The sequence below is a fragment of the Bos mutus genome, chromosome 17 (assembly GCF_027580195.1).
Source record: "Bos mutus isolate GX-2022 chromosome 17, NWIPB_WYAK_1.1, whole genome shotgun sequence".
Lineage (NCBI taxonomy): Eukaryota > Metazoa > Chordata > Mammalia > Artiodactyla > Bovidae > Bos > Bos mutus.
In genome coordinates this window covers 32,096,119-32,357,191 of record NC_091633.1, presented here as the reverse complement: position 1 = coordinate 32,357,191, position 261,073 = coordinate 32,096,119, and the positions used below count along the sequence as shown (strand labels likewise).

Sequence of the window (261,073 nt, the reverse complement as noted above, 5' to 3'; positions counted from 1 at the left end):
GGTTTTTTGAACAAATTAAATAAAAATGTTGATGTGATAGTTTTACTTCTTGGTTTAAAAAATTGCCCATAAGATGCTTCCTTCTTCCAAACTTTAAAAAGATAGGTTCTTTTCAGGTAACACTTACCTGCTTATTAATGACTCTAAGGTGTGTAACTTTGATCCAGCACTCAATAAAAGCCTCTTAAATTAATGCACTTATTTCAGATTCTGTGGACTTTATTTCACCTCTATAGATGAGGTCTTGGGAGAAATATAGAAACCCTCTCCCATACGCTCATTCACACTCATACACAGTGCATAAAATTTAGAGAAGGGAGGAAAGTACAAAGATGAATATAGTTATGTTTTCATCTGGCAACCTGGGTAGATAGAAATAGCTACACATAATATATTTGTTACCTTCCTTCCTTTTTCTTTTTTTTTTTCCCCTCTTTTGTTCATTTGTTTGTTTCAGAGGGATTTTTATTTGTGGATCTGATGAGCACCTAAGTCAGTAATTCAACAAACAGTATAGTTTGTTGTTCTTAAATCATTAATTCTATAGGAATTTATCTAGTTCATGTATTTAGCCAATAGTCATCCAGCTTTCCAATACCACCCATGCTTTAGCCGTGTTTGTTGCACAAGAATTACTTTAGAATTCTGCTTAAACTTGTGATTTGCCCATAAATGTTTTGCCTTGCTCCCCAGTTTTTCAAAGCCCACTAAAATGACAAAGGTGAGCCAAGGTGTTGGTCTGCAAGGAACAAGAACAAAGGGAGGGGGAGATTTCCACAAACATTTGGCAAGGACAAGTGTTTGAAGGTGGAAAGTGGATGAAGGAGGAGTAACCAACTGATCAGAGGAGGAGTTCAAACCCAAGAATGAAGATGCCTGTCAGTCCCCCCAGAGACTCTGAAGCCTCTGCTGTTGGGAGGTGAAGGTCCCTGAAGGATGGGTGAGGGTTTCCACATGAACTAGTTAGACTCCAGGTCCTTTCTGTCCTTAGCCTGCACAGCCAGGCCCTGTCCATCCATCCGTAGACCAAAGAGGGGCATCAGGTGAGTGCCTCGCTCAAAGAAAGAGATGGTGTCAGAGAAAAGTTCTCCCGACGTTTGCAATGGTGGGAGCCCAGTGGAAGGCCAGTGTTCTACTAGAGCATCTGCTCATGGATTTCACAAATCAGTACTCCACACCAACAATCTTTCATAAAATGTTTAGAGTTTCACTCTTCAGTATGAACAGAAGTCCAAACAGAATCACAAACCATGTGATGAACACCTGCAACATGGTAAGGAAAATACAGAAGCAAAAAAGCATTATGGGGTGAACAGAGACAATGCAAGGAGATGGAGACTTCAAAGCTGTAATTGATGGGACTTTCCTGGTGGCACAGTGGACAAGAATCTGCCAGACAATGCAGGGGACATGAGTTTGATCCCTGGTCTGGGAAGATCCCACATGCCTCGAAGTAACAAAGCCCATGTGCCACTGCTACTGAGCCTTGCCCACCCTAGAGCCTGTACTCTACAACAAGAGAAACCACCAAATGAGATGCCCAAGCATTGCAACAAAGAGTAGCCCCCACTCCTCAAAACTAGAGAAAGCCCTCAGAAAGCAGCAAAGACCCAATGCAACCAAATCTTAATTAATTTTAAAAAAAGCTGTAATTGATGAATAGCATGTGAGGGACAAAGGAAGATATGCCTGTAACACAAAAATGACAAGTGATGAATAAAAGAACACTCAACAAGAAGGTGCTCTCAAAAATTAAATATATGATGATGTAAACAAAACACTCAGTAAAAGGAACTGAGGGATAAAGTTGGAAAAAATGATAAATTGAAAAGACAAGACGAGAATGTTACAGAATTCATCCAGGAACTTACTAATAGGACCTTTAGAAAAGAGATCAGAGAAAACAGAGGGGAGTAAATTACCCAAGAAATAATAAAATTTCCCATAACTGAAGGGTAAGTAAGTGTTAGTCGCTCAGTCGTGCCCGACCCTTTGCGACCCCATGGACTGCAGCCCACCAGGCTCTTCTGTCCATGAGATTTTCTAGGCAAGGATACTGGAGTGGGTTGCCATTTCCTTCTCCAGGGGATCTTCCCAACCCAGGGATCGAACCCAGGTCTCCTGCACTGCAGGCAAATTCTTTACCGACTGAGCTACAAGGGAAGCCCTAACTAAAGGGTAGGCATCCCTATAGGGATAAGGGCCCACCTAGAACAATACATTTTTCTTGAATCCTGCTTCATGGCATAGCATCATAAGTTTCAGAACATCTTGGGTAAGGAGAAAAATTGTAAAAACTTTCAGAGAGAAAAGCTAGTCCTGAAAAAATGGAGCAGGATTCAGAACCGCATCAGAGTCATTCCTGGCCGCTCTTGATGGTGACAGACAACAAAGCCCCACCTTAAACTTTCAGAGGGAAGACTGTTTTCATCCTAGAACCCTTGACCAAACTAAACCATAACTCAGTATGTGTGTAGAATACACACATTTTTAGATACACAAGCTCTTAAACATGGCACCTCCATTCTTTCTCAGGCAGATGAAAGAGGTATGTAGCAAAATAAGGAGTTAAAACAAGAAAAGGAAAGATAAGGCAAGATAATACTAGGAAGAAAGGCAGTAAAGTGGCAGGAAGGAGCGACCCAGGGCTTCTAGAAAACAGCCAGGCCAGGGACAGGAAGGAGAAGGGAAGAGGTAGCTATGAAAAACAGAACATAAATATTCCAGCATAGGAATATATTCTTTTAAAAAATTACTTATTTATGTAAATGCTTATTTATTTGACTGTGCACAGTCTTCATTGGCTTCTCTTATTGCAGAACAGACTTTAGGGCACCCGGACTTCAGTGGTTACAGCACACGGGCTCAGTAGTTATGGCCCTCAGGCTTAGTTGCCATGTGGTACATGGAATCTTCCTGGACCAGGGATCAAACTCATGTCCCCTGCATTGGTAGGCAGATTCTTAACCACTGGACCACCAAGGAAGTCCAGGAATATATTCTTTATAAGTATGTGCACAGATGCTGGAGCACTGGGGAAAAATGAACAATAGGTAGCTGGAAAACCAAACAAGTGATAAAATGAGGCAGTTATTAACTTTAGGAAAAAAGTATGCTTGGGAAGGAAAAGAAAAAGTGTGGTTGCAATACATTACTTGGCTGTTGGTCACTGAGTGAGCAGTATTTGTGTAGTCCCACCAATGTAACGTCAGCTATTGATTTGGCAGAAATTATGTGTGACTGTGTTGGGGGAGGGAAGAAAAAAGAGTTGGGGAAAAGGGGGGAGAGTCAATTTATTCACAATAGCAGGAGGTCAAGAGACAAAGTCTTAAATTGGAAAATCAAGAAATAGTGACAGAGCATATAATTTTTTTAAGTTATGCAGGAAGACATCAGTGAAACTAGCTAGAAAAGCTGAAGGCGGCAGCCTATATGGCTGGACCTGGGTGAGGGGAAGGGTGGAGTAGGAGGCTGCTGGGTTTTATTATAAGCCTTTTAATACTGTTTGACTTTTTAAATGATACATATGAATGTGTTTGTGTGTGTGTTTTCCTTTGATTAAAAAAATAAAGTTTATTTTTAAACAGTCTCACTTGTGGACATTGTTAATGTCCTATTTCTGGGCCTGATTCTGTGAGATTCCAATCTAGTGAGAGTGGGACTCAGGAAATGACCTTTAAATAGAATCTCAATAGAATCTCAAGAAATTTGGATGTAGAGGTTCGTGGACAATACTTTGAGAAACATCACTCAGATCCCCTGAAATGCTACACAGTTTTGCAAGAATATGCATTTCTTTGGGGGAGAGTCCCTACTTTTCCCATTCTCCTTGATGCCCCCAAACCCAAAAGAGTTTAAGCATTTCTGTTCTCTGTCTGCCTTCCTTCCAAAAATAATTGAGGTTCTACTCATTATTTAAGGTCAAAAGCACAGCTAAGGGACTTCCCTAGTGGCCCAGTTGTTAAGATTCTGTCCAATCCAGGAGACGCAGTTTCGATCCTTCATCAGGAAATTAAAATTCCACATGCAGTGGGGCAGCTAAACCCACATACCACAACTACCGAGCCGTCCAGCCATGACAAAAATATCCCACGTGGTACAACGAAGATACCATGTGCCCCAATTAAGACCCAATAGCAGCCAAATAAAAAGTCATTTGAAAAAAAGCACAACTAATTATTGTTGTAGTGAGTAAAACACTTTGTAAAACTCATTAATGGTATAGACTGGAAAGCACTGGCTGAATTTTGAGTCCCTCACAGGTTACCAAGGAGAACCCAGTGCTTTACTATTGCAGTACATTGAATATAAATCGAGTGGCTTGATACACCTGTAACTAACACAAAATATACTAAATCAACTATACTTCAATTAACAACAACAACAACAACAACAAAACCCAGAAAACTAGTGGCTTCAAAAAGTTAACATGGATCCATTGGCACCTACCAATGGTATTGACCAAGCACATAGTTAAACTTTATTCAGTTGAAAAAGTGTGTCTATGTTGTCATTCAATGCCACATAAATAGTACTGGAGTCCAACTAGAAAATTTAATGCAGGTGATTTGATGACTTTGTACTTTTATTCAGTATTTTAGTAAGTTGACATAAGCCAGCCTTCCTTAAGTTTATTTCACCTTTCAATCTTTTAAAAATGGATTTTGTCTTTATAAAACGTTAGAGGAGTTCATGAGTTGTGATTTGGATTTAGTTCAGTTCAGTTCAGTCGCTCAGTCGTATCCGACTCTGTGACCCCATGAACCACAGCACGCCAGGCCTCCCTGTCCATTGCCAGCTCCCGGAGTTTACCCAAACTCATGTCCATCGAGTTGGTGATGCCATCCAACCATCTCATCCTCTGTCGTCCCCTTCTGCCCTCAATCTTTCCCAGCATCAGGGTCTTTTCAAATGAGTCAGCTCTTTGCATCAGGTGGCCGAAGTATTGGAGTTTGAGCTTCAACATCAGTCCTTCCAATGAACACTCAGGACTGATCTCCTAATGTGGTCCACTGGAGAAGGAAATGGCAAACCACTTCAGTATTCTTGCCTTGAGAACCCCATGAACAGTATGAAAAGGCAAAAAGATAGGACACTGAAAGATGAACTCCCCAGGTCAGTAGGTATCCAATATCCCACTGGAGATCAGTGGAGAAATAACTCCAAAAAGAATGAAGGGATGGAGTCAAAGCAGGAAAAAAAAAAAAAAACTAGCTGTGGATGTGACTGGTGATGGAAGCAAGGTCTGATGCTGTAAAGAGCAATATTGCATAGGAACATGGAATATTAGGTCCACGAATCAAGGCAAATTGGAAGTGGTCAAACAGGAGATGGCAAGAGTGAACGTCCACATTTTAGGAATCAGCAAACTAAAATGGACAGGAAATGGTAAGAGTGAACGTCCACATTTTAGGAATCAGCAAACTAAAATGGACAGGAATGGGTGAATTTAACTCAGGTGACCATTATATCTATTACTGTGGGCAGGAATCTCCTAGAAGAAATGGAGTAGCCATCGTAGTCAACAAGAGTCCCAAATGCAGTACTTGGATGCAATCTCAAAAATGACAGAATGATCTCTGTTCATTTCCAAGGCAAACCATTCAATATCACGGTGATCCAAGTCTATGCCCCAACCAGTAACGCTGAAGAAGCTGAAGTTGAACGGTTCTATGAAGACCTACAAGACCTTTTAGAACTAACACCCAAAAAAGATGTCCTTTTCATTATAGGGGACTGGAATGCAAAAAAAAAAAAAAAAAGGAAGATTTGGATTCAACTAGGCAGTAAAATATGATTTCAGATTAATTTCTGGAAGGAATTAAATTTTGATTTGTATATTTTCTTTAAATGTATTATACATTAAGCAGTTAGAGAAGTTACTTGTTTATTTTAGTAGCTATGAAGAGTATTAAAGGCACTACCCTGGTGGTCCAGTGGCTAAGACTGTACTCCCAATGCAGGGGGCCCAGTTTTGATCCCTGGTCAAGGAATTAGATCCCACATGCCGCAGTTAAAGATCCTGCATGTCATCCTGAGCCAGGGATCGAACCCAAGTCTCCTGAATTGCAGGCAGATTTCTTACTGTCTGAGCCACCAGGGATGCGCAATACCTGGTACAACCAAATAGATAAATAGAGTGAATATCTTTAAAAAGTATAAAGCATTTAAAAAAGATGCATCACATAGACCAACACAAACCAATAGCCAAGTTACTATTAATATTTGTTGAATAAATAATAACATATAGCATGGCTATTATTAGTTATTTAAGCAGATTGTACACCAGTTCACATATCAAATATTTCCTATTAAAAGATTAGTCATCTCTGATACTCTTAGCTGTGGCACACTATTTCTTAAAAATAATAGCAAGTCCATCCATAACACTTATTGTGTCCCAGACCTTGTCCTGTTACTAGCTCATTTATCCTTGGCAATATCCCTGTGAGGGAAGTCATGTTATAACTCCCATTTTACAGATGAGAAAACTGATACAGCTGAGTAGCTGAGCACAGCTAATGTACAACCACGCAATGATTGGAAACCACCAGTCTGGCACTGGAATTTTATCTTTTTAACTACTATGCTATAGTCTCACAATAGAAACTATTGTAGAAAAAAAGCCACAGAATCAATTACATCAGTATACAAAAAATTAAAATGAAATCTATGTCCCCAAAATACGATACCTTTTCTTTAACAGCCAAAGATCTTGTATCATTCTTTGATATCCTTGAATTAATATTTCTATTTCACTTCTCCCACATAATTTTATCTTAATGTAAAACATTATCCTTGAAAACATTTGTTTATTCAATTACTATGTAACAAAATATGTGTATAAATTTAAATTAATTATCTGGGCTAATACAAAATTTATCAATATGACATAGATTTGTGTCTTAAAGATAAAAAATAAAATTCTGCTATAAATGTATTTCTCAATGATGGAGAAAGATAAGATTCAGTTTATTCAATTTTATGGATAAAAATTACTCATTGCGTGGATGAGACAGATTCAACATTAAACTTACTTTTCATTCATTTTTATAGATGTAAACACTGAGAAACCCTATTGACATAAATAAGTAGGTGAGAATGGAAGGATTTTTGTTACAGCATTATAATTTTTTCCAAGTCATATTTTTAAAAATCATTGTGTTCTAAACATTAAAAATTGGACTGGTGTCCACATGTGAAAAACTCACTATGAGAAGTTAGCGTTAACTCCCAAGTGTTTTTTAATAGTCTTTCTATTCTCTTCTACGCTTTTTTTTCCTTTCCAGTCAATCATGATACTCTCATTATTATACTGGATTGGCCATAAAGTTCATTCAGTTAGTGAATACAAGGTTCAGTGAAGTTCTTCATGAAAATAAGAAACATGTCTTTTACTTCTACTTAAAACAGAATGAACTTTTTGGCCAACTCAATAGATTTTGAGGGTATTTTGATTTTTTGTCAGGGGTAAGTCCCTCACTCTCATTTTCCTAAAAAAACTTTTTTGGCTCCTATTTACTTTTCCCAAATCAAGGTTTCATGATCAACTTGTCAATTTTGTAAAAATCTGGGTTGGGATGCTTATTGCAGTACACTGAGTTTTAGATGAGTTGGGGCATATTTGATATTGTTCCAGTACTGAGTCCTCCCATCCAGGAACCCAGCACACCTGTCTGTGTCTGCAAGGCTTGTTTCATGTCCCACAGTGAAGTTTTACAGGTTTTGTTTCATGGGTTTCACATGAGTTTCTTTCTGAACTTGACATATATTTTGACCACTTTCTTTCTCCCCTCTTCCACACTTCCTTCCACCTTCTCTCCCTCCCTTCTTCCTTCCTTCCTTTCTTTTTTTTCCTCTTGCCATCCAAAATAGATTGTAAACCCTTGTCAAACTGGAAATAGACTTCCTTTATAACCTCCTAAGTGCCTAGGACGAAGCTATGCTGGAACCGTTGCTAAGGAAAGAAAACTTGCTGAATAAATAAATGAATGAAAGACCTGATTCATAAACTAGAAACACAACAGGAAGAATCGGGGGTAGATTCCTGGAAAAGATTCAAAGGAATTATAGTTCCTTAAAACTAGATGATAAAGTGTGGCTTAATTATACCGCATGGCAGGTTTGACAAGCTGTTTGATATATTTTTTTTAACCAAAGAGAAGACAAAACGACCTGGATATTAAACAGATTCTCCCAGTATGGATTCACTCAGAGAGCCAGAGGAGATAAATCTATGCTTCTCATTTCCTAAGGCTCTGAGAAAAATGCTAAAAGTCTTTCCACTTGTGAGGATTCCTGAAACACTGTTTTCACTGAACATCAAGGATCTTTTAAAATTTTCTTTTAAAAAGGATGTGTGGAGAGTTCCCTGGCGGTCCAGTGGTGAGGTGAGGATTTAGCACTTTCACTGCTGTGGCTCAGGGTTCAGTCCCTGGTCAGAGAACCCACAAGCCATGCTGTGAAGCCAAAATTAAAAAAAAAAAAAAAAAAAATTTTTTTAATAATGAAAAGGATGTCTACTGCCTAAATGTCAAAAACTTAGTTGGTCTCTTAAATAAGGAACATGTTAAACACAAAGACTAACCAGTGGTGGAGTGGTGAAGGAATCTGAGTGGAGGCCCTGGGTCCATCTGTCTGTCCCACCATCCCCTCAGGCTCAGTCCGCTGCCTGGAGGAACTTCTCACGCGGAGGCCGGTCCTCCTTTCCCTACCTTCCACCATAGTGGACACGGTCAGGGTCGGGGAGGCTGGTGGGCGTCGCCGTGGACTAGGAACCAGCCCGAGCCTCTGCACACTGTGTGTATGTGTGTGTGACAGACCCCTGGTTAGAGTAGAAGGAGACTTCCAGGCAGCAGGAGTCCATTTCTGGAGTGTGTGGAGACCTGATGATCTTGGTGGGTCCATGTCCTTTAGGCTTCAATCCCAAAGGGAGGCTGGGGAGATACCACCAAATCCTCAGTGACTGTGACCCAGGAGTCGAAGGAAAGCCCCGCCCTTCCTCAAGAGAGCCATCCACCCTCTGCAGGGTGCTCAGGGCCCCCCTCTCCCATTTTGGGGGCAGTGGCAGGAGCTAAGAGACGGCCCCGGAATTCTTGGAAAGACCTCACTCTCCCTACCCCAGGCGCCCCACGTTGCTATCCTGAAACCATCAGGATTCATCTCATGATCCCTTCCTCCCTGTGTATTTACGTCAACGCCACAGGAAGACAGCGGACCTGCAGGTTACGAGGGGTCTCACGGACTCTGATCCCCAGGCAGCTCTGAGCCAGGTTCCCTTCCCTGCACCCAGCCCAGTGCTCACTGTGCACCCCTTCCCCTGCACAACCCAGCCTGCCCCTCCGCTGCCTGCTGCACCCAAACCCGAGGCTCCCGAGGGGACTGTGGCTTCCCAGCCCTTTCCCCTGGGCCCTTATCTCTATCCTGCCCGCTGTGCTCTTCCGCCTGCAGGTGGAGTTGGGGTCTCCTTACCCCTCGAGGCCACTTTCTAAGTGCTCCCCTCCCCCCACCCGCCTTTGAATCTGACGTCGTTAGATTTGCCTCACTGTCCTTTGCCCTCATTTCACAGAGATTTTAGCAGCTGCGCCCAGTCGTCTCCAAGAGCAGTCCTGTCATAACTGAAGTCATGTTAATGTCCATTTGGCTCAACCTGCAGCTCCCTAGCCCTCGGCTCCTTGACCTCCTTTGTTCTGGGATTTTGCCTTTATCAAGGGTTGACCTCACCTGTAACAGTAAGTCCTTCATATTCCCAGTGGCCAGCCTCCTCTGGTACCACCCCTGCCACCTCTGGTTCCCTAACACTTGTCATTGCACTGAGGACCACAGCCCCTTGACCCACCTAGCCTCATCCCCTCGGAGCCTGTTACTCCTTCTAGCTTAGATGCACCCTTGGTCAGTTAGTATATCGCTCCCCTGCACTATGTTGTAATTATCCACCTGCTGTATCCATCCTCTTTCTTCCAAAATGATAGAATTGTAGATAAGCATGTAGTTGGCCATCAGATCAGATCGGATCAGATCAGTTGCTCAGTTGTGTCCGACTCTTTGCAACCCCATGAATCACAGCACGCCATACACACTGCATTTCCTGGGCTTCCTTGAATTAAATGTGGCCACGGGACTAACATTTTACCAATGCAGTGTGACTTCCCAGGTGGCCCAGTGGTAAAGAATTCTCCTGCCAATGCAGGAGAGGGTGGTTCTTTCCCCTGGATCCAGAAGATCCCCTGGAGAAGGAAATGGCTACCCATTCCAGTATTCTTGCCTGAAGAATCCCATGAACAGAGGAGCCTGGCGGGTCCATGGGGTCACAGAGAGTCGGATATGACTTAGTGACTAAACAAGAACATCAAAGTGAGCCTAAGTGATGTGCGGCTCCTGCAGGCTAGGCCCTTAAAGCAAGGGCAGTGCTTCTTCCCTGTGCTTTCTTCCCCCTCCATATAACAGGTAAAGATGTACCTGCTCCTCAGTCTTCAGGATTCAGATGGGAATAAAGCCCTGTCATGAAAGACAGACGAGAGAAGGCCCTTCCCTCCACGCCTAAAGGATCATCTAAAGCTGAGGCCCAGTGACCTGGAATGGTCACTTGTGCCTGTTGCCTGAAATAGAAATAAAATCTGCTTTAAGTCGCAGAATTAATGTTGGGTGGCTTTGTTGCAGCAGCCTAGCTTGGCTCTGAAGAATACAACTCTCAATGCCCTGGGCTCTCCCTTGCATTTCAGTACTCACCTGGCATGACTACAAGCCTGGACATCCTACTTCTTCCTCCCCTGAGCTCACTTATGGAATCTAGCCAGAGAAAAGGGAAGTCCCCCAGCCTCACTCTTTTTTAAAAAAATTTTTAATTGGAGGCTTATTACTTTACAATATTGTGGTGGTTTTTGCCATACATTCACATGAATCAGCCATGGGTGTACATACATGTGTTCCACATCCTGACCCTCCCTCCCACCTCCCTCTGCATCCCATCCCTCAGGGTCACCCCAATGCACCAGCCCTGAGCACCCTGCCTCATGCATCGAACCTGGACTGGCGATCTATTTCACATATGATAATATACATGTTTCAGTGCTATTCTCTCAAATCATCCCACCCTCGCCTTCTCCCACAGAGTCCAAAAGTCTGTTTTTTATCTGTGTCTCTTTTGCTGTCTCACATATAGGGTCGTCATTACCATCTTTCTAAATTCCGTATATGTGCGTTAATATACTGTATTTGTGTTTTTCTTTCTGACTTACTTCACTTTGTATAATAGGCTCCAGTTTCATCCACCTCATTAGAACTGATGTGTTCTTTTTAATAGCTGAGTAATATTCCATTGTGTATATGTACCACAGCTTTCTTATCCATTCATCTGCTGATGGACATCTAGGTTGCTTCCATGTCCTGGCTATTATAAACAGTGCTGTGATGAACATTGGGGTACACGTGTCTCTTTCAATTCTGATTTCCTCAGTGTGTATGTCCAGCAGTGGGATTGCTGGGTCGTATGGCAGTTCTATTTCGTATTTTAAGGAATCTCCACACTGTTCTCCATAGTGGCTGTACTAGTTTGCATTCCCACCAACAGTATAAGAGGGTTCCCTTTCCTCCACACCCTCTCCAGCATTTATTGTTTGTAGAGTTTTTGATAGCAGCCATTCTGACCAGCGTGAGATGTTACCTTATTGTGGTTTTGATTTGCATTTCTCTGATAATGAGTGATGTTGAGCATCTTTTCATATGTTTGTTAGCCCTTTGTATGTCTTCTTTGGAAAAATGTCTGTTTAGTTCTTTGGCCCATTTTTTGATTGGGTCATTTGTTTTTCTGGAATTGAGCTGCAGGAATTGCTTGTATATTTTTGAGATTAATTCTTTGTCAGTTGCTTCATTTGCTATTATTTTCTCCAATTATGAAGGCTGTCTTTTCACCTTGCTAATAGTTTCCTTCGTTGTGCAAAAGCTTTTAAGTTTAATTAGGTCCCATTTGTTTATTTTTGCTTTTATTTCCATTACTCTGGGAGATGGGTCATAGAGAATCCTGCTATGATTTATGTCAGAGAGTGTTTTGCCTGTGTTTTCCTCTAGGAGTTATATAGTTTCTGGTCTTACATTTAGATCTTTAATCCATTGCCTCACTTTTGACTGATGACATTGCATTCTATTTCACTGAGGGAGCTGAAGGCTCTGGAAGGAAATTTCAAGAAGTGCCTACCTCCTGACTCTCTGGCCTCTTACATCTGCGCCACACCCCCTGCCCCCCACCCGCCCCGTGTCACTTTGCCTCCTCTTACTGAGGGTCATCTGCCCATTTTTCCACTTTTGCACTAGACCTCATCCCTCCTTGTCTATTCAGAGACTTTGCCCCAGCCATCCTGCCTTCTCTCTTGCATCATCAGATTTTCTCTCTTTACTTCACCTTCCCCAGAGCATACAAGTATTTTTTCATTTCTCCCACCTTGGAAAAATCTAAAAATCCTTTCAAGTGTCTTTCCCTTCTGGCTATCATTTTATCTCTCTGCTCCTGTTTATCTATATTTCTTGAATTTAGCTTCTGTCTTCTTAAATTATTTTGAAAAATATCAGCATACACAAAAGTAGAGAGATAGTATAATGAACCCCCATATATCATTACCAAGTTTCAGTGATTGTAAACATTTTGTCCATCTTATTTCATGCACCCTCCTTGCCTAAATCTGGAAAATCTTAAACCAAAATCCAAGACATCATATCATTCACCTGTAAATACTCCAGAATACATCTCTAATAGATAATGACTGTTAAAAATGCCAGTCACAACACCAAGATTGTAAAATAAATCTAAAAACATAATCAGAGTTTGAATTTCCTAGATTGTCTAAAAAATATTTTTAAGTAATAGATTGACTCAACTTAGTCTCTGAACACATTGTATTTAGAGGCAGTTTTTCATCTCTCACAGTTTTTCCCCCTCCCCCTCTTTCATGCCATTTCTAAATTTTTTTGTTTTGTTTTACAAAGGTCATTTTTCCTGTGGAAGTCCCCACGTTCTGGATTTGATTGCCTACATCCTAATGACTTTGTCCAGTCTGTTCCTTTCTCACCTATATTTCTTATAAGTTGGTAGTAATAAGCACTTTTAAAATAATTTTTAAAAGTCAAAGTTGATTTACAGTGTTGTGTTAGTTTCAGATATACACCAAAGGGATTCAGTTATACATATAATATAAATATTCAGTTCAGTTCAGTCGCTCAGTAGTGTCCGACTCTTTGGGACCCCATGAATCACAGCACGCCAGGCCTCCCTATCCATCACCATCTCCCAGAGTTCACTCAGACTCACGTCCATCAAGTCGGTGATGGCATCCAGCCATCTCATCCTCTGTCATCCCCTTCTCCTCCTGCCCCCAATCTCTCCCAGCATCAGAATCTTTTCCAATGAGTCAACTCTTTGCATGAGGTGGCCAAAGTACTGGACTTTCAGCTTTAGCATCATTCCTTCCAAAGAACATCCAGGACTGAGCTCCTTTAGAATGGACTGGTTGGATCTCCTTGCAGTCCAAGGGACTCTCAAGAGTCTTCTCCAACACCACAGTTCAAAAGCATCAATTCTTCGGTGCTCAGCCTTCTTCACAGTCCAATTCTCACAACCATACATGACCACTGGAAAAACCATAGCCTTGACTAGACGGACCTTTGTTGGCAAAGTAATGTCTCTGCTTTTAAATATGCTATCTAGGTTGGTCATAACTTTCCTTCCAAGGAGTAAGCGTCTTTTAATTTCATGGCTGCAGTCACCATCGGCAGTGATTTTGGAGCCCCCAAAAATAAAGTCTGACACTGTTAGTTATATATAAATATTATGTCATATAATAAAAATAAATATTCTTTTTTGAATTCTTTTCCATTGTAGGTCTTTACGAGGTATTGAATGTAGTTCCCTTTGCTATACAGTAGGTTATTGTTGGTTACCTATTTTATGTATGATACTACATACCTCTCAATCCTAAACTCCTAATTTTTCTCTCCCCCCTTCCCCCTTTGATAACTGTAAGCTTGTTTTCTATGTTTGTGAGTCTATTTCTGTTTTGTCAATAAGTTCATTTATAACACTATTTTAAATACTACTTGTAAGTGATATCATATATTAATATTTGTCTTTCTCTGTCTGAGTTACTTCACTTAGTAATCTCTAGGTCCATCCATGCTGCTCAAATGGCATTATTTCATTCATTTTTTTTTTTTTTTTTTTTGGATGAGTGGTAGTAACATCTTGAGGCTTGATTCTCCGCTTTCTGGAATCCATCACAGTCTCATGTTTACTATATTGCCATCCTAAACTGTGTGTGGTCAGGTTCCTTGATGACCCGTGTCACTACGACGTATGGAGTGGCCCACGCTCAGGCTCCTCTTCCTGCTCCACCCCCTTGGTGACCTCCTTTGTCTGGCTCACCAGCCTTGGCACTGGGTTCCACTCTTCCCTACTCGTTGCTCCTTCCCAGTCTGTTCTGTGGCTCCTCTGACCACTCCTACGTCCACTTGCTAGAGGATTCTTTTTCATTTTTCTTCTTTGTGTGCGCTAACTTGGTGCTCTCATCCAGTTCTCAGGCTTCAGCCATTTTATATGTGCTGATTTCCTAATTGTGTAGCTTTGGCCGGATCTCTCCAAACCCCAGATTCATGTAGCCAGCTGTTGAGCTAGTATTTCCATTTCTGTGTTTAACGAGCACCTCAGCATAATCCTGTCCGTGATTTGACATCTGAGCTCCTTCCTGACCTGTTCCTCTGTTAGATGCCTTCCTTGCAGTTGATAGCAATGCCTTTCTTTCCAGTTTTTCAGTTCAAAAATCTTAGAGTCATTCTAGATTTTTCTGTCGACCCCAAATAGAATCTGTCACTAGTCTAGGTGACTCTACCTTCAAAATATACCTACATTCTGGATATATCCCACATCTCTCCTGTTTTTGTTGTCTCTTACTCACACCATTGTTCCTAACTGCTCCATCCCACTCCCTTGTTCTTAGCATGGCAGCTTGAGTGAGTTATCAAAAGTGTAGGTCACCCCTCACTCCAGTCAGAATGGCCATGATTAAAAAGAACAGAAATAACATTGTCAAAGATGTGGGGAAAAAGAACCCACCTTCACTGTTGGTTGAAATGTAAATTGGTGCAGGCACTTTAGAGAACAATATGGAAGATCCTTTAAAAAAAAACAAAACTAAAAACAGCTAGAGTATGATTCTGTAATCCCACTCCTGGGCATATATCCAAAGGAAATGAAGAACACTAGTTTGAAAAGATACCTGCACCCTAATGTTCGTAACAGCACTGTTTACAATAATCAAGATATAGAAGCAACCTAAATGTAAATCAGGAGAAGGCAATGGCACCCCACTCCAGTACTCTTGCCTGGAAAATCCCATGGATGGAGGAGCCTGGTGGGCTGCAGTCCATGGGGTCGCTAAGAGTCGGACACAACTGAGCGACTTCACTTTCACTTTTCACTTTCATGCACTGGAGAAGGAAATGGCAACCCACTCCAGTGTTCTTGCCTGCAGAATCCCAGGGACGGAGAAGCCTGGTGGGCTGCCATCTATGGGATCACATAGAGTCGGACATGACTGAAGCAACTTAGCAGCAGCAGCAGCAAATGTAAATCAACAGATGAATGGATGAAGGAGATGTAGTACATGCACCCAATGGAATATTCAGTTCAGTTCAGTTCAGTTGCTCAGTCATGTCTGACTCTTTGCGACCCCATGAATCGCAGCACACCAGGCCTCCCTGTCCATCATCATCTCCCGGAGTTCACTCAGACTCACGTCCGTCGAGTCAGTGATGCCATCCAGCCATCTCATCCTCTGTCGTCCCCTTCTCCTCCTGCCCCCAATCCCTCCCAGCATCACAGTCTTTTCCAATGAGTCAACTCTTCACATGAGGTGGCCAAAGTACTGGAGTTTCAGCTTTAGCATCATTCCTTCCAAAGAAATCCCAGGGCTGATCTCCTTCAGAATGGACTGGATAGATCTCCTTGCAGTCCAAGGGACTCTTAAGAGTCTTCTCCAACACCATAGTTCAAAAGCATCAATTCTTTGGTGCTCAGCCTTCTTCACAGTCCAACTCTCACATCCATACATGACCACAGGAAAAACCATAGCCTTGACTAGATGGACCTTTGTTGGCAAAGTAATGTCTCTGCTTTTGAATATGTTATCTAGGTTGGTCATAACTTTCCTTCCAAAAAAAGAATGAAATAATGCCATTTACAGCAACATGAACGGACTTATCAGGGAAGGCAATGGCACCCCACTCCAGTACTCTTGCCTGGAAAATCCCATGGGAGGAGCCTGGTAGGCTGCAGTCCATGGGGTTGCTAAGAGTCAGACACGACTGAGCGAGTTCACTTTCACTTTTCACTTTCATGCATTGGAGAAGGAAATGGCAACCCACTCCAGTGTTCTTGCCTGGAGAATCCCAGGGATGGGGAAGCCTGGTGGGCTGCCGTCTCTGGGGTCGCACAGAGTCAGACATGACTGAAGCGACTTAGCAGCAGCAGCAAAATGGACTTATATATGCTGAATCTTAGAAAATGATACAAATGAACTTATTTACAAAACAGAGACATATAAAACAATCTTATGGTTACCAAAGGGGAAAGTGAGAGAAGGATAAATTGGGAATTTGGGATTAACATATACACACAACTATATATAAAATAGATAAACAACAAGGGCCTAGTGTATAGTACAGAGAGATATACTCAGTATCTTGTAATAAGCTAAAATGGTAAAGAATCTGAATCTGAAAAAGATATATATATACATATATATAAAATATATGATATAGTGATAGCTTATGGTGAACCATGTTGAATTGGTGATCTCTGAAGAAGACTTAGCTTTGGGACTGTGGACCAGTCTGAATCACTCAAGAGCTTTTGTGTAGCAGAATTTTATTAAAGTGAAAAAGGGACAGAGAAAACTTCTGACATAGACATCAGAAGTGGGGTGCAGAGTGCCCCCCACTCACTAGTCTTATCAAGGCCTTATATACTTTTACCAGACCCATTCTCACAACATGCTTGTTAAATTAACAAGATTAGAACTAACAATAGAAAGGTCTTACCAAGCTCACTCCCACAGCATATATCTTAAGATAACAAGATTAGTCAGAAGGTTCTTGTTCAGGAGAAACATGTCCTCAAGCAAGACACACTGTTATAATGACCAAGACAAAGCAATGTAGAAAAGAAAGTTTGTCCTTTTCTCTTCCTTGAGAACTCCAGACCCCTTCCTTTCTCCTCCTCCACCTCCATCTCCCCCTCCCCCGCCTCCTCCTCCTCTTCCTCGGGGACCCCGGACTTCTTATCAACCTACCTAAGAATTCACTCTCAATATCATATATGACATATAATATATATCTGAGTAACTTTGCTTTACAGCAGAAATTAACACAACATTGTAAGTCAACTTCAGCTAAAAAAATGTAGGTTTCATCAGGTCACCTCTCTGCTCAGAATATCTGAGTGATTTCCCCATTTCTTTACAGCCAAAGTTGAAGTCCTTAAAATGACCTGTGAGATCCTCTGTGTCCTGCTTCTCCAAAACTCCTCTGCCACGTACCCCATGCTCTCCCCAGCTTGCTTTCTGGCCACACTGGCCCTCCTGGTGGTGTTCCACCACTTGCCTGCCTCCCTCTCCCCACCCTCCTCTCCCGCCCTCCTCCACCTCCTTAGCAGTTGGTACTCTGCCTCAGATGGTCTTTCCACTGCATCAGTATAGCTCATTCCCTCACTTCTTTAGGCATTGCTTTTTCATGGAGTCCTTTCCTGACTGCTCTCTGCAGAACTACACTCCCTTAGAAGTAGAACTGATGAGTAAAAGAAAATAAGCATTTGAGTTCTGATAAATACTAGAGTATGACCAAATTACTTTCACTAATAATGCATAAGCATACAAGTTTCCTATAGAGCCTGGCCAATGGAGGCTATTAAGAGCTTTTGAATCTTTTAACAATCACAGTGTTGTTTAATTTGTGTTTCTTTTCTCATGTGAGAATTTGAATATCAGTATAAGAGCCATTTGAATTTCCGTTTCTGAGAACTATATGTTCATATTCCTCATCCACTTTTCTAAAAGTATTGGTCTTATTGATGTGTAGAAACTCTTTGTACCTTACAGAAATGAGTACTTGGTTTGTGATAATAGCTAGAATTCTCAACTACAAATTGGCACTTTTTAACGAGGGTTATATCATGTGCTGCTGCAGCTCTTGACCTTCAGCACTCCCTGAAAGGAGTTCAGTATGGAGATCAGAAAGGAGGCACTCTCTGTGCTAGGAAAAACTGGCAGAAAAGGCCTTCAGAGAGTTAAATATTTTCAGGAGAAGATTTTATGAGCCCGATGGTTGCATTTCGTATCTAGAAAAGTGCTAAAATCATTAACAGAGACATCTGCTTCTTGTGACTAGCAGTAACCCTCTGCCAAAACGCGTGCGTGATTGTGTACCCTTTTCTACCAGAGTCATATATAACACTGACCTCTCCCCCTACCTCTTTGGATCAGTTTCTCAGGGCTATCTTACATGCTTTCTCCCAGGCTATCGTCCTCATTTTGCCCCAAATAAAACTTACCTCGCAACTCTCACGTTGTGTATTTCTTTTCAGTCGACAAAATAAAATAACTCCAGTTTATCATCTGCTTTTTACTTTATTTATGGTGGGTTTTTCTATACAGAATTTTTAAAATTGAAAGTTTATTTCATTAATATTTTCTTTTATGGGTTCTGAGTATTGTGTCATAAAAGCCCTCTCCCATTTGAGGTAACTTTTCTTTTTCTTTACATGTAAATCTTTTATACATCTGGAATTCATTTGGGTACAAGATGTAAGATATATGTCTGACTTTGTTGTTTTTCTAGATGGACCCCACCATCTGCCTCCACACCATTTAGTAAGTGCTCCTTGGTTTCTTTGTTGACATGAAATGCCACCCAGAAGATTCTAGGGCAGACTTTGGTGCTTCTGAGCTGAGGTTGAGGTAACAGTGTTTCCTCTTTGCGAAACCTCTCTGGTCAGGCAGAGACCTCAAACTCACACTGCTGAGAACTGCAAACAAGTCAGACCTGTCACACGCTGTGAGCCCACACCCAGAATGGGCACGTGTGACGTCTCCAAATTGCAGCCTGAAACGCTGTGAGCACATGATTTTCATCTAGTTGGTTTCTCCACTCCATGCACAGTCTCACTAATAATGTCAAAAGTTGGCAGGGAGTAGTCACGTGGTTCCGGTTGTTCGTTTTGCAGACTTACACCATCAACCTGTGAGGAAGACCTATACTTAAACCTGCCAAGTACTCTGAGCTATGGAGAAGAAAGGTATTGTGGAATCCTTGTGTTACCTTTTAGATTCCAAGCATGTTATTGTGACATCAACATTTTAGGCTTAATGAAGTTTTATTTCAATTTTTATAAATTCATTCCTCTGTGTTCAACTAGCTATGAAACGAGGCCACTGAGTGTGGATTCTGAGGGCTGAAGTTTTTGAGGATAGGATGGAATTTTTCATGTTTGCTGATGGCATATGAGACCGTTGAAGCCAGTTTACCTGGCATCTATCCACAAGGGTGCTTTTTAAACCAGGACAAAAAAATAAATAAATAAATAAATAAACCAGGACAATACAACTATTGTTCAGTGATAATTATATTGATAATGCTGACACTAAGATACTATGATATTTTGCTCTACCTTTTGAACTAAGTTCTGAATCATCAAAAATAATTATGAAAAGTATAATTTAAGTTTCAAGGTTATTTATTGGTTTGTGATCCTTAAGGGTTAGGAGTTTTGTTTAAGACACAGACAAGAGTGAGTTTAATCCTGATTCTTCCACATTTTATCTGAGTAACTTTGAGCAAGTAACCCAACTTCTGTAAGCCTTAATTTCCTCATATATAAAATGGTGTTAGTAATAGTACTTATTGTTATAGGGATTAATAAGAAAATCCACTTAAAGCACAAATAAGGTACTTCTTTCCTATCTGATTGGCAAATATCAAGAAGATTAATAACATCTTTGGTGGTGAAAGTCTGGTGGAGACATACTCTCATACATTGCTTGGGAGAGTGTAAATGTATCCAAACACCACATAAAACAATTTGGCGATATCTAACAATATTTATCAAATACATATACATAACTCTGACAAGCATTCCTCTAGCTGGAATTTATTAAATAGATTGATATATTGTAAATTAGCAAACTGATAACTGTATACAAATATTTAATGCAGCACTGTTATAATAAGAATAGAGTGGAAAAAAACTAAATTTCCATCTATTAAAGGTTTGTTCTGATGGACGCATGCAATCAAATATCATGCTGTAATAAAGAACAAGGAAATATTTATGTCACCAAATGGGATATTTGCAGGATATACTGCTAATCAGAAGAAACAAGATGTAGAACAGTATGTGAAAACAGGATGGGAATAAAGACACACACACACACATTTGTTTGTATAATCACAAAAAAGCTCAAGAAAAACACTTGAGAAAAGAATAGCATTGATTTCCTCTAAAGCTGCAATTTCCTGGTAGAAATTTTTAAAGAATTTCTTGAGTGTCCAGATAACTTTTCAGTATATATCTTTTCTGTCTTTTGATTGTACTCTTTGAATGTGTAACTTATTTTTTTTAATTTGTTTTAATTGGAAGATAATTGCTTTACAATATTGTGTTGGTTTCTGCCATATATCAACAGGAATCAGTCATAGGTATACATATGTCCCCTCCCTCTTGAACCGCCTCCCACCCCTCTAGGTTGTCACAGAGTACCAGGTGTGAGCTCACTGCATCACACAGGAAATTCCCACTGGCTACCTATTTTACATATGGAGATGTACATGTTTCCATGCTACTCTCTCCACTGATCCCACCCTCTCCTTCCCCCAAGGTGCCCACAAGTCTGTTCTCTGTCTGCCTCTCCATTGCTGCCCTGCAAACAGGTTCATCAGTATCATCTTTGTAGATTCCATATATATGCCTTAATATATAATATTTGTCTTTCTCTTTCTGACTTACTTCACTCTGTTTAATGTGCAGCTTACTTTTTAAAAAGTAAACAAAGTATACAGAACACTTGTGACACATCAGCATGCAACAAATATTAGTGCTTATTTAAAATTTCAACTTAATGGCAATTGATTATCTTCCACTAAAATAAAGCAACATGGATGGACTTACAGATTGTCATATTGAGTGAAGTGAATCAGAAGGAAAAATACCACGTGACATTCCTTATATGTAGACTCTAAAAAGACATGACACAAATGAACTTATTTACAAAACAGAAACAGACTCACAGACTTGGAGAATGACCTTTTGGTTGGCGGGGGGAAGGATGGGAGGAAGGGATAGTTCGGGAGTTAGGGATGGACATGACACACTGCTATATTTAAAGTGGATAACCAACATGGACCTACTGTAGAGCACAGAGAACTCTGCTCAGAGTGGCAGCCTGGATGAAAGGGGAGTTTGAGGAAACTGATTGAGACTACTGAGTTTGAAAGAATTGATACATGTATATGCATGGCTGAGTCCTTTTGCTGTTCACCTGAACTATCACAGCACTGTTAATTGGCTATACTCCAAGACAAAATAAACAGTTAAAACTTTTTTAATTAAAAAAAAAAATTTCAATTTAATGTTAATTAACTATCTTCCACTAAAATAAAGATGCCCAAATAATTTTAAAATCAGCTGTTTAAAATTTTAAATACTACAAATTTCATAGTATACAAATAATTTTAAACAATAAAATGTGCCTTACTATAAATTATGAAGGTGTTTCTTTTAGCTCATAAAGTCCCACAATCTGAGTTCATTATCATTTACATTTTTCATAAAGTTGTTCAAATATCTGTTTTTTTCCCCCCTAAATCATCATCAATATATTTATTTGAGGGAGAAAGGGTCAAATCTTATTAGGAGCTTATATATATATATTTATTTATTTAGGCTGTGCTGGGTCTTCGTTGCTGAGCCTGGGCTTTCTCTAGTTGTGCTGAGCCATGGCTACTCCTCATTGAAGTGCACGGGCTTCTCACTGTGGAGGCTTCTCTTTCTGCACAGAGCACAGGCTCTAGTCACATGGACTTCAGTAGTTGTGGCACACAGGCTTACAGCATGCAGGATCTTCCCTGACTGGGAATTGAACCTATGTTTCCTGCACTGGCAGGCAGATCACTCTCCACTGTACCACCAGGGAAGTCCCAGGACTTTTACATTGAATAGGACTAAGTTGTGGCAGCTGGAGATCACTTAGTGCACCACTGTCCAACACGGTAATGGTAAGTACTCTTGATTGAGGAAAAAAGTTCATAAAAGGTATGACTTCATGATTATGGCAGTTTACAAATCGATTGGTGCATGAAAATTAGAATAACCAGTTTAATTTTCCTCTTGTAGAATGTTCTTTTAAATAGTGCCCCAGTATTACTCAAAGTGAAATAACCAAAGAAAAATTGAACATTACACCTATTTTGTTTTGCTGTGCTAACACAAGAGATGGACATTTTTGAGATCAGTGCCTTCCTTTGCCAGGATTCCCTTTCTTTAACAGTGTTTAGGTCAGTTCTTGTGGTAGGTCTTTAAAAAATATTTTCAAAAGTTTAATAATTTTGATGATTTTTCAAATTAAAAAGTACTGAATTTTTTATGACATTAATAGATACAGAATTTTTCAGAATCTCATGTTTCTTTACCATAAGAACTTCTTTGAAGTTCAAAAGTTTCTCCCCAATTTTAGAAATTTTAGCTCAAAAGTTGAGAGATTCATGATACCAAATAAAGTCTTGATTGGAAATCTATCTGTAACAGACTTTTCTAATTTTTGTTTTTCTCATTAACTTTTCTTTTAATTATAAATAATTTAAGCAACTTAGTGGTTCTCATAATGTATCTTTAAAATATCTGAATAATAATAAATTTAGTTTCATTACTTTGAGTACTTATGATAAGCCACCTGGCAGTAGCTGAAGAAGTGATCCCAATACTGGCACACTATTTTATTTAGGCTAGAACTGTTTGGAATTATTCGGAGAAGGCAATGGCATCCCACTCCAGTACTCTTGCCCGGAAAATCCCATGGATGGAGGAGCCTGGCGGGCTGCAGTCCATGTGGTCACTAAGAGTCGGACACGACTGAGCGACTTCACTTTCACTTTTCACGCATTGGAGAAAGAAATGGCAATCCACTCCATTGTTCTTGCCTGGAGAATCCCAGGGACGGGGAGCCTGGTGGGCTGCCGTCTATGGGGTTGCACAGAGTTGGACACGACTGAAGCAACTTAGCAGCAGCAGAGTCACTGATCTGCCTAACACTTGGGTATTCAAAACTGCATAGGTAACCATATCCTGCGTGAAAGGCGTCACCATTAAACAGACAAGCATTTGACTAGGAGGCCATGTTCTGAGCAGTCACATGATTTCCATTCAGAAGGTGCCGCCACTGTTAAGAAAAATAACGTGAGCTTCCAGCAAAGACATGGACAGGCTGGTGGCCTTGTGAAAGGGGATCACATTCTATTTACAAAGCAAGAGAGCAAAGGTCCCAGCTGGCCAGTAGGATCAGAGCCGGGGCTGATCCCAGAGATGTGAATGGGGGAGGTGGCACCTGACCTCACAACCCTTTGCTCATCCAACGTGGGCCTCCACAAGCCATTCTCTGGTCCCTTGCACAAGAGAGACTCAGGAAATCTGCAAAGTAGGGAATTCTGCCTCAATTCCCCAGCCCTACCCCAACTTCCCGGGTCTAACAGTCATCAATCCACTGGTCGCAGCTTCAGCCCCACCCAACCCTGCTTCCAGAGAGATATAAGGGGAATATGGAAACCAGAGTCCAGCTGGTCTGGAGCATTTCTAGGTGCTGCTCCGTTGATCTGACAGGTGCCTGGAAATGATCAGGCCTCACCACAGTGGCCAGGCTCAGACAGCATGGTTTTTTGGGTGATTGATGTTTGGGTGATTTGTGAACTGAACTGAACTATGTTTGTTTTTATTGTTATTCAGTCACTCAGTTGTGTCAAACTCTTTGCAACCCTATGAACAGCAGCACGCCAGGGTTCCCTGTCCTCCACTACCTTCTGGAGTTTGCTCAAACTCATGTCCATTGAGTCGGTGATGCCGTCTAACCATCTCTTCCTCTGTTGTCCCCTTCTCCTTCTGCCATCAATTTTTCCCAGCATCAGGGTCTTTTCCAGTGAGTTGGTTCTTCAACTGAGGTGGCCAAAGTATTGGAGCTTCAGCTTCAGCATCAGTCTTTCCAATGAGCATTCAGGGTTAATTTCCTTTAGGATTGACTGGCTTGATCTCCTTGCAGTCCAAGGGACTCTCAAGAGTCTTCTCCAACACCGTGGTTCAAAAGCATCAATTCTTTGGCATTCAGCCTTCCTTATGGTCCAACTCTCACATCCATATGTGACTACTGGAAAAAACCATAGTTTTGACTATACAGACCTTTGTTGGCAAAGTGATATCTCTACTTTTTAATATACTTTCTAAGTTTGTCATAGTTTGTCTTCCAAGGAGCAAGCGTCTTTTAATTTCATGACTGCAGTTACCATCAGCAGTGATTTTAGAGCCGAAGAAAATAAAGTCTATCACTAATTCTATTTTTTCCCATTTATCTGCCACAAAGTGATGGGACTGGATGCCATGATCTTAGTTTTTTGAATATTGAGTTTTAAGCCAGCTTTTTCACTCTCCTTTCATCTTCATCAAGACACTCTTTAGTTCCTTTTCTGGCTCTGCTATAAGGGTGGTGTCATCTGCATATCTGAGGTTGTTGATGTTTCTCCTGGCAGTCTTGATTCCAGCTTGTAATTCATCCAGCCCAGCATTTCACATGATGTGCATTCTGCAAGTAAGTTATAAGCAGGGTGGCAATTACAACCTTGACGTACTCTGTTCACAATTCTGAACCAGTCCACTGTTCCATGTCCGATTCTAACTGTTGCTTCTTGACCTGCAGACACGTTTCTCAGAATGTAGGCAAGGTGGTCTGGTGTTCCTATCTTTTTAAGAATTGTCCACAGTTTGTTGTGATCCACACAGTCAAAGGCTTTAGCACAGTCAATGAAGCAGAAGTTTTTCTGGAATTCTCTTGCTTTTTCTATGATGCAATGGATGTGGGCAATTTGATCTCTGGTTCCTCTGCCTTTCCTAAATCCAGCTTGAACATCTGGAAGTTCACGGTTCACATACTTTTGAAGACTAGCTTGAAAGATTTTGAGCATTACTTGCTGGCATGTGAAATGGGTGCAACTCTGTGGTAGTTTGAGCATTCTTTGGCATTGTCTTTCTTTGGGATTGGAAAGAAAACTGACCTTTTCCAATCCTGTTGCCACTGCTGAGTTTTCTAAATTTGCTGACATATTGAATGCAGCACTTTAATAGCATTATCACTTAGGATTTAAAATAGCTCAGCTGGAACAGCTGGAATTCCATCACCTCTACTAACTTTGTTCTTAGTGATGCTTCCTAAGGCCCACTTGACTTCACACTCACACTGCAGGACATTTGTCTCTAGGTGAGTGATCACACCATTGTGGTTATCTGTGTCATTAGTACCTTTTTTGTATAGGTCTTCTGTATATTCTTGCCATCTCTTCTTAATATCTTCTGTTTCTGTTAGGTCCATACCATTTCTGTCCTTTATTATGCCCATCTTTGCATGAAATGTACCCTTAGTATATCTCATTTTCTTGAAGAGAGCTCTAGTCTTTCCCATTCTAGTGTTTTTTCTCTATTACTTTGAATTGTTCGCTTAAGAAGGCTTTCTTATCTCTCCTTGCTATTCTTTGGAACTCTGCATTCAAATGGATATATCTTTCCTTTTCTCCTTTGCTTTTTGGTCCTCTTCTTTTCTCAGCTATTTGTAAGGCCTCCTCAGACAACCATTATGTCTTTTTGCATTTCTTTTTCTTGGAAATGGTTTTATCACCACCTCCTGTACAATGTTACGAATCTCCATGCATAGTTCTTCAGGCACTCTGTGTATCAGATCTAGTCCCTTGAATCTATTTGTCACCTCCACTGTATAATCATAAGGGATTTGATTTAGGTCATACCTGAAAGGCCTAGTGGTTTTCCCTACTCTTTTCAATATAAGTCTGAATTTTACAATAAGGAGTTCATGATCTGAACTACAGTCCGCTCCTGGTCTTGCTTTTGTGATTATAGAACTTCTCTATCTTCGGCTGCGAAGAATATAAGCCATCTGATTTTGGTATTGACCATCTGGTGATGTTCATGTGCAAAGTTGTTTCTTGTGTTGTTGGAAAAGGGTGCTTGCTATCACCAGTGCATTGTCTTGGCAAAATTCTGTTAGGGTTTGCCTGCTTCATTTTGTATTCCAAGGCCAAACGTGCATGTTACTCCAGGTATCTCTTCACTTTCTGCTTCTGTATTCTAGTCTCCTATGATGAAAAGGACATCTGTTTTTGATGTTAGTTCTAGAAGGTCTTGTAGGTAAGTCTTCATACAAGCATTCAACTTCAGCTTCTCCATCATTAGTGGTTGGGGCATAGACTTGGATTACTCTGGTATTAAATGGTTTGCCTTGGAAATGAACAGAGATCCTTCTGTTGTTTTCACATGATTCATTTTACTTCAGGACTAAGCAGGATCCTGATGCCACCCAGCAGAAAAGCAGACTGGAGCCTCAGACGTGCTGGCCTTGCACACTCAGGTCCATCCAGCAGTGGGTCCAGGATTGGAACACTGGGGAGTGAGCAGGGAACCTGGCATGCAACCCACAGTCATTCACGGCCATGAGATCGCTGAGCAGCAGGAAGGGGTAGGTCAACATGCTGACTGAGACCCCAATCACAAATTTAGGGTGGCTCCGGATGGCCAGGGTCTGGCTGAACTGGGAACCTGGATTGTGGTCTCATTGCCCAGCCCTCCTGGGGTGTCCCTCATGCAGTCACCCGCCAGGTAGGCATTGATGAAGTGCCCAGCAGGTCCACAGGAAAACTGCATCTCCCAGGAGTTGAGGGGCTAAGCCCATAGAGAATCCCAGCAGCCTCTCTTCTATGAAAATCTTCCCCGTGGGGCTCAACTCTGGGCTGTCCTTGGCCCTCCGTCCACAGAACCAACTCTGCAGCTGATGGAGATGATAGGCAGAGGGGCGGGCCAGCATGCGGGACGCAACCTGCATTGGCGTCTCTAGGGGTCTCCTTCACCACTTCTGTTCAGAGAAGTCCTTGTGTCATCTGTGCTGGCAACCATCTCCATCTCAGCCAGAGGAAAAGCAGTCCTCATACCACCCAGGTCACGGTGGGGAGGGCGACAGACATCAGCCAGGGGCTCAGGCCTGGGAAGAGCCTAGCTTCCCATCTGCTTGCACAGGGTCCACAGTGTAGATGAGGAAGCTTGGTGGGCAGAGGACCTTCCTCCCCAGCATGCTGGTCCCAGTGGTGGGACCGCTCATGACCTATCTGGATAAGAGACTTCACGCAGAGCAGCAGGTTCCTGAGCACTGCCTCACCCAGCACTGGGAAAAGAGCCTCAGTGGCCCAGGTGTTTTCCCTGGAGCCCAGCCTCATGGATGCACCACAGGCCTGGGGTATGTGCTGGGGTGCCAGTGGCAGATGGGGAGCCTGGGCCTGCATCCGTGCTGATACTCTGCCTCAGCTCTTGCTTGGGTTCCCCACCCCCCATAACTATCTGGTAACTGAGCACAGAAGAATTGATGCTTTTGAACTGTGGTGATTGAGCAGACTCTAGAGAGTCCCTTGGACTGCAAGGAGATCAAACCAGTCAATCCTAAATGAAATCAACCCTGAATATTCACTGGAAGGACTGATGCTGATGCTGAAGCTCCAATACTTTGGCCACCTGATGTGAAGAGCTGACTCTTTAGAAAAGACCCTGATGCTGGGAAAGATTGAAGACAGGAGGAGAAAGGGGCAACAGAGGATGACATGGTTGAATGGCATCATTGACTCAGTGGACATAAATTCAAGCAAACTCCAGAAGATGGTGAAGGACAGAGAAGCCTGGCCTGCTGCAGTTCATGGGGTCACAAAGAGTCAGACATGACTTAGTGACTAAACAAAAACAAAAGTTTTAAAAATCTACTAAATGTCCACTGACAGAGGAATAGATACATAAGATGTGGTACATATACACAATGGAATATTACTCAGCCATAAAAAGAATGAAATAATGCTAGGCAGAGAAAGACACATACTACATGATATCATGTATACATGGATTCTTTAAAAATGGTACCAATGAACTACTTACAAAATAGAAATAGAATCACAGACAAAGAAAACAAATTTATTATTACCAAGGTGGACAGTGGGGGAGGGATAAATTGGAAGATTTGGATTGACATATACATAATACTATACGCCGAAGAATTGATGCTTTTGAACTGTGGTGTTGGAGAAGACTCTTGAGAGTCCCTTGGACTGCAAGGAGATCCAACCAGTCCATTCTGAAGGAGATCAGCCCTGGGATTTCTTTGGAAGAAATGATGCTACAGCTGTAAGTCCAGTACTTTGGCCACCTCATGTGAAGAGTTGACTCATTGGAAAAGACTGTGATGCTGGGAGGGATTGGGGGCAGGAGGAGAAGGGGACGACAGAGGATGAGATGGCTGGATGGCATCACTGACTCTATGGACGTGAGTCTGAGTGACCTCCGGGAGATGGTGATGGACAGGGAGGCCTGGCGTGCTTTGATTCATGGGGTCGCAAAGAGTCGGACACGACTGAGCGACTGATCTGATCTGATCTGATACATAAAATAGATAAGAACCTGCCGTGTAGCACAGGGAACTGTACTCAGTACCCTTTAATGGCCTATATTGGAAAAGAATATAGAAGAGTGGATACATGTGTATGTATAACTGAATCACTTTGCTGTATAGCAGAAACTAATACAACATTGTAAATCAACTATTTGTTGTTCGTTGTTCAGTTGCTCAGTCATGTCCGACTGTTAATGACCCCACGGACTGCAGCACGCCAGGCTTCCCTGTCCATCACCAACTCCCAGAGCTTTCTCAAACTCATGTCCATTGAGTCGGTGATACCATCCAATCATCTCATTTTCTGTTGTCCCCTTCTCCTCCAGCCTTCGATCTTTCCTAGCATCAGTGTCTTATCCAAAGAGTCGGCTCCTCGAATCAGGTGGCCAAAGTATTGGAGTTTCAGCTTCAGCATCAGTCCCTCCAATGAGTATTCAGGATTGATTTCCTTTAGGATTGACAGGTATTGATCTCCTTGCAGTGCTAGGGACTCTCAACAGTCTTCTCCAACACTACAGTTTAAAAGCATGAATTCTTTGGGGCTCAGCCTTCTTTGTGGTCCAACTCTCATAACCATACATGACTACTGGAAAAACCATAGCTTTGACTATATGGACTGTTGTTGGCAAAGTATTGTCTCTGCTTTTTAATACACTGTTTAGGGTTGTCATAGCTTTTCTTCCAAGAAGCAAGTGTCTTTTAATTTCATGGCTGCAGTCACCATCTATAGTGATTTTGGAGCCCAAGAAAGTAAAGTCTGTCACTGTTTCCATTTTTTCCCCATTTATTTGCTATGAAGTGATGGGACCACATGCCATGATCTTAGTTTTCTGAATGTTGAGTTTTAAGCCAGCTTTTTCACTCTCCTCTTTCACCTTCATTAAGAGGCTGTTTGGTTCCTCTTTGCTTTGTGCCAAAAGACTGGTGTCATCTGTATATCTGAGGTTATAAGTCCTTTTGGAGGAGGTCCCTGTTAGCTCCACTGTATAGCCACTGAGCTGACGATCCACAAACTGGAGAACAATTATAAGAAAGAGGTTCTTGCCCTATTGGAAAAGTTCTAGGGCCCACAATGGATTTCCCAACCTGGGAATTCGCCAAAGAGACTGAGAACCCCCAGGGAATTTGACTTTGAAGGCTGGTGGGATTTGATTTCAGAACTTCCACAGGACTGGGACTCTTGGAGGGCACAACAAAACCTTGTGTGCACCAGGACGCAGAAGAAAGGAGCAGTGACCCCACAGGAGACTGAGCCAGACTTGCCTGGGAGTGCTGGGACTCTCCAGCAAAGGTGTGGGCGACAGTGGCCTGCCACGGGGTCAGGGGTACTGACTACAACAGTCCTGGGAGCTGCAGTGTGCTGGCATAAGTCCTTTTGAAGGAAGTTGCCATTACTGCCATTGCCTCTATCATAGTTTGGCCTTAGGCCAAACTGCAGGGAGGGAACACAGGCCCACCCATTAGCAGAAAATTGGATTAAAGATTTACTGAGCCCACCAGAGCAAGACCCAGTTTTCCCCACAGCCAGTCCCTCCCATCAGGAAGCTTTCATAAGCCTCTTATCCTCATCCATCAGAAGACAGACAGAATGAAATCAACTATACTCCAATAAAAATTAATTATTAAAAAAAAAATCTCCTTAGGCAAAGAGCATGACTAGAAGGAAAAGTTTTCTACATACAAATGAAAATTTCTCATGAGTTAGTCTTTGAACAATTAAGAGTTTTGGTATTATTTAAACTTCTGTCAAACATTATTAGATTTTGGAAAAGGAATGAAAATACTGTGTGTACTCTAGAATTATGTATTTATATATAGCCAAGTTTTGCTTATAGTTGTGAGTTTTGAGCAAATCTGGGTGAAATTGTGAGTTCATGGGGAATTCTTTTTCTGTTTGACTTTGATGTATTTAGACCATCATTCTGCACTAGTTTTTTCCTCAATGAACTGAGCATCGAGGTCCTACTCTTATCAGATGTCCTGCTATTAACCTTCCACCATGTTTTCCCCATGCTTTGGGAATAACAGCTTCTCTTCTTTCTCTGGCTTTTAATTTCTTAAATGGAAATCATTTTTAGGCCATGCTATATGTATAATATTAACAGGTGTCCCCAGACTCTAGTCTCTTAGCCTGGTGAAGTATTTTCTGGAATTTAAGAAGACTTAGATCAAATCGCACCTCCTCTATAAAATTGTTAGAGCACTCCAAAGTCTAATATTCCAATTTTTTCCCACAGTGTCTTGAGTATAATACATATTATTATGTATATGCATTATTATACATAAATTGCACATATATTATCATGATTTGTCTCTTTTAGAAAACAGTGAACTCCTTAAAAACAGCAACTCTGTTGTTCTTATAACGATATGTTAGCCCAGCAGGTTTTAGGTACTCAGTAATGTTGGCTGAATAACAACAGTTTTTTTTCCCAGTAGATGTTGTACTGCTAATGGAAATACTTCAGCAAATATTATCACTCTATTATATCTGAGTATCTTATTAGCTATAAAAGTAAACCAAAAGAATAGAGTCCTCATCCAACATGTATCAAGATTCTGAGTACAGAGGAATTCTATTTTCCTAGATCTAGTTGCAATTTAGCTGTGTACTAAATAATTATGATCTAAATTCTCCATTTGAAGCTTAAAAGCTTTTTTATTTTTTTAATGACCTGAATACACGGCCTCTTTTCAACAGTGTGATCCAATAGTCACTTTTAAGGGATTATTCAAGAAGCACTGAATCTGTTGGCTCATTTTTTTTTTTTCTCAAAAGCAACAATGATAAAACTGTCATCACTAATGACAAAAACAAAATTGTTATTATTGGCAGATATTCCCAAACATACAGATAAAGGAAGAACAATGCCCTTGGGGACCTTGGAGGCATGTTTCATGGCCTGACAGCTCGACATCATGGTCTTGGGGTGCTTCTTTATGTCTTGTACTCCGTTTCCTCCTCTGTGAAAAGGGATCCAAACACCAGCCTCACAGTTTTATATTAACAATAAAAGCTGAACTTTTTCGGATGATGCTCTGTTGTATGAATTTCTGGAGCAATCATCAGAGTTCCAGGATTTAAATAGATCCACCGTTGTGATCTGAAAAAAATCAAAACCCTCTCTGAAACCTTTCTTCTTAGCAAGGTGAGATATTCCATTCTGTGGGCAAAAATACAAAATCAGCTCTTTGCTTTTGGTGTGCAGTCCAGGGCACTTGAATGACTCTTCTCTCAACTTCATAGAAATCCTTCCTTTCCCATTGTTGCTTCCCAAATCTTGATGATGAAGCCACAGCACAGCACCAAAGCCTAGCTGAAACCACAAAACAATCAACAGGAATGGTATAAAGAATATGATAACCATTAAACCCTAGTTTCACTAAACATAATCAAATTCAAAGTCCTTCAAATTTGAATTCTAGGAACCTATTCCCTTCAATAGATAGTACTATTCTGACCACCTGTAAAAATGACATAACAGTATGTTCATTTGTTTATTTGTTTTTGAGGGTCAAAATAAGAGAAAGAATTCGGAAGTAGTTCATTCTGTGTTTTTGGTATTATCAGGAATGCCTTTAGTCAAATACGGATGAGAGAGCTGGACCATAAAGAAGACTGAGCGCCAAAGAATTAATGTTTTTGAATTGTGGTCCTGGAGAAGACTCTTGAGAGTCCCGTGGACTGTAAGGAGATCAAGCCAGTCAACGTCCTTAAGGAAATCAAACCTGAATATTCATTGGAAGGACTGATGCTGAAGCTGAAGCTCCAATACTTTGGCCATCTGATGTGAAGAGCCGACTCATTTGAAAAGACCCTGATGCTGGGAAAGATTGAAAGCAGGAGGAGATGGGGACTACAGAGGATGAGATGGTTGGATGGCATCACTGACTCAATGGACATGAGTTTGAGCAAACTCAGGGAGATGGTGAAGGACAGGGAAGCCTGGTGTGCTGCAGTCCATGGAGTTGCAAAGAGTTGGATATGACTGAACGACTGAATGGCAAGAGCACATTCTATAGATAGAGAATAACTTACAAAATGTATAGGAGCCTAAACTGCTTTATAATATCAGGTCAAAACTGAGTTATGCAAGAATAAACCAAGTCCAGCACTAACGTCATGAGGAGCTCAAGGCCCTTTACATATCTTGGTGTTTCTTACACAATATTTAAAACTTGTAGGTTTAAAGATAATGTTAGGTTTTATCTTTCTAGTATTGGGTTGGTCAAAATGTTTGTTCGTTTTTTTCTGAAGATGGCTCTAGTAGTGCTTAGTTGTCTTTAACTTCATTGAAAACGATTTTGTTAAATTGTATTGTGATCGCTCTCATATTAGCATGCATTAAAAAAAAACTTATCAAAATTGGTGAATTTTTGTGTACCCATTTTAAGATTGAAGATGGAAGAAAAAAGCAACATTTTGGCATAAAAACATAAAAGCTTTATTATTTCAAGAAAGCTAAAAACATAACTGAAACACAAAAAAAGATTTGTGTAGTGAATGGAGAAGGTGCTGTGACTGGTCAAACATGTCAAAAGTGGTTTTTGAAGTTTCATGCTAGAGATTTCTCTCTAGATAACATTTCATGGTCAGGTAAGCCAGTTGAAGTTGACAGCAATCAAATCATTAATTGAGAACAATCAATATTATACCATGCGGGAGACAGCTGACATACTCATAGTATCCAAATCAAGAGCTGAAAATCATTTGCACAAACTTGGTTATATTATTAATAATTGTTTTGATATTTGGTTTCCACACAAGTGAAAAAAAGCCTTCTTGACTGTATTTCTGCATGCGATTCTCTACTTAAAGGTAATGAAAATGTTCTGTTTTTAAAATATACCGTGATGGGTGATGAAAAGTGGATAATGCACATAATGTTGTGAAATAGCGTATTTCCTGCCGTATCTGTAAATAAGGATGTCATAGCCATCAGCTATCCTTGGCCTTCCAAAGGTAAATTTCTGGGCCTGGAGTGCCCCCAGGAAGAACAATGCCTGCTATGTGGCAGCCAGTGAACCACCTCAAGCTGCCACTCCTCCCTACACCAAACGAGAAACTAAAGATGTAAAAAATCAAATCACAAGATACTGATCCAAATAACTAAGATACACATAAAAGAAATGATTTCAGTAAGCCCAGACTTGTACATCTTCCCATACATAAAAAACCCACTAAATTCCTTAACTTGAAATATCCGGTTTTCCTTAATTAATAATAATCTTTGGATGTTCAGACTACCTGCCTCTTGTTACAAAGTTCCATATAACCTGATTCACCCTACCCCTGCGTCCTCAGAACAGTTCTCTCGGGGTCACTTGTAATGCTGTCTGTTGGGGTTAAAGTCCTAAAATTGCCACCAAATAAAACCTAACTCACAACATTTAGGTCTTGACTATTTTTTACCTTGGCAATGTGGAACATGGATTCCCTGGTGGTCCAGTGATCCAACTACTGAGCCCATGCACTGCAGTCACTGAAGCCTTCACACCTAGAACCTGTGCTCTGCAACAAGCGAAACCAGCCACTGTGATGAGAAGTTCACACACCACAATGAAGAGTAGCCACCACTTGCCACAACTAGAGAAAGTTTTTGTGCAGCAACAAAGACCCAGCACAGCCAAAACTAATAAAATACATTTTAAAAATAATGTGGAACAGAAGAGATTTTGGGTTAAGCAAGATGAAACACCACCAACCACACCAAAGGCCAGTATTCATCTAAAGAAGGTGATATTGTATATATGGTGGGATTGAAAGGGAGTCCTCTATTATGAACTCCTCCTGGAAGACCAAATGATTAATTCCAACAAGTACTACCCTCAGACCAACTGAAGGCACCTCATGAAAAGTGTCCAGAAATAGTCAACAGAAAACACATAATCTTCCATCAGGATAACTCAAGGCCACATATTTCTTTGATGACCAGGCAAAAACTGTTACAGCTTGGCTACAAATTCATCCCCTGTATTCACTGAGCCTTTGAATTTCCATTTATTTTGGTCTTTACAAAATTCTCTTAATGGAAAATTTTTCAATTCCCTGGAATACTGTAAAAGGCACCTGGTATTAATAGTCACTCTGTCGTGTCTGATTCTTTGTGACCTCGTGGACCGTAGCCAGCCAGGCTCCTCTGTCCATGGGATTTTCTCAGCAGCAGTAGTGGAGTGGGTTGCCATTCCCTTCTCCAGGGGATCTTCCTAACCCAGGGATTGAATGTGGGTCTCCCACATTGCAGGCAGATTCTTTACTGTCTAAGCCACAGAGCCCTGGCTTGCTATTAACAGTTCTTTGCCCAATAAGAGAGAAAGTTTGGGGAAGACAGAATTATGAAGTTGAGTGCAAAGTGACAAAAGGTAGTGGAACCAAACACTGAATATATTGTTCAATAAAGTTTTTGGTGAAAATGAAAAATGTGTCTTTTCTTTTTACTTAAAGAACCCAAAGGAACTTTTTGACCAACCCGATACATAGTGAATTGGCTTTGGAGTCAAACTGGGCAACTTTTGTGACCTCACTGGCACTTATTTGTCTGATAATAGGATGTTAATATCCCCTATGACACAGTTAAGTTGAAGACTGAATAACATTCATTATGTAAAGCACTTAGCACAGAGCCTGGCACATGGCAGTGAACAGTAGGTGCCACTTATTATTTTTGTGATAATTATAAAATCCATGTCGAGGAAGTCCTTTTAGATAAATGTAAACTGGATTTCAACAATGGTTTTTTGGGTTCACATCAGTGTATCATTGGTTCTGCTCTATCAGAGAACTACACATTTTGCAACTGAAAAGTTAAAATTAATCTTATTTCTCCTCAGAAAAGGAATAGACATAGACCTCTTACTTGGTGTTATTGTCAACTGATCATCAATACCGTTTTTGTCGTGTCACCTCCAGCACGTAGAAGAAGAATGTCACACTGGGAGTCCTCAGGCCCGGAGTCCCAGGCACCATTTCTGCTCGTGGCAGACTCTGCTGTCCCCTGGTGGCCTCTGCTGTCTTCCATTGGTTCAATGTTCCAGTTCAGAAAACCAAGTTATTCTTATAGAGCCGTACATATAGTAGGCAGAGCCTGTGAATTGCCTTTCCATTCTTGTAGTGGAATCAGCCATTTCTCTATGTGGTTCAGAGCAGGGGCCCTAAGTCAGTACTCTCTCCCTCCATTACTACCTCATGAACACCAGCCCTCCCCTCCAGGAGCAGAATTGTGTTGTCTCCTTAAGGAGTTACATGTTGACCAGTTCCAATTTTGCTGTCAGTTCAGTTCAGTTCAGTTCAGTCGCTCAGTCGTGTCCGACTCTTTGCGACCCCATGAATTGCAGCACACCAGGCTTCCCTGTCCTTCACCAACTCCCGAAGTTCACTCAAACTCACGTCCATCGAGTTGGTGATGCCATCCAGCCATCTCATCCTCTGTCATCCCCTTTTCCTTCTGCCCCCAATCCCTCCCAGCATCAGAGTCTTTTCCAATGAGTCAACTCTTTGCATGAGGTGCCCAAAGTATTAGAGTTTCAGCTTTAGCATCATTCCTTCCAAAGAAATCCCAGGGCTGATCTCCTTTAGAATGGACTGGTTGGATCTCCTTGCAGTCCAAGGGACTCTCAAGAGTCTTCTCCAACACCACAGTTCAAAAGCATCAATTCTTCGGTGCTCAGCTTTCTTCACAGTCCAACTCTCACATCCATACATGACCACTGGAAAAACCATAGCCGTGACTAGACAGACCTTTGTAGGCAACGTAATGTCTCTGCTTTTCAATATGCTATGTAGGTTGGTCATAACTTTTCTTCCAAGAAGTAAGCGTCTTTTAATTTCATGGCTGCAATCAGAGCCTGACTTTAAACATCTAAGATCCTGAAGCTTTCTCCCCAAACCCTGGTGTCCTTCCTGATTTCTTGCCTTTGACAACATGCTTGGGTATTACTCCAAGGTTGTCTGTGTCCTTGTCACAGCCTATAACCATGCAAATGTATAAACACAAATTTATTTTTTCATAACTCACCTTTAAGTTCAATTTTGAATTGTCTATTCCAAAGGGTTGGTGGTACCATAATCTTTGCCAATTTCTGGTATCCCACCTTTCCCTACCACCAGGGTTGGATCTAAATTTGAGAATGTCTAGTGTGGCGGCAAGTGTTTAGGTTGGGACTTCTGGTTCCCAATGCCATCTGTCTACATGGGCATACAGTGAGAAACTCAGCATCCTAACCCAGTCATTGGTTCTCCCAGCCTCTACAGGGCTCAGAGTTCCTTTCTGGATGGCATAGTCGATGGAATGGACATCAACTTGGGTAAACTCCGGGAGATGGTGAGGGACAGGGAGGCCGGGTGTGCTGCAGTCCATGGGGTCGTGAAGAGCTGGACTCGACTGGGAAACTGAACAACAGCAAGTTCCAGGGCACACTGACAAATACAGGGATGTTGTTTTGCTCACTCTCCAGGTTAAGGACCATTTACACCGGTCCACTTCTACCTTTCCTCTTTCTCCCCACTTTCTACCATCCACAACCTCCTCTTTCTCCAGCACAAGAGGGGAGTTTGTTTGTTTCAGTTTTTTTCTGTGAATGGAAAGCCATGCTCTTACAGAACATGTTTTATCCACATCTCTTGCTCCACCAGTTTTTTTTTTTTGTTCCTGTAAGCCAAGCCTTTTGCAGTATGAAAGCCAGTATGAAAGCCTTTTATTCCCTCCTCTGTTTTCTTTCTCTGCATCTTTCCCTTAAAGCAATAAATAAGCACAGGATACCTAGCTGCTTGTTTGGGGTGGAGTCATGCACAAAAACATTGAAAGAAGATAATACTGGTTAGGGGAGGCAATCTGTTAATATTATCTTACCACACTAGGAACAGACAGAAACAGTAACAGGGCTCTTAGGAATAATATCCCTCCCTCTCTTCGAACGAAACTGTGTCCTTAGCCTTAAGAAATAGCGCATAGTCAACTGAGTCCTTTTGCTGTCCACCTGAAACTATCACAACATTGCTAATCAGCTATACTTCAACATAAAAAGAAAGTTATAAAATTATATATATATAAATATATATATATATATAGAGAGAGAGAAAATAATTCATAGTCTTGGTGCTGTTCCTTCCTACACATTGGGCAAGACTTCAGAACTCAGAGTCCTGTCTTAAGCAGACTGACAATGAGACAGGTTGTCTTCTAGGATAAGGATTTATCAGTTCTGGAGAGATTTTCAAAGGTAGATTCTGTTAATCCAGTTGGTTCTAGGAATATGGCAGTTTATATAAAGTTGTGACTTTACTGTGAAAAATCTAGACAGAGTGAGAGTAACATTTGGATTCGTCTTTTACACCCAGAAACCTGTATCAGAGAAAGAATCACGTTGCATTTTCTGACAATGCAGAGGCATCCTCAAAGCAATTTGCTTCTTTCATTTAAGTATTATTCAAAATTGATATTAGTAACTTTTAATATTAGTAATTAACTGTAATATAGTATTTAGTAATATCAACGTTGATATTAGTAATTATAATAAAGTATTAGCTATTTATGGTTAATCATTGCTTACACTTGAGTACTTACTATGTGTCTGAAACTAAAACACCTAAATAACTTATTTACTCCTCATAAAAACATTAGAAAATACATAGTCTTAACTTACAGGTAAGGAAACTAAGACACAGAGAGGCTAAGTAACTTTTCGAAAATCACAAACTGCTATTAGAGATTCAACCCCAAGTAGAAGTGCTTAGCTATGCTGCCTAGTTAATGGTAATGATAATCAACCATAATAACAGAAGTGCATAAAAGACTACTTTTGGAATAAGCTAAAAGCTGAGTTTAAGCTCGTAGATCAGAATAAAAATTTTTACTTAATCATTTGATATTTGTGAGAAAAAGTCTAAGCTACCAATTTGTAGTTCTGAAATGAGGTTGGGTTAAGGAATAATTTATTTTGACTCTATCAAGCGGCTTAGAGGTTATGTGCTAAGTAATTTCTTCTGGACATTCAGGGAACCACAACGGATAAACACCATGAAACTGAAGGCCACCAATGCATAAAAGAGTAACATTTTACATTAACTTTAATGTGCTGGAATTTGAAAGGATCAGTACGAGGAGCTGATACAGGAACTCTTCTCGCATTGTACATAAAGGCATATGAAAATGAAATTTCTTGACATTTTCCTATAAACATTCTCAGGGCTTGACACTGTGAGAAGTGTTGAGGTTAGAAAAAAGAACACCAAATTCTTGTCTTCGTGTTTAACGGGAGAAGACAGATGAATAGGTCAATAAACAATTAGAATATTATCAAGTGGTAAGGACCATAGCACCACTCTTCTCCAGAATTAAGCTTTATCAAGAAGTAAGTATGCGGTCATGCAGCGAAATCAGAAGCTTGAATACAGTTCCCCAGGGAATGCGGGCGATCTATAAGGCAGCTGAACCAGGAATCTTCGGCCTGGCCTCCTGCCACTGCTCACACAGCCAAGTAAGAGAATCGATTTAACAACACGGCCGCCACCGCACAGGGATCAGCGACTCGCCGCCGCTAGCTGCGCCGCCAGGCGGGTGCTGAGGGCTACCATCTCCACCCTCTGACGACCCCCGATGTGAGCATTTCCAGTCCTATTTCCCAGACAAACGGATTTTCTGACAGCCGGCCCCTCGCCTGAGAGCGGAGCCCCGAGGTGGAACGGGGTGACAACCTGACAACGCTCTCCCAAAACACGAGCGACAGGAATAAAAACAACTGGGCCTGCAACTTCAGTGAACCAGAAAAGAGGAAAAATCTGGCTCAGAAAGCGCAGAGCCGGCCGCGCGGGCTCAAGCGCCAGCGGACTCCAAGCGCAGCGAAGCCGGAAGTCGGGCCGCGCCGCAGGAAGTTGAGAGGCGGCGCCGGAAAGTCGGCCGTGTCCTCCGTACCCTCGCCGGAAGCAGCTCACCAGCGCCGCCGTTCTTCGCGGACCTTGTGACTTTAGGGTTCGAGCTGCACGGTGACCACGCGGTGTTACGAGGCGGTCATACACGCGTCCTAGGGCCACAATGTCGCATCCATCCCCCCAGGCTAAGCCTTCCAACCCCAGTAACCCTCGAGTTTTCTTCGACGTGGACATCGGAGGGGAGCGAGGTGAGGAGGCGGGGCGCCCTGGGTCGGGGGTCCCTGAGGCTGGAGCGCTGCTCTGGCAGGGTGATGCTCTGAGGTGGGGGCCGGCTGCCCACACTGGGACCTGGACTGGTCCAAGCCTCCGGGCTGGGTTGCGCCCGCGACCTTGTACCGGGGCCGTGGGGCGTGGAGAAGTTTCTGGAAATTTCTGTTCGAGGAATGCTGGAAGCCTTTGGGTTTATCCGTCCCGACTTGGCCGCACCTGCCCGCCACCTAGCACCGTGAAGTTAGCACAAAACGAGATGATTTTATGTTTGTAGGGCGAAAACCTGTTTTGAAAACCCCAGGTTAAGCGTCTGGTGGGCTCCTGTCACCTTGTGTCTTTTGCCACGTGATGTATGTCAGCAGTTGCCATGTTATCTGTAAATTAAAGCGACTTTTGCGTGGTTTTCTTTTTCATTTTTACTACTGATTCTTCTTTACTACTGATCCATTCAGATTGGTGGACATTTTCTCCGTTTTGGCATGGGGAGAATGAGATCTGTGTGGCGGTGTGGTTGCCTAGGCTACAGTAGCAGCTTGGAGGCGCCTCAGGTCTTGTGAATTCTCACGTTGCTTTACAGCTTAATTGCTGCTGTTCTGGAACACGTTACAACTGCTTTAAAGGAAAAAACTGAGGCCTTAAGCCTGGGACAAAGTAGCTCAGCTCTGTTCAAAGAGATGAGGAAGGAGTCAAGGTATACAGGAGTTTTTGCAATGAAGACCAGGTGGTCGGAATATCGAAAAAATATTACTGTTTATTAAAGGAAACCAGGTATCTCTAGTTAAGGAATTTAGGGCTTTTTTCTGTTTGGGAAGATGTAAGAATCTGGGCTCCCTGAAATCATTCATTTGATGTGCATCTCAGCTGTCTGGAGCCAGTATCCTGTGTTTTCTCATCCTTAGTCTCCTCAGGGTATACTGTTCAGGGTGGCTGCAGCAACTGACTGGTAGGTGGACTTGGAAGTGGGCGGCCCGTTTGTCTCCATACTGAGTTCCCTCAGGGCTCTTCAGCAGCCTCAGGTCAGCATAATGTGATGGCTTGATGGCTGCAACATTCTTTGTTTACTGAGATGGCAGGCAAACACACACAGAGGGACTTAGGTGTGCATTCATTTTGTTCTGAAATTTAGTGCTGGGTTTATTGCCTGCATTAGGAATTGCCTAGAATGGCAACTTTTTCAGGTTTTGCTGCAGAGGCAGCACTAGGCAGGTTCCACAGAGCACAGAGACTACAGCTAGACCTAAAACTTGGCCAACCTGACCACTCAGAGAATATTTCATTTTCTTCTGTTGGTCATTTGGTGATTTAAAATTATGCACACATGATCAAATGATGGTGTCCTTTGCTGTTGTTGAGTCACTAAGTCTTGTCTGACTCTGTGACCCCATGAACTGCAGCATGCCAGGTTTCCGTCCTTCACTATCTTCCGGAGTTTGCTCAAATTCAGTGCTGCTAATCTTCTGGCTACTGTTTATGATCTTTTGTAAGATGTAGTAAAGTAGTTGTTTTAAAGTCATCTGGATACACGATACTCAATGTAGGTAGACTGAATTAGAATATTAGAAAAATGACCAAAAAAGGAAAACTTGGTATTTTTCAGTCACCGTAATTTTACCAATTCTATCATGTGCTTATTTAGTTGTTTTGCGTACTGACACAGTTTTATTTTTTCTTTCAGTTGGTCGAATTGTCTTAGAATTGTTTGCAGATATTGTACCCAAAACTGCAGAAAATTTTCGTGCATTGTGTACAGGAGAAAAAGGCATTGGACCCACCACTGGGAAACCTCTTCATTTCAAAGGATGTCCTTTCCATAGAAGTATGTATACATTTTGTGAATCTGATTCTTCTTAGAGGTCATTGAATCCTGTTACTTAGGGAGTTAGGGAAGAAAATACTAAGGAGAGGGTGAGAGTTAAAAATTACTATTAGTTTCAAAAGGATGCTTTAACATCTGAGACTATAGGTCAGTTTCATTGATGTTGGGCTGTGAAAGGTGGAAGTAATTATGGCAGGGTCCTAAAGGTTTATTTATTGAGAAATGGGTTACCCTTGCTTCACCAGGATGTGGCCATGATAAACAAATAGAGCTTGGGTAGCTTGACTGCCTGGTGACAAAAAGTTATGCCTACTTCTTGGGCAGGATTGCTTGGGAAGACTGCCGCTGACTTAAAGATTCCATATTTTGGATCCCTGGTGTGACATGTGATGACAAGGTGACCTTTCACTGTGTTGTCATACTTCTGTTTAGTGATGATTTGCTGGTACTCCCCATGGAGTAGCTCCATATTTGATGAACTGCATCTTCTCACCATTTTGTCCTCAGCATTTAGTATCATTACTGAGTAGGCACTCAATATTTATTTAATGAATAAACAGATAAGTTAATTTGTAGTTATATAAGTATTTAAAGAAACTTGATTAAGAAAAAATTAACATTGATTTTAGATTACTTAAACTGTTGATTTACTTTCGTGTTTAATAAAATACCAAAATACAAGCATGTGTGTTTGTGCTTAGTCAGATCCAACTCTGCGACTCCATGGACTGTGGCCCACTAGGCTCCCCTGTCCATGGAATATTCCAAGCAAGAATACTGGAGTGGGTTGCCATTTCCTTCTCCAGGGGATCTTTGCAACCCAGGAATTGAACCTGCATCTCCTGTGTCTCCTTCTTGGCAGGTGGATTCTTTACCACTAGCGCCACTTGGGAAGTCCCAAATATAAGCACAAATTTGGGAGATATTGTAGGTTTGGTTCCAGACTACTGCAATAAAGTAAATGTTGTAATAGAGCAAATGACAAAGTTCCGGTTTCCCATTGCCTATAAAAGTTATGTGTGCAGGATACTATAGTCTATTAAAGTGCACAGTAGCATTGTATCTGGAGAAAAATACATATCTTAATCTAATATTTTATTGCTAAAAAAGTGCCAGAACAGTTATAGTAGTAACATCAAAAATCACTGGTCACAGATCACTGTAGCAAATAATAATGAAAAAGTTTGAAATATTGTGAGAATTACCAAAATGTGACACAGAGACATGAAGTGAGCACGTGCTGTTGGAAAAATGATAGACTCGCTGATGCAGAATTGCTACAAACCTTCAAGTTAAAAAACCACAGTATCTGCAAAGCGCAGTAAATCAAGGAGTTGCCTGTATTCTAATAAAGTGTCTGTGGACAAGGAGTTAACGTTGCAGACCTGAGACTGCTGTCCATAAAGTCTACTTGCAAGGGTGGAATTGCCTGAAGTCAGAGCACTTAACCATTCTCTGAATTGTAAGGTGGCTTACTCTGCTGAGACTGTACAGTTTGATTTATGCTGAACAGTTGCTTTCCTTTTGAGGATGTGGTGCAATTTTGGTATCTGCTAGGCATAGAGTGCCTTCATGATCAGCCCCTGTAGAAACCTTGGGTGCTGAGTTTCTCATGGGCTTTCCTGGGGAGCAGCATTGTACACGTGTTGCTGCATTTTCTTGGCTGGGGGAAGAAGGCACCCTGTGACCTTTCACATAAGGAAACACATGGATTCTTCCAGGCTCTGCCTTATCTTTTTCCTTTATTGTCCAGCTGTGTTTCCTGACCACATGAGTGTCATACAAGCAGATACAGAGTTCTGGGGAATCTGAATGTGGTGGCAGTGTTAAGTAATAACATTTGCAGAAGTAATTCCAATACAGTGTAACAGGCCTCTTGGGAATAATTGGTTTATTCAGTAGGCATTTTTGAGTAACCATTATGTGCCCAGCCATGCACATGGTTACCACGGAAGAAAAACGATGTTGCTGTTCTTAATTGTTTGCTAGAAGAGACAGATCGTTACGCTCCATATTATAAAAGAAAGGTAGAATCAAGGTACTATGGGAGAAAAGTTAGTAGATCCAGTCTTGAGGTTTGACAGTGTTGTAGGGGAGGTGCCATATGAACTAATTCTCTGAGTGTTAGTGGGGATTTGGATTGGGAAAAGCCTTTTTAAGAGCCTGGAGTCGGGTGTATAGGTGGGGAGAGCAGGAGAGAAGTTGTCTTTATTGCCACACATTCATTAGTTAACATTGCTGTAGTCATCTGTATTGTAGTTTCTAATGTTGATTTTCCTTTTTTTTAGTTATTAAGAAATTTATGATTCAGGGTGGAGACTTCTCAAATCAGAATGGGACAGGTGGAGAAAGCATTTATGGTGAAAAATTTGAAGATGAAAATTTCCATTATAAGGTAAAGTAGACAAAAATGTATGTTGCTAACAATAAAGGTTGTCCTGTGTCTGGGATTCTTGTCAAATTAGGATAAATGCCTCAGATGTGCTTAGATTGCCTTTATTTGTGAAAGGTATCATATTTATAAATACACATCTTTAATATGAAAAAACTCTTCCAGCAATGATTTTATTGGCAAAAATACAACAGCTATTTCAGTGTGATTCAGGTTTGTACACTGCAAGTAAAGCCAATGAGTTTTCATGGGTGGCCAGCATATGGCAAAATTGTTTCCAGGAAAAATGTTCCCATTAGAGGGATGGTAAGTTGTGCATCTTTATGCCTAAATTTGAAGAGCAGCAAAACCATGGCTAGTGTCCGGGGTGTCAGGGCATTTGCAGACTAGCAGATCTTGTTAATGTCCAGGCTCCTAAGGGACCTTCGTGACGCCTGTGCCTGCTTAACTTCAGTGACCCTGGGGTCACGGTCGGGGTGTGGTATCATTCAGTCATGACAATGGACATGTAAGAGCAAAAGTAAACATGGGTTTTTGGAAATGGGGAACAGGAGCAAGGTGATTAGGATCATTTGAGAATAAACGTCATCAATGTTTTAAGCAGTTTATTTCTTGTAGCTAATATAGTCACTGGCACCAAAGAGTTTATAAAAAGGAAAGACCTTCATGATAAGGAATAAAATCTTGCCAAAAAGGCAAGATTAAGACACATAGGGCAACTGGAGAATAATGTAGAAGTGCTAAGTTGACCAATACCTGTGTATACTACAGGAGAAAGGTATGACTCCTGTGGTCTGGATTACTAGGGAAGACATCAAGGGGGAATGGTGCATGAACTAGGCAGACTGGACCTCGCCAGGTGGCTGAGATTTGGTTAGAAGGAACTAAAATTCAGATACTTTTGAGGGAGGATATGAGTGAAGAAGGAAGAAGGCATGAGGAGGCTGAGGAAATAAAGTTAATAATATTTAATATTGTGGGGAAAGCACCAGACTTTTGGAAGGGAGAAAGAAAGTACCAGAAGGATGAAAACTCAGATTATGTGATGGAAAAGTTGATCAAAAGAAAGCAGGTAGACTTCCCTGGTGGTGCAGTGAATAAGAATCCGCCTGCCAGTGCAGGAGACACAGGTTTGATCCCCGACGTGGAAGATCCCACATGCCGCAGAGTGAATAAACGCATACGCCCAACCGTTGAGCCTGTGTGCTGCACCTGGTGAGGCCTGTGCACCCAGCGCTGTGCTCTGCAGTGAGAAGCACCACCGTGAGGTGCCTGAGCACCTCAACAGAAGAGCCCACTCGCCACAAGAGAAAACCTGCACAAAAGCGACAAAGACCCAGTGCAACCAAAACAAAAATAAAATTTTAGAAAAAGAGGGGCTATTTCATGGACACGTGATTCTTCCGCACACTTGGTGGTCTTGAGAGCTGGATTAGATTTGGGTTTAGGGGTAAAAGGCATTTCAGGTAGGAGGGCTAACATGAGTGTTACACGGGTGGAGAGTAGGAAAGGACCTAACTTTGCTGACGTGGGAAGAGAGAATCATAATGTAGGCCCGCAAGTGGGAACACTGTTGAGTGCCTTTCAGAAAAAAAATGCTTCAGTCATAAGAAAGGGTGAAGCAGAATTACTAGACTTCCCTCCTATGGCATCTTCATCTTAATGATGAAGTCCAAGCATGTTCCCAGTATGATCAATTTAGGAGTACCACCCCTGCCCCCACTCTTGTTTCATCTTAATTTAGTTTCATAAGCTCTCCTTAAAGTTTAAAAAGTGGTTAAGTACTCTGTTTTGTGAATTAAAGTCACACTTGATAATGAAGTAAAATCACTCTACATTATGTGCTCTAAGTGGTATTCCAGTGGTGCCCGCCCCCCTTTCTGTGAATGGTTGGTAGAGTAGAGCGGGAACTCTCATCTTGGTTTTCTTTATGGTTTATTCCGCAGCATGACAAGGAGGGATTGCTGAGCATGGCCAACGCCGGCAGCAACACCAACGGCTCCCAGTTCTTCATCACCACCGTTCCGACTCCGCATTTGGATGGGAAGCACGTAGTGTTTGGCCAAGTGATTAAAGGAATGGGTGTGGCAAAGATTCTGGAAAATGTGGAGGTGAAAGGTGAAAAACCTGCCAAAGTGAGTAGCAAGATGGTAATATTATCTTAGCTGCTGGATTAGAGAAGCGTGAATAAAAGGGTGATTGTTAAAAAATGTCCAGAAGGCTCTTGTTCTAGAAGCCTGTACCTGCCACTTTTTCTTTGAAGCTGTTTTCTATTGTGGGAAAGATGAGGGCAGTTTAAAAAGAGACTTTATTATTTTAACTTCAGTCTTGCTGATCTTGATAACTGAAGTCTCCTACGCCTGTAGAGCTTTGCGTCGGTGTGTGTACGGGTGCAGAGTACAGAGCGAGCGGGAAACCAGGAGTCCTCTGGTCTCCTCTGCCATGTAACTTGTGGTCTAGGCTTGCTCTTGTGATTTCACTTTCCTTGGCCTGATTTCTCATCCCATAGAAATCACTTAAGGGTTTGGACTAGATCCTGTCACTGCAAAGATCCTTGTGTTCCACATGTCTGTGGATCAACACAGCCATCACAGGCACCTGCATCCACAGGGTTGGGAGTGGAAACTGGAGAGTCAGATCTGCGGGAGGTGTGCTGTCACTCAGTGTGTGAAGGAAAGAGTCAGTTGAAAGCATGTGCAACACCTAAGGGAATGGTGACACCGTCCACTCACTCTTTGTGCACTGAGTTACTGGCTGCGGTGAGTGCTTCCGTAGCACGGGGCGTGGCTGTGCCCCTACCAGTGTGGTGTGCCTGCCAGGAAGCGACGTGGACAGTCGTGCACATGGCTTGCGGCTGTAGAGCTTTTAAACCCAGACCTTTGAAAAATCATCACTAATGTAGGAGTGCGCTTCTACAATTGAGGGTTATTTTTACAGTTGTGCGTTATTGCAGAATGTGGAGAACTGAAAGAAGGGGATGATTGGGGAATATTCCCAAAGGATGGATCTGGTGACAGTCACCCAGATTTCCCCGAGGACGCAGATGTGGATTTAAAAGATGTGAGTAACTTAAGATTTGGGGCTTTCCTGGTGGCTCAGATGGTAAAGAATCTGCCTGCAATGCAGCAGACTGGGGTTGGATACCTGGGTTGGGAAGATGCCCTGGAGAAGGGCATGGCAACCCACTCCAGTATTCTTGCCTAGACAATCCCACGGACAGAGGAGCTCGGTTGGCTACAGTCTACTCAAAGAGTCAGACATGACTGAGCAGCTAAAAACACTTTCAGATTGGCCAAACTGCTAAAAAAAAATTTAGTACTAAAATTTTTTAAATTTTACTTATTTATCGGCCGTGCTGTGTGGCACGTGGCACCCTCGCTTCCCGACCAGGAGTGGAACCACGCCCCCTGCAGTGGAAGCACAGAGTCCTGACCACCACCAGGGAATTCCCAGGGCTAAAATTTTGAGCCTTTTGTCAGTCTGTCTTAAAGATAGAACTTGGGACTAAACTGCATTACATACTCAAACCCCACATATTTGTATTCTTTCTTTTTTACAGGTAGATAAAGTTTTATTAATATCAGAAGACTTAAAAAACATTGGAAATACGTTTTTCAAATCCCAGAACTGGGAGATGGCCATTAAAAAATACACAAAAGTTTTAAGGTAATAAAATGTTTTTAATAAATTGCATTTAAGAACTTACAAATTGAATTACAGAGCAATTCAAGAGTTGCTTTTTGTATTTTTGGCCTACTACTTGCAGAGTAACCAGGTATATTGAAATTTTAGTTGCCTACAGATTCTTAATTGAAAAATTTCAGAATATGGAAAAATTAAGAATAGTACATGAATACTCATGTACCTTTATCTGCATTCACCAATTTTTAACTTCTGCCACGTGTATTTTTGCAGAATCATTTTGAAAGGAAGTTGTGGATACCATGACACTTTACCCCTTAATATTTTAGCAAGTATCAGTATTTCCCCCCAAATGAGGACATTTTCTACTTAGCCTAATGCATCAAAACATCTTCCAAATATAGATACACTGTTATCTACTATGTAATCCATATGCAAATATGCCCAGTTGTCTCAAAATTTTTTTTAACTCCAGTATCCATTGTATCATTTGTTTGTATGTCTCTAAGGCTTCTCTAATCTTTAATGTCCACGTTTTTTAAGTCATTTCCATTTTGTGGAGTCTACGCCAGTTATCTTAGGGAATATCACCTGTATGTGTTTATTGCTTCCTCCAGATTCGTTTGAGGTTAAGTATTTTAGCAAGAGGATAGTTGATGTGTCTATACCCTATGCATCATGTCCTGAAGGCACATGGCAGTTCGGCTTACCTTGAGTTCTGGCACTTGGTTAAAGTGGTGTTAGTCATACGTCTCTATTACAAAAGTGCCTTTACCTTTTAAATAAATAAGATGTCCTCTGTGCAGTGGTGCTGTGAGATTGTATGACTAAGTTTCTAGGAATTCATCCAGTGGTCTCAGCATCACTGAAGACCTTTGCCTGAATCAGTTACTGCATTGAGGCTTGCAGAACTGTGATTTTCTGATTTTACCAGTCATTCTGCAGTTACTAGCTATCATTCTGTTTGAAAGGACTCCTTACCCTTTTTAGTATCACTATAGATCTGTGGGTTATTTTTTTTTCAGTTCAGCCTATTATACTGTTCCCATCATTCTTTCTGATGCTGTAAGGTTTCGGATTTGCCCAGTGGAAGCCCCTTGGCTGCACCCATCTGACGTGTTCCTCTTAGTCTGTGAGCACTTGCCCGCTTTCTGCCACAAGATGGTCCAGGCTCATCTTATATTTAACCTCATGTCCAGATCTGAATTTCTCTCAGGAGCCCAGATTCTTTTCATTGAGGGAGACTAGGGACTAGACTGTCGGACCAGGTACATGTATTGTTTCAGGGCCCCTTTCACGGGAACTACAGTAAAAGATGAGTCAGCGTTACCGCTGCAGGTTTCCTCATCTTTCCCAGTCCCTCTCCTGCTATGACAACCTTAGTTCCAAACCTAATTATATTGGAAAGTGGCTGATAAAAACCTTAATTTTACAAATAGAAAAGTGTTAATAGTATATATAATCTTTAGGTTTGGGGATTGTTCTTAAGTTGGTGTTTTTGAACATTTTGGGGAAAAAAGTTGGAACAAAAAAATCTTCTAAAGGAAAGCATTTAATAAAAAGATGGTGGTCATTAATATTAATATTAGATCGGTGAACTTTTATATCAAAACTGACGAGTTATGAGTGAGTCACAGGCAGAGTGTCTTAATGGGGTGTTGCTTGCTGCTTGTACGGGGGTGTTCTCCAGGTATGTGGAAGGTTCCAGGGCTGCTGCTGAGGATGCAGATGGAGCAAAGCTGCAGCCTGTCGCTTTGAGCTGTGTGCTGAATATTGGCGCCTGCAAACTGAAGATGTCTGATTGGCAGGGCGCAGTCGATAGCTGTTTGGAGGTGAGTCTGTTGATGTTCTTACATCTGAATATTTGGATCTCAGTTCTTCCTCTCAAACCATTCATTTAGCTTATAACACGAGATCACTTAACTTCCATGAAGATACTTTCTCAGCTCATTTATTGACTATTGAGCACCTATTATGTGCCGGACATTGGAAGATAAACCCAGGAATGGTTAAGAATGTGGCTGTGGAGTTAGTCAGCAGACATGGCTTTTCTCTTAGACCACTGTCACTTTTTTATTTTGAGGAGGTTCTTAATTTTAGAGTCTTAATTTCTTTGTGTTAAGTGGAAATACTGCTTTCCTCCTGGGATTGTTATAAAGACTGTGTTATGTGTGTAAAGCATTTTAAGCGCAATGTTGGGCACAGATTAAGCAGCTGATAGGGGCTTAGGTGTTTTGGTTGAAAGACCCTCCCGTCAAGGAATTTACTTGGTGGGAGAGGGAGTCAGTTTCAGTTTAGGGTTGTCAGGACTCTTCTGGGGGGATAAGTGCTGTTGGAACACACAGGAAGGCTGCCTGCCTTCACGGGGATGTCAGCAGTGCTGATGGAGAGCTGGGAAGTGGCCCCACTCCCTCCTTAGGCACAGCAGTTAGGACAGTGTGTGTGATCAAGTTTTTCAAACGAGAACATACATTTCAGAAAGACCACCTCCAGTCATTTTTATGTATATTGCCCATTAATTGGTGTACACAGGTCAGCTATGCCCGAGCAAGTAGAAATGAAATGAGGTCCCAATTTATGGGGTAGGTGGAATAAGATGTAAGAGTATATTTAGAAGGGAGTAGGCAGCAGAAGACAAGGTGGTTCTTCACTCTGGATTGCTTTTTTGACCTTTGTGAGGCAAGTAATATACCCTTTTCAGTAAAATCTGAGTGCTGACCTTTAAAAGATGTTAAATAAATAAATATATTATTTTTAAAACGTTTGTTTCAGAGGAGAAGCCTATTAAGTTACTCATGTTCCTGCAAAAAACCTAGATGTCAGCTTAAATGAGTATATACAAATTTTTATTCAGAATATTTTTTCCTATCAGCTAGGGCCCAAACAGAAGATTTGGGCCCTGGTAATTTCTGTAGAGAAAGTTTACTGTAAAATAGATATAAGGGGGAATTGGAGTAATGGAGGTTGGCTAGTAAAGAGAACCCTGAGGAATATGGCCACAGCAGGTATATATGTATTTATATGTGCATCTGTATGTATAACATAGGAGTGCCCACTCCCTCTGGGCTGGGCTGAGATCCAGAGTCCTTGCGGAGGGGATGGCCTTGCCTCACTGGATGGCAGGGAGGTTGGATGCTTGAGGAGCCCGCAGGCAGGAGCCTGGAAGGGACAGAGGTTCCTTGCCCATGTCCCCTTAGCGCCCTCTGCTGACCAAACAACATGTCAGCAGGCAGAGGAGGCTCTCCAGGGTCTAGTGTTGTTGTCACAAAGCAGTGAAGAATTGATTTGGAGCTGACAGGCAGTAAATTGAAATCTAAGATACATATTTAGTATTTAATGTTTGGATAAAAAAACAACTGATTTTATAATTTTTTTGTAGGCCCTTGAAATAGACCCATCAAATACCAAAGCACTGTACCGTAGAGCCCAAGGATGGCAAGGATTAAAAGAATATGATCAAGCATTGGTAAAACTTTGTTCTAAATTTTAATTAAAAAAAAAAAGCAAACCACTTTCATGAATCATAATCTATTATTTCTTTTTTGTTCTCTCCCAATTAAAAGGCTGATCTTAAGAAAGCTCAGGAAATAGCACCAGAAGATAAAGGTAAGTTGGCAGTTTTTGGAGTGAAAGTTCACTTTGTCTTTTAAGAATTTATGTTTGTGAGCCATTGTACCCTTTGCCATTAAAGAGTTTTATTTGTTAAGCAGATACTACAGAACGCCTGTTATGGGGCCAGGCTCCAATCACACTGCAATGAACGAGTCAGGGCCCTGCCTTCAGCTTAGTCTAGTCTCTGTCCAGAACACCCGTTTGCACGTATCTGGACTATTTGCTTTACTGTCCGGTAATGCTAGATGAAGGAGCAGCATTAGAAAGTCGTATTTATGGCAGATTTAATTAATGTTTGGGACCATTCCTTAAGCTGAATGTGGACATATCCCAAATAGCTACTGGATAGGTTGTAGGAAAGTTTTGGAAAGCTGTGACAAAAATAAGCTGCTTTCCCAATAAGCCAATTACAAATAGTGATCATCAGTCTAGATATTGAAATATATCTTGAGTCTTTTGCTAAAAGGAAACAGGGGAGGCACTTTGGAGCCGCCTCTAACGGAAGGGAGAAGGCACATCTGTGTGTAATTGTTAGTTCTCTCGGTGGACAGTCTTCTAAATTATGCTCTGTTAATAGGGCTCAGTTACTCTTCAGGAGAAGAGTTTTATCTTTTTTTTTTTAAACCATACTAAAGCATCAGTTTGGTCAGCGTAATTTTTTGGATGTTTTGAGAAATAACTTACACTCCATATTTATTTTGCAGCGATCCAGGCAGAATTGCTGAAAGTCAAGCAAAAGATAAAGGCACAGAAAGATAAAGAGAAGGCAGCTTATGCAAAAATGTTTGCCTGATGAGGAATTCAGTTTTGCTTAAGTGTGTGTTTATTGTATGAGCGAGGAGCAGTTTAATGGTTTGTCTGTTCTGTGATCCCTCCTGTGCTCCCTCTGATACTTGGTTCCCTGTGTTTACAGTCCAGGAATATGGATAGGGACTTACTGCTTAACACACCAGAGTTATAAACTACAATGGCGTCGATTCCCTCTTCAGTGACTCTCTGCGTTATTCAAAGGATAATGGTGTTTCCAGCTTGTTTTTAAACTCCTAAAGACACATCGTGTTTGAATAAACAGACAAAAGCTTGAGTCTGTGTATTGTTTTTCTCAGTTCTTTGATGTGCCTCTCTGCAGTACAGGCTCTGAGCTGGCAGGCATCTCTAAAGGGTCAGACGTTACTGTCTCAGCTACTCAGTTCTGCACTTGGAGCTCAGAAGCAGCCACTGACAGCATGTAAGCCAGGAGGCGTTGCTGGCTCCATAACACTGTTTGTAAGAGTGGTGGGCTGGATGCCAGCCTCTGGTCTACAACGTAATACACACTTTATGTGAAGTGTTGAACTTGACAAGTCAAACGTACATTACAGGCTAATGGTGTATCTTGCTTTTGGTGCTGAATCTTGGAAGAATTGGAGACGTAAATAGATGCTTCAGCACTTAACAAAGTTTTATTTAAGAGAAATATTCATAATCTTTATGGGACAATTGTAGTATAAAATGATTTCACTGGTGGTAATTGTTTGAATACTGATCACTAATATATTGTAAGATATTTTGATACCTGTGAACTTCCAAATACTGGAAGTTAGTTTGCCATTTGTTTTAGAGACCCTGAAGCCAGCTGCAGTTTACATTCCGTTGTATGCAGGGCCTCCCCCGCCTTCAGGTACCACCCAGTTAATGTTCTGACTTGGATCCTTAATATCACATGTTTTACAGTGCACACAGTTCTGAGCATTTATCTGTAGCCGAAATCCATCACCTTGTTCCACAGGGACAAATTCATAAACTCCTGTGAGGAAAAATAGACAACATGGTGCAGTAGCTGACTTCAGAAGTAGAAGCTGAGGTCCTGGAGGAACTAGCCACAGAAACCCACAAGGTTTGCTGATAGAACATTTACCCACAGAGAATATTATAAAGATCTGGGTATGTGCATTTGCTATTGTTTTAAATCAGATACGATAAAAGCAGAAGGTGTGGTAGCATGTGGTTGAGTTGGTGTAACTACCAAGGGAAATCTTCATTGAGCAGTTTCTGAATGTGATGTTATACATAGGCCTGCACAGGAGACACCACAAGACAAAAGTAAGAGTGCATCCTGGGGGTTGTGTTTTCAGTGTATGTAGCAGTTACAGTGTTACTATCTGAGCCTTCAGTCAGTCACAGTAGTAACATCAGAGATCACTGATCTCAATATCAAATATAATGAGGAAGTGTGGAGTTTTGCACGAATTTCATGTGCCATGTGAAATGAGCAAATGCTGGGAAAATGGCACCAGTCGGCTTGTTCAATGCACGATTGCACAGATGTTCAATTTTAAAAAGCGCAACATCCGCCAAGTGCAGTAACATGAGATCTGTTCATATGTATGTGGCTACGGCTGCAAAGATCAGCTCTTACCCTCAGTTTACAAGCCACTGAGATTACAGGGTTAGGAGCGAAAGTCAGAGACGGTCACAGCCCTCCCCTTGTCCAGAGTACACTGGTTTTCACACACCTGAGTACTGTCTGTCTCACCACCACTGGAGGCCAGTTCCTACTATAATTCTAGTTGAAAGCTTAGCACTAAAAGATAACAGTATCCACGATGGATTTAAAGTCTGGAAGCATTTCCCTCGGCTGCATGTGGCCAAAATCTAGTATTTTAGGATATCTACATACATACCATATGTGTATATGTGCGTGTGTATGTCAGCATAGAAACCAGTCAATCCTAAAGGAAATCAACCCTGAACATGCACTGGAAGGACCAATGTTAAAGCTGAAGCTCCAATACTTTGGCTACCTGATGTGAAGAGCTGACTCACTGGAGAAAACCTTGATGCTGGCAAAAGGAGAAGAGGGTGGCAGAGATGGTTAGACAGCATCACTGACTGGATGGACATGCATTTAAGCAAACTGGGAGATAGTGAAGGACAGAAGCCTGGTGTGCTGCAGTCAATGGGGTAACAGTCAGACACGAGTTAGCAACTAAACACATGATGGGTATACACACATATGGACGGGAGCAGCTCTGACAAAAATGGTTTTTAAGTCGCATGAATATGGAGAGAGATGTTTGGTGCTTTTTCCCACAACTCTCACCTTGGGCTGAGGGTAAACAATTTTTCTGAGAAATGCCATCTAAATTAGGCTTAAGAAATCCCTACTCTAAACTGCTAATGAGAGTAAGAACCGTAAGAATAATGGTTTTCGAAAGGAATCTAGATGTAGGAGTCGTTTACAATTTCTAAGCAATAGGAGGAGAAATTTCTTAATGGAAGCCTGTTTTGATGTGTTAGAGCAGATACTCGGAGCACATGTGGAAATGAACGTGCTAACCTGCAGGGCAGAATCGCTGCTCGGGCCCGTCATATATGGACAGGTTTCTGTTGACAGGCACGCTGTCGTCTTTCAAGGTCAGATGTGCTGGCTGGTCGTGTTCATGGTTGGTACCGCTCAGAGCCACGGATGACAGAAGGTCAAAACTGATCTGCCCGTCTGGTTTTGGATACTCAATGGGTGTGCAGTCCTTGGCTGGCTTGAGCTTATCTGAGTCAGACCCTTCCAAAGTTTTGAGGAAGATTTTTAGTAAAAACAGAACTAATTTTAAAGTACTTCCTTAGACACTTAATACCTTGTAAATATTATACTGAAGAAGCAAGATTTTAGCTCTCTTAAAACAATACCCTGTTCTCTTAACAACACTGAATTAATTTCTCTCATATGGCAAGTTTAGAACAGTAAAGAAAATTCTTCTTCCGACTGACTGGATCCCGTTCCTGAGTTAATGACTAACGCTTATGCTCAAAGGGGCCAGAATTACCTTTATGTTTCAGAGTCCAGGGCTCCATCCCCCTGAATATCCAGTAGAAGATTCCAGTGTAAATCATCCCTCCGTACACACCCAGGATGCTGTGGCAGGACGGTCGGATGTTCCTGACAGCATAGAGCTCTTTCCACACCCACGACTTCTTCAAATTGTCCTCGTACTCAGTTACATCAAGCCCTTTTTATTAAAAAAAAAAAAAAATAGTGTTAAATTGCCTCAAGGAGTCTTACTGTCAAGGTACTTGGCTACCAAAATAAGTGATGCATCTTACGTAATTACAAAAAGCAGGTGGTCGTGTAAGACTACACTTGAAGAATCTTTTGTACATAAATGTTGACATCATCCAAAAAGAACCCACTGATGTGGTGGTAACAGGCACGGCAGTAAGGCCAAAGTGGTAGCATGGGAAATAAGTTTTAAAATTCAGTGAACCTGAAAAGGAAGCTAAGAGAGCTTATGCTACTTATGAAAGTGAGAAATCTCAGAACTGATCAGCGAAGCCCTCCTACCTGCTATGGGTTGCACTGTACCCACCCCGAAAGGCATTTTGATGTTGTAATCCTGAGGTGTCTCAGACTGGGTCACACTGGGTTGTCTCAGATGGAGTCAGAATAGAGTCACTGCTTGTGTGATGAGTTAAAACGAGGTTATATTGGAGTGGACTGGGCCCTCAGTCCAATGATTGGTGTTTTAACAAGATGACACACACAGAGAAGACTTCAGAGGAAGCCAGGGCAGAGGCTGGAGTTGCCGTGCCAGGAGCCAAGAATGCCAGGGGCTCCTGGAAGCTGGAAACCAACCTGGAGAGGGAGTGGTCCTGCCAACACCTTCACTTCGAGTTGCTGGTGTGGGGAACTGAGAATAATCAAGCCGCCCAGTCTGTGGTGCTTTGTTGTGATAGCCCTAGGAAATGACTGCCTGCTGCTGCTACTGCTGCTGCTAAGTCGCCTCAGTTGTGTCTGACTCTGTGCGACCCCATAAACGGCAGCCCACCAGGCTCCCCTGTCCCTGGGATTCTCCAGGCAAGAACCCTGGAGTGGGTTGCCATTTCCTTCTCCAATGCATAAAAGTGAAAGTGAAGTCACTCAGTCGTGTCCGACTCTTCACGACCCCATGGACTGTAGACTACCAGGTTCCTCCATCCATGGGACTTTCCAGGCAAGAGTACTGGAGTGGGGTGCCATTTCCTTCTCCAATGACTGCCTGACAATACCTAAAGCTCGGGGCTTGCATTTAACCTCTAGCACGATGTCTTAGTTCTGGTTACCTCCTGTGAGATCCACGGTGAGCAGCTCCACTGCTCCACCTGGTCTCGGTGACCTGCTCACTCCACCCTTCCGGTATGCAACGCTGTGTGCAGTGAGAGCATCCTTGGGACACACCCTTGGTGAGGATTCTGTCCCCTGCAGTTTCTCCCCCGCCCCCCTGCCCAGGCCTCCACGCCTCCAGGACACCTGAAGGTACAACCTCCTGGGCAAGCATCAAGTTACTAGACTCTGGACTATGGCGTAAATCAAGTATTGAGTTGCTACTGTTGTTTGCGGTTCACAGGGAATGAAGCCCCTGCTCTGATTTTCCATCCAGGAGGCAGGAGATAAAGTTGATCAATTCGGCTGAAAGGTGGAAAATACCATACGGAAAGAGGGGCTGGGGCTGGGAGTGCTGTGTGTGTACATATGTGTGTGTACATATGTGTGTGTACACAGTGTATGGATCAACATGATCTGAGCAAAGGTGCAGGGAACTCAGGGGTGCCTGGCGCTCCCAGGACCTGGGAAGCAGCAACAGGACCAGAAAGGAGAGTGAAAGGAGGTGAAGGCCAGAGGGGTGGGGCAGGTCCTGCTGTTCTTGGGGAAGAGATGAGACTGCCTGAGAAGAGGCTGTCCTCGGATGAACGGTCTCCTGAGGGGTCCTTGGGCCAGGCCTGTGGAGCCTGCAGCCATGACTCCTCTGCCTGCCCAGGAACAAACACTTGGGGGTGCTGGCGAGGGTCTCCCTGGGCGTGTGTGTGATGTGACGTGGGGCCCTCATGCTGATCGTGTTCCTGTGGCCAGGACACCACAGGCACTGCTCCACTTTCCACGTTCATAAACTAGAAGGTGGCCGTACAAACCTCGCTCACTGTGAGTGGGCCATAGGTTTCTTTGCCCAGCACGCATCTTAGTGCTTTGTGTAAAGGGACAGACACAGTAAGCATCTTCCAGTATCCAGTGAAATAGACGTAAAGACAAGATTCTTAATTGTATTTACTGTCCTCCTCCATGTGCACACTGTGTGTATGTTTAAATAGCTTCTTTTTAAATGTCTCTGTGAAGAACCTGAGAATACATAGGAAGTTCTTACCTATCGTCTTTGATTGGAGATTTTCATTAGTTAGTTGATTAAAAATAGATTCTGCTGCCAAAATACCACTTTTCATTGCTGTGTGAGTGCCTTTGATCTTGGGAACATTCATGAAACCAGGGCTACAACCAATAAGTAAACCCCCAGGGAAGGTGAGCTTTGGTATACACTGAGGAAAGAAAGTAAGTGCATTTGTTAGCTCAGATTCAACAAACACTCTAAAACTAAATACTCCATACTATAGCCTCTTTTAAAGCTGTAGAGAAAAACTGAAAAAAAAAATTACATGAAAATGAATATAGTTAAAGGAAAAATCGGAGCAAAAGCAGTTTCCCCTTCCCTGAAAATGAGGATCAGAACTGTCAATCTTTTTCTATTAAGGATTCTCCCATCTCCCTCCCCATGACTTACCCACATGAGACATATGTAAGACCAGAGCATCAGCACTTAAATAAAATGTTATTTATACATATCCATGTCATAAATAAAAGTATTCTCTAAACCTGAAAGACTATTATGTAAATTGTGATTTGCTTTTATAGCCATTCTGGGTAACACAGGATTTACCAAGAATGTTATCTTAACTCTACGTGCCCTTTTGTCTTACCTTGGTGTTCAAGGATGGAAACCTAGATTGTAATCATGGCATCACCACAATTAGCTACCACCCTAAATAATATATTTTACTTAACCTAAGAGTAAACTGAATTTCCGAAATAAATCTTAAGACGACTGTTTGGCCCTCAGTATACATTTCTGATGAAAAACAATGTAATCAAAGGTGGTGATGTTTTGGTTTAGTCCCATAATGTAGCAGCTAAGTTGTGGATAGTTAGCACGGGAAAATGTACTGTAATCTAATCTACAGAGTAAAAATGAAAAAACAGACAGTGGCTCTTTCCTCGTCATGTATTATTTCCTTCTCTGGAACCTTCCTAAGGAACGCCATGAGTCTGCTGAGAAAGCGGTGGGTGGTGACAGTCTGCCAGATGAAGCTGACAGGGACCCCGAGGACACCAGCTGCCACACCGACGGCATGCCGCCCCAGCTCCTGGCAGTTACTCAAGTCTAACCTTGAGGGAGAGGTGGTAACAAGCCAAGGGAGTGCTGGCAAAAGAAGGGCTGGGCCAGGGCCTTTCACAGTACGTGTGGGGGTCACTGTATGACGGGGGTTCTCAGACCAACTCAGTATCAGAACCACAGAGACAAAAGAGCACAAAATCAGGATCACAGAGCAGACAACAGAAAGAATGCCAGGGGCTGAAAACAGAGATAACGTCAGGAACCTGGATTATGACAATGCTTTTCTCAAATAAGGCTTTGGCCTCGCTATTCCTAAATTTGATTCAAGAACCAGAAGACTGAAGTTTAATAAAAGGACGTGGATTGCTAGTGTAAATTCTTCCCAATGGGCGCTTAAGTCTTATGGCCCAAGGGAAATGCGTGTTTTCCAGTTCTGGGAGGACCCCAACCTGTGTGGGAGGAGTTACTGGCAGCTGAGCATCTTGTTAAGGGGCTAGGGGCCCAGGAAAACTCGTACTGAGAAATGTATCCTGGGACAACTGTTGAACAGGGCTAAATAATTAGAAAGCTTTGGTACAGACTGAGGAAAGAGAAATAAAAAGTCATGTAATACTTGTTATACTCAAAATAATACTTGTAATACTCAAAATAAAATCCAATGTTCTAAATTTTTGCATCTTAAGGGTCTTCAAAAACTTAATGGGAGTCTCCGCATCTCTGACTAATTAAATCAGAAAACTTAGGTAAGAAGTGTGCGTGTGTGCAGGGCGGGGGCGGATCATCTCTTCCTGCCCATCTAAAGATCGTCTGGGACGCTGAAGTGAACAGGCAGATGATGTAAATACGAATCTGTATGTACTGCTGAGTATACAGAAGCCTTTGTACTAGAAATGAAAGAGCAGCATTAGGGTGGCAGTAGCTATTGTGGAAATTATTCAAAAGAGTTTAATGGGCTTGAACACAGGGAATTTAACAAAATTACTGCGAATGAGTAACTACTCTAGAAATAAAAACCTCATGAGAGGTAATCCTGTAGCAATGGAAATTAGGGACTGTTATTTTAGAACTCTAGCAATTCCATTCATAATTTAGTTGTGATTTTACTTGACTTTATGCATGTATTTAGAACTTCACTTAAGGTTAAGTTAACTTTTCTCAATTTTCTATGCTCTATTTGTTACTTTTACAATAGATTAAAAAAGATACCCAATTTCTGAAGTAGTTCTAATTTTGAACATGTACTACAATAGGACAAATAAGGGTAAAAACTTAACAGAGGTCACTTAAAGGGCATGGATATTACTAGGTAGTTGAGAAGAATTAATTACCTTTGCTGAAAACTACTATTGTCCTTGACTTTCCTGGCAGCTAGCTAAGGAATAAAGGAGAAGATCTTGTTTAAATTTTCTGGTTAAAAACAAACCAACAAACAAAAAAAGGCCCATGAATTTTTCTCTAGGAACAAGTATATCCTTAAGATCAAATCCATGGTATAATTTATTTAACTCTGGTGTGGTAGGTACAGTTTTATAAATACTAGAGTGCTTTGCTTGGTTACTTAAATTTTCTCCCTATGAGATAACCTTCTATTGTTTACCTAGAGTTGTGACCTCATGTTTCAACATTGCATTCACCAATACAGAAATAAGGAATAAAAAAGAAGGCAGAGTTACCTGAAGGCCACCTTCATTGAGTGCTCTGGCTCCATAGGCAATCCTTTTCCCACCTTCCAATGTTGGCTGGATGCTGGGGTGGTGTTTCCACCTTTGAAACTCTCTAAATGGACTGAGGTACGGGTTTTGATAGTCCAGACCAACCTTAAAATGTTTATATTTAAATAAGACATTGCTATTTCAAATTATATCAAGATGAAGTATGGGCAATTATTTATCAGAAAACATATACATTAAAATTCTTATTCTCAAAGGACTTAGAGAAATATATGCAATGATCCAAATTTATTTAAATAATTGGAATAAAATCTCTTTGGAAAAGAAGGGCAAACAATACATGCCATGTTTTTATAACTTGCAAAACTTAAAATACTTAGAACATATTAATAAATCACTGTACTCTCTAAGTCAAAATTAAAATTAAAAAATATTTGTAGGTAGGTGTCATGCATTATGTGTCTACAAAAGGAGTTGTAATAATTTATTATTCATTTATCAACACCAACTCTAGAAATCAACTAATAAGCTCTATATAGTACACTGAGGCAAAAATTAAGAAACCAAATATAATCATATTTATAAAGAGGGCAAGAAATATGAGGTTATATTTTACATGGTATTATGAAATGCTGAAATTAGTAACCAAGTCTTTTTTGCTCTGAGAAGATTAAATCACTATAAAAAATAAAAGGAATGCACTGAAGACACCAATAGTGCACAAAGTTAATGTATCATATACAAGTCTAATCAACATTGAACTATAAAGCTGCAACCAATGGCAAGGTGCAATTACTCATATTGTTTTTCCATTCCCTGTAATGGTCAAGATATAATTTATTGCAAAGATGTACGTGACCAAGAGGGAGAAAAGGTTCCTGTTAAAAAGTTACAGGTTCAAACCTGGTGTGGACTGCATTTCCAGAGATGGCGTGCCTCAGTGGACACGGGCTTCAGGTAGGACAGGTTTGGGCGGGAGTCCTGCCTCTGTCACTTAATTGGGTGTGTTTGGGAAGGTTGTTTTGCCTATGGGAACTTCAGTTTTCCCATAAGTAAAATAAGGATGGACAGACTTCATGGGAACCTTATGGAACAGCATTCCCAGGGAAGCACCCAGCACAGGGTCTGGCGTGTAGCAGAAGTAGACTGATGTTGACAATGGCCATAAGCATTTCATGCATGGATAAAAGCAGAAAGGAAGCTTTAAGTGATTAGCCTTTCACATTCTCCAGATTTGACACCCTGGTTTTGTAACACTGAGGAGCACTGACTCTCACAGTGGAACTTCCCATCATGGGCATATGACTCACCACAAAGCCAAGTGCTACTAGGGGCTCCCCTTCATTTAGGTGGTAGAGGAACGAGCCCCCATAGGTGTGTCTGTCCAGGGGCCAGCCGACGGTGTGATCCACTCTCCCAGGTTTCCACTTCTTCTCATCAATAACCCATAACTTAAAAAAAAAAAAAAGGTCCTAGTATATAATTTAGATATTTTATGTCACCACATGTACAAAAGCTGCTAAGTTTTATGTTTTATTTTTGAAGTTATAAGTGGAAAACTGTAATGAGAGAAACACATAAAAGGCATTTCAAACATCCCAGCAAACTGCAGGGATGAATGGAAGTAAATAAACGAGTTAGGAAATTCAGGAATGCTTAAGACATTAACCAAGTTCTCAAATGGGAAAGGTGTTCATGTTTGTAGGAAACGCCATAGAGGGGATGAGGTGCTGGTAGCCACCTAACACCTGGATCCAGGCGGGGGCCATGCAGGAGTGCTTGCCTCATAAAGTGCACTGAGCCCTGCATGTCAGAGCTGCTACTTCACAGGACAGATGTTATTTTTCAGTAGAAAAAAGTTTATTTCCTCCTGCATTGCCTTCCCCTCAACTGAAGCAAATCGATCATCCTACTTTCAGAAGGGTAAGGTCTAAACTTTATACAACAATTTTCATGTGAAATACTATCTAAAAATCAGATTTTATGTGACATCACATAGTGTTAAGTGCAATCTGCCAAGTGAAGGTTGCTCAGTCATGTCCGACTGTTTGTGACACCATGGACTATACAGTCCATGGAATTCTCCAGGCCAGAATACTGGAGAGGGTAGCCTTTCCCTTCTCCAGGGGATCTTTCCAACCCAGGGATCGAACCCAGGTCTCCCACATTGCAGGCAGATTCTTTACCAGCTGAGCCACAAGGGAAGCCCAAGAATACTGGAGTGGGTAGCCTATTCCTTCTCCAGCGGACCTTCCTGACCCAGGAATCGAACCAGGGTCTCCTACATTGCAGGCAGATTCTTTACCAACTGAGCTATGAGGGAAGCAATCCGCCAAAACAAGCCCTTATTCACAATATAACAACTCTAGTTATGTACAGAATTTGAACCTTTCTGAATTTTACCCCCCAAAATATTTTTAACAAAAGAATTATAATGAAACTCTTATGTTAATAAACCTAAAGTTTGGGAAATCAGACTAGAGATTGGATAAACTGAGAAAATATCCATTTAACCTAATAAAAATGTATGCTGCAGATTAAATATATTGAGCGGGTATTTCATAAACTAAGTTATTTTTACATTATAATTTTGTATAAGAATTCTTATAGGATGTGGTCATCTTACAAAGAGCATAGGGATAACAGGTCAAATCCTATTAGGGAAATGGAATTACAATGAAAAAAAAAATTAATGTCACAAATATTTTCAAATTCAAGACTTATTTCAATCAACATTTGACAAAACAAGTAGGACATGCAGACACAATTTATATAATAGTGAAATTTGATTAGTTATATTCTCTAGCCCCTTGAAAGAAAGTGAAGTCGCTCAGTCGTGTCTGACTCTTTGTGACCCCATGGACTGTAGCCTACCAGGCTCCTCCATCCATGGGATTTTTCCAGGCAAGAGTACTAGAGTGGGCTGCCATTTCCTTCTCCAGGGGATCTTCCCAACCCAAGGACTGAACCTGGGTCTCCTGCATTGCAGACAGATGCTTTACTGTCTGAGCCACCGGGAAAGCCTCTTGAAAAATATCCCAAATATCTTCAGTCATTATGAACATTTCCAATTAATGATAATTACATGACAATACAAATGAGTATAAACTTCATCTTGCCACATTAAAATTACACCAGCAAATGCAGGTACCTCCTTCAGCCCGATTCCATAGGTCTGAGGCTCGCAGTTGGCCCTTAAGTCAAACTTCCTATACAGCTGCTTGGCCAGGTGTCCGTGGCAGCCCTCTGCAAAAATTGTGACTTTAGCATGTAGTTCCAGTCCCCGCTCGAAAGTTGTCTAAGAAATAAGAACACGTTAAATTGCAACATTTGACAGTTTTTAAAATGTTCACATTCTGGTTGGTTTTGAATTGAACTATGATTTAGATATAGAAGAGAAGGTACAAATATATAATTTTAGACGTAAAACTAATTACTGTTTTAAGTGGAATTTAAATTTATAAGGCAGTCAATCAATATCTTGTGTCTTTATTATATTTACTTTTTCACTTCAAAAGTACTTGATTGAATGGTTAAGTTTGTAAGAATTAAAACAAACAAACAAACAAATAGAGCATGCTCCCTCTCCCCATTACCTACAAATGAATGTACAGTGAGAAGTGAGGGGGAGGGGCAAAATGGATGAAGGGGGTCAACTGTGCGGTGACAGCTGGTAACCAGGCTTGGGGTGGTTGTCACTCTCCAGTGTATACAGAAGTTGAATTATAACACTGGATACCTGAAACTTCTATCATTAAAAAACATTTTTTACCTCACACCAGTCAGCAGGGCCAGCATCAAAAAGTCTGCAAATAACAAATGCTGGAGAGGGTGTGGGGAAAAGGAGACTCTCCTACACTGTGGATGGGAATGTAAACTGGTGCAGGCACTATGGAGAACAGTATGGAGATTCCTTAAGAAACTGAAAACAGAGCGACCATATGATCCAGCAATCCCACACCTGTGCATGTATCTGGAGAAAACTCTTAATTCAAAAATCTGGAAGCACTCCTATAGTCATTGCAGCACTATTTACATTAGCCAAGACATGGAAGCAACTTAAATGTCCATCAACAGATGAAAGGATAAAGAAGATGAGGTGCATATACACAAAGAAATATTACTCAGCCATAAAAAAGAATGAAATAATGCCATTTGAAGCAACACGGATGGACCCAGAGATGATCATCTAAGTTCAGTAAGTCAGACAGAGAAAACCAACTATCACATGGTACCACCCATAGGTGGAATCTAATTTTTAAAAAAGGATACAAATGAACTTATTTACACAACAGAAATAGATTCACAGACTTTGAAGACAAACCTATGATTACCAAAGGAGAAATGTGTGGGGAGGAGGGGAGGAATCAATCAGGAACTTCCATTCCTGGGAGTGTGAACACCTTTCACATTTGCTGGTAACTCTGTGCTTGTCTCGTGCATCATCCACACGCACGTGATCCCTATAAATGACTCTGCTTAGTGCCTCTGAATTTGTTTTTGTCCTCCTCTTACTACACTTCATCATCCATAAACCATGTTAAGAACCTAGCATGCGGAGTGTTACCCAAATATATACACACACCTATATACTGAGATCTTACATATACAACCAAACTTTTCTGGTTCCTGATGTCACAAAAATAGGATCATATAATCCAACCTTTTGTGCATCCTATTTTCTCACCATAGCACTTCATGGAAATCTCGCAAGTCACCGTGTGGCTCAAACCTTTCCATGCGGGAACACCACAGGTTGGTGCTTCGGTACCAGGTAACAGACATTCACTGTTTCCAGTTCATTTGTGATGAACAGCGTGTTATAAAACATACACCCTGTGTACGTGCCCTTACAACCTTGGTGCTTCTGTTCCTGAGTGTTAGGTTTCCAGGAGTGGCACTGCTCCTCCTGGACACACCTACTTTAATTTTGCTAGCTGTCCCCAGAACGTCTTCCCCAGAGTCTGAACAAGTCACATTCCTGCCTGCAGAATGTAAGAAGACACTGTCCCTATCTCCAGCTCGTGACAGTATGTGTCTGTGTGTGCTCAGTTGTGTTTGACTCTTTGCGACCCCATGGACTGTGGCTCACCAGGGCTTCTCCAGGCAAGAACACTGGAGTGAGTTGCCATTTCCCTTTCCAGGGGATCTTCCCAACCCAGAGATCGAACCTGAACCTTCTGTATTGGCAGGCGGATTCTTTACCACTGAGCCACCTGGCAAGCCCATACCTTTTCTTCTTACGTTTTTGCTAAATGTAGTACTAACGCACTGCTATGCTAATTTGCATTTTCCTGATTACTCTCTTCAGCATCCTTTTCTTTTTGATTCAAGAACTATTAACTGAATGCATCTGGTGTACCAGGTTCTATGCTAGGCACTGGGGAAGAGAGGACAGAAAAGCACCATTCCTTCCCTGGGGTGAGGCACAGGGGCAGGACTAAATATCAATAACTACGTGGGTGTACAAGGACCAAGTGTGACTGGATGTATGGAGGAGAGCATGGTGGTGGCAGGGGTTCTGGGGAAGAGCCGCGTGACTGGGGGAGCAGGAAGGGTCTCTGTGAGGACCTGGCCTGGGAGCTGCGGACCCGGGACAAGAGACGCCTAAGGACGTGCCTCCTGGTCAGTGCTCACCTGGATCTGCTCTTCTGTCCATTGTTATATTTTAAGATTCTGCCTGTTTTTTTAACATGTTCTCCTTTTTTCTTGTCAATGCAGAAGTGCTCTTTGATATCACTGGCACTCAAACTATTGTCTCCAATCTACTGCTTATCTGCAGACTTTGTGGTATTTTTGGTATACAAAAATACCAAAAAAGTGCTTAATTTTTAAGTCATTAAAAAAGGCCTGTCTCTTATAGGTTTCTAATTTCTGTTATAGGATGGCTTACCTTATACTTAGGTTGTAATTATAACCTAGATTTCTTTCTAACTTTTTTTTATTGTTTTAAGAAGTCATCAGAATTTTTATAAAATGAAGGTCCAACCCTATCTGCTTCCAGATAGACATGCAGTTTATCTAGCTTAACTTACGCCACAACAATTCAATCTCAGTGAACTAAAGTACTCCTCAGTATATTTCCGCTTCCTCTGAGAGGCAACACACCCCTGCGTGTGCAAGGGGCAGTCCTGGAGCCATACGCCTCTATTCCAATCCCAGCCCCACTGCCGAACAGGGGTCTGACCCTGGGCAAGTCACTTAACCTCTGAAATGTGAAAACATCCACATCAGAATTCTGACAGGGGGCTTCCCTAGTGGCTCAGCGGTAAAGAATCCACATGTCAATGCAGGAGATGCGGGTTTGACTCCTGGTCCTTGAGGATCTCACATGCTGCAAACAACTAAGCCCATGTGCCCCAACTACCGAGCTTCTGCTTTAGACCCTGGGAGCTACAACTACTGCAGCCTGCGTGCCTTAGAGCCATGCTCCACAACGAGAGAAGCCACTGCAATGAGAGAAGCCCATGTACTGCCATCAAGAGTAGCACCCACTTGCTGCAACTGGAGCAACGTCCTCACGCAGCAACAAAGACCCAGAGCAGCTAAAAACACACAAACAAATAAAAATTAAAAAAAAAGAATTCTGACAGTAAGAAGCCTGACAGATCTAAGGTTAGAGCTACTGAATGAGCAGCTGGACAATAATTCTGGGACTTGGGGGAGAGGTGTTTAAAGTTATGTCACTAAATGAGGCCACTACAGAGAAAATATAGGCAGAGGATCCCACAGTGAAGCCTAGAGCCCAGATACTTACAGGATGGGCAGGGTGGGGGTAGCAGAGGATGAGCAGGCAAAGGCAGAAGGGGGCCCATGAAACACCAGGAAGACCAGGAGAAGGTGGGGTGAAAAGCAGGAAGTGTTTCCAGAAGAAAGTTATTCAGCTGTGCCAGCGTGCCCACCGGGAGGCCGGGTGACAGGACAGAGAACTGGGTCTGCTAGATGAGGTGTCTGTGAGCCATAAGAAGGGCAGGGGGAAGCCCAGCCATGCCGGAATAAATGAGCCGAACAGCAGAGGACACAGAGCCCACCCTCAGTTCTTCCCCTTCCACACGGCCATATGAAGACAGACTGAAAAACTGAGACTCTGTAGCTCAAGTTACTGAGATTCCACTGTACTCGTCTATGCTGTTACCTCTATACATACACAATATATAAAATATAAAAATGTTTTTACAACTACAAAGCACAGAACACAAAAATATACATTTGGACAAATATCACAAGAACACACACAAAAAGAAAGTATCAGAATGGGAGAATTCGTGTGCTTCAGTGTCATAATATTAAAAGTAAAATTTTTTAAAGACTAAATGGCAATTTATAATTACCTGACCATAATATAGAAAAGAATAGCCATAACACAGGAAAGAATATAGGAAAACAATATTCTGTTATTATTATTAAGTCCCCTTAAAACTAAGTTCCCCTTCTTACACTGTTAGTAGGAATGTAAGCTGGTGCAGCCACTATGGAGAAGAGAATCGAGGCTCCTTTACAAACTAAAAATAGAATGACCATATGATTGAATAACCCCATTCCTAGGCATATACCCAGAGAAAACCATAATTTGAAAAAAACACATGAACTTCAGTGTTTACTGCAGCACTATTTACAATAACCAGGAGATGGAAGCAACCTAAAACGTTCATCAAGAAACAGATAAAGACGATGTGGTATGTATACACGATGGAATACTACTCAGCCATAAAAAGGAATGGAACTGTGCCATTTGCAGAGACATGGGTGGACCTAGAGACTGTCACACAGAGTGAAGTGAGTCAGAGACAGAAAAAAAATTGTATATTAATGCACGTATGTGAAATCTAGAAAAATGGTACAGATGATCTTATCAATATTTGCAGAGCATTAACAGAGAGACAGATGAAGTGAACAAACATACGGCTACCAAGGAGGTAAGGGGAGGTGAAATAAACTGGGCGATCGGGACCGACACATATACACTACTGATACTATGTGTAATACAGATAACTAACGGGAACCTCCTGTGTAGCTCAGGGAAGTCTACTCAGTGCTCTGTGGTAACCTAAACGGGAAGGAAATCCAAAAGACAGGGGATATATGTAAACATATAGGTGATTCACTATGTTGCACAGCAGAAGCTAACATCTTAAAGCAACTGGACTCCAATAAAAATTAAAAAGGAAAAAGACAATAGCAGTCATTTCTCTACCAAACGACGTCTTGGACAAGGCTTACTCTCTTTTCAATAAGTCAATAAAAAATACTATGTACTACTTAACAAGAAGTTGAAAATGTAAAAAAATACACAGAAAACTGAGTTCCCTAAAGCAAGTTTCTCTCAATCCAGAATTTTATTCCCTTTCTGTCGCCTCTGACCTCACCCTGTGCTCTCTGAACACCAATCAACCAGAGTCAGGTGACTACAGGGGCTATTATGAAAATACCTTTAATGTACTACAACTGCTGTTACAGATCCATCATTAACGTACAAACTCAGGCTGTTTCTCCAGTGCGAGATGAGCCCACAAACCCTGGAGGCACGGAGTACCTAGCCAGAAAGTCATAAACCAGAGACATCCTGACTTCCCAGTCAGAGGAAGTGGTTAATCCCAGCTGCTTCTTTTTTCTCTTGGCCACCCTGTGTGGCTTGCGGGCTCTTAGTTCCCCGACTAGCAAATGAACCTGGGCCCTCAGCAGTGAGACTGCCAAGTCTTAACCACTGGACCCCCAGTGAATTCCCAATCCTAACTTCCTCGGCTTTAAGATACCCTCAGCTCAAAGACCAAGCTGGCGTGGATATGAGGGGCTTCTTTCCCCATGCTGCTCGGCATCCTGGAATAAACCCTTACTTTGTCATAAACTCCCGTTCTCAGAGTTTTGGCTTTCTGTGATGCAGGTACATTCCACATTTTGAGAAGCAGGATGAGATGACAGGTGTCTGCAAACCTGGCTATGCATCAGAATCCCTGGGGCCAGTTACAAGACAGCTCCTTGGCCCTGCCATAGTACAGGCTGAGTCCCACGACCTCACGAGATTCTGTACGGCCAGGTAAGCCACCAGGAGGAACAGTGAGGCACTAAGACTCGAGGACATGGGCACATGCTGCTCTCTAAGCACGAAGGAGTGAGAAGCAGGAAGACCTGCTCGGGGAAATGCTAGACTAGAGGCGCAGTTCTGTTGTATAATGGGAGAAAAGGACTGACTAGGACGTGACCCATCTTTCCTGAGGCCCTGGCATTACCTGGCTCTGTGCCAGCCTTGGCGTAACCCTCCATGATCTCAGCCTTCAAGGAGCCTCTATTCTAGTTGAGAAATTAAGACAATAAACAAGCATGAATAGACAAATTTGTTTATCAAGATGTTAATCTGTGTTTTGTTCTTGTTATAGGAAAGGAAGGTTATTTTTTCCTTGTCCTTTCCAAAGGACCTAACAGAGCTGAAATCCATGTAAGAGCTCTTCTTTTACAAATTCAAAAATAACGAGCTGTGAAAACTGGAAGGCCATTCAGGCATATTCTGAAAGCTAGAAAGGCAATCAGTCTTGTATTTACCAAAAGATGTCAAAGATTCAATCCACATTACTGACAGCAGTGATGCAAACAACTCTTGTCCACAGAAGTGGCGGACTGTGGAGGGGGAGCTGAGCAGCTGGCCCACGTGTACATGTTTTTTGATTTCCCTGAACTGGCTATAACATCTTTCCAAATCCCTCATGAATAAATGAATGAAATAATATCTGTGACCTGTGTTTGTTTTATATTTATATGAATCATGTTTTCACCTTTTAAGAAAATTGTTCTTAAACATGTTATATCCACTTATCTAAATTATATTTAATTCAAAGATGTTTATTTTTTAACAATGAGATAAAATTCCACATTAATAACTAAACACTAACATGCACTTAATTAATGTGCAGTCTGTAGCAAGACCAGATCATTGAGTGTGAGTTAATTTTATATTTTACTGTCAGTCTGCAGAGCATGAACTGTCCACAGGCTCACCTTTGGTGCACCGTCCTTCTGTATCCCTACGTCATTTGTGGCAATTCCTTTCACACTGCCATCTTCATGAAAAAGGACCTAAAACAAAAACACTTTTCATTATCACCTGGAGACTCGTAACTGTCTTGCAAAGAAACAACAAACGGCTTTTGATTTTTAGAAGGTGAACTTATTCTCTAGATTATAGAGACACAGGCTTAAGAATGTTCAAGTAAAAATAAGAGATGTGCTTTTAAGATACTCCCTTCAAGATCAAACAGAACTCAACTCAAACAGCTTGAAATGGAGGAAATGTCCCAACCTGACGAGGAAGAATGGGAGATCTACTGAGAGGACACCAAGGAGCCTGGACTCAGGGCCTGTGACACACTGGACTGTCAGTTGGGGTCGCTGAGGACAGTGTCAGGAAAGCCTCTTCCCCAGTGAGCCCAGACCCCAAAACCAAACACTTGAATAAGACAAAACAGAGTGGGGCTGAAGACAGCCCGGGGTGATTAAAGCTTATTTCTGGACCACGAAGAAAGAGGGAAAACTGATCAAAAGTGTGATTGTGAAGATGAGAAGGAACAATTCTCCTACTCGGTTTCTGTTTCTTCCAGAGGAAGATGCTCTTTGGACAGGAAAGAACTGGAACCTCATGCCAGAAAGCATGCGAGTGAAAAGGTGAGATGAGAACCAGCAGCAATGCACATTGCACCTTGGAAGGGCTGTGGCCTGGACCTGTAGACGGCCTTGGCAAACAGGAAACCGCGGAGCAGAGGAGAGCTGCTGGCGACTCTGAGAGTGAGTGTGTGTGTGTGTGTGAACCATGGATGCCACAAACCACCTACTTGTGGCTTGGACACTGACTCCCATTAAGAACAGTTTATTCGGGAGAAATGCAAACCCAAATCCACGTGTATGAACTGGGAACATAGAAACCAGTAGCAGGACGTGCAGTGCCGAGGCCCATGTGTTTTATTTGGCTTACATCTACTGTAATGGGAAAAACAAAGATGGTTTTAATTTCACTGGTGACAAAAAGGACAACTCCCTCTCCTATCCAGATTCTTTCAGCATTTCCTTTAGAAAACTTGACTGTAAATTCTTTCTGTCTCTCATAGATATATGGGAATCATATAAAAAGCTAAGTAAGATTTCTGGTAGGTCAGCATCTTAGTGTTTCTTGGGTCCTCAGAGACACATCTGACATGTGACCACGGAGGATGGTGTCCAGTCTCCCTGTCTCTGGGGGACAGTCTGGGCTACGTGCCTGCCTCCACATCGTCACTTGCTGCCAGTCAAAAAGATATAGGATGCTTTATTTTTTCCTCTGGAGAAAGACGATTAGCATGTATGTAATGGACGGTATCTGTCTGGCTGAGTAAAAGGTTAAGAGTTCCCTCTGTCTTGGCAATCACCCTAGCAGATGGCCTGTAATTGCACTGCAGTCTTGGTTTAATGCTCATTCAGTAATAAAACTGTTTCATTTTTGTTTATAATTTGTAGAGGTGAGTTTTTTCTGGTTTGGCTGGAGATTTTATTTTTAATAATTTCCCCAACAAGTAGTGAGACTCTACATAGTGAGATGTAGTTACCAGAGTTATTTTGAAGGGATTATTGGAAGCGCAGTTTCTAGAATGAACATGGTAACCCGCCTTGCTGTAATCAGGCTTGAAGTCGTTGATTCACTCTGGGGGCCACATAAAAGGGAATGCATTCAGAGGAGGGCAATGAGAGTACTACAGCAACTCAAAATATGTAACATGGTGGTTGTCAGAATTGAGAATATTTAACCTGGAAAAAAAAATCACCAGTGACGGTGAGGCAGGAGAGCGGGCATAAAAATTGGAAAGCTGTCCTTGGGGGAGGGCACAGATTTGTTCTATACACTGTAAGAAAATAAAGAAACATCTACTCAATTTACAGACGAGAGCATTACCAACAATCCGTACATTGGAGGCTTTTTTCATCCTAGGTTGACCAGTCACCTGATATGGAGCAATACCAGGACTTCAAGTACTCTGGATTGATCCTGCTAAGATTTCTTCTGATTTTATAACTCTAATATCCTATGGCTTTTTGAAAATATTTATCTATTTACATTCTTGGTTTAGTTTCAAAGGAAACAGTGATCACTTCCCATCAGCATTAGGAAGAGAGAGGCACAAACCTCGGCAGCTGCGTAGCCAGGGTACACCTCCACACCCAGGGCTTCCGCCTGCTCCCCCATCCAGCTCACCAGATGGCCCAGGCGCACAATGTAATTGCCATGATTGTTCATCGGGAGACCTACAGACAGAGGCTGGATTCAGAAGTCTGACTTTTTAGTGGTAAGTCGCAAAAACCTAAGTACTAAATTTAGAAATTCTAAGGTCTAATTTCTGCATTATATACACGCATCATCTTCTGGCCATAATTTCAATTTATTTCCTAATAATTTTTGTCTAGAGTTCAAACTGTTACATTGAAAACAACGTTACAGAACTAAATCGGAAACTCCTGGGTGCTTTACAAGACTATCCCAATGCTCCTAGACTGGAAGACAAAAAAGCACTGGGCTCTGGTCCTGCCGCCTTTTCCACAAGCTAGCTGTGTAATTTTGGGCAAGTCCTTCAGGTCTCTGGGCCTTTGCTTTCTCATCTGTAAAAGGAAAGGATTTAACCAGATGAAATGTAGTTCCTTCCAGCTGTGGAATTCTGTAAGTCCACAATATTTATCATTCTTTACCTGGAAGAATTGGCACAGGAATTCTGTATTTCTCTGTTAAAATTCCAAATCTATCTTCTGTTACAGGAGTGTTGAGAGGGGCCTGGAAACAAAAGGAGGAGAGAAAAGGGTGTTTTGAGTTCATATCTGTAAGGGGAAACACAAAATAGTAAAATAATAAGTCAAAAAGGAAAGAGAACTGTCTTCTTCACTTTTCTTCCATCACTTCCTTTGGAAAACCTGACACTGTAAACCCTTTGTCTCTTTGAGGTGCATGGGAATCTTTTAAAAAACTAAACAAGCCAGTTTTCATCTCAGGACTATCTTTTCCTGGGGGACCTGGAGCCACCTTTGAGTGAACCTCAAGGAGGCTGGCCTCCTGTCTCCCTGCCTCTGTGGAGGTCAGGCTAGACACTGGCTCCAGTGCTCAATGGACACGGAAGACAGGCTTTATTTTTCTTTGGATAAAGACAATTAACAGGTATGGAATGGATTGGATCTGCCTGGCTACACGAGGCTTTGATGTGAAAAATTTTTTCTATTAATATTAGAACTGCTATTTTGTCAATACTAATTAAATGATGCTTATTTCTGAAATACACTGAAGAGAGAAATTAGGCATAATTACAGCATGTCAAGTTTCAAGGAGCTTGCTACTTTAGAAGGAAGAGCATGGTCACTTGTGCAAAGCCCCAGGTCAGCACACCCAGCCTCGGCACTGACCTCCCAGCCTTGGCGCTGACCTCATTCCATCTCAGCCTCTCTGCCAGTCCTGGTGAGGTGTCCTCCTGAATTCCCCGCCTGGGAGGCGACAGTGCCTCAAACAGTGCTTTTGCTTATGACTCCCGTGCCCCAACCACGTTCTGTCTGTCAAAACCTCTCCTTTTCTGCTGCTCTTTGGAGCTCCTTTCTGTTTGCTAGATGGGGTGCTGCTCAGAATCACTGAATGAAGCCAATTTGACCTTTAGATTTACTCAGGTGAATTGTGTTTGTTAACAGTTTTCACAACTGTTTATATAGAATATTTAGTATTCACAGATACTAAATATTCTAACCTTGAATACCTTGAACAGAAATAATATAGCTCATCTCACAGAAGAAAAAACTGAGATATGCAGAGTATAAGATTTTAACCGAGGTCATACAAACGAGCACAGTAAGACTAGCACTGGCTTCTCTGTATAGCTCGCCAGTGACGTGTCTGCTTAGGTTATAAGTCTTACTCATGTATTTCTTTAGAAAATTAGATTAAATTATCCTCTTTATGTATTAAAGAGGCTTTATGTATTAAAAAATAGGATAGTTATAGAAAATTTTATTAAGAACAATGATATAAACACCTATGGAGTAAGTTAGGAAATACCCTCAAAATCAAAAAGCTGTATTTTATTCAAAAACCTTCTCAAGATAATGTCTTCTCATAAATCCAGTACACAAACACAACATGTAGAAAGCAATATGTGAAAATGAGTTAATTTAAAAATTATTGACTATATTTGATGTTAGTCAATTTTTTTGGCCCTTTTAAAATTAAAAACCTATCTCCAGTTACCCTCTAAGAGCTAGAACCAGGTGAAAAGGGTTCTCCACATTCCTTTCATCTGGACATAGAAATACAATCAAGATGAGAGTCGGTATAAATAACAACTTTTCATACTCCCTTCTCCTTCCAGTCTGGGAACAGCTCTTGTAAAGCTCGTGGATCCAGGCACGCGCCTGAGAGGGTGTGAGCGCCTATCTGAGCAGCTTTCTCCACCAGACACACACGGATGTCCTTCTCATGCTGGGCGGCCAGCTGCTTGAGCCGTGCGGCCGCGGAGAGCCCCGCGGGACCGGCACCCACAATCACCACGTCCGCCTCCTCTGCAAACCGCTCCATGTTCACTCCTGGGAGTGAAGAGGATTTAAACATGCATGACAATTCTGGGATGACTATGACCTGATAAAATCACAAGGTTGGGTTATGAGTACTCACTATCCTTTATAGCATTATTATTTTTTTAAATAAACTTTTTGTTTTGTATTGGGGTATAGCTGATTAACAATGCTGTGATAGTTTCAGGTGAATAGCAAAGGGGCTCAGCCATACACATACACGTATCCATTCTTCCCAGAACTCCCCTCCCATACAGGCTGCCACAAGGCATTGAGCAGAGTTCTCTGAGCTATACAGTAGGTTCTTGTTGGTCATCCATTTTAAATATAGCAGTGTGTACGTGGCCATCCCAAACTCCCTAACTATCTGTCCCCCCATTCTCCCCTCCCTGTCACAGCCCCCCAAACATAAGTTCATTCTTTAAGCCTGTGAGTTACAGCATTATTTATATAAATTGCCCCTCTGCTTCCTGCGAGAGCTATACTAAGTATATTATTGTTTCAGCAGAATGTTCTCTTGGGTTCTGTTTGAGGGCATTATCTTACTTCAGCTTCCATAAGTCAACTTTTATTACTGAGATCTATTAGTGTAAGTTTGCAAATATTTGCTTATCTAAATATTAACAGGTAACAGATTTGATAAAGTTATAAAATCTTAGGTGATTTTATGCTATCATGAAAAATATAATATCAATATTTACCTCCACAAAATGATTCAATGTTTCTAGAAAGATCTCAACAGTTTCACAAAAATGATGACTTACCTTCCCATCGCTTGTCCTGATCCCGGGGATAGACAGTATAGTGGGTAGTAATTCGAGGTACAACAGAAGTTGAAGACCATCGTGTAGCACACAGAGGTAGGTAATTTTTCTTAATTTTTATGGCATGAAAGCACTGGTATACTGCACAAAAATTAAGAAGAGTATTATTTTTTCAAATAGTTTTTCTCAGGAGTAGTTTGAAAAAAATTTTACAGCAAACACACACACAAAATCTAGGACTGGGGATCTGATCTGTTTTCTGTTTGTTGTTGTTTAGTCACTAAGTCATGTCCAACTCTTTTGCGACCCCACAGACTGTAACCTGTCAGGCTCCTCTGTCCATGGGATTTCTCACGCAAGAATCCTGGACTTTTCTGTTAATTAGCCCTAAAACCTTAAAGAATCACTCAACTGTTATAGGTTTGTTTCCTTATTCAAAAAAGTAAAGGGCTACCAGGTGATCACTAAGGTACCATCTTTTTTTTTTTTTTAAGTCTTGCCACACAGCTTATAAGGTCTTAGCTCCCTGACCAGGGATTGAACCCAGGGCCACGGCAGTGAAAGTGCTGAGTCTTCACCACTGGATTGCCAGGAAACCTTCCCCCCTACTAAGGTAACTGTGTGAGTCCACGTGATGCCCTCTCTTTGGAAAGCTGTTTATCTTCTGGCCACATCAACACTGCAGACATTCAGTCAATGAACAGTTAAAGCTACACTGCAGAGCCCTTAGCTGGGAGAGAACTGAAGCGGACTGTCATCTTTCCAAGGTAGACAATCCAGTCGGCTTTTCCTCATAAAGCAATGTTCACAAACTAGAACATTTTAAAAGCTTTTTAATAAGCTAATCTATTCAATTTACCTTATGTCAAGCTTCACCTATAAATAGGATGACCGTATAATTTACCACCTAAACCAGATACTTGGAGAGCACTACAGTGAAAGTGAAAGTCACTCAGTCATGTCCGACTCTTTGTGACCCCATGGACTGTACAGTCCATGGAATTCTCCAGGCCAGAATACTGGAGTGGGTAGCCTTTCCCTTCTCCAGGGGATCTTCCCAACCCAGAATCGAAGCCAGGTCTCCTGCACTGTGGGCAGATTCTTTACCAGCTGAGCCACCAGGGAAGCCTTTCGTGGTCAGCACCAAGGGAGGTATTAATGGTTACACTGGGACCACGCGGGCAAACTGCACTTCAGGGTCGGCTTCATTTTAAATTAAGGAGACCCACCTTCCAACTGAGTTAATGTATATATATTCTTTGAGTTAGCAAATCAGAATTTTATGGAAATAAACACAAGTGTGCCAAGATTTATCTGCAAGAACGTTCATTAAACTTCCATTGTCCTTAAACCTGCACCTCTCTCTCCTCCATGCCTTACCTGAAACCGAGCACAGCAGGCCTCACAGAAAGAGAGAACTAGTGAGGTGGGAACTGTCAAGTCATCTGTTGTGTTGGGCCCTTGTTCATTCACTCAGATTACAGTAAAGACAGGTCTTTTCTCTTCACGTAGATGAATCCTTCCACCTGGATGATGATGCTTTTCCTTCCCATCTTCTTAGAGATATTCCTACTTTAAATATTAATACCCTCCTTTACTCCTGGATCTTCAATTTCTTACCCCCTTCTCTAGTACTTCTCTCCACAGTGATCCCTTAATAATAACAAAAATAAAAAGACAGAATCCTTCCTTGGGAATAGCCCTGAATGCTATCAAAACTTACATATGGAGCTATGGGAGTCTGTCATGGGAGAAGGAATAAAATCATCAAAGGAACAGAATAAAGAGTTCATAAAAAGGTAGAATACATATAAGGATTTGGTATATGATAAAGATGCTTTTTCAAATCAGGAAGAAGAGATAGTTCTTCATTAAATGGTCAGATACTGGCAGAAAGTTAGCTCTTTCTTAATATCAAAATGAATTTCATTTGATCAATGATTTTAATAGAAAAAAGTGAAAGTATAAAGGATTACAGTGATAAATCTACAAATTATTTGAGTCTCTGCTTTTGAGTGTGGGCTGAACTTCAGGATCAGCTTCCAGTGAGTAGAGTGTGGCAAGGAAAAATACTAACTTTACAGTGGAGAGCCATGACAGACACTCTGACCAAGTGATCAAGTTTACCATAACTACAGTAAGATACATTAGTATCACATGATGTGATGTGTTGAGAAAAGCTCCTCACCTCTGTGGCACACCTCCCCCAAGTCTACAGCCTTGATCTAATTGTGAGAAATCACCAAACTCAGATCAAGGGACATCCAACAAAATGCCTGCCCAGTGCACACTGAAGGTGTCAAGGTCATGAGACGCAAGAAAAGAGAGAGGAAGCACCATACTCAAGTAGACGGGACAGGAGAGGGTGTGACAACTAGAGCAAGGTGGGGACCAGGCCTGGGTCCTGAACAGAAAAAGAATCTGGATAAAGGCCACAGTTTAGTTAATACTGTTGTGTCAGTGTTAATTTCTTTACATTTGATGATTATTTTATGGATACGAAGTTAAGCTGGATGAAGGATATAATATCGAGAATTCCTCATGCTATCAGAAAAGATTGTGAAAGAGTGTAAACGCTTGTGACCTTGGATCAGGCAATAGTTTCTTAGCTATGGCACCAAAGCACAAGCAACAAAAGAGAAAACAGATAAACTGTACTTCACCGAAATTAAAATCTTTTGTTTTCAAAAGATACCATCAAGAAAGAGAAAAGATAACTCATGGGAGGGGAGAAAATATGTGCAAATCATATCTCTGATAAGGGGCTTGTATCTAACATATACAAAGAACTCATTTCTAGTAATAAAAAGGCAAATAACATGATTAAAAACACACAAAGAACCTGAATAGATGCTTCTCCAAAGGAGATAAACAAATACCCAATATGCACATGAAAAGATGCTCAATATCTTTAACCATCAGAGAAATACAAATCAAAACCACAATAAGATACCACTTGATATCCACTGGATGGTTATAATCAATAAGATAGACAACAACAAGTGTGGGTGAGGATGTGGAGAAACTGGAACCCTCCCCTACACTGCTGGTGAGAATGTAAATGGTGCAGCCACTCTGGAAAACAGTCCGTCATTTCCTCAGAATGTTAAGCATAGTTTCCACGTAATTCACTCTTAAGCATAAACTCAAGATCAAAGAAAACATGTCCATACAAAAACTTCTGCATGAATGTTCATAGGTACATTATTCACAGCAGCTCCAAAGTGGAAATGACCAAATGTTCATTAGCGAATGGACAAATAACAAGTGATACTGACATACTATTCAGCAATAGGAAGACGTGAACGTGCACAGGCCTTGCAAACATTAAGTTAAAGTGACCAGAAGCCAGCCACAAAAAGACCACATTAGGGACTTCCCTGGTGGTCCCCTGGCTAAGACTCCGTGCTCCCCTTGCAGGGGGTCCAGATTCAATTCCTGGTCAGGGAACTAGATCCCACAATGCTGCAACTAAGAGTTCACATTCCACAGTGAAAGCGTTCACAGGCCGCAGCTAAGGATCCCGCACGCCACCACGAAGACTCAGGGCACTCAAATAAAGCTGTATTTTTACAAGACCACGTATTACATGATTCTATGTATACAGAATATCCAGGATAGACTAATTGATAGAAATAGAAAATAAATTAGTTACCTAGGGCTGGAGAGTTGGGATTGATTTCTAAAGGGTATGAGATTTCTTCCTGGGATGATGAAAATGTTCTATCACTGTGTGATGGTTGCAGAACTTTGTGGACATACTAAAAACCACTGAATGGTATACTTCAGATGATGTAATGATATGGTATATAAGTTACATCTCAATAAAACTGTTATTATGGGAAAGACATTATGGGATTATGGGAAAAACATTTATAATTTTTAGGAAGAAACTTGGATTTGGAAAAGTTTTTCTAACTATAGTTAAAAAAAAATCTCAAAAAACAAAATCATTTAACTAAAATTTTAAACATCTATATGAACAAAAAATGACATAAATAGTGTCTTATTTGTATTCTCCAGTAGATAGCATACTCCTATTTATTTTGTGTGTGCTAAATCTCAGTGCTAGCCTATATATAGGTATAAAAATTTGTTGATTGAGTATCAGTCCTTTTTATATTCCTTTGTATTGGAGTACTTACTTATGACTGACTCATGCTATTATGAAACAGGTTAGTCCTGTTTTATTGTAATTCTCTGTGAAAAGGCAGGCTAGAGTCATAAATAAGAAGCATTAAAAGGCCAACAAGAGGGAAAGAAAAGCTAAGCCATAGGCTGGGAGGAAATATCTGCAGAAAACATAGCCAATAAAGGGCTGACATACAATATACACGAAAAACTCATTTATCGATAATTCAACAAGAAAGTAAACAGCTCAATTTAAAAACAGGCAAAAAGATCTGGACAGACACCTGGCCAAAACAGTTGTTCAGAAGGAAAATAAGTATAGGAAAAGATGCTAAACACCCCGTTTCATTAGGGAATTGCAAATTAAAACAACTGCAAACTAAAACACCTATTAGAGTAGCCAAAACCCAGAACATGGAGAGCACCACTGAGGAGGTGGAGCAGCAGAACTCATTCATTACTTCTGGGAACGCAAAACCATATAGACACTGCGGAAGACCGTTTGGCAGTTTCTTACAAAGCTAAAAATACTACCCCCCCCGCCCCCCCGCTCCTTTAAACTCTTTTATTAAGTAAATACTTTATGATCCAATGTAAGTATTAAAATAACACAATGCTGAATAAAAGGGAAAGTGAAAATGCCCCTTCTCAAAATGTTTCAAGAATAAATGAATGCAGGACTTCCCTGGTGGTCCAGGGGGTTAAGAATCTGCCTTGCAATACAGGGATGTGGGTTCGATTCCTGGTTTGGGAACTAAGATCCCACATGCCGCAGAACAACTAAGCCCATGCCACACATCCTGAGCCCATGTGCCACAACTACTGGAGTCCATACAAAACAACTAGAGGGCCTGCATGCCACAACTGAGCCCATGTGCCACAACTAGAGAGTCCATGCACCACAACCAAGATCTTGCCTGCAGTAACTAAGACCCTGCTGCTGCTGCTAAGTCCCTTCAGTCGTGTCTGACTGTGCGACCCCACAGACGGCAGCCCACCAGGTTTCCCTGTCCCTGGGATTCTCCAGGCAGGAATACTGGAGTGGGTTGCCATTTCCTTCTCCAATGCATGAAAGTGAAAAGTGAAAGTGAAGTCGCTCAGTTGTGTCCGACTCTTCGCGACCCCATGGACTGCAGCCTACCAGGCTCCTCCACCTATGGGATTTTCCAGGCAAGAGTACTGGAGTGGGGTGCCATTGCCTTCTCTGAACTAAGACCCTACATAGCCAAATACAAAAATCTGAAAAAAAAGAAAAAATGAGGCCATGCTGCAGCCCCCCTCCTAGCCCTTCCTCCACCTCTGCCTCCTCTAGACGACTCAGGCCCTCTGTCCCTGAGAGGAAGCCATATTCGGTCTCCTTCGAGGGTCCGAGGTGCAGCCATGGCAGACAGTGGGGACACCCATGTGATGGGCAGTGGCAGTGCAGGCCAGGCCTCCACGGGAGCCACGATGGGCGCTGTCGGGAGCGGTGGCCCCATCAGCCCGGCCTCAGTGCCTCTGCGGGACCTCGCACTCATCACGCTCATCTTGGAGCAGCTCAAGAACCAGGACCTGTTTGACAGCTTCTGCCAGGACTGCCTGGCCCAGATGGACATCAAGCCAGCTTACCAAAACCAGAGGCAGAAAGTGGATAATTTTGTTGTCAACACATCTGGATAAGCAGGAATGGAATCCTTCTATGAACAAAAACCAGCTGTAAAATGGTCTGAGGCAGAGTGTGGTTCAGTCAGGGATGTTGGAAGCTGGAGTGGACAGAATTCTTTCTGAGGTGGTGGATCCCAAACTAACCCATATCTTCTGGCCACAAACAGAATGAGCAATTCATGAATTCCTGGCGGCCCAGAAAAAAGAAGTTGTTTCAGCGCTGCCCGCCGCCCCCCACCAATCCCCCTGAGCCTGGAAGCCAAGACCCTCCAGCTTCACTCCAGAAGGCTTCTCTAGAACATGCCTGACACATTTTGGAAGCTCCTTTGAATTAATGGTGAAGAACTGGATTCAATTACTTCATTCAACTTCAGAATGAAGACAAGCCAAGGTCCTCACTGACTTCAGAGTTCAATGCTGACTGTGGGGTGTTCAGACAGGAGAGGGAGCAAGCAGGGCTGTAGGAAAGTGACTGTGTGGGCCCCCGCATGGTGCTGCCATCTGGCCAGCCTGTCCTAGGGGATGACACCCAGCAGACACTACAGCTATATTAAGAAACACCACATCATCTTGGGGGTTGTCCTGAAAGTAACCTTCTTACTTAAGAGACTGTGTAAGCAAAAGCTACCATGAATTAACACAGTGAGTCTCAAAGATGCAGTTTAAAAGAATGACAGTAAAGGTTGGCCAGGAGTAGGTATTTGACAATGCTTATTTGATACTGTTTCTCAAAGTTGCAAATCAGAGTGTACAAGCTATTAGCACCAGATAGCTCTAAGATTGTTGCCACCCTCTACATAACTCTTGTAGCTTCTGCTTCCTTTCCACTGCAAAAGGGGTCAAAACATGGGACCCTCCAATGGATGAGGAAATGCAGAGTTGGATGTAGGGAAAAACATTTGCAGACTCTCTGTCCAGGGCTTCTTCCTATCCTGCAAGGCCTAGGAAGTCTTGGGTGTGTTTATTCTCCTGTTTGTGTTTTTTAGAGGGTGAATAAGTGGCTTAAGTTTTATATTAAATCATTTGATACTCTGAAAAAAATAAATAAATAAGATAAATTATATATTCTTTAGAAGAGCATATAGGATCTCTTACTATCTGAACCCAGTTTATCTTTTGAAACTATTTCCCAGCATTAATCTATTAAACACATTCCCAAATATTGCATTTTTTTCACATCACTGGGCCCTTTGCTTCGTATTTTGCTGTTTTTCTTAAAAATTATTATTATGGTCAAATATACATAAAATAGGATTTATTATCTTAACCGTTCTTAAGTGGACAACTTGTTATTTTCTTTGTCTGGAATATTAAAAAAAAAATTTTTTTTTTTTTTTGGCTGGGCAGCAAGGCATTCGGGATCCTAGATCCCAGACCAGAGATGGAACCTGTGCCCCCTGCAGTGGAAACGCAGAGCTTTAACCACTGAACTGTCAGGAAATCCCCTCTTTGCCAGGAATTTTCCCTCAGTTTTCTATACTGGTTAAACTTCCTTTGGAAATTTTGAAAACTTTTCTTGATAGTTCTAACCCCCTCCTTGCTCTTGTAACACATCGTACAGGATTGTCTTATCTGTCTCCTCTCAGCTCGTGGGTTCCTCAAAGGCAGAGAGGGTCTGATTTATCCTGAAAACCTAGTGCCCGTTGCAGGGGCTGAGCAAAGAAAGTGCTCCATCAACTCTTCCTACACTCCTCTGCATCTCTGATACTTGCTTCTGAAGCTAAACATGCTCTTAACATAGGATCCAGCAATTCCTATTGCATCTGGCATTCACCAAAATGAGTTGAAAATTAACATCCATACAAAAATCCACAAACAAGATGAACAAACTCTAGAGATCTACTGTACAACACTGTACCTATAGTCAATAACATACATTTAAAATTTTGTCCAAAGTGTGTATGTCATGTTGTGTTCTTATCACAATAAAATATACAGAATTTAAAAGATTCACCTGAATGTATACAACATAACTATCGAAACTCGGGAGATGTCCTTTAATAGGTGAGTGGATAAACAGACTGTGTGCACCCATACAATGGAATGTTAATCAGTGCTAAAAAGAAATGAAGACACTGGAGGAAACGAAAATGCATACTGAAAATGCTACACCCTTTATGATTCCAACTCTATGAATTCTGGAAAAAGGACAGTAAAAGATCAGGTCAGGTGTTCAGAAAGAGGGAGGAAGGGATCAATATGTGGAAAAAGGGGATCTGTGGGGCAGCAAGGCTATTCTGTATGATAATGTTATTAATGGAGGATATGTGTTATTACACATTTGTCAAAACCCACAGAATGTAGGACACAGAGTGAACCTGATATAAATTCTGAACTTTAATGTATCAATACTGGCTCCCCAAGTGTGACCCATGTACCACACCAATGCAAGATGTTAGCAGGGAATGGGAGAAAGTTAGAAGGAAATGCTGTGTACTTTCTGTTTGATTTTTTGTTTTTAATCTAAAGCTGCTAAAAGAAATAACATTTATTAACTGAAGAAACAAAAAAGACAACACAGAATAAGGCAGCGGCTAAGAGAGTTCCAGAAAAACATCCATTTCTGCTTTACTGACTATGCCAAAGCCTTTGACTGTGTGGATCACAATAAACTGTGGGAAATTCTGAAAGAGATGGGAATACCAGACCACCTGACCTGCCTCTTGAGAAATCTGTATGCAGGTCAGGAAGCAACAGTTAGAACTGGACCTGGAATAACAGATTTGTTCCAAATAGGAAAAGGAGTACGTCAAGGCTGTATATTGTTACCCTGCTTATCTAACTTCTATGCAGAGTACATCATGAGAAACGCTGGGCTGTAAGAAGCACAAGCTGGAATCAAGATTGCCGGGAGAAATATCAATAACCTCAGATATGCAGATGATACCACCTTTATGGCAGAAAGTGAAGAGGAACTAAAAAGTCTCTTGATGAAAGTGAAAGAGGAGAGTGAAAAGTTGGCTTAAAGCTCAACATTCAGAGAACGAAGATCATGGCATCTGGTCCCATCACTTCATGGGAAATAGATGGGGAAACAGTGGAAACAGTGTCAGACTTTATTTTGGGGGGCTCCAAAATCACTGCAGATGGTGACTGCAGCCATGAAATTAAAAGACGCTTACTCCTTGGAAGGAAAGTTATGACCAACCTAGATAGCATATTCAAAAGCAGAGACATTACTTTGCCAACAAAGGTCCGTCTAGTCAAGGCTCTGGTTTTTCCTGTGGTCATGTATGGATGTGAGAGTTGGACTGTGAAGAAGGCTGAGCACCGAAGAATTGATGCTTTTCAACTGTGGTGTTGGAGAAGACTCTTGAGAGTCCTTGGACTGCAAGGAGATCCAACCAGTCCATTCTGAAGGAGATCAGCCCTGGGATTTCTTTGGAAGGAATGATGCTAAAGCTGAAACTCCAGTACTTTGGCCACCTCATGTGAAGAGTTGACTCATTGGAAGAGACTCTGATGCTGGGAGGGATTGGGGGCAGGAGGAGAAGGGGACGACAGAGGATGAGATGGCTGGATGGCATCACTGACTCGATGGACCTGAGTCTGGGTGAACTCCGGGAGTTGGTGATGGACAGGGAGGCCTGGCGTGCTGCGATTCAGGGGGTCACAAAGAGTCCGACACAACTGAGCGACTGAACTGAACTGAAGTGAACAGACTCTGGAGTTTGTCTAGACTGTGTTTGAATTCAGCAAGTTATGAACTCTCCCCACTTCATCAGCTCTGAAGTTTATTGTCAACCTTTGCCTAGAAAATACTATTGCGCAGGACCCAGTACGTCTCACACAAAGCAAGTGACTAATACACATCTGTTAACCTGACAGGTACCCTCCTAATTACAAGTGACTAATACACATTTGTTAACCCGATAGGTACCTTCCTAATTACAATTTTAAATGTCATCCAGCAATTTGCAAATCTCTGCTTTATTTTCCTAAAACTAATTCCTGGATTATAATGATAATGATGAGGCCTTTCTCAGTTTTTGTCTCTTATAGTGAAGCATCTGTCTGCATGTGAATGAGTTTCTAAACATGGAACAAAAACAGTAAATCTCAACAAAGGTTTTTGCATTTTGGATTTGGAGTATATAATAAAATTTATATTTTCATGGGCATATAGAACAGTTATGAATTTCAATTTTATTACCACATGGTACTCTTTATAACTTTATGAGACCTGTGGCACAGCCTCAATCCTCATTTACAACAGAGAGAGAGAAATTCAGATGACCCCAGTCAACCCAGTCTCTATCCTTCCAACACCAGTCAAACTCTGAGGCTACAACTGGATTTGACCTTGTCTCTGAAGTTATAGGACCTGAAACTAGCTGTTTCCTTCCTCCTTCCCTTCTTCCTCTCGCATTCCTTCTTTTCTGATTAAAAGGAGATGTTGGCCTGGCAAAGGCTAATTATTTATATTCTTAAGACCTCAACTGCATAACTGATTTATTTTTATGCTTCATGCTTTCCAATAAAATGAATTTTTAAAAAAGTAAAACCTAGCATCAGACAATCAATTAGATTATGATGAATGCAGGAGGGGAAGGGGTTTGAAGCACTGAACCCTAAAGCCTCTTAAACACTAGAAATCTGTTTTCTGAGAGTCACTCTTTTATTAAAAAAAGTCAAGATATTAATTTTCTCTACTTGCAAACAGCATACTAAAAACTGTAATATTGGGAATAACTTTTTAAAATCTACGTATCCCTTCACCTTTACTAAATCTTAAAAAAAAAAAAAAAGGCAAATAAAGATATTATAGGAGAGCTCAGTTCCAGAATTCAAATAGAGTATTATCATCATTTAAAAGAATACTTATTTATTATAAAAATACATTTTTTTTGATGCATTGTAATTGAGCATACAGAAGTTATCATTTGCTTTTGAAATCTGATGGTTTGGTCCCAGACAAAATTGTAATTCCATTGCTTATATAGCTAATAATTTTCTTAAAAATATCTGGAACTGGGTAGTTTAATTTCCTTCAGGGGGTTAAAGAAAGTCACAACCTTTACTCCTTTTTTGAATACAAATCTGACACTTAACTTTAGAGATTTAAACACTTAGACACCTTGGCTAAATTTTGGTAGAGAAGTGAGGTCAAAAAGTTCAGAGAACTCATAATATCACGATACAAAATCACACTGATGGGAATTCTGTGTCCATTTCTTTGATGTCTGTAGTCCTAACACCAGGCCATGAAAACAGCAATGATTTAGCTGCTGCTGCTACTGCTAAGTCGCTTCAGTAGTGTCTGACTCTCTGTGACCCCATAGATGGCAGCCCACCAGGCTCCTCTGTCCATGGGATTCTCCAGGCAAGAATACTGGAGTGGGTTGCCATTTCCTTCTCCAATGCGTGCATGCACGCTAAGTCACTTCAGTCGTGTCCGACTCCGTGCAACCCCATGGACAGCAGCCCACCAGGCTCCTCTGATCACAGGATTCTCTAGGCAAGAATACTGGAGTGGGTTGCCCTTTCCATCTCCAGCAATGATTTAGAGACCCAGTGAAAATAGAAACAGTAATTCTGGTGGGATCTGGATAGCACCTGACCCAAGAATGATTTCAATTAAATTAAGAGGAGGGCAGATTGCATCTGATTACTCTGAAATTTTGAAAAACATAAAGCATATTGTGGACAAAAAATGTCACCTGCTAATCTCAGTAAACAAAAGATGTTGTGGCCATCAAGCGATCAGCCATAGCAGCTGCCTCCAACAGTACAACCCTGAGGGGATTCAGAATGGAGAAAAGCAAGGTGCTGGCCCTAGATAGTAAAGATGCTTGTCAAAGGAATAACTGCAATGAGCCCAGACTCTCGCATCTTCCCATACAGAGAAAAGTGCTAAATTCATTAATTTGAGATGTCTAGTTTTCTCTAATTAGTAACCTTTTGATGTTCCAGCTACCTGTTTTTTCTGTTTTCACTCCCCCAGCCCTAAACTCCTGTATATCCTGGCTATTCCCCTAACTCTCTGAAACAGTCCTTCAGAGCTATCTCAGAGGCTGTCTCCTGGGTTTAAGTCCTCAGCATTTCTGTTGATCATATCAGGCTTCCCTCGTGGTTCAGTGGTAAAGAATCTGACTGCAAATGCAGGAGACGTGGGTTCAATTCCTGAGTCAGGAAGATACCCTGGAGAAGGAAATGGCAACCCACTCAAGTATTCTTGCCTGGGAAACCCCATGGACAGAGGAGCCTGGTGGGCCACAGCCCATGGGGTTGCAAAGAGTCAGACATGACTTAGCAACTGAGCATGCACTCATGTCTGTTGAATAAAACATAACTCTCAACTTTTAGGTTTTGCCCTTCACCCCACAGCCCTCACTAGTTGACCCAATTAGTTGGTGACCACAAAAGGACCTAGAGCTGACTTCTCTCCTTCACCTGAACTCTATGAGGAATGAGAGCCTTGGTACCAGTAGTGGCCTCTTCTGCTCACCCACCTCCTTGGAGAGTCAAGATGAATCCAGGTGACTCTTTCCTGGTTCTAGGAGCTCCAGATTATTGGTTGATGATTCTGAGTTTTATCTGGAGAAGTATAATAGGTACCTAGCTCCCCAGTTGACAGATGTTGAGTTGAAAGCTCCCTGGCTGAAAGACACTGAGTGGACTGGGTGATTAAGTGAGAGGCTGGCCTAATATCTTTGCCTCCAATTAACATTCCAGCTAGGTTTATCTACACACAAAACTTATACTTCCAAGTATTTACTTAATTGGGAATTATAGGAAATCACGCCTTGAAAATGACTAAGATGGGGTTGTTTCATTGTGTACAGAGTTAAGTCAGAGAAAGCCAGCTTGATAAAACATCTTTTCAGAATTCCCTTAAAGAAATAAAAGTCCTCTAGGAGGAACTTGCATTTCTCTTTCTGTGTCTTTGCCTACTTGCCTAAATGCCTACTTGATCTTTGGTGTTGTATGGGGGTGTATGTGTGTGTGTCCTGAAAGTTGGTCTCTGCCTTCCAGAAGGTACACATATGTTGTACATCTGTCAGCCAATAGAACAGACTGAGATTCTGCACAGTCTGTTGTCCACTGGGCCAACTCTCAGGGACTTTGCAATCTTAATCTTTATTGTGTCAGCCTTCATTTTCTTAGACTATTTTGGGGAGTAAAGCTTCTGGATCTTGTTTAGGTGGCATTCTTCACACTCTTGTGGGGAAGCCTCTTGCATCTTTTATGTTTGAGTCACTTTTAACATATAGCTCATTAAGGGCCAGATGATGATCTTTTAATTGGAAAAACTTTTAAATTGGTAAATTTTTAGAGAGCTCTCATAACAAGCACTGTTTTATTGATACCCATGAAAAAAGCAAATTAGAGGATGGGAAAACACATATAATGATTAACCTAAGAACTCCTTTAAAACAAACAAAGAACAAAAGTTTGGGAAGATTTATTTTTGGTCTCTGCTTCCCCCTCAATGGGTCTTATAGATGCTAATAAAAGCATTAGAATAATTAATGTTAAGATGAAAGTTAAAAAAAAAAAAACTGAAGGGGAAGTCTACAGACTTCTTCCCAAAAAGGTGAAAATTTTTAAGGTACTTGTTCCCCAAAATAAAGAAATCTAGAGATGGTTATTGATAAATGGGATAAATAAGACAGATGTTAATGGGATTAAAGCAAAAGGATTTTATACAACACTAAGAAAAGATGGATGAGCCAAAGGGACACCCTGTTGGTTCCCAATATTAATGAGCCCCAAACAAGTCTGCTCTATTTACCCAGTTTAAAAAATATATACCCTTAAAAGGCTGGGGAAAAAATATACTTAGCTACACAGAGGAACTGTACAAAAAAGATCTTCACAACCCAGATAATCACGATGGTATGATCACTCACCTAGAGCCAGACATCCTGGAATGTGAAGTCAAGTGGGCCTTAGAAAGAATCACTACAAACAAAGCTAGTGGAGGTGATGGAATTCCAACTGAGTTATTTCAAATCCTGAAACATGATGCTGTGAAAGTGCTGCACTCAATATGCCAGCAAATTGGGAAAACTCAGCAGTGGCCACAGGACTGGAAAAGGTCCGTTTTCATTCCAATCCCAAAGAAAGGCAATGCCAAAGAATGCTTAAACTACCGCACAATTGCACTCATCTCACACGCTAGTAAAGTAATGCTCAAAATTCTTCAAGCCAGGCTTCAGCAATACGTGAACCGTGAACTTCCAGATGTTCAAGCTGGTTTTAGAAAAGGCAGAGGAACCAGAGATCAAATTGCCAACATCTGCTGGATCATGGAAAAAGCAAAAGAGTTCCAGAAAAACATCTATTTCTGCTTTATTGACTATGCCAAAGCCTTTGACTGTGTGGATCACAAGAAACTGTGGAAAATTCTGAAAGAGATGGGAATACCAGACCACCTGACCTGCCTCTTGAGAAATCTGTATGCAGGTCAGGAAGCAACAGTTAGAACTGGACATGGAACAACAGACTGGTTCCAAATAGGAAAAGGAGTACGTCAAGGCTGTATATTGTCACTCTGCTTATTTAACTTATATGCAGAGTACATCATGAGAAACACTGGGCTAGAAGAAGCACAAGCTGGAATCAAGATTGCCGGGAAAAATATCAATAACCTCAGATATGCTGATGACACCACCCTTATGGCAGAAAGTGAAGAGGAACTAAAAAGCCTCTTGATGAAAGTGAAGGAGGAGAGTACGAAGTTGGCTTAAAGCTCAACATTCAGAAAACGAAGATCATGGCATCTGGTCCCATCACTTCATGGGAAATAGATGGAGAAACAGTGTCAAACTTTATTTTTTCCGGCTCCAAAATCACTGCAGATGGTGACTGCAGCCATGAAATTAAAAGATGCTTACTCCTTGGAAGAAAAGTTATGACCAACCTAGATAGCATATTCAAAAGCAGACACATTACTTTGCCAACTAAGGTCCGTCTAGTCAAGGCTATGGTTTTTCCTGTTGTCATGCATGGATGTGAGAGTTGGACTGTGAAGAAGGCCGAGCGCTGAAGAATTGATGCTTTTGAACTGTGGTGTTGGAGAAGACTCTTGAGGGTCCCTTGGACTGCAAGGAGATCCAACCAGTCCATTCTAAAGGAGCTCAGTCCTGGGTGTTCTTTGGAAGGAATGATGCTAAAGTTGAAACTCCATTACTTTGGCCACCTCATGCGAAGAGTTGACTCACTGGAAAAGACTGTGATGCTGGGAGGGATTGGGGGCAGGAGGAGAAGGGGACGAAAGAGGATTAGATGGCTGGATGGCATCATCGACTCGATGGACGTGAGTCTGGGTGAACTCCGGGAGTTGGTGATGGACAGGGAGGCCTGGCGTGCTGCGATTCATGGGGTCACAAAGAGTCGGACACGACTGAGCAACTCCTGCCCCCAATCCCTCCCAGCATCAGAGTCTTTTCCAGTGAGTCAACTCTTCCCATGAGGTGGCCAAAGTAATGGAGTTTCAGCTTTAGCATCATTCCTTCCAAAGAAATCCCAGGGTTGATCTCCTTCAGAACGGACTGGTTGGATCTCCTTGCAGTCCAAGGGACTCTCAAGAGTCTTCTCTAACACCACAGTTCAAAAGCATCAATTCTTCGGTGCTCAGCCTTCTTCACAGTCCAACTCTCACATCCATACATGACCACAGGAAAAACCACAGCCTTGACTAGATGGACCTTTGTTGGCAAAGTAATGTCTGTGCTTTTGAATATGCTATCTAGGTTGGTCATAACTTTCCTTCCAAGGAGTTAGCATCTCTTAATTTCATGGCTGCAGTCACCATCTGCAGTGATTTTGGAGCCCCCAAAAATAAAGTCTGACACTGTTTCCACTGTTTCCCTATCTACTTCCCATGAAGTGATGGGACCGGATGCCATGATGTTCGTTCTCTGAATGTTGAGCTTTAAGTCAACGTCTTCACTCTCGTCTTTCACTTTCATCAAGAGGCTTTTTAGTTCCTCTTCACTTTCTGCCATAAGGGTGGTGTCATCAGCATATCTGAGGTTATTGATATTTCTCCCAGCAATCTTGATTCCAGCTTGTGTTTCTTCCAGTTCAGCATTTCTCATGATGTACTCTGCATATAAGTTAAATAAGCAGGGTGACAATATACAGCCTTGACGTACTCCTTTTCCTATTTGGAACCAGTCTGTTGTTCCATGTCCAGTTCTAACTGTTGCTTCCTGACCTGCATACAGATTTCTCAAGAGGCAGGTCAGGTGGTCTGGTATTCCCATCTCTTTCAGAATTTTCCACAGTTTCTTGTGATCCACACAGTCAAAGGCTTTGGCATAGTCAATAAAGCAGAAATAGATGTTTTTCTGGAACTCTTTTGCTTTTTCCATGATCCAGCAGATGTTGGCAATTTGATCTCTGGTTCCTCTGCCTTTTCTAAAACCAGCTTGAACATCTGGAAGTTCATGGTTCACATATTGCTGAAGCCTGGCTTGAAGAATTTTGAGCATTACTTTACTAGCATGTGAGATGAGTGCAATTGTGTGGTAGTTTGCCAATTAGCTGGGGCAACATTTAGACCAGTTACAAGACTGACAAGAGGGCTTGTGTCCCTTGGCTCAATCCCTCACTAGGGATCTGAGAACCTTTTATACAAAATAGTCAAAATGGTTGGAGAATAAAAGAAAGGAAAGCTTCTATGACTCCTTTTAAGACCAAAGCCTATTGACTGGTTTCTAACTGTCAGCCAAAAGTTGACAGAATTGAGATGAAAGTTTATAAAAATTGGTACAGTTTAAATAAGCTTTATATAAGATGTTTTACATCTCTTTTGCTGAATTATATTGTGGGATAGACATGTTTCACTGGGCTTCCTCTTCTTGGTATTCTAAGACAGGGTATATGAATCTGGCCCTCAGGAAATATTATTTAAACATGTGAAAGGAAACCAATAGGGTTACCTGAGCCAAGACAATATAAAGTAAAAACTGGGAACTAATATTCAGAGGCTAAAAAAATAATAATAGACATTTTGCTCTGGATCTTACCTATGTACTCAGAAAGAGGGGCTTTGTCAATGCATTATACAAGTTTTTGAAGGCATGACAAATTAAATCCTAAAGTTCTAAAACCCAGGACTCTTTTTTGATTTTCAGTTTAGCTGGAAATCTCTGATACAAAAGCAAATCATAGTAAGTATAGATGGACAAATCAATCTTTTAATATCAGGAGCTACTGTATCTTGCAAGTCTCTACAGATCAGAAATGTAAATACAGCTCCCAAAAAACTGAGACTGAGCCTAATTAGCTCAATCAAATAAAACCTGAACTGGAGGGGGGAAAGTGGGAAAAAGACCTTTTAAAACTCAAACTGTTGGAAAGGTTCCCTCACCCAAAATCTAATTCTTAGCTTCCTTAAGCGTTTATCAAGGACAAATATAAATCTGAAGACCTTTCCACAAATAGTGAAGTATTAATCAGACCAAACAAATTTATCTTATTCCAACTGTTACTTATAAACTTGTGAGTTTATATGGCAATACCTGATTCATAACTAAGTTTTTAGAGTGAATCTATGCGATCTCTAGTTTTGTCTGTTTATGTGTCTGGGTGTACATCACATATGAGATATCTCTGACTCTGGAAAATATGAACAAAATTAAACTTATAAAAGAGGTCTGTGGCGGATTCATTTCGATATTTAGCAAAACTAATATAATTATGTAAAGTTTAAAAATAAAATAAAATTAAAAAAAAATAAATTAAAAAAAAAAAAAAAAAGAAAAGTGATATTAAAGGTGCAAAGATGACTTGTGGCACTAATAACAAAAAAAAAAAAAAAAAAAAAAAGGTCTATTTAATTGACTTAAAGTAAGTGTTTACAAACTAAATATTTCTAAATATAAAAGCAACTTGTTGGAGGGAATTTGGGGTTCACATGGTCTAGAAAATATTCAATATTAAATTAACATCTGATATTAAAGTTATATTAAGCTCATTGGTTTAGTCAATACAGACATGTCTTACTTTTATTGTACCTAAGTTTACTGAAGGTCAGTAAGTTCATGTCATTTCTGTTATAGAGTTTGTCAATGTGAAAAAAAAATTAATTTGATATGACTTTAAGTTAACCAATAAAGGTAAATGAGATAAAAGTTTTCTGGTGAACTCTTTAGGAATTCTTTTGTTTTGGGTATGTTTATCTTAAAATAGTTTCTTCAGATTTTTGGTAATTTGAATTTTGATAAGTTAAATGATGGTAATTCCTTGAATATCCAGGTCATTTCAAATAAGATAAAATACTGGAACATTAATTGCTAAACAGGTCTGAATTGACCTACTTTTGTTTCCTCACAAGAGGGAAACCAAAGATCTTTGGCTTTATTGGACATATCTTATATCACATAGAATAAAGAAATTATGTTATGAGAAGATATATGTTTCTAGAAGTTATAGAATATCCCAAATGGGAAATGCTGGTTTCACAAACAGTTCATAATCACTTGTTCCTTTTAGGTTTCTGCTAAAGATTAAGGTTTTTAAGGGTTAACATTATAACATGTAATCAAAGCCACTAAAACTATCAAGGGAAGTAGTTCAGTGTATAAGCAAAGTAGGATATATGTTTTCGGCAAAAGAAGATTGAAGAATAGAAATGAACCTGTTGGAACTGTAAGGGTGATTTTGTCCTAGAGCCAGTTATTTCTGGATTAAAAAACTTAAGGAACAAACTAATAAGAATAGAGAAAGTTGTGGAAGGTCTATAGAAAAAGAGCCCTGAAAAAGGAGTTTTGAAAATGGTCAGGCTAGGATTAGATTAAATTTAATAATGTAAATGGATTTTGTAATTAAAAGTAGGCTGGAGTAGGACTGGTCTTGGTTCCTCTCTCTGTTAAGAGAACAAAATTTTCCCTGCTTTTGATAACAGATTGAGTTTCTGTGCCTCTAAATGATCTGTTTTTGCTTTTGAAATATTTTGTCACTTTGGTTAAGTGAATAAGTGTTGTTTCACAATGACCTATGATCCTACTTGACCAGTGTTTTGAAACCTTTTTGATATTTTTGACAAACGTCCCAAATAGCAAATTCTAACTAAAGTCCTTTTGACCTTCAACTAACTCTGGGATACTTCAAAGGAACCCTGATATCGCAGAGAGATATTAAACTAATTAGGTTTATTTATGTTAATGTACATGGGAAACATTGCCACATAAGCGGTGGTGAAGCCATCTAAGGTTAGATGTCATTAATACAGATATTCTAAAGTAAATAAAGAACTCCCACAAATCTGGTATGCCCTGTTATCAATATAATGCTATTAATCATAATTCTAGTTATTATCTTAAAATGCTGTCACAGAAATATCCAAGTTTCTTGTCAACTGCATTGTAATCAGATCTTTAACCATGTCATTTTAAGTATTTTGTCATTTATAGACAATCATTGCTTCACTCTGATACTTTTGTAAAATGAAGATCTTCAAGATTTATAAAAATGACTTTTTGGCAAATACAAATTCCTGATAATTTTCAGATCATATCACGGAACTGAAAAACCTTTCCTCTTACACTTACCTACAACAAGTTGATAAAGTATACCTTTGTAAATGAAGATGAAACATTATCTTTCTCTGTGATCCCTCCAAAATTTGGCTTGTTCAGCTGGTTCTCCTCTGGATTGGATGGCTTATTTCAACCAGACCACAACTAGTTATACTGATCATTGTTTTCATTTGCTCTCTTGTTGGATTCAAATTACTTATGACTCGTCCCTCTCTCTGCTGCACTATGACCTTATTAATGTTATTAGCTGAATTACTTATATCCTTTCTATTTCATTAGATTTCCTTTGGCATCATCCAATGTTTAACCAGGCCTCCAACAAAATGAATGTCTTAAGACAATTTACATATAGATTAACTCTACACAGAATAATTGTAACAGTGCAATTCAGATATGGGAATAAACGACAAGGGAAAACATCTCCTGGATCATAATAAACTAGTGAGACAGGCACTCCAGAGAATTTTAGATTATCAACAGGGCCTGATCCAAAAATAACACATTGGGTGGCCTATCAACAGAATCTTCGCCTGATCTAGGAATGAACCTTCCTAGCACCAAGGGACAAAAACTGGTCATGAAATTACTCCCAAACGTTGGTCAAATTTATGACTTAGAGGAGGCACTGTGGACAAAGAATATCACCTGCTGTATCAGTAGCTCTCAGCTACTGCAGCCGTCCCTGACTATGTACTCTGAAGGGATTCAGGATGGAGAAAAGCAGGACACTGGGCCTAGATAGTGGAGATGCATATCAAAGGAATGATTTCAATGAGCCCAAACTTTTAAATCTTCCCATACACAGAAAAGCTCTAAATTCATTAACTTGAGATATATATTTTTTAATTAGCAGTAATCTTTTGATGTTCCAATTACCTATTTTGTGTGTTTCACTTGTTTGTTTTTGCAAAAACTCCTATATATCCTGGCTTCTATCTTACCTCTTCAGATCTGTCCCTCATTATTAAATTTAATTCAGAAAAGCTCTAAATTCATTAACTTGAGATATATATTTTTTAATTAGCAGTAATCTTTTGATGTTCCAACTACCTATTTTGTGTGTTTCACTTGTTTGTTTTTGCAAAAACTCCTATATATCCTGGCTTCTACCTTACCTCTTCAGAGCTGTCCCTCTTAAGAGGCTGTCTCCTGGGCTAAGTGCTCCCTGTGCCTGCTGAGTAAAACATAATCCTCAACCTTTTAGGGTGTGCATTTTTTTTCAGTCAACAGTATTTACACATTAGGTGTCGTAAAACATGCACCAGTAACAGAAACTTTAAATTCCAATTATTTAATACATGGTAGACAAATTTGACAAAATTCTACTTTTGTGAAATTTACATAATAATATCCGTGAATTTGCAATATGTACACTTGTTTATTCTAGAACCAAAATTTAATTTAAATAAACTACGGAAAACATTAAGTCAGTTTTGAGAGATATCTTGGAGTAAATTTTTTTTTAACTGTTTTTAAGTAAAACGAACAAAAACCGTCCAACGACATCATTCTACCTTCTTTTAAGGTGAAAGGGGAGGTAATGAGGTATTACCAAGTCATCATGATGGTTCTAGGGGCAACCATAACACGATACGCCGTAGAGTAAATTTTAGACAACACAGAAAAATTCCCGGCTCCAGAGATAACCTGATGACTTGGGTACCATATAAAAGTCAGTGTGACAGAACAGAGTTCAAATTCTTAAGAAAGGAGTAGGACGGCTGCAAGACCCAAGTCAGGAGAGGACCAAGGAGAAAACCTGTGTAATAGCTAATTTACCCATTTTCCAACAAGGCTGTTCCAAGTCTAGGACAACATCTGGGCTTTGGGAAGAGGGTCAGCACCAGGGTTCGGGGAAGATTCCGCTCGGGAGCCGCGTTGACAAGTTTCCTCCGCCCGTGACCTCTGCCCTAGTTGTCAACTTTTTCAATAGGGACAAGCCCGGGGAGGAAACCAGGATCCACCTGGCGCTGATCGCGCGCCCTTGCCCGAGTTCTTCCCTAGCGAGGCGAGCCCGGACTGGCCCGCGACCTTGCCCTGTCAACCCGCGCCCGCCGACCCCGCTCACCCGGGCAGGCCAATCTGGCCAGCAGCACCTGCATGTTCACAGCAGACAGGACGCTGGCCGACGCCGGGGGAGGAGGTTGGGCTTGACTCGTATGGGCGCGGGACCTCTAAGCCACTGGGGGCGCCATCGCCCGCCGAGACGCAAGCAGTCACCACCTGTCTGCTCCGCGGAACGCTCCAGCTTCACCACGCTCCCGCCTGTCTTGTGCGCGGGCGCCACGAGTGACGCGACGCGACGCGATGCGACGCGACGCCCGCAGCGCTTCCGGGTCACGGACCGAAGGGGCAAGGGAAGGGACTCAAAGTCCCAGCGCCGCCCGCGGCGGCAGGCTGAGCGGCGTCTCACCCGGCATGCGCTGAGGGCGCCCGAATGGTTGGGGAGGGGTGGGGGGACCACAAATCCCAGGGTGAATTGCGCGCAGAGTCCCAAGACGGTGAGGCGGAGCGGCGCGCACGGCACCTTGGGAGCTGTGGTCTTCTGCTCCGGAGTCTGGGAGCCCGTTGGGAGGTTTTCCCCTGGAGCGGAGAGCAGCCTCAGGCGAACTCATTGGCATCTGATTGGCTGTCCCGAGAAAGAGACACGGCTTCGCGGTCCCCGGCGGAGAGCCGAGAGGAGGCGGGCCCGCTGGGCTTTGGGCGCGAGCAGTTGAAAGACGGTTGGTATTGGTTCGGCCTCCCAAGTCCGGTCCAGTCGGCCAGCCCCGCTCCATGGCGAACCCTGAAGGGCTGCAGGTTTCCCCTCCGCCGCCGCCGCCGCCCCCTTCTTCTCCTTCGTCTTCAGACACGTCTTCAGCATCTTCCCCCAGCGCCCCGGGGGTTTTGGGCTGGCCGGTTCCGAGCAGGAGCAGCGGCCGACTGGTGGACCCGCTGGAAGAGGTGGAGCTGCAGATCGGAGACGTGAGTGCGGCCGGCGGGTCCGGGCCGTGTCCCGCACGTATTCAAGAGCCGCGTTGGGAGTCCAGGGCATCCCTCTCCCGCCGCGCCCGCGCCGGGTCTTTGTGCCTGGAGGTCTGGTTCCGCTCTCGCGCTGTAACCCGAAACGGCGCAGTTTACAAACCCACCGCCCTGCCTCGTCTGCGGGGCTGAGGGCCAGACAGGGATTCCTCTGCTCGGACTTGATCCGTCTCCCTCCCCCTCGCCTTGTTTAGCTGGCCGCCTGCCCAGAGCCTGCTGGCTAGGCGATTATCCTTCTGAGCGGACCCAGTTAGGATGGGTTAGTCCCCGCCCCGTGGTCCAGATTGCTTCCCCTAACAGTACAAAGACCCGTCCTTCTGATGGCCGGGATTCCTGGTCTGAACTGCTCGTGTTGAGTCTCCAGTTTGTAGACGCGCGCGGACACTCACAGCCACCCAGCCACCCATCATACACACAGTCGGGTTTCTCGATTTAAGGTCAAGTGAATGAAGTCTGTAGGGTGTCGTCTTAACCGGGAGATCCTCCTGTGCAGATTGCAAACCGCGGGGTGAACTCCGTTATTCTCTCATTCCTCAGCAAGTATTTGTTGTTTTAAAAAGATGGCTGAAATGCTGACACAGCTTCATCTTTGCTGAACCAGGCTGTTCCAAGTGAGCGTGTAGAATGCAGTGCTGATGTGTTTGTTACCCAGGAACAGTGTTATTTTATACGGTGGGTGAAGAAGGCATTTGATCAAGAAATGAGTTTTCCACCAAGAGTGCCGTGTTTTCTGCATGGGTGTTGTTTTTATTGGTGTTAATTGTGAGCTCAGAATGTCTCTTCTTTGGTTCATACGATTTCATGGTCTGCAGTGTTAAACAGATAAAAATAGCGGAGCAAGTCGCTTCCTCCCATCAGTAAGAGCTGTATCATAAGTCCTTCAAATACTTCTGGTACTTGGTGTCAACAGGCACAAGTCGTCTTGTTGAGCTAAATGAGACTCTAGTGTATTATCACCCGAAAAAGATGCTGACTGGTCATGTCTCATACATAATGTATATCTTTCTAGTAGACATATGTCCTCAAAGCTTATTTAATGTAGAAATTTTTTTTAGGTTCCACTAAAGAGCTGGCGTGTCTTAGTTTGAAGATTTTTAACTTTTTAAAGAAAAGAACTTGGGCATTGGATTCTAAGCTATTTTCAGCCAGGTTCATAAAATAGGGAGAGAATTTAAAAAATAAACTTACATTGTTTGATTTTTTTTTTTTTTTTAACTTTCAGGCAGCATTTTCATTAACCAAACTTCTGGAAGCCACATCTGCAGTATCAGCTCAAGTGGAAGAGCTTGCTTTCAAATGTACAGAAAATGCACGTTTCCTTAAAACATGGCGGGACCTCTTGAAAGAAGGCTATGATTCCTTGAAGCCTGACAACTGATTTGACTGTAATAATGCATACCTCCTCATCTATGGTGTTTGCACATGTACCATGGAGACTGGATAATCACACAGTTCTGGATACTGAAGATGAAATTTTTCTTGTTTTTTTTCATTTTGTGTAAACAGAATGCTGATGTTATTTTTGAGGCTGATTCATATTTGTTTATCTTTAAACACTTTCTGTTCTCTGAACTTTCAAAGAATCTTTTATGAAAGTTATCAGTAGATAATAATGCCACAGTGTTACCAGTAGCAAACTAGGTGGGCCATTATGCTCTTCTATTTGCAAGAAGATGCCAAGAATAGCAGAATTTGAAATTGAGCTTTATTTATGGCCCAAAGAAGGTAAACTTTCATGTTACCAATGTTAGATTTAGCTCCACTGGGCTAAGTTCCCTAGAACCAATGATTGTGTCTTACTTACATATTTCCATCAACCTAAAACACTGTTACACAACAGTCACTAGATGTTTGTTAAATAAGAGTTGACAGCATAATTAAAAGCTGCTTTTTCTTCTTAATTTTAGCATAAGGATGTTAATTGTTTCTTGAAAAAGTATTTGAGTCAGAACCTCACTGACTTGAAGGAAAATGTTATCTTTTTTTTTTAAACAGGAATTTGAACTTTGATAACAACTTTTAAAAATATATGATAAATATTTTTCGCCCCTCTGTGATGCTTTTCAAAAAAACTTTTACTGAAGCCTATCTTGAAAAAAATACATATTTTTTTCCCCTCTATTTCTGAGGTTAACTGCTTTTATGGATATTTCTTATATTCACTGTTTTGTATGTTTAATTGTTCTCCTTAAAGTGCCTTATCAAAATTACGGCTTTGTATTATTACTTTTGGAGCTTGGCAGGTAATAATTTTAAATTCTGAATGTAATAATTCTAAACAAGTACTTTAAAAAAAATGCATCAAATTTAAATGATGTAATTATTTTCATATTATTTGATCTTCATGACAATGCTCTGTTTTACGTCTCATATCATATGTTGTGCACACGTGCTCTCTCTCTTTTGGTGAGTTTGTGTCATATGTATTGATGATTAAGCCAGCTAATTCTCTGTTGTGTGACTTCTGGACATATCTGATGCAGCATCTTAATTCTTGTAGCTGTGGAGGTATGCACAGAACTACACTTCCAAGCCCCACAATGGGCCTGTGAAAGGGGACACATGGATGGGCAAAGGATAGTTTTATTTAACATATTAAGTCACAGTTCTTGATTAATTTTTTATGTTAAAGATAACACTTGTGGTGTGTTGCTATACCAAAGAGATGCTTATTTTGATGTTAGAAAAATATTTTTCTTATGTGTCATGAAAATTGCAATTTGTAAAATCTATAAAAATAAGCTTGTTCAAAGCAAATGTTATTTTCATTTCTTCAGGTTCATTATTTTAAAACTTTGTTGAAATATTTCAAACTTAAGAGGAAAGGTGAATCACTTAAAGAACACCCGTATATTTCCACCATGCAGATTTAATAAATGTTAGCATTTGGTTATGTTTTCTTTAGATCTATGAACATATTAATATGTAAGTGTTAGATGCATTTGAAACTTATTTTATTACCTTTTGATTCCATCCCTTTCTCCCCAGAGATAACCTCTGTCCTAGAGGGATTAAATATTCTAGTTTGTGTTTTTATGTTTTTAATACACATATGTGTTATCAAAACACTACAAAGTACTATCTTGAAACTAATAATATTGACTGTATGTCAAATAAAAAAAAATACTATTTTGTGTGTGTAGTAACCAGCCTCCAGAGGGCCCCAGTGGTCTTCTTCTGATATTCCTTTCTTATAGATAGTCCCCCACACTGAATAGCGCTGCCTCCTGTAAGTACAGGACACTGAGGAAATGCGGTATGATTTCGCAGGCAATACCTTTTGCCCGTTTTTCTGTTATGTTTTGTCTTTTCCGTATGGATTTACAGCTATTACATATTTTCGATACTACATAATGCTCTGTTATGTATGTTTCAACTGTCTTGAAGTCTATGGTGTATCCTTGTATTTGATTATAGAGTCTTCTTAAATAAACATTTTTAATTTTAATGTAATCTCACCAGTCTTTCATAATAGTGTTTTCTGAGTCTTGTCTAGCAGATGTTATAGAGATACTCTCCTGTACATCTTTCCAAAAGTTTTAAAAAAGTTTTTAGTGTTTTTAGTGTTTAGATGTTTAGTCCACCTGAATTTCTTTTGGCTTGTGGTTTAGTTCTTGGGTTTTGTTTTATTTATTTTTGTATGTGTATAGCTGTTCCTCCAAATACCATGTTTCAGATGCTATATGTCATTCAGTTACCATACAAATGACTTGGTCTGAGTTCTGCATTCATTCTTTTGATCTGTTTGCTTCATCTCGTGCAAAATTCTCTGTAACTCCCCCTGGTTTAGCTGTATCATAAATGTGATCTGTACTACTTTGGTCTTCGTGTGTGTGAGTTCCTCTCCCTGCCTGCCCCACCCCCCAACATATGTTTTTCTAAGGTAGAAAAATCATGTTAATTGATTTCTAATTTTATTTAATTGCCATTTGCTTGGGTTAACCCCCAATTTCAGGCAGTGAGCCTTCTGAGGACACTTAATTCCTCTTGCAAAACTCATAGCTGCCATTGTTTGGAGTCCACAGGCCCAGAGCTCAGCTCTGCTCAGTTTCTGTTGCCATGTGTAGTCCACAGAGAAGCTCATCTTATTTTCAAGAGTGACTTAAAAAAAATCATCCCTTTTTATATTTCTTTTTGCTCCGCTTCATGGGAGAGATGGGGAAGGAGGTCAAAACGTAAACATTTTGTCTTACTTAAAGACAAAAAATTTTTAAACTTAGTAGTTCATTGTCAGATCTACATAAACCTCAGAGGACAACTTAATGTTCTGGACTGATGTAGACTTTTAAGAGCCTCAAGAGGATGATGTCAGTAAAATGGAATTTTTAATATTAAAATAGTGTGTTTAGTTTCAAAAATTCTGAGCATGAAATACATGCCAAACAATGTTAGGTTTATAAACATTATTTCATGTAACCATATTAGCTCTTTGAGGAAAGTGATATTATTCCTATCTATAGAAAACAGGCTGAGGTGAAATAATTTGCCTGAGGGTCTCCAACACCAAAACCAATATGCTTGTCTATACTATGCCTTGCTACCTATCTCTTGGTTAACCTTATTAATATTCAAGGCTGTGATTTTACTTAGTTTCCCCATATGTGATAGTTTATGTGTCAACTTGACTGGATCACAGGGTACCCATATGTTTTGTCAAACATTAAGGGTATTTGTGTGAAGGTGTTTTTGGATGAGATTAACAATTCAGTTAGTAGACTGAATAAAACAGATTGCCCTCCATAATGTGGGTGGGCCTCATGCAATCAGTAGAACCATGGACCTTCCTGCCTGATGACCTTTGAACTGGGCCATTGGCTTTTCCTGGTTCTACAGTAGCTTCTGGCTTTTGGACTTGAACTGGGATATTGGCTTTGCAGGTTTTTGGACTTGCCAGTCTCCATAATCTCATGAGCCAATTCTTTGTAATAAATCTCTTTGCATATGTAAATATATATATTTTTGTTGAAAGTACGACATTCTTCATGTAAAAAATGTATTATTTCATGTAAGAATGGAGAAGGCAATGGCAACCCACTCTAGTATTCTTGCCTAGAGAATTCCATGGATGGAGGAGCCTGGTGGGCTGCTGTCTGTGAGGTCGCATAGAGTTGGACACAACTGAAGCAACTTAGCAGCAGCAGCATATAAGAACAGAAAGGACTCAGACCTGGCTTCAGTAATGATGACATACAGGCTTAGTTGCCCCACAACCTGTGGGGTCTTCCCAGTTCAGTTCAGTTCAGTTGCTCAGTTGTGTCCGACTCTGCGACCCTATGAATCACAGCATGCCAGGCCTCCCTGTCCAACACCAACTCCTGGAGTTCACTCAGACTCACGTCCATCGAATCAGTGATGCCGTCCAGCCATCTCATCCTCTGTCGTCCCCTTCTCCTCCTGCCCCCAATCCCTCTCAACATCAGAGTCTTTTCCAATGAGTCAACTCTTCACATGAGGGGCCAAAGTACTGGAGTTTCAGCTTTAGCATCATTCCTTCCAATGAACACCCAGGGCTGATCTCCTTCAGAATGGACTGGTTGGATCTCCTTGCAGTCCAAGGGACTCTCAAAAGAGTCTTCTCCAACACCACAGTTCAAAAGCATCAATTCTTTGGCACTCAGCTTTCTTCACAGTCCAACTCTCACATCCATACATGACCATTGGAAAAACCATAGCCTTGACTAGACAGACCTTTGTTGGCTAAGTAATATCTCTGCTTTTGAATACGCTATCTAGGTTTGTCATAACTTTCCTTCCAAGGAGTAAGAGTCTTTTAATTTCATGGCTGCAATCACCATCTGCAGTGACTTTGGAGCCCAAAAAATAAAGTCTGACACTGCTTCCACTGTTTCCCCATCTACTTCCCATGAAGTGATGGGACCAGATGCCATGATCTTAGTTTTCTGAATGTTGAGCTTTAAGCCAACCTTTTCACTCTCCTCTTTCACTTTCATTAAGAGGCTCTTTAGCTCCTCTTCACTCTCTGCCATAAGCAGGGATCAAATCCATGTCCCCTGCATTGGCAGGTGGATTCTTAACCACTGGACCACCAGGGAAGCCCTTAGAACTTGTTTTCGCCCAAGAAGTTACCCTGTACTTCTCAGGTATCATCTCTCCAACCCCTCTACCCTGGTAACCTCTGATCTACTTTCTGTCTGAATTTGCTTATTCTAGGTATTTCATGTAAGTGGAATCATATAGTTATTTCAACTTTATGTGTCTGGCTTATTTCACATTCATTATGTTCTAGCATATGTCAGAATTCATTCCTTTTTGTGGTTGAATAATATTCCATTGTGTGTGTACACCACATTTTGTTATCTGTTCATCAGTTGTTGGGCACTTGGGTTGCTTCTATCTTTTTGCAACTATGAATAATGCTATGATGAGTATTTTCAAACAAGTATCTGAATCCTGTTTTCTTTTGGGTTTATACCCAAGAGTGAAATTGCTGTATCACATGGGAATTCTATGATAAACTTTTATAGAACAACCAAATGGTTTTCTACAGTGACTGCATCATTTTATATTCCCACCAGCAATGTAGGGGCTTCCCAGGTGGCTCAGTCAGTCAGTTCAATCACTCAGTCGTCTCTAACTCTTTGCGACCCCATGAATCGCAGCACGCCAGGCCTCCCTGTCCATCACCAACTCCCGGAGTTCACCCAGACTCACGTCCATCGAGTCAGTGATGCCGTCCAGCCATCTCATCCTCTGTCGTCCCCTTCTCCTCCTGCCCCCAATCCCTCCCAGCATCAGAGTCTTTTCCAGTGAGTCAACTCTTTGCATGAGGTGGCCAGAGTACTGGAGTTTCAGCTTTAGCATCATTCCTTCCAAAGAAATCCCAGGGCTGGTCTCCTTCAGATTGGACTGGTTGGATCTCCTTGCAGTCCAAGGGACTCTCAAGAGTCTTCTCCAACACCACAGTTCAAAAGCATAAATTCTTCGGCGCTCAGCCTTCTTCACAGTCCAACTCTCACATCCATACATGACCACAGGAAAAACCAGAGCCTTGACTAGACGAACCTTTGTTGGCAAAGTCATGTCTCTGCTTTTGAATATGCTGTCTAGGTTGGTCATAACTTTCCTTCCAAGGAGGAAGCGTCTTTTAATTTCATGGCTACAGTCACCATCTGCAGTGATTTTGGAGCCCCAAAAAATAAAATCTGACACTGTTTCCACTGTTTCCCCATCTATTTCCCATGAAGTGATGGGACCGGATGCCATGATCTTCGTTTTCTGAATGTTGAGCTTTAAGCCAACTTTTTCGCTCTCCACTTTCACTTTCATCAAGAGGCTTTTGAGTTCCTCTTCACTTTCTGCCATAAGGGTGTGTCATCTGCATATCTGAGGTTATTGATATTTCTCCCGGCAATCTTGATTCCAGCTTGTGTTTCTTCCAGTCCAACGTTTCTCATGATGTACTCTGCATATAAGTTAAATAAGCAGGGTGACAATATACAGCCTTGACGTACTCCTTTTCCTATTTGGAACCAGTCTGTTGTTCCATGTCCAGTTCTAACTGTTGCTTCCTGACCTGTATACAGATTTCTCAAGAGGCAGGTCAGGTGGTCTGGTATTCCCATCTCTTTCAGAATTTTCCACAGTTTCTTGTGATCCACACAGTCAAAGGCTTTGGCATAGTCAATAAAGCAGAAATAGATATTTTTCTGGAACTCTCTTGCTTTTTCCATGATCCAGTGGATGTTGGCAATTTGATCTCTGGTTCCTCTGTCTTTTCTAAACGCAGCTTGAACATCAGGAAATTCACGGTTCACATATTGCTGAAGCCAGGCTTGGAGAATTTTGAGCATTACTTTACTAGCGTGTGAGATGAGTGCAATTGTGCGGTAGTTTGAGCATTCTTTGGCATTGCCTTTCTTTGGGATTGGAATGAAAACGGACTGTTTCCAGTCCTGTGGCCACTGCTGAGTTTTCCAAATTTGCTGGCATATTGAGTGCAGCACTTTCACAGCATCATCTTTCAGGATTTGAAATAGCTCAACTGGAATTCCATCATCTCCACTAGCTTTGTTCATAGTGATTCTTTCTAAGGCCCACTTGACTTCACATTCCAGGATGTCTGGCTCTAGGTCAGTGATCATACCATCGTGATTATCTGGGTCGTGAAGATCTTTTTTGTATAGTTCTTCTGTGTATTCTTGCCATCTCTTCTTAATATCTTCTGCTTCTGTTAGGTCCATATCATTTCTGTCCTTTATTGTGCCCATCTCTGCATGAAATGTTCCCTTGGTATCTCTAATTTTCCTGAAGAGATCTCTAGTCTTTCCCATTCTGTTGTTTTCCTCTATTTCTTTGCATTGATCACTGAGGAAGGCTTTCTTATCTCTTCTTGCTATTCTTTGGAACTCTGCATTCAGCTGCTTATATCTCTCCTTTTCTCCTTTGCTTTTCGCTTCTCTTCTTTTCACAGCTATTTGCAAGCCCTCCCCAGACAGCCACCAGGTGGCTCAGTGGGTACAAAATCTGCCTGCAATTCAAGAGACTCAGGAAATGCAGGTTCGACCCCTGGGTCAGGAAGATCCCCTGGAGGAGGGCATGGCGACCCACTCTAGTAGTGTTGCCTGGAGAATTCCATGGACAGAGGAGCCTGGCAGGCTATAGTTCATAGGGTCACAAAGAGTCGGACATGACTGAGCATGCATGCACAAACAAAACCAGCAATGTAGAAAGGTTTCAGTCACCATATCCTTGCCAGTGCTTGTTATTTTCCATTTTTTAAAAAAAAATTGTAACCCCCTAGTAGGCCTAGTCAGAGAAGGCAGTGGCACCCCACTCCAGTACTCTTGCCTGGAAAATCCCATGGACGGCGGAGCCTGGTAGGCTGCAGTCCATGGGGTTGCTAAGGGTCGGACATGACTGAGCGACTTCACTTTCACTTGTCACTTTCATACAATGGAGAAGGAAATGGCAACCCACTCCAGTGTTCTTGCCTGGAGAATCCCAGGGACAGAGTCAGACACGACTGAAGCAACTTAGCAGTAGCAGTAGGCCCAGTGTTATCTTATAGTGGTTTTGATTTGTATTTTCCTAATGGTTAGTGATACTGGACATGCTTATTGGCCATTTGTATATCTCCTTTGAAGAATATCTGTTTAAGTCCTTTGACCATTTGAAAAATTGAGTAGCTTGTCTTTTGTTGAGTTGTAAGAGTTCTTTATATATTTTGGACATTACACCCTTCTCAGACATATGATTTGTAACAATGTTCTTTCATTCTGGAAGGTTGTCTTTTCATTGTGTTTGTTTATGTTCTTTGATGCACAAAAGTTTTTGATTCAGGTGAATTCCAGTTTATCCATTTTTTCCTTTCCTTACTCATGCTTTTCATGTTATATCTAAAAATCCACTGTCAAATCCAAGGTTTTGAAGATTTCCCATATATTTTCTTCTAAGTGATGTATGTTATGTTTATATCATTGATCTGTTTTGAGTAAATTTTTATATATAGTATAAAGTAGGGGTCCAAATTCATTCTTTTGCATGGTAATATCCAGTTGTACTGGAATCTATTGATAAGACTGTTCTTTCCCCATTTGATTATCTTAGCATATCTGTTGAACATCAATTGACTGTAAATATGAGGGTTTTATTTCTGTACTCTCAGTTCTATTCCACTTATCTCATTCTAGCTTTTCTGATTCATTCCTTTGCAATACTTTTATCACCTTTTTACAATCTCATACAATGGTGCTCATTTAAAGCAAAAAGACAACTGGGCAGGAAATTGACAGAAAGGTGCTGTTTTGAGTTACTATCAGAGCATCTTTTTTTTTCCATAAGAATAAATGTTTATTGCCTCTCAAGTGTATGAAGACTTGAAGAGAGGTCAAATGAGTTCTTAAAACAAAATATCTGTATTTTGCAAATAATGAGACATTTTCTCTGATGTTAATATATTGATTATTAGAAAACACTAAACTTTTATTTAAAAGTGTCCATGATCCTTATGTTTCAAGACAGGCAAAGCTGTACCTTACACTAAAAGTTGCAGGTGGTCTTTGTATTAATATATTGTTGTAGTTATACAATTTAACATTGCAAGATTTTTTTACTATCTGCTCCCAGGAATTTACCACAGTGCCAGGCACATAGTGGTACTCAGTAAATGCATGCTAATAGAACAAATGCATCTTTCTGAAATATATTTCTCTTAATTTCCTATCCAAAATATGTACTAATACATACATATTATCAATATAATTTATTTCCCTTTACACGGGCATCAGTCATTTTGTTTTCTCCCAAATAACCTCATGTCCTTCTAAGCAAATTGATTTTAGCCATTATTATAAATTATTTTGTGGCATTTAGTTTATACTCATAAATCCATCATGAAACATCTCACAGTATTCTCTGTTTAGAATTGGTATCCACCGATTATGAATAGGAGTTGAGTTTAGTTGATTGAGAAATAAGTGATAATTCAGAGGAATCTGCGAAAAGAACTGGCTCCATTAACTCAGTAGGCATCTCCTGCATGGGCCACATTTCTACCCAGATGAATGACGGAGCATATGTCTTCTGACTTCTTTTGCTGTCTATAGATCTTCTCTGTCTGTAGTTATACCAAAACTGATGGATCATTTCTTTGAATGGTCTTGTGGTAAGAGTATAGAGAATCGGGTTCAAAGCACTATTGATAGGCAGAATAAAAATCACTACCCAAGAGGTTATGGTACCTAGAAGAGAAAAATGAAATTCTTTGAGTTTCTGTGGATGTTTACAAGGTATGTAAACGTCTTTTCCTTAGTTCTCCCCCAGCTGTCTTTTTAGTCTTAATTTTTCACCCCTGATGTCACATAATTAAATACCAAGTTTACATGTAGTTCCAGGATGTTTTTCCAGGGTGCTAGTATTTGAAGGGGTGCTGACATTTCACCCTGTATATTGTCACCCTGCTTATTTAACTTATATGCAGAGTATATCGTGTAAATTCTGGGCTGGATAAAGCACAAGCTGAAATCAAGATTGCCAGGAAAAATTCAATAACCTCAGATATGCAGATGATACCACCCTTATGGCAGAAAGTGAAGAAGAACTAAAGAGCCTCTTGATGAAGGTGAAAGAGGAGAGTGAAAAAGTTAGCTTAAAGCCAACATTCAGAAAACTAAGAGCATGGCATCTGGTCCTGTCACTTCATGGCAAATAGATGGGGAAACAGTGGAAACAGTGGCTGACTTTATTTTTTTGGGCTCCAAAATCACTGCAGATGGTGATTGCAGCCATGAAATTAAAAGACGCTTACTCCTTGGAAGGAAAGTTATGACCAGCCTAGACAGCATATTAAAAAGTGGAGACATTACTTAGCCAACAAAGGTCCGTCTAGTCAAAGCTATGGTTTTTCCAGTAGTAATGTATGGATGTGATAGTTGGACTATAAAGAAAGCTGAGTGCCAAAGAATTGATGCTTTTGAACTGTGGTGTTGGAGAAGACTCTTGAGAGTCCCTTGGATTGCAAGGAGATCCAACCAGTCCATCCTAACGGAAATCAGTCCTGAATATTCATTGGAAGGACTGATGCTGAAGCTGAAACTCCAATAATTTGGCCACCTGATATGAAGAACTGACTCACTGGAAAAGACCCTAACACTGGAAAAGATTGAAAGCAGGAGGAGAAGGGGACGACAGAGGTTGAGATGGTTGGATGGCATCACTGACTCAATGGACATGAGTTTGAGTAGTGGGAGTTGGTGATGGACAGGAAAGCCTGGTGTGCTGCCGTCCATGGGGTTGCAAAGAGTTGGACACAACTGAGCGACTGAACTGAACTGACATTTCAAGGAGCAGTTTTCTGCCTAAGTAACCTCCTGAATATATCAACAAAAGAATTCTAGTAGCTAGAAATGTGTGTTTTTGTTTTTTTTTTAACCAGGTGATTACATACTACTCTGATATGATTCAATTTTAGGAAAAACAATATTGTTTAGTATTTAAATCATACCTTTGCAAGTGCTTTAATTATTAGGTAGTACATGTATTTCTTAGAATATATAGACTTATCCTTAATATATTTCTGCTATTTATTTGGTTTGAAAAACTGGTATGCATTTTTAGGCTTTTGACTAGCTATTTATTTCAATAAAAACATGTTTGGCTAAACTTATCTTAAAATTACTGTAGTATATATGCAACTACCAAATCTTCAGATTTTCTTGATGATTTAATTTATGCTATGTTTCCTCTTGTACTTGTAAAATGTAAAGCACTATCACCACTAACCATGGGAAAAAGCAAAATTAAAGTTGTATGTTTATAAATTTTTAAAGTATGAATGCATATTGCAATATGCATACAGTTAACAGGATTATACATTTTTATTGTGGAAATTATACATAACATAAAAATTTCCATTTTAACCATTTTTAAGTGTACAGTTCAGTGGCATTGACTACATTCAGATTGTTGTGAACCATCACCACCATCCGTTTCCAAAGCTTTCTTGTCTTTCCACACTAAAACTCTGTGCCTTTATACAATAACCCCCCATCCCTTCCTCCCCCTAATCCCTGACAACAGCATTCACAAAATTTCTGTCTTTGTGAATTTGATTACACTAGTTGCCTCATATAAGTGGAATCATACAGTATTTGTCCTTTTGTTTCAGTAGCATAATGTCTTCAGAATCTATCCATATTGTAGCATATATCAGACATTCCTCCCTTTAAAGGCTGAATAATAATCCACTGTGTGTATATAATATATTTGGTTTAAGCATTGACCAGTGATGGACACTTGGGTTGTTTCATTTCCACATTTTGGCTTCTGTGAATAATGCTGCCTTGCACTTGGGTGTATGAATGCATGGTTCCCTAATTTCAGTTCTTTTGGGTATATATTCAGAAGAAGACTTTCTGGGTCCCATGGGAATTTTATGTTTAATTTTTTGAGGAACCACCATAGTGTTTTCTATAGCAGCTGTGCCATTTTACTTTCCTACAAGTACAAGAGTTCTAATTTCTCTACATCCTCACCAGTACTTGTTATTTTCTGTTTTTGAGAACAACCATCCTAATGAGTGTGGTGCATCTTATTTTGAACTATCAAGAGTGCCTTATCATCTCTCACACTTTGGGGTAATGTTCCTTAAATTGCTATGTATTCCAGGAATAAAAATTTCTTATGTTCTGGAAAAAATGAAGCAATTACTTGATAATCATATTGACCTGTGTTCCTTTCTGGTCATCTCGAGCATGGAATTATTAGAATTTCAACACACTGAGTGTAATCTATTTGAGCAATTAATACACTGCTGCTGCTGCCGCTAAGTCACTTCAGTCGTGTCCAACTCTGTGTGACCCCATAGACGGCAGCCCACCAGGCTCCCCTGTCCCTGGGATTCTCCAGGCAAGAACACTGGAGTGGGTTGCCATTTCCTTCTCCCAATGCAGGAAAGTGAAAAGTGAAAGTGAAGTCGTCAGTCGTGCCTGACCCTCAGCGACCCCATGGACTGCAGCCTTCCAGGCTCCTCCGTCCATGGGATTTTCCAGGCAAGAGTACTGGAGTGGGGTGCCATTGCCTTCTCTGAATTAATACACTAGAGGATATCAATGGTAGATTGGGTGATAACAGAAGAACTTGGAAGACAGAATAGTGTAAATCACCCAATTAGAATAGCAAGAAGAAAAAATAATTTTAAGAAATGAGGATAGTTTAAAGGACTTCTGAGACAAGTATACAAATATTTGCATTATTAAGGGTCCCAGAAGGTGAAAAGAGACAGGAAGGGGGAAAATGTATTTGATTAAACAATGGCTGAAAATTTCCTTCACCTGAAGAAGGAATCAGATATCCAGATCCAGGAAGCACATAAAGTCCCAAACAAAATGAACTCAAAGAGATACACACTAAGGCATACAATAATTAAAATGGCAGGAGTTAAAGATACAGAGAGAATTTTAAAGGCAACAAGAGAAAGACAAAGAGTTGCCTACAAGTTGATTTTTCAGAAGAAATTTGCAGGCCAGAAGCGAGTGGCATGATGTATTTAAAGTCCTGAAAGAAAAATTCCTATAACCTGGCAATGTTATCATTCAGAATTGAAAGAGCACCAAAGAGTTTCCCAAGAAGAAAAAAATTTAAAAATTCATCACTAGTAAGCCAGCCTTACAAGAACTGTCAAAGGGACTTTTCCAAGTGAAAAAAAGAAGGCCATAATAAAAAAATTATATGAGGAAAAAAATCTTATGGATAAAGGTAAATATATAGAAAAGGCAGTGGATCAACTATTTAAAAGAACTAATATGAAGATTAAAAGACAAAAGTTGTAAAATAAACATCAAATATAACTTAAACAGTTAATGCTGTAAAATAGACATCAAAATGAAACTTCACAGGAAATAATAAAATGTAGAATAAAAAGTATATATATGTGTGTGTGTGTGTGTGTGTGTGTGTGTGTGTGTATATATATATATATATATATATATATATATTTGAAACTACAAATCATAAACCAACAACAGATACACAAAAAATACAAAGGGAAAGGAATCCAAACATAACACTAAAGAAAATCAAGGATAGATGCTAAAAGACAAAAAGGAAAACTATAAAAACAACCAGAAAACAAGCAGCAAAATGGCAATAAGTACATAACTGTGAATGATCACTTTAAATGTAAATGGACTAAATGCGCCAGAAGAAAGACATAGGGTGACTGAATGGGTTAAAAACTAAGCACCATCTGTATGCTATCTACAAGAGAGTCACTTCAGAACAAAGAGTCACACATACTGAAAATGAAGAGATGGAAAAGGATATTCCATGTAGATGAAAAGAAACCTGGGTTAGCAATATACATATCAGACAACACAGACTTTAAAGGGAAGTCTGAAGCCAAAGACAAAGAAGGGCACTTATATAATGAAAAGGGGTAAACCCAAGAAGAGGATATATAACATTTGTAAACACATATGTACCTAACACAGAAGCACCTAAATATATAAAGCAAATATTATCAGACATAAAGGGAGAAATTGACAGTATTACAAGATAGTAAGGGACATTAATACCCCACTCACATCAATGGCTATATCATCCAGACAGAAAATCAATAAGGAAACAGTGGCTTTAAGTAACACATTATATCAGATGGACTTAATAAATATCTACAGAATATTCCATTAAAAACAGAAGATTAATAATCTCAAATGTGCAAATAACCTTTTCTAGGATAAATCACATGCTAGGCCACAAAACAAGTCTTCATAAATTTAATAAGACTGAAATCATATCAAGCATCTTTTCCAACCACAATAGTATAAAACTAGAAACCAGTTACAGGAAGAAACTGGAAAAACACAGATGAGTAGATTAAACAACATGCTACTAAAAACCTAATGGGTCAACAAAGAAATCAAAGAGGAAATAAAAATATCTTAAGATGAACAAAAATAGAAACACAACCCTACAGAATCTATGGACTACAGCAAAAGCAGTTCTAAGAGGAAAGTTTATAGTGATTCATCACCTCCTCAAGAAATAAAAAATTTCAAATAGACAACCTAACTTTCTAATTGAAGGAACTAGAAAAAGAACAAACATGGGCCTAAGTTAGTAGAAAGAAGGACGTAATAAAGGTCAGAGAAGAAAGAAATGAAATAGAGACTAAAAACAATAGAAAAGAACAGTGAAATTAAGAGTTTGTTTTTGAAAAAAATATTGATAGATCTTTAGCCAGACTCATCAAGAAAAAAGAGAGGAATCAAAATGGATAAAATTAGAAATGACAAAGTAGTTACAATTGGTATCATATAAGTACAAACAATCATCAGAGAAGACTATGAAACAGTTATATGCCAACAAATTGGGCCATCTACAAGAAATGGATACATTCCTAGAAACATAAAATCTTATAAGAGTGAATCAGGAAAAATATGGGAAAAGGTATTCCATGCAAATGGAGATCAAAAGAAAGCCAGAGTAGTAATATTTATATCAGACAAATGACTTCAAAATGGAGAGTGTTACAAGCGACAAAGACTCTTACTACCTAATAATGAAGGGATCAAATCAAGAAGAACATAGAACAATTAAGTCTCCTGCATTAGCAGACAGTTTCTTTACCACTGATCCACCTGGGAAGCCCAGCAATACAAGCTTACCTCAGGAAATAAGAAAAATCTCAAATAAACAACCTCTACATACAGGATATATGGAAAAAAGAACAAACGAAATTCAAAATTAGTAGAAGGAAATGAATCATAAAAATGAATCATAAAAAACAGAGCAGAAATAAATGAAATAGAGACTCAATATACAATAGAGAAGATCAATGAAACTAAAAGCTGGTTCTTGGAAAAGATAAACACAATTGATAATGCTTTAACCAGACTCATAAAAAAACAAGGAAGAGGATCAAAATCAATAAAATCAGAAATAAAAAAGAAGTTACAACTGACATCATAGAAATACAAAGATCATAAAACAACTACAAAAAACAATATGCCAATAAAACAGACAACCTAAAAGAAATGGACAAATACTTAGAAAGGTACAATCTCTCAAGACTGAACTAGGAAGGAATAGAAAATCTGAACAGACCAATTACAAGTACTGAGATTGAATCTGTGATTAAAAACCCCCAACAAAAGTCCAGGACCAGATGTATATTTTTATATACCAATTATGAACTATCAGAACATGAAATCAAGAAAACCATCCCACTTACACTCAAATCAAAAAGAATAAAATACCTAGGAATAATCTAACAATGAAGTGAAAGACCTGTATTCTGAAAACTGTAAGACACTGATGAAAAAAATTGAAGATAATACAAATACATGGAAAGATATACCATATTCATGGATTGGAAGAATTAATATTGTCAAAACGTCCATACTACTCAGTGCAATCTATAGATTCAATGCAATTCCTATCCAAATACCCATGATATTTTTCACAGAACTAGAACAAAAAATACTAAAATTTGTATGGAACCACAAAAGATCCCAAATAGCTAAAGCAATCTTGAGAAAGAGGAACAGAAGTGGACGTGTCATACTTCATGACTTCCAACTATACTACAAAGCTACCATAATCAAAACAGCACGAGGACTTTCCTGGTACTACAGTGATTAAGAATCTACCTGCTGGGACTTCCCTGGTGGTCCATTGGTTAAGATTCTGAGCTCCCAATGCAGTGGGCCCAGGAATTAGATCCCACATGCTGCAACCAAGAGTTTGCATGCTGCACTAGGACTTGGCAAAGACAAATAAATAAAAAAATAAAAGAATCTACCTGCCAAGTCAGGGGACATTTTTTTCAATCCCTAGTCTGGGAACTAAGATCCCACATGCCACGGAACAGCTAAGCCCATGCACCACAATTACTAAGCCTGCATGCTGCAACTACTGAAGCCTCCGTGCTCCACAACACAGAAGCCACTTCATGAGAAGAAGTCTATACACAGCAACTAGAGAGTAGTCCCTGTTCATTGCAACTAGAGAAAGCCCATGCACAACAATGAAGAGCCCGTGCACGAAAAGCCCACGCACTACAACAAGGACCCAGAAAAGCCAAAAATAAATACAAAATTAAAAAAAAAAACAGTATGGCACTAGCACAAAACAAAGACACAGTCAATGGAACAGAATAGAGAGCCCAAAATAAACCCACACATTTATGGTTAATTCATCAATTCTTTGGCACTCAGCTTTCTTCACAGTCCAACTTTCACATCCATACATGACCACTGGTAAAACCATAGCCTTGACTAGACGGACCTTTGTTGGCAAAGTAATGTCTCTGATTTTGAATATGCTATCTAGTTTGGTCATAACTTTCCTTCCAAGGAGGAAGCGTCTTTTAATTTCATGGCTGCAATCACCATCTGCAGTGATTTTGGAGCCCCCAAAAATAAAGTCTGACACTGTTTTCACTGTTTCCCCATCTATTTCCCATGAAATGATGGGACCGGATGCCATGATCTTCGTTTTCTGAATGTTGAGCTTTAAGCCAACTTTTTCACTCTCCACTTTCACTTTCATCAAGAGGCTTTTGAGTTCCTCTTCACTTTCTGCCATAAGGGTGGTGTCATCTGCATATCTGAGGTTATTGGTATGTCTCCCGGCAATCCTGATTTCAGCTTGTGCTTCTTCCAGCCCAGCATTTCTCATGATGTACTCTGAACTGTGGTGTTGGAGAAGACTCTTGAGAGTCCCTTGGACTGCAAGGAGATCCAACCAGTCCATTCTAAAGGAGATCAGCCCTGGGAGTTCTTTGGAAGGAATGATGCTAAAGCTGAAATTCCAGTACTTTGGCCACCTCATGTGAAGAGTTGATTCATTGGAAAAGACTGATGCTGGGAGGGATTGGGGGCAGGAGGAGAAGGGGATGACAGAGGATGAGATGGCTGGATGGCACCACTGACTCAATGGACATGAGTTTGAGTGAACTCTGGGAGTTGGTGATGGACAGGGAGGCCTGGCGTGCTGTGATTCATGGGGTTGCAAAGAGTCAGACACAACTGAGTGACTGAACTGAACTGAACTAAATGTATGACAAAGGAGGCAGGAATATACAATGTGAAAAAGGCAGTCTCTACAATAAGTGATTGTTGGGAAAGGTGCACAGGTACACTGAAAAGAATAAAAATAGAACATCACATTATACCTTATACAAAAATAAATTAAAAATGGATTAAAACCTTCAATGTCAGACCTAAAGCCGTAAAACTAGAAGAAAACATATGCAGTAGACCCTCTGACATTAATGTTAGCAATATTTTTTGGTTTCTATTTCCTCAGCCTAGGGAAACAAAAATTAACAAATGAGACCTGATAAAACTAAAAAGCTTTTGTACAGCAGAAGAAGCCATTGACAAAATAAAAGGTAACTACTGAATGGGAGAAGATACTTGCAAAAGACGTGACTGACAAGCGGAAATATCCAAGATACATAAAGAACAGATACAACTCAATATAAAAAAAATCTGTTTAAAAAATAGGAAGAAGACCTGAGTATTCATTTTTCCAAAGAAGACTTATGGATGGTCAACAGGCACAAGAAAAAATACTCAACAACCCTAATCATTAGAGAAATGCAAATCAAAACCACTGTGAGATATCACCTCACACCTGTCAGTGTGGCTATCACCAAAAAGACAAGAAATAACAAATGTTGGTGGGGATGTGGAGAAAAGGAAACCCTTGTACACTGTTGATAGGAATATAAATTGGTGTAGCCACAATGTAAAATAGTATGGAAGTTCCTCAAAAAATTAAAAATAGAACTTCTATACAATCCAGCAATTCCACTCCTTGGTATATATCCAAAGAGAGTGAAAACACTAATCCAAAACGATACATGTATCCCAATGTTCATTCCAATGCTGTTCTCAATAGACATGATATGGAAGCAACCTAAAAGGCCATTGACGGATGAATGATTAAAAAGATGTGGTATATAAACACAATGGAATATTACTCAAGCTTAATAAAAAAAGAATTAAATTGTGCCATTTGTAACAACATGGATGGCCCTGGAGAGTATTAGGCATAGTGAAATAAGTCAGAGAAAAACAAATACTATATGTTTTCTCACTTCATTTAAGAAAAAAATTTATCAGATCAGATCAGTCGCTCAGTTGTGTCCGACTCTTTGCAACCCCATGAATCGCAGCACACCTGGCCTCCCTGTCCATCACCAACTCCCGGAGTTCACTCAGCCTCACATCCATCGAGTTAGTGATGCCATCCAGCCATCTCATCCTCTGTCGTCCCCTTCTTCTCCTGCCCCCAATCCCTCCCAGCATCAGAGTCGTTTCCAATGAATCAACTCTTCACATGAGGTGGCTAAAGTACTGGAGTTTCAGCTGTAGCATCATTCCTTCCAGAGAAGTCCCAGGGCTGATCTCCTTCAGAATGGACTGGTTGGATCTCCTTGCAGTCCAAGGGACTCTCAAGACTCTTCTCTGACATCACAGTTCAAAAGCATCAATTCTTTGGTGCTCAGCCTTCTTCACAGTCCAACTCTCACATCCATACATGACCACAGGAAAAACCAGAGCCTTGACTAGACGGACCTTTGTTGGCAAAGTAATGTCTCTGCTTTTGAATATGCTATCTAGGTTGGTCATAACTTTCCTTCCAAGGAGTAAGCGTCTTTTAATTTCATGGCTGCAGTTACTGTCTGCAGTGATTTTGGAGCCCAGAAAAATAGTCTGACACTGTTTCCACTGTTTCCCCATCTATTTCCCATGAAGTGATGGGACCGGATACCATGATCTTCGTTTTCTGAATATTGAGCTTTAAGCCAACTTTTCACTCTCCTCTTCCACTTTCATCAAGAGGCTTTTGAGTTCCTCTTCACTTTCTGCCATAAGGGTGGTGTCATCTGCATATCTGAGGTTATTGATATTTCTCCCGCAATCCTGATTCCAGCTTGTGCTTCTTCCAGTCCAGCATTTCTCATGATGTACTCTGCATATAAGTTAAATAAACAGGGTGACAATATACAGCCTTGACGTACTCCTTTTCCTATTTGGAACCAGTCTGTTGTTCCATGTCCAGTTCTAACTGTTGCTTCCTGATCTGTATACAGATTTCTCAAGAGGCAGGTCAAGTGGTCTGGTATTCCCATCTCTTTCAGAATTTTCCACAGTTTATTGTGATCCACACAGTCAAAGCCTTTGGCATGGTCAATAAAGCAGAAATAGAGGTTTTTCTGGAACTCTCTTGCTTTTTCCATGATCCAGAGGATGTTGGCAATTTGATCTCTGGTTCCTCTGCCTTTTCTAAAACCAGCTTGAACATCAGGAATTTCATGGTTCACATATTGCTGAAGCCCGGCTTGGAGAATTTTGAGCATTACTTTCTTAGTGTGTAAGATGAGTGCAATTGTGGGGTAGTTTGAGCATTCTTTGGCTTTGCCTTTCTTTGGGATTGGAATGAAAACTGACCTTTTCCAGTCCTGTGGCCACTGCTGAGTTTTCCAAATTTGCTGGCATATTGAGGGCAGCACTTTCACAGCATCATCTTTCAGGGTTTGGAATAGTTTAACTGGAATTCTATCACCTCCACTAGCTTTGTTCGTAGTGATGCTTTCTAAGGCCCACTTGACTTCACATTCCAGGATGTCTGGCTCTAGGTCAGTGATCATACCATCGTGATTATCTGGGTCGTGAAAATCTTTTTTGTACAGTTTCTGTGTATTCTTGCCACCTCTTCTTAATATCTTCTGCTTCTGTTAGGTCCATACCATTTCTGTCCTTTATTGAGCCCATATTTGCATGAAATGTTCCCTTGGTATCTCTGATTTTCTTGAAGAGATCTCTAGTCTTTCCCATTCTGTTGTTTTCCTCTATTTCTTTGCATTGATTGCTGAGGAAGGCTTTCTTATCTCTTCTTGCTATTCTTTGAACTCTGCATTCAGATGCTTATACCTTTCCTTTTCTCCTTTGCTTTTCGCTTCTCTTCTTTTCACAGCTATTTGTAAGGCCTCCCCAGACAGCCATTTTGCTTTTTTGCATTTCTTTTCCATGGGGATGGTCTTGATCCTTGTCTCCTGTACAATGTCACGAACCTCATTCCATAGTTCATCAGGCACTCTATCTATCAGATCTAGTCCCTTAAATCTTTTTCTCACTTCCACTGTATAATCATAAGGGATTTGATTTAGGTCATACCTGAATGGTCTAGTGGTTTTCCCTACTTTCTTCAATTTAAGTCTGAATTTGGCAATAAGGAGTTCATGGTCTGAGCCACAGTCAGCTCCTGGTCTTGTTTTTGCTGACTGTATAGAGCTTCTCCATCTTTGGCTGCAAAGAATATAATCAATCTGATTTTGGTGTTGACCATCGTTGACCATTACAAGTTATTTACTAGTAAATTAAGAAAAAAACTTAATTTACAAGTAAATAACATTAATCTAAAAATAAAAGGAAATGGCTTAGGAAAAAAAAGAACTAAGCAACTTCCTCCTAGTAAACATTTGATCAATGAACAGAGCTTTAACTACATGTAACTCTGACTTATGATTCTTGAAATGAGTTACTGTTAGGAATCTTAATACTCTTTCTAGAGGAACTCTTAGAAACAGATTTATTATTTCATTATAAGAAGAAAAAATTTGTACCTGGTATTTCTACCTGAAGCAATGAGAGAAATTTCAGTATAAAGATGGGTATCCAGCATAATGCATCAGTAAATACAATAAAGAAAAACCGTTTGGCAAGGATCATCTCTTTTTTAACTTGATTCCGTATTTCATTTGCTGTTATGGCACTTTGATGAATGCTGTAAAACATACTTCCGTAGGAAAAAACTATGATGATAAATGCTGCCAAGTTAATACCTATTAAGAACACATAGATTATTATTAATAAATACGAGCATTCTTTCCAAACAAACATACCCTCAGCTGTTATTATAAAGGAGAAGGCAAAGACCACAATGTGTTTTTGTTCTTTATAAGAATTACTGAAGTGCAAAAATCGTGAATTAAAAATTTTAAATATTGTTGAAGTTATAAGGATGATGAAATGTTTAATTTTAAAATGACATATTACATCAACATGAATCTGCCACGGGTGTACACGTGTTGATGTATGGCAAAACCAATACAATATTGTAAAGTAATTAGTTTCTAATTAAAATAAATAAATTTAAATTTAAAAAATTAAAAAGGCATTTATTAAAAAAAAATGACATATTAAAATTAGATTTCAGTGATTATAGTGATTTAGTGAATATCCTGGGCTTATTAAATTAATCTGTCTATTTTTTTTGTAATTCAGTTACTTTAAATTATACTTTGAGAATATTTTTTCAAAAGGAAACACTTGTCTATTCCCAAGCCAAAGACCTGTGTTGCTACTTTGAATCTATTCATATTATAAAGGCAAAGAGTTGAAATATATTTTGCTTAGTATTATTAGGGTGAATGCATGAAATGCAAGTGTTTAATGTCTTGTCTTTTATTAAAGTGCATCATATGTGAATTAATATGATAAAGTGGTAATTTAGAAAAAAATTCCCTTTAGGGAGTTTTGATAAAATCCACCCCCAGTGTCCATTCTGGCTAGAAGATCTGAAATTAAAATGTAAATGTTAAAAGGCATAATGAGTTCCATATTGTGACTTATTTTAGCACTTAAATAAAGGGGCTTTTAAAAAATACTCATTTTAAGTCTTGAATCTGCTACAATATTTTTTTCTGTTTTTTTTTTTTTTTGGCTGAAAGACATGTAGGATCTTAGTTCCCTGACCAGGGATTGATTTTATTTTTGCCATTCTTTTTTTTTTTTTCACTTTTGGATGGCACACAACATGTGAGATCTTAGTTCCCTTGCCAGGGATCAAAACCCACATCTCCTGAACTGCAAAGCAGATTCTTAACCACTGGACCACCAGGGAAGTCCCTCTGGCCAGGGATTGAAACTGCATCCTTTATACTGGAAAGGGAAATCTTAACCACTGGACTGTCAAGTCCTTGAAAAAGGCTGTTAATACAGAATTTCTTACCAAGAAAAATTGCCACTGAATAAATCTGGGCTCCAGTACTTTCTGCATCTTCTGAATGAAGAGGGAAACATACTCCATTGGTGCCATAGTAGTTTTTGAAAAATTCCTTATTGCTCAGTGGAATGAAAGCCACGATAACCCCAATAATCCAAATAAGAATCAAAACTGTAATGGTTCTGCATTTTCCAGGTCTTAAACATCTAAAAGGATACACAATGCAGATATATTTTTCCAGTGTCAGAAATGTTAAAAGTAATACAGATACTTCTGTGGACAGAATGGCCAGGGACCCCAGAAGCTGACAATGAATGCTCTCCATCCACAGCTGCGCATGTTTATTGTATTCTCCTCGAAACTTCAGGTCAAAGGCTCCGATCACAAATAAATAGATTCCCATCAAGCAGTCGGCACCTGCAGGAATCAGTAAATTTAACAAATGTAGAGAAATAAATAGGTGAAACGGAATTATCATTAAACAGTAATATTTTTAACATTAGCCCCAAATAGACAAGTGTCTCTATCTTGGGGGGAGGTAAGATGTATTCTAAGAATTCATCTCTATGATAACAATGCTTACAGCATCCTCTGCAGCTAAATATGTAATCATGTCTCTGCTTTTATCTAACACACAGGTCTGTAAGAGCAGGAGTCTTGTCTGTTTTGTTTTCCTTCCTAGTCCCATCACCTAGAAATGCTGAATAAATGAGTAAAATGCAACTATGTTCTGCATTCAATTATGAACAAGATAGGGGTATTATAATTTGGTTCATTTCTTCCACTGAAATTCTCCCAGTTTAAGAAGTTAAGTCATTCAAAATCCCAGAGAAAGTATTTCAGAAGCTGCTATGATAGAGTAATGACTATGAATTTTGAGGTCTATAATTTAGAAGATATGAATAATTATGAAGTGCTCTATAGTTAGTATAATTTTAAGGGGCTTAAATGTCTTATCCAGAGGTGGTCTAAGCAAAACTGTTCTGATTCTTTCTTCCCATGTTAACATCTTTCTCTGTCTTTTTTGAGACTCCTCCAAATCAGTTGTTCGTGTGATACATTTCTTGGTGTATTTTCTTTTTTAAGTAAATATTGCATATCATAAAGAGAATTTTTTTTTAACTGTGCAAGCATTCTACACAATGATCCTAAAATCATATCACAGTGTAAATCACAAGGGTAGCCTTAATCTTTAAACACTTAGGTTATATTCTAGCCTTTACCAGGGAAATTGAGTGAACTCAAAATTTTATAGCTAGCAATACAAAGTAGTTAACAATTTCTGAGTTCTGTTTCTTAGGCAGTTTGCAATGAAAAAACAGCTCAGTCTTAGACTTTGAATGAGTGCAGGGGTAAGACATAGCACAGCACTCATAAAAAGCAGGACACCATGTAGATGGATGTTTGCTTGAGGGAGTATAGGTGAATTATAGGCCACTTGACCCAGATTATAAGCAACTGGAAGACTAGTTTCTTGCTTTTATTTATTTATTTTTTTAATATTCTTCCTTTAACATACTACCTTGCAATCACGTTTCAGCAACTTAAAAAAATTAATACTACTTAAAACACTTTCTTATTTAAATATTTCAAATTATGAATGGAAAAGATGTTAGAAGCTCAGAGACCAGAAGAACAATAATGTCTGAACTTAGTGTCTACGAACTGGACGCGCACACAAAAAATAAACAGAGCTCTGGGCATGGTAATGTGACAATGAAAGGTTTCAAGGTTATTCATAGTAAAAAATTTTACATGCTTTCAAAAAATACTACACTGGCTTCCTGGTGGCTCAGCTGGTAGAGAATCTACCTATAATTCAGGGGACCCGGGTTCAATTCCTGGGTCAGGAAGATCCCCTGGAGAAGGAAGTAGCAACCCACTCCAGTATTCTTGCCTGGAGAATCCTATGGACGGAGAAGACTGGCGGCTACGGTCCAAGAGGTCACAAAGAGTTGCCCACAACTGAGCGACTAACTCACAAAATATTATACCTTTAGAGAAAAGTGAATGAACAAATGCTTCCTTATCAGACAAAATTAACGAATGAGTGCTTCATTAATCTGTGTAAGGTGACTGAGTTTTCTTACTTTAAAAACTTTCTTACCACTTTATTTTCATGTAGCATTTCATTGAATGCTTAGAAAACATCCAAGCAAAGGGGAGAAAATTTTAACATCCTATGATTCTAGTACTCTGGTTACTTATTTTCTAATAGTAACACTTTTATACATTTCAAAACTTTTAATTCCTCTTCAGCCAGGAAATACTCACAGCAGAGAGAAATGATTGACATGGCATGCAGCTTGTTCTCAGACCTGATATAAGGTCGCATACAGATGACAAAGATGTTTCCAAAGCACGTAACTGCAGACACAACCCAGACAAACACTCTCTGAATAATGCTCGCCAAGAGATCCTCTAAAGATGAGAGTCCATCAGTGTTTGGTTTACAGATGCGAACATGCGGTGCATAGCCACAGTACTGAAATCTCTTAAAATAGCTGTTGGGCAAAGAGAAGGGAAAATAAGACTTTAAACTGAAGTGTCACTCTACCTTAATATCTATTTTCTCCATTTCCTCTGTAAAAAGAAAACATCTTAGTCTCAGAAGAATAAAAGTAAAACATTCAGGACACTAAAGTTTTATTAAGAAACTTAAGTTTAATTCGTATTAACTTGATTACTATAAATGAATGTGTGGGTGAGAGCAGTAAATGGGCATAATGAACAGACAAGCATTAGACATATTTTAGAATGTAAATCAATTGTTGTCATGTGATCTAGATAATCCACTGAAGGAAACTGTTACTGGGTTTTCAGTGCTTAGTGCATAAGTCCTCTGTTGCTACAATTGATTTTGCTTTTTTAAACCCAGGGGAAGAGAGTTAAAGGCTTTGTCCTCTGTGCTCCTATGGCTTTTCTATTATAGAAGTTGTATGATCTGTAACTACTTGCTAACACGTTTATTCTCACACTAGGTTTTGGTACATGATAAGGTGTTTGATAAATATTTGTTGAGTGAATTCTTTCATCAGTAGAGAGACCTCCCTTGTTAATAAAAGATACCACCTGGCTAATCAGTAGTTACTACTGTGTACTACCGACACCCACACCATTTATTGAGCATCTTCTAAGTATAACTTCTCAAATCAGGAATAACTTCTTAAATCAGCTCAATGAGGTTGGTGTTGCTATCACTATATGAGGAGATGAATCCTCAATGGAGGCAAATTATCTGCTAGGAAACTTTCTACTAAGTGCAGAAATTTAGTATTCAAATTAGATCCGTTTGCCCCTAAAGCCATGTACTCTGGCAAAAAGTATAAATGATCTTTATAGTATAAAGAGCTGTAGTAATACAAGATAAAAACTTGACAATTACAGTCTATAGTCCTGTTGTTTAACTCTTACTGCCTGGATCCCAGGACCTGCTCAATTCAAGTCTAATCCTTGAGTTGTTTCTTGGGTTTTATGAGTTACACTAATTTCTTTCAATAAACTCTGCTTTGCTAAATTTAGTCCGAGTGCTTTATATTGTGCGTAACCAAGGAAACTTTTATAAATATGTTCTGAGGAATTATGGAAAAAAAATCAGTGTCCTCTGTTAGATTTAAAATACAAGCGAGATTATAGAGTGGTTGTGGCTGCCATGACACTTTCTAAATTATTGAGAATTAATTGCCTTGGCATGGAGATCACTCTAATATTGTGTGTGTATGTGTGTGTATATTATATATATATACTGCTATATACTACATTCAACTAAAGAAAATGTTTCTAAAGCTTGTAATGATGGCATGATGAGACATGATGTTTGAATAAAAGATTTTTATCCATACACCCTCGCTCCACCATGCACTGACACTGTGGGCAGTTTTCACTGAGGAGGCTTTCTCTCTTCCTTCCTCCATTTACATGAATTATTTATAATTGTTTGATGTCTTTTATGTGACGTCCTACTTTTTCATCTGGTTGCATTTATGCCATGTGCACCAGTTGCTAGCTCAGTGGACAAACTTGAATATCTGTGAATGTCACGAGAGATCATTAGAGCTTACAAGCCTGAGTGGGTTCCCTCCACACTCCTGTTGTCTGACACTCAAACAAATCTCACTTCATTTTCTCAGACCAAACCATGGACAACTAAAAATCACCTCACCCTATATCTATGCTTTAAAAGTTAGTTATTGTTTAGGCAAATTAGTCAGTAGAAAATGTTAATAAATTGGATGTACTGCATATGGGGGTATTGGCACAATACAGGTGGAAACCTAAAAGATTAAAAATCAAGGTGAAGAACAAGAAAAACATCTGCTTACATGTAAGAGAGATTCATGAGAGGTCTAAACATCCTTTGTTGGATATTTGAAATTTCAATTCCTTCTAGGCTGCTAAAATATCAAATTATCAAAAAACATATGTTATGCAGGGTATAATGAGCTTTTATGAAGGACAGTTTAATACACAATTATTTAACACTTACTCTGAACTAAAAATTCATACTTAGCTTTCCCTGGGCACTTTCCCAGTTCCTTACATTGCATGAAAGATTTTTAAAATTCTATAGTGATTTACAATTTTCCAAAGTTTCACACACATAATTTCATGTGATCCCATAATAACCCTATCTTCCCCCAATGCCTTTTTGACTCTGCTATTTATATACAATATAAATACTTATATTTATATTGATTCTATATCTTTCCTATTTTAATTTTTGGCTTCTAATAGATTGTGGCATGATGCTTTTTTTCATAGTAACTACTCAACATATATTTGTGAAATAAATGAATAAACATTGCCTTTTGATGATATTGCAATTGCAGAGAGGAACATTTTACATTCTTGAAATTTTTCTAATAATTTTTAAATAATTTTTTTCTAATACAATGACATTTTACTGAGGGAATACTTAAAAGAACTGAAGCACACTTTCTTAAGGCAATTCATAGAACTAACATAATTTAGGTTCTAACATACTTCAGGTTTAACACCACACATAATGTGTGTGTGTTTGTGCGTGTGTGTGGCAAGTAAAGATTTATATAATCTAGAACATTCTACTTTGGGATAACAATAGTTATAATAAACTCTTAGATACCCCCAGTGTTAATGAAGGAATAAATATGTATAGATGCCTTCAGAGGATCAAAACAAAGAATCCAATATAAGCTCCTGGTGATTATAGAAACATAGAAAGTGATTACTTATTATCTAATTTTTAGCTCATAAATATGAAAGATTAAACGAATAGCCATCTGTTTGTTTATAGCTTAGCAAGTACTCATATGGTTTCTGTAGTTTAACTAACATCCTGGGAATAAAGCTTCTGATTCAAGACTCTATTAATCTTATTTTATAGAAGTTATTAGCTATTAGTACATAAGTAAAAAATGTATCATAATACTATCCCCATAGGCATATACTTACAGAGACTTGAGTTTGATGAGATTATCAAATTGGTTGGCTTGAATTGTCTGGATTGGGTTGTAGGAAAGATTGCTGTTTAACAACAAAACAAAGAGCAGCAATTGGTCATTTCTAGAAAGGATTTGATTAAAGAGGAAGTATACCTGTTGACTGAGGGTTGCTTGTAAACATTAGCAAAAAAGTACATCAACGGCACTTGTACCATAGGGCTCATTAGACATCAAATGGATTAATGTAGATAGAACTCTTAGAACCATGCGTGGCTCTAAGTAAGTATCTTAGTGACAGAGAAAAGCTAAGACCACATGATCATGAAGGTGGGGTGGTCCAGGACGGTCCCACCAGGGAACCTGCAGACTTCCCAAAAGGAAGGCACACCACTTCAGATTTTGCCTATCATCAGGTATGATTTAAATAAAAGAAAAAGAATCTCATTTAGTCAAAATTTGAATGAATGAAACCATATTGAATTCTTTTTACAATAAATCATGTCAAATAGTGGCATATTGTGTTAGTAAGTTATGAGGCATGAAGTGAAAAGTAAATGGCTTTACAGCTAGGAACAAAGAGATGAAGATAGTGCTAGAAGTTCTATCCAGAGGGATGAGGCAAGAAATAAAATAAAAGGCATCCAAATTGAGAAGTGAGAAGTAAAATTATCTGTTTACAGATGACGTTTTATGTGCGAAAAGTGAAAGTGTTAGTTGCTCAGTGGTGTCAGACTCTTTGTGATCCCATGGATTGTAGCCCGCCAGGCTCCTCTGTCCGTGGAATTCTCCAGGCAAGAATACCGGAGTGGGTAGCCACTTCCTTCTCCAGGGGATCTTTTCAATCCAGGAATAAAACCCAGGTCTTCTGCATTGCAGGCAGACTCTTTATCATCTGAGGCACCAGGGAAGCCCATTTTATGTGTATAAAACCTTAATGATTTCACACACACACAACTGTTGGAACTAATACACAAATTCAACTAAATTGCTAAATACAAAATGAATGCACAGTAATCAGACAATGATGAATAATCAAATGCATTTCTATACATCAACCCTGAGCAATCCAGAAAGAGAATTAAGAAAATAATGTAATTTACAACAGCATCAGAAGAATACTTAAGAATAAACTGAATAGAGACTTCCCTGGTAGTCCAGAGGTTGGGAATCTGTTTGCCAATGTAGACAACATGGATTTGATTCCTGATTCAGGATGATCCCACATGCTACAGAACAACTAAGCCCATGCACCACAACTCCTGAGCCACAAGAGAAGCTACCGAAATGGAAAGCCTCCATACTGCAATGAAGAGTAGCCTCCGCTTGCCATAATCAGAGAAAGCTCATGTGGCAGTGGAGACCCAGTGCAGCCAAAAAACCCCAATAAACTGAATAAAGGTGAAAGGCTTGCACTGTGAAAACAAAATATTGTTGAAAGAAATTAGACACTGATAAATGGAAAGACATTTTGTGTTTTGGGACTGGAAGATTTAAAATCATTAAGATGGCAATACTACCCAAAGCAATCTAAAGATTCAGTGTAATGTCTATCAAGATCCCAGTGACAGTTTTTCTGAATAAATAGAAAGATCCATCTTAAAATTTGTTTGGAATCTCAAGGGAACCTGAATAAGCCTTGAAAAAGAAGGACAAAGTTGGAGGTCTTACTTTCTGAATCAAAACTTACTACAAAGCTACAATAACCAGTAATAGTGTGGTGCTGGCATAAAGACAGTTTTATAGGATGATGGAATAGAATGGAGAGCCCAGGAACAAACTTTTGTATGTATGGTCAAATAATTTTTAACACATGCCAAGACCTTTCAATGGAGAAAGGACAAACTTCTCAACAAATGGTTCTGGGAAAGCCAGATAGATGTCCACATGCCAAAAAAAAAAAAAAAGCTTAGACCCTTAGCTTCCACAATGTACAAAATTCACTCAAAATGGATCTAGGTCCTAAATATAAAAGCTAAAACTATAAAACTCTTAGAAGAAATCATAAGAGAAAAACTTCATGACATTGGATTAGGCAGTGATTTCTTGTATATGTGATACCAAAAGCATAGGTAACAATAGAAAAAAATATAAGAATTGGACTACATCTAAATCTAAAACTTTTATGCATCAGAAAACACTATAAGCAGAGTGAAAAGACAACCTACAGAATAGGAGAATGTATTTGTAAATCATATATCTGAAATTATTTACTATCTAAAATATATATGATCTAACAACTTAACAGGGGTTCCCAGGTGGCACTAGAGGTAAAGGACCCACCTGCCGATGAGGGAGACATAGAGATGCAGGTTTGAACTCTGGGTCAGGAAGATCCCTGGAGGGCATGGCAACCCACTCCAGTGTTCTTACCTAGAGAATCCCATGGACAGACAGGCCTGGTGCACTGCAGTCCTTAAGGTCACAAAGAGTAGGACACGACTGAAGTGACTCAGCATGCATACACAGCTTAATAATGAAAAATCAAACAACCCAATTTAAAAATGAGTAAAGGACCTGAATAGACATTTTCCAAAGATGTGCAAATGACCGATAAGCACATAAAAAGATGCCCAACATCATTAATCATTAGAGAAATGCAAATCAAAGCCACAATGAAATACCATGTCACATCCATTAGGTTGGCTATTATTTAAAAAATACAAAATTATAAGTGCTGTTGAAAATGTGGAGAAATTAGAATCTTTGTGCAGTTAGAATGTAAAATAGTGCAGCCACTATAGAAAAGAGTATGATGTTTCCTCAAAAAATTAAAAATAGAGTTACCATAGGATCCAGTAATACTATTTCTGGGGCTATATACGCCAAATAATTGAAAGCAAGTTCTTTAACAGATATTTACACACCCATGTTCATAGCAGCCCTATTCATAACAGCTAAAAGGTGGAAAAACCCAAGTGTCCATCAATGGAACAATGGATAAATGCAATGTGGTACTTACACACAATGGATCGCTAACACGGGTGATAATGTTCAGAAATTCTGACACATGCTACAGCATGGATGAAACTTGAAGACATTGCTGCTGCTGCTGCTGCTGCTAAGTCGCTTCAGTCGTGTCCGACTCTATTCGACCCCATAGATGGTAGCCCACCAGGCTCCCCCATCCCTGGGATTCTCCAGGCAAGAACACTGGAGTGGGTTGCCATTTCCTTCTCCAATGCATGAAAGTGGAAAGTGAAAGTGAAGTCGCTCAGTCGTGTCCAACTCTTCGCGACTCCATGGACTGCAGCCCACCAGGCTCCTCCATCCATGGGATTTTCCAGGCAAGAGTACTGAAGTGGGGTGCCATCGCCTTCTCCTTGAAGACATTAGGCTAAGTGAAATAAGCCAGTTGTAAAAGAACAAGGTATGTATGGTTCTACCTCTATGAAGTACCTAGAGATGCCAAATTCATAGAGACCAAACAGTGATGGAGGCTGCTTGGGGAGGGGTGTCGATGGGGAGTTAGTGTTTAATAGGTATGGAGCTTCAGTTTGGAAAGCAGGACAAGTTCCAGAAATGGATGGTGGTGATCGTTACACAACAGCATGGATGAACTTGATACCACTGAACTGTACACTTAAAAATGGTTGAAATGGTAAACACACATACTGATGTGTATTTTAATGGCAACTTTAGAAAATGAAACAAATTAAAAATAAAGATAAAAATTCATATCAATCTTACAGTTGTGAGAGCTCCTTCAGATCCTTAAAGATGTGTGGAGAAAGATTTTCAATCTTATTGCTTCCTAAATCCCTAGGGAAATAATTGTAAACATGTCATGTTATTTTCTTAAGACTTTATCCATAGTTTTGTGGTTTATTAGAAAACCATTATACAACTTTCAAACAATGTTATTAGTGAGCTATATTAATTGGTGGTGGTGGTTTAGTTGCTAAGTTGTGTCCAACTCTTGCGATGCCATGGGCTGTAGCCCACCAGGCTCCTCTGTCCATGGGATTTTCCAGGCAAGAGTGCTGAAGTGGGTTGCCATTTCCTTCTCCAGGGGATCTTCTAGACCCAGGGATGAAACCCAGGCCTCCTGCACTGCAGGCTGATTCTCTACTGACTGAGCCACCAGGAAATTAACAGAAGTCAAAACTTTAAAAAGGGAAAGCAATGTAAAAGATAAAAATATTTCCTCATTTTATTCCTCATTCAGAGACAATGCTTGATGGTATTTGATCTGGTTCTAATAGATCCAGTTTTCTAATTTAATTAATATTGTGCTGTCTTCTTTTCTCTTTTTCCCCTCTGCCACCTCTCTCTTTCCCTCCCATCCATTCTTCTTTCCTTCCTTCTGTGCTAAAGTAGAAATATGGTTTGGAGACTTAATTTTTTCTATTGTTTCAGTTGATTATGTATATTGTCACCCTGCTTATTTAACTTATATGTAGAGTACATCATGAGAAATGCTGGGCTGAAAGAAGCACAAGCTGGAATCAGGATTGCCGGGAGAAATATCAATAACCTCAGATATGCAGATGACACCACCCTTATGGCAGAAAGTGAAGAGGAACTCAAAAGCCTCTTGATGAAAGTGAAAGAGGAGAGTGAAAAGTTGGCTTAAAGCTCAACATTCAGAAGACAAAGATCATGGCATCCGGTCCCATCACTTCCTGGCAAATAGATGGGGAAACAGTGGAAACAGTGTCAGACTTTATTTTTCTGGGCTCCAAAATCACTGCAGATGGTGACTGCAGCCATGAAATTAAGAGACGCTTACTCCTTGGAAGGAAAGTTATGACCAACCTAGATAGCATATTCAAAAGCATATACATTACTTTGCCAACTAAGGTCCGTCTAGTCAAGGCTGTGGTTTTTCCAGTGGTCATGTATGGATGTGAGAGTTGGACTGTGAAGAAGGCTGAGCACCAAAGAATTGATGCTTTTGAACTGTGGTGTTGGAGAAGACTCTTGAGAGTCCCTTGGACCACAAGGAGATCCAACCAGTCCATTCTGAAGGAGATCAGCCCTGGGATTTCTTTGGAAGGAATGATGCTAAAGCTGCAACTCCAGTACTTTGGCCACCTCATGTGAAGAGTTGATCCACTGGAAAAGACTCTAATGCTGGGAGGGGTTGGGGGCAGGAGGAAAAGGGGATGACAGAGGATGAGATGGCTGGATGGCATCACTGACTCGATGGATGTGAGTCTGAGTGAACTCCGGGAGTTGGTAATGGACATGGAGGCCTGGCGTGCTGCAATCCATGGGGTCGCAAAGAGTTGGATATGACTGAGCGACTGATCTGATCTGATCTGATCTGATGGTTTTTAACTGGAAGTGGATTATTTCAGGTTCCAGTTTCTTCGATAGCTGATATAAACGAGGTCTTATTTACTCTTGGGGCAGGATACTTCATATATGTATAGAGGTTGGGCTGCCCACTGTGATGTGACTTTGTAGCTTAGCTGTGAGAAGATTTTGGACAGTACCAGCTCTTATGGTAGCTTTTACAGTAGCAACTCCCATGAGAAAGGCCTAGAATTCTTCTAAACAAGATAGGCTTGATTTCTCCAATGTCATCACGAGAAACTAAGAGAAAGTCTAACCACTTTCCCTATCTATCCTCAAAAGTATTAGTTGCCACAGGGAGAGGTAAGGATGTAGATCTAGATGCCATGATAAATTGGAGTGCTTATAAATCAAAAGTTAGATTATTGACTTTGAAAGGGCAGGGCAGTTTTAGATTGAGTTTTAAAACTAAAAACAAGTAACTAATATAATCGAAATTATAAATGTCTGTGCTGTAAATGTTATATTTTCATATTGTAATATGGTTCTTGAGACTGTTTTTGTTATGTACGTATTTTTGGGTGAATTGTCTATGTGGATAGATTCTCTGATTTGATAACCAAAGGAATCTTTCAAAAATTTCATCCCCTTTTAAAAATTCTTCAATGGCTCATTGCTGCATAAGAGATAAAATCAAAATTGCTTAGTGTGATAGAAAAAAAGTCTTTAAATATTTTGTACTTTCAGCTTAGTTTCCTATCAGGTTCTGCTCAGTTAAATTGACTTTCACCAGGACCTCAATGCACCTCAGTATTCTAACTTCAGGTTTTTGCATAGGTGCTTCCTTCTACCTGGAGAAATCTTTACTTCTGGTCCTTCAGGTGAACACCTTCAAGATTCTGCTCAGAAAACAACAACAACAGCAACAACAAGGAATTACTGTATAGCAGAGGGAACTGTACTCAATATCTTGTAGTAACCTATAATGGGAAGAATCTGAAAAAGAATAGATATGCAAAACCGAATCATTTTGCTGTACACCTGAAACTAACACAACGTTGTAAATCAACTATACCTTTTTTTGGGGGCTGTGCTGGGTCTTCGTTGCTGCGCACAGGCTTTCCCTAGCTGTGGTGGTGGTGGGGGCGCGTCTCTAGTTGAAGTGCTTGGGCTTCTCATTGCGGTGGCTTCTCTCGTTGCAGAGCGCGAGCTCTCGGTGTGCCAGCTGTGGCTCCTGGGCTCTAGAGCACTGGCTCAGCAGTTGTGGACAGTGGGTGTAGTTTCTCCTCGGCATGTGGGATCTTCCTGGACCAGGGATTGAACCTGTATCCCCTGCATTGGCAGGTGGATTCTTAACCACTGGACCACCTGGGAAGCCCAACTATACTTTTAAAAAAAGATTCTTTTCACATGTCACTCCTTCATGACTGGGAGAGTCAGGCATTCTCACGTACAGCACTTACAGCATCATATTAAAACTTTTCCTGTCCCTACCTTCTCTTCTGAAGGGTGTGAGCTCTTTCAGGGCAAGATCTGGGTTTCCCAGCATATAGCTTAGTTTTGGACTAGCTATTCTTTCCATCCGTACTGGCAGACTATTAATAGATTGAAGATCTGTTTTCATATTTAAGTAAAAGGGGCAGGATGATTCCAGTTCCTTGTATGGGAAGCCAAGTAAAATATCAATCATGCTAGTGAGGCAATGTGAAAAACAGATTTAGAAGAGTCCACTAGAATGTTAAATCTCGAACTACCATGTTCAGCCATTTCTGGTGAGAGTGCTGGCTTTGGCTATTGAAGCAAATTCGGACAAATAATTCTTTCATCATCAATAATGTAATGGGGACCATTTGGCTTAGATCCTAAGTGACAAGAACAAAGACCATTTTCTCAGTTTAATTTTAGAAAACTTGAGGTCCATTTCTGAATGGGCTCAGGAAACACATTGTCACCTTGAATGGTTGCTTTAAAAGCACAAATTAGGGCTTCCCTGGTGTTTCCATGGTTAAGAACCCGCCTTGCAATGCAGGGGACAGAAGTTCGATCCCTGGTCCAGGAAGATGCCTTGGAGCAGCTAAACTTGTGCACCACAACTCCTGAAGCCTGTGCTCTAGAGCCCAAGAGCCGCAACTACTGAGCCCACGTGCTGCAGCTACTGAAGCCCACATGCCAAGAGCCAGTGCTCCACAAGAGAAGCTGCAGTGATGAGAAGCCCGAATACCATAGCTAGAGAGCAGGTCCCACTTGTACAACTTGAGAAAACCCATGGAGCAAAAAAGACCCACCAGGGTCAACAAATACATAAATCTTATTAAAAGAAAACTAAAAAAGCACAAGTAATAATAAATCAAGTATGTAGCAAAGTTTCCGCCACTATTTAAATTAAAAAAAATTTTTTTGGCTACACAGTGGGGCATATGGGATCTAAGTTCCTGACTGGGGATGGAACTCATACTCCCTGCAGTGGAGAAGGCAATGGCACCCCACTCCAGTACTCTTGCCTGGAAAATCCCATGGATGGAGGAGCCTGGTGGGCTGCAGTCCATGGGGTCACGAAGAGTCAGATATGACTGAGCGACTTCACTTTCACTTTTCACTTTCATGCATTGGAGAAGGAAACGGCAACCCACTCCAGTGTTCTTGCCTGGAGAATCCCAGGGACGGGGGAGCCTGGTGGGCTGCCGTCTATGGGGTCGCACAGAGTTGGACATGACTGAAGCGACTTAGCAGCAGCAGTAGCGGGGATGGAACTCATACCCCCTGCAATGGAGGCTCCGAGTCTTAACCACTGGACCATCAGAGAAGTCTCACCAGAACTGTTTAACCTCTACTCTGAGAAGTGAATCTGACTGTTGCTAATTTTGCCCTTATTAATTCTGTCAGTGGGATCAAGCAAGGAGGGGCACAGAATGTAGTCCAACCTTCTTTCAAAGGGAGAGTCACTCATTTTAGGTCTAGACCCATCCATTTAAGGGACCTCCCTGGTGACTCAGATGGTAAAGAACCTGCCTGCAATTCAGAAGACATGGGTTTGATCGCCTTGTCCAGAAGATTTCCTGGATATGGGAATAGCAACCCACTCCAGGATTGAGCGACTTCACTTTCACTTTTCACTTTCATGCATTGGAGAAGGAAATGGCAACCCACTCCAGCGTTCTTGCCTGGAGAATCCCAGGGACGGAGGAGCCTGGTAGGCTGCCATCTATGGGGTCGCACAGAGTCAGACATGACTGAAGCGACTTAGCAGCAGCAGCAGCAGCAGCCAGGAATCTTGCCTGGAGAATTCCATGGATAAAGGAGCCTGATGGGCTACAGTCCATGGGGTCACAAAGAGTCAGAAAAGACTGAGCAACTAACACTTTCACTTTCATTCATGTAAAACCATTACCTCTTAGAAAACATGCCATTTTCATCCTTGTAAATCTGATTTTTCAGGCATGGGATTTGACAGGATTTAGGTAGGACTAATTCTTGATGCCAAAGCCTTTGACTGTGTGGATCACAATAAACTGGAAAATTCTGAAAGAGATGGGAATACCAGACCACCTGATCTGCCTCTTGAGAAATTTGTATGCAGGTCAGGAAGCAACAGTTAGACCTGGACATGGAACAACAGACTGGTTCCAAATAGGAAAAGGAGTTCGTCAAGGCTGTATATTGTCACCCTGTTTATTTAACTTATATGCAGAGTACATCATGAGAAATGCTGGGCTGGAAGAAGCACAAGCTGGAATCAAGATTGCCAGGAGAAATATCAATAACCTCAGATATGCAGATGACACCACCCTTATGGCAGAAAGTGAAGAGGAACTCAAAAGCCTCTTGATGAAAGTGAAAGAGGAGAGTGAAAAGGTTGGCTTAAAGCTCAACATTCAGAAAACGAAGATCATGGCATCTGGTCGCATCACTTCCTGGCAAATAGATGGGGAAACAGTGGAAACAGTGTCAGACTTTATTTTTCTGGGCTCCAAAATCACTGCAGATGGTGACTGCAGCCATGAAATTAAGAGACGCTTACTCCTTGGAAGGAAAGTTATGACCAACCTAGATAGCATATTCAAAAGCATATACATTACTTTGCCAACTAAGGTCCGTCTAGTCAAGGCTGTGGTTTTTCCAGTGGTCATGTATGGATGTGAGAGTTGGACTGTGAAGAAGGCTGAGCGCCAAAGAATTGATGCTTTTGAACTGTGGTGTTGGAAAAGACTCTTTGAGAGTCCTTTGAACTGCGAGGAGATCCAACCAGTCCATTCTGAAGGAGATCAGCCCTGGGATTTCTTTGGAAGGAATAATGCTAAAGCTGCAACTCCAGTACTTTGGCCATCTCATGTGAAGAGCTGACTCATTGGAAAAGATTCTGATGGTGGGAGGGATTGGGAGCAGGAGGAGAAGGGGACGACAGAGGATGAGATGGCTGGATGGATTCGACGGACATGAGTCTGGGTGAACTCCGGGAGTTGGTGATGGACAGGGAGGCCTGGCGTGCTGCGATTCATGGGGTCTCAAAGAGTTGGACACGACTGAGCAACTGAACTGAACTGAACTGAATTCTTGGTGTGGGGACCCTCTCTGCCCTTTTGTTGCTCTTTCTTTTACCTCTGAACCTGGATTAGCACTGACTGAGGACTAAGCTGTCCTGCCCCATGTTCACTACTGGTTTCAGAATCAACAAAGTGGTGTCCTTTTATCTCCTGGTCTCTGAATCCTAACTGTCTAGAAAACTTAAAGATAAATTTGCTGTCCTTCTCTGGCAATGGGTTAGAGCAGTGTAGGATGCATTTTACTTGTTAATTTCTCCTGACTTTATTCTTTCTTGCACCCACACCTTAGGGCCACTGTGCAAGTTAGAATTTGGAGAAATTGCCTTCTGGTATTCAAATTGGAGTTGCAAGCATGATAAAACAAGGAAAAGTATGGACCCCTTGACTAACTTGTATTTTAATGGCTAGATACTACTTTTTGAGTCACCTGCATGCACTGCTCCCCACTGCTGAGAATAAAATAATTTCCTATGTGCTGATGGTATAGTTCATTCGCCAGACACCAGGAGTCATAACAGCAGATGTTTGGTTCTGATACTTACTGAGATTTTTCTTGTGTGTTTTGTGAATGATTGGTACTGTCTACCAAAAAATGTTTCAAACCTAAGGTTATGGAAAAAATGTTGGGGTTTCAATGGCTTGTTTATTGAAGTTTTGGAGCAGAATGCTGGATTGTTTCCTGAGGGATGTTTTTGCCTGTGGCATGTGTGTTTCCTCCATTTGTCTTAGTATGCAGGTGAGAAGGAAATGGCAACCCACTCCAGTGTTCTTGTCTGGAGAATCCCAGGGACGGGGGAGCATAGTGGGCTGCCGTCTATAGGGTCGCACAGAGTTGGACACGACTGAAGTGACTTAGCAGCAGCAAGATGTCCTGAGCAAAATTTTAGTTATATTCTTTAATTTTTTATGGAAAAGTTTTAATGAATCCAAGTTCTGCCCAGCTAATTGTCAAAACATGTAGTTCTGTTCACAGTCCAGATTCTTTTCAGAAAACACAAAATCAAACTAGTGGCTAGTCCAGACTTTAACAAAACTCCAATTGAAGAAATGAAGCCATAAAAAATGAAATACAAACTGTCTGAAGAGCATGGGTTTCCTCCATTGTCTTACGTATATTTTATTTGGAGAATCAACTACTCTGTGGCTTGACTGCAAGGCTTTGATTCATCAGATACTTGCTTTACTGTCCTTTGGAACTGTGTCATTGATCTTAAAATGGGACGTTATAAATAGCTGTTTCAAGCTGCTCTCTTGACCTTTATTACAGATTTGGATGTTGTTATCCATGGCAGTATCTAATCTTACAGATCCAAGATTGTTCTTTGGTTTCAGAACCAGCAAAGTGATGCCTTTTTATCTCCTGATCTCTGAATCCTCACTTTCTAGAAAATTTAAAGATAAATTTGCTATCTGTCTCTAGAAGTGGATTAAAGTGATGTAGGATGTAACTTATTTGTTAATTTCCCCTGGCTTTATTCGCCTCCACAGCTGTTTCCTTTACTTCAGTTTCCTCACATATTTATTTTACAGATTCCTTTAACACATATTTGTTAAGCTTTCAGAATTCCTGAAATACCTGTGGCTCAGGGTATACAGAAGTAGTGCTATATGTGTAATCAAATTTACAAAATATATGTGTAATCAAATTTATAAAATATATGTGTAATCAAACTTACAATTCATCTAGTTTCTGGAGAGGTGCAAATGTATTTTCACTAAGGTGATTAATTTTGTTTTTCCTCATTACCCTGAAAGTAAAAAGAAAAAAGATGTTGTAGCTTCTGGAGGTAACTTACAGGTGAGTTATTGGAGAGGAGATTAACAACCTGCAAAAACAAAGATAATTATGTATAATGCATTTCCATATCAAGGTATGTTGAAATAGTATGACAAATTATCCAAGCTCATTTTAATCTTAAATTTCCCAAATCTTTTAGTGATGATAAAAGTAAAATAGTGTTGACATTTTCAAGTGTTTTAGGGAAGAGCTCCACAGCGATAAGAGTGAAAAATCTCGATCTCTGAGAATACAGTCTGAGTATCAGCACAACTCTCTTAGAGTCGCCTGTGCAGTCTTTGTGGCATGTCTGTCTAACAAAATATACCCCTGCCCCAACACCACAATAGTACTCGTGCACATTGGGTAGTTGCTGTGATTTAAAGTGGAGGTGCTGGAATATGTCTACTCTAAGCTGGACCAACTCAGAAGATCTCTGATTTGCGATGCTGAAGCAGACTGTAAGGCCTGACAGTTCATTTCTACACTGATCTGGTGTTATGAGCTAGCAACATGGATTTAAAATAAGACAGAGTGGCATAGGAGAAATTATATTCGATAACATTCTAAGGTTTATTCTGGTGGGTGTCATAGTCGTATCCTCACAGATATGAACATTCTGCAGCTTTTGAAAAAAATTATAATTAATCTTTCCCCACAACCTTTGCAGTAATAATTCTCATAGAGTAGGACTTGATCTTGGTATTTCTCAAACTGCCATCCAAGGACAGATTCTAGGTGGTTTATGAGAATTTTTTTCCACTAAATCGGGTATTACTTAAGTTTGAGAAAAGTAGGTCTCATGTACAAGTACCACTGTGATGATTCATGTACTGATATGTTGTGAATCTGTGGTTACGCCTGCTTTGAACTTCAGTAATTTTGCCAATGTGCTTCCATTTCAAAGAACTTCAAACTGAGAGGGAATATTTGTTATAATTACTATGCATGTGTATGCCAGAGCCTGTTCACATAAATGATTCATTTGGTTTGTAAAGAGATAAAACATTACTTCAAAAGGACAAAACATTACTTACAAAACAGTTAAATTCCTGCAGGAAATAAAAGTCAAGTTTCTTAAATTATGGATATGGTTGCCTTCAAAATCCCTGAAATATAAAAATAAAAGTGACAAAGCTAAATTTTAATCACAGACAGAAATCAATTGGTTAAGAATTATTTAAGTTTTCTCATAAAATATCTTTTCCCCCACATACTGTTTATTTCATATAAATTCTCATATAATGTAAGTGTAGCCAGCTACCTAATAGCTAAAATGATATATTTATATAAAATGTTTCTTTTTTCTGTTAATAGTAAAAATGCTTTGAGTGGCATCTGTATCAGGTATTCATATGGATATATATGTTATCCCAACTAATGTGAAGAGAATGAAGAAAATCGCATGAAACACTTCCAACTACATGCATGTGTGCTAAGTCGCTTCAGGCATGTCTGACTCTTTGTCACCCTATGGACTGTATCTGCCAGGCTCCTCTGTTCATTGGATTCTCCAGGCAACAACACTGAAGTGGTTGTCATGCTCTCCTCCAGGGGATCTTCCCGACCCAGGGATCGAACCTGTGTCTCCTGAGGCTCCTGCATTGCAAGCGGATTCTTTACCACTGAGCCACCAGGGAAGCCCCACCAACTATATAAACAGATATCAAATGGTGATCCATATTAAACATCTGTCCAGAGATCCAGAGGTACCCATGACTACTCTAAGTGGTGTGTCTCCATTTGTTCAGAAGATCCTACTATTGTTGCAGAAGTTGCCACTGCCAAAATAAAGTTTAACCTCTACTTCCTCTGCCTAAACACTCCCCAGAAAAAATTCTCAATAGCCTTTTACCACTGAGAACGCCCTTTCTTGTTTTAGTGTATGGCCACATAGGCCAGTGCAGAGGGAGACCCACAGCTGCCCTTGGCTGTCCACTCCCAATTTGAGCTCCTGATTTGAGCTCCCTTGCTGTGTGATACTAGGTTACCAACAGGAATCTGGTCTGTACATCAAAACTTGTCAAATAGTTGATGTTTTATTATCTCTACTTCAGAGTTATCATGAAGGTATTCTTCTATTGTCTTTAATCTATCATAAGGCTTATGGTGGAATTTTGTGGAACAGAGTAAGCTGAGCTCAGGAATACACTTTCAGAAATAGATGCTGGCTCTTAAATCTATTTATTTTACCCCAACACTTTGCTGACTGATCACCATACTATGTAGAGCCATTCAGGAATAATTGGGACTAAAATACATGAGCTGAAGTGTGACACAGCTACTAAAATCATGAGCATTAATAGACGTGCCTTTATTCTGCTGGCGAGGCTGTATCTGGGATACAGTAAAAATGGATGCAGACAAATCAAAGTCTATCTGAAAAATCTAGAAGGCCAGCATGTAAGGGTTCTAGAAATCAAGTTAATGGGATGAAAGCGTGTATTTATCACAGAGAAGAGCAAGTCAGAGAGATATATTTGAAGTCAGGCATAGGGTTTTTCTCTTTGGCATTGGATTGCAAAATCAGATTTACTGGTTGAAGGACACAAAACATTTCAAATTTAAGCTCACAGCCCATGGTGTACAGAGACTAAGCTTTTTATTACTGTAGTGATTTAGCAAGGGCATACACTGTAGCATACCATAAGAATTCTATAGACAGGATTTCTGTATTATATGGAATATTGTATTAAAATCTTAAATTTTGATCCTAGATTACCCTTTTAAAGACAAATTCTATTATTTTATTAAGTTGGAAATGAAACACATATATTGGGTCATTAGGTTTGGCCAAGCCCTTTGGCCTTCCATTACACAGGCTGTCAGTGACAAAAACTGTTCATTTCTTTTTCCTGTTTTTGTTGCTATTACTATGAATCTACCACCAAGGGGGTGACTCTCTCTTGAACCTCACAAAATATCTTTAGGAGAGTTGATGTTCTTTTCTTGTTAGCTACACTTGTAATTTTTTTTTTCTATTAAAGTAGCAAAAATATTTCATTTAATATTCATATTAATTTACTAATTTGTAAAAGTCAGTAAGAGGTATAAACTAGGGAATTTTGATCAAATTGTTACATTCAACGTTGAATTTATTTCAGTCTTTATTTGTGAATTTGCTTTGGCTTTCTTCCTAAAATTAGAGGTATTAGTTCTTGATACTCAGGGATCAGGTATACAAATCTGCTGCTTGTGCCAGGGCCCCAAGCTCTAAGTGACTTGAGGGGGTGTTTTGCTTACTTAATTCCTGGATCACTTTTCCAACTTAATGAGCCTCTGAATCTAACCACTGTAATTTTTCCTTTATATATAGCAGGACTAGTTGAAAATGAAAATTTGGTTTTTGGACCTGAAGTACAATAACAGAAAACAAAAATAATCTTTCCTGCTCAGCTCCCTCTCTCATCCCCTAGTGGCGTAAACATGCAAATCTCCTCTACCTCTACTTCCTTCCTTGCCTTTTAAACACTTCTGGCTTTTCTTTCACAGAGAAAATCTAGGCAATGAAGGCAGGAAAAGCCTTTGTCTTTCCGCCCAACATCTGTAATTTACCTGAATGGGCACCTGGTCTCCTACACCCAGTGTGTGATGACCCTCCTCTTGTTTTAGGCTAATCCTATGTTTTCTGAGTTTGGTTTATGAATTTGCAAACTCCAGGAGATAGTGAAGGAAAGGGGAGCCTAGCCTGTTGCAGTCCATGGAGTCGCAAAGAGTTGGACACGACTGAGCAACTGAACATGTCTTAAAATATATGGTCAATTTTGGTGAATGTTTTTCAGCCTTTTTTCACTTTCAAGTTTATATCTATTAGGATTAAGTGCAGTTACACAGAACAGAGGGCTTCCCTGGTGGCTCAGTGGTAAAGAACCTGCCTGCCAATGGAGGAGACCCAGGTTAGATTCCCTGGGTTGGGAAGATCCCCTGGAGAAGGAAATGGCAAAACTTCCCAACCAGTATTCTTGCCTGGAAAATCCTATGGACAGAGAAGCCCATGAGGTTACAAAGAGTTGGATACAACTTAGTGACTGAACAAGTACTCTTGCAGGCATGCATGTAGAACAGAGAACCAACTATGATAGTATAACATCACAAGGATTAAAAAAAAAAGTCTAGGGTCATGTAGTCCAAGGCTAGACCGGTAATTTTACCAGGTTGTTAGAGACCTAAGATCTTTCATATCCACTGTTCATATGCCCTTGTCTTCGTAGTCCAAGAAGATTCTAAAACTCAAGCCGTCATATCCATCTTTTCCGGATAAGAAGAGAAAGGAAGGGTCTGTCTGTTTCTCTATAAGAGAATTTCCCAGAAGTTCCACCTGATACTTCTTCCTCCTCATTAGTGCCTAGTCATGTGACTTTGTCTGGAGCAGGGAAGTCTGGGAAAGTAATATTTCATCTGGGTACACTGCCATCCCAAACAAATCAGTTCTGTTGTTGAGAAGGGACTTGGCAGTTTGATAGGTGCTGATCAGAGTTAACTCATTAACAGTGTTATTTAGTTCTGCCTATTGCTTTTTGGTTTTACTTGATCTTTCACAGAATCAAACAGGCTGATTCTTATCTCTTACCAATTATATATTTTATTTTTCTTTTGTTTTGGTGGTTAGATGCATCTATTCAGTGCATATATACTCCTAATATAATATCTTATATTAGAAATTGCATTTTTTAAAATTATTTTAAAAATAGTTATTTCTTTGGCTGTGTAGATCTTAGTTGGGGCACGTGGGATCTTCATTGCATCATACTAGATATTTCCTTGTAGTACACAGACTGGCTGAGGTGTGCAGGCTTAGTTGTTCCACAGCACGTGGGATCTTAGTTCCCTGATCAGGGACCAAACCTGAGTCCCCTGAATTGAGATTCTTAACCACTGGACCATCAGCGAAGTCCCACACTACAGCATTTATATGTCCTTCTTGGTACTGCTTAATCCAAATTGGCCAGAATTCTACTATTTAGAAAAAAAAAAGTGTCTGGTTTTTTTTTGGTTTGCATTTACGTGGCGTACTTTGGAACAGTCTTTTATTTTTAATCTTTCTTAATCACTTAGTTACAGTTGCATTGACTTTGTAAATAATGTTAGGTTTTGCTTCGTGAGCCAATCTGAAAATACTTTTTCTTTTTAGTAGGTAATTTTAGGCCACTTATGTTCATTGACAAGGCTAATATATCTGACCTTCACCTGCTATTTAAAAATATTATTTTATATATATATATTTAATTTAAATAATACAGTTATTGGAGCTGTGTGTTTTCTACCACACTGGATTAAATAAACTTGTTGAAGTATGGTTTTTGTCACCTTCTGGGACATTTAGTAATTTGCTATTCTTTCTTTTCTGTACCTATTAGTACATATGGCCAACTGATCACCTGTAAAAGGTACATCTCATCTTATTAGATACACAGGTAAGAAAAGTTACATTCATCATGTCCTTGGCTCAAAGCAGCAGGGGCTCCTTAGCACACAAATCTTGGCAGAATCAAGTGTCTACTATTTTATATATACATATTAATATTAAAAAGCAGTGAAAGGACCAGACTGCTTGGATTAAACATTCTGTGCAAGGATAATACTAGGTTTTGCTTCTGCTTTTCCTCATCTGTAGTAAGCTAACCTTGACAGAACTAGCTGAACTGTTCCAAATTTGCTTCAGTGCAACCATATGTGATAAAGGAAAGCGAAGTCCATGAGACTGTTTCCTCACTTCCCATCATGTGTGTCTCTCACCTATTCTTTCAGGAATGATAGAGTAAACCATCTTTTCTCCAGGTTCATCAGATGGATCTTGATCGGGTCCTACGGTGAGGACAATGTGGTCTCTAAATTGCAGTCTCACTGTGTTGTCCAGCCCTGGTAACTGTCCACCTGGTGTTGAAAAGCTCTGCCGAACTTCCCATATAGTAAGGAGAGAATCCATTCATGGCAACATCCTTTCTCATGTCTGCTGAAGGCAGTTCTTTGATGCCCTCTAGCTGGTCTGCAAGCATCCTCAGAAAGCCACCTTATCTTCTTGTTGCAACAGCTGTGGTTTCCATCTGCGGGAGCAGCCACCTGCGGATGCCAGCCCGGAGCTCAACGTCTGCCTTTGTGGTATCAAACACGAGCCCCAAAATGGTGTCCAAAAGGAAATCTCCCCACGAACTGCTCCGGAGGTGTGGATGGTCACGTGCGTGGAGTTGGCCAGCCCCTCCGGAGTGTCCGCCTGCTGGATGGTCCCTCTGCGAAAGCTCAGATCTGCCGGCTTCAGCGTGAACTCCTGTGCTAGCGCCCCACGTTTCATTCCGGCCCGCGAGGCGGCGGAGGAGTGGGTGGGGCGGCGGGTGGGGCGGGGGGCGAGTGGCGGGGGCGGAGAGCGGTACCATGAGTTAGTACAGGCGCCAGTGTTTCTTTCCCTCCAGCTGCAGGATGTAAACCTCGACATCATCATCGTAGTGGGGCTGCAGGCCCGGATCTCCCGCGGGGGTTATGTACACACTGGGGCCAAAGCAGCACTCCAGCTTCTCCTAGAACTTCCAGAGCTCATCCGTAATTTTCCGAGGCTAGTGAAATGGAACTGTTGCACTTTTCTGATAAAAATCTTTTCTCAGCTGAAGAAAGTGCACTTTTCCCTCTTGATTTAAAACCTTCTTCTTCCCATGGACACACCTGTAGATATTTTCGAATCCTCCATAGTACTCTTCAGATCTGAGAGCGTGAACAAGAAGTTCAAGGTCATCTCTCTGGATGAGAAGGGTTTCTGCTCCCGGAATTCCTTGAAAAAAGTCTCAGACTTGATGGGCGAGATTAAACTTTCAAAGAGGCCACAGGGGCTGTCAGAGTTGAAAGGGGAAGGCCCACCGGCTGCCTCCACCTGCCTGCTTAGGAACAGGCCCCCTCTTCCTTCTCATCCCCAGCAAGCTTCTCTTTCTTGGCCTCGCTGTCCTCCAGAGGAGGCAGTGAGGAAATGCAAACCAGACTCAAGCCTGTTGCCAGCGGCCTCCCTATATTGTTTTTATAGGCTAAAAAACCTTTGAACAAATGGCTTAAATTTCTTCTAATATTTAAAAAGCTTTGTATATTCTACTGGTTACCTTTATAACTTTATCCAATATACTCTATCTTCTTTTTCTTAGAGAGTAACACTTGTACTTAACAATTTCCTATTATTAGAAATGATTAAATTAGTATATATTGTCTTCCTGACTTTCTTTCCATCTGTCTCTCACCATAGGATTTCGATCAATTATATGCTATTTATTAATGTTCGTCTTAGGAATATCAAATATCCACATACTGGTAGATGTCTTAGTTTTAAATGACATCTTTTGACACCTAGCTATTTTTCTTAGTAGTTTTATGGTTTCACTTTATTCATTTTGAAACTGCCTTCCCTTTTAAGTTATTGTGTCCTCTTCCTGAATTGAGCCCTTTATCATTATGTGATACCTCTCTTTATCCTTGGTTATAGTCTTTGTTCAAAAGGCTCCTTTTCTCCAATGTTAACACAGCCCCTCCAGCTTTTAAAAAAATCACTGCTGCATTTCTTATCTTCATTTAGCAGCATGTATTATAATATCTTTTTTCTCTGGTTGCCACAGCTCTTTTCCTTTATCTTTGGTTTTCAGCAGCTTGATTATCATTTATCAAGTTTTTCCCTTTCTACTTCTATTTGTTTTTTTCTCTGAGGTTCTTAGATTTTTTGGGTTCATTATGTTATTTTAGAAAATTCTTGGTCATTATCTCTTTAGATATTTCTTTAAAATTGAGCAGGACCCTGTGTCTCCTGACTTGCCTCTTGTTTCTAGAAGAGTTTTATCCTCTTTCTCGAATTCCAAGGAACAAAATGCAGAAATGAGAAAATGAGAAAATGCAGAAACAAAGGAAAACAGTCAAGCAAGACTGTTAGCCATAAAACAAAGTCAAGGATGTTAATTTCCTCCTCAAGGGCTGTAGATAACACCCTGAGCCATGTCCTTGAGTTGTTTTGCACCCCCACCAGGTGGAGGTGTCACCCCCACCAGGTGGAGGAAGTTAACTGCTGACCACAGGCATGTAGATGCTAGACTGACAGGAACCAGAAGGTTGATGATTGAGATTCTTGCTACCTCACCACCTTGCTACCTCACCATCAACCAATCAGAGAACTGAACCTCAGTTGACCATGCACCCTGCAATATTATCCCTCACCTTGCCTTTAAAAACCCTTTCTTGAAAGACATCAGGGAGTTTGGGTCTTTTGAGCTTGAACTGCTTGATACTTGTGATAAATGCTGTCCTTTCCTTGACCACCTCTGGTGTTAGTAAATTGACCTTGAGCATCGAAAAAGCAAGAGAGTTCCAGAAAAACATCTATTTCTGCTTTATTGACTATGCCAAAGCCTTTGACTGTGTGGATCACAAGAAACTGTGGAAAATTCTGAAAGAGATGGGAATACCAGAACACCTGACCTGCCTCTTGAGAAACCTGTATGCAGGTCAGGAAGCAACAGTTAGAACTGGACATGGAACAACAGACTGTTCCAAATAGGAAAAGGAGTACGTCAAGGCTGTATATTGTCACCCTGTTTATTTAACTTATATGCAGAGTACATCATGAGAAACGCAGGGTTGGAAGAAGCACAAGCTGGAATCAAGATTGCTGGGAGAAATATCAATAACCTCAGATATGCAGATGACACCACCCTTATGGCAGAAAGTGAAGAGGAACTAAAAAGCCTCTTGATTAAAGTGAAAGGGGAGAGTGAAAAAATTGGCTTAAAGCTCAACATTCAGAAAACCAAGATCATGGCATCTGGTCCCATCACTTCATGGGACGTAGACGGGGAAACAGTGGAAACAGTGTCAGACTTTATTTTGGGGGGCTCCAAAATCACTGCAGATGGTGACCGCAGCCATGAAATTAAAAGACACTTACTCCTTGGAAGGAAAGTTATGACCAACCTAGATAGCATATTCTAAAGCAGAGACATTACTTAGCCAACAAAGGTCTGTCTAGTCAAGGCTATGGTTTTTCCTGTGGTCATGTATGGATGTGAGAGTTGGACTGTGAAGAAGGCTGAGTGCCGAAGAATTGATGCTTTTGAACTGTGGTGTTGGAGAAGACTCTTGAGAGTCCCTTGGACTGCAAGGAGATCCAACCAGTCCATTCTGAAGGAGATCAGCCCTGGGATTTCTTTGGAAGGACTGATGATAAAGCTGAAACTCCAATACTTTGGCCACCTCATGTGAAGAGTTGACTCATTGGAAAAGACTCTGATGCTGGGAGGGATTGGGGGCAGGAGGAGAAGGGGATGACAGAGGATGAGATGGCTGGATGGCATCACTGACTCAATGGATGTGAGGCTGAGTAAACTCCGGGAGTTGGTGATGGACAGGGAGGCCTGGCGTGCTGCGATTCATAGGGTCGCAAAGAGTCTGACATGACTGAGCGACTGAACTAAACTGAACTGATATGTCTGGAGAGAAGACCCAAGTTGATGACATCTTGTTTTTCCTCTCTTCTTTTTCTGTGACCCTTTAATTCAGTTTTAGCCAATTTTATATTATCCTGCAACTTTGGATTCTTGGCTCTGTATTTCATGTTTTTTTTTTTTTTTGATTCAAATGAAAGCTTTCTATTGATCTATCTTCAAGGTGATTGATTCTTTGCTCAGCTGTGTTCATCCTGCTGCTAAGCCTGTTGAAGTAATTCCTTGATTCTCTTTAAAGCTTCCGTCTTTTTTGCACACATTTTACACATGTGCATGTATGTTGCCTACTTTTTCCAATAAATCAGTTAACTGATTAATGGTAAGTTTTTTAAGAAAGATTTTTTGACATGGACCATTTTTAAAGTCTTTGTGGAATTTATCACAACACTGCTTCTGCTTTATGTTTTTTTTTGTGTGTGTGTGTGCTATGAGGCATGTTGGATCTAAACTCCCCAACCAGGAATCAAATCTGTACCCCTCTATTGAAAGGAGAAGTTCCAACCACTGTACTGCTGGGGAGGTCCCAATCGTAAGTATTTTAATTTCCTTGTTTGGTAGCTGTAACATCTGAGTTATCTCTAGGTCTGGTTCTGTTGATTGCTTTATAATGTGACAAGGATTATTCTTCTTGCTCTTTTTGAGGACTGGACTTTCTCAGCATTGCTGTTAATCATGACCCAGAAGCCCCAGCCCACTTTGTAACAGTACAGGATCCTGGGCTGGAGAGGCTTATCTGTCCATGTTGCTGGAGTAGAGAGCTTTGGCTTCTACCACCCTTTTGGGTTCCCAGGTGGCTCAGTGGTGAAGAACTTGCCTGCCAATGCAGAAGCTGCAAGAACTACGGGTTTGATCCCTGGTTTTGGAAGATCCCCTGGAGGAAGAAATGGCAACTCAGTCTAGTATTCTTGCCCGGGAAATTCCATGAAGAGAGGAGCCTGGCAGATTATAGTCCATGGGGTCGCAGAATTGGACATGACTGAGCACACACACACACACACTGGTATCATAAAGCTTTTGCTTCCTAAGAAGGAAGTGTCTCAGGAAGAAGGAGGGGTTTGTGCCTGTGGGCCACCAAAGAAGACTGTCCAGTTTCTTTAATCACCCCTAGCCTTGCTGTGAGTTGGTGGAGACCAGAGGAAAAGAGCCTGTTAGGAGTAGCTGACTCCCCAGAGTCTGGGGTTCACAGCTATTCCAGAGGGTTACACTATCCCACACTTAACCTTTATAGGTTTATTACAGTTTTAGCAGTTTTCTTTGTACCTGCTTTATGACCATCAACTCTTCACCTTGTGCTCTGCTAAGGGCAAAATACTGTAGATGTCCTATCTCTCCTGGTCATGCCTTAGAATTCAGTGTACTTGCTTGCCTTATGACTGTAGCTCTCTGATGGGCTTGAGAAAATTATGATTGTGTAGATTGTAAAGTTCTTTCTCACTGGTAGAGAGGGAGCGATTGAGCTTCAGAAGATGGCGGAGGAGTAGGACAGAGAGAACACTTTCTCCCCCACAAATTCATCAAAAGAGCATTTAAACGTCGAGTAAATTCCACAAAACAACTTCTGAATGCCGGCAGAGGACATCAGGCACCCAGAAAAGCAATCCAACTCTTTGAAAGGAGGTAGGAAAAAATAAAAAAGACAAAAAAAGAGACAAAAGAGGGAGGGACGGAGCTCCGTCCCGGGAAGGGAGTCTTAAAAAGAGAGAAGTTTCCAAACACCAGGAAACCTTCTCACTGCCGAATCTGTGCCGAGCTTTGGAAGCACAGAGGGCAACATAACAGGAAGAAAAAAATAAATAAACAATTAAAACTCAAGATTGCGAGTCCTACGGTAACTCCCCAGTGGAGAAGCAGCGCAGACGCCTGCAGGCGCCATTAACAAGCGGGGCTGGGCAGGGAGGCGCAGCGCTGGCTGCATCGCTAGAGTAAGAATCTGGCCTGAATACCCTGAGCACTATCTGAGCGAAATAATTTGGGCTAACAAACCAGACTGTGGGATATCTACTACGCAAAAGCCAGCCCCAACCTAAGACCGCCAGGCCAGCGCACGGAACAAAGAATTGAACAAAGATAGCCGGCTGCAGACCTTCCCCCGGTGAGGCAGCCAGAGCCGGAAGGGGGCAATCGCAGCCCCAGAGAGACATTATCTATAAAACTGTAAGCAGGCTTCTTTGCTAACTAAAACTTCTTGGGGGTCTGGACGGTTAACATCTGCCTAAGAAGGTGCGCCGGTTTTGCGCCCAGATAACCGAGTGGCGGGGAGGCGATAAGTCGCAGCATTGGCGCTCGCCAAACACCTCATCACTTGAGCTGCTCGGACCTGGGAAGAGCACAATACTCAGGCCCAACTGAGTCTGCGCCTCTGAGGACTATCCGAGTGCCTGAACCTGAGCGGCTTGGACCTGGGAGGTACATGCAACCCAGGGCCAGCCTCGGATTGTTCCCGGCGGAACAACCTAGAGCCTGAGCAGTGTGGGCAGGGAGGCTACACGCGCAGTGAGCGGGGGCAGACCCAGTGTGGCTGAGGCACTGCGAGCGCACGCCAGTGTTATTTGCTTGCAGCATCCCTCCCTCCCCACAGCGCGACTGAACAAAGAGAAGAAATACAGTTCCACCCATCAGAACACTGACACAAGCTTCCCTAACCAGGAAACAAGCCACCTGTACAAACCCACACACAGTGAGGAATAGCCACAATAAAGAGAACTCCACAAACTGCCAGAATACAGAAAGGACACCCCATACTCAGCAATTTAAAAGGCCACCATCACCCTAATACCAAAACCTGACAAAGATGCCACAAAAAGAAAACTATAGGCCAATATCACTGATGAACATAGATGCAAAAATCCTAAACAAAATTCTAGCAATCAGAATCCAACAACACATTAAAAGATCATACACCATGACCAAGTGGGCTTTATCCCAGGGATGCAAGGATTCTTCAATATCCGCAAATCAATCAATGTAATACACCACATTAACAAATTGAAAACAAAAACCATATGATTATCTCAATAGATGCAGAGAAAGCCTTTGACAAAATTCAACACCCATTTATGATAAAAACTCTCCAGAAAGCAGGAATAGAAGGAACATACCTCAACATAATAAAAGCTATATATGACAAACCCACAGCAAACATTATCCTCAATGGTGAAAAATTGAAAGCATTTCCTCTAAAGTCAGGAACAAAACAAGGGTGCCCACTTTCACCATTACTATTCAACATAGTTTTGGAAGTTTTGGCTACAGCAATCAGAGCAGAAAAAGAAATAAAAGGAATCCAAATTGGAAAAGAAGAAGTAAAACTCTCACTATTTGCAGATGACATGATCCTCTACATAGAAAACCCTAAAGACTCCACCCAGAAAATTACTAGAACTAATCAATGATTATAGTAAAGTTGCAGGATATAAAATCAACACACAGAAATCCCTTGCATTCCTATACACTAATAATGAGAAAACAGAAAGAGAAATTAAGGAAACAATTCCATTCACCATTGCAACGAAGAGAATAAAATACTTAGGAATATATCTACCTAAAGAAAAACTAAAGACCTATATATAGAAAACTATAAAACACTGGTGAAAGAAATCAAAGAGGACACTAATAGATGGAGAAATATACCATGTTCATGGATTGGAAGAATCAATATAGTGAAAATGAGTATACTACCCAAAGCAATTTATAGATTCAATGCAATCCCTATCAAGCTACCAACAGTATTCTTCACAGAGCTAGAACAAATAATTTCACAATTTGTATGGAAATACAAAAAACCTCGAATAGCCAAAGCGATCTTGAGAAAGAAAAAATGGAACTGGAGGAATCAACCTACCTGACTTCAGGCTCTACTACAAAGCCACAGTTATCAAGACAGTATGGTACTGGCACAAAGACAGAAATATAGATCAATGGAACAAAATAGAAAGCCCAGAGATAAATCCACGCACATATGGACACCTTATCTTCGACAAAGGAGGCAAGAATATACAGTGGATTAAAGACAATCTCTTTAACAAGTGGTGCTGGGAAATCTGGTCAACCACTTGTAAAAGAATGAAACTAGAACACTTTCTAACACCATATACAAAAATAAACTCAAAATGGATTAAAGATCTCAACATAAGACCAGAAACTATAAAACTCCTAGAGGAGAACATAGGCAAAACACTCTCTGACATACATCACAGCAGGATCCTCTATGACCCACCTCCCAGAATATTGGAAATAAAAGCAAAAATAAACAAATGGGACCTAATTAAACTCAAAAGCTTCTGCACATCAAAGGAAACTATTAGCAAGGTGAAAAGACAGCCTTCAGAATGGGAGAAAATAATAGCAAATGAAGCAAACCGACAAACAACTAATCTCAAAAATATACAAGCAACTCCTACAGCTCAACTCCAGAAAAATAAATGACCCAATCAAAAAATGGGCCAAAGATCTAAATAGACATTTCTCCAAAGAAGACATACAGATGGCTAACAAACACTTGAAAAGATGTTCAACATCACTCTTTATCAGAGAAATGCAAATCAAAACCACTATGAGGTACCATTTCACACCAGTCAGAATGGCTGCGATCCAAAAGTCTACAAATAATAAATGCTGGAGAGGGTGTGGAGAAAAGGGACCCTCTTACACTGTTGGTGGGAATGCAAATTATTACAGCCACTTTGGAGACCAGTGTGGAGATTCCTTAAAAAACTGGAAATAGAACTGCCTTATGATCCAGCAGTCCCACTGCTGGGCATACACACTGAGGAAACCAGAACTGAAAGAGACACGTGTACCCGATGTTCATCGCAGCACTGTTTATAATAGCCAGGACATGGAAGCAACCTAGATGTCCATCAGCAGATGAATGGATAAGAAAGCTGTGGTACATATACACAATGGAGTATTACTCAGCCATTAAAAAGAATACATTTGAATCAGTTCTAATGAGGTGGATGAAACTGGAGACTATTATACAGAGTGAAGTAAGCCAGAAGGAAAAACATAAATACAGTATACTAACGCATGTATATGGAATTTAGAAAGATGGTAACGATAACCCTGTGTACGAGACAGCAAAAGAGACACTGATGTATAGAACAGTCTTATGGACTCTGTGGGAGAGGGTGGGAAGATTTGGGAGAATGTCATTGAAACATGTGAAATGTCATGTATGAAACGAGATGCCAGTCCAGGTTCAGTGCACGATGCTGGATGCTTGGGGCTGGTGTGCTGGGAAGGCCCAGGGGGATGGTATGGGGAGGTTGGGAGGGAGGAGGGTTCAGGATGGGGAGCATGTGATTTTTTAAAAAAAAATAAAAAAAAAAAAAAAAAAAAAAGAGGGAGCAATATTGTCTTGGGGCTTTCTATACCTTCAGCACAGCATTGTTGGAATGGAATTGTAATATACACTATTTTCTTTATATATATTTATAATATATAACAAGTATATATAATATATAATATTTTATTATATATCTATAATATATCTTTTATTTATATTATATTTTATATATTACAATATATTATATAATATATAAAAATAATATGTATATTTTATTTATACTTCATATTATGATCTTGAAATTGCACCGTGTTGATGGAAGCAGGGCGGGTGCATTCATCTTTACTGTACCTGTGTTTGTACATCACGTCACATCACAGCCTGTCCTTTCCATGGCTTCCAGGACCTTGCTCCATAATGCATCCTCACTGGTTTCTATATTTTCAGATTCTTTATATTAGCTTCTTTTCTCTATATATAAATTTGCTTAGTCTCATCCAAAAATGAAAGTTTACTTTACTCTTGGGATCATCATTTCAACTTTGGCTACTGCCCCAGCTGTTCGTGTGCTTATTTACTACTTATTTTTCTTCCTTTTTGAATTTCACATATTTTATTGTGGTGTTTATAGGTTTTTAAAAATTGCTTTGAAAGAGCTATTGGGTTTGGCCAACCCCGGGTGGCACATGGGTAAGGAACCCACTTGCCAATGTAGGAGACGCAGGTTCTATCCCTGGGTCAGGAAGATCCCCTGGAGTAGGTGATGGTAACCCACTCCAGTTGTCTTGCCTAGGAAATCTCATGGACAGAGGAGCCTTGTGAGCTACAGTCCATGAAGTTGCAAAGAGTCGGACATGACTGAGCTACTGAGTATGCACGCACATATTAAAGGTTTTAGTCTGCTGTCTGTCGTATATCTTACAGGTATATTCTCCTAGGCTGTCATGTCTCTTTTTATTTTATTTATATTTTTCTATGTTTGCTAGCACATCCAACAGATTTTCTAGTTTATACTTTGCTAAATGAAAGTTCATATGCAAGGTAAAGTCATTATAATTAATTTTAAAATGAATACTTATAAAGCAAAAATTATTACTAGCATTAAAGTTGGGATAGTATTCACTATCAGGAATGCATGTGGAGTGAGTTGTTTGGATAGTTAAAATTTAAAGATTATAATTTTTATAAAGATTATAACTTTATAAAGAAATTTAAAAAGTCTGCCTCCTTAGTGATAAATCCTAATTGTTTTATTTTTATCTGAAATGTAAATTTTCCTACCTTTTTAAAATCAAAGCAAAGTTTTATTATTGTATGAGTGTCCCACATTTGCTTCTGTTTTCAACCAATGCATGGACTTTTAATTGCTAATTTATTCATGTAAATATTGCTCAATTTTACTTAATTATTAAGTTAGGATTACTGAGTATGTTATAACAGTTAATGAATTCTTTTGAACCCAAATTTAATCACCACAAATGATATTGCATTTAATTTGCCCTTTCCTTTGTCATTAGTGAGGGTACTATACTGTCATACCCAGATGCCCTCTGGACTTAGTAAGTAACGATTTAGGAGATGTTTCTCTTTTCCTAGATGGTTCCAAACTAGTGTGTTTTGAATTACAGGATCTGCTTTTTACAGCATTTCTTGCTGCTGCTTTGTTATTAGGTTGATAGTTGTTACTTCTCACTAAAACCAACCTTACTAACTTCCCTTCTACTTTCAAGCTGGCACTTCTAGTCTGCTGTGAGCTTAAAACTCCAACAACCAAACTTTTGGGAATCTCCTATAAAATAAAAGACAGAGGGAATTTTCATATGACACAGTGCATGCAATTTATGGATCAAATTTTGAAGAGATATTTTGGATTCACTTCTTCATTTTTTTACCTGTCTCTTAGCCACATTTACTGGATAATTGAATTTTGCATAGGTGGGCTGATGCTAAGTACCACCAACAAAGCTATGGTGTGAAAAATTCCATGGAACATATTCTGTGATGAGGCTTCAAAAATAAATTCTAAATATTATATTCTTGTTACACAGAATTTAGAGATGGAACTAAAGTCACTTAGTCTGTCTATACCAAATGAATGGGTGAATAGATTGACAAAGAAAAGAGGTGATGTTATACAATGTCACAACATCCCTTCTGTCTTCTTCCTGCCTCCAAAGTATTTTGTTTTTTTGGAGATATTTTATTTTAGTAAGAGTTTCCATCCAGTATCACAGTAATCCAAGTCTATGTCCCAACCACTAATGCCAATGAAGCTGAATGGTTCTGTGGAGACCTACAAGACCTTCTAGAACTAACACCAAAAAAAGATGTCCTTTTCCTCACAGGGGACTCAAATGCAAAAGTAGGAAGTCAAGAGATACCTAGAGTAACAGGCAAGCTTGGCCTTGAGGTAGAAAATGAAGCAGAACAAAGGCTAGGGAAAATTCGTAAAGAGATGGGAATACCAGACCACCTGACCTGTCTCCTGAGAAATCTGTATGTAGGTCAAGAAGCAACAGTTAGAACCAGATATGGAACAACAGGCTGTTTCCAAATTGAGAAAGGGATATGTCAAGGCTGTATATTGAATACTTGCTTATTTAACTTATATGCAGAGTACATCATATGAAATGCTGGACTGGATGAAGCACAAGCTGGAATCAGGATTTCTGGGAGAAATATCAATAATCTCAGATATGCAGATGACACCACCCTTATGGCAGAAAGTGAAGAGGAACTAAAGAGCGTCTTGATGAAGGTGAAAGAGGAGAGTGAAAAAGCTGGCTTAAGACTCAACATTCAGAAAATGAAGATCATGGCATCCATTCCCATCCCTTCATGGCAAATAGATGGGGAAACAATGGAAACAGTAACAGACTTTATTTTCTTGGGCTCCAAAATCACTGCAGATGGTGACTGCAGCCAAGAAATTAAAAGACACTTGCTCCTTGGAAGAAAAGCCATGACCAACCCAGACAGCATATTAAAAAGCAGAGACATTACTTTACCAACAACGGTCCATCTAGTCAAAGCTATGGTTTTTCCAGTAGTCATGTATGGATGTGAGAGTTGGACCATGAAGAAAGCTGAATGGGAAGAATTGATGCTTTTGAACTGAGATTTTGGAGAAGACTCTTGAGAGTCCCTTGGACAGTAAGATAAAACCAGTCAATCCTACAGGAAATCAGTCCTAAATATTCATTGGAAGGACTAATGCTGAAGCTGAAACTCCAATCCTTTGGGCACCTAATGCAAAGAACTGACTGATTAGAAAAGACCCAAATGCTGGGAAAGATTGAAGGTGTGAGGAGAAAGGGATGACAGAGAACAAAATGGTTGGATGGCACTGTGACTTGATGGACATGAGTTTGAGCAAGCTCTAGGAGATGGTGATGGACAGGAAGCCTGGCTTGCTGCAGTCCATGGGGTCACATAGAGTTGGATGTGACTGAGCTACCAAAGTGAACTAAGCTTAGAGGAGTTAGTTTAAATAATAGGAATGTTTAATAAAATCATGCTAAAATTTTTGAGGAATTGTGACACAATATTGACAAGTTCCATTTGAGAAAAACCCGATATCCAAAATGAACTAGGCAAAAATAGAAAAGTTAGTTGTCTTCTGTAAGAAGAGATACAGGGAACCCTCCTATACTGTTGGTAGGAATGTAAATTGGTACAGCCACTATGGAGAGCAGCATGGAGTTTCCTTAACAAATTAAAAATAGAGCTACCATATAATAGAGCAACACCATTCCTGGGCATATATCTGCAGAAACTCTAATTTGAAAAGGTACATGCACCCCAATATTCACAGCAGCGCTATTTACAATAGCCAAGACATGGAGGCAACATAAATGTCCATCAACAGAGTAATGGATAAAGAATATGTGGTTACTCAGCCACAAAAAGGAAGAATAATGCCATTTGCAGCAACTTGGATGGACCTGGAGATTATCATACTAAGTGAAGTAAATCAGACAGAAATACAAATATCATATGATATCGCTTATGTGTGGAGTCTAAAGTATGATATAAATGAACTTATTTACAAAACAGAAATAGACTTACAGACATAGAAAACAAACTAATGGTCACCACAGAAGAAAGGGGGGAAGGAAGGGATAAATTAGTTGCTTGGCATTAACAGATGCACAGTACTATATATAAAATAGATAACCAACAAGGACCTACTGTATAGCACAAGGAACTATACTCAATATCTTGTAATAACCTATAATTCTTTTCATTATACACATACATATATATAACTAAATTACTTTGCTGTACTCCTGAAACTAACAGAACATTTTAAATCAACTATATTTCAATAAAAATTAAAAAAGAAAAATACAGCAACTTACAGCCAGTGCAGTCTGGGCATGTGCTGACAAAGAGATTTGTCAGGCAAGCGGGTAAGGATGTTATTCATCAGTACTCTGAAAAAGAGAATCAGAAAGGAGTCGCATTTTTCTGTTTCTTTTTTCAACCGAAGTCAAACATGGGTTTATCATTATTCTCATGAAGTAGAGAACATCTAATAAGTTAGGTACATTCTTATTCTAATTTTTTGGTAAGTCTTGTTATATTTAAGTGCTTGTTAGTAATAAAATTAGACAAGTGATATTTGTCATATGGAAGAAGCAGTGACACCAGCAGACTGAAGAAAACACCTGTACCCTTCAATTGTGGGTGGTGATTTCAAATGAATGTTATTTTTCTTTACCAAGATTAATATACTAAGTCCCTTACGTATGAATGAGTTCCATTCCAAGAGCATGTTCTTTAAGTCCAATTTGTTCGTAAGTCCAACAAAGTTAGCCTAGGCGCCCAACAAACACGATCAGCTGTATAGTACTGTACTGTAATAGGTTTATGATACTTTTCAAACGAATAATACATAACAAACACAAAAGATAAAGAAAACATTTTTGATTTTATAGTGTAATATCTTGAAAAGTATAGTAGTGTGGTACTACAGCTGGCATACAGAGGCTGGCACTGAGTGAACAGGGAAGATGAGCTACTGACTGGAGGACAGAAAGAAGGTGGGAGATGGTAGAGCTGAAGGATCATCAGCAACAGGAAATGGAAGACAAGCTGCAATGTCACTCATGTCTGATGTTGATGGAACACATGTTCACATCTTTAAAAGTTCACAGCTTGAAGGTTTGCATGTAGGGGACTTACTGTAAAGCATAGTACTGGTGTGCCTAAGAATATTGGAATGAAACATGACTGTGAGGCTGCGTTCAGTTTTGATGGGCTGACATTCTAGAAGACAGAAGATCTTATAAAATTGTTACGACTACAGAATAGCCTCGTAGAATAGGACTAGGAAATGGTTTTTAGTTGGAAAGGTCTTTTTCGGGTTCTAATTCCAAATAAAACGCTATTAAACTCAAAGTGATCATTTTTATTCATGTGTTTCCCTTCAACTGAAATATTTGCTTAAATTTTTAGTACTTACAGGAGAATAAGAGAATTTAGTCCATAAAATGTTAGTGGGGAAATTCGATTGAGGTGATTATCTTCAATTATCCTGCCAGCCAGGAGAAAAAATGGATTCATTTTATATATTTTTTCAACATAAAGACAAATACCATAATATGCCACAGAAATGAAACATACAGCCATTCTAGTCTGTGGAGATCTTCAAAAACACCCGGCTTCAAGAGGGTTATTCTGTTATGACTGAGATACCTGAAAAAAGAGAAATGACAGTAAATCGGTTATCTTCTTGATATCTTACAATGAGGAAAGGAAGAACAATAGTCATTCATCTTAAAGTTTCTTATATGCTGTTCTCATCAGGCCATTTTCCTGCCTTTGGAACTCTTAATGTTCTTTATCATTTACCTTTCCATATCCAGTTTTTAATTTCTCAGTTATCAATCAACCATCAGCCAGTCAGTCAGTCGCTCTATCTATTCATCTATTCATCAGATTGTTTTGACAGTGTGCTGCTGCTGCTGAGTCACATCAGTTGTGTCCGACTCTGTGCAACCCCATAGACAGCAGCCCACCAGGCTCCCCGTCCCTGGGATTCTCCAGGCAAGAACACTGGAGTGGGTTGCCATTTCCTTCTCAGTGCATGAAAGTGAAAAGTGAGAGTGAAGTCGCTCAGTCGTGTCCGACTCTTCGTGACCCCATGGACTGCAGCCTACCAGGCTCCTCCATCCATGGGATTTCCCAGGCAAGAGTACTGGAGTGGGGTGCCATTGTGCTAGGTCTCTAATCCCTTTCTTTGAGGAAGATGACATCTGAGCAGGTAAATAGTATAGCAGCGGAGGGAAAGAGCTAGAACATACAGTTACTCTGACTTTCCAGCAGAGAAGACGCTGAATGCTGTTTGGGGCTGTGGAGTTTGGAGGGGAGAGCAGACAGCGAGCCCTAATGGAAAGAGGCTCAACTGAGAAGAGATTTGGATGAGGGTGTGTCATCCATAAAGCAAAGCATGGGTGGGAGTGAGTCCCAGAGAGAGGAAATGACTTATGCAAAGGCAAGAGGTGTGAGGGTGACAAGTTGAAGGGTCACTGTGAAGAGGCTGAAAGGGGACACAGGAGAGGGGGGACACACGCCCTGGGGCAGGCAGGGACCTGCTCTGGAGAAAAGACACTGAGCACCTTATGGGGAGTCTGACCCCCTGTACTCTGAGGAGACTTGATTTCTCACTCTTCTGCAGAGTAGATGCTCTCTTCCTTCTGTTATACTGATTGCTTATGCGTTTTTCTTTTTCTTCCAAGAGCAAACACCAGCTTTTAATAACTTTCAAAATCACCTCGTGTATAAGTGGAATCAAGCTAGAATAGTCAATTCGTAGAGTCAGAAAGTATACTGGTAGATGCCAAGGGCCAGGGGTGAGGGGTGGGGAGGGGAATGGGGAGGTAGTGTTCAATGGGGCCAGGGTCTCAGTTTAGGAAGGTGAAAAATTAGGGATATGGATGGTGGTGAGAATGCACAACAATGTGAATGTATTTAGTGCCACTGAACTGTACAATTAAATATGATTAAATTGTTTTATATTTTGTAACTTTAACCTCAATATAAAAACATTAAAAAAAATCACCTCTCTTCTTTTATAGAGGCCTTAGAGTCTTTGTGTAGTTTCTTTTTCCCTGAAGAAAACTTTTGGACACACACACAGACACACATAACCCAACAGAATAAATAATGGGATAAATAAAGGGAAATAGTTGCAAAAATCTAATTCCATTTAACTAATCAATCTAATTTAATAAAATTAGTTTAATCTAATTCTATTTAACTTTGTCCTTTTGATTTGGGAAAGTGGAGGTGAAACTCTCAAAATACCTAAGGTTGCCAGTGGTAGCAAGAGTCCAGGACTGAAATGTATGCAAAATTCCTCTCCTTCTATTTTGGCTTAAAATGGCAGAGAAACTGTCTTACATGTTTATTTCTGTATCAATTTCTCTGGCTCAGCAATTCTGCTCTGAATTGCTGTCAGACAGTTTGGTTCCTAGCTCTGCCACTTAACAGTGTGACCTGAAGCAAATGACTTCTGAAATCTCCAGTTTCCCCAGTTCTGAAGTGGAAATAACATCAGAACCTAATTCACGGGGTTGTTGAGCATTTGAGGCCAGGCGTGTCAGAAGCGCTTGGCACATATTATCATGACGATGTCTCTGTTCAACTTCCCACATCAATTTCTTGCCTCCTCTTTTCCCCACTGCCTGTGATTCCTATGCAAGTGTTCATTCAGTCCCATTTCTACTGATGCGTGGACCACATTGATTTCTCTCTTCACTCTGACAAATTGGGCAGTTGCGTGTGATGTGTTGTTAGTCACTCAGCGGTCTCCGACTCTTTGTTACCCCCATGGACTGTAGCCCTCCAGGCTCCTCTGTCCTTGGAGTTCTCCAGGTAATGATACTGGAGTGGGTAGCCATTCCCTTCTCCAGGGTCTCTTACCAACCCAGACTTCCTGCGTCTCCTTCACTGTAGGCAGATTCATCGTCTGAGCCACCAGGAAAACCCAATTCCACTTCTACTCATATGTGGACCACACTGATTTCTCTTCTTTTCTCCACTCTGACAGATCAGGGAGCTGATATCCTATGAAATCTCTCCTGCCAAGAATTTCCTTTCCCCTCTCCACCCCGCAGATCTGACTTTTGCTTGGGGGTAGCATGGGATAAGACCCCCACACTCTAGCCACTTCTTCCCTTCCCTTGCAAGCCTGGAGCCCCAGTTAGGCTCGGGAAGATGGAAAGCATCTCAGAGGCTCCCTTAAGAGTCACTGGAAGTCCCCCAAGTAAAGGTATTTGATCCATCCCCACCCCCAAAGCCCTGTGCTGTCTGTTTCACCCAGTCCTCTTCAGTTTTCAGTCTTCATCCACTGCTCTGGACCTGAAATGATAACTGCTTTCAGACAACCATCATAGCAGCTGTGGTTTGAGCAGGTTTAGGTCCTAAGAAAGTAAATCCCTCACCATATCTCTAACTATGATATATACATGGGCATTGTTTCCCCAACATAGACTGTAAGCTTCTGGAAAGCAAGGGGGTGCCTCTCCCCAGAGGAAGCACATGGTTCTCCCTGAAATACGAGAGTGTAATGTGCTAGAAGGCAGCAGGTGTGACTTCTCTTTCTCTGTACCGCCCTGTAGAATGTCTAGCTGAAGAACTTGCACACTCTGAGGGATAATGAATATCTATGGATGAGTGACGAGCAGAATCTGATGGTGATCCATGAAAACCCAGGACCGTGTGACATTTTTACATGCAGACAATATTCTAGTGGCAGGAAAAAGCCAAGGAGCGGATGGAAGACACTTCTGCATTTACTCTCCAGTTTCTACTATCTTTCAAGAGCCCCCTGTATATTCATTGAACATTATACCAAGCAGATATGTTTAAAAGTTTTGAATAGATTTGTGAGAGATTGTAAAGAAAGGTAGTCAGAAATATGATAAGGATGAGTCCAATCCTGACTTCGGGTAATTTGCTATGACATGAAAGAGCAGGGGACAGAAGGGACGAGGACACGGCTACAGGGGTTACTGTTAAGACTTTGGAACTCCAGTGACTTTCTTCCACTTTGTTACTAAGTGATTGGGTGGCCTTTTTGACTCAACCCCAAACTCTGATACCACCAGTGAGCAATCTGACCAAAGTTTCTTGAGCTAAGGATTAAAAAATGGGATAGAATAGAAAGCAAGGGGCCAGGAATAGAAATACAAAAAACTTTTATTTATGTGATTTTGGGTCATAAATCCCTTCAATAACTCCTGGGAGTCAGCTGCTTGGTAGAATGCAATGAAATGGAACTCTGAGAATGACTATTTTAAAAAACTTTGCTCTTAACTACAATGAGATACCATTTTACAGCCATAAGGATGGCTGTCATTAAAAACTACACAGCACAAAACAACAACAAAATTCCAGAAAATAGCAAGAGTTGATGAGGATGTAGAAGAATTGGAACCTGTGCATTGCTGATGAGAATGTAAAATGGTGCAGATGCTGTGGAAAACAGTAAGGTGAATCCTCAGAAAATCAAATGTAGAATTGCCATATAATCCAGCAATTCCAGTTCTGGGCATTCACCCAAGAGAATGGAATCAAGGGCTCAAAGAAATATTTGTACATCAATGTTCATAGCAACATTATTTACAATGGCTGAAAGGTGGAAATGACCTCAGTGTCTGTCTATCTAAGTCAATAAATAAAAAATGTGATACACAGAGTGGAATATTATTCAGTCTTACTATAGTTACATTCAGGAATGAAATTGTGATATATATTATGTGGATGAATCTTGAAGGCATAATGCTAAGACTAAGATGTTATGAAATAAGCCTGACACAAAAGGGAAAATATTACCTGTTTCTACTTCTGTGAGGTCCCTAGAGTAGTCAGATTCGTAGGGACAGAATGTTCAATGGTATTTGCAAGAGGCTGGAAGAGAGGCTTGGGGAGTTAGAGTTTAATGGATGTGGAGTCTTAGTTGGGAGGATGAAAAGTTCTGGAGCTGGATAGTTGAATAGTGTGAATGTACCGAATACCACTGAACTATATCCTTAGAAATGACTCAAATGGCAACTGTGCTATATGTATTTTACCATAATTTTTTTTTAAACTTTGTTCTTTCAAACTTATCATGCTTTATATATTTGTACAAGGAGAATTAGTGGGAAAAGCACAATTTTGGGTTTTCTCCTTCATAAATTTTAGCCATCACTAGGTTTTCTCAGGTTGATAAAGGTCATTCAGTCCTCATTCCCATCACTATGGCTAATGCATATTGTGTGCCTAATTCTTCTGATTTTTCTCATTCATTCCCCTCAACAACCCTGAGGTAGGTACTGTTGTTTTCACTTTTACGGTGGAGGGAGTTGATGCTTAGAAAGGAAAATCAGTCCTCAAGTTCACACACCCAGTGAGTTGGTGCAGCATGTGTGACTCAAGGTCCCACGCCTTTGGCCCCAGTGTGGAGACGCCTGCTGTCTGCACATGCCCTGAACGCCATCATGGGTGGCAGGGGAATATACAGTGGGATGGGTCGGGTCCACAGGCCACCACGGAATGGGAAGACTAATTGGTCCTGGTACTTACAGTTTAGTAAGACTGTAGAGTCCTCGGAAAGCATAGACAGATACGGATCTAATCTTATTGTTTTGCAGGCACCTGTGAAAATGATTATTAAAGGGAAAACATGAGGAAAAGGAGTTTCAGTTTTGCAAGAATGAAAAGAATTTTGTAGATGGATGGTGGTGATGGTGGTGCAAAAATGCGGGCGTGTTTAATGCCTCTGAATGTACACTTAAAAATGGTGAAGATGGTACATTTTATGTCCTGTGTATTTTACCACAACATCTTGTAATTACCTATAATGGAAGAGAATGTAAAAAAAAGAATACCTATGTTTATATATATGTATAATTGAATCATTTTGCTGTACATTTGAAACTAACACAACATTGTACTATACTGCAATAATTTTTTTTTGAAAAAAATAAAAAAGGGGAAATGTCAAGAATTCTTTAAACTTAAAAAAGATAAACAGGACAAAATAGTGAAGCTGGATATATGTAATTTTCTTTCTTGATTAAGTTCATAAATTACTGGGCTGGTTTTTATTTAGAGCTTCTAGTTATAAATTTAGACATATGATGCCTAAAATTTAACATTTGAATTTTCAATGAGCGAAACTTCAGTTTTAGGGCCTAGCAAGGTACTTAAACTAATCAAAGAGGCCTAGAAGCCTTTTTAACATTCTGATATTTCCTGATGTAATTCTATAAACTTGATACTATTCAGCACAGCCCTGGTAGCACTACAAGGCTATGACATTACTAAGACCCTAAACCATATGCCATGTTCATCACAGATTGGCCAAGCAAGTCAACTTGGATTGTATTTATTTGACACCCAAGTTTTGCTCCAAAAAGTGTTTGAGAAAATGTATCAAATATACATACCACAGAAGAGAAAAACAGAAATACAAAAAGTCAGGTCTAGAAGACTATAAATGAGCTTGGAAGGCCAAGCAAGGATGCTGGCTGCAGAGTTCACTGAGGTCATGCTGAAGGTGGGGCCTGGAATTAACAGGAGGTCAGAGGAAACAGAACCTGGAGCACAAGCCCTTGCATCCCATGTACCCAGTTAAGCTCCACACATTCATAAGCACTGGCCCCAGGTTGTAGCAAGGAGGAAGTAAGGATTTTAAGCCTGACTTCTTTCCTTCTTCTGATGTGGGTCACCATTGTCCTGGTGTGAGTGCGTGCTAAGTCGCTTCAGTTGAGTCTGACTCCTTGCAACCCAATGGACTGTAGCTCACCAGGCTCCTCTGTCCACGGGATTCTCCAGGCAAGAATACTGGAGTGGGTTGCCATGTTCTCGTACAGGGGATCTTCCCGACCCAGGGATTGCACCTATGTCTCTCATGTCTCTTGCATTGACAGACTGGGTTCATTACCATTAGTGCTGCCTGGGAAGCCATATATTGCCTGGAGGTGGAATCAAAGGATATCTCTAGCCACCAATTACAACTTTTTTGGTAATTAGGCTATTTTGATCTATTACTTGGAACAAATTGGTTGTTCAAGAATTAAAGTTCATTGTATAACAATGCCAACATACTGAAATTAGAGTTGAAGTCAATGGCACCCCACTCCAGTACTCTTTCCTGGAAAATCCCATGGACGGACGAGCCTGGTAGGCTGCAGTCCATGGGGTCGCTAAGAGTCGGACACGACTGAGCGACTTCACTTTCACTTTTCACTTTCATGCATTGGAGGAGGAAATGGCAACCCACTCCAGTGTTCTTGCCTGGAGAATCCCAGGGACCGCGGGGCCTGGTGGGCTGCCGTCTATGGGGTCGCACAGAGTCGGACACGACTGAAGCGACTCAGCAGCAGTAGCAGCCTGACTCCTTTTAAACCATGTGAACACAAGGTGGTGCTACAGATCGGGAAAATTCTTCCTACTCCAGAGATCAGGAAACAGGAAGAAAGTGTCCTCTTGAAATTTGTGTATCAGGCTTAAACTTGAAAACCTCTTCTCTCTTGATTGATTAATATCTAGAATATACTTCTGAAAAGTCTTTTATTGGAATTCAGTTTTCGGATGTGAAAACTTTTTCTTCAGATAATCTGAGGTTTGAGAATATTTCATCAAACAAAATGCATAATTTTTCTTCTGATTCTGTTCTATTTCTATTATCTTAAAGAAAAAGTACAGATAGATGATATCTATGTACCAGGGTTCTATAGTGTAAACACAAACCCAAAACCAATGCAGATGTGAAAATGAAACCAGGAACTCTGACATGTTTTCTCCATAGTGTAATGCAGACACAGAATACTTAAACCTAGCAGTTTAAGCCTGTGACAATATAATTCAGCCACAAAACTGACCTAAATAACAGGCGACCATCACCGGGGCCATTACAGATTTTGAGAGTACGTTGGTAATCTTAGATTGATGGGAAGCCAACATGTCAGATAAAACTCAATGAGGTAGATGTGAACATGGAATTAATTCTACAAAACAACATGCTTGGAGGTTTCAAACCACAAGAACTTGCTATCTTGTGTAGAGATTGGACTTGCAAACATACGGAAGAAAAATTTCCCTATCTAAGCATGAGGGCAGGCCTGGTAAAGGGTACTAACATCTTTCTCTATGATTGACGTTGAGGTGCAGAGAGCAAAGCCTCTTGAGTGTCTTTACTTGGGGGAGGGGCAAGAGAATTGAGAGAATTCTCAATACACATTGAGAATTCAGAGTAAGAGAATTCACAGTACACATACTTTGGTTTCTTTAGGGATAGATATCTGAGAGTTTGCTAGGGTGGCTTCTAGAAGCAGTCAGAAAAACAATGTTACTTGGTAGTCTCCAGCTAACAGTTAAATACTTCCCCAAAGAGGGGTTAGACTTAAGCAGAGGTGTAGTGTTGGTCTCTGCAGAAGTGCGAAGAAACAGATATGCCAAAAAACATTAGTCAATTTAATACTAAGAATTAAAATTTTTTCTTACAGAGTCTGAAGACCATGGTACCTTTTGAAGACATTAGGAGGAAGCTTTCTTATTAAGTTCCGCCTGAGTGACCTGAAATAAATGTAAATTTTGGATTTTAAAGTTCTTTTCTTTACTTTTAATAGCAGTATGAACAATTATAAACTCTATTTACTTTAAGACTAGCTTTCAGGAAATACTTTGATTCATAATGTCACTCTTGTATTCATACCATTTAAAATTTTTTAGAAGAGATTTTTGTTTGAGAGATATCTTAATTTTATTTTAATTAATTAGTGTTTTATTAAGATACAGCTGATTTACAGTATTATATTAGTTTCAGATATACAACATAGAAATACAAAATATTTATAGATTATACTGCATTTATAGTTATTAGAAAATATTGGCTACATTCCTGTGACATAGCTCATTTATTTTATTCACAGCAGTTTGTAGCTCTTAATCCCCATTTTACCTTGCCCCCTTCCCTCTCCCCACTGGTAACCACTAGCTTGGTTTCTATACATATGAGTCTTTTTGTTTTGTTATATTTGGTAATATGTTTTATTTTTTAGATTCCACATATAAGTGAAAACATAGAGTATTTGTCTTTTTCTGACATATTTCACTAAGCATAATACCCTTGAGGTATTATCCACTTTGTTGCTAATGGTAAATTTCATTCTTTTTTATGGTGGAGAAGTATTCCATTATATATATGTACTATATCTTCTTTATCCATTCCTCCATCAATGGACACTTAGATTGCTTCCAAGTCCAAAATAGCATTTGTCAGCACCAGGGTCCGCTTGGTAGAATGAGCTCCCAGAATGGCTGCCCCCTTGTCTATGTCCCCAGAGTGAGCTCTCGTTGCCTCCTGCCTCTTCAGGAGGTTCTCCAAGATCAGCAGGTGAGACTAATCCAGGTTCCTTTCAAATTACTGCTTCTGCCCCAGGTCCCTGAGCAGGTAAGGTTTTGCACGCACCGCTTAAGAGTGGAGTCTCTATTTCCCACTGCCCTCTGGGACTCCTGAAAGTAAGCTTTGATGGCCTTCAAAGACCAGTGTTCTTGGACCTTGTCTTCTTGGTACAGGATTCCCATATTGAGGAGCCTGATGTGTGGTTTGGGCCCCTTGGTCCCTTTAGGAGAATCTCTACAATTGCAATTGTTCTCCCATTTTTGGGTCATCCCCTGGGGTTATGGGTCTTGATTATACGAAGTTTCTGCTCCTACTTCCCTTCTTGTTGTAGTTACTTCTTTCTGACATTCATTGTAGACTGTCTTTCCTGGTAGGTTCCAGTCTTTTTCACAGATGGTTCTGCAGATAGTGATGGTTTTGTGGTGCCCATGAGAGGAGGTGAGCTCAGGGTCTTACCATCCTTTGGTCTTGGGAATTGCTTCTCTTCATAATAGTAATTGAACTAGGACTGTTTATTTTGAATTATTTGAAATAGTTTTCTTAAATTTAAGTTACAACATTGTAATTCTGACAAAAACTTGAAACAATAAAACTGGTAAAATAATCTTCAGTTATGTTCTTTTCTATTTTTATTTAACAAACAGAAAGCATCTCAGTTTTTGAGTGACAATAAGGATAGTGTTTTCTTGTTTAAAGCATATTCAAGAACCTAATATTATAATCCTCAATATTTCAATTTTCACATTCCACTACCTTTGCTTCCTTTAAAAATTATTTATAAAGGAAACTGTCCATTGGTCCATATAGTTGAACCATCTTTATTCAAGAAGTAATCCCAATGCAATTTCTAATAAGTTGTATAAAAAAGATTTCCACTTGTATTACAGTTTATAAGCAGCTTGACACAGGCCAGGTTCACATAATTGTGGTTGTATTGAAAAGGACCTAACGTTTAATTCTTTAAGCAATATAATATGGTAGGAACAAAATAAAACAAGCAAAAAATCCCAACCATTGAAGCTGGCAGTCCCTGGCATGAAACATACATAATCTTTCCATGTCAGTTTCTTTAACTGTGAAAGAATGTATTTGGACTACATGACCTCTAATAATATGGTGCCACTGTTGTTACTGTCCTCGTCTATTATGACGGAGCAGGTGCTCATTAAGAAATGAGCAATACACCTCACTGATGGGAGTTTGATCTGCTGTGGGACAAACATTTGGAAACAATGGTCAACATAAAGAACTCAGTGAAGAGACAGCTTCATACAAAAGACATGACTAGTGTTACTTGTGTTGGTGTGGACCAGTATTGCCTGAACTTGATAATGAATCCTTCTTAAAAATAGCTTCTCAGACTCTTGAGAACACATTTTTGGAAACTAATTGGAGAAAAAACTATTCTAGAATATAGAAAACTATGTATTCTCAACATGAACGTTATTGGAAAATTAAGAAATTAATTTCTTAAGGAGTGAAAAAAGCTTACTTTTTTTTAATAGATAAAGAACTAGTATGTGTAAATATACACAGTATATCTGAAGTATTAAAACATCACAGATGAGGACAAAAATGTCTAAAATAGCCTCAGAAAGAGAGGCAATAAAGAAAGAAAAAAAGTTAAGAAACACCATTCTAAACTATACAGACCCGTCATTTAGTGATTTTTTTTTTTTTATGACTGAATGTCAAAGGTTGATTAACTAGTAACCTTCTCTAGAGATCACTCTTAGCTGCTGGGTTATCACCAAATGTTTTATTCCTTATATCAGCTAATTGAAAATCCCTTTTCTACTAAGAGTTCTCACTTGGCTTAGAGCTTCAATTCTGCTTTATATCCCTGTTCAAATGTTTGTGTTGTGTAAGGATTAACTGCTAAATGTTTGGGTTTGATTTAAAGTTATTGATGAAAGTTTAGTGTGCTTCCAAAAGGTGTTCATTCATTAATTTTCTCAACAAACCTGGGTTGAATGCCTTCTATTGTACTTTGCAAAAAAGGTAATATCCCTGTCCTGGATAAACTCATACTCTATTTGGATGACAAATAACATACTTTATTAAATAAAGATTCTTCTTTGGATAATAGCTCAGGACTATTTTTTATTGTAATGATTTACTTGTAAATTCAACTCAGAAACACAGTTTAGAGCTTATTGTACTTGTTATGGACTTGAAAGTTATATAGAAAAACCACATTGTAGGGCCCCCATGAAGCTTATGGCATTCTCCTTTTTCTGGTGGTGATTAGGACCACCCCAACCACTATGGCATGAGGGAGAACATTTGATATACTTAAAGGAGATACAACTGAGATTCTACGAAAGAACTCAAGAGGAAGAGGCTAATAGCTCCTGAGTGAGAGGGTGACTCTAGAAGGAGGGGTGGCTCCTTTAATGACTCCTGAATAATGTTTCTTAGGAAGTTAAGTTTTTTTATTAATAGTGCCTAGAACTTATAGACTACTTCTTTCTAATTATGCAGAATATTTCACAAGTAGCATTCTCTGTATTTTTATAATACCCTACTGACATAAAAAGAGGTAGGTGTTAATTCTCTCACTTTACAGGATGGACCAAAATACTTTTTAATATAGTAGAGCCTTGTATTTTAACATTTAATATTAATGAAATGTTATAGACATGAATTCCTGAGCTTGACTCCTACATTTCCAAATGCCTGTTGGCAATTTCCATGGAGTGATCTTTAATCTATCATTGAAAAAACAACTAAATTGAAGTTCTAATCTGCCCCACTAACTGTCACCAAGTCTCCCCTATCACCCTGTTCCTCAGGACAGAAACCTTGGAGTCACCCTGAATCCTTTCTTCTCTCTTGCCTTCTGTACCCAATCATTCATGAAGATCAGATTGCATTCTAGATGCAGATGTAGAGCATGGATGTGTGAACATGCGAGTGGGGGGAAATTGGGATTGACAATACACACTGCTGCTGCTAAGTCATTTCAGTCATGTCCGACTCTGTGCGACCCCACCATGTATAAAATAAAGAACTAGTGGGAAGCTGCCGCGTAGCCCAGGAAACTTGACTTGCTGCTATGTGATGACTTGGAAGGCTAGGATGGGGCGTGGGAGGGAGGCTCCAGAGGGAGGGGATATATGTATACATATAACTGATTCACTTTGTTGTGTAGCAGAAACTAACACAAAACTATGGGCTTTCCAGGTGGTGCTAGTGGTAAAGAACCCGCCCACCAATGAAGGTTAGAGGTAAGACATGCCGGTTCTATCCCTGGGTCGAGAAGATCCCCTGGAGAAGAGAATGGCAATCCACTCCAGTATTCTTGCCTGGAGAATGTCATGGACAGAGGAACCTGGCAGGCTACAGTTCATAGGGTTGCAGAGTCAGACATGACTGGAATGACTTAGCACACAGCACACAACGTAACACTGTAAAGCAGTTATGCCTCAATTTAAAAAAAGATCTGATTCCAGCTTTTCTTCATATCAAGGGTTGAAAATTGGCAGCTCATAGGTCTGTATACATCTCTTTATAAATGTCTATATTTTTGGATGCGTGTGTATATGTATTTTGAGCCAGGATAGCCTTTTCTAAGTTGAATTAGAATGCCTTCAGGGGCACTTACACTCTCTTCTTAGTCACTGCTATATCTACTTCCATTCTTCCAGCCCTTTTCCTCTTTTTCCTTTTACAAAAATAAATTAAATTGTTGAAAAATATATTCAAATTCTATTTGTAGGAAAACAAAAGATGAGATTACCAACATGAGGGTATTCATTGATTTGGACTTGCTAGCATTTCTGTACAAGCAGTATTAGTGATGATTTTTTTCTTTAAAACTAGAAGAAACTCATCTTAAATTTTTATACCTAGGTGTTCTAGTCATAATTTAAATTGCAGAAACTCCACAGGACCTCAGACATTTTTTTGGGGGGGATATCTTTTTTCTGGCAGAACTAATTACTATGAAAATAGCTATGATGAGTCTAGGATGAGATTGAATGCTGTTCTTAGTATATGGGAAAATGTCACCTCTTTTGGAAAACAGATCTTTGTGGCTTAACCTGTCCAGTGTTCTCAGCTCATTGACAAATTGGGTAAGCTCCTCAGATTCTGTAAATTTGATTATAGTATTGTGTACAGGAACTCTGAGCTGGAGTTTTCTCTGTTCCTTGAATATGTCAGGCATATTTATCAAAGTTGCAGTCCAGGTTATGGATACAGAATGTTTGGGTTGAAATGGGAGGGGTTCAGGACTTGTGGCAATGCATTTATCACCCAAGAATTGCTCCATCATCTCATCCAGAGAGGAACTCTGTTATATAAATATATATATTTTTAAATATTTTTCATATACTCTGTTCTACCTTTATATTTGTTCATTCATTCAATAAACATTTATTAAGCAAAAAAAAATTTCTCCTATCTCATCCACATATATACAAAAGTCAGAGCCGTAAGGCACTAAAACACCTGTATGAAAACAAAAAACTCAGCAGAAATATTGGATTAAAATGTCTATTCTTTGCTAATTTCTTTTAACAATTCAGCCAAATGTGTGTGTTTGTGTTGCTGAAGTTTGTTGAATTCAAATTAAGATTGGATCAATAAGTTGTTTCTTATGAGGATAATTTTATTTTACATGGCTAAGTATGAGTTATTTAGGGAAAAAATGAACATTAAGTCTCTGGGTCAAGTGTGACTCAGAAGAGTTAGATTTTAAATGTGAAGTGATGGAATATTTTATCCAATTTATTTTGTTGTTGTTGTTCAGTAGCCCAGTCGTGTTCGACTCTTTACAACTTCATGGACTGCAGAATGCCAGGCCTCCCTGTCCCTCACCATCTCCCAGAGTTTGCCCAAGTTCATGTTCATTACACTGGTGATACCATCCAGCCATGTCATCATCTGATGCCCTCTTCTCTTTCTGCCCTCAGTCTTTCCCAGCATCGGGACTTTTCCAACAAGTTGTCTTTTGCATCAGATGACCAAAATACTGGAGCTTCAGCTTCAGCCTCTGTCCTTCCAATGAATATTCAGGGTTGATCTCCCTTAAGATTGACTGGTTTGATCTCCTTGCTGTCCAAGGGACTTTCAGGAGTCTTCTCCAGCACTGCAGTTTGAAGGCATCAAAAATTCTTTGGTGTTCTGCCTTCTTTATGGTTCAACTCCCACAGTCATACGTGACCACTGGGAAGACCATAGCCTTGATATATGGACCTTTGTCGGCAGAGTACTGTCTCTGCTTTTCAACACATTGTCTAGGTTTGTCATTGCTTTCCTGTCAAGACGCAATAGTCCTCGGATTTCATGGCTGCAGTCACCATCTGCAGTGATTTTGGAGCCCAGGAAGAGGAAATTCGTAGCTAATTCCACCTTTTCCCTTTCTATTTGCCATGAAGTAATGGGGTTGGATGCCACTTTATTTTACTTGCTTTATATTTTTATTTATACATGAGTGCATTAAAATTTATTTCTAATAATTAAAAAATTGACTCTTTTAATGTGTCAATTCTGGTGTTAAGAAAGCTTTATATAGTAATTTGATCGTAGCTTTTTTCTTTAGTAGCACATATATTTGATGGCATCTTTTGCTTAGATACAACATAGTGATACTAAATACTTCATAAGATTGTTATGAGAGACTGAATAAGTAGTACAGAGAATAACTTAGAGTAGGACCTATCATTTAATAATACAAATAAATATCAACAATCATTATAATTGACCAAGGAACAATGATATCATTCTTGAATGACAATGCATTATTACCAATGATGATTACACCTTAATTATGATTTACAAGTTTTACAAGTTTTACAAGTGCTGTACTGGCTGTCAGAATGAAAACATTTTTTTCTACTTACATAAAAGTCACATTTGAAGAAACTGATGGAACAGCTCGTAAATTGATCTCATCACACTCAAGCTCTAAACCTTGGCAAATACATTGCATGGGTGCAGAACCGACCACTGAATAAAGAGGATGTAGTAAGGAGAAGGGATGATGAGGGACCAGGAACAGGAGGGGAATGAAAAGAAAGAAACAAAAATCTATGAGAAAATCATACACCAAAGTGTGTTGTGTCTTATGTAAGCAATTTGTGCAAAGCTTTAAATTAAGTTTCCAAAAGTTTGCTTTAAACATTAAAATGATATTAGGACCTTAAGATAGGGAAACATACACATTTAACAGCCCATGCATTAAAAAAAAGTAGCAGTTTGCTTTTCTCTATTTGTTGGAAAATGAAGTCATCTGCTCTTATTTTATCCTTGGAGAGTAGCTATGTCTAAAGGTGACACAACAGTGTGTGTGATGGGCTTTAATGTTCATTTTAAAGCTGCTACTTAAGAATAAAGTGTTCCTTTTAATGGAATGCTAAGCTGTTTTTAACTAGCAAGAAAAAGAACTTGACTATGAACTATAGTGCTGGTAGATTTTCTTTTTAAATTCAGGAACTCTTTAAAGGACTTCTTTTGGTTTATATAGGACTGTAAGAATGGCTACTGCTTCACTTAAGGAAGTGAACATTTTTTATGCATAGCTCTTCTGTTCTCACTGATGGGAGTTGGAAAGAGAGGGAAAATGGGATGTATGCCGTCGGCTACCTTGTGGGCTCCCGATATTGCTAAGGTTTATTAGAGATTTGGGGTGGTGTGTTCATATAGCTAAATGGGAGTATTATTCAGTGTCACAGACATCGTCTGATCCCTGAATTGATGAAGAATGGATGATGCCTCATCAAGAGCGATAGGGGATATTCTCTTTTACATTTACTTTGAAACCCTGCACTTAGAGCAGAGCTTATAGACTTGAATATTTACAGAAGCAGGCAAAGCGGGTACCGATTGCATCTTGGAGTCCCTGTGGGACAGCTTCTCCTAACTGTTGCCCTATTACCATAGGAACATGTGTGGCCGAGTCAACCAACTTCCTCAAAGAAGCCAGAAAGACAATACTTTTTATATAATTACCTACTTAAAACCAGTAATACTTAAAAATGTTTAAATCACTATAGGACAGACAAAACTTCTTGTGAGAACTTTCTGTTTGCAGACTTTTAGTCTAGAACCTTTACAGGAAAGTTTCTAGAGAGTGGAAAAGCATCTTGATGGCAAAGAAGACATTCTGGTGGCAAAGATGGTGGATGATGGTGGGAAATTTGCACAGTGAGCTCCAGCCTTGGAAACAGCCAGGTATTCCTTTGCTCAGATATGTGGCCACCGGGTGTTTTTTGTCTCCTTCCAAACAACTGTGCAGATTCCCTACAGAATCCTGAGAGCTTACGATCATAATTTAGGTTTTGTGTGTTTTCTGTGTCAGCAGAGTCTGTGCCAAGAGGTTTTGAACAGTCTTATGGTTGTAAGTGACCATTTTGGCAATGGATCCCTAAAAATTAATTCTATCTAAATTCCTGTGCTAACGTGTGTATTGTTGGGAGGGGACAGGGAGCTTTTGGAGGGGAGATGAAGGGCCTCAGAAGTTGGTACAAAGGGTAAAAATAGAAGGTGGAGAAGATAGCATTAATCTGGTGTGGTTTTTTTTTTTCTTTCTATTTTTATAGGCTGAGTTAAGATTGATAATTCATATGTGTTGATAAGGAAAGTGAAAAAATAGCACCTAAATATCCTACCAGGAAAGAAGGATGAAGCAAATTATGTCACTTAAAAATTTATGGTATTTTGAAAGATTTATAATATGAATACCTGACTATGCTAAAGTGCTACCTCAAAATATGACAAGAATGGATTGCATTGAAAGTTTCAACTATGCTAAAATAAAAAGAAAGATGAGTAATGAACCAGCAAGTTAATGCTGGTGGCTTCTGAGTGGTGAAATTATGGCTAAGTAAATAATTTTTTCCAAATCTCTATACTTTCCATATTCCTCAAATTTAAACTTTATGAATATATTTGTTATGATGGATATGTTTTCAGTGATATTTTTCTTGAGAGGTGACTTTATAAATGTGAGTTCCTCACATTCATCCAGTCATAAAGTATTATAAGCCAGTTAAATTTCTCAGTTAAGTTTCCAATAAACACTTATAATAAAATTGAATAAAGTGATACAGTAAGAACCTTAATTTAAGTTTCACCCCCTAATTTTACACTATGTTTACATTTACTTTTTATACTAGTTTTAAGTTTGAAAAAAGATACTGAATTTTAAATTACCACCCCACCCCTATCTTTCTTCAAAATTCTAATTAAAAATTATATGTTTGCTCATTTCTAAGAACAGATAAAAAATTGCCTTTGTACTTTTTGAAGCATCACTCTTTATGTAACTGCATTTCTCTTATGTAAGAATACTTAGGGAACATTTCTCCCAGAGCTCATCGTCTGGCAAAAAATTTATTTCTCTTGCTGACTTGATCTGTTTTTCCCATTTGTTTGTTTTTGCTTTACAGACCAAACTATGAAAGTTATGCAACCCATTATTTTCGGTCTTTGACCTAATGACTACGAAATTAAGAACTAGGTAGTAACTCTTCTTATATAATTTTCCTTCTCTATTCCTTATACCATTTACCATGGAATTTTTGTCTCTTATGTCATGTTAATGGGTTAAGTCTGTTCATAGCCATATTTATTTTTATTGAAAATTGCCTAAATCCTTTTGGGAATAATGTAAAATATAAAGAGAGTCAATTAAAATTTAAGAAATGAAAAGGATATAGAATGAATCAAAAGAGAAAAAGAAAAATGATATTTTGAGACTGTATGGCTTAATCCATTAGTTTTACGCTTGATATTAGTAGCTAAATTATACCCGTTAACTTTTTCCTTTTCCAAAAGCTTTCAGCTTTTTCATGATCAAGTAATCTGGTCTCTCTCTATATATATTTTGGCCGCACCATGCAGCATGCAAGATCTTAGTTTCCTAACCACAGATTAGTTCCCTAACCCTAATCGAACCTCTGCTCCCTGAAGTGGAAGTGCAGTCTTAAACACTGAACCACCAAGGGGTTCCATGGTTTCCATATTTTGACAAGAAGACAACATGTGGTTAAGATAGATTGCTGAGTGACCTATGAGGTTAACAGGAGGGATTATATCCACTCAAAGTGGGGACTGTTAGCAGTTTTTATGAGTTTTATTTGAGCAGTAAAGGCAAAAAATATTTTTAAAAAATTAAAAAGCTGCACTTTACAATTTGTGGTAGAACATAAAGTGGAAAATGTAACAAAGGATTCTTTTCCCCAAACCCTTCCTTTTAACCAAGGTTTTGAAAGATACGATTGAAATACAACTTTAAGGTACACATTTATATGTGAATAATTTATCAGAATAAACCCAATTTATTTAAAAAGAATTATGTATATTGATCTTCCTGATTTTAGAAATTATAGAGTTTTTCCTCAATGTTATACCCTCCTACAATCCTTTCCATGGTTTTTGTAAGTTTTTGTTATGTGACTAAATGTAGAGTATAACAAATAAGGCTTTTTTGGTAGCTGTAAAGTATGACTTAGACCCCAGAAGCTTTTTCACTTACACATGTTAAAATCCCAACAGCTTCTCTGCTCTTGTTTCCATTTCTTTTTTTTTTTTCATTGGTTAAAACATTTAATTGGTTCTGCACACATGAGGTTAAATCCAATATAACTATAAGTTCAGATCCAACATCAAACATGGGTACAGCCACATGAATAAGGGAAAGAGACTTCACTTTTCTTTACACAGCTTCCACAGCACAATTCAGCAACTCAAGGTGATTGCTTCTCTAATTTGCTATAGGGACACGCACATAGGTAAGTTTTTGTTCCCTCAAATATCCTGGTATGGAGTTGCTTTTATATCAGAGTTTACAGTGATTGTGAAAAGGGGACATGTAAAATAGAAACCCCAATGTACTGACATTAATTTTGTTTGCATCAATACCTAGCATGATTTAGTCCTGTTGCACTTATGATCCCTGAGTCATTTAAAAATCAAATTCTCAATTTCAGGTTGTATGTCTAATAGAAAATTATAATTTTGCAAATAGAAAACTGAAATTAACTGTATAAAAATATTAAAACCATTGTATCCAACTTTTAACAACATGGTATCTTACTATAAGCCCATAGACAAGGATGCTCAGCCCTTCTAACTACTTACAGCATTCAGATGTTTCTGCCACAATACTGGGATACAAGGAAGTCATTTTGTAGTTATTGCCATAATATCTGTCAAATTGTGTAGACCATCCGTTGATGTCTCCTAAAATAAAGATCAGAGAACATAAAGGTTCAAGAATAGAAATATTCTGGAGTGTTGGGGAAAACCGGTCTTCTCTTTAAGATAATTTAATGACCTTTCGGAAACAGAATCTAAAAAAGTAGATATATATGTATATGTATATGTATGTATATATATGGATGGCATCACCGACTTGATGATCATGGGTTTGGGTGGACTCCGGGAGTTGGTGATGGACAGGGAGGCCTGTCATGCTGTGGTTCATGGGGTCGAAAGAGTCTGACACGACTGAGCGACTGAACTGAACTGATATATACACATATCCAGGGCTTCCATGGTGACTCAGATGGTAAAGAATTTGCCTGTACACAACTAAATTGCTTTGCTGTGCAGCATAAACTAATGAGACAGTGTAAATCAACTACACTCCAATAAAAATTAGTTTAAAATAAGAAATGAGTGATCGACAAACAGAGAAAGATCACCTGGGAGCTTGTCAACAAGGAGAATTTCTGGCCCCTCACCTAGAGATCCTGATTTCACAGGTCCCCTAATCTCTGGTTTCAATAGGCACTAGAGGTGATTCTTCACCAAGCAGTGTTTGAGCCACACATTTTTAATTTTATATTGGAGTAAAGTTGATTTACAATGTTGTGTTAGATTCACATGTACAGCAAAGTGATTCAGTTATACATATACATGTATCTATCCCTTTTCAAATTCTTTTCCCATTTAGGTTTTTACAGCATATTGAACAGTTTCATGTGCTATAAGTCCTTGTGTATTATCTCTTTTAAATATAACTGTAACAAACAGTACTTTAGATGTACTGAAACACAGCACACTGTTCTCAGCATCTTCATTTTAACTTCCCTCAGTCTCTTCAATCATGTTAGACTGATGTTGGAGATGGACGGCCATAGTTGTTAAATAGAAAAAGAAAAAATAACATGACCAGCATGATCTCATTCTTTTTTTTAAGGCACTGTGGTATCATGGATAGTGTTTAGTGATTATCCTCTGAATGCTTACATATTTTCTCATCTATATTTTCTGATTTTGATATGAAACTTGTCTCATTAAAAAAATGAAACCAAAATCAGTAAAAACAAAAAATCTTCATTTGGTGGGAGGGAAAAAATAATTTTTCCTCACGAAATTCCTCATGAACTTGCAGTTATTTTTGAACCTGAGACCATGAGGCCAGTCATGAGATGGAAAGGATGTGAGCTGGGGGGAAGGAGCAACTTCTCTGTACCATCTGCAGAGGGTACCAGCCCTATCCCATGGCAGGTTGGGGATGGGTTTAAAGGGGATCCTTCCCAAAGGTACCAAGCTTTTTTCAGGATGCTGTTGGGACTCTTTAAGGATGCATAAACAAGAGACCCGAGTTCAATCCCTGGATGGGGAATATCCCCTGGAGAAAGGAATGGTTATCCACTCCAGTATTCTTGCCTGGAGAATTCCATGGACAGAGGAGCCTGGGGTTGCAAAGAGTCAGAGATGACTGAGGACTAACACTAACTTTCAAACATATAGACAGGTGATAGAAGCGATAAAAGTTTATCTTATGTAAGTTAGGATTAAATTTAAGTCTGGCACCTATTTTATAAGTTATTTCTGCTGCGTATGTGTAACTCAAACCTGAGATTGAGTCCAGATAGTGCAACTTTGCCTGGATTTGGTGAACCTAACCTCATCCATGGTTTTCCTTCTAATCAGAAGACTTCCAAATTACATTTCCAGCCTGCACTTTATCTTGTGTAACATGGAGCCTGCTCACTACAAGCACCTTGAACACAGCATTCACCAAATGGAACTCATTATCTTTCTCCATATAATCTTGCTATTTCTCCTAAATTTTCTGGATTGGTGAATGGTCTGCTCAAATCTGCTCAAATTTTTGAATGTGCTCTTATCTGATTAAATATAATTTGTACAGTTTTCCTCCATCTCCAGGTTATTTTCTTATTTTCCATGGCTCATTAACTCTTTCATGAAGATTACATTTGGGAAAGGCAAGGTATTCTAACATAAGTGTTATATATGCTTGTAAAACCAGGCTTCCTTTTAAAGTTTCACTAAAAATAAATTGGAAAGAAGAGATGCTATTTAAAGATTGTATTTATAGCTGTTTCCATCCTTTAGTATTACTTATTAGTTTGAACACTTCTTTATTATGAAGGATTTCAAAATAAACACAAGTAGCAAGGCAGTATAATGATATCCCAATGATATTTTTATGATATCTCAATGATATCATTATGATATCTCAGAAGGAGATGATTGATGGACCTCAAGTTTACCATCTGCAGACATCAGCTTGAGACTCCAACTGAGTGCCAGTAATTGGATGGACAAAAGATACACCCAGAAACAGTAAATCCCAGCGTCTGAACAACCAGGAACCAGGTTGAAGTGCCTCACTGACCCTTGACATTGTGAGTAGAGTAAAAGGAGGAAGGGAAGGAAACTTGAAAGACTGAGTTTGTTCAGGTGAATAGAGACGGTAGCTTTTTGCAACTGTGAAGATTTAATGCATCCTTTTTTTTTTTTTTTTGCTCTCTCACCATTCAGTTTAGAATGCTTTCTCATTCTTCAGAAGCTGGTAACTTAGTTCTATATTTTCCAGACCCTAGGAAGTTCAGTTCTTACAGATAGATTTCTACCAATGGGATGCACTCATGTGACACTGAAGTCTGTAGACTCCATCTGTGGGTACCTACTGCAGGTGGGACAGTTACCACGGTCCCAGCTTCCTGGGTAAAGAGCTGACAAGCCATCGTGGATGCTGCTTAATCTTGGGCTTGCAAGTATAGTAGTGTTTTCTCCACTCCTGCTTCTATGTTCTTTATAATGATTCTATAAATACATTCTTCTCTACGTGAAACCTCTTTTTTCTTAAGCCTCCCAAACCCCAGAGTGGTTTCTGTTTTCTCCTTCCAGAAGGGGTTGCAGATAACGATCTCAAGGATAATAACATTGGATTGGTTATCTGACCTGAATGGTTTTGAAGATAACAACAGTCCTATTACTATTAGAAAATTGTACTCTCATGGTCTGTGGCACACTGTGACAAAAAGTGTTGTTTAAATGATCACTTATGGCTTCCTGGACTATGTGCCCCTTTAAAAGATAAACTCTGGCAAAGCAGTTGCTATGGTAACTCATCAGAATGAAATGTCAAGTGTTGTGGAATGAAATGACTATGAGGATAGCCCTGGAGAGATTAAAGAGAGAAAATAACAATCTCAGAAAATGACGTCATTAGCTCAAGAAGGTTCAGAGAATCAAGGAGCTGCCATAACTACCCTAAATAACCTTTTATCTTTTGGGACCTTAGGACTCAGATAGGACTCAAATCTAATGGGTTGCTAAGGTTACAACATTAGCTGAATTCACATTTTGTCCTTTCTTTTATTTATTTTTGAATGTTCTGGGTCTTTGTTGCTGTGCACAGGCTTTTCTCTAGTTGTGTGTGAGCTTCTCATTGCAGCGGCTTCCCTCGTTGCAGAACACACACTATAGGGCATATGGGCTTCGGTAATTATGGCACATGGGCTCAGAAGTCGTGGTTCTATGGTTCTAGAGCAGAAGCTCAATATTTGATTCATGGGTTTAGCTTCTCTGTGGCATGTGGGACCTTCCCAGATCAGGGATCGAACTCATGTCTCCTGCATTGGCAGGCGGATTCTTTACCACTGAGCCACAAGGGAAGCCCTTGTCCTATCTTTAAAGTGAACACTAGGACTCTGATTTGAAAAGAGAGGGACTCTGGGAATTGTAGTGAGACATTTGAGCATGTTCAATTGAATTTGCATCCCCCCAAATCCCCATCCCGCTGAAGCTCCCAGGCCAGCCTAAGCAGCTGCCTTCCTCTGTCCGATGAGGTTACTTGTTTGTTGGAGCTTGCTAGTTCAGTTCAGTTCAGTCACTTAGTCATGTCCAACTCTTTGGACCCCATGGACTGCAGCATGCCAGGCCTCCCTGTATCACCAACTCCTGGAGCTTGCTCAAATTTCTGTCCATCGAGTTGGTGATGCCATCCAACCATTTCATTCTCTGTCACCCCTTTTTCCTCTTGCCCTCAATCTTTCCCAGCATCAGGGTCTTTTCCAATGAGTCAGTTCTTTGCATCAGGTGGCCAAAGTATTGGAGTTTCAGTCTCAACATCAGTCCTTCCAATGAATATCCAGGACTGATTTCCTTTAGGATGGACTGGTTGGATCTCCTTGCAGTCCAAGGGACTCTCAAGAGTCTTCTCCAACACCACAGTTCAAAAGCTGCAATTCTTTGGCACCCAGCTTTCTTTATAGTCCAACTCTCACATCCATACATGACTACTGGAAAAACCATAGCTTTGACTAGACGGACCTTTGTTGGCAAAGTAATGTCTCTGCTTTTTAATATTCTGTCTAGGTTGATCACAGCATTTCTTCCAAGGATCAAGTGTCTTTTAATTTCATGGCTGCAATCACCATCTGCAGTGATTTTGGAACCCCACCCCAAATAAAGTCTCTCACTGTTTCCATTGTTTCCCCATATATTTGCCGTGAAGTGATGGGACCAGATGCCATGATTTTAGTTTTCTGAATGTTAAGTTTTAAGCAACTTTTTCACTCTTCTCTTTCACTTTCATCAAGAGACTCTTTAGTTTCTCTTCACTTTCTGCCATAGGGGTGGTGTCATCTGCATATCTGAGGTTATTGATATTTTCCCAGAAATCTTGATTCCAGCTTGTGCTTCATCTAGTCTGGCATTTCGCATGATGTACTCTGCATATAAGTTAAATAAGCAGCGTGACAATATACAGCCTTGACATACTCCTTTCCCGATTTGGAACCAGTCTCTTATTCCATGTCCAGTTCTAACTGTTGCTTCTTGACCTGCATATAGATCTCTCAGGAGGCAGGTCAGGTGGTCTGATATTCCCATCTCTTGAAGAATTTTCCACAATTTGTTGTGATCCACACAATCAAAGACTTTGGTGTAGTCAATAAAGCAGAAGTAGTTGTTTTTCTGGAACTGTCTTGCCTTTTCAATGATTAAACGGATGTTGGGAATTTGATCTCTGGTTCCTCTGCCTTTTCTAAATCCAGCTCAAACATCTGAAAGTTCTTGGTTGAAATATTGTTGAAGCCTGGCTTGGAGGATTTTGAGCATTGCTTTGGTAGCATGTGAGATGAGTGCAATCGTGTGGTGGTTTGAACATTCTTTGGCATTGCCTTTACTTGAGGAAAATAACTTGGCCAGCTCTCCTCAGGCCCCTTTATGACCATGCTTCCTTGTCTTCCAACTTACAGCCCATCCCAGAAGACATGCAGCATTTGGAGCTAGGAAGAGAAGATTGACATCACAGAAGATCTTGCTCTTTGATAATGGCAGGAACCTAGGGAATTTGTGTGAGCACAGTTTCTGAGAGCACTGCACCAGGAGGAGGGACTCTAGGTGGGGCAAAGTGCGTTAATATGGGTTTCTGAATTCAGTCTGCTAGCTCAAGCTAGAGTTTGCAGATTGTTGATTGAAATCTGAATTCAATGTTGTCTTGGGCGAAATAAAGTTGAGCAACGGATGTGTGTGGATGACAAGTCACTGAAGGGATAGAGTATGAGGGACATGACCTTTGCATTGCAGGGCTGCAACAGATCCGTAGCGGATACTGTAGATTGACCCTTTCAACTTCCATTTGACAACAGCTTTCTCTGGTGTATTTTTGCAGAGCAAGGTCTGAAAAGCTTACAGCATTTTGCATCTCCATTACAGCCAGAATTTGGGATGCACTCACACATATTTTGGGCTTCCCTAGTAGCTCAGTTGGTAAAGAATCTGCCTTCAAGGTGGGAGACCTGGGTTCTATCCCTAGGTTGGGAAGATCCCCTGGAGAAGGGAAAGGCTACCCATTCCTGTATTCTGACCTGGAGAATTCCATGGACTGTATAGTCCATGGGGTTGCAAAGAGTCGGACACGACTGAGCAACTTTCACACATAGTTTGGTTGGTAGAAGAGAGGTAGTAGTCATTTTCCTGCTCTTCTGTCTAAACAGAGATGTAGCGTTAAGAAGCGGTGGTGGCAGTGGCAGGGCATTGGGGATGTGACCAGGTGTGTCTCCATCTCTGGATAGGAGCATTGGTGCTGTGCTCCTGGATTCAGTGGCTATTTAGGGGCTTTCGTAGGGACTTTGCTGATGCCTACGTTTCTAGCCTGTGTGAGAATTTTGTAAGCATCTAATTTCTGTTTGAAATACCTTGAGTTTCTTGTATGAGAGCTTGATGGATATAGAGACTGGTTTAGTTATTGAATTAAAACATGGTTTAAGTAGCACTGGATATTTAACTATATGGGGGAACTCAGGTGGAATCTCATGAGTGAGAACAAAGCAGTGATTTTCTTTTTCTGAACCCAGGCACTTCAGTGTGGTTTGGTTCAGTGGGCTCCCTGCAGGAATGGTGGGGATAATTTCCAGCATTTTACTGCATTGCCCATATGGGTTCTGGGGGTGGGGTCAGGAGCCTTGCAGAATGCTCTGCTCTACTGGGCTCCAGAAACCATCTATTTCTTTCCTCGGTTGTCAGGTTTTGAAGTCTACGGCATTGGGTTGTTGCCCTTTCCTGAGCTAGCTGCATTTGATTTTTTTAGGCAAGTTTTTACTTTTAAAAACTGAGTTTTGTCTTCAGATACAAGAAAGGATGATACTGTGAGAAATTTAAATTCTCTGATTTTTTAACAGAGAAGTTGAATATTAGCTCTTAACACAGAGAACTGGCATTTAGCAAGTACATACTATACTGTATTACTACTTTTATTATATTCTCATGGTATCTCTATTTGGTCATTATTGCCAGCTCCACTTACACATGGAAAAACTGATTCTGAGAAGTTTAAGTGATCTAAGAAAAAGAATTATTAAAACTAACTGAAGGATTAAAATAATAAAATTATTGTACTCATTTCTAAGCCCCAAATATGACTAAGCTTATATTCTTCTTACAGAAATTTCAGCTTTTATACAACATTGCTTTGAAATATGTAACTGTTGCTGTTACCTATTGTTCTCTTGCCTGTTTCACTTCCATTCTACAGGCTCTTACATCAGCACTGTGTGGATTATACAAAAATTCATTTAAACGATAATCAGAAGCTGTTATTAAATAGCAATTAAGTTCATCATTACTGTTAGCCATGGAATCAATGGAAGTACTGTGAATCGTTAAGGTATAACTAGGTTTCCCAGGCAGTGCTGGTGGTAAAGAACCTGCCTGCCAATGCAAGTTAGACATAAGAGATGTGAATTCGACCCCTGGGTCAGGAAGATCCCCTGGAGGAGGGCACAGCAACGCCCTCTTGCCTGGAGAATCCCATGGACAGAGGAGCCTGGTGGGCTATTGTCCATGGGGTCTCACAGTTTCGACATAACTGAAGTGACTAAGCGTGCATGCAAGGTATAACTAAAAAAAGTTTTAAAGTAGATTAATTTTCATACTGTGGTGTTGGAGAAGACTCTTGGAGAAGACTCTTGAGAGTCCCTTGGACTGCAGGGAGATCCAACCAGTCCATCATAAAGGAGATCAGTCCTGGGTGTTCATTGGAAGGACTGATGCTGAAGCTGAAACTCCAATACTTTGGCCACCTGATGCAAAGAACTGAGTCACTGGAAAAGACCCTGATGAAGGGAAAGATTGAAGGCAGGAGGGAAAGGGGTTGACAGAGGATGAGATGGTTGGATGGCATCACTGACTCAATGGACATGAGTTTGGGTGAACTCTGGGAGTTGGTGATGGACAGGGAGGCCTGGCGTGCTGCGGTTCATGGGGTCGCAAAGAGTCGGACATGACTGAGCGACTGAACTGACTGACTGAATTTTCATACTAATGTTATTGAATTTTATACATTTTTAAATGTTACAAATAAAACACGTGGGTAAGAGAAGTCATTTGGCTCTGGATGTGTCAAGGCACTGATTATTCTATAGAAGAGTTTTTTTTGTATCTATAGCTGGAGGGTGGAAGTCTGAATGACTCAACCCCGCAGGCTGCCAGGGCCTGTCTGGGGCAGGGGTGGTGCTACCCATGCTCACGTTCCTGTCCTGACCCATCCACCCGGACCTTAGCACACAGCGATGGGACTCAGGTGACGTGACAGCATGGCAGAGCCAGGCTTGCTTCCACCGGTGGCGTCTCACTGCCGCTATGACATTCATAAGCCGGGAAGCTTGGATGACAGCCAGTAGATGTTGCTTTTTCTTTGCTCTGGTTCTTCAGCAGGTGCTATATTTAACTGAGATTTTACAACTGAACTGTTTCAATTTGCAGCACTTTTACCATTAATAGCTGGTGCAGTGCTTCACATCAGGGGCATTAGTAGCCTTTCCTAATGCTTTGTCCTTATCACTTCCTCGCCCTTCTTTTCTAGGGTTCACCAAGAACAGAAGGGGGTTCACCAAGCATGGTGTATTTGTAACAATTTAGTCCAACAAATCTAAGTAATGTAGTTACTTATACTGCTTCTTTGCTCTGTCCCTTTCTAATCTTGTCTTTTCTCTCCTTTTCTATCTTATTCTACCACAACACACACACACACACACACACACACACAGAGAGAGAGAGAGAGAGAGCGTGAGAGCGAGAGTGCACAAAAAAGAGAGGGAAAAGAGAAAGAAAGGTGATGTGGAATTTGAGAATGCAGAGGAAACAGGACAAGACGGCTTATATAACATTCCCCCAAGTCAGAGCATATATTTTGTAGGGAGTTCTCTTTTTGAATAGTAACATCTTCAAACAAACAAGCTTTTTCGTAATTAACATTTACCTTCCTTCCTGCCTTCCCAAAGCATTTTCTTCTTTCCACCCATTACTTCCTCTCCCCAGAAGGCAGGAATAGAAAACGTAGCCAAAATTGCAAGGTTGGAAAGTTAACATTTTTAAGAAAACAGCTTTTGGCATATGTGTTTCTATATTTTAAATCCTATCTCCTTCATATTTTAAGTATGTATGAGACAGTGAGCAGAGTGGTTTTTCATGATTTAGTTATGATCCCACTGAAATTGATTCTCTGGTGTTTCTTGAAGCATCATGGAGTAAACTGCATGGTACTAAGAGGATGCTGTGTTAGGGTATATGGTTTCCTGTATGTGTGGGTAGTGAAATATGAACACTGTTGATCAGATATATATATATATTTACTAAAAATAGTTTTTTAAAGCTAAAAACATGTAATGATGCTCTGAATAAAAATGAATGCCATAGACCAAGAAAAACATGGTCTTGCATGCTGCATTAATAAGTATTTATTAATTCAATGAATGAATGAATGAATGGGTCTCTGTCCTGAAAGACACTTCAGAGAAAACCCAGTTTCTCTTACATTATAGTAAAACTTGGGAACTGGGGCTCTTAAGAAAAACACACATTTCCAGGCTTCTTTCTCTATTGGAGATTCTGATTTATTTGGTCTGTAGGGGGTCTGGAGGTCTATATTTTCTGTCAATGCCTTGGGGGTTCTTCCAGCAAGTTTTGGGAGAACTACATTATGGAATGTTCTCTGATTAGAGCACTTCTTACATTATAGTGGAGAAGAGTTAGATTTAGCAGTGGAAAAAGCCTGTCAATCAGAATGAGCAGGTTCCTTTCCTTAGTAAAGTTGCTGATTGTTAATAAGGTTAATGCAAGTGGTCTGTAATTTAAGGGCACACTACTCATATGTCTTGTTACACTTATTATAATCTGCTTCATACTGTGACTATTTATATATGCATTTTATCTCATGAGAATATGATAGGAATTAATCTTAGCCTATGTATTTTTATTGCCTCAGTGACTTCTAAGGTACTTTGAATATAGTTAAAATATGACTGTTACTAGCTCTCATAAATTACATAAAACAGTAGATTATTATTTCATCAGCATCAACTATTAGTTACAATTTAGTTTTATGGAAAAGTAGGTGAGACCCATCAACTTGAATTCTGGAGCACGCATCTCTCTCCTCCACGCTCTGATTGCCTGCTATCCTTGGTGTCAGGGGTGGGATGGAGGGGGTGTCAAGAGATGAGGTCTGGAGGGAGGTGAGAAAGGTCTAAGTTTCTTGAAGGCACTGCATAATTTGCCACGGTGCTGTATTAGGTTGTCCTCAAACAGTTTTCCAGGATTCTCCTTGAGAAGAGAGTTCTGTGGCTTAATATGCTTGGGAATCCTGTACCCCCGCTTGGAATTAATAATTCAGGTTAATACGATGAAAGGAGAACTCAGGCTCAAAGAAATAACTTTAATTTTGTTAAACCCTTTTATGAAAGTAAAGTGAAAGTGCTAGTTGCTCAGTCATGTCTGACTCTTTGCGACCTCATGGACTGTAGCCCTCCAGGTTCCTCTGTCCATGGAATTTTCTGAGTAAAAACACTGGAGTTGGTTGCCATTCCCTTCTCCAGGGGATCTTCCCAACCCAGGGATCAAACCCAGGTCTTCTGCATTGCAAGCAGATTCTTAACATCTGAGCCAGCAGGGAAGCCCAACCCTTTCATAACACCATCTTTTAATAACTTTTGGGAAGTGTTTGCTTTTGCATTCTCACAAGACATGTCTTGTTGAGTGGTTTTCAGAGTGCAGATCCAGGATAAGTAGCTTCAGCGTCACTTGGGAACTTCAAAGAAAAGAAAATTCTTGAACCCTAAGTGAGGGGTTTCAATTAGAAACTGTAGATGGGGCCCATGTTTCTGCATTTTAACAAGCCCTCTAGCTGATCTGATGTCTGCTCATGTTTGGAAATCACTGCTCTGGCTAATAAATCACTTTCAATAGGTTCTGAATTCGGTAATAAAATTGTCTGCATCAAGAAGTGAGTCATTTCAAACCTTTAACAAGTGTGCTATATACCCAAGATGCAGATTTCTGGGCCCTGCTCCTATGTACTGGAGCAATGTCTCTGGGGGTGGAGCTCAGGACTCTGCATTTTTCACCAGCCTGTGGGACCACCTGTGTTGCAGCACGCTTTCCAAACCATCCTGTAGGTTTGCAGGGGCCACTCCTGGGTTCCTTTCAAGTAGGGATTTTGAATATTCAAAAGTTGAGGGATCTGTGCCTCTGTCTTATGAAACTGAAGGCATAAATCCTATTGCCTACAATGTAGTCTTATTGATGAATGGATGAAAGAAGTGTTATTCGGTCAGTGATGTCCAGCTCTTCACGACCCCATGTACCATAACCAGTCAGGCTCCTTTGTCCATGGGATTACCCAGGCAAGAATACTGGAGTGGGTAGCCATTCCCTTCTCCAGGGGATCTTCCCAACACAGGGATTGAACTTGGCTCTCCTGCATTGCAGGCATATTCTTTACCATCTGAGCCAACCAGGAAAGCCAGAATAGATGAATAGGTGGTAAGTTAATTCAGTTTAGATTTATGCCAAGTGGAACATTCTTGATTTCATATACTTCCTCGATTCTCAGTACGCATTCTGGGGAACACAGTGGAGCATCTTTTTCTCAGGAAATAATGATCCCTAGAGTAGAGGTTTCCTGGGCCATTAGAATAGACCTTGGGGTATTTAGATCTGACCTTCACCTGGTCAGATAGACCAATTCATCAAACCAGTAGTGTGAGAGCTCCTTGAATTTGAATGACAATAGTTTACTGGATGAAATGGGTATGCCTCTTTGTGGGTACCTTTATTTTTAAATTTATTTTAATTGGAGGATAATTGCTTTATAATATTGTGTTGGCTTCTGCCACACAACAACATGAATCAGTCACAAGAACACACATGTCCCCTCCCTTCTGAACCTCCCCTCCACCCCTCACCCCAACCTACCCCTCTAGGTTGTCACAGAGCACCGAGTTGAGCACTCTGTGCTCACAGAGCAGTTTCCCACTGGCTATCTATTTTACATATTGGGAGGATCCCCTGGAGAAGGGGAATGGCTACCCACTCCTGTATTCTTGCCCGGAGAAGTCCATGGACAGGGGAGCTTGGTGGGCTACAGTCCATGGGGTTGCAAAGAGTAGGACACGACTGAGCGACTAACACATATGTGCAATGTATACATGTCAATGCTACTCTCAATTCCTCCCACCCTGTCCTTCCTCCCCCCCGACCAGATACATAAATATGTTTTCTATGTATTTCTCTTCCTGCCCTACAAATAGGTTCATCAGTACCATTTTTCTAGATCACATATGTATGCATTAATATATGATATTTGTTTTTCTCTTCCTGACTTACTTTTACAACAAGCTCTAGGTTCATCCACCTCATTATAACTGACTCAAATGTGTTCCTTTTTATTGCTGAGTAATATTCCATTGTATACATGTACTACAACTTCTTTATCCATTCATCTGCCAATGAACATCTAGGTTGCTTCCATGTTACGGCTATTGTAAATAGTGCTGCCATGAGCACTGAGGTACATGTGTCTTTTCAATAACGGTTTTCTCAGGGTATATGCCCAGTAGTGGGATTGCTGGGTCATATGGTAGTTTTATTCTTAGTTTTTTAAGGAATCTCCATACAGTCTTCCATAGTGGCTGTATCAATTTACATTCCCACCAACAATACAAGAGTGTTCCCTTTTCTCCACTTCCTCTCCAGCATTTATTCTTTGTAGATTTTTTTGGTGATGGCCATTCTAGTGGGTGTGAGGTGATACCTCACTGTAGGTTTGATTTGCATTTCTCTGAAGGAATGGTGCTAAAGCTGAAACTCCAGTACTTTGGCCACCTCATGCAAAGAGTTGACTCATTGGAAAAGACCCTGATGCTGGGAGGGATTAGGGGCAGGAGGAGAAGGGGACGACAGAGGATGAGATGGCTGGATGGCATCACCGACTTGATGGATGTGAATTTGAGTGAACTCTGGGAGTTGGTGATGGACAGGGAGGCCTGGCATGCTGCAATTCATGGGGTCTCAAAGAGTCAGACACGACTGAGCGACTGAACTGAATAATAATGAGTAATGTTGAGCATCTTTTCATGTGTTTATTTTCCATCTGTATGTCTTCTACAGAGAATGTCTGTTTAGGTCTTCCTCCCACTTTTTGATTGGGTTGTTTGTTTTTCTAATACTGAGATGCATGAGCTGCTTGTTGTTTTGAAGATTAATTCTTTGCCAGTTGTTTCATTTGCAATTATTTTCTCCCATTCAGAGGGTTGTCTTTTCATCTTGTTTATAGTTTCCTTTTTTATTTTTAAATTAATTTCTGTAAAGTATAGTTGATTTACAATGTTGTGTTAGTTTTAGATGTATAGCAGAGCGAATCAGTGTATATGTATACACATATCCACTCTTTTTGAAGGTTCTTATCCCATTACAGAGTATTAAGTATAGTATTGAGTATTGAGTATAGTTCCCTGTTATCTATTATATCAATAGGGTATCAGTTGCCAGTCCCAGTCTTTCAATTTACCCCCCACCCTTTTCCCCTTTGATAACCGTAAGCTTGTTTTCTACATCTGTGACTCTATTTCTGAGGACCTTTAGAGGCGACTCTTTGAAGAAACTGAGTGTGATATTATTGTGGGATATTTTAAAGGAAATCGAACCACTACAGAAACTGCCTTTTGTGTCCTATCTCAAAGGAAGCATTCTAAGCTGAGAGTCTTTGTGTAGTTAACTCAAACTTTGAAGAATTGTTGGATAAACATAGATAAACATATTTGAGGTTTTAAAAAGGTTCGTATTTATAGAAAAGCCAAGGGTTCAGCTACTTAGGTTTCTCTAATGCTATTTTGAGAATAATAAACAGAAAAACAGCCATTTTTGAGCATACAATGAATGGTTATTTATCAGTTCGTGTATTTATGATGTGTGTCAGTTTTCCTCCTGTGTTGTTAGCCTTAAAAAAGACAAACCCACAACTCTGATGAAATAGTCTAAAATGAGAACGCTAAGTTCTACATCAAATGGATTGGCATTGCCATCATTCTGACAGCTCTGTAAAAAGCTGTATTGAAGAAAGGAAGGAATATTTAGCAACTTAGAATTTTAAATGAAGGCCCAATTAAAAATTAAAAGAATCCTTGAATACACTTCAAACATTCTTATAAGCCTATTAAAAGGTATATATTATCACCATCATACCCATAAATAAATACTGTTTATCTAATTCTTATAGATTAGTGCCAGCCAGTGACACGCAAATATTTGGGATGTTAGTTTCCTTTCCCTTGAATGCCTTGCACTCTGCCCTTTTCCTGTAACAAGAGGCTAGAATTTTCCACTTTTATTGCCTTGGAGAAGAAACGAAGCAGATGTCTGCAGGAAACAAAGGAATCAAATTTTTAGTATTTAATTGCCAAAGGCCCAGCTTTGAGCATTGACAATGATTGTGAAAAAACAAAAAGAAGAGCTAGGCTTTGCTCTTCCTGGACTGGACAAGAGATTTGGACCAGAAAGGGAGGGGAGAAGGGTCTGCCTGGGCTGCACCAGGGGAAACCAGAAACTCCTCAACTTCATTATATCTACAAGGACCCTATTTCCATGTAAGATCACATTCTGAGGTTCTGAGTGGACATCAGTTTTTAGTGCAGGCTAACCTACTGCATCATGCAAAATGTATTAGAGAAAGCTTCCATTTTCCCTGTAGAACAAAGAAATACAAATATGGAAACAGAGGAACCAAGTTTTTGTCTTTCTCCTGTAGACTAGGCTGCTAAAGTGCAGAGCAGGGCCGATGCTCTGAGTCTACAGAGGTGAGCATCTGAACTTGGGTCTTCATGGTAGAGTGATTCAACCTGTCTCCAAGGAGGATGAAGTTGGGTGAGTGTGACTGTGATGAGGAGCCTTCTTTGTATTGCCATTTATTTACAATACAGAAGAACTGCTGGTAAATTCTAATCTGGAAATGCAGAGAGTTCCTTTAACATAAAAATCTGGGTATAATCAATAAAGTGCAAAGCATCTGTGAATCTGATGCTATTTTAATATTTTATTTTTACTGCAAAGTTAGGAAATTCAATTTGAAATGAACAAAAATAATTCCCTTCCCCTCTTTTTTTGACTATGTCTCATGGCATGTGGGAATCTTAGTTTCCTGACCAGGCATTGAACACATGCCCCCTGGGAGTGAAATCACTGGACCACCAGGGAAATTTCCCCAAATAATGCATGAATGAGAGTAATTTGTACATTTCCATGTTGGAGCTTATCAGAAAGGATCAAAGTTATAAAAATGATACAATCAATTTTGTCTAGGACTTCACTGGTTTGGAGTCCAGTCAAATGTAAACAATACCTGGGATAGAATAAAGAAGACGTGAACTTCATCATAACCATTTCGTAGATATAATATGGAGAAGGCAATGGCACCCCACTCCAGTACTCTTGCCTGGAAAATCCCATGGACAGAGGAGCCTGGTAGGCTGCAGTCCATGGGGTCGCTAAGAGTCGGACACGACTGAGCGACTTCCCTTTCACTTTTCACTTTCATGCATTGGAGGAGGAAATGGCAACCCACTCCAGTGTTCTTGCCTGGAGAATCCCATGGACAGAGGAGCCTGGTGGGCTGCCGTCTATGGGGTCGCACAGAGTCGGACACGACTGAATCGACTTAGCAGCAGCAGCAGCAGCAGGCATAATATATAAATTCTGTATTGCCCAGATATTTTATAAAGAAAGGGATCTCTGTGAATTCAACTGAAAATTTTTGTCACTTTATATCAAAAACTTGATTAAAATTTGTTCATGCATTGGGTCCATGAAAAATGTTCAGTGATTTGATATCTTATGCTTGTTGTACTGAGATATTTTATTTGTTAATACTTTATATTCTTTTTTTATAGGTTTTCTAAGAGAACTGGGAACTTATTGCCAAATAAGGCTTTTTTTTTTTCAAATAAGGCTTTTAGTTTAAAATATCTGTGATAATACAAAAGTAATAGTCTTTCTAAATATAATCAGTTTAACTGGTGAAAGAAATTAAAGAAGACACTAATAGATGGAGAAATATACCATGCTCATGGATTGGAAGAATCAATATAGTGAAAATGAGTATACTACCCAAAGCAATTTATAGATTCAATGCAATCCCTATCAAGCTACCAACGGAATTCTTCACAGAGCTAGAACAAATAATTTCACAATTTGTATGGAAATACAAAAAACCTCGAATAGCCAAAGCTATCTTGAGAAAGAAGAATGGAACTGGAGGAATCAACCTACCTGACTTCAGACTCTATTACAAAGCCACAGTTATCAAGATAGTATGGTACTGGCACAAAGACAGAAATATTGATCAATGGAACAAAATAGAAAGCCCAGAGATAAATCCACGCACATATGGACACCTTATCTTTGACAAAGGAGGCAAGAATATACAATGGATTAACGACAATCTCTTTAACAAGTGGTGCTGGGAAAACTGGTCAACCACTTGTAAAAGAATGAAACTAGAACACTTTCTAACACCTTACACAAAAATAAACTCAAAATGGATTAAAGATCTAAACGTAAGACCAGAAACTATAAAACTCCTAGAGGAGAACATAGGCAAAACACTCTCTGACATACATCACAGCAGGATCCTCTATGACCCACCTCCCAGAATATTGGAAATAAAAGCAAAAATAAACAAATGGGACCTAATTAAACTCAAAAGCTTCTGCACAACAAAGGAAACTATTAGCAAGGTGAAAAGGCAGCCTTCAGAATGGGAGAAAATAATAGCAAATGAAGCAACGGACAAACAACTAATCTCAAAAATATACAAGCAACTCCTACAGCTCAACTCCAGAAAAATAAATGACCCAATCAAAAAGTGGGCCAAAGAACTAAATAGACATTTCTCCAGAGAAGACATACAGATGGCTAACAAACACATGAAAAGATGCTCAACATCACTCATTATCAGAGAAATGCAAATCAAAACCACTATGAGATACCATTTCACGCCAGTCAGAATGGCTGTGATCCAAAAGTCTACAAGCAGTAAATGCTGGAGAGGGTGTGGAGAAAAGGGAACTCTCTTACACTGTTGGTGGGAATGCAAACTAGTACAGCCACTATGGAGAACAGTGTGGAGATTCCTTAAAAAACTGGAAATAGAACTGCCTTATGATCCAGCAATCCCACTGCTGGGCATACACACTGAGGAAACCAGAAGGGAAAGAGACACGTGTACCCCAATGTTCATCACAGCACTGTTTATAATAGCCAGGACATGGAAGCAACCTAGATGTCCATCAGCAGATGAATGGATAAGAAAGCAGTGGTACATATACACAATGGAGTATTACGCAGACATTAAAAACAATACATTTGAATCAGTTCTAATGAGATGGATAAAACTGGAACCTATTATACAGAGTGAAGTAAGCCAGAAAGAAAAACACCAATACAGTATACTAATACATATATATGGAATTTAGAAAGATGGAAACAATAACCCTGTGTACGAGACAGCAAAAGAGACACCGATGTATAGATCAGTCTTATGGACTCTGTGGGAGAGGGAGAGGGTGGGGAGATTTGGGAGAATAGCATTGAAACATGTATAATATCATGTATGAAATGAGTCACCAGTCCAGGTTCGATGCACGGTACTGGATGCTTGGGGCTGGTGCACTGGGACGACCCAGAGGGAGGGTAGGGGAGGGAGGAAGGAGGAGGGTTCAGGATGGGGAACTCGGGTATACCTGTGGCGGATTCATTTCGATATTTGGCAAAACTAATACAATATTGTAAAGTTTAAAAATAAAATAAAATTAAAAAAAATAAATATAATCAGTTTATATTGTAGTTCAATCCATGGGGAATTAGTTTATTTGATGCTGTTTCATTTTTTTAGTGACTTCTCTAAATTTTGTCACTAATTCTGTTTGACTTATTTCTCCACTTTAGTAATTATTATTGGTGTCAATGTTTAAATTATTTAAGGGAACATGGGAGAGGTTTTTGGAGCTACTTTTTAAAGGATGTATCTTTTAAAAGGTTTAGTTAAGAAAAATGTCCCCCCTTCCGCTAGAAAATTGTTTTTATTCTACAATATACTAAGCTGTAAATAATCACTCTAAAAGTGATTTTTATCTGTGGGTTTTCCTTTTATTTGTATCTAAGATATTATATGTTATGTGATTACAAATACATTTAATGCTGCTTATTCAAATACGCATGAGGTTTACATATTCTGAAAAAAACTAACTTTCTGACTTGATTTAATTAGCATTAGACTAAATTTAAATGTGAATGTCTTAAAAATGGACAGGCTAGGGAGCGTAAATTATCCAGATACTATAAAACAAAGAAAAAATACAGCTGGTGAAGGAAATTAATAAGAAGCAGGAAGAAACAACTACATTTCATAATTTTTATCACCTGGACTATAAAGATGGTGTGAAATTCTGACATCCTCTTTGGGAAGTCCCAACCCACCCACGTGTGGACAACAGAAGCACCCCAACTGGCCATCTTCGAGGTTTTGAGCATAGTTCGATTTTTTGGTTTTTCTAGATGACTGCCACTAGCAGAGCAGCAATTTGTCTTATAGAAATTAAAACAAATGGATAACGATTGTGATAATGGAGTTTCTTAGCAAGTAAGAATGCTTGCACACCATACTGAAGTCTTGATTTTGGTTTAGTTTCTCTGCGGCTACTGTTTCCTGTGCATGCCTTATTTTCTGCTCCTTTGGGTTTAGGTCAGTGGTGCTCACAGTCTACCGTGCGCCTGAATGACCTGAAGATCGTAAAGAGCAATTGCAGAACCAGTGGCAGAATTTTCTGAGTCAATAGAGCTGAGATACAGACAGAGAATCTGCCTTTGTAACAGCTTCTTGGGTGCTGCTGATGACTTTGGTTCTGAACCACGTTTGGAGACCTTCTGGTTTAGGTAAATTTCATGAGTGTTATCTAATTTTGGCATACGAAGACCAGTAATAGTTTAACACAGTATTTGTTACAAAGACATGTCTTCATAAAGGTGGATCATGATTTTTCCCATGTTTACCAAACTGGACATGTGGATTTTTAAATGTTGACAATGATGAACAAGAAAGATTTTAAAAGAGCATACTCTTATTTTGTCTAATAAAAATTTAAGATATTAATTGCTTTTCAAATCTCACTTGTATTTTTAATAATAATAATTGATTAAACAAAATGCTGTTTATCTTCACATGCTAAGGTTTAAGGTATTTATATGTACATGTAGCTAGAAGTTATTTGATCTATGCTCTGAATATTTCTTTTTCATAAAAGTTAGTGATATACACCATTCCCTGCTCATGTCAGAGATCCCTAAGATGACATATTTTCAGACCCTTGGGGACAGATTGCTTATACTACCTTGTCTCAACTTGCTTCATACTTCCCTTCACAACTGCAAACCAGAACTTCCCTGGTGTGGTGGGTGGGTGGTGGTTTAGTCACTAAGTCGTGTCCAACTCTTACTACCCCCTAGGCTGTAGCCTGCTAGGCTTCTCTATCCATAGCATTTTCCAGGCAAGAATACTCGAGTAAGTTGCCATTTCCTTCTCCGGGGGATCTTCCCAACCCAGAGATCAAACCTGGGTCTTCTGCACTGCAGGCAGATTCTTTATCAACTGAGATACTAGGGAAGCATGTTTGGAGTCCAGTCAAATCTAAACAATTCCTGGGACAGAATTTCAAAGATGTGAATTTCCAGAGTAACTGCCAAGCACAGTAGTCAAAACTCTGGTGTGCCCAGGTTTACATGCTCATTACATGACGAGCGTTTCTACCCAGATAATTCACTTAATCCTCACAACAAATTTATGATTCCAGTTTCACAAGAAAGGAAGGGGACTGAGCCTAAAGAAAGGATTTGCCCAAGTAACAGACAGAAAGAGGCACTTCCAAGTTCTGAGTCTTAGCCTTCTGATGCCTGGTTAAGGAATCTGCCTACAACTTTGCTTCTATTTTAAAAAGAAATCAAAGATGGTAAGGAAAAGTTGTTACTGTTGCAGTTATTTGAAACTATGCACACAACCTATTGATTTTATATGAACAAATTTGGAGTGCTAATTGGGAGAAACTGATTCCAATTCATAATGAAATTGTTTATTTTTAGGAGATTTCTGTTTTAGCTGACAGCAGAAATAAGGAAGCTTTTTACCTTTTAAAAACTCTATACCTTTTGTAAAGCTGATTAAGTTACAGAGACTTTTCTTATTGAAAAGGCACATGTACACAAATACACAACATTTTATAGTCTTCAGGGGATTTATAGATGGCTCAGATGGTAAAAAATCTGCCTACAGTGTGGGAGACCTGGGTTCTATCCCTGGGTTGGGAAGATCTCCTTGGAGAAGGAAATGGCAGTCCACTCCAGTATTCTTGCCTGGAGAGTTTCATGGACAGAGGAGCCTGGCAGGCTACAGTCCATGGGTTCGCAAAGAGTTGGACACAACTGAGCAACTAACACACACTGAAGATTTTCTTGATTCTCAAAGAATCCACTAACCTTAAGATACAAACCACCCTTCCGGTTTACTCAGCCCAAGGGTGGGGTAGGGGTGGTAAGCATCTTTTTATAGCTACTTGGAAATTAAAAACAAGTTCTTGGGTTCTTTCTTTGGAAATAAAGGTGTTAACATCTTTGAAATGAGCAGCTTATAGACTTAATGAAATGAGTTCAATAATAATGTCTAATTTATGAACACTGTGGTGTGTTTGGTTGGAAAGAGCAAAGAATGGAGGACAACAGAAGGATGAAATAGGGGAATTGAGAGAGAGTAAAAGAAGGAAGGGGGGCAGCTGGAGAGGAGAAATAGAAGGGGAAACATATGGGCCACAGACCTGCAGAGGGTGGAAAAATACTGGAGGGAGAGGATGGAAAAGAGAGGGGAAAGAAGGAACCATTACAAGGAATCCATCTGCAACCTGATTTTGCTTCCCATCGTGCTCAGTCAGTCATGTTGGACCCTTTGAGACCCTATGGACTGTAGCTGGCCAGGCTCCTCTGTCCATGGGATTTTCCAGGCAAGAATACTGGGGTTGATTGCCATGTCCTCCATCAGAGGATCTTCCCAACTTAGGGACTGAACCCATGTCTTTTATGTCTCCTGCATTGGCAAGTTGAGTTCTTTACCACTAGGGCCATCTGGGAAGCCCGTGACAGTCTCTAGGTCTCATTAAGTGTTGTTTCCACAAGAGTCATGCCCATGCTTTTTATCAAAATTAAATTCTTCTACAGATGAAGAGATAGACCTTTCCTGATTTAGGTTTGACATACACATTGCTGCTGATCTCAGTTGAGCCCAGCAGGGATTGCTGAGCCCAGCAGGGATGGCTGAGCCACAGAATCTGAGCTAAGACACTGGGCTCGTGACATACTCACAGCTGACTGATGTGTCAGGGAGAATTTATGGAGGGTTATTATCTGGACCATGAAGAAGGCAGAGCGACAGAGAATTGATGCTTTTGAACTGTGGTGTTGGAGAAGACTCTTGAGAGTCCCTTGGACAGCAAGGAGACCAGACCAGTCAATCTTAAAGGAAATCAACCTTTGGAAGGACTGATGCTAAAGCTGAAGCTCCAATACTTTTGCCACCTGATGTCTCTTAGTCGTGTCTGACTCTTTGAGACCCCATGGACTGCAGCACACCCAGGCTTCCTTGTCCTTCACCATCTCCCAGAGCTTGCTCAAACTCATGTCTATTGAGTTGGTGATGCCATCCAACCATCTCATCCTCTGTCATCCCCTTCTTCTTCTGCTTTCAATATTTCCCAGCAACAGGTTCTTTTCCAATGAGTCAGTTCTTCATATCAGGTGGCCAAAGTATTGGAGCTTCAGCATCAGATGAACAGTATGAAAAGGCAAAAAGATGTGACAACGAAAGATGAACTCCCTAGGTCGGTATGTGGCCAATGTGCTACAGGAGAAGAGTGGAAAAATAACACCAGAAAGAATGAAGAGACAGAGCCAATGACGGAGACAGGTCAATGATGCTGTCCAAACATCTCATCCTCAGTCATCCCCTTCTCCTCCTGCCTTCAATCTTTTCCAGCATTAGGGTCTTTTTCAATGAGTCAATTCTTCGCATCAGGTGGCCAAAGTATTGGAGTTTCAGCTTCAGCATCAGTCCTTCCAATGAATATTCAGGACTGATTTCCTTTAGGATGGACTGGTTGGATGGATCTCCTTGCAGTCCAAGGGACTCTCAAGGGTCTTCTCCCAGCAATCCTGATTCTAGCTTGAGCTTCATCCAGCCTGGCGCATCACATGATATACTCTGCATAGAAGTTAAATAAGCAGGGTGACAGTATACAGCCTTGACACACTCCTTTCTCAATTTTGAACCCATCTGTTATTCCATGTCCAGTTCTAACTGTTGCTTCTTGACCTGCATACAAGTTTCACAGAAGGCAGGTAAGGTGGTCTGGTATTCCCATCTCCTTAAGTATTTTCCACAGTTTGTTGTGATCCACACAGTCAAAGGCTTTAGTGTAGTCAATGAAGCAGAAGTAGATGTTTTTCTAGAATTATCTTGATTTTTTTATGATCCAACAGATGTTGGAAATTTGATCTCTGGTTCCTCTGCCTTTTTCAAATCCAGCTTGAACATCTGGAAGTTCACGGTTCATGTACTGTTGAAGAATGGCTTGGAGAATTTTGAGCATTACTTTGCTAGTGTGTGAGATGAATGCAATTATGTGGTAGTTTGAACATTCTTTGGCATTGCCTTTCTTTGGGATTGGAATGAAAACTGACCTTTTCCAGTCCTGTGGCCACTGCTAAGTTTTCCAAATTTGCTGGCATATTGAGTGCAGCACTTTGACAGCATCATCTTTCAGGATTTGAAAACACTCAGCTGGAATTCCATCACCTCCACTAGCTTTGTTCATAGTGATGCTTACTAAGGCCCACTTGACTTTGCATTCCAGGATGTCTGGCTCTAGGTGAATGATTACACTATCACGGTCATTAAGGTTTTTTTTTTTTTTTGTATAGTTGTTCTGTGTATTCTTGCCACCTCTTCTTAATATCTCCTGCTTCTGTTAGGTCCAGACTGTTTCTGTCCTTTATTGTGCCCATTGTGCATGAAATATTCCTTTGGTATCCCTAATTTTCTTGAAGAGATCTCTAGTCTTTCCCATTCAATTGATTTCCTCTATTTCTTTGCATTGATCACTTAGGAAGGCTTAAAAAAAAAAATCTCTCCTTGCTATTCTTTGGAAACCTGCATTCAGATGGTTATATCTTTCCTTTTCTCTTTTGCCTTTCACTTTTCTTTTTTTCTGAGCTATTTGTAAGGCCTCCTCAGACAACCAGTTTTCCTTTTTGCATTTCTTTTTCTTGGGGATGGTTTTGATCACTGCTTCCTGTACAATGTTATGAACCTCAGTTCATAGTTCTTTAGGCACTCTGTCCATTATATCTAATCCCTTAAATCCATTTGTCACTTCCACTGTATAATCATAAGGGATTTGACATGAACTTGGGCAAACTCCGGGAGACGGTGAGGGACAGAGAAGCCTGGCATGGTGCAGTCGATGGGCTGTAAAGGATTGGCCATGACTTGGGGACTGAACAGCAAGTTCAGTTTGTCAGGTGCTCAGTCTGGCAGGTGCTCTGCTCACCATCTTAGATACAGAATCGCATTGAATTCTCTGAACAGCCCACAGACACAGATACTCATATCATTCCCATTTTACAAAACGTTTCACCAGAATTTATGCCTAGGTCTCTGGAAGCCTGATCTTAAAACCTCCATGTGATACTGCTTCCGTCTGGATTCTGAGAAACTGCTAGAGTTTAAGGATTTGAATGAAGAATGTCACCTGCCATATCAGCAAACAAAGGATGTTGTGGCCACCAAGGCTTCAGTCCCTGCAGCCCTCACCTGACTTGTACGTTGAGGGGATTCAGGATGGAGAAAAGCAGGATACTGGCTCTGGATAGTTAAGGTGCATATCACAGGAATGATTTCAATGAGCCCAGGCTCCTGCATCTTCCCAAACACAAAAAAGTGCTGAATTCATTAATTTGAGATATCTGGTCTTTTTTAATTAGCAGTAGTCTTTTGATGTTCCAACTACCTGGTCTTTGTTGCAAAAACTCCTCTTTATCCCACCCTCTCCCTTACCTCTTCAGAGCAATTTTTCAGAGCTATTGAGAGGCTGTCTCCCAGGCTTAAGTCCTCTGTATGTCCACAAAATAAACCGTAATTCTCAACTTTTAGAATGTATGTGTGTGTGTGTGTGTGTGTGTGTCGTGTGCTTGTTTTCTCTGTTGATAGCTCGATACTTTTAGATTGTTACTTTCATTACTTGGTCTTTTAAAACTTAACTCAAAGACAAAACTTCCAAAACCCTTTTCCCCGTGAAGCTGTTTGGGGCTGAATTTAGTGCTCCTTCTGCTTCCTGCCACCATTTCAATTGGGGGGCAGGGAATAACTCCTGTCACTCTGTCTGAAATTGCTAGCAGCTTGATGGTGAAGTGGTTGGCAATGGGCAGGACATATTTTTCTTAGTTTAAAAAATTACATAGTATTCAGTTATTTTTAACAAGGTGATTATATATATATATATATTTAATTTAAAGAAGAAAAACATTTGCACAGCCATCCCAAACAAAGGCAACTGCAGCCTAAGCTTAGATATAGACAGTGTGCTCACTTCTGAGTTACTGCCACCACCTAGAGACAGTTCTCCAGACCAAGAAGTTAATTCCTACAAGGCAATGCCTTAAAAAGTCTGTAATAGGGACTTTCCTGGTAGCTCAGTGGTGAAGAATTAGCCTGCTGGTACAGTAGATGTGGGTTCAATTCCTGGCCCAGGAAGATCCCCACATGCCGTGGAGCAACTTATCCCATAGCTCACAACTACTGTGGAGAAGGCACTGGCGACCCACTCCAGTACTCTTGCCTGGAAAATCCCATGGGATGGAGGAGCCTGATAGGCTGCAGTTCTCGGGGTCGCTAAGAGTCGGACACGACTGAGGGACTTCACTTTCACTTTTCACTTTCATGCATTGGAGGAGGAAATGGCAACCCACTCCAGTGTTCTTGCCTGGAGAATCCCAGGGATGGGGGAGCCTGGTAGGCTGCTGTTTATGGGGTCGCACAGAGTCGGACACGACTGATGCAACTTAGCAGCAGCAGCAGCACAACTACTGAGTCTGTGTTCTAGGGCCCAGAAGCAGCAGCTACTCAGCCCACTTGCCCTAGAGCTCGTGCTCCCCAGCAAGAGAAACCACCACAATGAGAAGCCCTCGAACCATGACTAGAGAGGAGCCCCTGCTCTCTGCAACTAGAGAAAAGCTTCCACAGCAACAAACACCCAGCACAGCCAAAAATAAATAAGTAAAATTAATATTAAAAGGTCTGTAATGCTTCAGGGAGTGATAACAGTGAGGTATCAGCTGTTTATGCAGCACAAAATTGTGCATGCATGTCTTGATCCTCTAAAAATAGTACCTTATTTTTCCATGAGTGAGAAATCTCCTTATTTTGCACTATTAACCAAGGCCCATTTCCTCTCTGCCCCCAGATCCAGCCAATTTAAGTTCTTTTTATAAATTTGTGTTTTTGAGACCTTTAGAAATTTGAACAAAAACCTAATTGAAAGCCAAATTTTAACTGTCTTAGAAGCCCTACTTTTGGCTTTATAAGGCCATAAATAGGGTTGTTAGTTAAGAGAGAGGTAAGCTGGACTTACTGATTCTGTCTGTTTTAGGAGGCCTAATTTTCCCTTCATAATTGTACCAAGTAAACGATAACAAGCAACTGACAAACAGCATCTGCTGCATATCTGTGCTTTTCTGATTCAATCTGCTCAAATTCCCTTGCGTGTGTGTTTACAATCACTCAGTTGTGTCCAACTCTTTACAACCCCATGGACTGCAGCCTGCCAGGCTACTCTTGTCCATGGAATTTTTCAGATTCTATTAGTGTGGGTACAATTCTCAACACAGGGAAATTGAGGCTAAGAGAGGTTAAGAAATGCCTTCAAGGTTAATAACTCGTTATTTTTGCACCAGTTTTCAACCACTCAACCTTGTCTCCAGAGCCCATCCTCGCAATTACACTACTCTGTCTCTAAGACATTAACTGAGCAGATCTATGGCTTAAATTTAACCATGTGCCACAATCATTACTTTCTTGAAATATTGGCTGTGATACTAATACATAGAAGAGAATGCATTAAAAAAATATGTTGGAGTATAGTTGATTTACAATGTTGTGTTAGTTTCTGGTATACGGCAAAGTGATTCAGTTACACACATATAAATCATTATACTGGATGAATATATATATATATAGTCTTTAATAGATTCCTTTACACTATAGTTTATTACAAGATAAAGAATATATTCCCTGTGCTACAGAGTAGGTCTGTGTTGTTTACTTATAAAAAGTGTGTATGTCTTAGTTTCTAATTCCTAATTGCTCTCTCCCTAATCTCCTTGAAAGTGAAAAGTGAAAGTGAAGTCGCTCAGTCGTGTCCGACTCTTTGCAACCCCGTGGACTGTAGCCCACCAGGCTCCTCCGTCCATGGGATTCTCCAGGCAAGAGTACTGGAGTGGGTTGCCATTTCCTTCTCCAGGGGATCTTCCCGACCCAGGGATCGAACCCAGGTCTCCCGCATTGCAGGCAGACGCTTTAACCTCTGAGCCACCAGGGAAGCCCCCTAATCTCCTTATGCATACAGTAATCATAAGTTTGTTTTCTATGTCTACCAGTCTGTTTCTGTTTGGTAAATAAGGTCATTTGGGTCATATTTTAGATTTCACATAAAAGTGATATCATATGGTATTAGTCTTTCTCTGTCTGGCTTGCCTCGTTTGGTACGGTCATTTCTAGGTCCAGGTGTGTTGCTGCAAATGGCATTCTTTCACTTTTTTATAGCTGAGTGGTATTCTGTTGTGTGTGTATTATATTATGTATATATAATACCACATCTTCTTTATAAGAATAAATATTTTAAACTAATAAAATAAATGTAAGATTTCCTTAAGTGACATGTATTTTTGATTCTCAACTTCATTTCTCTTTTCCCATTTCTATTTCAAGAGTCTCAGCGGCTGGATACTGGCCCTTCTGCCCTTGGGTCCTGCCAGGACTTGACCCCGGCCCTTCTGCCCGCCCAGCTGTGACCCAGGAGACTGCTCACCACAGTTGTCCTCGTCCACGTGGTTTTCGCAGTCGTCCACGCCATTGCATTGCAGCTGCTGAGGTAAGCACTTGGTGGTGTTGCCGCAGGGGAAGTAGCCCAGGTCGCAGGGTGCGTTCTGCGCTCTGCCGGGAGCGACTGTGATGTGGAAGGGGAGAGAGGTTTACACAAGGCCCTGCACACAGTGACTCCCCACAGTCTGCAAACCTACTTCTTGTCATCCTGGCAGGTCCCCCCTTCCTTATGCTGCCTCACCTTGAGCATTAACCTGATGCCAGTGCTTTTCCAAGAACCTCCACACCTAAGCAAAGTTCTTTTCCACATCTTTAGAAAATGCCAGGATTCCCCGCTCCTTGCCTTTTCTCATGTTTCCCACCTGCAATTTCCTTGTCATTCCTCTTTTCTATGAAAGGTCTGCCCATACTTTATAGTTGAGCTCAATTCCCCTTTTCTCTTTCAAACATATTTCATCCAATCATTTTTAAAATAAGGACTTTCTTGCATTCTTACTGTTGACTGAGGATCATGGCTGGTTTGGTACTGGGGTGGAAGAGAACAGGCCAGGCAGTAGGAACTGCCATAGCGGGCCCTGTGCCCTGTAGCATGTAGCATTAATAAAATGCTTTCTGCCCTTTTCATATGGGCTTCTTTTTCTTATAAATTTCATTTAAGCTTCCTCTATGTCTATTCATGATTTAACTCATTTCTTTTTTGTGCTAAATAATATTCCATGGTCTGAATGAAACATATTGATAGATTCTATTGATTCACCTAACAGAAGGACATCTTGCAAGCTTTGGCAGTTTTTAATAAAGCTCCTATTCACATCTATCTGTAGGTTTTTGTGTGAAGGGACATAAATTAATTTTTCCATTTAAAACTCCAGATTTATATGAGCTCAAAGATTATTATAGAATCCAAGATAATTCTGTTGCTTATTATCCTTCTGAAGTTTGTACATCTTTGAGACTTTCTGGAATAATAGTCAATTATAAAGAAAAACACAGAAAGGATTGAACAGTCAATAAAGGACTTTCTTGCATTCTTACTGTTGACTGAGGATCGTGGCTGGTTTGTACTGGGGAGGAAGAGAACAGGCCAGGTTGTAGGAACTGCCAGAGCTTACTCATATGTGGGAGTGGGGGGTGGTGGTGGTGACACCTATTTAATGTTAAAAATCAAGTTGTTATTTTGATATTAAATTGTATGAACTATTTATATATTTTGGATATTAACTCTTTACTGGTCATATCATTTGCAAATATTTTCTATCATTCAGCAGGTTGTCTTTTCAATTTTTAAAAAAATGAAAAAAAATTTTTGGCCATGCCGTATAGCGTGTGGGATTTTATTTCCCCAGTCAAGGATTGAAGCCATGCCCCCTGCAGGGGAAGTGTGGTGCCCTAACCACTGGACTTCTAGGGAAGTCCCTTTTTGTCATTTCATTTTGTTAATGGTTTCCCTTGCTGTGTAAAAGCTTTTAAGTTTCATTAGGTCCCATTTGTTTAGTTTTAGTTTTATTATCTTTGCCTGAGGTGACAGAGTAAAAAAAATATTGCTATGATTTATGTCAAAGAGTGTTTTGCTTATGTTTTCTTCTAGGAGTTTAATGGTTTCCTGTCTTACATATAAGCCTTTAATTCATTCTGAGTTAAAACAATTTGGTCCCGTTCTATTTTTTGAAATTATTAAGATAGGAATAAAAAATGACTTTTCCAAATATAAACTTATAATATTGGGTCTGCTTTGCTGTACATGCCTTACACTATCTATTCCTCAATCCTGATGGGCTCCTCTTCATTGAATCTCTGTGCAGATGATTCTATGCCGTTTGGATCCAAATAAGGAAGATTCAGTCATTTCTGGATGTGGAGCTTAAATGGAGTTAACAAACACCTTTTCACATCTCTGTTTACATTCATCTCGGGTGTGTGTGAATTTGCAAAATGCACTCACCAAGCATCAAGGGAAGAGAAAGGCAGCAGAAAGACAATGAGTCATTTCATTTGAATCATTTTTTGCTTATTTTTAAATTTAGTCCTAAATTTGGTAGTAAGCTCTTTTCAGATAAGGAGCGAACAGATGAGACAGAAAAGTTTAAGAAAATGGGGTTCAGTGCATGTGTTGCCAAGTTTAATAACAGGGAAGGTATGTGGCTTAGGAGTAGATGAATTTCTAAATACAATTTTTGAAGACTTTCTGACTATAGATGGCTCAGATGGTGGAGAGTTTGCCTGCCAGTACAGGAGACCTAAGAGATGCTGGTTTGATCCCTGGGCCAGGAAGATCCCCTGGTGAAGGGCATGGTAACCCACTCCGGTATTCTTGCCAGGAGAATCCCATGGACAGAGGAGCCCATCAGGCTACATTCCATGGGGTCATAAAGAGTTGGACACAACTCACACTTTCACTTTCACTGGATATATTTATGCACTGAGAAGAAGAAGGTCGTTCAGTCATGTCTGTCTGACTCTTTGTGACCCCATGGACTATACAGTTCATGGAATTCTCCAGGCCAGAATACTGGAGTGGGTAACCTTTCCCTTCTCCAGGGGATCTTCTCAACCCAGGGATCGAACCCAGGTCCATCATAGCAGGTGGATTCTTTACCAGCTGAGCCACGAGGGAAGCCCAAGAATACGGGAGTGGGTAGCCTATCCCTTCTCCAGGGGATCTTCCTGACTCAGAAAGTGAGCCCGGGTCTCCTGCATTGCAGGCGGATTCTTTATCAACTGAGCTATGAGGGGTTATGCAGTGGAATCAGAATATTAATAATTTCAACAGAGACTGTGTAGTGATAGATTCAGAACTGAATGAAAAAGACCTAGCAGAGCACTCGTGATGCAGGGACCATCTGATGACGGTGAGAGCACGGCAGTGATGAGGCGCTGGCTCTGTCAGCACAGTGTAAGTTAGTACTTAATATTGGCACAAAGGTATCTTGCTTTTCGAGATACCTGAATTTAGATTTTTGTGATTATAGCTTTTTAATTTAAATACTCTCATATCATACAAAAATCACTTATAATTTAAGAAATTCATAAATGATTTTTTAAAAAAGCACCCTAACTGAAAAATTACTCTAGTGCGTAAGAACTCAAATAAATATCACAGTCAAAATTTGAAGCAATTTGGAAAAAATGCATGATAATTTTAATTGCAACAGCAGAGACTTTTTTTGGATGAAGCACTTAAATGTGTTCCTTCTTTTGGAAATCCTATGAGATTGCGTGCGTGCTAAGTCGCTTCAATCGTGTCTGACTCTTTTCGACTGCATGGGCTGTAGCCTGCCCCGCCCCTCTGTCCATGGGATTCTCTAGGCAAGAATACTGGAGTGCGTTGCTGTGTTCTCCTCCAGGGGAGATCCTGAGCTAGGGATCAAACCTGTGTTTCTTATGTTTGCCTGTATTGGCAAATGGATTCTTTACCACTAGTGCCACCTGGGAAGCCCCCTGTAAGATTAAGTAGATGGAAAAACTGACGGAGAGCTCCATGAGCTGATTGCCAAGTGAAACACAGTGCTGAATGAAAATCAGTGACTTTCTTTTTCTCTGCCAAAGAGCAAATTACTGTCATTCTCCTATGACTAAAAATATGTATGTGCCTTGTCTGCATTTTGTGGGTCTGGGTAATGCACAAAGAAGGGACAGATGGTCTAGACTTTGTTCAGTGATCTTAACTTCTCTTTGACTTAATTGGGTCCTCATGTAATTCCCTGGTGGCTCAGAGGCAAAGAATCAGCCTGCAATGGAGGAGGCTCAGGTTCCATTCCTAGGTTGGAGAGATCCCCTGGAAGAGAAAATGGCAACCACTCTAGTATTCTTACCTGTAAAATCCCATGGACAGAAGAGCCTGGCAGGCTACAGTCCATGGGGTCTCAAAAAGAGTTGGACATGCCTTAGAAACTGAACGATAACAGCAATGTAATTCAAGGGCCAGAGTCAAAGAAGAAGTGAAGTGAAGCATGTTAGTAATGTGGTTTTGAGGAAACTGTCCTTGTTTCCATATCAGCTCAGTTCAGTCGCTCAATTGTTTCCAACTCTTTGTGACCCCCATGGACTGTAGCATGCCAGGCTTCTATGTCCATCACCAACTCCCGGAGACTACTCAAACTCATGTCCATCATGTTGGTAATGCCATCCAACCATCTCATCCTCTGTTGTCTCTTTCTCCTCCTGCCTTCAATCTTTCCCAGTATCAGGGTGTTTTCCAATGAGTTGGTTCTTTGCATCAGGTGACCAAAGTATTGGAGTTTCAGCTTTAGCATCAGTCCTTCCAATGAATGTTCAGCACTAATTTCCTTTAGGATTGACTGGTTGGATCTCCTTGCAGTCCAAGGGACTCTCAAGAGTCTTCTTCAACACCACAATTCAAAAGCATCAATTCTTCAGCGCTGAGGTTTCTTTATAGTCCAACTCTCACATCCATACATGACTACTAGAAAAACCATAGTTTTGATTAGATGGGTTTTTGTTGGCAAAGTAATGTCTCTGCTTTTTAATATGCTGTCTAGGTTGGTCATAGCTTTTCTCCCAAGGAGCAAGCATCTTTTAATTTCATGGCTGCAGTCACCATCTGCAGTGATTTTGGAGCCCAAAAAAATAAAATCTGCCACTGTTTCCATTGTTTCCCCATATATTTGCCATGAAGTAATGGCACCAGATGCCATGGTCTTAGTTTTCTGAATGTTGAGTTTTAAGCCAACTTTTTCACTTTCCTCTTTCACTTTCATCAAGAGGCTCTTTAGTTCTTCTTCACTTCTGCCATAAGGGTGGTGTCATCTGCATATCTGATGTTATTGATATTTCTCCCAGGATCTTGATTCCAGCTTGTGGTTCATCCAGCCTGGCATTTCACATGATGTGTCCTGCATATGAGTTAAATAAGCAGGGTGACAATATACAGCCTTGACATACTCCTTTCCCAATTTGGAACCAGTCTGTTGTTCCATGTCCAGTTCTAACTGTTGCTTCTTGACCTGCATACAGATTTCTCAAGAGGCAGGTCAGGTGGTCTGGTATTCCCATCTCTTTCAGAATTTTCCACAGTTTGTTGTGATCCACACAGTCAAAGGCTTTGGTATAGTCAATAAAGCAGAGATAGATGTTTTTCTGGAACTCTTTTGCTTTTTCCATGATCCAGCGGATGTTGGCAATTTGATCTCTGGTTCCTCTGCCTTTTCTAAAACCAGCTTGAATATCTGGAATTTCATGGTTCATGTACTGTTGAAGCTTGGCTTGGAGAATTTTGAGCATTACTTTGCTAGCATGTGAGATGAGTGCAATTGAACATTCTTTGGCATTGCCTTTCTTTGGGATTGGAATGAAAACTGACCTTTAACGGTCTTGTGGCCACTGCTGAGTTTTCCAGATTTGCTGGCATATTGAGTGCAGCACTTTCACAGCATCATCTTTAAGGATTTGAAAACACTCAGCTGGAATTCCATCACCTCCACTAGCTTTGCTTGTAGTGATTCTTCCTAAGGCCCACTTGACTTCACATTCCAGGATGTCTGGTTCTAGGTGAGTGACCACACCATCATAGTTATCTGGGTTATGAAGATCTTTTTTGTACAGTTCTTCTGTGTATTCTCACCACCTCTTCTTAATATCTTCTGCTTCTGTTAGGTCCATACCATTTCTGTCCTTTATTATGTTCATCTTTGCATGAAATATTCCCTTGGTATCTCTAATTTTCTTGAAGAGATCTCTAGTCTTTCCCATTCTATTGTTTTCCTCTATTTCTTTGCATTGATTGTTGAGGAAGCCTTTCTTATCTCTCCTTGCTTTTCTTTGGAACTCTGCTTTCAAATGTTTCCATATACTAAAGTGGTTATGATGGGGCTGGCTATCATTTGGAGGGGAGCGACATGATCTGACTTGGGTCACGTTTAAATCTTGAATCCCTCTATCAGAACTAAAATCTTAAAGGTTTCAATAAATATGTGTTGGAAACTAAGTTCCTTCTGATTTATCTTTAGTAGAATAAAAGTCAGCTTTTACTTTTTGACAGACCTCGACAGAAATGCACAAGCACTTATGGATGTGTCTAGGGGAACTCATTTTTTATGGAAAACAGTAACTCAGTGAAATTATAGCCCTTATTCTGTAACACCATTAAATGTTAATATAGAAAAATGTCAGCTTTGTTGCTCTCGAATCAGTGCAGTCACTGCATTAAAGGCCGTTCTGCAAACTTAAATTCAGAATAAAGGAGGTGAATATAATTGGTATGTTTAATCGTTTATAGTATTTCTGAATAGCCATGACTTGGCAAACACTAAGATAAGAGTTTTATTGGATTCTGTGTCTGACTACCAACATTTGAAATCCCTTTTATACTCTATGGAAAAATATGCAATATTCCTATTTTGGGGGTAACTACCCACAACATCAAAAGTGTAGGAGTCTGTTAAAATACTTTGTTAGCAAGTAAAACTTAAAACAAGACAAGGAAAACCCATTAGAAACTTTCCATATATTTAACCCATTTATTTTATAATTTCTATCTTAAATACCCAGGTCTCCTGCATTGTGGGTGAATTCTTTACCACCTGAGCCATGAGGAAAGCCCAAATGCTGACTATCAATAACTATTTCAGATATCCAACAACAAAACAAATAAAAATACCAGTAGTAATAGAGGATTCTTAAGTAAAAATGTTATGTAATTACAGAACTATATGTTATATAGCTATGTGTTATACAAGTGAATCAGTGTGCTGTACACTGGAAACATTATAAATTAACTATATTCCAGTAAAAATTTTCTTCTTCTTAAAAAAATCTGAAGCTGTTTACAGATAATTCAAATGTATGAAAATCTGGCTTATTGGCTATAGATGAAAAAACACTGATTTGTAACCAGCCTGTTTTCTTTAGGCTTTTTGAAAAGAGGTAGGACCAAGCCAGTGGCTCTCAATCAGGGATGATTTTGTAGCCTGGGGACAGTTGGCAGAGTCTGGAGATATATTTTATATTATTACTACTTGGCAGGAGGTGCTACTAGCATCTAATAAGTAAAGTCCAGTGATGCTGTTAAACATCTCACAATGCACAGGACAGTTCACTCAAAGATTTGTCTTCCTAAAATGTCGATAGTGCCCAGATTGAGAAACCCAGAAGTAGGTGTTGCTGAAGCCCCAGTGGGGAAAGCATTCCTTTTCAGCAGCCTAGAACACATGGGCTCACTTGCAGGCAGGCAGTTTGTTACTTTTGTGACTTGTTTATCTCCTAGTGGAGATTTTCTAGCTGCTTTCATGAGATCTTAGAAGTGGGGGGACATTACCAAACAGAGGCACCACTGCAGCTGTTGTGTCTCTTGGAAGGTTGTTATCACTGTTGTTTTGGCAAGTAACGCAGGGAAGAGGCTGCGTTTATTCTGTGCCCTGATGCCAGGGATGACATTCAAGTCAGTTATAAGGAGTCATCTCTTAGCTATTGGAATCATTAAACAGTGGATGGGGTTACTGAGACAACCTCTGGAGGTTTTGAAAAATTGGATAGCTAATTTAAGAGTATTCTGCCAAATTAAGGGAATTGGGAGCAAAATATTTTCAGGCTGCTTGAATTCATTCTCTCAGTCTGTGAATAACATAAACAGATGTTTAAAAGAAATTATTATTTAAAGGAATATTTTAGACTTCAAATTTGAGATTTTGCTGCTGCTGCTGCTAAGTCGCTTCAGTCGTGTCTAACTCTGTGCGGCCCCATAGATGGAAGCCCACCAGGCTCCGCCATCCCTGGGATTCTCCAGGCAAGAACATTGGAGTGGGTTGCCATTTCCTTCTCCAATGCATGAAAGTGAAAAGTGAAAGGGAAGTCGATCAGTCGTGTCTGACTCTTCACGACCCCATGGACTGCAGCCTACCAGACTCCTCTGTCCATTGGATTTTCCAGGCAAGAGTACTGGAGTGGGGTGCCATTGCCTTCTCCGTTGAGATTTTGAGATATACACAAAAAAAACTTGAAAAATTCAATTGCTTATACCTCAATAAAGCTGAAACAGTAAAAACAAAAAAACAAACAAAAAAAACAAGTAAAACAAAAACAACATCACCAATGTCCTTGAAGAGGAAATGTTAAAATTTTACATAACCTCCTGCTCGTTCTGCCTCTGTAACTTTGCTTCTTACAAAGTCTGGATCATGTAGGTCACGTAGTCTCAGAAAGTGGGGACTCACAATACTAGGAACTGGAGCTTATCTCACTCACCCTTGTCCTGCTCTTTGCAATTGCCCAGCCCCTGCAAACCTGCTTAATCATGCCTGTCCGTGTAAAGGTCAGGCATCCCCCTCCCTGTCTTGACTGCTGTTCCCGGGCACATGAAACCCCTTAGTTTAAATCAGCCTATTAGCAGCTAGTGTTGCCCTACTATAGTAGGCTGACCTACTATATAGTTGACCTACTCTAGTAGGTCTATGGAGAAGGCAATGGCAACCCACTTCAGTACTCTTGCCTGGAAAATCCCATGGGTGGAGGAGCCTGGTAGGCTGCAGTCCATGGGGTCGCTAGGAGTTGGACACAACTGAGCGACTTCACTTTCACTTTTCACTTTCATGCATTGGAGAAGGAAATGGCAACCCACTCTAGTGTTCTTGCCTGGAGAATCCCAGGGACGGGGAGCCTGGTGGGCTGCCGTCTATGGGGTCGCACAGAGTCGGACACGACTGAATCGACTTAGCAGCAGCAGCAGCAGCAGCAGTAGGTCTATAAAAAGTCTGTAACCCCTTTGTTTGGGACTCAGAGCTTAGAGTGTTAACTCCTCTGAGCCCACCAGCATAATAAAACTGAGTTTTCCAACTTTCTGAGTGTGGTGCTTGGTTTCTTGATTACTGGTTTCTGCAACATCCTGACTAAATCCTGGTACTCAATGTCTCTTCATGATCTTGTCTTAGTCCAGTTTCTTCTTATAACTCATTTGGGGCCAGATGAACTAGACATTCAATTTCTCAAGAATTATGCCTCTCTTATTGACTGTCCTCACTGCAGTCTGACTGCAGAACTTATAGAGCACTGACTCAAGAGCGGAACTGTCTGTGGTCCCCAAATGTGCCAGGCACACTACTCTTCCTTCTAATAAAATGGGAGGGGCCTTGATGCCATGTGGCAGCGGATCTCTGTTCTACGCACTCTCCCATCTCCTAGACGATGATTTCATTCCTTCTTTCCTTGAGCCTACATTGCACACTCTGCCTCCTTTGCACCCTCTTCACACTGGTCCAAAGTCAGCATCCCACCCCTGCACCCTCCCCCCCATTTCCATCCTTCTTTCCTGCTTCAGATGGATCGATGATTCTCCCTTCTCTCTCTACCACGTCCATTTTCACCTCTTTCCTGAAACATGCTGTGTCCCCCTTCTTAAAAACAAGACTAAAGAAAACACATTTCATTCCCCACACCAGGTGCATCTTTATTTTGTATCTCCCCCTTTTAGCAAAACTTGTCAGAAAAGTCTATACTGGTGTGTCTGATTCTATTTTGGGTTTAGCTTTACTTCTAAGGGCTTTCCTGGTGCCTCAGAGGGTAAAGAATCTGCCCGCAATGCAGGAGACCCAGGTTTGATCCCTGGGTCAGGAAGATACCCTGGGGAGGGAATGCCAATCCGCTCTAGTATTCTGGCCTGGAGAATTCTATGGACAGAGGAACCTGGCAGGCTACAGTCCATGGATACCAAAGAGTTGGACACAACTGAGCAACTAACACTTTCACTTTTTCACTTTTACTTCTAAAGGTTTGGAGATCTGTTGAAACCAAATGAATTTGGGTTATCATGTTTGTAATGGGGAAGAACAACTCTGATTCCATATTGAAACGGCTTCTTTTACTTTAAACTTGGTATGGCTTTTGCTATACTTAATCACTAAAGGAATGTTGCCTACAGCTTAAAGTATATATAATGCCCCATCTCTGGGAACCTTGAATGTTAAGAGTTAAGCTTGAGGGTTAAGCTATAATACCTTTGTTAAACTCACAGAAAATATCCTGACCAGATCCTCCAGTGAATGGCTGCGGGAAAGAAGAAATTAACATATCCTTTCTGGAGTCTGGTTAGAACCAGAATATATTTGCAACAACTTACTACCTTTTTACCTTTATCTCCTCCCCTCATGCTTTTTGTTCTACAAAAGAAACCTGGGAAAGGTAACTCTTTGAGGCACTGGTCCACCATCTTTTTGGTCTGGGGGCTTTCTGAATAAAGGCACTATTTCTTATCCCAACAACCCATCTCTCGATTTATTGGCCTGTCATGCGGAAGCAGTCTGAGCTTGGGCTTGCTAAGACACTGACGCATTAGGGCCCTTGAGGGCATTCGTGTCCTATAACTTTGACCACAGACTCCTGTGCTTTTGGAGTTGTTTCAGCTTCTTGTGTTTTTTCCTGCACGGTTCTTTACCAGCTGTCACTTCACTATCGTTAATGTGTCTGCTCTGTGGTCTCGGTGCACTCATTACCATTTCTAATTTATTACTTAAATCTGCTGTGGCTAAAACTGCAGATACTTGGACATGACATGTAGACCTCTGTGTAAAGTGTGAGCCAGTGAGCTATGAAAAAGGAGAAGACTTCTTTCTTTTTTAATGCCTGGGTTTTCAAGAATTAAAGTTTTGGAGATTGTAGGATGAGTGATCTTTAGTTGGGTGAGATGCTGTTGTAAGCATTGTTCAAGGCTTATGGTTCTGCCATAATAAACATCCAGTGAGCATTTGCCAAGTGAGCGCACATACTTCCCAACACACAGAATAGCTGGGAGTCCTAAATCTTGTATTTTTACATTTCTAGTCTATGTGTCAAACTAGGACACGATTCTTTGTCTACTGTTCAACCATCCCATTTGATTCCTGCTCAGTGGCTGACAGCAGTTTATTGATGACACTGCAGCAAAAAGACAGATTTGAAGTCAAGGGCAATTAAACATCTTCCTAATGACCTTTCTACCCAGCAGCTCCTTCCCACTCCCGTTGTCTCAGCTGTGATTCCAATCTAGATTATCTCACATCTGCCTGGTACACTTTAAAAAAAAAAAAACATTTTATTTTGTATTGGGGTATAACCAATTAACAATGTTGTGATAGTTTCAGGTGAACGGTAAAGGCATTCAACCATATATTTATGTGTATCTGTTCTCCTCCAAACTCGCCTCATCCAGGTTGCTACATAACATTGAGCAGAGTTCTATGTGCTATACAAGTTGGTCCTTGTTGGTTATCTGTTTTAAATATAGCAATGTGTACATGTCCATTCCAAACTCCCTATGCTTTCCCCCCATCCTTCCCCCTGGCACCCATAAGTTCATTCTCTAAGTCTGTGAGTCTCTTTCTGCTTTGTAAGTAAGTTCATCTGGTTGATACACTTTTAATGGCTTCCTTTGCATTACAATTTAGCCTTAGAGTCAAAGCAACTACAACCACAATCTACTTTCTTAAACCTAAGAGTCCAGTGCATTGACCTTCTCACTCTAATCAGAAGATTTTTCTTTCATGTTTTTGAGCATGTACTAAATTTTAGGGACTAGCAATGAGAGCTTTACATATTTTATTTCATTCTCATAACAATGCCATTGAATCATTATTAATATTATCATAATTTTACCATAGAAGGTAAGGCACAGAGCAGTAAGTTGCTCAGGGATCACACAACTAGGACATGGCAGAACTGAGGTTCAGGCTCAGGACTGTTTGATTTCAGAACGTGTGCTTTTAACCACTGCTCCCATATATTGACAAGCCTAGGAGCTCCTGAAAACCACCCATATTTCTGTTTCTTGACTTGTGACAGTTGTTCTGCATATCTTATTTTCACCCAAGTTTTACCCTTCATAATCAAGGTCAATTACAACTTCAAACTGATCCCTTCTCTGAGCATTTCTATTCTGGGTGATCTGTCCCTCTTTTGAAACCTTTCAGTGCAAGGATGAGATGCTGGCTGCTTCATCAGGGTACTTTACATTTATGTTGCCTTGGGTGTTGCAAGATATTTCCCCACAAGGTCAAAGACAAGCATGATGTGTCTAAATAGACATAGTCCCACTGCTTCTTGACAGACATATTGGAGATGGCAGCCCTGCAAATTTGGACTCAGGGTTCAGAGGAGCAATAATTTCCAAGGAAGGCAATGGTTTATCACCCTGGCTTCTCCTTCCTTCATATTTAGAGAGTAAATTAAAAAAGCAAAAAGGAAAAAACATGGTTCTCTCATTAATTTTCCTTTTTGAAGAAGTTTCCAGAAATAAACAACTGAATTGATGAAGCCTCATGGAGAACTTTATATTTAAATATCTCAGGTATGTGCAAGAGGGGCCAAACAGCAGAGTGGAAAATAGGAACCCTGTGTTCTGAGAGGCAGATGACAATACTGAAAGCCAGCAGGGTTTTGTTTTACTCTTGGGTGTGCCTCTCAGTTGATGGGCAAATTTTAGCAAGGTTCTTCATCTTCCTGGACTCCAGCTTTCCTCACCTGTTAAAGGTGGAAACAGTACCAGTTGTTGTAATATTATTTGACTCAAGGAGGAAGGTGAGGTGTTAATAAACATGCATGAAAGTTCATTTTTCAAGGGGCCGTAGATAGGAGAGAAGAGAAAAGAAGGAAAACTGACAAGAAAACTAGAATGAGATTGAGCAGGAGGGAATAAGTGAATCTACAGTGTTGGGAGGAGTCAGGGAATCGGTTGGTTGCTGACTGGCTGTCCATTTCCCTTTTCCTCTAATACCGGAATCCGCATTGTTTTTGTGTTGATGGTGCATTCAGTGCCGAAAAAAGAAACGTCTGTCTAAATAGTAAAGCTACTTTCATTTCCCAGGTTCTCTGCTGCCTGGGCATTTAGGCATGACTGTGGGACCAAATCCTGACCTATACAATCTGAGAATCAGAATTCTTCTAATGGGATTTCTGGGAAAACTATTGTGGAAAGATGGACCTACATGCCACTTGGACTTGGTGTCTGGAGCTTCAGTGGCCATCTTTCCATGAATTAGGAGATAAACCTTTAATTTGATAATCAACACAGAGGATGGTGAAGTGGGAAATACAGGAAAAACCCAGGACCCTAATGGCATGGCTGGAGAGCTGATCTGGTGCCATAAGCATTGACTGCTGCACTGTTAATGTGAGAAAAATTAATTCTTCTTTGTTTAAGACACAGTTGCTTGGTCCTTCTCTTTGTTGCACAGAGAGGGCATTTCTCACTGATAGAGAAGGATGGATGAAAACAGCAATGGAGACCCTCTACCTGGTGGAGAATGTCAGAACTCTGAGGGTAAAGGAACCTGGGAACAATCACCAACTGGCCTTGGGTAAGGCTTCAGAGATGACTCTGAAAGTTAGGATAGATAAATGCAAGTCTTTAAGCATTATCTGAGGACATTTACAAGAATGCTGCTAAGTCACTTCAGTCATGTCCGACTCTGTGATAGAGATGGGTAAAAACTGGAAATCTTGAGAGTCACAATTTTAAAGAAAAAGAAACAAAAATGGGACACAGTACTTTACAAAGAGATCCACTGTCAACACAGCAGCAATGCTTCCTCTGGTACATTTCTATGACAGCTTCCGTAACAGTCTTGTGTTTGCATCAGACAAACCAAAATTTGAGGAATACTCTGTATGGTTCCACTGGCCCTCGTTTTAAACTTACGTCATTGTCTTCAGATTAAAGGAGGCTACAGAGCTGTGGCTGCTGAATGCAAGGGTGTGATTAGGAAAAGAAATAATTTTTTTCTATAAAGGATGTAATTAGGATAATTGATAAAATATGAATATAGATGTTATATTAGATAGCCTTATTTTATCAGTGTTAACTTTCTTGAATTTAGTAATCATAAGAACGTAGTTTTTAGGAGAGCCAGGATGAAGTGTTTAGGGGAGAGGAGTCCTGGTGTCTGCAATTTGCTCTCAAATCATTCCTCAAGAAAACGTATGTGTGTGTGTGAGTTTGTTGAGAGAGAAAAGGCAAATGTGGGAAAATGTTAATGGGTAAGCCCGGGGGAAACGTATATGGGTGCTCATTGTACTACTTTTATCATAATTTTGTGGATTTGAAATTTTTTAAAGTACAATAAAAATTTTTGGTACATATTTTAATTTTTTAAACTTATTGTAGCTGAAACAGTTTGTAAAGTTTCTATGGCAATGAAAGTACAGAGTCTGAACCACTGGACCACCAGGGAATTCCCTAGAATTTTTATTATGTGAAGAACATTTAACTCACTCCTAGATGCCTGGTATTTGGATATATACCAACAGTTTTTGAGTAAATATGAAATTACCTGGACATCATATGTGTGTGTGTGTGTATAACGCATGTCTGCTTTAAGCTTTCTCAAATTATGGGAGTGAGACAAAGAATTTTAAATGCCAGAAGCATTATTTGTTTATAAGATATATCATTCCATATCATCTGTGTGTTAATGAATTGGAATCTGATATTTTTCCATCTTTAACCCAAAGGACAATTTCAAAGGCATTTTTCAGGCTATGAGAGTTGGACAAGATTTTGTTGGCTATGATATAAATGTCTCCTGATGCATAGTGGGGATATTACCATTTGGGGAGGATATATGATGAGCAAGATTCTAAATGCCATTACGGGGCAGCTCAGGGCAGGGACACTTAGCCAATCAACATCTGCAGCCTGCAGATTAAGTGACCACTGCTTCCTTTTTAGAATTCCCATGTGGCTGTTCTTTTGTGAATGACATCTACCACAGGCTTAATTGTAATGCTTTTCCATACAGCCAAGTATCAATTCAGCAAAAGTCAAACAGGCTCATTTAAATTGGAAAGCAGTGTTTTCCTGATCTTGCCTTTTCTTGAAGTTACTGCAACCACAGGCCACAGCATTTCCTGAGGCTTGGTCCCTACACCGTGCCTACAAGCCCAGTGCAGTTTGTGCATGGCTGCCATGGGGTAGGAGTTCCCATTGTGCCCTGTGGACTCTAAGTATATTTTGTTACTTCTCAGTTTCCTCTTCCAGAAAGCAGGGAATAGTGAAACTCCTTCCCAGGGTTTTTGGTGTGATTAGATGAAGCTAATGGATGAGAAAGAAGTCACATATACTAAATGTGAATTTCCCTTCTTTAGCCCATTGGTCTTAATTTCCAGGTAATTTCTATTGTAACTAACAATTGTTCTAAAAATACATTTAATAGAATTTATACTGTACAACCCATGAACTTGTAAGTAGCATAGGATGAATACTGACTGAGATGATAAGAGCCACATGTGGTCCACTTGGATACTAAGAGTCTCTCTGCTGCTGCTGCTGCTAAGTCGCTTCAGTCGTGTCCGACTCTGTGTGACCCCATAGACGGCAGCCCACCAGGCTCCCCTGTCTTTGGGATTCTCCAGGCAAGAACACTGGAGTGGGTTGCCATTTCCTTCTCCAATGCATGAAAGTGAAAAGTGAAAGTGAAGTTGCTCAGTCGTGTCCGACTCTAGCAACCCCATGGACTGCAGTCCACCAGGCTCCTCCGTCCATGGGATTTTCCAGGCAAAAGTACTGGAGTGGGGTGCCATTGCCTTCTCCAAAGAGTCTCTCTAATACCAAGTAAACGTTGCTTATGCCTCTCTTCTTCTCTTATAAATGTGTATCAGGAACGAGTTAATATACCCCTTTAATCTTTTGTAGAGCTCTCCCATTCTCAAACCCACCATGATTGAGTTCGAATGGACATTGGCACCTGTGGGTACTTCGGTTTTTGTACTGACTGCCTGTCTTCCTATTTCTGTCCACCCTGCCATCTCAAATTAAGAGTGAAGCATATGATGTAAAGTGGCTGCTAATTCAGGTCGCCAGGTTAAGCAGTGAGGAAAGATTCATTTTCTTTTCTCTGGTCATACTTGGAGATTGCTGTTGTCACCTGGGCTGACTCTGAGTGGCTGCCTGCTGAGCTGCCCACCTGCACCCAGCTCACTAGACCAGTGTATAGGTTGGAAGCCCAAAGACACAAAGATCAATGGAATAGTATACAGAGCCCAGAAATGAATCCACACTTATATAGTTAATTAGTCTACAACAAAGGAAACAAGACTATATAATAGGGAAAAGATAGCCTCTTCAATAAGTGGTTCTGGGGAAAGTAGAAGCTCCATGCCAAAGAATCAAACTGCAGAACTCTGCCACACCACACACAAAAATAAACTGAAAATGAATTATAGACTTAAAGGTAAGACATGAAACCATAAAACTTCTAGAAGAAACCATAAGCATTAAGTTCTTTGACATCGATCTTAATCATTTTTTTGGATGTGCTTCCTCAGGCGAGAGAAACAAAAGCAAAATAAACACATGGAACTATATTAAACTAAAAACTTTTGCACATTGAAGGAAACCATCAACAAAGCAAAAAGGCCAATTATGGAAAGGAAGAAGATATTTTTATATGAGATACCTGATAAGGGGTTATTCAAAATATACAAAGATCTCCTACAGCTCAATATCAAAAAAACAACCTGACTAAAATGGGTAAAGTACCTGAATAGACATTTTCCCAAAAAGATGACATACAGATGGCTGACAGACATAGGAAAAGGTGTCAAAAATCACTAATTAATAAGGAAATATAATTGAAAACCACAGATATTCACCTCACATCTGACAGAAGGGCAATCATTAAAAAGACAAACAATAGAAGTGTTGGTGGGGATGTGGAGAAAAGGGAACCCTCATGCACTGTTGGTGTGCCCTTCAACCTCTAACCCTAATGCCCTGACCCTAAGGAGAGCCCTAGCCCTAGCCCCTTGGAGAAGGCAATGGCACCCCACTCCAGTACTCTTGCCTGGAAAATCCCATGGGCGGAGGAGCCTGGTAGGCTACAGTCCATGAGGTTGCTACGAGTTGGACACAACTGATCGACTTCACTTTTACTTTCAGCACTGGAGAAGGAAATGGCAACCCACTCCAGTGTTCTTGCCTGGAGAATCCCAGGGACGAGGGAGCCTGGTGGGCTGCCGTCTATGGGGTCGCACAGAGTCGGACACGACTGAAGCAACTTAGCAGCAGCAGCAGCAGCAGCAGCAGCCCTAGCCCCTGGCCCTGGCCCCTTTCAGTCTTAGGCTCCTCCCCTTCCGGTCTAAGCCCCTCCTCTTCTGGCCTAAGACCCCGCCCTCCAAAAGAGGACGTCCCGTCCCCGTCCACATAAATTGGTGTAGCCACTTTGGAAAATAGTATGGCGATTCTTCAAAAAAATTAAAAATAGAACTACCGTATGATCCACTCTTGGGTATTTATCTGAAGAAAATGAAAACATTGATTACAAAAGTGCACTCCTATGTTCATTGGAAGCAACCTCAGTGCCCATAAATAGAAGAATGGATAAAGAAGATGTTGTACATACATATGCTGCTGCTGCTGCTGCTAAGTCGCTTCAGTCGTGTCCGACTCTGTGCGACCCCAGAGACGGCAGCCCACAAGGCTCCCCTGTCCCTGGGGTTCTCAAGGCAAGAACACTGGAGTGGGTTGCCATTTCCTTCAACAGTGCATGAAAGTGAAAAGTGAAAGTGAAGTCGCTCAGTCGTGTCCGACTCTTCGCGACCCCATGGACTGCAGCCCACCAGGCTCCTCCATCCATGGGATTTTCCAGGCAAGAGTACTGGAGTGGGGTGCCATTGCCTTCTCTGTACATACATATAATAGAATACAATTTAACCCTAAAGAAGCATGAAAGCTTGCATTTGTGACAACATGGATGAACCTTGAGGGTATTAAGCTGAGTGAAGTAAATTGGACGGGGAAAGACATGCAGTATGATTTCATTTATATGTGGAATCTAAAAAATAAACAAAGGAACAAACATAACAAAACAGAAACAGAGTTATAGATACAGAGAACAACCAGGTGGTAAGGAAGGAAAGAAATAGAAGAGAGAGATTAAGAGCCACAAACTTCCAGTTGTAAAATAAATGAGTCACCAGTATAAAATGCACAGTGTGGAGAATAAAGTTAACAGTTATGTGACATCTTTGTATAGTGACATAACCTAACGACTTATTGTGGTGATAATTTTGTAATATACAGGAATATCAAAACACTATGTTTTGTACCAGAAACTAACACTGTGTTTTAGGTCAGTTATGCTTCAAACACAATCAAATGAACAAATGCATAAAAAAAAAAAAGATCAGAATTGTGGTTATCAGAGGTGGAGAGTTGGGGGGGGGTGGGTATAGGAAGGGGGAATTGGATGAAGGCAGTGAAAAAGTGTACAAACCTCCAGTTATGAAAAATCCCCAAAGCCTCCTGGGTCTGATCCTAGTACAGTCAGCAGAAAGTCTGACTATATTGGTCTTTGTTTCTCAAAGGACTTGAGCCCTTTACAGACACCTAGCAACTCTGAGGTCTACATTTTGTCTGTGGAACCATCATACTAAGGAGTCTTAGCTGTTTTGTTGTTGTTGTTGTTAGGGCAAGGAGGGAAAGGGAGGAAATAGAAAATTAAAGAAGAAAGGGATAAAGAGAGAAATATTTTTAGATTAGGACTAGCTTTTCAGTAAAGCTGGTAGTAGCATAATACTGTTTTTACCATAGCTGTAATTTGTTATCAAATGATAGAGAAAATCCTAAAGAGAGTTTGGATTTAGAATCTAGAATATACATGTGTATTAACTGAATGAATAAAAACTTATTTTCCTAGGTTAGCTAGATTTCTCTAAATGACAAGAGATTAAATTGACATGGGATTTACTTTTGGGGTGAAACAAGAAATAAAACTTTACACATTATGTATGCATGAAGTTATTTCAGTCTACCACTGTAAACCCCATTTAGTAAACCAATATTGTAACTCCAGAATGAATATAATTTTCTATGTTATTTTTAAAGAGTTAATAGGGTTTCCAGATGCACATTTAATTTATACCAGAAAGTAATTTATTCAATGAAAAGACATTACTTGGTCCAACTGAAGGTGAATCACTTGTCTTTTCATAAATGTATTGAAAACTATTTTTTTCAGTTTTATGTGACCTGTGGTTAAAGCATTTCTTATCATGTTAGAAGCCATTAGCATGGTTTTTATATAATGTATTTGCAAAAAAGAGCCTATTTTCATTCATGTATCTCTTTTAGTTCAGTACTTGAGTTAATAATTATTAATACCTTCAAGAATGATATAATGTATTCTGACTTCAAAGGTGTTCTGGGCAAGCTATTTCTCTAGTTATGACCATGGTTCTGCAATTTTTAGGGAGATTAAAAATGTGCTGAGGGTTGAAAGTATCTTGATGCATTTCCAATGATGCACTTTAAATATTCAGCACCATTTTACCCTATCCTTACTGTGCACTTTCTAAAGGAATGACCAAGAAATAAAGTCATGAATGTATACCTATAAGTGCCTCAAACTTACCATGGAGAGTGTTATTGATTAAAATGTAAATGTGTTAAAATAGAGTAAAATTATGCTCTTATAGATTAGGTTTTGGACCTATTAACACAATATTTAAAATTATATATATGCTTTTCCTCCACTGTTGGGAGGTTGCAGCTGCTGAGTAAAGTCTAAAGTTTATTGACTGGACTGATTCTTAGTAACAGCCTTGATTTGCAAAGTTACTTATTGATTGAAGAAGACAGATTGTACCTCTAGCCGGTCAGTACTTTCTCTTTGATTTAAATGACCCTGTATTTGGACACTTTGTCCACCTAGTTTCCATCATTGTATGCATCTTTGTTAATAATGTTTTCTGTTGTGTTTCTATCTATTGCTTGTTTGCAAATTGGACCCAGAAGTTAACAGATGGGTTAGTAACAAGAGAGCACAGGAGAAATTGAAAGTGTCATCAATACAGACTAGGTACTAAGACTTCTTTGGGAAGGAGAAGTAGAGATGGGAGTTGCATGTTTGTGGAGTGCAGTGTCAAACTGGCCAGTCCTGTTGCAGTCAGGGTACTAGACAAAACTGTTGTATTGCATTCCACATGTATTTTGTATATTTCATAGGTATATTTATTCAGCACTAGTCAGGGAGAAAATATACTGAAAAGGTACTCAGGTTCTAGGAAAGCAGCTGACTTGACTTGGTCGTAGCCTCTTCCTCTCTAGTGATGAAGAGCAACAGCCACACTCCTTTAGGGCTTCCTTTCAGCTCCTCACACTCTAGATTATTTTGGGTAAGTTGCCAGAGTTAATTCTTAAGGAAAGATAACTATTTCATTGTGTTCAAAACCTCCTTCCAATTGCTGATGCCCTAAGTCCAAAGTCATTTTTTAGTGCAGCTCACTGAGACTCACTCTGTATCCAAGGATCTCCTCCAACTTCATCTCCCAGCCTGTCCTCCTGCCTTCCTCTTGAGCTCCCACCTTCTCCTAGTTTCCCAGGCCTGGCCCCACCCACTCTCCACCTGTTCCTGCCCTGCCTTGACCTCTTCCCCCAGAAGCAGCAAGTGGGAGATCTGGATTGAGTTCACCTTGCATGGTCAGTTTGCTCATCTGTCCTATAAAATGAGAGACAGTATACATAATGATGCACCATGATTTTGGTAATTGTATGGCAAGTGGAAAGAACTCAGATAAACATGAATTCACATACTGCCTTAAGCACTTAGGAGCCTGTGATCTTGGCAATTCCACAAGTCTCTCTGAGACTGAGTTCCTCCTCTGGGGAGGGGAGGATCCATCGCCCTTCATGGTTCATAGGAAGATTTAATTAGACAACACTTCCAAGTGTTTATCATTTAACCATAACTTCAGTACTGTAACTGACTCTAATTACAACTTCAGCAATATAAATAATTCATGTTAATCATCAGAATACGGCAACTTTGGCCTAGCACATTTCATGTCTCTAAGCACACTATGAATCATATTAAAAATTTGGAAGTTTCCTCAGAATGAATTTAAAAAGTAGATTCCTGGGGACTCATTAGACATGTGTGCTTGTGATGGTGCAGCTTCTAGGTAGGATAGGATCGTCACACCAGACTCCTCTTTGTTCCTCTTATTTATCACAAACTCTGCTGTTTAGACATTCTGTCAGAAGGAATTTGTGGAAGACAGTTAATAGACCAACACAATGATTTGGGATTTGTCACTATTTGAGTAACACTTCTCTGTTTTGGTGGTTTTATCTATAGTATTGTGATTCATGTTGGTTAGAGCCACAAGAAAAGAAAGCATTAAATAAAATGTAGGTAAAAGACATTGAAAACAAAAATAACAGAAAAGGTAAGTGAAATAAGAATAGCTGATCTGGGCCACAGAATGGAAGAGTGGGAGGAATAGTACCAGAAAGAGCGTAGAGTTTTGAGTCATGATATTTGAGTTAGAATCCAAATAGGGTGGGCACATTTTTGGGTGATTAAAAAAAACTACCAAGCTTCCCAAGTGACTCAGTGGTAAAGAATCTGCCTGCCAATGGAGAGACATGGAAAATCTGGAGGAGGAAATGGCAACCCACTCCACTATTCTTGCCTAGAAAATCCCACGGACAGAGAAGCTTGGAGAGGTCCACAGGGTCGCAAAGAGTCGACATGCCCGAGCATGCATGCACGCATGTAAAAAAATCTAACAAACGAAGATACCCCTCTGGTAAAGTGAATAACATTATCTACTACCATCATGAAAATTTTGCAAATCCTGATTTTTCTTTAATTAAAAATTTTTATAATTGAAGTATAGCTGATTTACAGTGTTGTGTCAATGTCTGCTGTGCAGCAAAGTGATTCAGTTATACACATGCATACATATATTCTTTTATCTTTCGAAGTTTCTTGAAAGTGGGAGTAAACATGTGACTTCCCTACATCCGCTTAACAGTGGTGGAAATACAGCTAAATATTTCATATTATATATTTTGAACATTCTCAAAAGAGTTCTTATTTTACTAATACATGTCATTGTAATTATTACTTCAAACTATTGATGTTTTGTGTTTATAATTCTCGCTTGTCAAATGCTCCATGTTTTTAGCATTTATCCAAATATGCTGTCTTGTTGGTTATTCCTTTTTTTTCACCCTTCCCTGGCCATATGAGGCAGACAGACTGTGCTTGATTCTAGATGAGTGTCTTTAAATATGAGCCCATTCTGGGACTGTGCCATATATAAGGGCTTTATAAAAAATGACTTTATTAATATTATTATTTGGCCAGGCGGTATGTGGGATCTTCCTTGACCAGGGATGGATGTTGTGCACCCTGCAGTGGGAGCATGGAGTCTTAACTACTTCCCAGGTGGCTCAGTGTTAAAGAATCCACCTGCCTGTGCAGGAGACATGGGTACGATCTCTTGGTTGGGAAGCTCCCCTGGAGGAGGAAATGTCTACCCAGTCCTGTATTTTTGCCTGAGAAATTCCAAGGACAAAGGAGCCTGGCAGGCTACAGCCCATGGGGTTGCAAAGTCAGAAGGGACTCAGTGACTGAATAACAACAACAACCAGGAAAGTCCATAATGGATTTATAAGGGTTACACTAACATCATTACCAGTCCATTCTGAAGGAGATCAGCGCTGGGTGTTCTTTGAAGGAATGATGCTGAAGCTGAAACTCTAGTACTTTGGCACCTCATGTGAAGAGTTGAGTCATTGGAAAAGACTCTGATGCTGGGAGGGATTGGGGGCAGGAGGAGAAGGGGACGACAGAGGATGTGATGGCTGGATGGCATCACTGACTCGATGGACGTGAGTCTGGGTGAACTCCGGGAGTTGGTGATGGACAGGGAGGCCTGGCGTGCTGCGATTCATGGGGTTGCAAAGAGTTGGACGCGACTGAGCGACTGAACAGAACTGAACTGAACATCATCACCAACACATATCCACTGTATCCTGTCCCTCCTGCCTCTGCATCATGGCCAGCTAGGTGGTTTCACTGAGTTCTTTTATCTGAGGGCTTGGTCTCTGTCTGCAAACACTATTTATTTTAATTCAATACCACACGGCATCATTCTTTCTTTGACTCCTCCATAACTCCAGCCTTGTTAAATTCCATTTTTGATCAGTACCAGATTCATTCTCCATTTATCAATTCAGGCATTCACGATGACTATTCTACAGATAGATTGTTGACAGGATATAGTAATAATAACTTGTTTGGCCTTAACCTGTCTGTTATCATTTTAATTTAATAATTCTAGCTCATGTCTATGCATGTCTACAATATATACATTATGTCTTATATTCTGAACTCTTGGAGGGAAGGGAATACATCTATTAATATCTTTGTGTGGATAATGGACCATGAGATAATAAAAATCTGCTGCATAAACTAGCTTAGGAATCTTGAAAAAAGATGCCCAGGAGCCAGCAGCATTACAAAATGATTTGTACAGGCATTTTTTTTTTTTTTAATTAAAATGAACTTGATGGACAAATGAGTTGCCATGTTATTCCAGGTCAACATTAGAGATGGATGCTCAGTTGCCCCCAAAAGTTATTGAAAAAACAAAAACTATCCTTCTTCCAGGAAGCATTAACTGTTGTGCTGTGAGCTTAGAAGTTCAGGGGCAAGGACTGCAATCAGAAAGGCAGAAGTAAAAATCTATATTTAGCCTAGCCAAACCAGCCACTTCTCCTGATGTTAACACAAAGAGGGGGTTAAGTGGAGGTTCAGAGAAACTTACAGCATGACCACTGATGTCTTCTTGTCTTAATTTGAAATGTGTGAGAAAGCAGAACATTTATAAACCACAAGGCAGTTTTGCAATTTCCAACAAATCGTCCACAATGCAGGAAGTAAAAATGGCAAATCTTTTGGACCATCGAAAATGAGTCAAACATTTCCAGCCTGCTCTGGGAAAAACCTATTAAAAAATCAAAAGGCTGGAGTAAGCAGCAGAGAGTGAGAGAAAAGGATAAAAAGGAAAGGCGAGGATCAGAGGCTTTGCAAGTGAACGCAATGGGAGTGTGATTGGTGTTCTCAGGGCTCCATGCGCCTGAGAATTTGATCAGTTATTTCATTAATCAGTACTTGCAGTATGTGTGCTGGATAAAGGCTTCCAAAAAAGCCTCTCTCAGCTTCTCTGACTTCTCCCAGTAGATCCAGGCCATACATTTACAAATTTTGTTCACAGTTTGTCAATTCATGTCCATTTGTATATCTAGGTCTGTAACATTTCAATTTCAAATCTGTAAAGAAAGCTATCTCTGTTGAAATGACTACAACTACAGAAATTTGCAAGATCATAAGTTTCTTACACTGGGAGGATCAGGTATTGGAACCATCTTCCTAAATAATGAAGAATTAGCTTGGGTTTGATTCCTGGGTCAAGAAGACCCCCTGGAGAAGGGAATGGCAACCCACCCCAGTATTCTTGCCTGGAAAATTCCATGGATAGAGGAGCCTGACGGGCTACAGTCCACAGAGTCACAAAGAGTTGGACACGACTGAAAGACTAACACAACAACGAAAAGCCAAAAATCTCCATGAATCTGGGTAACGGTGGAATGAGGTTGGAAGGATAAGGTATAATGTGCATAGAGTGTGTTTAATAGGCAGTTGTCCTCTATGAAAGGACGAATTTGTGAGGAGAATCTTTGGGAGAAAAGGTGGGTAGAAATAAGGATTCCGGTTGCAAGGTTTGTGACCAAAATCTCTAGTGTAAATTTTGTCAGGAGGTGTGGTGAATCTGAGGAATAGAGACAAAAGTTCACATAAAAAAAGAGAGAAGGAGGAACAGGTTGGTTAGGACTGGGAATTAATATCTGGGCCACCCAGAGGTCAGAGTGGAGGTGCTGCTGAGATTCCACTGGGAGGGATGAGAAGGAGGAGGAAGTGAGCACGGAGAACTTGCAGGAAGTGGGAAAGTGCCTGAGGAGACTTGCTTAATTTTCACTTTATCTCTCGATGCCTGGAGCCAAAATACCAAGACAATCTCACCCTACATGATAAACAGAATGTTGGACTGGTCTGGGAGTCAAGAGCTTACTACTTGTATGGGGTTTATTTGCTACTGAACCATGAATTGTTGATATTAATACCTGCGGGGAGCATCACGCAACAGTGAAGGTGCATTGCAGGACTTCTGTAAGCATCCTTTCATGCTCCATGAAGTTGGAAAACACGACTCCTTCACACGACTCCATCTCGGGAGATGGTGTGTGAGCTGTGGGGGCGGGGGGAGGGGGCAGGAGGAAAGGAAGTTCAGGGGCCTGTGTCCTTAGGAACAGAGTCTCCACTGTGCCCCCTCCCTCTCCCCCTCCAGCATCAGCCTCAGAACAGATACAGAGACAGAAGACATGGTATTTTGGGGTAGGGAGAAGGAAGGGATTGTGAGAAGGATTAAACACATAAGCACTGGTGCCCAGGCTATTTGAGGATAATAGATTAAGTTCCCTGCAAACGAATCTTCAAGTTGTGAACTTTCAAAGATGCAAACATGTGTTCCATCAGTGTCAGGCATGAGTGACATTGCAGCTTGCCCTCCATCTCCTATTGCTGATGGTCCTTCAGTTCTACTATGCTGCTGCTGCTGCTGCTAAGTCGCTTCAGTCGTGTCTGACTCTGTGCCACCTCATAGACGGCAGCCCACCAGGCTTCCCTGTCCCTGGGATTCTCCAGGCAAGAACACTGGAGTGGGTTGCCATTTCCTTCTCCAATGCATGAAAGTGAAAAGTGAAAGTGAAGTCGCTCAGTCATGTCCGACTCTTCACGAGCCCATGGACTGCAGCCTACCAGGCTCCTCCATCCATGGGATTTTCCAGGCAAGAGTACTGGAGTGGGGTGCCATTGCCTTCTCCCAGTTCTACTTTATCCCACCTCATCTCCCTCCTCCACTCAGTAACTCTTCTCGCGTGTTCACTCGATGCCAGCTCCTGCGTGCTAGCTGTTGTACTGTACTACTGTACACTTCAAGATACTGTACTGTAAGATTAAAAATGTTTTCTTTATTTTTTGTGTTTGTCTTTTATGTATTATTCGTGTGAAAAGTATCATAAACCTTTTACAGTTCAGTACTATATAGCCAATTGTGTTAGTTGGGTATCTAGGCTAACTTTGTGGGACTTGAACAAATTGGACTTAACGAACAGGCTCTTGGAAAGGAACTTGTTCATATGTGGGGGACTTACTGTATGGAGACTAGGAAATGTCTGTCTTGAAGTGAGAAGCACTGAGGTTCTGATCGCATACCAACCTCTCCTGGGATGTGGATGGTTTCCTCCTGCACTCCTGCAGAGCCATCAGTCTCACGTGGCCTGCAGCACAGGCAGGAGGCCTCCTGTGCTTCATGAGGATGCCCCGGCAGCCACATTCATTCATCTGCATGGCATGTGATGAAAACGATGCATCTTATAGTTGTCTGGAGAATAGCATGGGAGTGAGGGATGTGGAGAGCGGACACATCTACGGGCTCTGAATTTCCTCTGACAATTTGAAAAGCCATTTCCTTTGAAGTTGGACCTGACGACAAGCATGGACTTGGGAAGGCGTCCTTAGAACCTTCTCTCCTCTGTCCAGTCTCTCCTTGGTGAAGAGAATGGTTTAAAATGTTTATCTGCGAGGCAGGTGTGTGGAAAGTGTGACACACGATAATGCAAGATCAATGTATTTGCAAATCTTAATTTTTGAGGCTAGGATTTTGGTGGGTAATAAATGTAATTTAATAACTGTGGTTTAGCTTCTTTCTATTTAAAGGTGATGCTTTACCCTGCTGATTTTTCTTGCCCATCCTGTCCTACATATGAAATTGGAGGCATACTTTTAAAAGCGAGTAAAAGATAAGAAAGCGGAAATAAAAGAGAGCACAGCTATCTAGGCTCGGTTTCTTCTTACATGAAAATGAGGGCATTGTACTATATGAGCTTTACATCTCCTTTGAACTCAAAAAGTCTAATTATGTGAAACAAATTAAAAAAGTACTTGAGAGATATGAGGAAACTGTTCAATCAAATTGCAATTCACTGGAGATTCAGACTGCTGGAGGCAGAAAAAGAGACTTCATGTAATGTTACTTTACATGAATGAGGTAAGAATCAGGAGAACAAACTGTCAGGAGAAAAATAGTCCAACGAAATGTTTTTATCAATGAATTATCTCATGTAACTGTGTGGCCACCCAGGTCAAGCACACAATCAACTCTCTACCAAAAACAGAAAAATGATTTCAATCTCAACTGAAAAAAACAAGGAATAAATATGTATACATTGCTACTAAAAAATAAAGTCTCAGCTGCCTTTGACTTAGAGGGGTGGGAATCAGGGGTGGGAAGAAGCCTCCAAAGGAGGGAATATATTTATGTGTTGTGCTAAGTTGCTTTAGTCGTGTTTGACTCTTTGCGATTCCATGGACTGTAACCCACCAAGCTCTTCTGTCCATGAGGCTCTCCAGGCAAGAATGCTGGAGTGGGTTTCCATGCCCTCCTCCTGGGGATCTTCCCGATCTAGGGATCAAATCTGTGTTTCATGTCTCATGCATTGACAGTCAGGTTTTTTATCACTAGTGCCAACTGGGAAGCCCAGATATACCTATGGCTGATTCACTTTGTTGTACAGCAGAAACTAATACAACATTGTAAAACAATTATACACTAATTTTAAAAAATAAAAGAAAATCTCAACTGCCTTCTAAAAAGGGTGAATCTTACGATTAGAGAATGCAACAGATTATCTGCTATCCCATTTTGAGGCTAATCACTTGGGCACCTTGACTAAAGGTGAACCTGGAATTTGAGATTGGAGATGGGTTAAGGAGAGATATCTGTGTGTTCTTCATCATAGAATGAGAACTTGAGCTCTTGGGCCAATGTAGGTGGTGGGCAGAGGTCAGGGAGAGAGGATGGGGGGAGAGTGGAGAGAGCTGGCATAGTGACCAGAGGCCAGGGCTCCACATGGCCTGGAACAGCCAGTGGAGAAGCCAAGGGTCCCCTTCCCCCAAAATAATCCTTACTTTTTTTGAGAGCACTGAATATTAAAAAAACAACAACATATTCGTTATTAGAGAAGAATTAAGAAATAAGGGTGTGTGTGTGTGGGGTGCATGCTCAGTTGTGTCTGACTCTTTGCATGCATGCTCAGTCACTTCAGTTGTGCCCGATTCTGTGGGACCCCATGGACTGTAGCCCGCAGGCTCCTCTGTCTATGGGATTCTCCAGGCAAGAATACTGGAGTGGGTTGCCATGCCCTCCTCCAGGGGCTCTTCCCAACCCACGGATGGAACCCACATCTCCTTTCTCTCCTGCATTGCAGGTGGATTCTTTTCCCACTGAGCCACCTGTGAAGCCCAAAAAAACATTGACTTCTTTGGTTCTAGTTAATTCAGGTAATAATGAAACAATTATAAAAAAATTTATTTAGCAGAAAATCAAATCTCCAAATTATTATAAAATACAATGATTTTGTAGGAAAATGTCAATTTCTAACACAAATAACCAGAGATCCCAATTTATGCTGTTCTTTTAAAATTTCCATTCAACATTTATCTTGGCTGTGATAGAGAATAAAACCTAAATTTTAAATGCTCACAACTCACCCTCATTTTATTTCAAAGAAGGAAAGAGCTTTTGATTTCAGTGATGCCACCTTGTTGATCTGATCAGTATGATGGGTAGAGGCGCAGATTTGAAGATGATGAGAGGGTGTTGGGCCACAGTAGGTAAAACAGGGAATAAGCTGCTGTGGTTGTGCAGACAACGAAGGCAGAAAACATCCAGCGGGTGGGAGAGGTGGGCTAAGATGAGAATTACGTCACTATGGATTGGTTCTCCCTGTGTATAAATCTCTGTGACATGCTCTATCAGCAAAAGTGCTTTCAAAGCAAAATCCTGGAATCAATACAGGTTGAGTGTAGTGTTCTATTCATTCAAGTTATTTCCACACCTTTCCTCATCCATAAATTCTTGGTGCTTAATTGGAAGTGTCTGCAAAGCAGATGGTACTGGCCAACAGGAGGAGATGCACAAATACAGAGCATGGATTTTTCAGACTCCTGGGATGGGGATAACCTTGCTTTAGTGGAAACTTTGTTTTTGTTTGGATTTACCAGTTCTGTGACTATGGGCTGGTCCATATTTCTCTATTACTTAATCAGTAAAATAGAGAAATAGCTAATGCATCTGAAGACCATGGGCTAGGCCTTCCCTGGAGGTGCAGTGGTTAAGACTCCACCTTGCAATGCAGGGGACATGGGTTCAAACTCTAGTGCAGGAAGATTCCACATGCCATGGAGCAACTAAGCCCACAAGCCACAACTACTGAACCTGAGTGTTGCAACTACTGAAACCTCCATGCCTAGTGCCCGTGCTGCTACCAGAGAAGCCACCACAATGAGAAGCCTGCACACCACAGCAAAGAGTAGCCCCTGTTCACTGCAACTAGAGAAAGCTTGCACAGCAAAGAAGACCCAGCACAGCCAATAAATAAACAAATCAGTCTTAAAAGAAAACCCAGTGGGTTAGATCAGGGGATCTGTTCAGGTCTCTTTTGATTCTCAGATGTTGAGCTTTAACATGTTGAGCTTGAATCATGTTTTACTAGCATAGGATGTTCGAGGACACAAACTTGGATTGAAATCTCTTTTGCAACACTTACTAAGGAGTGATGCCAGGCTTGCAACTTAGTATTTCACATTTTCTGTTTCCTATTTGTAACGTGAGAAAATCTCTTAAGGTTGTTATAGGGATAAAGTCAGATCATGTTCATAAGCATTTAGCACAGTTTGTGGTCCATGGAAAGCTCTTAATAACTGGCAGTGTATATAACACCATGTATATAACCACCACATCCGTAACCACAATCATATAGAACTTGACATTCAAATGGTATAAATGGGTACAGTTTGTTTGTTGGGAGATTTTTGATTACTGTTTCAATTTCCTTACAGTAAGTAAAGTCTATGGATGTGAGAGTTGGACTGTGAAGAAAGCTGAGCGCCAAAGAATTGATGCTTTTGAACTGTGGTGTTGGAGAAGACTCTTGAGAGTCCCTTGGACTGCAAGGAGATCCGACCAGTCCATCCTAAAGGAGATCAGTCCTGGGTGTTCATTGGAAGGACTGATGCTGAAGCTGAAACTCCAATACTTTGGCCACCTCATGAGAAGAGTTGACTCATTGGAAAAAACTCTGATGCTGGGAGGGGTTGGGGGCAGGAGAGAAGGGGACGACAGAGGATGAGATGGCTGGATGGCATCATCGACTCAATGAACATGAGTTTGAGTAAACTCCGGGAGTTGGTAATGGACAGGGAGGCCTGACGTGCTGCAATTTGTGGAGTTGCAAAGAGTTGGACACGACTGAGCGACTGAACTGAACTGAACTGAATGCAGATCTTATTCACTGATGGATGAATGTATAAAGAAGATGGGATATAGGTCCATAATGGATACTGTTGTTGTTTAGATGCTAAGTGTGTCTAATTTTTTTGTGACCCCGTGTCTGTAGCCTGCCAGGCTTCTTTCTCCATGGGATTTCCTAGGCAAGAATACTGGAGAGGGTTGCCATTCCCTTCTCCAGGGGATCATCCAGACCTGGGGATCAAACCTGGATCTCCTGCATTGTCAGGTGGATTCTTTATTGTTGAGCCACCAGGGAAACCCCCATAGTGGACACTATTAATCCATAAAAAAACAATGCAATCCTGCCATGGGAGACAGCATGGATGGATTTGGAGGGCATTATGCTAATCCTATAGGAAATAAGCCCTTTAATTACGATTTTTTGCCCTGGAACAGAGCATTTACTATGTGCTACGCATTCCAGTACTCTTGCCTGGCAAATCCCATGGACAGAGGAGCCTGGTAGGCTGCAGTCCATGTGGTCGCTAGGAGTCGGACACGACTGAGTGACTTCACTTTCATTTTTCACTTTCATGCATTGGAGAAGGAAATGGCAACCCACTCCAGTGTTCTTGCCTGGAGAATCCTAGGGACGGGGGAGCCTGGTGGGCTGCCGTCTCTGGGATTGCACAGAGTTGGACATGACTGAAGCTACTTAGCAGTACTTAGCAGCATGCTAAGTAAATAAGTCAGATGGAGAAAGTCAAATACCATATGATTTCATTATATTGGGAATTGAAAAAAACAAAACAAACAAATGAAATAAGACAAAAACAAATTCATAGATACAGAGATTAGATTAATGGTTACCAGAAGGGAAGGGGGTGGCAGGGAGAGTGAAATGGAGTGAGTGAAGTGGCTCAATGGTAACGGATGGGTCAATCTAGACTTGTAGTTGTGGTAACTAGACTTGGAGTTGTGACCACTCTGTAGTGTATACAGATGTTGAATTATAATGCTATTCCACCTAAAAATTATATAATACAAATTCTTTTTTTTAAGGACAAAAATTAAGCCTAAATAGAACATACAACTCCAGCCATTTCAGTTTAACAAGTCCGCCCAATGTGTGGAATTAAGCTTGCGAAATGATTTAGCTCCCAGATGTAATCATTTGTTTCTTTTCATACAGATCATGGTGCTGCATTTGCACAGACTTGTTAATTTTATTTCTGTTTGAGACATAAAGATGTGATTCCAAATTCCTAATTAAGAACAATATGAAATTGTTAGCAACCTTAAAAAAAAGTAAGGTGAACAGTTAGAGATTTCTGTAGCCTGCATTTGGAAAGATTTTTCTTCATCTTTTGGAGGTAGATAAATATGCCAGTATTCCCTTTTCTTGTGTGCTAATGGTCTGTTTTTCGTGTACCAACTATTAGTTCAGAAAACCTCCTGGCCCCTTCTTTGTGGTTAGAAGAGACAGTTGCTAGGAGATATGCCAGTGCCAGGACCCACAGCAAAGATCAGGTCATCTTGTATGTATTCACTTGAAATCTAAAAGTGAGGACCTTCCCAGCTGGGTCAGTCCTTGGCAAAATACTAAAGTGGATCAAGTTCATATTTGGGGCCTTTTATTTCTTATTTCTTTATTTATTCTCTGCCTATCCAAAGTGTTAAGCAAAATGATTGCTTTTCGCTTGATGATATTGTTTAAGTAACAGTAAAGCACTGTGGATAAGGACTTTTTAGGATACAATTCTCCCAGAGGATCATTCTGTAACTTTTAATTTTAGACTCACAAAATGTTGCAGAATACTGCAAGAGGTCCCATAGATCCTTGACCTAGCTTTGCCTAATGGAATCATCTTATATAACCACAGTACATTATCAAAACTGAGAAATTAACATTATAAGATACAGCTAACTAGACCATAGACAGAGGAAACTTTTTAAGAATAAAAATTTCTCAAGGATAAAAGGAAATCTTTTCTGAATCTTCATGTCACCTTCCCACCCCACCTCCTACTGTGCACACCTAGGTTTTTGCCCTTGTCTCAGAACTTGGTGATCCTAGATACCCTTTTCTTCTCCACTCCAACCTTTTAGAGGAGGGATCATGTGGTAGCCATCCTTTAGTCTTATTGTTTATTAAAGTAACTGGCATTCAATAAACATTTTTGAGTAAAAGGGTGACTAACAATTGCTTAGGTCTATAAGGGGCTTTCAGTTTTCAAAGTCCCCTTATTATACACATTATCTCTACCAAGAACATTCATGGTCTAGGAGAAAGAGTGTAGACAATGAAAGCATTCAAACTTTGGGATTTATTAGGTTGAGCCTTCTGACAAGGTAATGAATGTCCTTGGTCTTGCCTTGCTCACGTGCTTAATTACATCTACCTGATCGAGTTGTTGTGAAGATCCAAGGAGGTAATGTATGCAATAAAGAATGAAACAGAGGGGCTCTGGGAGGTAGAGAGGGCATAAGACTTTATTGCCATTTCACTAAGGCTCAGAGGGTAAGTCCTTGTGGACAGTTATAAAGCTCATACAGGGTGCTTCTGTCAAGAACCTTAAGTCTTTCATGACAGCACACTATCTTTCCCAGGCAACAGGAGATAATGTTAGTAAACAAACCACCAGCAACAACCATGGGGTTAGTTAAGGAGATTTAAGATGTTGTCCTTATGTGGTTGACTTCTTTTGCTATATGCCCAGGAAATCCTCTCTTTGGTAGGGCTTGGTGATGGGATAAGCCAACAGGTGAGTCATGGGTGTGGGTTGCTGGGTTGGGGGCCCCTGTCAAATGCCCTCCAGCCTGCCCACTGTGTGGAGGGCATGTATCCAGGAGTCCTACTTGCCCAATTCTGCTTCTGGAGGGCATGGAGGGAGGAGGACTTGGCATTCTCAAGTATTCACAGTGCATTATCAACATTATTTTAAAAATCCAAAGATAAATTAAAAAAGTTGGAGGGTTTTGACAATTATTGTCTTCATCACTATTACCTATTTTTTGCTCATGAAAATAATTTTCTATTGACAAAAGAACATAGAACTTTTCTTTTTTACTAAACATAGAACATTTTTACCACATGACTGGTAACACACTAGCCAAATTGCTTCTCAACTTGCCCTGAATTTCCTTGAATACCTCATACTAGAATGCCTATTTGGAAGTATTCCTTTGGCTTATTTAACCTGCTCATTTCATTGAAATGAGAGAGGAGATGGCAAAATATATTATGGATTTATGAGGCTGTTGCTTGCAAATATCCACAACACTTGGATTATACTAAAACCACCCAGTTTTTGGTGGTGGTGTGCAATTTGACTTTTCACTCTCTAGTTAAAAAATGGTAATGACAGCAGTAAGATCAGAGATGGAGAAAGCTAGGAACTATCATGTTTCTCCAGGATTTGGAATCATTTTCTTGGTTTCACACTGTCTTCCATCTTTGACCATCAAAGTGAGGTGTACTAAGAGGTCAGGAAGACTGGAGATAAAGGAAAAAAATCACTTGCGTGCAGAGTATGCCATCAGGATTGGGAAAGTTACAACTGAAATACACTTTGGGGCATTCCTCAGTACAGTGTCTTAGGGTCAATAAATTTCTGCAAACTTTTAAGAGACAGAGCAATGTAAACATGCTTGTGAATCCAGAAGGTATGAAAGGGACCTAGAAAGTTTTCTTTCTCAATTTGCTTTGACTTTTCTCATCATGTATTACTCAAGAAGGAAAACATTTTATTTCTGTTTACCTAATATAGTTTAAATAAAGTTTAATGCAGAATAGCTCTTTCTTTTCATTAAAAAATAGATTTGTTTTGAAAACAATGTATACAGAGAGGAAGCAAAAAAACTGTCATGATAACAAAAGTAAACTGTCCATCTGGGCTCCTCGTGTGTCTGCGGTTTTCACTGCTTTCTACTTTGCCTTGTTTTTCTTCTCAGGAATAGTGAGAAACCTTGCTAAATAAAAAAGGAGTTTTCTGAAAGCATCTCTCTGTGAGGAGGCAAACCTCCTCACAGAGATACAAATCACAAAAGGCTAAGGTAAAAAAGCATTGCAAACACTCAGGAACCAGGAGCAAACAACAGAACATCCCAGGATGTGTCATTGGGCACATTCCTTGAACACAATCTCTTTAAGTACCGCTCCTCTTGAAATATACCATGACTTATGAAACAAATGTTAATGTCAACTATACCAATTGATTGTTATGAAGCATAGATTTACACGGAATGTCAGTATTTCAGCTTTTAATGTAAATACCAGAAATGTATTCCGAAGAATCCTTCTGAAGTGAGATGACAGTTTTACCAGAAAAAAGCATTTGTATCTAAAAAGCATACATGTCAGTAATCAACATTTGTCCTTTTGATTATTTCATAAAATCCTAAGGTAGACAAAATTAAATGCTGAGTATACTTACAATATTTTCCAAAAATCAAGATGTAGAGGAAGACAGGATGAGATGTCATTTCCTTCCCAGAGAAACTGATGAATGGAAGTGAATACAGTTTGGTCCTGGTTACTGAGTCGCTTCTGCTCACGGTGGTTGCATGCTATTTCTGTCTGCAATCTTAGCAGTTACACAGCAACCTCCCCACCCGCCTCTCCCTCTCTCTTCCCAGTCCTTCTTTTTTCTTTCTTCCTTTCCCTTTCACAGTCTCTCCTCCCCACCCACCTTCTGTAAAAGTCTTAATATTTTTCTTCACACACACACAGATGAAGTTTCAGAGAACACGCAGGCTCTTCTTGTTGACTTTAAATATCAAGCCTCCATCCCTGGCAACAGTCTATAAATGAGGATGTGTACGGACACTGACAAATGTCTGAACTGATCAAAGTTACACAGAGAGACAGAAATCGAGCTTGGAGATGCACCAGGAGCCAAAACTGTTTTTTCCCTGTGTGATTTGGGACTAGGAAAAGTACAGGACTATGCAGCACAAAATGCCTTTGGGGAAAGAACTATAAGGCAGGAGTTAAACTATAACTCAAGTAATCTTCTGTGAGCTGTCTGAGTTTAGGCATTTGAAGGATAGGATGTTGTTCACAGAACAATCTAAAGGGATGACACACAAATCTTACATTTTCTTGGACTCGTTAGTTTTACTATGGTGGAGACCATGCTGTGTCATTGGTGGTGAGTAAAACCTTCCTGGGTTTGAGTCACAGTCAGCTTTTTGAGAGTTGTGGAGCCACTGATTCTTGGCTGAGCCTTAGCCTCACTGGAGGAAGACATCTTTCTAGCCAGGACTGATGATAAAGCTGAAACTCCAGAACTTTGGCCACCTCATGAGAAGAGTTGACTCTTTGGAAAAGACTCTGATGCTGGGAGGGATTGGGGGCAGGAGGAGAAGGGGACGACAGAGGATGAGATGGCTGGATGACATCACCAACTTGATGGACGTGAGTTTGAGTGAACTCTGGGAGTTGGTGATGGACAGGGAGGCCTGGCGTGCTGCAATTCATGGGGTTGCAAAGAGTTGGACATGACTGAGCAACTGAACTGAACTGAACTATATCATTGACTCTGACATAAGAAGTCTAATTCTAAATGGTGGCTAAATGATCATATTAACACCATTTTTTTTTCTAGTAGAGGTAATTAATACCATGAAAGGAGAAATGAGATATATGAATGCTCACAATTCCTTATTCATTTAGCAGACTTATTTAGTGAAATGTCATTCTTTTCGCAGCAACGTTTACTGTTAACTGGATTCGAGTGCTCATTTCATGATCAATAAGTGTTCCTTTAGTGTTTATTGTTTATAATAATACTTGATTTAAGTAGTTAATAATTTTAAAAATTACTTTGGAAATAGTGTTTCCTGGGAGGAGGCTGTGGGACATGTCAAGGGCAGACCCATCAGAAGCTTCTCAACAATAGTGCTGAGGAACTTGCTTTGAAAAGTGTCTGCATAAAGTGAGCTGTTAATACAGAGGTTTGCAAAGCAATCCTGATGTTATTTTGTCAGCTTTGAATGTTTTGCCTGAGCTTATGACACAGAAAGACACAATGGCCAGCAGCCAGGAAACACTCTTTCCTTAAAAAAAAAAAAAAATTATTTACTTGGATGCACTGGGTCATAGGTGTGGCATGTGGGATCTAGTTCCCTGACCAGAGGTTGAACCCAGGCCCCCAGCGTTGGAAGCTGGAAGTCTTAGCCATTGGACCACCAAGGAAGTCCCAATATTCTTTTTTTCCCTCAATATTCTTTAATAATACATACAGGGAGTATATTTCGGGGCTTCCCAGGTGGCGCTAGCAGTAAAGAACCTACCTGCCAATGCAGGAGACATGAGAGACATGAGTTCAATACCTGGATCAGGAAGATCCCCTGGAGGAGGGCATGACAACCCCCTCCAGGATTTTTGCCTGGAGAGTCCCATGGACAGAGGAGCCTGGTGGGCTACCATCCATAGGGCTGCAAAAAGTCAGATACAACTGAAGCGACTTAGCATATTTTTAATCTCAAATTCACTACAAAACTTCAAAATAATTTCTCATTTCTCTAAGACTTTATAAATAGATTTTGCTAAAATAACTATTCAGAGGAACAATTTTAAACATTTGATTTTTCAGGAAATGAAAAATCTTTCTTATTTCTGGCAAAGACAGTAAATTTGGAATATTAGTTTTACATAAGCACATTGATGGAAAAAATGTGAGTGTATCAGAGTGCCCCTATCACACATTGCTGCAGGCACTATTTTTATTTAGGGTCAGAGGCTTCTTTACTGTGATGGGCTGTCTTTTACCTCGTAGTCTGTTAATCTGCATCCTTGGCCTCTACCCACTAGATGTCGATAGCACTCCCTGGATGTGACAATTAAAAATGTCCCCAGACATTGGCAAATGCCTCCTGGGGGCAATGTGCTTCTAGTTGAGAAGTGCATCGTAGCAAAAGATTTCCCTGAACAGTGTTCAAGTATTGATTTTAAACAGATAATTGAAAGAGAATTTTTCCTACCTAAATTTACTTATTTATCTTTTAAGATTATTTTTATTTGGGCCATTTTTAAAGTGTTTATTGAATTTGTTACAATACTGTCTCTGTTTTATGTTTTGGTTTTTTGACCACGAGGGATGTGGGATTTTAGCTCCCCAACCAGGGATCAAACTTGCACCCCCTGCAGTGGATGATGAAGTCTTAACCACTGGATCACCAGGAAAGTCTCCCTGAATTTAAATCAAAGTATTTTCTCATTTTCTTGTTTGGCAATTTTTTTTTAAGATTTTATTTAAAAAATTTTTTTTCTTGGAGTATAGTTGATTTGCAGTATTGTGTTCTTGTTTTGCAGTACCTGAAAACTCAGTTTAGTTCAGTTCAGTCACTCAGTCATGTCCGACTCTTTGCAACCCCATGAATCACAGCACGCCAGGCCTCCCTGTCTATCACCAACTCCCGGAGTTCACTCAAACTCAGGTCCATCGGGTCAGTGATGCCATCCAGCCATCACATCCTCTGTCGTCCCCTTCTCCTCCTGCCCTAATCCCTCCCAGCATCAGAGTCTTTTCCAATGAGTCAACTCTTCTCATGAGGTGGCCAAAGTACTGGAGTTTCAGCTTCAGCATCATTCCCTCCAAAGAAATCCCAGGGCCGATCTCCTTCAGAATGGACTGGTTGGATCTCCTTGCAGTCCAAGGGACTCTCAAGAGTCTTCTCCAACACCACAGTTCAAAAGTATCAATTCTTTGGGGCTCAGCTTTCTTCATAGTCCAACTCTCACGTCCATTCATGACCACTGGAAAAACCATAGCCTTGACGAGACAGACCTTTGTTGGCAAAGTAATGTCTCTGCTTTTCAATATGCTATCTAGGTTGGTCATAACTTTTCTTAGTTTTAAAAACAAACAGATGTTGGTGAGGGGAGGGATAAACCAGGAGCTTGGGATGAACACACATGACTATACATAAAATAGTTAGCCAACAAAGACCTATGGTACAGCACAACAAAATATACTGAATATTCTGTAGTAATCTTTATGTGAAATGAATCTGAAAAAGAATGGATATATGTATAACTGAATCACTTTGCTATGCCCCTGAAACTAACATAACATTGTATCAACTATAATATGAAATAAAAATTAAATTAAGAAAATAGAGGACATATCAGACAAAACAAACAAAAAACCCAAACGGGTGTTGTACATGCTTGACTTTCCCTTTCGCCCAGGTTGTTTGATGATCACCTGCACCACTGGCCCCACGGGATCTGTGACATCACTGCCTCTGCTTGGCTGGGTGCATCTGGGGTTTCTACCCCACATCTGTGCTGACACAGGTTTGTAGAGGTCAATACCTCTTCTTCAAACCTTATTGCGGCTCTCTGAATAGTAACAAAATTTTCAGTTTGAAGATTACTTCTCAGAACAACCTGGTGAGCCAAACCAGACGAGCATTATTAACCTGTCTGTATTTTGTAGATTCAAGTTTCTAACCTGGTGGTTTTCCCATCCCACTACTACTGAAATAATACACAACAATGTTCTTCAGCATCATATTTTAAAATTAGATAATGATATTTAAGGGCTTTGGTCCAGGCTTCTGAATCTATTTGACACCATCATTTTCAGCAGCAGAAACAGTCATTTTTATGAAATGTCTGTTTTTGAATGTAGACCTGGGAAAGTCCCAATGAAAGAGGTTGATAAAATCTCGTTCAGGGCTCCACAATGTAAAGACATTCAGAAAACAGTAAGCCAACTCATACATTAAAAATAGGTGAGATCCAAGAGCTAAATGCATGCTGTCATGTAGCTAATCCTATGGATCCATTTCTAATTGACAGCTGTCAGTCAAGCAACACCCTTGAGATTACTCATCGCTAAGCCATGGCAAAAGACAATTTTAGCTGTCTTGATTTAGCATTAATTAAACAATTCTGGAGTTCAATGATTGCTGAGGAATGATATCAAGCAAAATGTGCACCTGGAACAGAGCAACAAATAGGTACAGGCATTTCAGAAGACATTTTGTACAAAATCTGAACAATTTCATCCCAGGTGGAAGTGATCTGAAGCTATTATGTATATCATTTTAGCAGAGAATCAAAGATTAAACAATAAACCAACTCTTGTATGGATTCATGTGTTGTCTTTGAAGCATATAATATGGAAATAACAGAATTAAGTGATCCTCTGCAGAACTGACAGTGTGAAGATGGGGTCAGAGTTAGAAAGCTCAACACCATCTATCTATCAATCCATCTATCTGTCTGTTATCTACCATGCATCTATCCAATTTATCTATCTAATCTATAATATAGCCTATCTATCTATCATTTATCACATATCTAGCTAATCTGCTGCTGCTGCTGCTGCTAAGGCTCGTCAGTCATGTCCGACTCTGTGTGACCTCATAGACGGCAGCCCACCAGGCTCCCCCATCCCTGGGATTCTCCAGACAAGAACACTGAGTGGGTTGCCATTTCCTTCTCCAATGCATGAAAGTGAAAAGTGAAAAGTGAAAGTGAAGTCCCTCAGTCGTGTCCGACTCTTTGCGACCCCATGGACTGTAGCCTACCAGGCTCCTCCATCCATGGGATTTGCCAGGCAAGAGTACTGGAGTGGGGTGCCATTGCCTTCTCCATCTAGCTAATCTATTATCTACTTAATCTATTGCCTATCTAATCTGTTCTCTATTGAGCTTCCCAGGTGGCTCAGTGTTAAAGAACTCACCTGCCAATGCAGGAAATGGGGTTTGATCCTTGGGTTGGGAAGATCCCCTGGAGAAGGAAATGGCAACTCATCCCAGTACTCATGCCTGGGAAATCCTATTGGCAGAGGAGACTGGTGGACTATAGTCCATGGGGTTGCAAAGAGTCTGACATGATTTAGGAGCTAAACAATAACAATCATCTATTATACATCTGTCTAATCTACATAGCTAATCAATCTATCATCTACCATGTGTCTATCTAATCTAATATATTGGTAATCTATTACTTATCATCTATCTAGTCTATCTAGTTTATTATCTAACTAACCTATTATCTATGTAAAACATCTATCTATCTATCATCTATCATTTATTAAGCTAATCTTTTATCTACCTAATCTGCATGTGTGCATGCTCTGTCACAGACAACTCTTTGTGACCTTCATGGACTGTGGCCCATGAGGCTCCTCTGTCCATGGAATTTTCCAGGTAAGAATACTGAGTGGGTTGCCATTGCCTACTCCAGGGGATCTTCTGACTCAGGGATCAAAGCTGCATCTCTTGTGTCTCTTACATTGGCAGGCGGATTCCCACCATCCATCTGGGAAACCCCATCTAATCTGTGTATCTATCATTTTTATGCATTATGTATCTGTCTAATCTATATATCATCTATTACCAATCATGTATCTGTCTAATATATAATCTATTATCTAATCCATCTATCTATCATCTTACACAGTAAATATCAATTGATGGCCTTTGTTAAGTACAATCTAGATCTAGAATTTAGTAATATTAACCTTGCCTTACTTACTTACTATTGTAAGAGAACACACTCAAGTTTCAGACTCTTCTACTCAAATCGAGTCTACCCAATTCAAGATGGACTAGGTGGTTCAACTATGGAAGATTTTTTAGAGAAGAATATCTGCATAGTGAGTGTGGAGACAGAGAAGATCATGAACTGACAGAACAATAATAGAAACAATATTTCATGTCAAAAGCGAGTGAATGCAGGGATAAGCATGTGCAAACAGCAGCAATGAATGGGTTATGTCAGAAAATAACAAGAAATGATAGCAGAGAGTCATGGGGTAATGTTTTGTTGGAGAGGGTCAGGCACTAGGTTTATTAATTTAGACCACAAAGTAGGATTTATATTACATGTTGATATTCATTTCTGAGCAATGAATTGATATAAATCAAAAGGCTGCTAACAAGGAAGACCAGTCTCATGACTATGGGCTTCAAAGATGAGCAAAAGCAGAGGTTGTAGTTGGGAAGATGAGGCTGTTTTGTCAGAGAGGTAAGTTAACTATATGGTCTAATGTGACTACAAAGGCCCACAAACAAGTCACTGCCGGAGAGAACACCATTTTACTCATGGCTAATCATAAACACACTTTGACTTTAATGAGACTTTTTTAAAGATTTTTTTTTTTGGATGTGGACCATTTTAAGTCTTTATTGATCTTGTTACAATATTGTTTTTATCTGAGCAGAGTTCACAACCTCTTCTTTGCCTTCATTTGATTGGGTATACCCAAGTGGTGGTGGTGGTGGTGATTTAGTCGCTAAGTCATGTCCGACTGTTGACAGTCTGCCAGGCTCCTCTGTCCATGGGATTCTCTAGGCAAGAATACTGGAGTGGCTTGCCATTTCCTGCTCCAACCCCCAAGGGCTCCAAGTGAATTTAAGGTTCCTGCTTCATCACTAAAGAATTCAGAGATGAAGTGATAGTAAGAAGTGGATTTATTTAGAGAGAAACACACTCAACAGGCAGAGTGAGGGCCATCTCAGAAGGCAAGAGAGCTTCAAAATACAGCGTGGTTAGGTTTGATGGGTTGAATAATTTCATAGATTAATGAGTGGGAGGGTTATTCCAGTTATTTTGGGGAAGGGCTGTGGATTTCCAGGAACTGGACCACTGCCCACTTTTTGGCCTTTTATGGTTGGCCTTGGAACTGTCATTGCATTGGTGGGTGTGTCATTCAGCTAATGTACTACAATGAGCATATACTGAGGCTCAAGCTCTACTGGAAGTCGAATCTTCTGGTGTCTTGGACCTAGTTGGTTCTAACCAGCTTTTGTCATGTCCTTTGGCTATGTCCATACCATTTCTGTCCTTTATCGAGCCCATCTTTGCATGAAATGTTCCCTTGGTATCTCTAATTTTCTTGAAGAGATCTCTAGTCTTTCCCATTCTGTTGTTTTCTTCTATTTCTTTGCATTGATCACTGAGGAAGGCTTTCTTATCTCTTCTTGCTATTCTTTGGAACTCTGCATTCAGATGCTTATATCTTTCCGTTTCTTCTTTGCTTTCCGCTTCTCTTCTTTTCACAGCTATTTGTAAGGCCTCCCCAGACAGCCATTTTGCTTTTTTGCATTTCTTTTCCATGGGGATGGTCTTGATCCCTGTCTCCTGTACAATGTCATGAACCTCATTCCATAGTTTATCAGGCACTCTATCTATCAGATCTAGGCCCTTAAATCTAGTTCTCACTTCCACTGTACAATCCTAAGGGATTTGATTTAGGCCATACCTGAATGGTCTAGTGGTTTTCCCTACTTTCTTCAATTTAAATCTGAATCTGGTAATAAGGAGTTCATGATCTGAGCCACAGTCAGCTCCTGGTCTTGTTTTTGTTGACTGTATAGAGCTTCTCCATCTTTGGCTGCAAAGAATATAATCAATCTGATTTTGGTGTTGACCATCTGGTGATGTCCATGTGTAGAGTCTTCTCTTGTGTTGTTGGAAGAGGGTGTTTGCTATGATCAGTGCATTTTCTTGGCAAAACTCTATTATTCTTTGCCTTGCTTCATTCCGTATTCCAAGGCCAAATTTGCCTGTTACTCCAGGTGTTTCTTGACTTCCTACTTTTGCATTCCAGTCCCCTATAATGAAAAGGACATCTTTTTTGGGTGTTAGTTCTAAAAGGTCTTGTAGGTCTTCATAGAACCGTTCAACTCCAGCTTCTTCAGCGTTACTGGTTGGGGCATAGACTTGAATTACTATGATATTGAATGGTTTGCCTTGGAAACAAACAGAGATCATTCTGTCACTTTTGAAATTGCATCCAAGTACTGCATTATGAAATTAAAAGATGCTTACTTCTTGGAAATAAAGTTATGTTCAACCTAGACAGCATATTCAAAAGCAGAGACATTACTTTGCCAACAAAGGTTTGTCTAGTCAAGGCTATGGTTTTTCCTGTGGTCATGTATGGATGTGAGAGTTGGACTGTGAAGAAGGCTGAGTGCTAAAGAACTGATGCTTTTGAACTGTGGTGTTGGAGAAGACTCTTGAGAGTCCCTTGGACTGCAAGGAGATCCATCCAGTCCATTCTGAAGGAGATCAGCCCTGGGATTTCTTTGGAAGGAATGATGCTAAAGCTGAACCTCCAGTACTTTGGCCACCTCATGCGAAGAGTTGACTCATTGGAAAAGACTCTGATGCTGGGAGGGATTGGGGGCAGGAGGAGAAGGGGAAGAGAGAGGATGAGATGGCTGGATGGCATCACTGACTCAATGGACATGAGTCTGGGTGAACTCTGGGAGTTGGTGATGGACAGGGAGGCCTGGTGTGCTGCAATTCATGGGGTCGCAAAGAGTCGGACACGACTGAGCGACTGAACTGAACTGATGGCTATGTCATTCTTTTAAATGGTGAGATCTGCCCTTCTTTCCTCCTGTATCACAACAATGCTCTATAAACAGGAAGGTTGCTGTCTTTTTAAATTTTAAGCTCAGGTTAGTAGTCCTTGTCGGAGAAGGCAATGGCAACCCATCCAGTATTCTTGCCTGGAGAATTCCAGGGAGAGCCTGGTGGGCTGCCGTCTATGGGGTCGCACAGAGTCGAACATGACTGAAGCGACTTAGCAGCAGCAGCAGCAGTAGTCCTTGTGGCAATACAACTCAACTTTTTCATGGACTTGATTGTGTACTTATTTGATTCCAATTAGTTTCACGTGTCAGCAGTCACCTCTATAGTTCTTTTCTCAGGAAGGTTTTGTGAACATAATTCCCTGATTTTCTGTGTTGGGTTTTTTTGCCCCCACCCCTATCTCTTCATTTATCGATATATTGAGGGTAACTTGAGTCAGTTAACTTTGCTGATAGTCCCTTCTTTTGTCTTTTCCCTGATCCATTGGTCTAACTGAAAGGATTTTCTGAGCCACAGTCTTAGTTGGTCCTTTACTCTTAAATATTTTAGGGCCTTCAAAGATTTTAACAATGTATGTCATGGCCATAACCTTAATTTATTCCTTACTACAAGGCTGATTTTGATTGACCTTTGTCACTTAGGGAATTGTTCAGTTTTATCTTTTACTGGTTGTGGTTGAGAAGCACACAGTCCTAATCCTTCAAATTATGAATTTCTGGACTCTATTTCTTTTCATTTATTTATTTTTGCAAATTGGCAAATTCTTTACTGAGCTCATTTGTTTTTTTATAAAATCTTGCAGAACATCGGCAATAGCAACCAATGCATCCTACTGCATTTCTAGAATCTCTCATCCTTTTGTTGTCATTTAGTTGCTAAGTCATGTTTGACTTCTTGCAACCCCACAGACTGTAGCGAATCAGGCTCCTTTGTCCATGAGATTTCCTAGAAGAATACTGGAGTGGGTTGTCATTTCCTTCCCAGGGCATCTTCATTAGGTATACTATCTAATTGCTGGGTTATCACTGGTGATGATATTAAGAAATGCTTTGCCACTACTTATCCATAGATGACTATCCTCAGAGCTTCTGATAGCAGTTTCTTTTCTGTCTGCCCCCTAGCTTTTAAGCCAATATCACCCATTTTCTTTTTTGAAAAATTATTAATTTTGTTAAATCTTGATCTTTAATTACATGCATTGTTTTCCTTTAATGACTTTCTTCTGTTTTTTTAAATTAAAAACTGTTTTCCCTTAATCATTTTTTAAACTGAAATATAGCTAATTTACATTGCTGCATTGTTTTCCTTTAATGCCTTTCTTCTGTTTCTTTTTTTCAAATTAAAAAATGTTTTTCTAATCCTTTTTTAAATTTAAGTATAGTTAATTTACATTGCTGTGTTAGTTTCAGGTGTACATCACAGTAATTCAGTTTTATACACACACACACGCACACACACACACACACACATATATATTCTTTCTCAGATTCTTTCCCTTATCAGGTACTGCAAAATACTGAGTATAGTTCCCTATGCTACACTGTAGGTCCTTATTGGCTTATCTATTTTATATATACTAGTGTGTATCTATTAATCCCAGTCTCCTATCTTATCTCTTCCCTCTTTCCCCTTTGGTAATGAGTTTTCCTTTTGTCGCTATGATAGCATACCACATGTAGCTACCAATTTCTTATTTTAAATTAATTTTTATTGAACAATGTTGCCTTAGTTTCAGGTATATAGCAAAGTGAATCACTTATCATATACGGAGTTGGTGATGGACAGGGAGGCCTGGCGTGCTGCAGTTCATGGGGTTACAAAGAGTTGGAGACGACTGAGCGACTGAACTGAACTGATTCTTTTTCAGATTCTTTCCCCATATAGTTCATTACCTAGTATTGATTAGAGTTCCCTGTGCCCTGTGCTATACAGCAGGTTTTTATTAGTTATCTATTTTATATGTAGTAGTCTATATATGTCAATTGCAATCTTTCAATTTACACTGATTTCTGAATCAGCCAGTACATGCACTGCAGTAAAAAGCCACCTGCAAAAATGTTTAATTTTCATATTGTGATCAGTCAGGGACCCAAACTGATAAGATTATATCCTAAGACACATTTCTTTGGTCTTTGGTTGTGCTGGGGAGAAAGGAAGGTGGCAAACCACACTCAGTCCTAAGACACAGGAAACAATAGTTCAGTCAGATGTTTTTTAAACTGAATCAATTGCCAACTTTCCAGTCATGGATTGAAGGATTGCCATTGCTTTCCTCCACTAATTAACTAGTCATGCCCACATTTAGCATGTCTTACTTATTGACAAGGGCTTCCCTAATGGCTCAGACAGTAAAGAATCCACCTGCAATGTGGGAGACCTGGGTTTGATCCCTAGATTGGAAAGATCTCCTGGAGGAGGGCATCGTAGCCCACTCCAGTATTGTTGCCTGGAGAATCCCCATGGACAGAGAGCCTGGTGGGCTACTGTCCATGGGGTCACAAAGAGTCAGACACAACTGAGCAATTAAGTACACAAACACTTATGACCCAGCTCCCATTTTTATATTGTCAGGATTCATTGGGTTCAAGTGACATAAATCCAACTCAGCAGAGGTCATCAGTCTCTCTCTGTGCATCTGTCTCTGTTTCTTTCTGTTTTACTGTCTCTCTCACTCTATTTTCTTGTTTCTGCTTCTCTCTGCTTTGCTACTTTAGACAGATTTTTCTCCATGTGGTTGAAATAATGGATGCTGGTAACACCTGGTTGTTATCTTTTCATGTCCATTGTCCACAATCCCCAAAGCAAGGGCATATCTCCTAGTCTAGCAGAGAATTATTGGTCAAGTCTCTGACTTTGGGCTCCATGCTTAGCCCTGAGCTAACTTACTGAGCTAACTTCTAGGGGAAGGGACCTTAGAATTACCAGAGACTAGATTGTGTGTTTCCCTTGATGATTAGAAGGTAGTATAGGACACATTATCAAATGATGGAGAATGAGTAGTATTGATGGGCAGATGCCCAGCCTACTACAATCCAGAAGTTTCTATGCCAGTGAGTATACACAGAAATAGTACCAAAGCTGATAATATCTTAGGAGGTGTTCAGAGTTAGTGAGTATTGGCAAGAAGGAACTAGGACAAAGGAGGGGATGAGAACCGAGGAAAAGAAAGATGGCAAAGGAAAGAACACATGGTAAATATGGTAAATAAAAAATCAATAACCACTATAAGTTGAATGAGGATATTTTCAGGCTTTGTGAGTTGGTGCATGTGGATCTTGTGAAGAACATTAAAAGTAATTGTAATTATCAAATTACAATTTGATAATTGTAATTACAATTTATAATTGTATAATATATATATATTATAATTGTATAATTGTATAATTTATAATTACAAATTATCAAAGTAGTCATAAATGCAAACATTATAAAGAAATATACAATTAGGGAATTAAGTTTATGACTTTGCTATGTGTAGGCAGACCACTTTAGCCAAATTATTTTTCTTTTGGTGAGATAACACTCTTCAGGCTCTTCTGCTGAAATAAGAAGGTGTTGGAATAAGAAATCCATAAAAGCAAACATATGTCTCCTTTTTCTTTTAGAATTACTACAGTTCAAATCTAAGTTCCCATGATTTCTAAATTGTGTCCTAGATAACTGACTATTGCTGATGTTAGCGTGCCATGAGCAGCTACAGGGAATTTCTTAACTATTGCATCTTCCACAGACTAGTCAAACACAACACACAATTGGATCTAGGTGTAAAAAATTTAAGACATATTTTGGCATCTCTTCACTCCTACCATGTTTAGCGTTTATTCACCTTTCAAAATGTGAAATTGGGCTTTTTCTATAATGTGTCAAATCTATAAACATATCAAATGGTCATATACCTAGAAAGATCAAATATCTTACCAGATTTGCTTTAGGGGGATAAGAAATATTCTGGATAGAATATTGCTGGAACTAAGGGGAAATGATAAATAGGTCCTAGAGAAATAGCAGTTTCTTCAATCATGGCACCAAGAGGTAAACCATGGAATAAAGCCAAATGGAATCATAAGGACTCAAGGTAAAAACACCAAGAGTCAAATAGGCACTTAACAAAAACTTGGCAGACTCTTGGGTACTAATGATCAATATAGAGACAAGAAGGCAGGTAGGAGGATAAGGCTCTGAAAGTGAATCCTGAATGGGTCAACCTAACGTGCTAGGCCTCCGGTCTCTGAAAATGATGCTAGTCAGCTATGGGAAACCTTAGACAAGGCCTGGTACTTGGTACCCAGAGATTTCCTGAAGGGAGAAGCTGGGAATACAGTGTTCATTAAAGGGTCAGAAAGGGTAGGATTGGAGAGACAATGAATCCAGGTGTATTATTTCGAATTAGCCAATTGATGGCAAACTATGCTTACCTGTATATCCTCAATGGCCATTATTGGATTCACCTTTGTTCCCCCCAAATAAATAGTAACTATTCTCTAACTCCAGCAATTTATTCATCTTTGTTAACGTTGCCCAAATGCTTTGTAAGTTTCCACATCATAGTAGTAACTTATATCCCTTTGAAAGGCTGGGAGAATTGGTGTTCCCAGTGTGAGTTTCTGAGCAGAATTGTCATTAAGACCTTGCCTGATTATTTAATGATACCATAAGAAAAACAACCTGAAGTCCTGAAAAGGAAACTTGTCTGAGGGCACCCTTGTCACCACTAAATTCTCTTTATCTACATTAGTCAGTATGCAGCTAGTTTCAGAGAACTCAACAGTGAAAGGCATTAACTTTAAAGTGCTTTAAAGTGCTCATCTTTAAAGTGCTTCAGATGAGCATAAAAACATTTAGGGCCTAAAGTCAATTAAAATTAAACTCTTAGGCACATGTGTTTAATAATTTTCAGTTTCTAATTATCTCGCTGTATCTCACTGTTCGCTGAACCCTGGGTAGGCAAGGTGTGAGCTAAGAGGATGGAAGAAAATGTGAGAAGTCATAAGAGCTGCAAACACATTTATTCTCTCCTGACTGGCACAGCAGCCGTAACAGCTGACACGCTGTATTCTCTCCTCTCATGGTTGACCCAGTGGACACAGCCCTATGCAGCCTCACGGCCATAATGCAGCCATAACGTGGCTCCACGGGCTTCTTCAGGTGGCACTTATATATGCTTAGAGAACAAAAGTAGCCCATGGCCAAGTGAGTCTCCTTATGCGCATGAGCAGTGCTAAGAGCTCAGCTGTTATGCAATCATTATTTACAAAATGTGGGGCCAGAGAGCCTCACCATGCCGTTTTGGCTACTTTGCTCTTTCCCTGCACCAGTCTAATGAATGAATGAAAAATATTTCCTTTGGATGTTAATTTTACACCATAAGATTTAGGAAACTAATGCTAATAATTTATTACAAGACCTAATCTTATTTATTCTCTAATATAGTGTATGTATTTATAATTCTACAGGAAATTGATATTTTTATTATATTATCACATAAATGGCAGTATAACAATAAATGGTACATACTGGATATTCTTAAAAATGTGGCTTTGCTTTTAACGAGTGCAAACAATTGGTAGCAAACCACACCCATGTAATCATGTGTGATTTTAGAAAATTTTAACTTTCATATATAGTCAGAGTTTACTTTGCAATTTTTGGAAAATCTATAAATGTATAAGAAATCAATTTAATTTAGTTTCTTGATGTTAATACAATGTCTTTAGTTTTGTGTTATTCTGAGATGAAAGACATATGTTCTTTGGAAAACTATAAGCTAAAACAAATAGCTGTGCTTAAACTTAAAAATATGAGGACAACAATAGGTATAGTATATAGCATTAGACATATTTTTGACAATTAAAAATGGATATTTATAATATCATTACTTATAAAAATTCTTTAAAAAACTATTTTGAGATCATGATAAGATAAATTTTAGTCAGAAGTATGAGTGTTTTTATTTCTTTAGTGGTAATTTATAGCTATTGTTTGCAATAACTTTTGTTTCTTCTTTTTTTTTTTAGTTCACCTTTTTTTAAAAATTTTGTTTTATTTTTTAACTTTACAATATTGTATTGGTTTTTCCATATATCAAAATGAATCCGCCACAGGTATACATGTGTTCCCCATCCTGAACCCTCCTCCCTCCTCCCTCCCCCTACCATCCCTCTGAGTCGCCCCAGTACACCAGCCCCAAGCATCCAGTATCGTGCATCAAACCTGCACTGGCGACTCGTTTCATATATGATATTATACATGTTTCAATGCCATTCTCCCAAATCATCCCACCCTCTCCCTCTCCCACAGAGTCCAAAAGACTGTTCTATACATCAGTGTCTCTTTTGCTGTCTCGTATACAGGGTTATTGTTACCATCTTTCTAAATTCCATATATATGCGTTAGTATACTGTATTGGTGTTTTTCTTTCTGGCTTACTTCACTCTGTATAATAGGCTCCAGTTTCATCCACCTCATTAGAACTGATTCAAATGTATTCTTTTTAATGGCTGAGTAATACTCCATTGTGTATATGAACCATAGCTTTCTTATCCATTCATCTGCTGATGGGCATCTAGGTTGCTTCCATGTCCTGGCTATTATAAACAGTGCTGCGATGAACATTGGGGTACACGTGTCTCTTTCCCTTCTGGTTTCCTCAGTGTGTATGCCCAGCAGTGGGATTGCTGGATCATAAGGCAGTTCTATTTCCAGTTTTCTAAGGAATCTCCGCACTGTTCTCCATAGTGGCTGTACTAGTTTGCATTCCCACCAACAGTGTAAGAGGGTTCCCTTTTCTCCACACCCTCTCCAGCATTTATTGCTTGTAGACTTTTGGATTGCAGCCATTCTGACTGGCGTGAAATGGTACCTCATAGTGGTTTTGATTTGCATTTCTCTGATAATGAGTGATGTTGAGCATCTTTTCATGTGTTTGTTAGCCATCTGTATGTCTTCTTTGGAGAAATGTCTATTTAGTTCTTTGGCCCATTTTTTGATTGGGTCATTTATTTTTCTGGAGTTGAGCTGTAGGAGTTGCTTGTATATTTTTGAGATTAGTTGTTTGTCAGTTGCTTCATTTGCTATTATTTTCTCCCATTCTGAAGGCTGTCTTTTCACCTTGCTTATAGTTTCCTTTGTTGTGCAGAAGCTTTTAAGTTTAATTAGATCCCATTTGTTTATTTTTGCCAACTTTTGTTTCTTATTGGACCTCCATAGCAGTGATCCTCAGGCTGTGGGCTTGGAAACTGGTTAGAAATGAAAATGCACAGACTCCAGCCGCATCAGCTGAAGCAGACTTAGCGGTACAGCCAGCGAGCTATGGTTCCACAAGCTTTCTGGATGATTCCATTACACACTCAAGTTGAAGAACCACTGGGCTTTCTTGTCTTATTTGAAACTTGAAAAGCTAACGGAGAATTTTTGTCATGCTCCTTCTTTGAGTGGGTAAACCCAGTTGCTAAAAATACCCATCAATGAAGAGTATTAGACAAAAACAATGGGGGTTCCTCTTCTCTTGGCTTTTCAAGTTGGCAGTTTGGAAAACAAACCACATCAAGAATGAAAGAGGATTGCAGGGGAAAAGTACATTTATTTAATTTTCAGAAAAATGAACTTTTAAAAGTAGTTAAAAATTGTCACAGAGATTTGTGCCAAATGCTAACTAGAAATTCTGGTGGTCTAGAAGATCAATGAGTGGCCTAAAATAAAACTCTTTTACCTTTTTAATTGTTTATTTTGGGGAAATATGTCTTAGGAATCCGTGAAGAAATTTGAAGAATGCTCAATGTTCTTTTCAATCAGCAGCATGGGAACCAATGGGAGAAAATACATGTGTACATAAGAGCTTGGTTTAGCATCACCTAGTGGGAACAAGAACAAGAAAATTTGTATTTTAAATGATATTTGAGGCCCAGTGATGTTAGAAAGTTCTGCTATGAAGACGTATTGCCAAGCTCTATTGGTGGAACCCAGTCTGGGCCTGTTGTATCTTTAATTCTGAGTTAAACACCTGTTTTTAGATCACATTACCACTTTAAGTGAAATGAATCAAATGCCATTGTGCAGGTGTCTTGTAGTAGGACTTTAGTAGTTATAGGAGTAAGGAATTTTTCCAAATGTCATGTTGCATCCTGGTGACACATTTACCAAACATATTTACCTAAGCTAATTTCCTTTATTCAAATAATTTTTCAATAAAGAATTAATTCTTAAGACATCTCCAAGTTAATATGTGGTTTCTCCTGCTGAACTACTGAAAGTGATTTCTCTTGTATAAATTGGCTGTGATTACTAGCTGAATGCATATTCTTTGTTTAGAAGCAAATGATATAAGCAATCATTACTGCATGTCTAGTACATGAAAGAAATTTGTCCTTGTTGAGTTCTGACTTTAAATACCTACCTATGCTATCTAAAAGAGGTTTCAGAATTTTGCACTTGAAAGAATTTGTGTGACTTGAGATTTAAGTTGAAATTATCTAGTTTGAAAAGATAAGGTAGAGAAGAATACTGTAAGATATCACCTAGATGTAAAATCTAAAAATGCCAAGCTTGTAGAAACAGCGAGTAGAGTGGTGTTATCAGAGGCTGGGGTCTGAGGCTGGGGGAAGTTGGGAGATGATGTTGAAGGGTACCAGTTTGCAAACTAGAAGATGAGTTAAGTTTTAGAGATCAAATAATGCATGGCATAGTGATTAGAGTCAATAATACTATATTATGTATTTCAAAATTGCTGAGAGACTAGATCTTAAATGTTCTCACCACATAAAGAAAGAAGTGGTAATTATGTGACATGATAGAAATTACATAGCTGAAGCTTCAGTGGTCATCACATAACAATATATGATGTATTGAAACAACAAGTTGCATATCTTGAACTTACACAATGTTATATGTAAATTTTATCTCAATAAAAAATAAAAAGACTGAGGTGCTTTTTTTTTTTTTTTTAGCTCAAGTAAGAAGTTGTTATGAGACTAATATAGAAGATATTATGTTCCTTTATTTTTCTAAATAAATTAAATCTAGTTCTAGGTGCATCCCACCTGGCTGTGTTCTTCCCTTCACAGGGATCCTGACCCTGGATGGCCAGGGTGGTCACCATGGTTACCATCGCTTTTTTTTTTTTTGCTATGTGACAGCTGATGTCAATAACTTTGCAGCCCTGCTGCTTGAGACACTGATGCAGCTTCCAGAGCCCAGCTCCTCTGTGAGGTCCAACACAGGGGACATTTGCTCTTGCTCTCAAAGCCAGGTGTGTAAGGCTTGGCCCAGCAGCTGTCTACTTTCTGCATCAGAACTTGCCCTCACTCTTGAGATGCCTTGATGGTCTGTGCACAGGCCCCAGCATTCACAGAGCCTGCCATCCTTTGAATGTCCCATCTTGCAGAAGCCAAACTCCTCACTTGAACGCTGAGCTGTGCCCCTCTTCTGGTGGAGAGTAGCTGGTTCAGACATTTACCCAGGGACCTTGTAACCTTAGCATTTCTTGAACTGGCCCAGGGATCCTTTACTAAAAGAAGTTTCCAAAAGACAAGGAAGTCCTTTCTCTCCTGCTCTGCCTCGCTCCCCCCACTCCAAACCACCGCCATCAAGTTGAGACTGAGAACAGAAAGTTTGATCATTCTTTAGGAAAAGAGAGTTCAGTGAGACTCAGAGGGGGAGCAAAGAAGGCTTGTTACATCTGTGGCTGAGGACACAGCCTCAAGAGTCTCCTTGTCTTTTCCAAACAGACAAGCTTCAAAAGCAGACAATGGCTTCTAAGAAACATCCATGACCCAGGGCCCCAGCAAGTCAGTCCTTCTTGTTCCTTCCATGCACTAGCTGACCACATACCTTGAAAGTCACTACAGAGAAAGAGAGTGAAACACAGGGGGACTCCTAGTTCCTGTTCTTTCTAGTCCTTCTTTATCATCCAGTCAAAGGTAGACAGTACTGGTAGAATGTGCTGGATCAAGGTGTGAAATAAAGACAGCTTAAAAAAAAAAAAGTATTCATTTATTTTAATTGGAAGATAATTGCTTTACAATGCTGTGGTAGTTTTCTGCTGTACAATGAATGAAGTGTATGTATACATATACTCCCTCCCTCCTGAGTCTCCCTTCCACCTTCTACCCCATCCCACCCCTCTGGGTTGTCACAGAGCACCAGGTTGAGCTCCCTGCATGATACAGCAAATTCCCACTGGCTATCTATTTTACATATGGTAATGTATATGGTTCAATGCTACTCTCTCAATTTGTCCCACCCTCTCCTTCTGCTGTGTCCACAAGTCTTTTGTCTATGTCTGTGCCTCTATTACTGCCCTACAAATAGGTTCATCGGTACCATATTTCTAGATTCTGTATATATGCATTAGTATATGGTATTTGTTTTTCTCTGACTTTGCTTTGTATAACAGGCTCTAGGTTCATTTACTTCAGTTCAACAGACTCACACTTATTCCTTTTTATGACTGAGTAATATTTCATTGTATGTATATACCATATCTTCTTTATCCATTCATCTATTGATAAACATTTAGGTTGCTTCTATGTCTTGGCTATTTGAGTAGAGCTGCAATAAACATTGGGGTGTGAAGTCAAGTGGGCCTTAGAAATCATCACTACAAACAAAGCTAGTGGAGGTGATGGAATTCCAGTTGAGCTATTTCAAATCCTGAAAGATGATGCTGTGAAAGTGCTGCACTCAATATGCCAGCAAATTTGGAAAACTCAGCAGTTCCCACAGGACTCGAAAAGGTTAGTTTTCCTTCCAATCCCAAAGAAAGGTAATGCCAAAGAATGCTCAAACTACCGCACAATTGCACTCATCTCACACGCTAGTAAAGTAATGCTCAAAATTCTCCAAGCCAGGCTTCAGCAATACGTGAACCATGAACTTCCAGATGTTCAAGCTCGTTTTAGAAAAGGCAGAGGAACCAGAGATCAAATTGCCAACATCCGCTGGATCATCAAAAAAGAAAGAGTTCCAAAAAGCATCTACTTCTGCTTTATTGACTATGCCAAAGCCTTTGACTGTGTGGATCACAACAAACTGTGGAAAATTCTGAAAGAGATAGGAATACCAGACCACCTGACCTGCCTATTGAGAAACCTATATGCAGGTCAGGAAGCAACAGTTAGAACTGGACATGGAACAACAGACTGGTTCCAAATAGGAAAAGGAGTTCATCAAGGCTGTATATTGTCACTCTGCTTATGTAACTTCTATGCAGAGTACATCATGAGAAACGCTGGACTGGAAGAAGCACAAGCTGGAATCAAGATTGCTGGGAGAAATATCAATAACCTCAGATATGCAGATGACACCACCCTTATGGCAGAAAGTGAGGAGGAACTCAAAAGCCTCTTGATGAAAGTGAAAGTGGAGAGTGAAAAAGTTGGCTTAAAGCTCAACATTCAGAAAACGAAGATCATGGCATCCGGTCCCATCACTTCATGGGAAATAGATGGGGAAGCAGTGGAAACAGTGTCAGGCTTTATTTTTTGGGGCTCCAAAATCACTGCAGATGGTGACTGCAGCCATGAAATTAAAAGACACTTACTCCTTGGAAGGAAAGTTATGACCAACCTAGATAGCATATTCAAAAGCAGAGATATTACTTTGCCATCAAAGGTCCATCTAGTCAAGGCTATGGTTTTTCCTGTGGTCATGTATGGATGTGAGAGTTGGACTGTGAAGAAAGCTGAGTGCCGAAAAATTGATGCTTTTGAACTGTGGTGTTGGAGAAGACTCTTGAGAGTCCCTTGGACTGCATGGAGATCCAACCAGTCCATTCTAAAGGAGATCAGTCCTGGGTGTTCATTGGAAGGAATGATGCTAAAGCTGAAACTCCAGTACTTTGGCCACCTCATGTGAAGAGTTAACTCATTGGAAAAGACTGATGCTGGGAGGGTTTGGGGGCAGGAGGAGAAGGGGATGACAGAGGATGAGATAGCTGAATGGCATCACCATTCGATGGACATGAGTTTGAGTGAACTCCGGGAGTTGGTGATGGACAGGGAGGCCTGGCGTGCTGTGATTCATGGGGTCGCAAAGAGTCAGACACAACTGAGCGACTGAACTGACTGACTAAGAATAGGATGGTGTTTTGCAGTGTTTTGAAGATACGGTACCTGGCATTATATAGGTAGTTAGTGTCATAAATCGGAGAAGGCAATGGCACCCCACTCCAGTACTCTTGCCTGGAAAATTCCATGGACGGAGGAGCCTGGTAGGCTGCAGTCTGTGGGGTCGCTAAGAGTCGGACACGACTGAGTGACTTCCCTTTCACTTTTCACTTTCATGCATTGGAGAAGGAAATGGCGGCCCACTCCAGTGTTCTTGCCTGGAGAATCCCAGGGACAGGGGAGCCTGGTGGGCTGCTTTCTCTGGGGTTGCACAGAGTCGGACATGACTGAAGTGACTTAGCAGCAGCAGCAGCAGTGTCATAAACACATTGGTCTGTGCAGTATTGAAAACAAGATTTGGATTGGAATGATTTACTTAGACTCATGATTTGGATTACTCTTATTTTAGCCTAATCACATTGAATTCAATTAGAGCTTGCAAGTTTTACTTTGATGAGAGGTGCTCTGTAGAGCATCATTTTCCCAAGTCTAATGGGTCTCAAAAAGATAAGAGTTGTCTGTGTATGTGACAAGTTGTATGTTGACAAATCAGGTACACCCTTTTGGGGAGAAGTTGCAGAAGCCCTTCTGATTTGAGGCTTTTTGTCACTCATAGCATAATAACTGGGGGAAATCTAGGGTCCAGAAATGGCTAATCAATGATAGTTCTGTGGGCATAATCTGTTTCAAACCTTTCCAGGATCAAAGTGACTGTAACCCTGCATAAGGGCAAAGGTTTTGGAGACAGAAAAAATACAGATTTGAATCTTGGTTCTACTACACACAAGTTGCATAACTGTGTGACCTTGAGAGAATCAGCTTGGTTTTTC

At 40.2% G+C, this 261,073-nt stretch overlaps 4 protein-coding genes and 1 pseudogene across 14 annotated transcripts; 2 read left to right on the top strand and 3 right to left on the bottom strand.

Moving 5' to 3' along the window:
* The first annotated feature begins 39,680 nt into the window (after window positions 1–39,680).
* PPID (peptidylprolyl isomerase D) lies at window positions 39,681–52,464 on the top strand. Its single transcript, XM_005909422.3, has 10 exons — window positions 39,681–39,896; window positions 41,594–41,734; window positions 44,023–44,129; window positions 46,073–46,261; window positions 47,064–47,186; window positions 47,686–47,792; window positions 49,459–49,600; window positions 51,148–51,234; window positions 51,332–51,374; window positions 52,085–52,464. The coding sequence occupies exons 1-10, from the start codon at window positions 39,812–39,814 to the stop codon at window positions 52,171–52,173; spliced, it is 1,113 nt and encodes a 370-aa protein (XP_005909484.1). The 5' UTR covers window positions 39,681–39,811; the 3' UTR covers window positions 52,174–52,464.
* Window positions 52,465–52,796: 332 nt separating this feature from the next.
* On the bottom strand, window positions 52,797–97,149 carry ETFDH (electron transfer flavoprotein dehydrogenase). 2 transcript variants are annotated; one of them, XM_005909421.3, is made up of 13 exons: window positions 96,879–97,149; window positions 75,543–75,683; window positions 74,561–74,790; window positions 72,925–73,006; window positions 72,368–72,486; window positions 70,216–70,293; window positions 63,377–63,523; window positions 61,536–61,676; window positions 60,229–60,372; window positions 57,533–57,701; window positions 55,184–55,366; window positions 54,700–54,921; window positions 52,797–53,166 (listed from the first exon to the last, which is right to left on the bottom strand). In XM_005909421.3, exons 1-13 carry the CDS (start codon window positions 96,910–96,912, stop codon window positions 53,003–53,005), a joined length of 1,854 nt encoding a protein of 617 aa, XP_005909483.1. In that variant the 5' UTR covers window positions 96,913–97,149; the 3' UTR covers window positions 52,797–53,002. The 2 variants fall into 2 exon arrangements, with proteins under 2 accessions (XP_005909483.1, XP_070242541.1); XM_070386440.1 differs by lacking the exon at window positions 96,879–97,149 and adding an exon at window positions 96,590–96,837.
* Window positions 97,150–97,362: 213 nt separating this feature from the next.
* C17H4orf46 (chromosome 17 C4orf46 homolog) lies at window positions 97,363–101,289 on the top strand. Its single transcript, XM_005909420.2, has 2 exons — window positions 97,363–97,774; window positions 99,054–101,289. The coding sequence occupies exons 1-2, from the start codon at window positions 97,586–97,588 to the stop codon at window positions 99,207–99,209; spliced, it is 345 nt and encodes a 114-aa protein (XP_005909482.1). The 5' UTR covers window positions 97,363–97,585; the 3' UTR covers window positions 99,210–101,289.
* Window positions 101,290–107,523: 6,234 nt separating this feature from the next.
* On the bottom strand, window positions 107,524–239,447 carry RXFP1 (relaxin family peptide receptor 1). 10 transcript variants are annotated; one of them, XM_070386431.1, is made up of 18 exons: window positions 239,231–239,446; window positions 204,661–204,798; window positions 177,524–177,625; window positions 173,284–173,389; window positions 166,534–166,605; window positions 163,609–163,680; window positions 158,662–158,733; window positions 158,501–158,572; window positions 157,395–157,469; window positions 139,326–139,397; window positions 138,308–138,337; window positions 130,420–130,491; window positions 126,743–126,814; window positions 125,632–125,703; window positions 123,584–123,813; window positions 121,316–121,726; window positions 119,928–120,146; window positions 107,524–108,531 (listed from the first exon to the last, which is right to left on the bottom strand). In XM_070386431.1, exons 1-18 carry the CDS (start codon window positions 239,277–239,279, stop codon window positions 108,230–108,232), a joined length of 2,238 nt encoding a protein of 745 aa, XP_070242532.1. In that variant the 5' UTR covers window positions 239,280–239,446; the 3' UTR covers window positions 107,524–108,229. The 10 variants fall into 10 exon arrangements, with proteins under 10 accessions (XP_070242532.1, XP_070242535.1, XP_070242537.1 ...); XM_070386430.1 differs by lacking the exon at window positions 138,308–138,337 and adding an exon at window positions 138,188–138,259 and having other exon boundaries at window positions 107,525–108,531; XM_070386434.1 differs by lacking the exons at window positions 138,308–138,337; window positions 158,501–158,572 and adding an exon at window positions 138,188–138,259 and having other exon boundaries at window positions 239,231–239,447.
* LOC138991509 (ribosomal oxygenase 2 pseudogene) lies at window positions 140,524–145,184 on the bottom strand (annotated as a pseudogene).
* Window positions 239,448–261,073: the final 21,626 nt, after the last annotated feature.

Bases quoted from the DNA above. Each gene is read 5' to 3' on its own strand.
- PPID (XM_005909422.3), top strand. From the start codon at position 39,812: ATGTCGCATCCATCCCCCCAGGCTAAGCCTTCCAACCCCAGTAACCCT. The intron at 39,897-41,593 runs GTGAGGAGGCGG...TTTTTCTTTCAG, and splicing joins GGACATCGGAGGGGAGCGAG to TTGGTCGAATTGTCTTAGAA. The intron at 44,130-46,072 runs GTAAAGTAGACA...TTTATTCCGCAG, and splicing joins ATGAAAATTTCCATTATAAG to CATGACAAGGAGGGATTGCT.
- C17H4orf46 (XM_005909420.2), top strand. From the start codon at position 97,586: ATGGCGAACCCTGAAGGGCTGCAGGTTTCCCCTCCGCCGCCGCCGCCG. The intron at 97,775-99,053 runs GTGAGTGCGGCC...TTTAACTTTCAG, and splicing joins TGGAGCTGCAGATCGGAGAC to GCAGCATTTTCATTAACCAA.
- RXFP1 (XM_070386430.1), bottom strand. From the start codon at position 239,279: ATGACATCTCATCCTGTCTTCCTCTACATCTTGATTTTTGGAAAATAT. The intron at 158,573-158,661 runs GTATGTTTCATT...CCTGGCTGGCAG, and splicing joins CTCCACAGACTAGAATGGCT to GATAATTGAAGATAATCACC. The intron at 121,727-123,583 runs GTGAGTATTTCC...TGATTCCTGCAG, and splicing joins GTCAATCATTTCTCTCTGCT to GTGCCGACTGCTTGATGGGA.
- ETFDH (XM_005909421.3), bottom strand. From the start codon at position 96,912: ATGCAGGTGCTGCTGGCCAGATTGGCCTGCCCGG. The intron at 75,684-96,878 runs GTGAGCGGGGTC...ATTTTTGTGCAG, and splicing joins GGCCAGATTGGCCTGCCCGG to TATACCAGTGCTTTCATGCC. The intron at 73,007-74,560 runs GTATGAAAAGTT...TTTTGTTTCCAG, and splicing joins CAGACTGGAAGGAGAAGGGA to GCCCCTCTCAACACTCCTGT.